Source organism: Lygodium microphyllum, chromosome 28 (assembly GCF_053477565.2).
Source record: "Lygodium microphyllum isolate KBCC chromosome 28, Lygodium_microphyllum_v1.1.10, whole genome shotgun sequence".
In the NCBI taxonomy this organism is placed as follows: Eukaryota; Viridiplantae; Streptophyta; class Polypodiopsida; order Schizaeales; family Lygodiaceae; genus Lygodium; species Lygodium microphyllum.
Genome location: NC_141162.1, coordinates 17,010,472 through 17,298,829, shown reverse-complemented (window position 1 = coordinate 17,298,829; position 288,358 = coordinate 17,010,472). Strand labels below are relative to the sequence as shown.

General features: G+C 40.8%; 2 protein-coding genes across 6 annotated transcripts; one reads left to right on the top strand and one right to left on the bottom strand.

The window, feature by feature from the left end:
* Positions 1–38,253: 38,253 nt before the first annotated feature.
* LOC148011206 (BTB/POZ domain-containing protein At1g04390-like) lies at positions 38,254–64,657 on the bottom strand. 3 transcript variants are annotated; one of them, XM_087670516.1, is made up of 9 exons: positions 64,409–64,657; positions 63,591–63,708; positions 42,086–42,608; positions 41,862–41,995; positions 41,330–41,769; positions 39,969–41,123; positions 39,722–39,868; positions 38,716–39,640; positions 38,254–38,641 (listed from the first exon to the last, which is right to left on the bottom strand). In XM_087670516.1, exons 1-8 carry the CDS (start codon positions 64,528–64,530, stop codon positions 39,199–39,201), a joined length of 3,081 nt encoding a protein of 1,026 aa, XP_087526642.1. In that variant the 5' UTR covers positions 64,531–64,657; the 3' UTR covers positions 38,254–38,641; positions 38,716–39,198. The 3 variants fall into 3 exon arrangements, with proteins under 3 accessions (XP_087526642.1, XP_087526641.1, XP_087526643.1); XM_087670515.1 differs by having other exon boundaries at positions 38,254–38,638; XM_087670517.1 differs by having other exon boundaries at positions 38,254–38,494.
* Positions 64,658–108,204: 43,547 nt separating this feature from the next.
* LOC148011205 (uncharacterized) lies at positions 108,205–225,915 on the top strand. 3 transcript variants are annotated; one of them, XM_087670269.1, is made up of 7 exons: positions 108,205–108,322; positions 108,413–108,580; positions 135,358–135,560; positions 172,915–172,992; positions 193,635–193,694; positions 193,797–193,859; positions 225,498–225,910. In XM_087670269.1, the coding sequence occupies exons 2-7, from the start codon at positions 108,424–108,426 to the stop codon at positions 225,516–225,518; spliced, it is 582 nt and encodes a 193-aa protein (XP_087526395.1). In that variant the 5' UTR covers positions 108,205–108,322; positions 108,413–108,423; the 3' UTR covers positions 225,519–225,910. The 3 variants fall into 3 exon arrangements, with proteins under 3 accessions (XP_087526395.1, XP_087526394.1, XP_087526396.1); XM_087670268.1 differs by lacking the exon at positions 108,205–108,322 and having other exon boundaries at positions 108,359–108,580; XM_087670270.1 differs by lacking the exons at positions 108,205–108,322; positions 172,915–172,992 and having other exon boundaries at positions 108,359–108,580; positions 225,498–225,915.
* Positions 225,916–288,358: the final 62,443 nt, after the last annotated feature.

The window sequence follows — 288,358 nt, the reverse complement described above, 5'->3', positions numbered from 1 at the left end:
CTCGCTCACTTGCCCTTGTCATTTGGCTCCTAGCAAGATCACTACCCTATCGCCCTTCTTGAACTTCATGAATCTCTTTGGTAGGTCTTGTGGTTTCTTCTGATCTTTAGCTTCTAACTCTTGGGTCTTCCTCCTTCTTTCCTCCTTTAATCACCTACGCCTTAGGTGGACTGGAAAGTCTCCCTTGGTGCATTTGGTTGTAGGGGGTTGGGGTACTTTAGGGTCACTGTCAAAGCTTATCTCTGATTCTAAGTCAAACTCTCCATCTTCACTATCTTCGCTAGAAGAGGGAGTCTCTCCAGGTGGTCTTAATTTAGATACGATCTCTGCTTAAAGCAATGATGCGGCACTGGGTTGAGTGAGGCCAGCTTTCTCATAATCAATTGCTCCCGTGTGCTCCAGCTAGGCATGATCATATTCCATTCTCATAATTCCCCATTCAATTCCAAAGGTATTTCCCTCACATGGCTTGGAGTCTGCTCGTATCTTCTTTATTACTCGTCCATAGAGTCATACTTGATCGTATCCATGTCCTCTCCACTTTCATCTGCTGGTGAAGGACTGGCAGTCCTCATATTCATTGTTTGAACCTCCTTGGTCCTGATTGCTCATCATCTCCTAGATCTAGATCCTCATTTCAATCGGTCCTCACCAAAGCCCAATTGTACATTAAGTTTAGGTCGTGCACTTTGGTCCACTTCCACTTTGGTTTGTCCAAGACATCCCTAAGAGGTTTCAAATTAGTGGAGGCTAGATTAGCTTGCTTGTGAAATATTCAACGATCTCATGGAGTTCTCGTTTGTTGTTTAGGATGTGGAACATTATAGGGGTTGGTTGTCCATTAGGAGCTCTAGCTATCATGCATAAGGGTACTGAGGACTCATTCTTGGGCTCACTCCTTGTCTTGGCAGTGTGCTTGTATTCCTCATCGTCTAAGAATGGCAAATCAATAGTGGCAACTGTGTGCATCCAATCTCGCTCATCCTCCGCCCATACGGTTCCCTAACTAGAGTATCGCCTTTCAATAGAGTAGAGATGGCATGTAAGTCAACTAGTGTAGTCTTCCAAGTGTTCATCTCCACCCTCACGGCTTTCATTTGATTACCTCAGAAGATTAGACCATTACCCAAATCTTCTATGAATCGTGCATTCCTCATCCAGGGTCGGCCTAGCAGGATATCATAGTCCACACCTTTCATGATAATGAAGTATACTTAGAATTGCTCTCCTACAATCTTCAATGGCCAATTCTTCAACACTCTGAATGGTTTCACCCTCATTCCATTGGCAAGTGTGATGTTGAACCTAGCATTCTCCACATGCGGGTTACCCCAAGCCTGGAGCACTGCATGGCTAAGCACACTTATGCCTCCCCCCCCCCCCCCCCCCCCCGGTGTCTACAATCCCCTTTCTTATGGCATCTCCCAGTGCCAAGACTGGTAACATAGTATGTGTCTCTATGCCTTCCCAGAAAGCGTTAATGTGTAAGGATTTGAGCAATGAGTGCAACATTAGACTAGGTATCATTGTCATGCAAGTCGATTGCTCCTGACTCTATAGGTCCTTCTACCCACTGCTTTAGCTCTTCCCATAGTGTTAGATTTTGCCAAAGCAAGCTTCCTAAACTCAGAGTTATAGGGGTGTTGACTAGTTTCGTAAGAAGGTTGCTAGCCGCTTGCCTCTCTCCTAACTTTATGTTCCCTAGCCAATGGTCTTGATCAGTTTGTTTCCTTGTTGTTCTTGTGCGTTGTCTAAGAGAAGCTGCTTGAGGTGCAGTATCGTCTCTTGTTCTCGGGCACGTTGGTGAAACTGGTGTGCTTGCACTAGAGAGGTCATCTAGATCATCCTCCAAGATAGGTTCAGCATCTTTTAGGTGTTTTTGGGCTTCTCTTACCCACTCCTTGACCTTGTCTACTACCTCGCGTTGGCGCCTTGGGTTAGGATATTCTCCAACTCATGCACTCCCCTTCTGTGTTGTCTTTGGAGCGGACGTCTCTGCTTCTGCATTCATAACTTTCTTACCCTCAAGCAATGTTGTAGCACTTTCAGTCTCTTGAGTGTGACTTTTGCTTCAGTCTTCTTCCTTCTTCGCCTACGGCTCTTTTTCCCTATTGAGGCAACATCTAAGTTACTAGGTCTTGGCAGTGATATGCCAGCCTATTTTGTTTGTGATCGGGTCATCACATGCAATCGGATGGGCGTAGCCTCCCCATCGAGTGTTTCGACTCCAAGCAGCCCCAATGGTACTGACGGTATGATTGCTGAGCTAGTGTTTGGTTTCCCCTTAGGGCAATCTACAAACGAGTGATTCCACACTTCGTGCACCTAAGGTCTGCCTTCTCTCGATTAGCTAGCTCCCTCTTGGGGCAACACAAAGAGATGTGGCCTGGGTGACTGCATGTCCAACAGGTAATCGAGTCTTGGGATTGGTGACCCAAGCCTCTATCCCTACCTCTTTCTGACACCATCACCAACACTGGTCTATAATCCATAAGGATTGGGTTTTCTTCTTTGTCGTATGAAACATAAGGGTTCACGTAGGCTTACTCTTCGCTTGGCTCCTCCACGTAGTGGACTGGAGTATCGGTGGATGGGTTAGGAAGGGTCCTAGTGGACAAGGTATATCGGTGGGATTGATCTCCATCCTAGGAATGGCTGGTTTAGCATCACTAGGTGCCAAAAGAGCCAATGGGGCTCCCCTCTCGAGAAGAATTTTGGTGGCCAGTTCCCTAGGTATGGTTGGTTGTAGGCCTGTGGGTATGGGACTCTCCTTGGTAGCTTGTAATGCATGGCATCGTCGTCGAACCTACTGCAATTAGCACAAGGTCAGGACCTAGGTTCCTAACACTCGACTGGAAGGTGGTTTTTGCCACAATACACACATTGGACATGAGGCTGTGTAGGTCTCCTCTCTAATTCCTACAATCTAGCTAGCTCCATTTTCATCTCGGTCAGCTCTTGGCTCTGGTCAATGGCCTTTCCTTGTCTTGTGTGGTCTCTAGCCTAGTCATTTTCCAGGCATAGTGGCTCTCTCTGAAGTTCTAGACCTATCCTCATCTCGATTTGTACTCCTAGAGCTCCTCTCCTTTAGCTGATCGTCCACACATATAGCTTCTTCAAAGACTTTGGCTAGCACATCTCTATGCAGACTTGAGTTGCCTGCTAAGGCCTTATAGAGCTCTTTGATGTGGATTCCATTGATAAACATCATGGATCAGAGAGATTGCGCACGTGAGTAACGTAGTCCCTAATGTCCTCCTTGTCCCTCTACTTAGTTTGACTATGAGATTGTCAGAATATCCCGCCTCAGAGAATCTCTTGATGAAGAGACTCTTGAGGTCGTTGAAGTTGGTCATATTCACTGCGTCTAAGCTAGTATACCACATTCTGCCCTTATCACCTAGGCATAAGACAAAATCTTGTGTGCATTGAGCAAGGTCAATGAGGCTATTTGCCTCGCAGACTTGCTCAAACTGCTCTACAAAGCTATACCGATCATCACTAAGATGATACTTATCTAGTTGCTTCAAGACTGCAAGGATTTTTGACTGGCTTGTGGAGCCTTGGTTGATTCCTAATCCTACTAGCAATGAGGTTGCCAAAGCTACTCCACTCTGCTCTGCAACGGTGTTATCTAGGATTCGCTTCATGAGAAGCTTGCTCAATGTAAGATCTGCTTCTAGCTCTCTCTCCATCTCTATGTTTGGTCCTGTTCGGTTCCTATTGTCTAGAGCTAGTATTTGATGGGCCTCTCGCATCTCCATGTCTTGTTGAAAGTTCCTAATTCACTGTTCTTGATTGTATGCTGCCATGCACTGCAACACTTGTCATGCTAGCTTTCTCTCTTCCTCAAGGTCAGCTATGATCTCCTAGGCTAGCCTACCTTGATGGTCTACCTTTGCTTGTAGGTCATATTGCCCTATCGTTTGTTGGATCTCGATCAAGAAGCCCCTCATGTCTAGCTCACCATTTTTGAAGTTCATGCCTCTTCCTGCCACATTGACAGTTTCTTGGTCCGCTAGGTTGCCTATGAGGTTGAGCAAGTCAAGGACAGTTGTGATTCCAATGGCACTCACTTCTTGCCCTTCTCAGTGGTCTTGTGGTTCAAGGTTCCGTTCTATGTTTGGGGTTGTCTCCTACTGGTGGGCTTGTTTTGTTATTATCTTTGAGTGCGTTCCTTTTTATTACAAGCAATCCTCAACTTATATTCACTCACTGTGTGTGTGGTGTCTTTTCTGTGCACGGTGCGAAATCAAGCTTTCATCTTTCTTCAATGCACTTCAAGTGCTCATATCAGAGTGGTGTGCAAATGCAAAGAAACACTTATCATGTTCGCTCTTCTCTCTTTGTCCTGGCCTAGTTTGGCTCTAAACGCAATTATTGCCCATTCATGGATCTGTTAGGATTTTTGTTGTGTCGTCCTACTCGGTTAGGCTATGGTCTAATGCGTTGATTGGCAAGGTCAGTCAGTTGTGGTTTCTTTTTGTCCGATTCTCAGAATCGGATGGACTGATTCTCTTAGGCCAACAACTGATTTTTTATGGGTCGATTTTGCCAATTGGACGGCTCGATTTTCTCGTCCAATTTTTGGTCATCCAAATTGGACGGGCCGATTTTCCCCCAAGGCAATCGGTCGGTTCAATTGTCTAATTCTGGGAATTGGTCGGACCGATTCCGCATGTTGAGTTCACAAACAAGGCATAAATTTTCATGATTCGATCCAAGGCAGCAAGCACCTATGATGTCAAACTTCATAGGAATGTTAAACAACAGCCAAGGGTCAAGTCTAGCTCACCTAGGATGATGGAAATGCCCATACGCAAGGATCATGGAGTCGACTCCTGCAGTGCCTTGTCACAAAACCTGACTCTCTCTCTCTCTCTCTCTCTCTCTCTCTCTCTCTCTCTCTCTCTCTCTCTCTCTCTCTCTCTCTCTCTCTCTCTCTCTCTCTCTCTCTCTCTCTCTCTCTCTCTCTCTCTCTCTCTCTCTCTCTCTCTCTCTCTCTCTCTCTCTCTCTCTCTCTCTCTCTCTCTCTCTCTCTCTAATGTACTCAAAATGAGCCTTCCTTCCCCCTTCCTTGGGTCTTATACCCCTAGGCCAATACCCGAGGGTTGCCCCGTGCTTGCTCTTACTTTTCTGGTGACTTTTTTCCCCCTTTTTTGCCCACTTTTTTCCCCTCTTTTGGGCCTATTTACAACAGCAACCCTACAATGGTATGCTTTGATTTCCAAATCCTAGGCTACTCTAAATGCAACAAAAATCACAACCAAAGTACTAAAATGATTCCTCCTACGTCCCAAATCATTTAAAACACAAAATACTTAATTTATGTGAAGATTAAACTCCCAAATCTCCTACCTACAAAGAGCATCGGTGAACCCTACTTCGATGCTCGATTTGAAGCATGCAAGTGCTCGAGCTTGAATTAGTTGGTCCCAGCAATGGAACCAAAATGTAGAGGCAAGAGCTCAAGCTCCAAGACCCATGGACTACTTATTGTTCAAGTGTTTCAAGCGAGCACAAATGGCCATCTCTCACCTAGCCGACGCTGTTTCGATCTTCTAAGTGTAGTGAGCTTACCTTGATGCTCGATGGAGTAGCCTCCTCCCTCAAGCCCTCCGATGGCTCCATGATTTAATATGCAAGCTCAAGCAGCATCATACATCCTCCATAGCCGCACATGCAAGAAAAGAGAAGAGAATAAGAGAGGAGAATATGGAGAGCTTCTCCACCATGGTCCCTCACCCTCACTCACTCCCTCCCTCACCCTCTCACACTCCCTCTCTCAAGCACAAGCACAAGCAAGCAAGAAGAAGAGAAGACAAGAGGAGAACAAGAGACCACTTTAGTCACACACCAAAGAATGAGCTTCTCCTTCACTTTTTGGGTTTATATACAAGCCCTAAAACTTTTGGGCACCCATCCCCTTTTTACATGATAGGGCATCTTGCCAAGGTCCTCTTTTCCTATTCCCTTCTATTCCACCCTATCCATTCACCTACACCCATCTAGATTTTACAATTTACACAGGAGGGAGCCTGGTGCTCTTTTACAAAAATTTCAAGGGTGCCTTGCATTTAAACATGTGCCTTTCGCCTTTTGCACTTGCCTTGGATTTCCAGGGGATGTCCTTACACTTCTTCACCATTTTTTCCATTGTGTTTGCATTTTTAGATTTTTTTATATTTTATCATGCCTTTTTTCTTTGCCTTACACTAGGGTTAACAAAGGGGCTTATTTATTTGTCATAGAAGGAGTATATCCAAAAAAGTCTTAAGCAATTTCATATGCAGGATGGTAACCCTATTGGTTGTCCTCTACCTTCTCATGTGAAGGTTAGTCAGACCAATTGTTCACAATTTGATGAGTGGAAGGGTGAGATGGCCAAGGTCCCTTATGCCTCTCTGATGTGGCTAGTTTGATGTATACCGATAGCTACTCATCCTAACATAGCATTTGTCATGGGAGTTGTGGCACGCTATATGGCTACGCTTGGTAGATGGCATTGGGATGGCATCAAGGGTATCATGAGATACTTGAAGGGCACAACAACTATGTGCATATGTTATGGTGGCCTAGATACCGCAGTTGTAGGTTAAACTCACTCTGATTATGTAGGACATGCAGATAGTAGAAAGTCCACATCTTCGGCTATGTATTCACCTTTCTTGGAGGTTCTATTTCTTAGATGCCCAAGGTGCAGAAATTCACAGCCCTCTCTACTACTAAGGCCGAGTATTTTGCAACCATTGAGGCTTGCAAGGAGGCTCTTTGGTTAGGCCGCAGACCTTGGTATTATTGATGTGGTCCCTACACTACATTCAAAATCTATGAGTGTCGACATAGATCAACCATGAAAGAATATAAAAGTACGAGTGGTGGCATCCAATCAAGCCATGCAAAGATCAAAAGGCAATGGATTTGGAAGCCCAAGCCCTACAATGATGATAATAATTCACTAGATAAATTGCCAATGCCAGATAATGAGGTCATTAGGCCAAATAAGTCAAATAAAGAGAATGACCTTGGGGGGATCTATATCCCAAAAGGAGATTCTGCAAGTGGTGCTACTAGGTTGTTAAGGGACGATAAACATGTTGAGATATGCAAGCTTGGTCTACCTCTACTACATGTTGACTCTATCCAATAGTAGATTAGTTGGATGACATGTGTGTGTAATAAAGTCGGTCAGACTTAGCTAGTACAGTTAGACTAAGTCTCTTTACACTACTTGACTTAGGTTGTAGTACATTGTACTTTGTGTTACTCAGTTAGAGTAAGTGTGATGAATAATGAAGAGGAAGAACATTGAGAGCTGTCTGCACTCTGTTGCCCCTATCTCTCTCTCTCATCTTTCTAACATGGTATCAGAGCCATGAACCCCCATGACTCCATGAAGCCTGGGAGCTTAGCATCAGCATTGTGGGAGCTAGAGCTTGAAGTTGAGAGTTGGCATGAAAAGATCTAAAGTGGTCTACATGAGAAAAGAGAGATGTCCTGAAATGTCTGAAATGTATTGTAGTAATGGTAGCCATAGCTTTGTTCATTGGTATGTATCTTGTGCTTGAGGTGCCTCTAGCGTATTGAGTCTTTTTAGGAGGCTTCTTTGCCACCTAAATGACCTCTATTGCATGAGCATTCAATGGAAGAATAGCAGCAAACCCAAAAAGTGGGTAGATCAAATTGTGCATGTTCTAGACTGACAGGAGTGGACAGCATCAAGACACAAACACAAAGCCATTGCTTGTCTTGATTAAACTATCATTGTCATGGGCATCATTGAGTTTGAGGTGGTGCAGCCCATTATCTCATCCATTGGTCACTTTAAAATACTTGCCATAGAGCTCGTTTGAATAGACCTAAAGTTAGCACTATCATGCATATCTGCACGTGCTCTAGAATGGGTAAATGCACAACTTTAAGGGTTGATATGATGAAGGTTATGTAGCTTAATAAGGAGCTAATCGAAGCAAGAATTATTGGTAGCACTTATTACAGTAGGAGCAGTCCCCATTTAAACTTGGAAACCATTGTAAACATGCTAGAATTGTGCCTATACACCTACCTGGAATTATGGAAAGTATTCAGCCCTAAAATGCTTGTGTTGGGCACAAACAAGTACATGATATGTTTGACAATGTATATGCCTTGGACTTTGTGCATTTGGCATGATTAAAAGGGGTTGACAATTTGGTTTCGGAATGCTTTACAAATCTTAAATTGTAGGCTGAAATATGTCATTGACTATATGCTTGGATGTTGGTCCATGAATGTAAGATATTTTGTGGATGTAAATGAGCATTAAATGCTCTGATTTAGACTAAAATATTGCTAGTTATAATAGTGGACTGGCTCTAAACATCCTCTAGGAAGAATATTTGACACTACTACTTGCATACAGTGCAAGCATTAATGCTTGTCTGATCATATATTGAAATCCCTGATGTAATGGGACATGTCTATGATGTCTTGAGGATGTTTTGGACTGAGAATAGCTCAGTTTACACATGGAATTGATTGTTGGTTGTTACATAGCTTGGTTGCATACAAGATATACGAGAGATGAAGTCTTCATGAACATGCCATCTTGTCTAGATGTTTTGCCACATGCTTGGGGATGTTTTTGACATGTTAATGAGCTGAAATACACTGATTATTGTAGAGATTTATTGTTAGATTTTTTTGGGCTAAAACTATCATACACAAGTTACTTGGTCTACAGGGAATCACACACTATCTACTTTAGATTACATTGAATATATAGAGTTGCAGAGATGGAAAATGCTGAAGGTACTAATAACATAACTCAAAAATTAGGTGACAAATTAGACAACAACAACTATGCTATTTGGAAGTTCGGGATGGAGAATTTTATCATTGGCAAGGGCTACTAGGACTTTGTTACAAGTGCGGAGGTTGAGTCCAAACTACTCGACAAGAATGCAACTCCTGATCAGCTTAGGACACATCAAGCATGGAATGAGAGAGCTCATAGGGTATTGCATTGGATATCCCTATATATTTTTTATGCTATGGTTATGCAAATAATGAATTGCAACTCACCAAAGGATGCATGGGATATTCTAATGAGATACAATAGTACTACCACTAGTGCCAGAAAAATACAAATGAAGCAAAAGTTTAACATATTGGACAGGAAAGGATGGTCCATTCATGACTATGTGACTGAAATAAACACTATTGCAAATTAGTTAGGATCCATTGGGACTAAGGTAGATGATGAGGATTTCGTGGCTATGACCCTGAATGGTCTAGGGTCGGAATAGATAGGTCAATTTCATTCAGGGATAAAATGCCTGACTTTAATGAACTTGTATCCTTGCTTATCCATGAAAAAGTGAAATTGGGTTTGCCTACGAGCTCAAGTAGCTCTAAAAGAAAAGATGCGGCTTTTTACTCTAATCAAAGAGGCCATGGTTATTGTGGATGAGGTTCTAGCCATGAGCCATGGCAGGAAAACTCAGCAATATGGATCTCGGCATGGACAAGGTCAACAAGGATTTGCTAGTAGAGGTGGTGGATACTCCTGTGTGAGGGGGAGATCTCAGTTTAGGGGCAGAGGATCCTAGCATACTCATTCTAGTCATGAAAATGCAAACAAGGATAAAGATTGCCATTATTGTGACAAGCATGGCCACATTGCAAAAGAGTGTTGGAAGAAGCAAGCTAATCAAGGGTAGATAGCAAGGTCATTATGCATCTTCTAGTCATGTAGAGCTTGATACTGGTGAGAGACTCTTTGCTATGACTCATGTACACAACAAGGACAAGCAATAAGGAAGATTGGTGATATCTAGTATATAGATTATGGTGCCTCAAACTACATGACACCACATTTTGAGTGGTTTGCAGAGCTGAAATCACATGCTTTGGTTATGCTTGATGGCATGAAAAATCACTTGTATGATATAGTGCATGTACCATCGATCACCAAGAATCTATTATCTGTAGGTCAGATGGTTGAGTAGAACTTGCATGTACAATTTAATAGATATGGTTGTTTCATATAGGAGTACGCCAGAGGATGTAGATTTGTTGATAAAGGCCAAAGACATGGCAGGATGTTTACACTAGATGCAAACATACCTAAGTTTAATGCTACTATGTTTGCTCATGATGGGAGCAACTATCCGATACATTGATATATGGCATAAACATATTGGACATATAAATGTCCAAAAGCAAAAAAATATGCAACATAAGGAGCTTGTCAGAGGGCTACCAGGTTTAAGTATGGTGATTTGGGGCATGTATGCTCAACATGTTACTTTGGAAAACAAGCTAGGTTTCCATTTGCCAAGAAAATATGGAATAGTGTTAGGGGCACAAATCCCTAGGACTTGAATTCCATTAGTGACCTTAGTTTCTTACTTTCATATATGGATATAGTGGTTTGAGATTAGCCTATGTAATTGTGTATTTAAATGTCATGGGAAAGAATACCTATAGGCCAAGCATGTTTTGTTATGCAAGCATGGGTATTCCTGATATCAGGGGTATGGATTCCAATATACAGGAATGGATAGCACCATGATTTTACGGTTATCGTTGGTTTTTTTCAATGTTTAGGTCATGTTCTTCAAATGTATGAATCTCTATTTCTATATTATGAGATCATAAAAGGTTTTCAGTTATGAATGCTAAAGTGTGGACAGAGGATCTGTTTGTATTTTACATTCTTTATTCTATGTATTCTCTGCATTCTTGTTGAGCGTGCCTTAAACATTTTGGTGATCCTACTAGTTTCATGGGAAAACTTCTCGTGATTTAGGCTTCAGGCCTAGGATGAAGGAAAGGCATATGGTTTGCTAATGAAGTAAGAAATTGTGGGGGTCAACCTGTGAATGAGGACAATATTGGCAGTTATGCAATTATTGATCACAGACAAACAAACTTTTCTAAGAGGATTTATTACGTCATCTTTGTATAAGACACATTCTACAGTCGCGTTGTTTGAAGGATGACATTTTGAAGTTCTTATTCTTGAAGAATTCAATCTCTTCAAAAGTTTTCAATGATGTGGATTCAAGGCAGATCGTTCAGGTTTCATCTTTCAATTTGCAGTTCTTGCTTCTAATTCAGGTTGAAATTTTCAAATCTCTTGTAATTTTGAGAGTTGCAAGATGAAGCCATCATATCAAGATTTTAGGATGGCATATTCATAAAGAAAGGCAGTCACATGAAGTTCAAAGACAAGCAATATCTTATATGCAATTTTAGGACAGCATACTGCTATGAACAATTATGTCGTGTACTATAGGTCTATATGTCATTCTTGTAAATCAAGGGCTATTTGTGGCTAATCTCAATTCAAGAAATAAAGGGGCTCTAATATTCAAGATATTGTGTTTTCTTGATAAGGCGCAAAGTTCGAATGAACATTTATTAAATCAAGCGGTTGGAATGCTAATGGCATTGAGACCAAATAAGGTGCCTTCTATGGGCAGTCTTTATGTCAAACAAATACCCTTATTTATCCAATCCTATCCTCACCAGGAGCAAATCTCAAGAAATCATGGAGGCCCTAGCAAGACAACAACAATAGGTTGCAGATCTGAATGATAGGAGTGAATCAAAAGGCTTGGGCAGGCTGGATGAGGAGTAGTTTATTGATGTAGGGCAGACTTCTGTGGAAAGGGGTACCTTTGTAGGTACCTCAACAACATATCATTCCCATGCAACTTCAACAAACTCTCCAAATTTGTCAGATGATGAGGAACTATTACCTCTTGAATAGTAGGAGACCCCTCCTAGGCAGGCATTTGAGAGGCTACAGCATATAGTGCTGGGAAGAACAATTTTGTTGAGGAATGCTAGAATTCCAACTCAAAGGGTGCTGAATTTTAATCCTTTACCACCTCAAAAGAAGCTTAAGAAGAAAATCATAATGAATCCGAATCAGCTAGTTAATCCAAAAGTTCAAGCATCTAAATTTTTAGGCAAAAGGAAGGAGGACCCTAACTGCCATGTGGCACAATTTGAGACAAGGTGGACAACCATTGGATTTAACCAGATGTATGGGGATCAGGTTAAAAAACAATAGTTTGTTGCTACCTTCTAGGGAAAGGAAATGGATTGGTTTGCCAGTTATGGTATGGCAGCCTTCAATTCATATGATGCTTTAAAAACAACATTCTTGGGCAGGTTCCATAAGGACAAGACTCCAGGAGATATTCTTAGGAAGATTAAGAAGATCAAACAAAAGACTATGTTGGTGGAGGACTACGCCCAGAAGTTTATGAATCTACTGAACAGGTTGAATGCTGATGATACACCTTCAGTGGAAATGCAGATCACTTATTTTATGAAGGGCCTGAGGGGTGCGATTAGGAACCCCATTGCCAATGTGGAGATGGGTCAAAATGATACTTTGGATACATTGATTAGGGCTGCAATGAGAGTGGAAAGGAGACTTGGTACTTCCAGATCTAAGACCAGTAAGGATGAGGATTCTTTGGATTCAGATTCTAATGAAGACTCAAATTCAAATTTAGATACATATAAATTTGATGAGGATAGCAATGACAGTTTAGATTCAAATGATGATTCTTATAGTGACTCTGATGATGAAGAGTCTAGTAGGAAAAAGCATAAGAAGAAAAAGAAGAAATCAAGATCAGCCAAGACTAAGAAGAAAAAGTAAAGGATAAAGGTAAGAAGAAGTCAAAGGACAGCAAGTTGGATAAGATGATTAAACAAAAGTTGAAAGGATTTGATTTGTTTTTCGATTTGTATTTTGGAGTTTATTTGCTATTCCAAGTATATGCAATCCTTCATTAGGGTCTATTCTTACATTCTAGAAGTTTGTGTGACCCCTCATAACCAAAATCATTAGAATCAAGTGATTTTTGTCATCCCTGGAAACTCGTCCTCCGAAGGAATCGAACATTGTTACCAAAGTCTGATTCCCACAATCGGACTCGGACAGGGTCAGATTCCCAGAATCGGACCGGTCCAATTTTTGGACTCGGACCAACCCATTCTGTTTGATTGGACATACCCTATCCGATTTCAAAAATCAAACACCCCATAATCGAATGTTTGATTCCCAAAATCAAACTCCTAGAATCGAACACACAAAAGTTGGACCATCCAAAATCGAACACTCCAAAATTAGACACCTATCAAATCGGACGCACAAAAATTGGACCAACCCATAATCGAACCACTCGGACTCGGACTCTAATTTTGATAATTGGACTCCTGAGAATCGAACCTCTAAGAATCAAACACAAAACTGTCAAAATTGTACTAGTGAATAGAATGCAAATTTGACACATCTAAGCCCTGAAACTGACCCAGAGATCGTATAAAGCTAAACGCACATCATAGATCTATCATCGAACTAAAATCTAGAGCAAGTAGTTCAACATTTGGCTACAAATGGTCCTTCAAATCACACATGGTATTTAGCGTAATGGCCCTGCAGGCCGGGGGGGAACTACCCTTCTGAACCCCCATAGAGGGGGCTCCTCCGCACCTGCCCCAAGTAAACTGGAGAGAAAACGGGCGCCATGACATGTCCTCCAGATTAGATCCTTGTGTAGTAATGGCTCTATACAAGCATAGATTCTCACTTGCAAAACAACAACCAAAATCCCATACCCAAACAGAGATCCTAGAACCTCAATGGGCCAATCTAGCCAACAAGGGCAAAAAGGCCACACCACAAAAACATGTATATGTTGCATTCGGACTGCATCTAGTCAAAGTGGAATGAAACAACATCAGGCTACAACTGCGAGGATGACTAGACATGACAACCTTGATGATAGATGCACCTTGAATGGCACTACACAGACAACCCAAGACATTAGTAGAGAATCCACATCTAGTTGTGCAGTTGGGGACTCAAGGCCATGTATCAAACGGCTTGAATTTATAAGCCAAGACTTGGAAGATGAAGACATAGTACCGCCTACTTACCTTAGGGTCAAACTCACCACAGAAAGAGAGCATAGTGTCAATGCTCTCATCGATTGAAGGAGCTGATTTTAATATCTTGACCTATGAAGCATGGACCCTACTAGGCCAACCAGAGCTCACACCAACTAATGCAACTCTTAGTCCTTTACGGGGGATGCCCAAAAGAACTTATAGGGAAGTGAAAAATCCTTGTAGCTATTGAAACGGAAAGCTTGCATATCCTATTCCATGTTCCTCAAAATGGTGCTAATTGTGGAAAGAAAACCCTCCTAGGAAGACCCGCCGTCAACAGGGTGACAAAGTGTGAAGCTAATTATGTAGCATAGAGGATACACATGACACTACCGGGTGTTAGGATAATCACAACCTTTAGTAAGGGGGGTGACTTTATCAAACCTCTAGGGAAAGACAAAGAACATCCCAACATACCAAGCAAGCCTAGTAATAAGAGCAAGGACTTGTTGAAATAGCTGATACAAGGACATGTTGAACAAAGAGAACCAATGAGCGAGCCCATGCATGAAACAAGAAGGTTAGGAGACAATGCCAAGGATAGGCTTTGGACTTACAAATATCGTAGAAGACCACAAAATAAGCCCAAGCCTTATAGATGAAGGTATCGATGGAGAGCCAACAAAAACTCCGCAATGGATATCCAAAGTGTTGCTACATGCTCAAGGGTATTACGCAGGTAACCGATGGATTTGGATACTAAAACTCCCTGCTAAACCACCTCTATCCAACTGAAGACCAGCTCGTATCAAAAGCGAAGAGGCACAAGAGAAAATCTAAATGAAAATCCAAGTCTCTAGTCAACAACATTGAAGTGACTAAGCCCCTCACAATTGAAATCAAGAAACCAAACATGACTATTCAAAAGGTAGATCCTCAACCTAGCGTGCTTAACAAGGGAATATCAGACGTAATCGTCGAGTGTGCACAAAGACCACTAGTACCCAAGGATCCTTTGACTTTCCAAGAGGATAAGGAGCACCACATGCACAATACTGCTCATGATAAGGCTGATTGCTCAACAAAGAAAGTAGTAGAATCTTCTAACAGCCATGAGCAAATCCAACCAGTGCCAAGTCCACCTAGGAGTCCCAAATCTCCTACACCTTCTTTCCCTAAATAGACACAAGAAAGCACAACAGCAGTTGTCAAGTACAACTACTCAATCCCAATATCTATCTCCATCTGAGCTTCCAAATGTCCAAGATGCGGAACATGATATCAGCCTTAGCTCTCAACCTAAGGATATATCTGTGCAATCCACTCTAACGAGATCAATTGACGCTCGATTTGCATAAGTAAATGCACAAAGGGCAAAAAAAGGCATGATCACTTCTGATCTGCTTAAGGACTTGACACCGCACTCTACCAACAGTAGCCAGTCCACTAAACTGGCTGCAACTACTTCCAATCAGGAATCACAGCAACCACTGCCTTTGGCCGTGACAATGCCCCTTGTAGAACGTGTCCTTAGCAATTCACCTAGAGAAGCAATGTCGCAACCAACATCCTTGACACCTCCAACACTTTCATAGCACCTAAAGCCTAGGCTTGAGGAGAAATCTCTCAAAGATTTGGCCAAGGAGATGGCACATCTGACCAATGAACCAAAGATAAAGTGCCTAATGAAGCTTGATCACAAGCTGATAGCCATCACATCTATGTATGTCATGGAAATTGGAAGGCCAACACTAAAGTACACAAAGTTCATAGCCGAACCCCTAACTTGGGATGAGCAACAACATGTTTGCTCCCGCTATGTAGTTGTCACTGAAAAAGTCATAAAGGACATCCCAAAATCCATAATTAGAGAATTGCCACAACCAGTGACGAACAAGGAAAAGATCAAAGCAATCAAACGAAAAGAAAAAGGACAAGGTGACGTTGTGCAAAAATGGTATTCCAACCAAATTTTGGCGACCAAAATTGGCCACTGACTAATGACACTCACTGAGCAAAGGAAAGCCCTTTGGACATCAATACATGATCCCATGTATATTTCCCCAACCTCATATACAAGTGTTGGTAGTGGTCCATGAGGTCTAGCTTTCGGCCATTGTCCAAAAACATCCCTTGTACGATAAACTACTTCAAGAAGAATATATGCACGTGGCTAGCAGGCTAGGAGTAGGGAGTATGGTTCTTGATGTTAGCGCATATGTCTTCAACCTCACTCAAGACCTTGCATTCCTAGATCTCTATGCTTCCCATCAATACAACCTTGACTTCTACCATCCAAGCCTACATGATAGGAACCCTAAACCATCTCTTGGTTCTACACTAGAGTCACCCAAATTATGGCATGGTGACAGTAAGAAGAGGAGAAGAAGCCCATCAAGTAGAAGTGGAGTTGAGCCCTACGATGATAGAGAAGGCCTTGGGTTTAGCTAGCAGAGCAAGTCTGAAATACGCCCAAGGAGGGATGTGCATAACATGCCAGGGGTGAGCCATCACCAATCTGGAAACAAGAGGGAGACAAAGTCCACAGGAACAGCAGGACAACATCGAGAGAGTTACTAATAAAAAGGAGAATGACCAACCATCTCAACAGGAAGAGAGTGAGAGGACAATCCGTGAGCAACAAGGCTAAAAAATTGTCAAGTCAAGTGGAAAGAAAATATCGCACTGTAAAAATCCCCATAGGAAGAACTTGATCCACCTCCAAAGAAAATAGAAAGCTGCAAAGGGTGGAGGAGGAATCAAAGAGATTAGAATAAGAGCGCAAGCAAACACTAGAAGAGGAGGAAGAAGGATTAAGGCAAAAGGGAGGAGGAGATTACTATAATGAAGATGGAATCAAAGATTTAGCCTACAAGTTGGCACATCGCTACAACATGGAGTCCATGCCATGACACCTAAGCCTAACACTAGCTTAGGAGTGGAGGAGCAATGTGCTCCCCTAATCTCAACTAGTTGAACCTCACAGGAACTCTCCTTGCTAGGGGTTTGGGGAGCCAAAATAGCAAATGCAGCTACCTCAATAGGAGCCACTAGAGCTGGGTCCACGAAGAAGGGCATAACTCTAAATCGGATCAATGAAAGAAAGAATGAGTGCAGAAACCAAGTCCCCTCCATGTCCACAACAAGTATAGTCAAAAGAGAAAAGGGCTCCATGCCAAGACATGCATTCCTTGGTAAATCTCTTAGGCCTCCTCGAAATGTAACTATTGTAGAGCATCAGGATTATGTCTAGCGTGCCCCCTCCCAATGCATCTCCAAAACAAAAAAGTAAAAAAGAGAAAGAAAAAGAAGAAGAAAGAAGAAAACAAACAAAGACCCACTCAAAGAAAAAGGAAATAAATAATAAGCTGTTCCATGTATACCAAAGTGCCACAAACACTACACCTAGGGGTCCTTAGGTTAGGCATGTCTAGTGGCCTTGGTTAGTACCCCAACCCTTCCTCTCCCCCCACTTCACACTTAGGACACATCAAGGGCAGGACACAGCTAGGGAGTTTGTGCTCACCTACGGTTATATCTAACTCCTTAAGTGACACCCATAGCAACTCTCCTATACACAAACCGGGTCCTCAAGTGTGGGACAACACCACAAGCTTCCCTGATTCGACCCAACTCCCAGTTTCACTAGCATGAAAACCATGCAACACTATACAGTGAGGTAGAAACACCCCTAGGTAGTGCACTTCCTTTTTCTTTTTTCAAGTAGACTCAACAATGGTGATCCACCACCGGCATTGAAGGCCCCCACTACCCAATCAATTGGCATCAATGAACTCAATTATCCTACATCGTTGACAAAAGCACAAATAATGTCTCAAGAAGCCTTCAAGTGCACTTTTCCTCAACATCAATAATCATTTCCACCCCATTGAACCCTCACTTTATCCACACATTTCTATGAGTAACCCGACTAACTATGTACTATCTAAGTATGTACATGCACTCACATAATATCTGCACCACAATGTATAAATAGTTTGGGTCCTCAAGTGCAGGAAAATACTCTTAGCTTACTTAGAGATTTGACGTGTCTCCCAAACTAATCAAACTATGTCTTGTGCATGATAAGAAGACTAGTACTAACCCCTAGGGAGAGACCATGTGAGAGGTTTTCAATTGCAAGTATTGAAGACTCCAACAAAAGTATAGTGAGCTCTTCATCAACACTCAACTCTGAACTCTTGTCCTTTATCATCATGCAAGCCCACCAAAGAATTGTCATGTACAGAATCCCCAAAAACCAACACTTGTGCCAGCCATGGGCAATTCCCAACTCCAACAACCCTATCACCAGCCAACCAAGCCAACAATATGCCCCCAACGACCTTCATCCACACCACCACCAAAACTCCTCCAAGGCAAACCACAGTAGTTCCTTCCACCCACGTCTTCAATGCATGCCAAAGTCTCTACTACCTACGACGGTGAGTGCCATGGAACTCGCACTCACCCAAAAGGGGGGTAATGTTAACCCTCAATCAAACAAGGTGGAAATTTTAGAAATTCTAAAGCAGAAGATGTTCAGATTTATAATCACACCCACTGTGACCTCTTTGTATGAGGCAATTTGGGCATAGGACATGTAGGTAGACTGAATCCCATATGCAAAAAAAGGGAAACTGCTACCCATCCAACAACTATAAAGCATTGTACTTGACTACCGCTTTAATATATTATGAATGCAATATCATGATGCTTTCCCATTTTAGTTAGTGTCTTGGTCATTGTCAGTCTTATACACAAGATTGTGCTTATGAGTCCAAGTCTCAATCTTGGAACCTAATTCACTTGTGTAACAGGTCATCTTGTCTATGTCATCATGAGCTTAATCTTCCTCTTCGATCCACCAAATCTACTGCCATGCTCTAGATCCCACATCTTTTCACATGGTATCAGAGCTCAACTGAGCATGGCATTGCCTCTTTGGAGTCTGCCATAGCGAGCCTGCACCCTGCCTCCTTTTGAGCTCCTAGATCTCTCTATACAAAGCATATCTCCATGAGATTCTTTCTAGGGATATGATCCCTGACTTAGGTTGCTTCACTGTGTCACATAAAACCACGAGATTGATGCTTCATCTACTTGGCATTGCGTGAAATTCTCTGCGCTGTTCAAAATTTCACCTATTGTTGTCGTACTGCTAGCACACTGCATGTAGTCCATGATTCAGCATGCCACCATGGGACTTTGGTAGCCTATCTACCAAGCTTCATTCCTATATAAAAAGTTTTAAAAATGATCAAGTATCTAGCTCACACAGAACAAAAAACTAGGGTTGTCCAGAAACCCTAACTACAGACTCCATAGCCAGTGGAACTCAAGCTTCAACTTTCTTCATTTTCTCACTCCTCTTGGTACACTGAAGTTATTGCCACTTTGATTTGAAGATTCCAACAAGGATTTCTCATCAAGGAGGGAAATTTGTGAAGACTTTAGAAGATTTGGAGACAACATCAACACCAAGTTCTTCATTGCTATAGTCTCAAGCTCATTTTCCACTACATTCTCTTAGCTCAATCTTTGCCACTCAAAGATCTGCTACAACACTCAAGCCTCTAACCATTCAGATTTGAAGGTTTAGCAAGCTCAAATACAAGAGAATATTTGGATTTGGAAGGATAGAAGCACTCAAGTTCAACAAGAGTGCAAGCAACAATCATCATAGTATCTCTTGATACTACATACAAAGTGTGCATTCACACTATTGTCTTGTGTCCTTTGACACACTCAAGATCAACTCATTGCTAGTTACTCTTAGCCTTTTTAAGCTGATCCTCACTAATGAGAGTACCAAGCATGAAGAATTTTAAATGGATGTCTTGTTCGAAGAGTAACATTACTCTTGTTGCTCATTTAAAGCACATAAAAGATGTGCTTGTCTTACCTACATGGAATGATGGAGTTGTGAGCATTCAAGTGCTATCACTATTTGAAGAAATGCCTCCTACCTTGAAGATAGTGCAAGAGATTGAAGTCATTTCCCTTGCCATGGACATGAAGACTAATGCAACTAATACAAGAAAATTCAATAAAGAATAAGACTAGGAGAACCTAGAAGAAGAGGACCAAAAGATCAAAGCAGTGGACACTGAAGCTGCAAGCAAAGTGAAGAATAAGTACAAGATCAACCTAGACTAAATCGATAAGAAGACGTGCAATGAATTGAATATCTATGTCTAAATAAATGTTGAAAATTGTAAGGGCCTATCGCTCCTTGACCCAATTTTTACTAGAATTTTTTAGCCTTGTAATGCCTAGCCCTAATGCTTCTGACATAAGCTCATAAATTCCTCATGTAGCCTTGTACTATAGCCTCTGTACACTTTGTGAGGCCCCTGTTACAACCTCTGGATGACCACCATGTTTTTGGTACCCACACTTATCCTTTTTTTTGCAATAGCCTCTAGTGTTTTGCCATGTTTATGGTGTGCCCACACTTTGCAGGTGTTTCTTTCACTAAAGACTCTACACACTTTGTACTTTCTGGTTCTAATTGAGGAGGGGTGTTGAGATTTACAATCACACCCATTGTGGCCTCTTTATATGAGGCAGTTTTGGGCTTAAGACATACAGGCAGAGTGAATCCCATATGCACAGAAAGGGAAACTGGTACCCATCCAACAACTATAAAGCATTGTACTTGACTACCACTTTAATATATGATGAATGCAATATCATGATGCTTTTCCATTTCAGGTAGTGTCTTGGTCATTGTCAATCTTATACACAAGATTGTGTTTATGAGTCCAAGTCTCAATCTTGGAACCTAATTCACTTGTGTAACAGGTCAAGTCTTGTGTATGTCATCATGATATTAATCTTCCTCTTCGATCCACCATAGCCACTACCATGCTTTAGATCCCACATCTTTTCATAGAAGACAAGGCCAAGGCAAAAGTGAAACGGAAGACGAAAGCACGCCAAGAAAAATATGGAAACACAAGAAGTGCAAAAAAGTCCTAAATCAAGGAGAAATGTGCACAAGAAAAAGCACAAGTCAATACTTTTGTAAAAGAGTGCAAGGCGCATTGTGATTTATTTTAAGAGCTCTGGGCTCTCACCCGTGCAAATTGTAAAGGTAGATAGGCAGCAGAAAGGAAGCTAGGAAGATAGGAGGATAATGGAAAAAAGGGCCTAGGCCATGGCTGCCCATGTAAAAAAGGGGATAAGGGGATGACCACCCAAAATGAATTTAGGGTTTTGTATATAAAGTTAAAAATTGAATGAGAAGCTCATTCTTATGTGTGGCCAAAAGTAGCTCTCATCTTCTTCTTCTTCTCCTTCTTCTTGCTTGTTTTAGCTTGTGCTTGAGAGAGGGAGTGTGAGAGTGTGAGGGAATGAGGGTGAGGGTGAGGGTGAGGGATTGTGGTGGAGAAGCTCTCCGTTCTCTTCTCTTCTCTTCTCTTCTCTTCTCTTCTCTTCTCTTTCTTGCGGCAATGGAGCTTGGAGCATGGAGCTTGAGGATCGAGCTCGTTTGAATCTTGCACTCGGATTGTGGAGCTACTGAAGTGCTCGGGAGAGGAGGCAACTCGATCGGGCATGGAGATAAGCTCACTATACTCGTAGAGATACATAGCATGTCGGCTATGTGAGAGGTATCCATTAGTGCTCGGCTTGAAACGCTTAAACAATAAGCGGTCCGTGGGTCTTGGCAATTATCGCCTCTACAGATGGCACAATAGATGCCAGTGATGCAGCCTAGGTCGAGATCTATTCAACCAGTTACAACAGTGAATCAGATTATTAATGACACTGAGAGCTGAAAAGATAAATGGGTTGCCTCTTACCTACCCAACCTCCAATCCTCACTAAGAGAGCTAAAGAGGGGCACACCTAGCCAAAGGGAGGATAGGCTAGGACATCCCTTTCCTCAAAGAGAATGGAAAGAACCAAAAACACAACTTCACGAGAGAGAAATTGTAGCCCATCTTAATAGAAATGAAGATTATGGAAGGTTAAGAGAGATGATGGCTCCTAAATTCTCGCATGGACATATATATAAAATGAGGAATAAGGATTCCCCACCAATAGAGCATATGGCAAGTCTTACTTAATAAGTTTAAGTATGAATGTAGAGGGAGAATTAGAAAAGAGTACATATGATTTAGACAACATATTAGAATATATATATATATATATATATATATATATATATATATATATATATATATATATATATATGAGAAGAGAGGGAGACAAGAGGAGAAGAGATAGAGGAAGCTTGCCACTATATATTCATGGAATGAGAAGATGAGAAGAGAGGGAGACAAGAGGAGAAGAGGTAGAGGAAGCTTTCCGTTATGCTACATAATAAAAGAGACTCACTCATAGCTTACCTCAAAGAGATGGACTAGCATGAGGGTATTCTAGAGTGCTCTCATGTCCTTGTCATTATGTTTTTTAACATCTCCATGGGCTCCTTATATAGCCTCCATGAGGGATTAGATTAAGGTAATATTTTTTATTAACATAATCTTAGATGATGTATGGCATCTTTGAAAATATGGAGAATAGTGGATGGGACAAGTCTCCCACCTTGGTCATCATGCAAGAAGCCAAGGGTGGTGGTAGACAAGCTAGAGAAAGGGAGCTAGATTACAAGAAGTGGGTGTCCAAAGCACATTATTATAATATATTTACAAGAAGGATAAAATGGAAAGCTGATGTGGTGAAAGAGAGAAGAAAATTGCATGTAGCCAGTAGTCTGCACCTTCATAACTTCAAATCGATAAAATATATAAAAAAAAGTTTGTTTTGCAACTTTGTAGACCAGGTCGAAAACGATCGGGAGAGTTAGAAATTTTCTTGAAATTCGCTTTTCTTTGGAATTTATTAAAATTGTAAAAAATGACTTCCAAAAGCTACTTTGACTTTAATTCCTCATATATATATAAATACATATAAGTATACGACAGAGGGGGTCCATGCTTGTAATCTTTTGTGTAAGATCCAAATGACACCATGATGTGGATATTGATTTGTGTACAAGGGTGAGGTGTCCTCTAATGATAGTGATAGATTCCAAATCTTGGTGGTGTAAGTGGAACCCACGTGTAGTTGGAGGCTAGTCCTTTGAAAAAATCTATGCAATCACTCAACCCCTAGGTGTAATCCATTTCCATCTTCACTAAGATAACCCATCCCTTTTACCCTTTACATTGACATCCCTCCTAAGAACTTGCTCCCCCACTTGCTAGAGTTATCATAACCGAGAAGCAATAATGTAGCATACCTAGTGCTTGAAGAGTAAACCCAAAGTGATATGGTAAGGCTCTTGATAGGGTTTTGGCCAAATTTTGTGGTAGAAATCCGATTTATATCGATCAACACCATACCACAACGACCCTTCAGAGGACCTAGAAGAATGCAGGCAAAACAGCCTTGGGGAAATTTTCAGCCACAACAACAAACCATCCAAACTGGAGCATGCCACTATTGTGGAGGTCAAGGACACTTTGTTGGACCAAACTGTGAGCTTTGGGCTAGGCATAGAACTAAGAGAGGAATGCCAGTAGCAAGGTCCCACAATGACGGAAGACCTATAGGAGCATCTCATCAACAACATCCACGCGCCCCAGCTATAGTATTCCTTATAGAGTTACTTGATCAGGATGAGAAAAGGCAATTCCCTGAAGGTGCAGGAAATGTTGGCTATAGGAATATTCAGCAAGGGCAAGTTCAAGAAGGGGCAAGGGAGGTGTCAGGTAACACTAATGCTGCTAGTATGCATGTTCATTGCGATTATTCTAATTGTATTGAAGTAGAGGAATGTCAAGAGGAACCAATGGTCTTAGCGGTAACTAGAAGCCAAGTGTGAAGCCTGATTGGCAAGAGCAAGAGAAGACAAGGAAAAACACAACCAAGCAAGTTATAAAGTTGCAAAAACTTGCTACAAATTTTGAATCTGATCAAGTTGATGATGTGGGGGATTCAAGTGTGCTAAAACCTGAACTGCAGGAGCAATTTCTTGAATATTAGAAGCATGTTCCTGAACAGTAGAATCGGTTTCCTAATGATCATGAACTATTTTCTGATAGCACAGTTTGCTGAAAAATTATAGCAAGGAGGTTCAGAATAGTTATTTGAAGCTTTAGCAAAGTGTTCCTTGCATTCAACCTTGGAGCAAATTTTGGACTTGATACCAAGATTTAAAGAGAAGTTGCTAATGAAGATTAGGCAAAAGCAACAAGGAAGTCCTTGAAAGTACAACAGTTCAAGATCAAGCAGTTCTTGACTGTCAGGCACAGTTATACCAACTCAACAAAGACGTTGTGGATTACCAAGTGCCTACTATTCAAGTTGAGTATGCAAGAAGCAAACATGATTACGTCCTATTGGATGGAGGTTCATGAGTTAATATACTCCCTGAGCATACATATTTCTCAACCAAGCAAGAAGAGCTATTGCCAGTTCCATTTCACCTTAAGATGGCAAATCAGAGAAGGTTAAAGCCCTTGGGTGTTTTACGAAATCAACAAATTCGAGTGGCTAGTCTAAAGTTCAAGGTGAGTTTTGTTGTGTTGAGAATGTCAGAGATTGAGACTCTTACACAATGCTTTTGGGAAGACCATGGTTCAAATTGGCTAAACTCAAGCAGGATTGGGTAAATGATTATGTGTGTATCTCAAGAGGATGTAACGAAATTAGAATATCCACAGTTAATAAGGTTATGTTGAAGAGTTCCTCTAGACCTGTTGTAGCTCAAACTATTAATCTTGCAGATGAAGTAGAACATGATGAGGAGGAATTATTTCTGCAGGAAAATCCTTCTGTGGTTTTAGTGTTTGAAATAGATGTGGATAGTATCATACAAGAGTATTAAGAGCAGCCCAATGTGGCTGGAAATGCACTTTTGGAGTAGCAAACCATTCAGACTACAGTCCAAAATCAATCACGGAAAAATTCAAAAGGTCTTTCTTGAGATCAGGAGCATCTTGAATTTCAGGACAAATCTGGGGATGAGTAGAATAAATTAATTCAGGACCAAAGTACTACTCATACTAAAAATTTTCAACTAGAAGGACTTGAAAACAGCAAACTGGTATGGAAAGTTTTGGTGTACTTAAAGAGGAAGGGCAGAAAGCTATTATTCAGGTTGAATTAAGATATGAGCATACAATCAGAAGATCTGCAAGAGTAGTTGAAGATGAGGTTCAGGAGGTTAACCTGAATAGTGAAGGAAAGCCTAAACCTATCAAGGTTAGTATTTTTGTTGAAGACAATTTCAAGCAAGATTTGATTAAGTTGTGCAGAGAGTTCCAAGATATTTTTGCTTGGGATTATATGGATATGAAAAGATTTGACCCAACTGTGTGTCAGCATATGGTAAATTTAAAGAAAGATGCTAAGCCGATCGTTCAGAAGAGGTATAGAATGAATCCTAACTATGCTAAATAGGTCAAGGAAGAAATTGACAAGCTTTTGAGAGTTGGGTTTATCAAACCGGTTAATGAGGTTACTTGGTTATCCCCTATTTTTGTAGTGCCAAAGAAGAATGGGAAGATCAAAGTTTGTGTGGATTACAAGAAATTAAATGTAGCTACTATTACTGATCCCTTCCCAATTCCTTTTACTGATTCTCTCCTAGATTATGTGGCAGGCCATGAGATGTACAGTTTTTTAGATGGGTTTTCAGGATATAATCAAATCAAGATGCATCCAAAAGATATGGATAAGACAGTTTTTATCACAAAGTGGGGAGCTTATGTTAGTACAGTTATGAATTTTGGGTTGAAAAATGGACCGCCTGAGTTTTAGGGAGCTGCTCATAAAACATTTGAACCATACTTAACAACTTTTATGAGAGTAATCATTGGTTATTTTTCTGTTTTTGGTAGCAAACGCAAACATTTAAAACACCTTAGATTATGCTTTCAAAGATGCAGAATGTTTGGCATGTCATTAAACCCTTTTAAATCAGTGTTTGCTGCCAAAAGGGGTGTGCTATTAGGTCATATCATGTCTGAAGAGGGTATGAGTATAGATCCTAGAAAGATTGCAATTATTCAAAAGACTAAGGCCCTAAGTAATGTGTAGGAAATTATGCAGTTTGTGGGGCAAGTTAAGTGGCATAGCAGGTATTTGAGGTATCTGTCACATATTTTCTCTCCTCTTACAACTCTCACAAAGAAAGGGATGCAATTTCTGTGGAGGGAAGATCAGGAGAGAGCCTTCAACGTTTTGAAAAAGATGTTAGTTGTGGCTCCAATCTTGCAACCTCTAGCATGGGAATTTCCTTTCTATGTTTTTGTTGATGCATCTGATTTGGCAATGGGAGTTGTTCTTATGTAGGACAAAGTGCATGGCTAGTATAGACCAATTTATTATGCAAGCAAAAGATTGAGTGATGTTGAAAAGAACTATTCTGTTACTAAAAGAAAAGTACTTGGAATGGTCTTCTCGGTGCAAAAATTCAAACATTATTTATTGGGAAATCAAGTTGTTTTCCATGTGGATCATCAAGCACTATTGTTTTTTATTAATAAGCTTCAATTGACATGTAGATTGGCAAGATGGATGTTACTGCTGCAAGAGTTTGATTTTAAGATTACTCACACTCTCAAGAAAGAGCATGCCATTGTTGATTACCTGAGTAGATTGCAAACTGATGTCTGAAGTAGGGATTCATGATCAACTGCCTAATGATGTACTTTTTGAGGTTCATGTGCTTCATATTATGAACAGATGCTACATTTCTTGAAGTTAGGAGTTATGCCTGCACACCTTTCAGCCGATTAGAGAAGAAGGTTAGCATTGAAGAGTAGATCGTTTCAGGTGATTTCGAGCACACTGTATAGAAGGGGAGTTGATAATGTGCTGCAAAGGTGTATTCCTGAATTTGAGCAACCAGCAATTTTACATGAAGCCCATTCCGGACTTTCAAGAGGTCATTTCTCATGAGAGATAATAGGTAGGAAAATATTGCAGGCAGATCTATGGTGACCTATTGTGTTGAGAGATGCTCATCAATATGCTAAAGAGTGTTTGCAATGTCTCAAGGAAGGTCAATCCCTTGACAAGTATAAGATGCAAGATCATCATGTATTACCACTTGAGCCATTCCAGAAATGGGGGATTAATTTTTTTGGGCCCATCGAGCCTGCATCCAAAAGGATAGGTAATAGATATATTTTGGTTTGCACAGACTATGCTACAAAGTGGGTGGAAGCTCAAGCATTAAAGGATAATAAAGCAGCTAGTGTGGCTAGGTTTTTATATTAAAACATTATGACCAGATTTGGTTGTCCTATTGAGCTAATTAGTGATCATGGAAAGCATTTTTTGAATCAAGTTATTAAAGAGCTAACTATCAGGCATATGATTTTGCAGAAAAAATCTACTCTGTATCATCCTCAAGCTAATGGTTAAGCTGAAAGTTCCAATAAGATTTTACTTCGCATCTTGAAGAAAATTGTTGAAGATAACATGGAGGATTGGGATGTCAAACTTGATTCAACTCTATGGGCATTTAGGACTACATATAAGGTTACAACAAGGCTTACACCTTTCGGGCTTGTGTATGGGTTGGAGGTTGTGGTGCCCATGGAATATGTGGTACCAAGCCTGAGAATAGCAGCCACACATAATTTGGATCCTCAGGAATCAGTGTACCACAGATTAGGACAACTCTTGAAGTTAGAGGAGGATAGAGTTCTTGCTGCCTACATTTCAGGGATTACCCAGCAACATAGGCAAGTTTGGGTGAATAGACATATTAGAAAGAAAAATTTTCATGAAGGTGATTGGGTTGTGGTGTATAATTCTCAACTCTGTAAGTTTCCAGGTAAACTACAACTCCGTTTTGCAAGCCCATTTGTGATCTTTAAGGATGTTGGGCAGGGCACGTTTTTTCTTAAAGATTTGCAAGGCAAGGTGTTGCAGTTTGCAGTCAATGGATTTAGACTCAAAAGATTAATGCAATCTTATTATGCAAAGGTTAATTTGATTTTACCATTTTTTTTTCACTCAACTGTGACATGCAATGATAATATGGAGTGGTCTAAGTTGTGTCATATTGATATGACTACTAGCACGACAAGGTTCAAACACATAGAAGACTTGGATTTTAGTTTCAAGATGGAGAAGAAGAGTTCTTTTTTTGTTGCTTCTTATTTTTCTCCATCTTCTCGACCTACATTGGCAGCCATGACACATACTTCGCGTATATCCACCAAAGCACTGTCCAGGAAGAAAAGAGCTCGTGTGGAGGATGATGATGACACCAAGTATGATCCGCATGAGGAGGAGTGCTTAGGACAACTAGAAGTGGCATCAACACCGAGGTCTTCACCTAAGGTACTTGGTTCGAGTGTTGCATCTACACCTTTTGTAGATTCCGCTTTGGCATTGGATATTGAGCATGCACCTACAAAGGCATGGCTGGAAAGAATCGGTTTGTATCAATTTGCATGTCTTCCTTGGCAATCATGGGCCGTCAATATACATGTGTCAATGCAATTGGATATCTTGAGACAATCTCAGGGTAAAATTATAGGATGTCTTGAGCTTACTACAAGAGTGGTAAGCCATGTTTTTGCATTACCAATGAATGTAAACCCGACGTTGTGGAGATGTTCTAATGACCAAATGCATGAAGCATTCATAGATGTCACGTGTCCATGTAAGATTTATGTTATGAAGTGTATTTATGCTAATCACAAAATGCATCTTCGGTGGTTTATGGAGAAGTTCATGTTGTTTATTAAGACGGATTCCATAGCTCAAGAAACTTATGGTTTGATTTACTACGCTGAGAATGTGGGTATGCTGAATTGGGCTGGGGTATTGTATGATAGGTTAATGACAAAGATCAAAGTGCTTAAGACTAAAAAGTTTTTTCATAAATCTTGAATGGGTTGCTTCTTGGGAGCATTATATGAGGATGCTTTTAGGCAATATCCTGGTTTGACTATGGAGGATTTATTGACTTGGACACTTGATTCTATGTCTCAAGATGCAAGGCATGTTGATGAGGTGACAGAGGATACCAATAATCGGAACAATAATGATAATGTTGTTGATCTTTTTGGTGGAGATGAAGAGAGATTAACTATTTACAAAGATTCATTGCAAGCAGGTTATTAGGAGTCTTATGCAAGACAGGTTGCTATGAATTTTGTGAAAGATTATGGGAAGTCAATGTATGATGGGAAGGTGGAGCACTTGGATGCAAAGGTTAAGGTGGATGGGTTGAACTCTATAGGTAATATGGGGAAAAAGAAGCACAAGATTGGTAAGATCTGGCTCAGGGGTAAGTCCAAGGTGGATGAGCAACCACAACAGGTTTCAGTGGATGTTCCAATTGCTACTGTTAAGAAGGCTTTGCACAAAGACTTTGAGTATGTACATGTAGCTGATACTCCTTTGGTTTCGGGTGAGTTGGATACTGATATTTCTCAAGTTGCTAGACTTATGACTGATCTCATGAGTATGATGCACAAGATCATGGTTTATTTGAGACAGCAAGAAAGAGATCATTCGGGTATTGTAGCACAGGTTATGAGTTTGCAAGATCACTTGACTACTAAGAGGATGAGGCCTAAGGATTTGGCTCCGCAATTGAGGCAGAAAGTAGCAGATTATGATGCTATGTTTGCTAAGCATCATGAACAAGTTTTAGCATTGTAGCAGCAGATAGAGCATAAAAAAATTTTGGTGAATGTCTTTGAAAGATGGACTGAAGAATTGAAGTCTTAGTGTTCAAATAGTATGCATAATTTTATGGATATGTATGCACAGTTATAAGTTGATTATAAACTATTGATGAATAGGTTTGATCCTTTGACAAAAGTTGAGCTAAAAATTCTTCAAATTTTGGATGTGGATGTGGATGGGTCTGTAGTACTTAAATCTGAGTATGAAGAACTTCATGATGCTTTGCTTTTGGAAGTAAAATAGTCATGGCAAAGGGTTGCTCAAACTTTGGATGCTTTGGTTTCTCGTCCATTTGCTATGTTTAAGGATGTGTTTAGGGTAGAGCAATTGGTTGATAGTCATGGAAGTGAAGAGTTGTATAAGAAGACATCTATCCTTGAGGGCAAATGTCATGATTTGGAGATAAGATTGCAGGCGGCTATGGAAGCTAAGAGAAGTAGTGAGGATTATATTGCTACTTTGTTGCACGAGAAACATTTTGATGCCAGTGATAGCAGTGATATTGTGTAGTACGTAGTACATGAAGTGCATGATGAGTTCTAGGAGATAGAAGGAGTTGTACTTGTTGGACATGATGGTCAATCTTCTGGAGTGCAAATGTCATCTTGCAGAGATACCATTGTCTATATTCCTATTTATTTCTCGTTGCTCATAGTTTCATGTTGTTCTTTCTTTTTTTGAATAGTTGTACTTTGTCTATCTTTTTGATTGGCTTTAGAACTGCTTATGCAACTACACTAGAGAGCTTTCAGTATCCTAGAGGGGCTCTACTCACTGCTGCTCAGTGTGGCTTGTCAAGGGGTGCAAGGCCTCTAGTAGGGTATAAGTATGTTCTTTATGTCATCCAGTGTCTTACTTTACACTTGTGGGTTTGGGTCATGCCTGTGCCAAGGGCTGTGCCAGGTGTTAGGGGCACAAATCCCTAGGAATCAAATTCCATTAGTGATCTTAGTTTCTTACTTTCATATATGGATATAGTGGTTTGAGATTAGTCTATGTAATTGTGTATTTAAATGTCATGGGAAAGAATACATGTAGGCCAGACACTGATTCTGTTATGCAGGCATGAGTATTCCTAATATCAAGGGTATAGATTCTAATATACAGGAATGGATAGTGCCATGCTTTTATGGTTGCTATTGGTTGTTTTCAATGTTTAAGTGATGTTCTTCAAACGTATGAATCTCTGTTTCTATATTATGATATCATAAAAGGTTCTCAGTTATAAATGTTGAAGTGTGGACAGAGAATCTCTTTGTGTTTTACGTTCTTTATTCTATGTATTCTCTGCATTCTTACTAAGCATGCCTTAAACAAATAGCAACAGGCCTTTACAATTTGTGCACTCAAATGTTTGGGGACCTACACATAATGCATCACTTGGTGGGTCTTGATACTATGTGACATTTGTGGATGACTATAGTAGGTACACATGGATATACATCTTAAAGCATAAAGATGAGGTAGTGGACATCTTTATGGATTTTAAAGCTCATGCTAAAAAAGAGTGTTATGGATGACTATAGTAGGTACACATGGGTATACATCTTAAAGCGTAAAGATTACGTGTTGGAAAACTTTATGGATTTTAAAGCCCATGTTGAAGAAGAGCCTAACTATTATGTATCATGCTTACGATTTGACAAAAATTATGGAGAGTATGTCTCAAAGGAGTTTGATAGATACTTAGCAAAGCATGGGATTAAGAGGCAATTGACTTGTAGCTATACTCCATAGTAGAATGGAGTTGCTGAAAGAAAGAATAGGGTGATTATGGAAGCAACCAGAGCCATGTTAAATGAGAAGGATATGCCTTTTTTGTATTGGGTTGAAGTAGCACTTACGGTTGTCTATGTTATGAATAGAACACCTACAACACGAATAAATGAAAAGACACCTTGTAAGCAGCTATATGGCTACAAGCTTGACATATGACATTTGAAAGTATTTGGTAGTATTGCCTATGTTCATATTACGGATGACAAACGGAAGAAACTTGACCCTAAAGCAATGAAATGTGTTTTCATTGGATACTCATAGGAAAGAAAGGCATATAAGTATATTGTTCTGACTACACGAGAGATATTGCTCAACTATGATGTCATATTTGATGAGTTAGCATCTTGGTATGGTGCTAAGCATGCTACAGTATATGATGACACTTCACAAGGCATGTATGCTGAAAATGGACAGCAAGGCACTTCTTCTATCAATGGACCTATTCAAGATGTATCTGGTAGTGTAAGTCCTTGGAGAGGTAGGCTACATAGCCATGGGTCTCCATCCGCTAACATGGATATGTCAGTGGAAGGAGTGATACAAGAAAAGAGAAGGTTTTTGATATTGTTGCAAGTTCGTTGACTTCAAGATATGACTCTAGTGAGAGTCTTGATAGTGAGTTTGGCATACCTGTAGTGGTTATACTTGGAGTTAAGCAGAGATATGTACCACCTCATGAGAGAGTAGTTCACCTCCATTGCGGAGATCATAGAGAGAAAGGAAGCTTGTGGATAGGCTTACCTACAATGGATACTCAAGGAGACATTATGCATACATGACAGAAGTATTGAAATACAAAGAGCCTACATCTTTTGCAAAAGCAGGTATAAGGATGAGAACTGGTGCAAAGCTATGGATGATGAATATGAGCTTTGCCGAAAAATAGAACATGGGATTTGGTTGAGTTTCCTGAGGGAATAGTTCCTATTGGATGGAAGTGGGTCTATAAAGTAAAATGTAAGTTTGATGGCTCACTAGAAAGGTACAAATCCAGATTAGTAATGGAAGGATATGCCCAACAGTATGGGCTAGGTTATGAGGAAACCTTTAGTTTGGTTGCTAAGATGGCAACTGTATGGATTGTTATAGTATTGGCTGCATCGAAAGGATGAAATCTTTATCAAATGGACATTAAAAATGCCTTCTTAAATGGTGATTTGGAAGAAGAGGTTTATATGGATCAGCTAGAGGGCTATGTGCATCCCGATTATCCGTCATATGTATGCAGTTTGAAGAAAGCATTGTATACCTTAAAGCAAGCCCCATGAGCCTGGAATGCTAGGATTACTTCCTACTTGCAGACACTTGGATTTCAGCTAGGCAAAGCTAATCACAACCTATTTACTATGAAAACAAAGACAAGATATGTGATTTTGGTGCTCTATATAGATGATATGGTAATCACATGTAATGATATACATGGCATTGATATGTGTACACCTTGTGGGATATGGATGATACAAAAACAGTATGCACAAAATATGTTGGAGAAGTATGGCATGCTCGAATGCAAACCTGTGGACACACCACTAGAGCAAAAAGTAAAGTTGGATGTTGATATAGAAAATGTGATAGACAATGTGACTGTATAGATAGATGGTTGGTAGTCCAGTCTATCTCACTATCACTAGACCGGGGACTTGAGTTATGCAGTTGGTTTGATAAGCCAATTTATGCAGCAACCAAGGAAACCTCACCTAGATGCTGTGATGCAGATTTTGAGATATGTGAAGGGTACATTGTCTTATGGGCTGTTCTATGAGCATGGTAAGCCTGTTGAGCTTACAGGTTATTGTGATGCCGATTGGGCTAGCTGCATGTATGATAAAATATTGTTGGAGTAGTAAAAAACAACTTATTGTGGCTCTCTCAAGTACTGAAGTGGAATATAGGGGTGCAACATTGGTTGTGCTTGGCTGGTTAAGTTGATGAGTGACTTGGGGATTCGTGGTGTGGTTAAACTAGTCAAGCTATATTGTGATAACATGAGTAGTGTGCTCCTTGCAAGCAATCCAATTTATCATGCCATGTCAAAGCACATAGAGATACATTGCCATTTCATCACGAAAATGGTGCTTGGAGACAAGATAGACCTCATACATGTGAAGACTAAAGACCCAATGTCATATACCTTTACCAAATCCCTTGGTAGAGATAAGTTCACTCATTTTAGATTGTTGCTTGGGATACATGAAGTGATTTGAGCTTGAGGGAGAGTGTTGAGATATTCAAGCTCAGTCGAGATATGCAAGCTCATTCTATCTACTACCTATCGACTCTATCCAGCAGTAGATTAGCTGGATGACATGTGTATGTAATAAAGTCAGTTAGACTTAGCTGGTATAGTTAGACTAAGTCTCTTTACACTACTTGACTTAGGTTGTAGTACATTGTACTTTGTATTACTCAGTTAGAGTAACTATGATGAATAATAAAGAAGAAGAACATTGAGAGTTGCATGCTCTATGTTGCCCCTATCTCTCTCTCATCTTTCTAACAAAACAAAAAGGAGAGATTATCAAAAAAGATGTCCTCAATTATTCTAGTCTGATTTGTTGTAACACTACCAAAGAATTCGTCCTATGACAACAATAAGGCTTGGTTTGGTTAGTGTCCACAAGGTGGAAGAGGCCGTCTTTGGAAGCATGATTAGTTAGGAGCCTAAGTGGCCTGACTCCTTGATCTAGTTGTGTGTAGCATGCCAATCTTAAGGATCAAGGAAGTAATTATTAGTTGTTGGAGGCTAAGTTAGTATATAAATGCTATATTCTATTACGCTAGGAGGGCCACTCCTTTTGCAGTGAAATGATTTCCTTTGTTAGGCCAAGATGACCATGTGTCTGGTTGATGCGGGTACGTTTAATGGTTCTCTGTTTGAAGCATCGCCTAGAGAGAGCCAATTGGTGCATGGAAGCTTCTTGTGGCTAATCTAGGTGGTATCTTTCCTTTTCGAGTTCTTTCCCCTTGAGCAAAATGTATATGTGTATTTGGGGATGTTTCTTTTTTTGTTGGGATATGTTTGGGGAAATTTAAGTAGTTGTCCGCCTCCTGTGAAGACATTGTCGGGCATACAAATATCTTCCTTTAGAGGTAGCCCTAGTGATCCTGTCCTCCTAGCCTGCTAGGAAGCTAGTTCTAGGAATTTTGGTTAATTGTGAGGTAGCTAGGGAAGCATGATGAGTAAAAGAAGAAATGATAAATGTGTCTACAATGCATACAATACGAAGATATGTAAAAAGAGGTTCCAACCCCTAAAATAAGAGCATAATGAGAAGAATCAAAAGAGCAAAAGTTTATCACCTTACGAAGGCCTAGTAGGTTCTTGGGGACAAGTCAATAGACCCAAGGCCAAGAACAATGGCTTCTTGAGGGTAGCACCTAGCCTAAAGAAAATAAGGATGGTTAAAGCACAAATAAAAGTAAGCAGAAAAAAAAAGTAATGTTGCCTACAAAGAGCTTGTAGGTTCATGGGTACTAAGGACTGAACCTGAGGCTGATGCCTTGTTCTCCTTAGATCACAATACGCTCAACTCCCTCCTTTTTACACATTCAAGTACCAAATAATGAAGAATAGAGAATGTGAAAATTGAAAAAAATATGAATTGAAGTGGACCAGAGTATATGAGTACTCATCTTAGTAGAAGTTCTTGATACAGTTGTCCTACGTCAAGTAGGCGAATTAGACTACCACTTACGATGACCCCTTTGGTAGATTTCTATTTGCCGATCTATGTTGGAGCAACCGGTTCACACCTAGCTCTTGATCTCTTTGTCAAATTATGCTTGGCCTATTCTTTATAGAATTCATGCATTGATCTTTGTCAAGTGGATGGCCCAAAACACATTGGAAGCGTCCATTCGTCAATCAAAGTTTATTATACGGCCCATTTAAAGATATGTAACTTTAGCGTTACAAAGCAACTATCTGATCCAAAGGCCAAAAATGTCCAAGAGCCCATCAGTAGAAAATGATGTCAAGAATGCGGTTGTACTTTCAAATCTTAAATATGAGCTCATTTGTCCCTCCGATTTTAGCAAAAGCACATACCGGCAATATAAACATAAAGAGAGTGAACTAAATATTTTGCGATTAGTGATTAAAAAGAGCTTAAAGCTCAAAATTTCTCACGATTAGGGAGGGCGCATTTTTTTCGATGCCTCTTGAAACCCCATGAAATTGACAATTTGCAAACTGTTTGTGGATGAGAGGAGCATTCTTGGCCGTGAGTTCCTCATTTTCTTCGCCCTTAATCATCGCAAATATCACGAAAAACAATGCATTCTATTAAAAGATCTAATTTTAGTATCTATTTTTCTTCTTTCTCTCTCACTATAGTGGTTGTTCATAAGAGCTAAGAGGGAGAGGGGAAAGGGGTGCCAGAACGTGATATGATGTGAGCAATGGAGCGGAGCATGAAGGCGGTTGTTGGCGCCTACATGGAGCATCAACAAGTTATCTAAGTGATCTCGAAATCATTTAAAAAATAATAATTTTATAAAATATTTTATTATAAGTCTTGTTTTATTTGAAAATGGTAAAAAATAAATAATATACATGCTTATAAAGCATTCTTACTAAGTAAAAATTGAAAAAATAATTTCTAAATGCTTGATTAACGTGCTTTCTATAGTAATAATAATAGAGTTTTAAAACGTGTTCATATATATATAATTAAGTAAAATTGCAAAAATAATATTTTGAGGGATATTGAATGATTCAATGGATCTCAATTTTATGAAATAATAAAAATATTTTTGTATAGATTTCATGCTATGAAAATTGCTTCACCGTGATCTCATATTATGTGTATTGTACGTTAAAGTACGTTTTTCTATGGTTCTTCTCATTTCGCTATATACTTAAGAATGTAACACTTACAAAATGTATCGATTAAAGATGATGAAAAGAAAAAAACTAGATTAAATATGTTGATTGTTTTATCTTTTTCATATACATGTAAGTCAATTTTTTAAGTGCAATGATAATAGTAACACAAGTTTTGTCGATGCTATTTTCTACATTATCACAATACATATAGTGAAAAGCATAAAATGATATGATTATGCACATGAAACATGGAATTTTTTTTTAATTTGTACACTTCCACCTTGCATTAAAAGAGCATTAAAACATGGTATCAAAATAAACCTTCTAGATCCATAGCAATTGTTTTAAAAATGTGTTGACCCATGTGGAGTCAAAGAGGATCCCTAACCGCAGGTTACCGCGTTTATTCTTCGAAAAAAGATTATGTAAGATTATGAAGAGTCTTCTGAAATAATAAATATTAAGAGAAGTGTATTATGATGTTTTATACCTTTTGAATGGCACATCCTACAACCAATCCTTGAGGTGCAAGAGAGTTGTAAGGCCACAGCAATTGACTAGGGGATGCCCTTCATGTATGTGATTCGAGGTGAGATAGTCACATATGGAAAACTCCTTTGCTTGGAGTCCAGAGAGGTAATTAGTTGGACTACAACCCAAAATTGCATTAACAAACACAATAGTTAAAAAAGTTGTAGTACCTAGATGCCCCTAGCCATGAGGCTGTGTGAGACCGTTTAGCGTGTTTAGGAGCCAGGCTAGAGCCATCAAAGCAAGCGTCGGACCCATTTTAGATCTCGACACTTAGATTATTATATATTTAGTACTTGTTGTAGTATTCACAAATGTTGTGCCAATGCATCTTTACATGGATTTAGATTGAAAATCTTCATATTAGTTTCATTGTGATAGACAATATGCATGTGCATGCCTGTGCGCATGCGTACACGCGTACACATGTGCATGCATGTGCAATATAATAATTGTAGAACTAAAATAAGACCACAAAAAACAAGTCCCTAACATGTAAATGCAGATATATGTAATATTAAATGCACCCAAAAAAAAAAATCATGCCTACATTTTTCTATTATATCACACACATGACTATGTTCTAGCACCACTCATCCACAAGATGAGATACATGTAGCATTAAGATGCATGGGCACCAACATTTAGCTAGAAAACACAACCAATTGAAGACCTCTAATGTCTTCAAATGAGCTTTTTAATCCTCACATGCAACTAAGATTTTGAACATATATCAAATATTAAAAATGATCATGATAATCATTTCTAAACCTCAATGTGATTGAACCTGAATGTCGCCGTACTCTTTCAGAAGGTGTTGACCATCCAAGAATCTACAAAGGTTTTCTTTTGTCCACATAGAAAACCTCCAACCCGTAAAGTTCAAACTCATGTATGTATTGAAGATATTGGATGTGCAAGCTCTTCTTTTAGGATATATACATACACTTGGCATGCACCTCCAGCCTGTTTGTGGTAAAATATTTCTTTTCAAACATGTTAGCATGGTGCCCCTTAAATATGTATTGTTTCCAAACTACACACATCTACCTGCACCATGGATTGCCAGCATGCAAATGCATTGTTGCATGTCTAAAGAGCACTGCCTCTAAAACGAGCTCTCTCTTGATCCTTGCAGATTCCTATTGCTTGTCATGTTCACAATAACACAAGACTTTGAAATAGCTGTCCACATGTCTAGATATATCTTTTTATTAGCCATGCCACTTTTCACATGGACCAAATATGGAGCCTTACATAAGCCATAAAAACAGCAATATTCTTGGGTCACCAAGCTTTTAATGTTTAATAGTCTGGGCATTTATTAAGTTTTCAGTGTCTTAGCAATACCTTTATTTTAGATGCCACTTTCACATTATCAACATATCATAGGTATTTTTTATCACTCCTTTAATTTCCAAGTCAAGAGGGCGTTCCCTTCTGAGCATTATTTAATTCAGGAGAGTATTTTCACCAACCTTTTAACATCATGCTCAATAGAGATCACTGAGATATTGTTGCATCTTGCAGCTACAAAGCAATGATCAAGTGTAGGTCCGTATACACGATTAGAAATCCATGGCAACCCCATATAAGAAATAGTGGTAGCAATAAGCATGATCATAATTTACTATCCTTACAGCAAAAGTGACCTGTGTCAACTGCACATACTTTTCCAAAAGTAAAATCTGACCCAAGTCTGTCTCATATAAACCCTTGAGCAAAAATTCTGCTGTAAATATGACAACTCTGCCATTGTAAAGAGCATTCCAAAAGCCTTCGCTGCAATAATACAACAGCATTCCCTTGGTTCTCTCACTCAATCTTCTCAAAATATCTAATCTTGAAACTGGGAAGTGAATGATAACAATCACTCTTAAAAGAACAACGCATTCAATCTGATGTGAACAAGTGTATGTCCTTTGTCTGCTGTCAGAAGAACAGATTCAGAAAATTCCTAATATAGGCAACAACAATGGACTAAGGTAGGCAATAAAAATTACCTCTATTCAGCAACAAGAGTGCAAAACACCGATCAACTGTACAACCCTTCAGAAGTCTGTCCATATACATTCTCATGCTTTCTGCATACAGTAATGGAGCCCAACGGACTACATCCATGCCAATCACACTTAAACAAGGATGTCAGTCAACCTGGAAATAGACTTGAGAGAGCCGTTTATTTAATCCCTTTCGCAAAGACTTGAGGCATTCTCAACATTCATTCCCAATCCTTACGCCATGCAAATCAGTTCATTCCCAATCCTTATGCCATGTCTTTGATCTTGATTGTGTCAAATCAGTTGCAGAAAGATCTGCATGGCATTAAGGAAAGACCAGATTTGACCACGCTGGAACAGAGAGATCTGTAAGGGACTTTCAGTATCTTAAGTCATCAAACCATGAATGCACTCAATCCATGTCAGCATTAAGCCACAGTATATTTGCCTGTGAATTTTCAAAAGCAAGCATGCAAATATCAAACTTTATCGTGAAGCCATGGAAGATTGCACATGAGCAGTCCGAACTGCATCTACCATATAATCATCTAGTAGATCCAGCTCCCCATTGTCCCTCATTCTTATGTAATCAGCAGAGATGCACTGTGCTACTAATTCCACCAGTTCCCACTGCTGATAAAGGGCTGCAAATTTCATGACTTCTGGGCCTAAATGCAAACTATTCTCTAAGCGGCTTTGTATAATGCTTAGGCATTGTTCCTTCAGATCTGGGAGTACCCACTGATCAGCAATCTGTGCTAGCTCCACATAGGATTTCAGATGTTTTATTTGTTCTTCCTTGTCAGAGAAATCCCACATGCAGCCTGCTTCGGGAAGCTGTATCTGTGGCAAGGTAATAGAATACAAGTAATGCAGAAATGCTCTCAGTGCTTCCAGACCAAGAGGAATCTTGACAATTTTGGAAACACTGCCAGTCAACAAATTTGAACATGAGAAAGGAGCCCATTATAAACTTTTTTAGAAGCTATACTGTGAAATGAAATCAGACCTGTCCTGCATGCCAGAACGGAAGAATGCTTCAAAATAAGAACATCGAGTAGAAAGCATTGGACGATGTGCATGTAGATGTTTCTGATCTCCAGCACTTAGGATGCAACCAGCTTGAGATCTATCCTTATCTTCTAACAAGATATCCCTGGATACACGAATTCACATGATTGAGAAATTATCCCATATTTCCAGCATGAACAAAAAACACAACACAAATTTATAAACCAACAGCTGGAAACACTTACGCAAATTTACAGCCCTTATTGCCAAGCGCAGGGGAAAAATCATATGTATCATAAAAGCTTCCCCATGCTGGTATCTTTCCTTGAAGCAATCTTGACAATATATCCATATGACATTGTTTTGCAATTAGCTTTACTTCCAAAACAAGACTTTCCTCCAGGAGCACAAAACCTTTATATAGAAATTCCAATAAGGCCACCACTGGTGCTTTATTAACACGCGATCCAAACCGTACTTCCACCGGACAAGTGTTAGTAGATCCATTTGGGGTCATGGATTGTTCCCCATGTAAGCATGCCCCATCCTTCAAATTGGAAGGTAATAGGTTGGGGCACTTTGTGATGATTATTACTTTGTGTGCATAAATGTGGCTGCCATCAGCAAACACCATTCTTATGTCAGCTGACAAGGAATCATTAAATAGCTTCAGCATGTTATTTCTTGCAGAAGGAAACCCATAAACTCCACAGCAAGCAAGACAGCATGCGGCCAACTGTCGGACACCTGCAGCTGCAGTTGTGGAGGAAGCCAATACAAGGAAACGATGTTCAAGATCCTCATCTGGAGAACTATCCCAATCCATAGGTTCTGATAGTCGCTTCTTCAATGCTAAATTCAAAGCCTTGGCAGTATCAGATCTACGAGCCAGACTTGCAAAGGCCCAAAGAGAAAAAAACAATATAGGGTCATCACCCTCCCATGGATTACTGTCAGTCCAGCAACAGATGGAAACATCAGAAGGTATACAAGTACCCAGATTGATTTGAGGTAAGTGCGTTGTAGAAGGGTGCGCTTTTAAAGCTTTACTCAAAACTTGAAGAACACCTTGTTGAACTAGTTGCTGATGGCAATGTGTCGAGCTAGATAAGGAGCAAAGGGCTATGATATGCATAATTGTAGTCATGTTTTCTGAAGCTGCTGCAGAACTGAAGGGCAAAGATAGCTTGCAAATGAAGGAAGGGAGCCAATCATAACCATGTTCGCAAAGGGCATTTTCAAGACAGCGCTTTGCCACACCTGCAAGGTATGTTGATGTAGAAGAAAGGAGGAAAAGAACAGATTTGCAGATTCTAATGCCCTCCAAACCAGTAAGATTGAGAGAACTTTGAGTTTCCACTTGAAAACCTCGTCTGTCCACAATTTTCAGCAATGTTGCACTAGTAAAAACAAGCATCAAAGTGGTGTCACATAAGATATTACAACAACATTCATACAGCACTATAAATTTATACAACAACTGGAAATTAATACAACTTTATACAACAACCAGAAAGTAATATAACTTCATACAACAACTGATAAGTGTAACCCACAGATCAATAAGCATAAATAACTATTTGAAGACTAGAACAGTGTAATTTACCAAGCAAAATTGACTATTCTTGTTATTGATGTTTCTTGCTGTTTTGAACTTGTAAGGCTTTCTTCTGTAGATGTTTGGGCATGGATTGCAAGCCAACCAAAAATATCCCATAGACAAGGTGCAAGTGTACGATCACTTTTGAGTGTCTTACGATTAACCTCTGTATTGTGTTTGCCAGATAGACCCCCAAAGTCATATAATTCCATTAGCAAGCTGCATAAGACACCAGCAAGCCCAGCCCGACAAAAGAGCATATGGTGATTTCCTGCTACTTTGACTATCCCATGAGCTGCCTGAGAGGCTTCCAAAACTAGCAGGTTCAGATCACGAGATCGCCTTGCATTGCAGATATGTAATCCTTCAGCAATCGCATTAGTTATATTTCTACAAATGGTATCTAAACAAGAGATGCTAACTGATAGAGAGAATGCAGGCAATCTCTGCATGCAGAAAGACAAGCAGTTAAACTTCTCTATAAAAAGACCATCATGAGGTCCAAAGAGATTGACAGACTCTATTCTGGAATACGTACACTTAATGAAGTTATAAAGCGTAAGGCCTCAATTCGAACAGTATAAGCTTTTGATGGGTCTGTATTGCTCATCAAAGAAAACCATAACCCTTCTTTCTCCTGCACCAGGCATAAGGCAGCCCCTCCACACAAGGCTGCACCACATATAGAATCAAACCATAGTCGGTTCACAATTCTGCAAGACGTGAGAACCCCAACAAAAAGAATGCAAATAAGTTCAATACCTAGAGCCGAAGAGAGCCTCAAGGCAGCACAGGAAACATTTTCATTAGCACTGGAAGTTTCCAGGAGGACAGATTTGTGAAGATTGGATTTGCATCCTACATCAAACCTTAAGATTGTCCAGCGGCGGAAACATGCAGTTAATAGATCGGCTATGGCCACATATAGCAGTGTACCATCACCATCAAGCTTGTCATGCTTTTGTAGTTTACTTGCCAGAGTGATTGGGACATCGAATTCCTTAAACAGCTTGAATAATTCATCTTCAGTTATGCCTGTTCTAGGTTTAGATGTCTCAATGATTATTTGCAAACCAGTAGCACAGACAACTACTGTACTACTTTTTGGACATAAAAGCAAGTGGACTAGAGGGAGCACAAGCCTTCGAGCCCCAAAACCAAGGATTAGGTTTACATTGGCAGTAAGCAGAACAAGTGTTATTTCTGCAGCTCTGTGGTAAACCTGTTCAGTTCCTGCCATAAGCAAGCCCTCCAAGGCAGAAATAATATCATCCAGCAAGGTTCTCTGCAGCAAATCCAAGTCCATAAATGTAAGTTCTATCTAAACTTACCAAAATCCAGGCATGCATAAAGATATATAGTAAATAAGGTCACGAAAGTATTGCCTGTATTTCTAAAATACAACCTATTGATACAGAAGCATGCATTTTGATCAATTACAGTGTCATAAACTCGTGTTGCGCAACGTAATGAGTTTTTGGATGAAATGCAGACACATCCAGATTTTGAACCTTTTTGTCAAAAGACAAAAGGAAGACTTTATCCTCTTCCAAGTTCCCATGCTCTCTTAATACTCACACCAAAATGCTTGCTGCAAAGTTGTAAACAGATCGATTCCATATGTCTTCCGATATGCTCAACTTGGGCCAACTACAGCGGCCAAGATTGTCCTCCTCCTTTCCTCCCCCCTTGCAAATTTTGTTGAGAAAACTATTGATAGAGGGCAATGCTCTGGGGTCTTAGTTTTGAAACCTCAAGGAGAACAACGTAGACATATGAGGTATTCTGTTAAGTGCATCTTGCTAGATGGATTGGTAAGGTGTTCTAGCTTAACCAATGGTTTGTGGAAGTAGGAAACGCATTCTGGTGGAAATGTAGTACAAACATCAAAATCTATGTCAAATGCTAATTAGACCATATACACTATCACTAGGATGTGTTTTTCCAAGTTCACAATTAGCACGTAATTAACTCCTAGCTCTTTGGGCAGGCAAGGTATTGCATAAGCTGTGCAGGGCATGGGCAAGTCCATTAGCAGCAAGGGTTTAGTGTTAAAAAGTCAAAGATAAATTAATTGTTTTTAATGTGCAATTCCTAGGCACGCATTTAAATAATTTGGGGCCTGTGAGCTTTAGTGCCAAAAGTTTCACGAAACTTGTTAAACTTGGGGAGGATAGCCAATGTCAAGACCAAGGACAGTACATTTAATCATTTTTGTACAAAATATGCTTTTTCTGGGGAGAAAAATGTGGAAAAGTTAGGAAAACACAATTAAAGTAAATGTGCTAGCCTTGGGCAGATGGAAGCTGTTTTTATTATTTCCCGGGCATGGGTCGAAGCTAGACAGAACATGCAAGGCTGGAAGAGGTTGTGCTATGCTAGTAACAGCTATGGGCTACTTTAGACAGCATAGCCTCACTATCTAGGGTTGCATGCAAGAAGTATGCAGTCCTCTCTCTCTATAGAAGGCAACAGTGTTGCTGTTGACTGCTGTTTTGGACTGTATTTCCAGTTTTGTGCTGAGATTGTCAGTGTAGAGCCAATCTGCGAGAGCAGATACTGAAGAACAAGTTACTGGTTATGGACTGCTAGTGGTTGAAACTCTTAAGGTTTCACAACAGTTACAGATCTTTCTGTATCTAGTTGAAGCAACTCTCAATAATCTTAAAGAACTACTTCAAGGGGCACTAGGCTTTAGGGCACCATTCATTTTTGTGTGGTGCTGTAGGAGCATTCTAGCCCCACTTTTATTTCCTTTCTGTTGCTGAATTTCAGCCTTTAAGATTAACTGCTTGCAGTTTAGAATTTACCACCCTTTGATCATGGTTGTTCCCATAGATTCATGGGTAGTTGCTCTCTTTTTTCTTCCATTGTGCATGCAAGGCCAAGCTGTTTTTCTTCTCTCCCAAGCACAAGGGGTCAAAGCTGGACATCAAAGTGTCCCAACACAATAGAAAAACCACTCGTATCCTTTTAAAATAATTTGATGACTTATTAAATTTGTGTCCTTTGTAATGAATAGATATCTTGAGGAGTGCATTAGAGCTGGCCACTAGAGAATAGTCACATATTATGGTGGATCAAGGAATGGGTTAGAAGAAAGATTGTACAAACTTCTACCTATATGACACGATTGGGTGGGTGCATGTGACCAAAACTCCAGCATATCAAGGCCAGACTCACACATAAAAGGTATTAATCCCTTGGAGTGTGGACTAGATCCACCATAATAGACAATTACAATTAGCAAGATCATGGAAGTTTATGTATGTGCATATGTAGGCTAAAAGTTATATAATGCACATATCTTTGCATAGAAAACTCGTATGAGAATTCTAGGATTGTTTTTGTAATGTACTTAAAAAGAGCTTTGAGATGATATCTAAATTGGGGATCACTTGACACTAAATTTCAGGAGATTCCTAAAATTTAGGAGATCCCTAAAGTTTAGAAGCCTTAGATTGGCCTTAAATGCCAATTCTAAAAAATCAGGATGACATTCTCAAAATAAGTTTGTATTCTACTGAATTTGGTGGCTTCTATTTCTTAACAATGCTCGGCTCAAAAAAAAAAAGCCATATTAACAAAGAGAAGAGTGTCGAGACACTGTGTCAAAAGTGGATATAGCAATGGAAGCATGAAAGAATGCTGAAATAAAATGTTGAACACAAGACAAAAGAGAAAACACAAGAACATTGCAAAGAGGAACTCAGAGATGTGCTCAGGAAATGGAATCCATATACAAACACAAGACAATCGTGTACAACAATGAGTCATTGACTGCATGGGCACTAGCATTAACTCCCTCTCTCCAACAAGGCATGCACTAGATTTGCAAGTGATGAATGACTAAATGTAGAGGAGCCCAAATATATAGGACAAAATAATGCCAATAAAGTGATCAAGCAATCAGTATTTAATGCTGGTCGACCAGCAATAAATGCTAAAATGATCACCATAATGACAAATAAAAAACACCTAAATAACATTGAAATGCCTGTCCCACTAAAACCCATCCCAAACTCACTCATGAGCTAACTACACTGCTAATACCCTCTTGCACATCTTGGGTGATCTCATACAATACAATGATACAATGATAATGGCTCGTCATAGTCCATACAACAAAGACCACCAAAATAGAAGTGGGTGATCAAGACACCACCAAGGTGCCTTGAAGAGAACTTGATGTCAATGTCGATTGTATCAAAACCTAAAAATAGAGAAGAATCATAGCCCCTCTCTATGTCTATCATCAATGCCTTGCAGTAGCCTACATGATCATCCTGTCAAAAACGCCTCTAAACATACATGAATATGGATTCCCCACTTATGGCCAAGACTGCCAAAGTGTCCCTCCATGTGAACTCGAACTAGTAGCCAATCCTACGCTTTGTCAAGTAGCAGCCCATCATGAACCTTGAAGACAATGGATCCAAGTCAGAGTCGAAGGAGGCAAATGACTCGATGGAGGAGTCCATATCCTATTGCTTCTTCTCTTTCTTCTTCCTTAAAGCCCCTAACTCTTTGCAATCCTTGCACAAATGTCCCTTCTTACCACAGTAATAACACAGAGCCTTCAACTTCTTCTTCCTATTACCCCTCTTTGAAGCTGCAAATGCCTCATTGGAGCCATCATACTAAGAGGGAAGCCTCCCATGTAACCGCAAAGATGCTTCTGTTAGCAGATTAGTCAGTTCATGGTTGAGTCTATACATGTGGTACAGCGGGCTGGACACAAAGATATTTTAGGCCTTTATTTGCTAGCATTTATTGTGTTTTGGCATTACTTGCAGCCAATCGGCCAGCATTTAATGTTGGCCGACCAGTCATATTTTTGGCATTTATTTGGCCAGTATATTCTCAGGCTCCCTCCTCCATATTTCATTCATCACCTAACAGTTCTTGCAGAGAGGGAGCATGTGCTAGTGCCTCCACAGCCAGTGACTCACATTGCTTCTGTACTCTCTCATATCTTGGTATATGGATTCCATTTCCCAAGCATACATCTGAGTTCTCATCTGTAGTGTGTTCTTTCTTTCCCTTTCTCTTTTGTCTTGTGTTTCAGCAGTTTATTACAGCTTTATATTTACACTTCCTTTGCTGCACCGCTTTTGACATGGTATCAGATTTCAGGATTTGTGTTCCTGCTATGTTTTCTTGCTGATTTCAAGACTGTTTTCACCCTTGCTGATCAGGCGGTTGCTGCTCCAACCAAGCGACCTATTTTATCTGCGTTTTTTGCTGACATCAGCATCCGTTTCAGCCTGTGTTTTGGTGCCTCTGCATCTTCTCCTAGCTGGGCACTTACATTATCAAGACGTTTTTGCTGTTTTTGACAGTTTTTGACTGATTTCTTGACTTTTTACAACAACTTTTGTCTTATTTTGGTCAGATTTTGGGTTATATTGTATGTGAACTCTTGCTTTTTGCAATTTGTGCTCGTTGATTTGGCTGTGTTCCCTCTCCAAATACCTTCTTTTCTCTATTTCTTTTCTAAATCCTCTACAGATGACTCCTTCATGCACAACCCCTAATGACAAGCTCCATGGACCTAATTATTACACATGGAGTACGGTGATGAAGGCCTGGTTTATCTAGAAGCGGTTATGGTACGTGATTGGCGGAGCTATGGCACATCCTCAACAACCTTCTTCTGTTCCATCTGATTTTGATAAAGACAACCATGAGGAGGCAATGCTTTACATGGGATTCGGATGATGCTCGTGCTTATTCGACATTACTTCGGTGTATTTCCAAAGAAGTCCTACCGGCAGTTACATCCTGCAGGACAGCTTCAGACGTATGGTCGAAGTTGCAGTTGATGTACGAGGCTCCTTCCACTATGAGGGCCGTTACTCTCTATGGCCAGCTCCAACTGAAGTTTAAACCCAAAGATACGATCCAATCATTCCTACTTCGAGTTACCCAACTCCAAGACCAGCTTCGCACTATGCAATCTACCCTATCAAAGGCATATCTTGTTGATATGGCACTCTACAAGCTTCCTCAGGAGTTTGATGGAGTGGCGAATGCTTTATGGGCACAGACATCTACGACTCCTGTCAGTTTTCTTCATATGTCCTCGATGCTACTTGAGCATGAGGCTACTTTGCTACTACAGGGGAGGCTTCCGTCACATTATGGAGGTTCAGGTGATGCTCCTGCCGCTTCAAAGAGGGGTTTGAAGACAAAGAAGTCGAAGGCTCAGTGTTACCACTGTGGCAAGAAAGGTCATTTACGAAAGGACTGTAACGAGTTAGCAGCTTCCAAGAAGAAAAAGGAGCAAAAGACAAAGCGGGATGTGGACTCCTTTGACAAGTCATCATCTGCCTCAGATTCTGACTCAGCTCCTCCGGCCAAGGCGAAGTCCAAGGCACGGAAGGGATCCTCTTCTTCGGATCGTGGGAAGGGCTTAGTGGCCCCTTCCTCAGCTGCTTTCTAGTGGTAGTGGTGATGTCATCCCTCACGACTCTCCAGTGCTAGAGAGGGAGTGTGAGAGGGTGGTGAGATGGGGCAGTCATGCCTCATCTATATTTCTATACAAATGCACAGGATCCAGAGAGAGACATCCTTGACGCATTGACCGAAGTCTGGCAAGTACAAATCCTAGTGCTGGGATTGACATCCAGGTTCATGATGGGTTGGTTACTTGACAGAGAGCGGGTGGCTTTCGTCTGGAGCTCACATGAGGGGAAACTTTGGCGGTCTGGCCAAAGAAGGGGAATCCATGGTCATTTATGCGCTGTGGCATTGGTGACAGGTTGGTCATGTGTGCTATATCAGAGGCATTGTTGACAAACATTGAGAGTTGCTATGATCTTCTCTATTTTTAGGAGCTAGTACAATCAGCATCGATATCAGGTTCTCTCCGAGGCACCTTGGTGGTGGCTTACACACCCACTACTTGGATATCCATGGTTCTACTATGATGGACCTTGTTGTATGTACTATGATGCGACATTATCATTGTATATTGCATTATATCAGATCACCCATGATCTGAGAGAGGGTGTTAGCAGATTAGTCAGTTCATGGTTGAGCCTGTACATGTGGTACAGCGGGTTGGGCACAGAGATATTTTAGGCATTTTATTTGCCAGCATTTATTGTGTTTAGGCATTATTTGCAGCCAGTCGGCCAGCATTAAACTAGTCATATTTTTGGCATTTATTTGGCCTATATATTCTCAGGCTCCCTCCTCCACATTTCATTCATCACCTAACAATTCTTGGAGAGAGGGAGCATGTGCCAATCCCTCTGCAGCCGGTGACTCACATTGCTTCTGTACTATCTCATGTCTTGGTATATGGATTCCATTTCTCGAGCATACATTTGAGTTCTCATTTGTAGTGTGTTTTTTCTTTCCCTTTCTCTTTTGTCTTGTGTTTCAGCACTTTATCACAGCTTATGTTTATTTCAGCACTTTATTACAGCTTCCATTGTTGCACCACTTCCAACAGCCTCATGCTCAAATAGCATGGAGGATATATGGGTAAAGCTCACTGGTGCCAATGATGTCTAGACCCACGAAGCATTGGCTACTCCATAAAATGTCCGAGCTTGTAAAGCACAATTCCCACAAGATGAGCCTCTGGAAGAGCGGAGTGCATGTGACGAAGCTGATCTAGTACCTCTATAACATGAAGCAAGAATGACTAAATAGTATCCTTCAGTTTGAACTTCATCCGTTAGAGCATCCATACAAGATAACTGTACACATAGTCGAGGGAGCCTCGTACAACATTTGAAGCTTCATCCATATCGTTGAAGTAGTCCTGCAAGAGGTGACCACCAGAAGAATCTCTTTAGAGATACAACGAAGAAGAGCAGAATAGGGATAGGCATCATCAAAATCCCATGTGAGCACAATTTCCTCGCGCTTGTTCTCGTTGAAATCAAGTAGAAGAGGAGTGGGGTGCTCAAGATGCTCAATAGCTCTAGAAACAACATATCATGACCACTTCTACACAAACCATGCTTTCATAACAGTACTCCATGTTAGGTAATGAAGGCCATGAAGTTTGTCATCGGTAGAACAACAAGGGGGGGGCCATCTAGGGAGAATAGGAAGAAAAAATAAAGGAAAGAAGAGGAAAAGACAAAGAGTACAGCCAAAGCACAGCATAGACTACACTAAACAGAGTTTGCATGTAGTTTTGAGGGTTAAAGATCACAAAATATGCAAAAAACACGAAGAATCAACCAAGATAAGATGAATAGAGGCTGAAAAACCCTATCGCCTAGCCTTCACGAGCTGATAATACTATAAACGTACATGCTACAAGTCAAAAGGCAAACAAACAGGCATTAAATGTAGTCGCCAATAGTAGTATAACGCAAAAATCAAAAAACGCAAGCAGCAATAGCATTAAATGCAGTCAGCGCAGCCTGTAAGATGAACGCAGCAGCAAAACACAAATTTTTTATTACAAAAAAGTCCCAAAAACTGGTCACCCAACGCAAACTTCTGATGGTAGAAAAGACCCACGATAAGACAGATACAGACTGAAAAACCTCTTGCCCAGCCTTCAAGAGCTGAAAATACTACAAACCCAAATGTTGTAGGTCCAAACACAAACAAAGAGGCATTAAATGCAATCACCAATAGTAGTATAATGCAGAAAATTAAAAAATGCATGCAGCACAGCTTGTAAGATGAAAGCAGGAGCAAAACGCAAATTCTTGATCGCTATAAAGTCCCAAAAAACTGGTCGCTCGATGGCAACAGAAAAGATGATCAATAATCAGCTGAAAAACAGCAACCCAAATGTAGATCCTAAAATTTGATATCATGTCAAAAGTGGATGCAGCAATTGAAGCATGAAAGAATGATGAAATAAACTATTGAACACAAGAACACTGCAAAGGAGAACTTAGAGATGTGCTCGAGAAATGGAATCCATATACCAAGTCACATACAACAGTAAATCACTCGCTACATGGGCACTCGCACCGGGTCCCTCTCTCCAACAGGGTATGCATTGGATCCACAAGTGATGAATGATTGGATGTGGAGGAAGAGCCCAAATATATAGGAAAAAATAATGCCAATAAAGTAATCAGGTCGGCCAGCACTTAATGCTAGTCTGCCAGCAATTAATGCTAAAATGTTCATCATAATGACAAATAAAAAACACCTAAATTGTATGCAGAAATCACTTGGAAAATGCACACAAAATCGCGATTGGAGGAGAAAATGCACTAACAAGCAATAAACTGACTGCTCTAGAATGAGCTACCTCCTCCATCAAAACAAGTGACAAACAGATTAGAGCTCCTGAAGTCCTCTTTTTGACTCTGACTAAGGGTCACAAGCAAGAGATAACAAGGCATGACAAACATGCCTACTAACAAGTGCATCAACTTTTCCCACACAATGCTCAACCAATGGCTACTCCATTGGATTCAACTATGAAGCTAACTAGGGACTCACCTACTCTTCTCTTCCACGAGCATACCTTAATGCTCCGAAGCCATCTCATAGGAATATATGTATGCATATGTTAATGTATATTCATGGTACTTATGCTTATCGCTTGTATTTTTATCATGGACTAACATTTCAAGCCTACAACGATTTTGACTAGGCCGAAGACTTGGATACTCTGTGTCACAAGGACGTGTACTATGAATACTTAGCTTTGTTATTATTAACTTGTGCACATATGAGTTGTACATGTGAAGGGCAAGTCAATTAAAGCACAGTGACAATCCAAAACCTAAGTAAAGCATTGGGAAACAATGGAAAAAGTTGTTATAAGTCGTGATGAACAAGTTCTCGTGGGTGTGTGATGTCATCCTATCATTCTAACATCCATCATCATTGAGCATTCTATCAATTGTGTTTGTCGTGTTGCCGTGCATTTTGTGCTCTCTGTGTTTGCACCACATTTCTTTACACCTTCGATGATAATGCAAGAAAGTGAAAAAGAAAGGTACAAACCCCAAGGTATATGATCTACACTAAAAGTGGATGTTCACTCGATGTGCGCAAGGCAGGAGGACCCCTCCCATAAGAGGGCAAAAGGTGCCCAATGACAAGGTGTGCTCACAGCAAAATGACTCTTAACAATACCTTAGATTCCAAGTGGATCATTGATGGAATCCATTCAGCGGATGCTAATATAGTGGAGCACTAATCGCCTCTCCATAGGAATCAAAATCCCAATTGTCAATCAGGCCTTCCTAGCAATCACCCCATTTATCACTTTCTACCAATGCTTCTCATCAACATGCCCAACTCAATTATGCCACTTGGTTTGAAACTTCCTATGGTCTAGCTCAAACAGATTCCAAGGATTCTCAACCTAAGGTGGCATGGTAGTTTACCATCAAACACAAGTCAGAGGAAGGCTTGGGTATCATCAACCCCAAGCACTAGAGCCAAGCCCTAATAGGAAAGTTGTGGTTCAATACCCTATGCTAAGTGAGCAGACCTAGAGTTTCTTCTTCAAGAGGGATTATAAGAATGTCAATTGCATCTCGAGGGGGGCTTGAGGCCCTCTTGAGATGGATCTTCACTACAATACTAATCATCCTCCCTATCTTGTCAAGAGGAGTTTGAAACACACCCAATCACCTAGACAATGCAAGTCAAGAAAAGGGAGGGCCTGTTTGGAGGGACATTTACAAGGATGCAAATGGGGAGATTCTTCCACGTGCAGTGGGGAGCATAAGAGCAACAACTCAACGGCTCAACATTGACGTGGCAATGCTCCAATTCTCACCACTAAGGCCCATTGCGAGCGGTAGGAGTGTCATCAAAGCCCCCCAAATACCTCCTCCATCCTACAAAAGGATGGCAAGCTACCATGGATAAAGTGTTATAAGAGCTAGCTTTCCTCTAACTTCCTTGGAGAAGGATCCAAGGTTGTAGGGGAAGCCATGAACACTAGACCCGCACCTAGCTTGGTTGGAATTTATAAGTGGCAATTATAAATGTGTAAGGGCCAAGTCTTTGATGAGACGGATTGAGGTCTAGGGGAGTGAAGCTCGCTAGCTTCTTCAATCTCACAAAATTCACTAAGCTTCTTGAATCTTTGCTGCAATGGATCAACGAATATATACTATGCAAAATGATATGGATTGGGCTGTCACCCGTACCCAACAACCAAAGCATTGCTATATGGCAAAAGCAGTGCTATAATGTCTTGGTGCACAACAAACAGGTGAAGCCCATAAAGACAAAAGGGGTAAAACTTGCAACCATGAATCAAGATGAGTGAGATGAGTTAGATAAGCTTGCATGCTCTACCATAGAGCTTTCAGTGTCACATACTTTGCTCTTTAACATAGAGAAATTGAATCTACTTATGGTATGTGGCAAAGACTTGAGGAGTTATATGCTCAAAAAAGTGCAACAAGCAAGGTTTATTGGTTGAAATTTTTTATGGATCTTCGTATGAAGGAAGGTACAGCCATGTCTATACATTTGAATGAGTTTAACTCTATTTTCAGCCAGCTGATTGCTTTGGAGTTTCACATTGATGAGGAGTTCAAGGCAACATTTTTGCTATGCACTTTGCCTAAAAGTTGGGACACTTTTAGAACAGCAATGAGTAACTCCAATGCCATGCTATTATATTTAGATGTGGAGAGTTCTTTACTTATGGAAGAGCTAAATAGGCAAAATATTTCAGCAAACAAGTCTTCAAATGCACTGCCTATAGAGGCAGCTCCTAGCAGAAGGGTAATTTTGAAAACAAAGCATACAGCAAGTCTCATGGAAAAACTATAGAGTGACATAATTGTGGTAAGAAAGGGCACTTCAAGCGAGATTACTTTAAGTGGAAGAAAGAAAAGCAGAAGGGCAAAAGCACTAATGATAGCAAAGAAACATGCAAAGAAGAGCAGTGTGAAGATAGAGAAAGTCAATGTAGTCAGTCATGAGAGTGACAATAGCAATGATGTACTCTTTGCTTTTCTTTTAGTGCACAATCATTGATTGCAAATTCTGATGATGATGCACACTTGGATTCTTGATTCAAGTGCTTTATTCCATGTAACACCATACCATGAGTGGTTTTCTAACTAGGTGTTGTCCATTTGGGGGACAACTATGCATGTGACATTGTAAGAATTGACAATGTGCAGTTGGCATTTCAACATGGTTCAGTGTTCACCTTGCATAATGCGAGGCATGTACCCCAACTCAAAAAGAGCTTAATAAGCACAAGGTAGCTAGATGATGAAGGCTATCACACCACTTTTGGGGATAGCAAATGGAAAATATGTAAGAGATCTAGGATTGTTGGTAAAGGCACTAAGAGTGACACTTTGTATCCATTAAATGTATCTAGTGTGCGTGATCGTGTTGTCGCCATAGCAGAGTAGCCAAGTGTGTCTTTATGGCATAACTGGTTGGGGCACATGAGTCAAACTGAAATGAAAGTGCTTTCTCATTTGGGTTATCTACCGTGTTTGAGATATATTGATTTTGATCATTGCATATTTGGTAAGCATGCTCAAAAGTCTCTTTCATTAAAATCTTCACCCTTAGAGTTGGTACATTCAGATGTATGTGCGATGCCAAGGTTATCTCTAGGGGGAAAGAAATATTTTATTACATTTATTGATGATGCCACCGATAAAGTATGGGTTTATCCAATCTATCATAAAGACAAGGCATTAGATAAGTTTAAAAAATTCCAAACACTTGCTGAAAATATGACCAGCAAGACATTAAAGTGTCTTCGCTCTGACAATGGTAGGGAATATGTGTCAAAAGCCTATCAGGCCTTTAGTGAAAGCAGAGGAATAAAGAGGAAGCTCACTGCCCCTTATAATCCGCCCCAAAACAGTGTTGCAAAGCGTATGACTAGGACTATTCAGGAGAAGGTCTATACTATGTTGACTCATGCTGCACTACCTCATGGATTTTGGGCAAAGGCTGTTATGACAGCTATACACTTGATAAATCAGTCACCGAACAGGTCTTTTTTTTGGTTGGGAAGGGGAGGGGGAAAAATCCTCAAGAAGAGCGGTCGGAAAAGCCATCTTCGTATGCACACTTGAGTATTTGGCTATGAGGCTTTTGTGCATATACGCAAAGAAAAACCCAGTAAATTAGAACTAAAGTCCTATAAATACATTTTCCTAGGATATGGTGACAAGGGTGAAATGGAGTATAGATTATGGGATCCCGAGAAAAATAAAATTGTACATATCAATGATATTATTGTGTGAGTTTGAGGAAGTCAGAAGGGTTGTGTTCCGAGAAGAGATACTTGTAGGATACCAAAGAATGCCCACAATACAGCAGCAAATACTTGTTGTAAATTACCCTATTAATGTAGGGAATGATGCTGAAATTAATCAACAAGAAGTTGCCCATGATATACCACATGTCCAACAAGAAAATGTGCCATTAAAACAGCCAAAACATGCAAGAAAGCATGTTTAAACCATTTGGACAGCAAGCTATTAATCATAGTTACCAGGAACGGGGAACGGGAACGGGAACGGGATCCCCTGGAACGGGGGGAACGCCCAAAGTGAGGGAACGGGAACGGAGGGAACGGTATATATATATATATATATATATATATATATATATATATATATAGAGAGAGAGAGAGAGAGAGAGAGAGAGAAAGAGAGAGAGAGTCAACACTTGTCTTAGAATCTAGAGAGAGAGATCATATCAACCATAATTCATGAAATTAGACTCTAGAGACATAATAATCAAGTTTCAACAATAATAAAGATTCAAAACATTGTAACCAGCAATGGATTGTCGCATTCATAATTCAACATTGTAATCAACAATGTTGCATAAGTCCAACTGGCAACAAGTGTGCATTGCAAAAACACAAAATATGCACTAAACTTTAAAGCCTAAATAGTAAAGATCCAAGTTACAAGAGTTCCAATTTCCAAGTCAATACTCTAAAGTTCCAAAAGGCTAGCTACTAAGTGCTCTGGATCATGGAAGATGGCTCCACTGAGCCTGAATGCTCATCCTGCTGAACAACATCCTGCCCATCACCATCACCATCATCATCATCCTCATCTTTTTTCCAACATAGAAAAGAATCAGCCTTTGCAACTGATGTACGAGCTAGCAAGCGAAGATTTGAGCTCACATAAACTAGGTCATTCGTCTTCATTGTACCAAGACGATTTCTCTTCTTTGAGTGAATGTGATTGAATGAGCTCCATAGTTGCTCTAAACAAGAAGAGCTAATTGTTTGCCTAAGAATACGAATAGCCAAACTCTACAACTCTGGAGCTTCTGCCCCGTAGTCCTCCTACCATAGAGCAGCCCCAATATTTGTCCTGTCCTCTAGTGCATCCTCTGTACCAAACATCCCTAATGTTTGCCGATATACAGAGAGCTGATTTTTAATTTTGCGTTGCATTTCACGGCTAGGATAAAGCCTTGCAAGCAATGTGTTCCAAGCCTTGACCACCTCAAGGTCTCTTTCTTGCATCTTTCCTTGAAACTCAAGATCAAGCACATATGCTGCAGCATGCATAGGAGAGTCATACTCATTCCATCTGCTGATGCATAACTCCTTGATCTGCTCATACCTATCTGCATTTGGTTCCAAACTCTCCAACCTCTCAATCATGCGATCCATACCTTCATAGATCTTCCCAATGCATGAATCCATGCCATCTGCAAGCCTCAACATGTGCATAATAGGATCAATCATTTGGTTGGTGAAATTGACCTCATCCCAAAAATCTCTATCAGAAACATATGCATTACATAACACAGCAGTAGCAGTGGCAGCCCAAGTCCAATTTTCATACTCATCACTAGCAAATAGCTCCCTAATTGCACCTTTGCAATAGTGCAATCGACCAAGCATAAGAAAGTTATATGCAAATCGTGTATCCGAGTATTTAAGAAGTTCTTTGTCACTTCTCTTGCGAAACTCAGCATAGTACTAATGATTACATATAAATGTGATACTCTTGTTGCCTTTCGCAACAAGAGATGCAATCCATGGCAAGTCCCCAATATCCTTTAACAAGTTATTCAAGCAATGCGCCATGCATGGACTAAAGGTGATATGTGGATACATTGCCATTAAAATGTTTCCTGCTGCCCTGTTTGTAAGTTCACCATCTGCCACAAACTACACTACATTTTCTACCCCAACAGCCTGCACTGCCTCGCACCACTCGGAAGTCAATACATCTGCACTCTTTCCAGTCTCTGAAGCAGCATGACTACCAATGAAGTATACATCTCCACGAGAATATGCAACAACACCATGTATGGAACTATGGCGTGTGTCACTCCATCCATCTGCTATCAATGTCACTCCATTTCTTGCCCATTGATTGCGAATATTTGCTGTTGCAATCTCTATGGCTACTTTCTCCTTTTGAAGCAATGTAGTCCTGATAGTTTCTGATAAAGGGGGCTTATATGTGGGTCCATACTCTGCAATCTCTGTCACCATATTTAAAAAATAAGGTGACCTGGCTGATTTGAATGCAATATGGTCATGGTAAAAAAAGCATGCCACTATTGCATCTGTTTTCTCTTTTTTCTTTGGTTCCCATGAAGTATGCAATGGACTCTGTTTAACACCACGACCTGTTGCCATTGATGGTCCACGAGAAGGTTACGTAGCCACTAATCCTGGTGGTCTTTTGCATGAAGCACCATGCCCTATTGACCTTGGAGTCCATGTTGTTGGATCCACTGCTATATTTGGTGTCCTCCCGGCATGTGAATTCCCCATAGAAGTGGCTATGCGGTCAAGTAACTCCTGCCTTTTCTCAATTGATACATTGGTGCAAAAACGCACCTCTTTCCCCTCCTCATGTAGAAGATGGGCTCTCACTTTATCAGCCCCACTAGTGCGAGCATAAGAGCAAAGTTTACATTTCCAAGGGCGAGCCCCTCCACCTCTCAATGGCACCCCTGCATCTACCTCATCCCACCATGACCAAGTAGTGCTTCGACTTCGTCCAGTTGTTGACGAAGTACCTGCTGAGGATTATGAAGATCCCATAGATGTCAATGCTGCCATCTATATAGAAGTGACAAATAATCAGTAAACTTCAATGAAATTACAGAAATTTGCAGCCAACATTTCAACATCCATGTGTCAAAGTTCAATGAAATTGCAGAAATTTCAACCAAAGTTGAAAGTCCAATGAAATTACAGAAATTTCAACCAAAGTTGAAAGTCCAATGAAATTGCACAAATTTCGGCCAAAATTTCAACATGAGCATCGAGAATCAAGATTCCTCGGACCTCACCTAATCGCGGGCGGGAGTTAGGCCAAGCAAGCAATAGATGTGGGCCGCACGCGACGTAGGCGGGAGAGGCAGGTGGGCAGAAGTAGGCACGGCCTTGGCGAGGTAGGTGTGGCAGGCGGAGCAGGTGAGTGAAGCAAGAGTAGGCGGAGCAACGGGCGACAGGCGGGAGAAGCTCGCGGGCGACAGGCGGGAGATGCAGGCGAGTCGCGACAGCCTACAGGTGGACAGGAGCAGGCACGGGAGTAGCGGATGACAGGCGGGAATAGCGGGCGACACATTTTTTTCTAATTTAAAAATTATGTTGCTGGAACAGCCGTTCCAAACAGGGAACCGCCAGGGAACGGGCGGGAACGGCCAGGGAATGGCGGGAACGGGCCAGGGAACGGGAGGAAACGTTTCACCAGCGTTTCCTGGGCTCGTACCTCCCGAAACGCGTTAATCCGTTCCTATGCGCCGGAACGGGCATTCCCTGTCTCTATGCTATTAATGCAGATTTGCAGGCTGAACAACCAACAAACACTAATCATTGGGTCCATAGGTCAACCAAACATACCAAACAGCCAGACACGTTTGTTCTTGGTGCAAATTATGTTGCTGATTATGTAATGTTGACAAATTGTGATGAACCATCATGCTTCAAGGAAGCAATGGACAAAGAGGACAACAAGAAATGGCATAAAGCTATGCTATCAAAGATGGAATCTCTAAAGAAGAATGGTACTTAGGAATTGGTGCATTTGCCAAAGGGGTAAAAATTCCTACCACATGCAAATGGATTTACAAGATGAAGGTCACTTCTGGTTCCTCGCCAAAGTACAAAGCACGACTTGTTGCAAAAGGATACAAGCAAGAACATGGGATTGACTTTGACAATATATTTTCTCCTGTAGTCAAGATGACCACTTTTCTAACCATATTGAGCTTGATTGCATGTGAGGATATGGAACTCATACAAATGGATATAAAGACTGCTTTCATACATGAAGATCTACATGAGGACATATATATGCAATAGCCAGAAGGCTTTATGGCCAAAGGGCAAGAAAAGATGGTATGTAAACTCAAGAAAAGCTTGTATGGGCTAAAACAGGCACCGCATGAATGGTATCATAAGTTTGATACATCCATGCAATCTCAAGGAATCAAGTGGATCACTGCTTATATACCAAGAAGGCAGTATGTGGCAGCCTTATTATGTTGGATTTGCATGTGGATGAGGCAAATCACATTCTTGGCATGCATGTACTCGAGGACAAATCAGAAGGTCTTCTTTATCTGTCACAGCAAGAGTATGTATCCAAGATTTTGTAGTATTTCAATATTAGGGAGGGGGGACATAATCGGCATACCATTGCCTCCATATGTGAAACTCAGTGCATAGGACAGCCCTACATTTGATGATGAACGGACTAAAATTGCCAAGATTCTGTATGCTTCAACTGTAGGTAGCTTGATGTATATTATGGTTGCTACACATCCTAACATAGCATTTATGGTGGGAGTGGTTAGCAGGTATATGGCACATCCAAAGGTATCATAAGATATCTTAAGGACACAAAGGATTTGTGTATCTGCTTTGGAAAGCAAAAGGCATCTGTCATTGACTTTATGAATGCAGACTATGTTGGTCGTGCTGATTGTAGGAAGTTTACTTCAAGGTATGTATTCACCTTCATAGGGGGAACAGTTTCCTCGATTTCCAGGCTACAAAAGTATGTTGCATTGTCTACTACAGAGGTAGAGTATGTGGCTGCCACAGAGGCATGCAATGTATGTGCAAATGTATCTTGGTATGGTTGGTAGTATGCAAATTCCCATGCACAATCAGATTGCAATAGTCCAAAGTATGCAAACATTAATGTTTCCTAATGCATATGGTGCTCCTAGCATGTTAGGTTTACATGAGGGGCTAGTCAATTAATGCACGGTTTCATGCTTGTTAAGATAAAAAAGTTTCCATGTGCTTCTTGGTGAAGCTATGGCATTGTTCCACCTATAAACGAATGCAACTGGATAGAGAAGGGTGGCCTAGCAAATCATCCTCGGTGATGCACTTTATCTTGATGTATTTCAATTAGACCTAATTTACATTGAGCTCTTTCAAGTTCAACAAAGCATAGAAGGTCCAAAGTATTATCTAACGCTCAATGGGGAGGTTGCATCTCCACTCCCCTAGTGATGGACAACTCAATTATGTAGCGGATCTTGAACGTACTTGGTTTACATCCAAGGCATTGTATGTTGACAATATTTTTGCCATTGGGATCACTATTTAGTACTAGTCACTGTGAGTTTGCATACAAATATGTATGGTTTGTACCTAGGCTCTGAGACTATATATTTGCAAGGTTGCTAGCATGTATGGAATACATTGATGGTGCAGTGTACATTTGTAGGTGATGCAAAAGAAATACAATTGCATAAGTTACATGTTGTTTGCAATTGATGTATGCTTTACATGAGTATCACTTGTTGTAGTTAGTGTAGATTAATTAGGTCATTACCACCCTATTTGAGGAGGAAGGCTGGTTTCATGTGTTAGTCACCTTTGCACATTTGATTGACTTTTAATCAAATGCTGAGCAAAGCATTAAAATTTCATGTCCTTGTGACAGCGGCAATTGGTTGGTTCAAAATGCAACATAATGAGGCACGCCACCATTGTTGTAGCAATGCATGGAGTATTATCTATGTGGAGACAAACCTGCAAGCATACTGGCATGGGACGGGGACGGGGACAAAAACTAAGACAAGGACAAAAATTGTCATTTCTATCATCATGAGAGGGGGGCATGAACAAAACTAGGACAATGATGACAGTTGGGCATGGGAAAAAACTGGGACACTAGAAGGAAAAAATGGGTTTGGAATAGAAAGCTGGAAAATATTGTCCCATATCGCTATGCTTGCAAGATCCTCCAACAAAATCGAGCCCATGGGTGCATCACTGCGGAGTTGTTTGCTTACACTCAATCAATCAGGGACATTTTACTTTAGGATACAAAGATGCATGACACGACCTTTACCATTTGAGGTTGGTTCATTTGCTATGATGGGATTGGATGCCTTGCCAAATCAATAGGTACTAGAGCCCTTAGTGTCACGAACAAAGGTCTAGGAGCTTTTTAGAGTCTCACAAAGTGGCACATTGGGAAGGCCCACTACCAACAACTGACCTCTAGCGGAGAAAAGCTTTTTGTATATGCCACCTTGGAGGAGATCTGGTCTTTCATCATCCACTCCCTTTGAGGCTGTTTGGTGTAGCTTGAGAAGAACTCTTATCATCAATAGGAGCCCAACAGTTGTCCCTTCATGTCTAGGGCTACCATGGCTTGTTTTTTAAGCTATGAGATGGTAGCCCCAATGGTGCCCCTGAGTTTGCAAGCCATTTATATATGCACTATCTTTACGGATAAACCCTAAACATACTATGTCACCCGGAATCACCCTTATTTGTAACAATAGAGTGTAATGAGATGGAAGGTGCACATGCTTGTATTATGTAACAGTGAATGGACTGCTGTTGAAATCAGTTGTGGCTTGGTGCATCAATCGTTGTTGACCTAGGATTGGTGACTGTCTTGGACAAATTGTGGTTGTTCAAGCTGCGGGCGTGGCTATCTTGCGAAAAGCCAAGGTTGTCCCGGTAATAGTCAAGGTTGTGTAGGCTGGGACGTGGCTCTTTTGATAGAAGTTGTGGCTGATCTTACCTGTTGTAGGCAGATCATGGCTATCTATGCCTTAGGCAAGGATGTCTTGACCATCAGGACACTCTCACAACCCTGAAGAAGAATGCTTGCATGTGAGCTGTTGTAAATCGTGTGGCATCAGATCTAGGCTGCACACTGCTGGCGGTACCAATACAAAGTGTTGACTTGCACATCTAAGCTCATATTCCGGGGCTGTGATGCAGGCATTGAGCCCATACAGATACATGTTATAGGTTGCTAGAATTAAAGAACTCCAACTTCTGTCTTTTGTAATAGATATTCACACGGAAGTTAAGGAAATACTGCAAGGGTGCAAAGTTTTTGGGTCAACCTGTGTTCTGCTGCCTTTAGGCTTACTAAAAGCCGGTCTCAATGCTACACCCCCACCTTGGCTTCTTTCCTTTATTCCCCCGAGATGGCCCAAAGAGGCCTTGTATTCTTATGATGGGTTTGCATTTAGCTCCAGCTAGACTGTCAACCACTTGTACTTCTTCGACTTCATTCTAAGCAACATAATTTGTCACACTATATGTTGCAAAAAAACTAAGTTCCCACTCATTTGGCAGAACCATTGGATCGTGTCCATGATACTCTCAAAAAAGACCAACATGAAAAGTGGGGTGCATCCTCCAGTGAGTCATCTATTTGAAAAGATTGGACCAGATCCATGGTACTCGAAAAGAAGGCAAACATGAAAATCCAATAAGCTAGCATGTATAGTTGGCTCATTGATGATTTTGAAGCATCCTAATTACATTAGTGTGGATTCACCTTGTCCAGATCTCTTCAGTCTCTTTATGGAGTCTTTATGCACACACTGAAGGAAAGCAGTCCTTGCACACTAAAACACAAATGCACCCAACGGGTGGAATAATTATTAGGATCATGCCCTTGTGAAAAAAAATTGTATATAACACTTCAAACTCATCCAAGTCCTGTTGTGTCATAGCAATGAGGAGCAAAGGGGACTTCGCACCAGGTCCTCCAATCACAAATGTGGGAGTAGGTTGGGGAGGTCATAAACACATGGGCCAACTTGAAGGGTCCACCATTTCGTCTTATCTACAGTTACAAAGACTCTTGATTATGCACCAAGTTGTGTAGTTTTATCATGCATTTCAACTCCGCTATTAATGAAGTCATCCTCCCAATGGGATCAGGAATTGGCTCATATGATGATGACAATGTTGACCCTTAAGGTCAGCTAATGGCACATGCTCATGATGATCAGTAAAGACGAAATTACTTGTTGATGGAGACGACTGAGAGCAAAGTGATCATGATGCCATAGGATGGCTTTCACATGCTAAGCCAATGGAGCCAGCCACCCTACGATTTCCAGCACCACACTTTTGCAAGCATCAAGAGAACACATACAATGCAAAATAACATCCTTGAACAAAACTATAAACACATTTTGGAAGAAGTTTGGGGTGGGGGTAGGGCAGTGCAGTATAAGTCTTGCAACAGTCACAAATCCCCAGAACCTCCACAAACCTGCAGCAGTTTGCTATCTCGAAACTCTGACAGCCACAATCTTGAAGTATGCTCTAATAAGCTGTTCTACTGCAGCCTGATACTTGGTCAAACCTCAAGGCTGCTCTTTCCCTATTTGGGTGTTGCCTATGTGTGCATTGTCCTTACTTGCATACGTTGCACATACTTCAAGCCTCAAGGATCTTTTCTTATTAGACTTGAGGATGGATTTGGGCATGGGAAGAAAACAGACGCAAAGTTGAGAGTGTGTTACAATCCTAAATAAACTCCCAAAAGGCATGTGCACAAGGGGCCAGTGGCCTGTGCTGAAAGGCCATAGGATATTTATGACCCTCAAATGTCGAGTGATCTAGTATAAATAGTGGCTAGAAATTTACTATTAGTGGCCTAACTTCATAATGAGCCCTAAAAATGCCTCAAAACATAGATTGATATCAGCTTCTAAACTTTTTGCTCTATATTACTTTAGTTCTTATTGACTTTATTTGTTATTACTCATTCTCAGAAGTAAAATTTCAACCTGAAAGGTCCATAAGAGTTGCTAATTTAGAAACCTTTGCAACAGATTTTTCAGTCCAAGTCTGGACTGATTCACAAAAGTAAGCAGCTTATATTATACTCACTTTCAATTACATCCTCTAACTACTTACATGAAAATAGACACTGTGAGTTAATCAAGAAGAACGTTCTCAACTTTTAACCTGGCATAAAATTGAACCGCTAAACTCGAGGATGTCATGTGTTTAAAAAATGGGAATGTCAACATTTAAATGGACCAAATTTTATTGCACAGAGAAACACCACAGAAACAACATTATTGGCCCAGTACTCACATCAAGAGCATGTAGGTTTGCTTTGTGTGCACTGATAAATGCTTGGATGGCACGTACAGCCTGACCCTGCAATTCAGCATCTGTGCTGCACCAACTCTTCTTCCTACCATCATAGTGCCTGTGAGGCCAGGGGCAGAATGGCAAAATTCACAAATCCACCCCAGGATTTTGCGTGTGTAAATCTCAAAGCAGTCATCAAAATTCAGCTGGGACGAGCTGCAAAATCTTCAACGAGAACCAGACACATTGAATTAAATCGATTTGAACTGAAATATGCCCTTCATTAGATTGGCTACGTACAACCAAAATGGAAAACTCCAAATTGGTCTTAGGATAAAAGGATTTACAAATTTGAAGCGGTCATAAAGATGGAGCTGGGACTTGCAGCCCCATTGGTGAGCTTCAGCAAGAACCTAATACATTGAATTGAATCAGATTAAATTGGGTTGCACCCTTAGGTCGGGCCTGGGAGAATTTGTACAATCACACGGAAAATTTCAACTTCATGTCAGGATTATGGATGATGGTTTGAAACAGACATCAAGATTTGGGTAGAATGAGCTACAATCTCGTGCACGTAAAAACGTTGAATCGAGTCGTATTGGACTGCACACTAAGATTGGGGCATGGAGATGTGTACGACCAAAACGGGAAAGATTCAAATTCATTTCATAAAGATTTGAGGATGGATAACTTTGAGGCAGTCATCAAGATTTAGCTGCGCCAATCAGGGGACTATAACAAGAGCCAGAAACGGTGAATTCAATCGAATTGAATTGGAAAGCATCCTTAGGGTTACGGCAAATGGAGAAGCGTACGCTGCTGAAGACGAAGACGAAGCCCTCAAACCAAGGCCGAGAGCTCGCCTGAGACGATCCTCGTGAAGGAGAGGGGCACGGGGGGCAACCCCTCCTCCTTTGCCTTTGCCTGTACCCATCATAAACTAGCGCCTGATTATACTCTGGTAATCCTTATTCTCCCTGTACTGTATCGCAGAAAATTCCTCTGATACCTTCTGCCATGACCATTCAGATTCTTCCTTGAGTCAGTGTTCACGGAAGAGCGAGGTTCAATGTAAATTGAATTATGAATAATTTCAAAAAAAAATCCCAAAAAAATAAAAAACACTAAAATTTAAAGAAGAAGGTTAAAACTTTGAACTTTACAAACAATTTTAATTAAAAAGTTATGCCACACGTGTAATTTGATTCAAATATCCCATTGAAATTTTGAGTTAAAGGTTTCTAGATCTACTACCAAAAATATTTTTGGTGAACATTTCACTTGTTGTTTCAAGATTATTGAATTTGCACATGCAATTCGACTGTAGACGCTTCAATAACTGTGTACTTGAGGTGGCAGTGCCACATTGAGACTTGACTAAACTTCTTGAAGCTTGGCAAGTCAAATAAGTTAGGATCTTTAAAAATGAAAGGATTTTGTATTGATTGAATGACAAGGTTTACATTGAGACTTAGGTGACCGAATCCTTGACTATCGACACAATACTTGGTCCCATTACAATTTCCATCTTGGTAACCAACCAAATGGAGCCATAACTGCTTTTTACATTTTCTATTGATTTGAGTGCCAAGCTCAGATAGAGACCTACAATCAATGGCACACAAGCCCTTGACTACCAACCCAACACATGGTCTCATTAAATGTTGTCATACATTTTCCCACAAACCAAAAACCCATGGCACAACATCTAGTAAGGTAGGCTTTTGTGTACTTCTTTGTTTGTGTGACTGACGGTTTGTTGCTTCGTAGCAAGAATTCTTTGTGTATGCCTAAACTACATTTCTTTTATCATCATTTTGGATTTGTTTTGCTTGACATACTTGATCTTCTTGGTCAAGATTGGTGTTTGCTTGGATAGACTTCGATTGTGGCTATTGGACATTAGGATCATGTATGCTTTCTTGTTGATATCTCTGCACATCATTGGGACTATGGGTTCATGAGCACCTCATATTGAACTTCTTGTTGGATACACTAGGGTTTATCTCCCATTTTCTTTTTCATCTACAACCATGCCATGGAATGGGAATATGCACAATACCATCATTGAGCACTTTCATGGCATGAGGCTCTCTTCACCTATATGTAATTGTTAACCCCAAGTCGAGATGGCGGAAAAATGGAGGAAAAAGCAAAAGGAAGATGGAAAAAGAGCAAAGACACGCAGGCGGCCTCTAAAGATGAACCGGGGCAAAAAGCGCAACCTTAAATGAAAAGGCGCCTCAAAAAACTCGAAAAACTCTTGTAAAAGAGCGCCAGACTCCCTCTTGTGCCAATTGTGAAATATTAGATGGGTGTAGGCTAGAGGCACAAAGCTAGAAGAGGGAAATTGAAAAAGGACCTTGCCACAATGGCCGGTCATGTAAAAAAGGGATGGGTGCCCATGGGATTTTAGGGTTTGTATATATAAAGCTCAAAAAGTGAATAAGAGATCATTCTTTGGAGTGTGGCAATAAGAGTCTTTTTCTTCTTCTCTCCTTCTCATCTTCTTGCTTGTGTGTGCTCTTGAGAGAGGGAGGGTGAGAGTGTGAGGGCGTGAGTGTGTGAGAGTGAGGGATCAAGAGGGTGAAGCTCTTCACCATCTCCCCTTCTCTTCTTCTCTTCTCTTCTCTCTTCTTGCGCGCACGGCTATGGAGGATGGAGCTTGGAGGTGGAGGAGGCTTGAGGATGCTTGAGCTAGCATCTAGGATCGTGGAGCTACCGGTGTGTGTGAGAGAGGAGGCAACTCATTTCGGCACTAAGGTAACCTCGCTACACTCGTAGGATCGACGACGCATCGGCTAGGTGAGAGATAGCCATTAGAGCTCGCTTGGAACGCTTGAAGCAATAAGCAGTTTGTGGGTCTTGGCGGTCGAGGGAAAGCTCCCACATTTTGGTTCCGTTTGACAGGACCAACGGATTCAAGCTTGAGCACTTGCGCGCCTCATATCGAGCATCGAAGTAAGGGATTCATCCCCGAAACGAAGCTTGAGATAGGTAGGAAGTTTGGGTGTTTTTTATCTTCAAAACAAGTAAGTATTTTGGGTTATTTTGTTTGTTTGATGATTAGGAAACATGGAGAAATTATTTCAGTGTTTTGCTTTCGATTCTTGTTGCATTTACAGTAGGATAGGATTAGGAAATCGCACCGGAGAAGGAAAGCGTTTATTGTTGCAAAACAGGGCAAAAAATCGTGCAAAAATGGCAAAAAGCTCTCTTGTGATGCCTAAGATCTGCAAGTGAGTGATTGGGGGCATCAACACCATACCCGGGAAGGGGTATAAGAGCCAAGAGGCCAAGGGAGGACTCATTTGTAACCATTTCAGTGTGAAAGAGAGAGAGAGAGAGAGAGAGAGCTATCGTCCGATTCGATTCGATCGCACCAACGACTATCCAGGTATATGAATCCCTTCTCTTACCCACTTAGGTAGGATCTGGAGGTTTGTGCCTGGTAGGATTGAGTGAATCACAAGAAATGATCAAAATTAAACTCGTGTTGTTTACGTGCGCCACGCTCGGCCCGTCCGAACGGTCATTTCTAGGCCGAGTCCCAGAATCGGCCCTCGGTCCCTTACCATTCGGCCCATCCAGCCAAAACCCTAATCGGCCCACTCGGCCCGTCCGAGTCTACCATTTGGACCGTGGACAAATTCAGCCCTCTACCACGTGTCAAACTCAACCCTTGGCCCACTTGCCTCGGCCCAATTGCCTCGGCCCGTCCGAGCGACTTCGTCCGAGTCCGCTCCTCGACCCGTCCGAGTCCACCCTGTCCAAGTCCCAAATTCGGCCCTCGGCCCATGTGCCTTGGCCCGTCCGAGTAACCCACTCAGACCCTACGATTCGGACCAGTTGGGATGAGTGTAGATTTTTACCAAATTTTCAAAAAATTTGACCTGACCCGGCTAGAACTCAGCAGCGCAAACTGTCGAAAGCCCTTAGGACACTCAGAACTCGATTCTGGCACAAGGAATAGGCAAAATCATAGGGCGCCGCCGCTTAGCGGCTAGAAGTGGGCAGTTGCAAGACCCAAAGGCTTAGATGCAAACCGCTGAGTTGTAAAGCTTGATTGGACCAAAAACGAACAAGGCAACATATTAGAGAAACCCTAAACCCTGCCAAGACGGCCAGAAAATTGACCAACAAGCCTATTTGGCCCAAAACAACGCGAGAGTGCGTAAGACACCTAGAAATTGGTTGTTGCACTCACCTTGAATTTCCGCACTTGAAGTATACTGAAGGAAACTGAAAGCCTGATTGAGCACGAGTGCACAGGGAAAGACACATTGAGTGGCCATAAATTGAGGACTGTATTAAATAACTGAAGGAACTCACCCAGATAAACCACTCAAGGAACCCACCAGTAGGAGAGAACCCAATACATAGACAAACCATCAACGCGCAAAAGTAGGACCAAGCGAGGGACGCCGACGAAGTGGATTTGACAAGTTTACTGAACCTGATTGATAGCTTGGTGGAGCATGATAACTCGACAATGGCAAAAGAAAGTTCAGACCACAGATCTAACGAGGAATTCGACTTAGAAGCCTTTCCAGATGCTATTCAGCAGGCTGGTCTCAACAGTTACGACGCTCATGCTTGGTACGAGCACCGCGGTAGGACAGCAGACGCTATCATCACAGATCTAGAAGAGGAGAGAAAGTTGGCCCGCAAAGCATTGCAAAGCATGGTTGAATACAATAGGGATCAGCAGGCTAGGAGCCAAAGGCAAAGCATGGAGTTGCGAGAGATGCAGCGGGTGCTGAACTTGGCTGGCAGAAATCGAACGGACCATGAGAGAGCACTAGAAGGAGACTTAACACTGAGTGAGCTTCTCATGAAGCGGCTACTCGACAACACGGCTGCAGAGCAAAGTGCCACGGCTCTAGCGACATCGCTACTCGCAGGACTAGGAGCAAACCAGGGCTCAAAGAGCCAGTCTAAAATCCCTATTGTTGCCAAGCAACTCGATAAGTACCAACCCCATGACGATCCATACAACTTTGTTGAGTAGTTTGAGCAAGTTTGCGAAGCCAACGGCCTCAACGACCTGACTCAACACTCTCAAGCGTTTGGGCTTTGCTTGGGCGACAAGGGTAGGACGTGGTATACGAGCTTAGATAACGTAGAGTGAGCCAACTTCGATGGCCTCAAGGATCTCTTCATTAAGAGATTTGCCAAGCTCGGATACTCCGATAATCTACCAGTACGCTTGATGAATGTCAAGCAGAAAGAGGAGGACATTCGCGATTACGTGACCCATGTGCGGAGTCTCTTTAAGAGAATCCCTACTGGAGAGCGACCGACTGAAAGAGCAGTATCAACTATATTCATCAGCAGGATTCAGAACGAGGAACTATACAAGGCTTTGGCAGGCAACTCGAGCTTGCAGTGAGACGCGCTAGCCAGGGTCTTTGAGGAAGCCATCCGAGTTGACGATCAGCTGAAGGAGTGGAGCTCTGGAAGCACGAACCTAGAAGAGACCAACTCGCGAAGCTCAGAGAGAGTGTCAGCCTCGAGTGAGCGATCAGCCCCATCATCCCAGGATAAAGGGAAAACCACCGAAACGAACCACGACTTGGCTGAAGTTAAGATGGAACTAGCCAAGTTGCAAGACATGTTGAGACGACCAACGCGCCTACACGTCCAATGCGTGTACTGTGTCGGAAACCACTTGCGAGCCGAGTGTCAAGACCCTAGGTCAAAACCTTGCGCTAACTGCGGTAGGTTCGATCATGACGTCGCGCATTGTAGATTGCCAAGGAGACTTCCATACTCACAACCATACGGCCAACCTTACCTAGCGAACAGGCCGCAGTCATTTTTCGGAAGGGGAGCCCCATTGGCCCTCCCTACACCTAACGACATTAAGCCGGCTGTTCCTAGGATGGAAATAAATCCTACAAGCATTCTTAGACCGCCTGGTCCTTACGTAACCCATCCACCAAGTGACGCTCCTGTCCACTATGTGGAAGAACCAAACGAGGAAGAAGCTTACATATGCCCTTACGTCTCGCATGATGATGAGGGCAATGCTGTCCTCATGGATTATCGCCCCGTACTAGTGATGGCGTTAGGAAGAGGATGAGCTAAAGGCCTAGGAGGGCAGACGCAGGATCCAATCACCTGTTGGACTTGTGGTCACCCAGGTCATGTCTCATCACGCTGCCCTGAAAGGGAGCAACAAAACAGAGACAAGGCTGACCAAAGGTGTGCTGAGTGCGGAATCACCCATCTCTTCGTCGATTGCCCAAGGCGAAAGCCGTCATCTAGCTCAGCCAATGAGCCATCTGTCCCATTGGGACTGTTTGGTGTCGAGAACCACGATGGGGAGGCCACACCTATCCCATTGCGGGTCATGACCCGTGCCCAAAAAAAGCAGGCCGCCATCTCTCTGCCAGGATCTAGCAATCTCGATGCAGCCTCGATAGGGAAGAAGAGCCATAGACGGAGGAGGAAGAGGTCGGAACCTAAAATCGCACTAAAAACGGAGAGTGCTACAACTCTGCCTGCTGGAAAGAAGGTTTCTAACGCAAAGACAAAAACTTCAGCCCAACGGCTGAAAAGGAAAGTGCTAAGGTAGGGGAATACCCGCATCCGAAGCAACAATTAGAGGCCATAGAAAAGGTGAAGGAATGGGTGAAGGAAGCCCAAGAACATCTAAAAGACGTTGAGCCCATCATAGAGGATGGGATCGATGATCTCTCCAGCATAAGTACGCCAACCTCGCCTCCACAACCAAAGTCAAGAGAAGCAACTGCACCACAAGCGGTGCCACTAAGGCCAAGCCTTGGCCCTGCTACAGGACCGCGGTTCAGTCACGGCCACTGGTCATGACGATCCAGGTTAGGGGAGAGATGAACACCCAACGATCTCCTGACCACGTTGGTGACTACCCCTGTAACACTTAGCCTGGGGGATCTGCTTAGGCAGCACCCCACCCTATGGCAAGATCTTAAGCAGTGGGTTGAAGGGTCACAAGAGCAAGTCACGGTAGAACCTCATGACCATGATGCAGAGACACAAATACCGAGTTTGACGCTACACTCTATGCCTAAGTCCTTGCACGTCAATGCCTTTTGGGAAGGTTCTGAGATGCATGCGGTCTTACGGGTTTTAGCCCTAGGCGATACAACGAGGAAGGGAATCGTGGACACGAGGGCTGGGATTAGTGTGCTTAGCCACGCAGTGCTTCAGACTTGGGGAAACCCACCCGTTGAGACTGCTAGGTTTAATGTCATACTAGCAAACGGTATGAGAGTCAAGCCATTCGGGGTGCTTAAGAATTGGCCAGTGAAGATCGCAGGTGTCCAGTTCTCCGTTGATTTTATAGTCATGAAGGGAGTGGACTACAACATCCTATTAGGCCGCCCCTGGATGCGCAACACTAGAGTCATCGAAGATTGGGGTAACAGCTTGATCTTCCTTGGCAATAGGACGGATGCCGTGAGAGTAGAGATGGGCACCTGGAAGACCTCACCAGTCGACTTAGATGCCATCTCTACTATGCTCAAGGGTAATGCTCAGGTCAGGAAGTCCTATGGGCCCTTGACCAAGTGTATCCCATGCCCAGAGGACGAGTGGAATTGAATGCATATCCTTGCTACAATCGACCTGCCGTTCCCTGATCACGAGGCGTATGAGCAAGCCATCAAAACAATCGGCAAGGCTAACGACACACCCTCCGTACCAGTCTGCATGATGACAGGAAGCCTTCGAGGGAAACCAAAGTCCGTCAACTCTCAAGTCCCAAACAACAAAAGGGAACTCCAGGAGATACTGGAATACCTAACGGACAAGCTAGCAGGCAATCCAGCTGCAAATTTCAAACCACTCCAGGATCTCTTAGATGAATCCAAGTGGCAATGGACCAGAGTGCGTGACTTAAACCTCATGTATTACTGGGCCCTAGTTCCTGACCAACGACCAGAGATATACCAAGCCCTAGTAGACAATGAGCGGTCTGATAAAGAGAATTCTAACGACGAATACGAAGACTGCCAATCCTTCAGTGATGAAAGTGAGGGTGAGGTAGATACCGTGGAATACGACACTGAAGGACAAGAAATAGAGCAAATATGAGCAGACCCCAAGCCACAGAAAAAGAGTATCTTCAAGTTGGAGTGAGGAGTCATGTGCGTGGAATGTGATTGCGCCTAGTTGGAGCACGTAGGAGCCATAGACCTTGAGCAAGCAGGCCTAGCCCAGCCAGGAACGACATCAGTACTTAGGACTAAATCACCATCTGAACTGCACCCACCAGGGGAGACCACCTCTTCTAGTGAAGACAAAGGGTTCGACTCTGAATCGGAGGTTAGTTCGGATAGTGATCCAGAAATCCCTAGGCCGTTCACAACTAGACGCACCAAGGGGGACCTACTTGTCCACCTGAGGCGCAGACGATTAAGGCAGGAAAAGGCAAAACAACCCAGGCATACACGAACGGAGGAACAACGAAAATCGTAGGACCTCCCTAAACGATTTATGAAATTCAAAAAAGAGGAGAGGGTGGTAGTTCTGTTAGGTGCCAAACGTCAAGCACAGAGAAGCGAACCAATCGAGGGACCAGCCAAGGTCAAGGAGGTGGACCTAGCCTAGAAGGAAAAACACCCCGACCCGTCTTCATTGCCAATGACTTGACTAATAAAGAAGAAACAAGTCTTGTCGCTCTCTTGCGAGAGTACATAGACGTGTTCGCCTGGTCCTTAGAAGAGCTTAAGGAGGTAGATCCGAGTGTCGTGACTCACAACATACCCATGACGCCAGACGCAACGCCGATCAAGCAGCGACCGTACCCTATGAATCCAAAACATGCTCATGCTGTCAAGGAAGAGATTGATAAGCTAATGAGAGCAGGATTCATTTACGAAATTGAGCACACAGATTGGGTATCACCCATAGTCATCGTGATGAAGAAGAATGGAAAAATCCGAGTGTGAATCAATTACAAGAAGGTAAACATTGCTACCAAGAGGGACGACTATCCGTTGCCGTACACGGAGCACATGCTTGAAAGAGTGGCAGGCAAGGAAGCCTACAGTTTTCCGAACGGCTTCTCAGGGTACAACCAGGTGCAATTGCATCCTGCGGACATGCCTTCGCCACTGAGTGGGGCGTCTTTGCTTACATAGTCATGCCCTTCGGGTTGACTAATGCCCCTGCCACTTTCCAACGCCTCATGTGCACCATCTTTAAGGACATGCTTCGCAAGGAGTTAGAAGTCTTTGTCGATGACCTCTATGTCCACTCGACCTCATGTGCACCATCTTTAAGGACATTCTTCGCAAGGAGTTAGAAGTCTTTGTCGATGACCTCTGTGTCCACTCGCAAGGAGTTAGAAGTCAGGGTCATTGTTGACCTTCCATCCCCAAACAACTACAAGGGAGTTCAATGCTTCCTAGGCCATACGGGATACTATCGACGATTTGTATTGAATTATGCGTTGATCGCCAAACCCTTGTACAAGCTGCTTATTGTCTTCGAATGGACCGAAGCATGCCAACGGGCATACGAAGAGTTGAAGAAGGCTCTAACCACGGCACCAATCCTACGAGCCCCAGACTGGACTATTACCTTCCACATGCATATCGATGCTTCTAAGTTTGCCGTGGGGGCAGTGTTGTGCCAACCAGGCGAACACAATTTAGACTATCCAGTGAGCTTTGCTAGCAGGCAACTCACTGAGACGGAAATGAATTACTCGACAACAGAAAGAGAGGGATTAGCCATGGTATTCGCATTGAAGAAATTCTGACATTATCTTTTGGCCGCGCCCTTTACCTTCTTTGTGGACCATCAAGCCTTGCTCTATCTAGTAAACAAACCTTGTGCTACAAGACGCATAGCTCGATGGCTCCTTCTGCTTTTAGAGTTTGACTTCTCCGTGGTGGTACGGAAGGGAAAACAACATTACATGGCTGATCACATATCACGCATTCCCACCGGAGAAGCCGCTTGGACAAGGTGTTGTTGATGAACTGTCCGACGCCCATCTGTTTAACCTTTCCAGCAAGAAATATCTATTTAAGGCTGATCTAACGCCGTATTGGGCAGATGACATAGTCCAAGTGCTTGAGCACGGACTGCCTGACCGTGACCGATAGAAAAAGCCCAACTTAAGCGATTAATCCTTAAGATCCAGCCCTATTAGCTGATTGCAGGCCAATTCTATAGGCTAGGGCAAGACGAATTGTTGTGCAGATGCGTGTGCGAATATGAGATGCACGATGCTTGCCATTATGCTACATAATAAAAGAGACTCACTCATAGCTTACCTCAAAGAGATGGACTAGCATGAGGGTATTCTAGAGTGCTCTCATGTGCTTGTCATTGCCATTGTGTTCCTTTACATCTCCATGGGCTCCTTGTATAGCTTCCATGAGAGATTAGATTAAGCCAATATTTTTTATTAACGTGATCCTAGATGATGTACGGCATCTTTGAAAATATTGAGAATAGTAGATGGGACAAGTCCCCACCTTGGTCATCATGCAAAAAGCCAAGGGTGGTGGTAGAAAAGCTAGAGAAAGAGAGCTAGATTACAAGAGGTGGGTGCCCAAAGCACATTATTATAATATATTTACAAGAAGGATAAAATGGAAAGTTGATGTGGTGAAAGAGAGAAAAAATTTGCATGTAGCCAATAGTTTGTGCCTTCATAACTTCAAATCGGTGAAGAATCTGAAAAAAGTTTCTTCTGCAACTTTGTAGACTAGGTTGAAGTCGATTGGGCAGTGCAAAAATTTTCTTGAAATTCAATTTTCTTTGGGATTTATTGAAATTATAAAAAATGGATTTCAAAAGCTACTTTGACTTTAGTTCCTCATATATTATAAATACATATAAGCATGTGACAGAGGGGGTCCATGTTTGTAAGCTTTTGTGTAAGATCCAAATGTCACCATGATGTGGATATTGACTTGTGTACAAGGGTGAGGTGTCCTCTAATAATGGTGATAGATTCCAAATCTTGGTGATGCAGGTGAAACCCACGTGTAGTTGGAGGCTAGTCCTTTGAAAAAATATATGCACTCAGTCAACCCCTAGGTGTAATCCATTTCCATCTTCACTAAGATAACCCATCCCTTTGACCCTTTACATTGACATCCCTCCTAAGAACTTGTTCCTCCACTTGCTATAGTTATCATAACCGAGAAGCAATAATGTAGCATATCTAGTGCTTGAAGAGTAAACCCAAAGTGATATGGTAAGGCTCTTAATAGGGGTTTCGGCCAAATTTTGTGATAGAGATCCGGTTTGTAAAAAGCCCAGATCATTAGCCCTCCCCTTAGGCTAGAGGCATTGATGCCTCTAGCTTACTAAATTTGGTCCAATAGAGCAATGAGGACTACACCCTGTCATTGGTGGCTCTTCGTTGAATGACTGCTTCAAAGTGTCCCTATTTCTTTGAAAATAAGGCTTGAGTCGCCATCCATTTACCCTTGTCTTGTGAACCCTCCCATCCATGTCACCTAGCTTATAGCTGCCATTTGGATATCTCCTTATGACCATGAATGGCCCTTCTCACTTGAACACAAGTTTAGCATCCTTTCTGTTATCAAAGCGGTTATCATAGCATAGTACAAGTGATCCTTCCCTTATGTCTTTGCTAGCTAGCTTCTTATTAAATGTCTTCCTCGTCTCTTCAACCTACATGGAATAGTGCTGGACTGCTGCTTCTCTATCTAACTCCAGCCTATCTAGTGTCAAGATTGTGGGAGAGAAGGAAGGAGTCTCACTTGTAGCTTTCTTGCTTGCACAATGGGGGAATACACACAAGGGTGGAGGCTGAAAACAGTTTTCCTCTTCTTAGTTGTGTAAGCCAAAAGAACTCTCATACAAAGAAATAGAAGAACCCTATATATGGGTCTCAAACCAAACTCAACTAACTAAGGTTGCATACTAACTGAGCCACGAACTAGAGTAGATAAGGATAGCTGTCATCTAGCTATTATTCATGGGCGGTGTACCAACCGCATCTGCAACTGACAAGTTGGTGACATAAATGCACAACGGTCACCCTGGCATATCACGAGTGGAGCTCGATATCTCAACACTCCCCCTCGAGCTCAATCTCAATTCCTGCACACCAAGCAGGTCTCTGAACTTGCACAGCTTCTCTGCGCCCAATGCCTTCGTAAATATGTCAGCTACCTGATCCTCTGTGCTGACATAAACTAGATCAATAAGACCTAGTAAAACCCTCTCCCGCACATAGTGATAATGCACCTCAATGTGCTTTGTTCTAGCATGATAGACTGGGTTATTTGCCAAGTGTATACTGCTCATGTTGTCACAATAAATGACAACTGGCCCATCTGTAGGCTGATGCATATCATAAAGTAGCTTATGCAACCAAGCTACCTCACATGCAGCCATTGCTGCACCCCTGTACTCAGCCTCTGTGCTCGGCAAGGCAACTGTAGGTTGTTTCTTGCTACTCCAAGTGACTGCAGCACTCCCAAAAGAGAACACATATCCACTGGTAGATCGTCTATCAGAAATGCTACCAGCCCAATCAGCATCAGTGTATCCATGCAACTGTATTTGAACCCCAGTCTCATAAAATAGTCCATACTGCAATGTGGACTTCACATACCTGAGTATACGTCTAGCCGCATCCAAATGCGGTTTCCTTGGAGCCTGCATAAACTGACTTACCAATCCAACAGCATAGCTCAAATCTGGCCTGGTAATAGTCATATAAATCAAGCTTCCTACTATGCGTCTGTACATAGTAGGGTCTTCCAGAAGCTCACCTGCATCTGCGCTCAGCTTCACATTCTGCTCCAAAGGAACTGAAATAGGCTTACAGCCTGTCATCCCATATTTGGACAGCATGTCCAATCCATACTGCCTCTGCAAGAGTTGTATCCCACTTGGTGATCTAATCACCTCAATGCCCAAGAAATAACGCAGCTCTCCCAAATCCTTCATCTCAAACTTCTGCTTCAATAGCATTTTCACATGAAGGATATCTTCATCACTGTCACCTGTCATAATCAAATCATCAACATAAATGACAAGTAGCATAATACCTTTCTCTGTTTTTCTCATATAAAGTGAGAAATCTGCCTTGGAAATCTGAAAGCCAATAGTGACAAGATACTGTCCTATCTTGTCAGACCATGCTCTAGGTGCTTGCTTCAAGCCATACAAGGCTTTCTTCAACCTGCAAACAAACTCAGGATGAACAGCATGCACATAACCTGGTGGCTGCTCCATATATACCTCTTCTTACAAATCACCATGCAAGAAGGCATTCTTTACATCCATCTGATGCAAAGACCATTCCTTTGATGCAGCCATAGCAATGACTGCTCTTACGATTGCCATCCTTGCAACCGGACTGAATGTTTCTTCATAGTCAATGCCATATGTTTGTGCATACCCCTTGACTACTAATCTTGCCTTGTATCTGTTCACAGAACCATCTGCATTGTGCTTCACCTTATAAACCCACTTACAGCCAATTGCATTCTTACCTTTAGGCAAAGGTACCAACTCCCATGTAGCATTTGCTTCCAAGGCATCCATTTCTTCATCCATGGCTTTCTCCCATTTTTCTTTTCCCATGGCTTGCTCAAAAGAAGTAGGTTCTGGTTCCTGTATCACTTTGACCATATATGCATAGTGAATGGCTATAAATCCATCATATTTCAGCCTATCCACAGGATACCTAACTCTGGTTGACCTGCGCAAAGTAGGTTCACTCCCAGGCGCTCTCAAAACATCCCTGGTCTTCCTTACTCCAGGTGTAACAATAGAAGGAATACCCAACTCATCATCAATGCTCTGTTCTAAGCCACTGGATTCACCATCCACATAAGAGTGACCTGCATTCACATCAAACATGGGCTGATCTACCTTCTCTTTTCCTTTTCGTGACACCTGCATACCACTATTTGCATTGCTTTGAGAAGATTCTCCTGATCTCAATCTGCCTGTCCATGGCGAAGAATGTGAACCACTGCTAGAGGATACTCCAGGTCCACTAATATTTTGTGACTGCTGCTGTGAATTCTATGCAGCATTACCATTTTGTGCATCTACATCATCAATCACATTTACTGGTTTATACCAGCTACTCATCTCATCAAAAACAACATCTCTGCTCACTGTAAACTTACGAGTAGAAGGGTTATAGCATCTATACCCTTTTTGCTGCAGAGAGTAACCAATAAAGATGCACTTCTCAGCTTTTGGATCCAACTTGGATCTCAACTCATCTGGCACATGTACATAGGCAATGCAACAAAAAATTTTCAAATGAGAAATATCTGGTTTCCTACCAGTATACCTCTCCTCTGGAGTCATCCCATGTATTGCTGCAGTGGGAGTCCTGTTCATTATATAGACTGCTGTAGCAACTGCTTCAGCCCAATAAAAATCTGGCAGGTCTTTTTCATTGAGCATGGCACGAGATACCTCTCCAATATGCATGTTTTTCCTTTCTGCAACTCCATTTTGTTGTGGGGTATGACTGCATGAATATTGCTGCTTTATGCCATGCTCCTGCAGGAACCTTGCAAACTCATTTGAGAGGTACTCTCCCCCTCCATCTGACCTTAGGCATTTTATTTGCAAACCTGTTTCTTTTTCAACCATAGCTTTAAGAGTTTTGAAATGCCCAAAAACTTCACTTTTCTTTTTCATAAAATGCACCCAAACTTTTCTGCTATAGTCATCAATAAAAGTGACAAAATAATTACAGCCTCCAAGAGATGCAGCTTTAGTAGTCCACACATCAGAGTGGATTAATTCCAATGGCTTCTTACTCTCTTGAACATGTCTAGGAAATGGTTTTCTTGCCTGTTTTCCAAATTGACAGGCTTCACATATCTTATGCATTTCTGCAACCTTGAATTTGGGAAATCCTGCAACAATATTTTGGGCCTGCATTGATTTAAGTCGCTGTACATTAACATGACTAATGCGTTTATGCCAGATATCAATATCTGCAACTACACCGGTCCCATGTGCAAACATTGCTGCACTCAATTCAGACATGTCTGCATCCAACGTAAACATTCTGCCCTTCTTCTTTCCTTTTGCTATCAAGCGACCTTTATTTTTCATATCCTCAACAAAGCATCCATGAGGATTAAATCTGACCTGCAAGCCCTGTTCAACCATTTGACCAACAGAAACCAGATTCTTGGTGATATTCGGGACATGAAATACATCGGACAGGTATTTCTTTTTCCCATCCTGCATAGACAAAGGAATTTTTCCAATCTGCACAATAGGATGTGCAGTATCATCACCAGTCTCCACAAATCCTGGTTTTTCCATTTTCCTTGCATCCTCCATCCATTTTGCATGACCTGTCATGTGGTTTGATGCACCTGAGTCAACATACCATACATCGTTGCTTTCTTCTGCACTTGTCACAGAATTGTTCATGTGCTGCACCATAAACAAATGCTCATTTCTGTCATCACCCTGTCTACTAGAAGATGCATAATTCCCTTGTTGTAGTTTTCCATTCATTATGTCATTCTGCTTTTTATAGCAGTCTTTAGCCATATGACCCATTTTACCACAGTAGTAGCATTCAACATTACTGTTTGCATTTTGGCCTCTTTGCCATCCACCACGACCTCTTTGGCTCCCCCTGCCTCTAGAGTTACTACGTCCTCCTCCATAGGACTGGTTTTCTTGAGTTTGCTGCATATTCTGATTTCTACCACGGCCTCCAAATCGGCCTCCTCTACCTCTGCCTCTACCTCTTCCAGCATTTGAGTAGAAGACAGCTTCTTTTGAAGTTCCTCCTGAAGAAGATGCACCACCATTTCTCTGCTCCTCAGAAATTAGAAGAGCAATCAACTCCTCAAAATCAGGAAATCTTTCATGAAATGAAATGGATGTCCGAAACTGTGCATAATCCTTTCCTAGACCATTCAAGGTCACAGAAACTAAATCATCATCTTCCACTGGCGACCCAATGGAAGTAAGTGCATCTGCAATCTTCTTCACCTTCATGTGGTAGTCATTGATGCTCATACTTTCTCTTTGCACATTATGCAACTCTTGCTTGAGCTGCATTTTCCTGGCTTGCGTATTTGTGCTATACATTTTTGACAAAGTATCCCATGCCTCCTTTGGCGTACTTGCATCCTGAATATGCACAATCATAGAGTCTGAAATACTGATAGACAGCCAGTACATAACTTTCCTGGCTCTCTCATGCCATGCTTTGAATGCCTGCATTTGCTGTTGATTGGGAACATCAGGAAGAACTGGTTCTTCTTCATTTCCTGCAACAAATTCCCAATATCCTTTTCCCATAAGGAAATTCGTCATTCTAAACTTCCATGCTTGGAAGTTGTTCTTGTCAAGCTTTTCAGTGACAATCTGTGAAAGAGAATCAGACGCCATTACAGAACACTGCAAAAAATTCTGTCACTGCAAAGAACACAGCTTCAGCCTCACAAGGGCAAATCTGCAAAACTGACGAAAGTGGTATTTGACCACACAGTCACTTCCTAGTGACGATTTTGCATCAACAGCCAACAAGGATGATTCTGTAACTCCCAATGTCTCTGCGCACAGGCATACGATGCAGTTTCTACAGTAACTTTTCACCGACCTGTAGAACAGTGGCTGCACAGCATAAAACTGGGCCTTTTCCTGAGTGCGTGTAGAAAAGTTCCGCCTCCAAAACAGGCCCCGAAATGGCCTCAAATCAAAAAAACAGGGTCGCCAAGGGCTAAAGCCCTTACCCGCAGCATATACTGCCCTCTTGCTTCACCGCGAAGGGCGTCTCAACCTGAGACAATGCACTCTTGCAATTTCCGGCTGTGCTACCTGCAGAGATCTGCTCCCAAAATAGAAAATGAAAGCAACACTGCTCCTCTTACCAGAACACCGCGAGCTTGGCTTGCTTTCTTGAGCTCCTTACCACGAACAAGGCTCTGATATCATGTCAAGATTGTGGGAGAGAAGGAAGGAGTCTCACTTGTAGCTTTCTTGCTTGCACAATGGGGGAATATGCACAAGTGTGGAGGCTGAAAACAGTTTTCCTCTTCTTAGTTGTGTAAGCCAAAAGAACTCTCATACAAAGAAATAGAAGAACCCTATATATGGGTCTCAAACCAAACTCAACTAACTAAGGTGGCATACTAACTGAGCCACGAACTAGAGTAGATAAGGATAGCTGTCATCTAGCTATTATTCATGGGCGGTGTACCAACCGCATCTGCAACTGACAAGTTGGTGACATAAATGCACAACGGTCACCTTGGCATATCACGAGTGGAGGTCGATATCTCAACATCTAGATCTAAGATCCTTTCCTCTAACTTCTTATCTTGATTCTTCTCTCGATCGGCTACTAAAACACGTAAGCTAGCCAGCTCTACCTCTATAGGAAGCAAAGCCTCTTGGCCATAAATGAGGTGAAATGGAGTATAGCCAAGTGAGGTTCTGAATGAAGTCCTGTAGGCCCAAAGAGCTACACTCAATTTTTTATCCCAATGCTTGGAGTGCATGTGTACTTGCTTGGTAATTATCTTACAAATCAGCCCATTCACCTTTTCGACCAAACCATTACACTATGGATAGTAGGGAGTAGAATGCCTACGCTTGATTTTTAGCCTTTCCATTAGCTCCCCCACTAGATTGGCCCTAAAACCAAGACCCTAATCAGAGATAATTTCTAAAGGTGTGCCAAACCTGCAACAAATTTTTTCAAACACAAATTTTTCCACTTCTTGGGATGTGATCCTACTAGTTGCTGAAGCCTCTGCCCACCTCATCATGTAGTCCACACCCATTATGATGTATTCCTTGCTAGACAAAGTTCATGGGAGTGGCAATATTGCATCAATCCCCCATTTCTCAAATGGGCCATATGTAGTTATGAGATTTTGTTCCTCATGCACTAGCTTTCTCAGTCCGGCCTTTTGGAAAGCATCACAAGTGCGGCACCAATGTTGCACATCTTGATGTAGACTAGGCCACACAAAACCGGCTTGGAGAATCTTTTGGTTGGTTATTTCTTGGGCAAAATGTCTTCCACAAACCAGCTCATGACAGCTCTTATGTTGGGGGTAAAGGCGCCTCCACCTAGCCGCCCGTGAATTACCACACTGATAATACCCGCCACTGCACACTGCAGGTGGTGGTGGACGGCCATTATAGTCACTTATTCTTTGATCTTTTAGTGACAATTTGAATAAAGGAAGGCCTGACCACACATTGTGGTAGTTCGACTTCCCACTTTGAGTTTCTCTCTCTCTCTTGCTCTTGCTCTCCATTCGCCATAGCTCTAACCGCCAAGCTTCTTCCTCCTGGGTTCTACTTCCGTTTCAACTGGTATCAAACAAAAGGCATTGGAGCTTGCCCGGCATTCTCTTCAGCCCGAATTTGAAGAGCTTCAACTCAAGCTTCAATGGTAGCCATGACATTTTCATTTGCAGGTATGTTTTGATCTCCCGCCTCCTCCCAGATCTTCCCGGCCTTCATTTGGCACCTTGCAGGGGTTGTATTAGAGCCCCTGATCATTGCCAAGTGCTCATAGCACTATTGAAGACTCCCTAGCCCTCAGAAGCAGCCAATGCAAAATATGACGCATTTTTAGGGGGATGGGCTGATCCACTTCTGGCATTTCCAGCTCCTTTCTCAGCTTCCCGGCATTGTTTGCAAGCTTCCCGATCATCTTTGTACTCCTCGGCATTGTTTCTTGGTTCCCGATGATCAATACAAGTGCTTCCACCTTTAGCCATTGCTATATACACAGTCCCAAGAATCCTAGGACTGTCAAAAATAGGGCAGCACTTGACATTTGATGTTTGATGCTTCTTGGTATTGCCCGATGCCTCTTGATGCATGGTGATGCTTGGATGTTATGGGATGCTATGTCTATGCTTTGGGACTGATTTGGAGCAAATTTGGGCACCGATTGTGCTTCATTTGACAGTGAATATGCTGTTCTAATACAGTGGGCTAAAGCTCATTTACTTGGTGTATGCATTGGTTCTTGGATACGGGGTGCTCACCGGTGATTTGAATGATCATACTGATGTATTTGGAGATTTTCAAATACCTTTTTTTAAATTCCAAAATGCTTTTGAGCTTAGGCTCTGTCTTGGTCGTTATTCAATGGCATTTGGATTGAGTTGGCATGTTTGGACCGGTTTATGCCTATTGTCACTGCTTGACATTTAGGCCTCTTGTATTTATGCTTTGGTCAGATATGGCAACCACTTGGTTTACCCATGCATGACAGCCACTTGGAGCTTTGTCTTTGGAAGTATTTGAGCATTTTGGAACTACTGGGCATTACATTTGGTTATCAATTACATGCTATTTGAATGCTTTCAAGCTTATGCTTCACGGGTCTGAGATAGCTTGGGATTTATGCTCCAAATGTACTCTACTGGGATTTGGAATGTCTGATGCTATATACTCGATGTATTTGAGCATTGCTTGCTCTATTTGCATCTGGCTTTACTTCCAATGGGAGCCTCTTGGCATTTTCAGATGATGTACATAGAGTTTTGCTTACACTTGAGCTTGAGCTTGAGCTTGTTGGGACAGTTACATGCATTTGCTCTCTTGAGAAGTCTATAGTGGGCTGATTTGATACGCCTATTGGGACAGACACCTATCTCTGTCACAGGTTTGTCAATTTTGTATACATCTTGGATGGTTATGCATTGAGCTTCTTGCTCTATCAGTTGTGCTCGTTCTTGGTCTCTTCTCTTACCCCAAGACTCATTACATGCATGACTTCTAGACCTATGAGATGTATCTTGCCTGACAGGTTATTGGTTTTATAGTTCTTGGTACCTTCTTACCCCTTGACACTCACCATTGGATGTATCTTGCTACGCAACAGTTGCAGTAACATATGTATTAGTGATTGCTTCACTTTGGAACAATTTTACATAATGCTGTAATTTATTCCAGCAAGCTGAAATTTGCAGATTTCGAGCACTTGTATGAGGGTAATGCTTACTGTTTGATGTTATCTTGGTCATATTTGGTGGACAGGTGCTTCTCTTGGTGACATCCACTTTTTCAGCTAGTTTTAGTCGTGGCTTTAGTGCATTTTCTGCTAATTACAGCAACCTACAATTTTACATTTTTTGCTTTGATTTGGGACAGTATAGCAGGTCATCTGAAAGACACAGCTCTCTTTAACATTGCCAAGTTGGATGGTACCAACTATGGGTATTGGAAGTCCCAGATATGGCAAGTTTTGCTGCAGAAGTTGCAGATTAAATCATTGTGTTTCAAAGGTGCTAAACTCGAGGATATGGATGTTGATGTTTGGATGGAAGCTGATGAGCTATGCAAGTCTACCATTATCTTGTCACTCTCAGAAGAGGTCCATCATAATGTTGTTGAAGATGAGAATCAGAGTGCATGGGACTTATGGGAGAAGATTTAGGAGCTTTATGCGCAGCAGAGTCCTGTGTCCCAGATGTATTGGCTAAAGTAGTTAATGAATCTTTGCATGAAGGAGGGGACATCCTTATCATCTCATTTCGGCCAGTTTCATGCTATCATGAAGAATCTGTTGTCACAGGGTATTGAGTAGTTCAAAGACTACTTGCACCCATTGTTTCTACTTGGCACCTTGCCTGAATAATGGGATGTCTTCCGTACTGCTATATGCACGAACAAGCTTGATGGGCTGAAAATCAAAGATGTTGAGAGTGCTTTATTAACTGAGGAAATCAACAGCAGAAACAATGATGCTTCCCGCTCTTCACATGCATTGACCATTAGAGGTGGCAAGCATGGTAGGCATGATAATGATCATAAGGGAAGGGACTCTCAGAAGTCCAGGTTCAAGTCACATGGTCGCAATAAGTCTCGTGGACGGAAGTCTGATCTTACCTATCATTATTGTGGGAAAGCAGGACATATTAGGCCGTAGTGCCATAAAATGCACAATGATAAGCGCAAGGAAAAGGGAAAAGAAAAAGTGCAGGAAAATTCTTCTGAGCGCAATATTGTACCTGCAAAGTCCAATGTGAAGATAGAAGAGGCTAATGTCATGCAGGCCACTAATTCAAATGAGGATTACATACTTCCAGCTTCTTCATGCGATGCCTTACAGGCTTCTGAGACACATTCTATGTATGCGCAATGCTGGCTTTTGGATTTGGGTACGTCATTTCATGTGACACCCTGTAGAGATTGGTTTCATGCATATTGTACCATCTCTGGTTCTGTGCGTCTTGGTGATGATAGGTCTCTTGACATTATGGGCATTGGAGATGTTAGGATGCAGTTTCCTTCTAGTAGTTCTTTTGTTTTTCATGATGTACGCCATGTACCTGCGTATGTCAGGTGGACAGCTTGATGATGCAGGGTATTTTGTGTCTTTTGGAGACTCTACATGGAAGATTACTTGTGGCAGGCTTGCACTTGCAAGAGGTGCCAAGTCTGGCAGCCTCTATCCCTTGTATCTGGAGCTACCTTGAATCATGTTTTGTCTATGGGTTCTATTCACCATGTATCCCTTTGGCATGCTCGTTTGGGGCATATGTCCCTTAAAGGAATGAAAATGCTTAATGCTTTGCAGTATCTTTCGCCTTTTGACTCTTCGCATTTTGATTCTTGCAATCATTGTTTGTATGACAGGTAGACTAGAAATACACATAAAAAGTCTGGTAAGAAATGCATGGGTGAGCCCTTGGCTCTTGTGCACTCAGATGTATGTGGGCCCATGCCCTGTTAGTCACTCCGGTGGGGCAAAGTACTTTTTTACTTTCATAGATGATTAGTCACGTAAGGTTTGGGCTTATCCCATAAAGAAAAAATCCGATGTCTTAGACACATTTTAGCATTGGCTTGCATTAGTAGAGAACCAGTCTGGGAATAGGTTGAAATGCCTAAGGTCAGATAATGGGGGTGAGTATGTATCACATGCTTTTGAGCAGTTTTGTGATGAGTGGGGTATTAAGCATCAGTTGACCGCCCCTTATACCTCTCCCCAGAATGGTATAGCTGAACGCATGAATAGGACCATTAAAGAAAGGGTTCGTAGCATGCTTAGCCAGACTGGCTTACCGCAACACTTTTGGGCTAAAGCAGTTATTACTGTAGTGCATCTCATTAACAGGTCGCCTAGTAGTAGCATTGACTTTCAGGTTGCAGACGAGGTATGGGCAAGCAAGTCCCCCCTCTTATGATTATGTGTATGTCTTTGGATGTGAGGCATTCTGCCATGTGCCCAAGGACAAACACAATAAGATGGATCCTAAAAGTCTCAAATGCACTTTCATTGGCTATGGAGATGCAAGAGAGATGGGTTACCGTCTATGGGATCCGCAAGCACAGAAAGTGATCCGTAGCCATGATGTCATCTTTCATGAGGACAAAATGCATATGCAGCCTGAGAAAGTGGTTGAGGTACGCAGAGTTATCTTTTAAGAGGAGCCACCTGCTCCCATACAGCCCACTCCACAGCCAGCTAGACAACGTGCAGCATCATCTGATGCTCATGGCCCAAATGTTAGACATGCTAATGTTAGACAGGATGTTGGTCAGGCAGCAGAGCTTGGGTTGAGGCGCTCTACTAGAGATAGACGACCTCCTGACCGTTTTGCGCCCTCTATGGATTATGTACTGGTTACAAATGCAGGAGAGCCTCTCACTTATGATGAGCCTATGCACAGGGGTGATTGTCACTCTTGGGAGGGGGCTACGCAGTCTGAGCTTGACTCATTGCATAAGAATCAAACTTGGGATTTGGTTTCCTTGCCTCAGGGTAAGAAGTCTTTGCCATGCAAGTGGGTGTACAAGTTGAAAAGTACCCCTGGACACCCCAAGCTGGCATACAATGCTCCATTGGTTGCTAAGGGCTTTAAGCAGGAGCATGGTGTTGACTTTAATGAAGTCTTTTCTCCTGTGGTCAAGATGACCACCCTATGCTTAGTCTTCGCTTTGGTTGCACACCTTGACCTGGACTTGTACCAAATGGATGTCAAGACAGCTTTTTTACATGGAGACTTGCATGATGAGATTTACATGGAGCAGCCTAAGGGCTTTGTAGTCCCTGACAGCGAACACCTAGTATGCAAGCTAAAGAAGAGTCTATATGGGTTGAAGCAGGCACCTAGGGAATGGTACCATAAGTTTGATACATTCATGCAGTCATAGGACTAGAGCCGCATTGCTATGGATCCATGCTTGTACACGAAGAAAGCCCGTGACGGTTCTTTACTGATTTTGGTACTCTATGTGGATGACATGCTTTTAGCGGGGACAGCTCATGAGGAGCTAGATGCTCTTAAGGCTTAGCTCAAGAAGAGCTTTGAGATGAAAGATCTGGGACATGCCTCTCATATACTTGGTATGCACATTACGTGCGACAGATCTCAGGGACTATTCTATCTGTCAGAGAGAGAGTACATTCATAAAGTCCTTGAGCGCTTTCTTATGCAAAATGTTAAGCCTATTGGCTGTCCATTACCTTCTCATGTGAAGGTTTCCTAGGCCGATTGTCCGCAGACAGATGACTAGAGGGTCGAGATGGCCAAGATTCCCTATGCATCAGCTATGGGCAGTCTTATGTATGCCATGATAGCCATGAGTCCAGATATTTCTTTTGCAGTCTCCTCACCATGCTCAAGAAAATAAAGCGCATCTTGTAGTTGAAATAAGGGGAGCTTTATTGCAATGATGCCCACCATTACCTCTTTCAATTTTTCAGCTGGCTAGAGCGCCTATGTTGTCATTTGTGCACCTTGGCACAAAATAGATTTGGGCTTTCTGTAGCTTCCTCATGAGAGTTTTAGCTTCTCTCATTTTCATGGCTAAGTTATCATTTTTACAAGCCCTGATTCCTTTCATTTTCTTAACGATTAGCATAGAATCCCCAAAAACATTAAGTTGAGTGACACCATGTGAGAGACACCATCTCAAACCTAAAAGCAAGGCTTGATATTCTACCTCATTGTTAGAATGGACATCCTCCAAGCTGATACCTTCTCCATAAAGTTTGTCACCTTCGAAATTGAACACCACTATTCCTGCTGCCACTTTATCTTTAATACGCTTGTAGGCCCCATCGAAGTAGAGGGCATGGGCATTCTCTACCCGTGGCGGGTCCTTAAGAGAAGGTGTCTTCTCTTTTACCTTTCCCTTCTCTTTTTCCTTCTTTTGATGGCATCTATGGGTCAACAAATCAGCTAGGTAGGCCTGAGTAGAGTCCTCCACCTTGAAGGTGTAGTCAAACTCTTGGAGTTGTATCACCCACTTAGCGATTCTAGCTTAAACATCCATGTGATGTAAGGCATAGGGAAAATGCTCTTCTGCCATGATCAATGTGATTGGGCTAGGGAGAAGATAAGGACGAAACTTTCTTACAGCAAACATTAGAGACAAAACCATCACCTCCACCATCTTGTACCCTTGTTATGATGTTGTCATTACTCTCCTAGAAAAGTAAACCGGCCTCATCAGGCCAGTTTTAGCATCCTTTGTATTAGTGCTGCCCCTAGAGCATCTTCCCCAAAACTCGGGTTGACAAAAAACTCTTGATCCAAGCAAGGCTATAAAATTATGGGAAGGGTGCTGAGAGCCTTCTTCACCTTGGGAAAGCACCTTTCGCTTTCGTCACTCCATAGGAGCTCCTCAGAGTGGGTCAACGGTTGCAGTGGAAACACTAATTGGGAGAGGAGATGAATGAATCGCCCCATATATCACACCTTCTGAATGAAAGAGGTTAGTTGCTTCACAGAAGATGGTGATGGTACCGCCAATAGGGCCTTAATTTTGTTTGGATCCACTTCAATGCCCCTCTCACTTACAACATGCCCTAACAAAGTTACACTACTTTTGCCAATACGACACTTCTCATGGTTTAGTTGCCCTCCCATTGTGCGAGGTGGTTGAAACCTTCATCCACTTTCCCTAGATGTTGTCATGAAGGAAAATACAACATTAATATTTGCACCTTGGATTAATTCCAGCCTTTGTAAATTCAGCCCTAGCCTATGTGTACATGTGTGAACAGCCCTTAAGTTTGGAAAGAGGGTTAGAATAAAAGGGGACTAGAGGCCAAAGGCAAGACATCTTTTGATCATTCAATAATCTTGGCTTTACCATTTTCTTGGAATTAGCTTCTTCTTAGCCTATGAAGCACTCAGCCATGGCCGTCATGTATTCTTGAATCCCCAACCATTAATACATGATGAGGATGTCTTGGTGCAATAGGTTTGTTAATTCTTTGTTGTAGCTTAGTTAATTTTCAATTTCAGTTAGATTTCATTCCATGGTTGATTGCTTTCTTACATTGGTATCAGAGCAGTAGCTTAGATCCTTGCAGAAGTCATTTTCAAGTACTAGATTCAGTTTCCTAGGCTAGAGAGAGCAAACATAGTTAGGAATTTGAGTGGCAGGACTTGACAGGACATGAAGGCTTCAAACCGGAGTTACATGTGAAGGTCTGCTACAAACAGGGATGAAGATGGTGATTCTTGGCATTACCAACGGAAGAAATGGAGGGCTCCATCCAACATAGCAGGACGTGATCAAGATTTGAGCCAAAAATTGGGGTAAGTGGACAAACTAATGGTTACAGGACTTAAAGGAAGGAAAAGTTAGAGTTACTTTTCATGAAACAAGGGTTTCTTCTCTTTTCCTTCAAGCTGTCCACAAGAATCCATGGCCAAGACAAGATCAGATCTTCTCTTTCTCACTCCTATCATGAGAATGGATTACATGACCTTCTTCCCTGCTTCAAGAGCTTCAATTGAAGTAGCTAATATAGCTACTTAGCATCATCGTGGACTTTTTGTACATGAGTATGTACTCACGCTGTTTGCGCCGCCTGCACACACTCCTCTACTGCGTGGAAAATTTTCAAAAATAGGATGTCCTTTAAGCATTGCTATTAATCCTTCTAACCCTGGGCAAGAGGTCTCTCACAAGCTTCTTCAAGATTCTTACTATTTTGGAGTTTTCCCTCTTCTTCAAAACCCTAGCTATGGCAGTTTGGGACAGCATCAAAGATTCCTGAAATTTTTGAAGCAAATCATGGGGCTTTTGTGGGCAAAGCATCTCTAAAGCTTCCTCAACCATTTCCCCTCAAGAATCCATCAACATTGGACCGACATTGAAGGAGATTGAAGCCAATGGAGGTCTAGGTATTCAATGGACAGCATGAAGCTTTTATGCCATTAAATTTTGGCATTCCCTCTCAAATTTCGGGATCTCTTGGACACATTGAAGCCCTCTCTATTACCTATTGCAACCTATTTCAAGTAGAGAAGGTAATCGGTCTTCATCAACCCTCATTTGGAGCAAATTGAATTTCTTGAGCTTCATTACTCAATCTTTATTGCCTAACCCTGACATGAAATTGATTGCCTATTTTGCCTCTTGATCATAAGAAAATCATTACCCAATTGGTAAGTGAGAAAAGCTTTGTAAGCAGTGAGTCACTGCTGAGGTAAATACCTCTCCATTTCTCATTTACATTTCAGCCTTTTCAATTCCAATCTTGCATACCATGAAAGGGCAAATGAAAGGCAATTGTATTTCCTTCCTATTCCATGCATATCATACTGATTTTTAGAGCTAGAATTCACTTGCCATGTACATGCCCACGAGGAAAAGTGGATGCCGGGCGAGTCGATAGGACAAAAGAGAGGTGACCCTCCCCTACCGACGAGGACCTTGAAGGGGAGCGCAACCCGGCCCGAGAGGGAACTTTGCAAACCCCTCGGGTCTCGGATCCCACGCATTTTCAAGTTTAGGTGTAGGTACAAATCTCAAAGGCACTTGAAATCAGCCTACAGCATGAGTTTATGGACAGTGAGTTCTTGAGATATTGGCAAATGTATGGTACTCATGAATGTATGGCAAATATATGAAGACATATGGCTACAGTAAAATGTATGCATCCTATGGTAAAGACACTATGGTTCAACATTAAAGTTTGGGACAGAGTATGTATGCATACCCTCATTAAAGATTGAAGTCTACATTGAGTTAGACAACCATTTTACTGGTTACAGAGGTCATTTTCAGTATGGGTAGATGTATGAGACTCTCCTACAGGGTTATAAAGTTGGTACATGCTTGGTATTGATGGGACAAGCCATTAATTGACTAGAACAGGGTATTCACTGCCTGCAGGAACTTTCAGACAGCAACAGAAAATCCCTTACAGAAATTTCTGTACTCATCCATTTTCTGCACTTGATAGATCTTGGATAGAGGGCTCTTCAAGCTTCGAACAGAGCCAAAGACCTCGTAATTTGGAGCTCTAGAAGTGAAGATAATCAAGTTTTTCTACTGCAGGAAATTCAGGGCAGAAATCAACCCATGGCTAGGAATAAGAAGAGAGACCCTGTTTTGGATACTATCAATGAAGAATTGAAGGAATATCAATAGGAAAGGGGTGAACATGACACTTCTCAAGATGCCATTTACCGAATGCATTATGAGAACGAAGAGGTCGATGCAAGTTCCACCCACTCCCCTACCAATCAACCCATAGAGATGTCTCATATCTCAATGAATTCAAACAGTTTTCAACAATTGTCAAATGACATAAAGGATATGAAATCAGGCTTCGAGGGTATGAGGTTGGGTATTGACAAGCTTGTAGCACTTCTTGGTGAGAAAATGTTGCCTACAGCTGGTCTTAATGTCCCACATCCTCACATGGTTGAAGAACCACCTAAACCACCTACTCCTAAGGTGGTAGGTCAATTTGAAGTTGGAGAGTCATCTAAAGCTAAGGATTTTGTTCAGCCCACTTCACTTCAGCCACAATTCCATCAACAAAAGGGTCACTTTAAGCCACATGGGCAAGATCCTCAAGAGAGAGTGCAAACAAACTCAAAGCATGATGAAGATATCCATGGGTGCAACTCTTTCTACAAGCAATTTTACCCTCAAGCAAATGTTGGTGGTTATGAGCAAGGGCATGTTAATTTAGCCCCAAACTCTTATGGGCAGCCACATGGACATGTGAATTCAGCCCCAAATGCTTTTGGACAGCCACAACATAATTTCTCTACTCAAGTACAGCCCAATAGGCCAAGTCCCATGTCAAATCATGGTTGGAATCAGCAAAATAATGGGCAGCAACCACCTTTCAACTCACCTATGCATGGACAACCTCAAGGGAACTATGGACAACCTCCCAATGTGAGCAACACGTACTTTCAGCCTCAAGGACATTATTTCCAGCCACAAAGTCATGGTATGCATTATGGACAGCAAACTCCTTATGCACAAGGGTATGGAAATAATGAATATCCTAGGCAAGGATCTTTTGGCAATTCTTTTGGGCCACAACACCATAGTGGGTAGCAGCACCATAATGGACAACCTCCTCAATACAAGAGAGAGTACAAGGAGAAAATAATTATCTCAAACTTCAAGGGAGAGAACCCTTCACCCACGGAGTTGGAGGAGTGGTTTGACAAGTTAGAGATGTATTTTTCCCTTTACCCAAGGCCCGAGAATGCCAAAGGGGTGGAAGTATACCTTAGGCATTATTGTCATGACACACAAGCTTCATGGGATCGTTGGATCCACCTTGCTAAATTTTGCTATAATAACACGCACCACATGAGCATTGGGATGTCTCCGTTTGAAGCTCTTTATGGGTATATAGTCCAACTTCCATCAGTTTTATTCCATGAAGACATCAACCCACAACCAAAGGAAGAGTTGGAAAGAATGGAGTTGCTTATGAGGCAATGCAAGGACAGCATAAGGAAAGCACAAGAGGTAATGAAGGTTTATGCAGATGAGAAAAGAAGACATTTAGACTTCAAGGTTGGAGATTGGGTATTTCTCAAAGTGCCCAAGACGCATTATGCTTCTTTAAAGGGTGGGAACAATAAGCTTGCTCATAGGTTTTATGGACCATACTTGATCTTGGACAAAATTGGAGAGCTTGCTCATAAACTTCAGCTACCATCTTCTACTAGAATACATGATGTATTCCATGTTTCACAGCTGAAGAAGTATGTTGGGCCCGATGTACAAGTATTGGAAGAGTTACCACCATTGGATGAGGCAGGACTGATCATATATGAACCTGAAAGCATTATTGGAAAGAGAGAGAAAGTTCTCAGAAATCGTACTCTTATTGAGTATCTCATTAAGTGGAAGAATTTTCCCATTGAAGAGTCTTCTTGGCAACCATCCACTTATGTCAGTAACTTTCCTTGGTTATTACAGGATGATATATGATGCAGTATGCAGGATTGTGCAGAGACAGCTTGCTGTATGAAATCTCTGCAGACAATAAAACTGTCCTGACTTCATCAAAATTTGATTCTGATGTTATGTGGTGATGCTTGGGAGTGTATACTTCGTTTCTACACCTCATACGCCTCATTTGGACCAATATATCAAAAGTTATGGCAGTTTTAGTGAATCAGCCCTGTTTGGACAGCAGCCAATTTTCTCACAGTTTGGCATGCAAAAGGTCTTCTTTTCATGGACAGTGCTTTCTTATCACTTGGAAGATGAATGGGCATGATTACTATCATCCTTGACTTGGATTTAGTCCATTACTTCTTGGTTTTGAGGACAAAACCATCTTCAGGACGGGATGGTTTGTCATGAAGGAAAATACAACATTAATATTTGCACCTTGGATTAATTCCAGCCTTTGTAAATTCAGCCCTAGCCTATGTGTACATGTGTGAATAGCCCTTAAGTTTGGAAAGAGGGTTAGAATAAAAGGGGACTAGAGGCCAAAGGCAAGACATCTTTTGATCATTCAATAATCTTGGCTTTACCATTTTCTTGGAATTAGCTTCTTCTTAGCCTATGAAGCACTCAGCCATGGCCGTCATGTATTCTTGAATCCCCAACCATTAATACATGATGAGGATGTCTTGGTGTAATAAATTTATTAATTCTTTGTTGTAGCTTAGTTAATTTTCAATTTCAGTTAGATTTCATTCCATGGTTGATTGCTTTCTTACAGATGTAGAGCCTTAGAACTATAAATACAAAAATCATCAATAAAGACCCTGATGGACTTCCCAAAATATGGTTGAAAGACATAATTCATGAATCGTTGGAAGGTAGCTGGGGCATTTGTTAATCCAAATGGCATTACTTTGCAAGCAAAACACCCCTAAGGCATGATAAAGGTGGTCTTCTGTTGATCCTCCTCAGGTATTTGGATCTGGAAATAACATGAATACCCATCACAAATAGTGTATCTCTCATGTCCGGCCACCTCGTTGAGTATTTTATCCTGAAAGGGAAGAGAAAAGTGATCTCTCTTTGTTGCAGCATTTAGTGGCTTGTAGTCCACACAAATCTGCCATAATCTGTTCTTCTTGGGTGTCACCACTACAGGTGAAACCCACTCTAAGTCCCCTACTGGATAGATGGAACCTGCCTTCAAAAGTCACTGCACCTCAATGAATAGAGCATTTTGTTAAACTACTCCCAACCGTCGTAGTCATTGCACCACTGGCCAAGAGAGAGAGAGACTCAAAAGTGCAAACTCCAACAACCACAATGTGTGGTCAGGCCTTCCTTTATTCAAATTGTCACTAACAGAATAAAGAATAAGTGATTGTGGCGGGCACCCGCCACACCTGCAGTGTGCAATGACAGTTATTGTCAGTGTAGTAATACACGGGCAGTTAGGCAGAGGCGCCTTTACCTCCAACAACCTCAAACTTAAAGGCGAATTTGCCCCAGTGAGAGAGAAAAAAGAAAAGACAGTACAACATGTACACATGTACAACAGGATGAGGAAAAAGACGTCATCTTATCCAATGCCCATCAATCTCCTAAGGAATGCAAAGCGCTCGATAGTGAGGCTCTTCGTGAGCAAGTCTGTAGGATTCTGCTCAGTCGAAATCTTGACAAGGTAAACAGACTTGTTCTCAACGACTTCACAAATGAAGTGATACCTCAACTCAATATGTTTCGTCTTCACATGGAAGACCGGATTCTTAGGCAATTGAATGGCACTCATAGAATCCGAATGCAGTATAGGCATAGTATATGTCATACCAAGGTCTGCAATCAAACAGTCTAACCGAATAGCCTCCTTGCAAGCCTCAATGCCAGCGATATACTCAGCCTCTATAGTAGAAAAAAGGGCCATATACTTCTGCGCCTTGGACATCCAAGTGGTAGCCCCTCCAACATAAGTGAACACATAGCCAGAAGTGGATTTCCTACTATCTTCATGTCCTGCATAATCAGAGTTAGTGTACCCCACGATTCATGTATCATGGCTGACATAACAAAGACACATATCTATTGTGCCCTTCATGTACCTCATTATACCCTTCACGACATCCCAATGTTTCTTGCCATGTATAGCCATATAACGTGCCACAACCCCAATTGCAAAAGCAATATCTGGACGGGTGCCTATCATGGCATACATAAGACTACCCACGGCAGATGCCTAAGGAATCTTGGCCATCTTGGCATTTTGCTCATCTGTCTGTGCACAATCGGCCTGTCAAACCTTCACATGAGAAGGTAATGGACAGCCAATAGGCTTAACATCCTACGTACGGAAGTGCTCAAGGACTTTATGAATGTACTCCCTCTGTGACAAATAGAGAGCCCTGAGATCTATCACATGTAATGTGCATGCCAAGTATATGAGAGGCATGTCCCAGATCTTTCAACTTGAAGCTCTTCTTGAGCTGAGCCTTAAGAGCATCTAGCTCCTCATGAGTTGTCCCTGTTAAAAGCATGTCATCCACATAGAGTACCAAAATCAATAAAGAACTGTCATGGACCCTTTTCATGTACAAGCACGGATCCATAGCACTGCGGCTGTAGCCCTATGACTGCATGAATGCATCAAAATTATGGTACCATTCCCTACGTGCCTACTTCAACCCATATAGACTCTTCTTTAGCTTGCATACTAGGTGTTCCATGCCAGGGTCTATAAAGCCCTTAGGCTGCTTCATGTAAATCTCATCATGCAAGTCCCTATGTAAAAAAGTCATCTTGGCATCCATCTGGTACAAGTCCAGATCAAGCTATGCAACCAAGACCAAGACTAAGCGTAGGGTGGTCGTCTTGACCATAGGAGAAAACACAAATTTAAAGTCAACACCATGCTCATGCTTAAAGCCCTTAGCAACCAATCAAGCATTATATGCCATCTTGGGGTGTCCAAGGGTACTTTTCAACTTGTACACCCACTTGCATGACAAAGCCTTCTTACCGTGAGGCAAGGAAACCAAATCCCAAGTCTGATTCTTATGCAATGAGTCAAGCTCAAACTGCATAGCCCTCTCCCAAGAGTGACAATCACCCCTATGCATAGCCTCATCATATATGAGAGGCTCTCCTGCATCTGTAACCAGTACATAATCCATAGAGGGAGCAAAATGGTTAGGAGGTCCTCTATCTCTAGTAGAACGCCTCAACCCAAGCTCTGTTGCCTAACCAACATCCTGTCTAACATTAGCATGTCTAACATTTGGGCCATGAGCATCAACCGATGCTGCACGTTGTCTAGCTGGCCATGGAGCGGGGCTGTACGGAAGCAGGTAGCTCCTCCTAAAAGTTAACTCTGCATACCTCAACCACTTTCTCAAGCTGCATATGCATTTTGTCCTCATGAAAGATGACATCATGGCTGCGGATCACTTTCCGCGCCTGCGGATCCCATAGACAATAACCCATCTCTCCTGCATCTCCATAGCTAATGAAAATGCATTTGACACTTTTAGGATCCAGCTTTTTGTGTTTGTCCTTGGGCACATGGCAAAATGCCTCACATCCAAAGACATACACATGATCATAAAAGGGGGGCTTTCCTGCCCATACCTCATTTGCAACCTGAAAGTCAATGCCACTACTACGCGACCTGTTAATGAGATGCACTACAATAGTAACTGCCTCAGCCCAAAAGTGTTGCGGTAAGCAAGTCTGGCTAAGCATACTACGGACCCTTTCCTGAATGGTCCTATTCATGCATTCAGCCATACCATTCTGGGGAGGGGTGTAAGGGGCGGTCAACTGACGCTTAATACCTCGCTCATCACAAAATTGCTCAAAAGCACATGATACATACTCACCCTCATTATCTGACCTTAGGCATTTCAACCTATTCCCAAATTGGTTCTCTACTAATGCAAGCCAACGCTAAAATGTGTCTAAGACATCGGATTTTTTCTTTATGGGATAAGCCCAAACCTTACATGACTAATAATCTATGAAAGTAATAAAGTACTTTGCCCCACCAAGTGACTAACAGGGCATGGGCCCACATACATCTGAGTGCACAAGAGCCAAGGGCTCATCCATGCGTTTCTTACCAAACTTTTTATGCATATTTCTAGTCTACATGCCATACAAACAATGATCACAAGAATCAAAATGTGAAGAGTCAGAAGGTAGCAGATACTGCAAAGCACGGAGCATTTTCATTCCTTTAAGAGACATATGCCCCAAACGAGCATCCCAAAGGGATACATGGTGAATAGAACCCATAGACAAAACATTATCCAATGTAGCTCCAGATATAAGTAAGGGATAGAGGCTACCAGACTTGGCACCTCTTGCAAGCACAAGCCTACCACGAGTAATCTTCCATGCAGAGTCTCCAAAAGACACAAAATACATCGCATCATCAAGCTGTCCCGCTAACATAAGGCTGCGAGTCAATGCAGACACATGGCATACATCATGCAAAACAAAAGAACTGCTAGAATGGTTGGCTTTGATATTGAAAGATAGAGCCTGAGTGGAAGCACACAAGCAATAGCTAGAGCTATGGCAGATGGAGAGAGAGAGAGAGAGAGAGAGAGAGAGAGAGAGAGAGAGAGAGAGAGAGAGAGAGAGAGAGAGAGAGAGAGAGAGAGAGAGAGAGAGAGAGAGTATATGTGGGAACTCCAATAGTCACAATGTATGACTAGCTTTCCTTATTCAATAATCATTGAAAGAATAAAGAATAAAGTGATAGTGATGGGTACCCACCGCTTGTAGTGTACATATATGCAGTCACAATGTGTGAAGTAAATACAGGGTAGCATAAGCACCAATGTCTTTACCCCCAACAATTTACAATTTTTCTGTAGTGAGTTAAACTCAGATTGCATGGCCCTCTTCTAAGAGTAACTATCACCTCTGTGTGCATAGCCTCCTCATTGTAGGGAGCTCAGTAGAATTTTTCATCAATGACATAATTCATAGAGGACTCAAAATGATCAAGAGGATGTGAGATTCTGGTAGAGTGTCTTAAAGCCTCATGGCTACAGATAACCTTTTGAGCCTATAGATTCCAAAAGTGATATCCTATCTCGCCTACATCACCATATCCAAGAAAGATGCATTTGCTTGACTTCAAATCTAGCCTTTTGTATTTGTCTTTGGGAATATGGTAGAAAGCCTCACATCCAAAGACCCTTAAGTGTCCACATGAGGGAGGTTTAGTTGACCATATCTCCTCTACAACTCTACCACCAAGAGGAGTGGATAGGAATCTATTAATTAAATAATGTATAGTCATAATTGGCTCTCAAAGAAACTACTCAAAATTGAAATTTCAACATGGCTAGTCATAAATTTGTAGTGAATGAATGTGCAATTATAGGCAAACGACTCCCACTACCAAGAATATTTGAGTAGAAACGAGGATGTACAATCCAACTAGCAATGCAAAATAGAGCATAAATCATAATGATGTCAAAGACCTAAGAAGATGAAGATGCAATACCAAATAAAAAACTAGCATGTATATAAGCCAATTGTGCATATGAGATCTCTAGAAGCAATAGAGATCCACCAATCTGCAACTAACTCACTACATATGAATAGTGAGGCTCACGTATATAACCAAGCATGGATCCAAAGCTGACAAATCCCTCTAATAGAAGAAAGTACTACATGTAAAAATCAAAGCTAAATCAACCCACAATCATCAGTATCTACATAAAAAATGTAGGAGGCCATAACTAGTTGACATATATACATAGGCAAGTGAGTGTCTCCCATTAACTCAAGAATCCAAGGTCTAAAAAGAGAAGATCAAAGTGCCCCCACAGAAGTAAATTGAAATGTCCACAAGCAAAGCAAAGCAAAGCAATACATCTAGAACCATGTATCCACAATAATCCTTTAAGCCCACAACCAAGAAAACTTAAAAGCAAGGGGCAACTACAAATATGCAACCATCAAAGCTCAAAACCAAAGCTGAGAGCTCAATATAAGCATATCAAGGCATAATAACCAATATCAAGCATCAATACATCAATATGACATCCCCTAAGCATCTGTAAGCATGCAATACATAAGCCTTCATAATGAATGCTTGCTGCCCACAACGTATTACAACAAAGGACCCTTCAAGCACTAAACTGAACAAGCTCTAATCACTCCAAAAGCCTTTCTCAAGCATCGGTACATTATCCATCATTACAAACTTGCCCTATGGGCATCAATAGAGCATAAACCAAGAAAATACTTGATATCCAAATAATGAATAGCAAACTTCTCCTAAACTTAGAGCAATGGCTAATCCAAAATCACATAAATGGAGCTCAAGATGGCACAAAGAAGCTAAGAAGTACCCCTAAAGGTTGGGCAATAAGTAGCAAGAGCTCTAAGAACTAATGGTTGAGGAGGGAGGATCAAGGAACAACCCTAAATTTGTACTACAAATTGTGAGGCTATTTTTGGGGCCTTGGCTAACTACTACAAACCTCAGGGAACACTTGGGGATGCTCAAACATTATTGGGAAGGTCACAATCAAGGTTGAAAGGGGTGGAGTTGATCCAGGGAGAGATGGGACTAATGTATATCTTATTGAGTGGTTGCCATGGAAGCTAAGTTGAATCTCTCTTCTCAAGCCCAAGTGAATGTTGGCGAAGCTTCTCGAATGCCCACTCTAATACTAGTTGAAAGGTGGAGCAAGAGGTGAGATTAGAAGTAGAAGCAAGAAGATGCAAGAGCTATGAAGGTTCAAGCAAGAGAAACCAAGACGATGGGAACTCCAATCGTCGCAATGTGTGACTTGCTTTCCCTTATTCTATTATCATAGAAAGAATAAAAGGATAAAGTGACAATGACAAGCACCTACCACCCACAGTGTATAGGTATGCAAGCAATAAGTAGAAGTAAATGTAGGCAGCTAGGCACATGTGGCCTTTAACCCCCAACAAGTATTTTAGACATTGTTGCAAAGATTTGGCTTGAGGACTACAAGCCTATTGCTACTCCCATGGAGACAAGTTTGAAGTTGAGCCTTTATTATGTCAGAGGCTAGTCTGATGTCTTTCTCTATCAACTCAATATTGGATGCTTGTTTGATGACATGCACTATGAGACTTGAGATTTACTTTATAGTCTGACAGATGAGCTAATTTTATGCATAGCCCAAACACCAAATATTGATACTGAATTGGATATTTTCCTATTAAAGTAATAAAATAGCTTGGATTGCTTTACCACAAGTGGGATCATTCCTATCAAATTTACATACTTTTTTATATTTTTACTAGGTTGGTTGTTATGATACTCATGTATCCAAAGTGGTCTTTGCTTCATGCTTAACAACCCATGCATATCATGGTTTTTGAGCAAGAAGCAACTCTGCGGCTACTTCTAGTTGTCAAGCTAAGTTTAAGGCAGCTTTCACAACTATGGCTAAATGTGTTTGGCTCAAATGCCTTTTGGTTGATTTGGTTGTTGGATGTGAGTCTATCTCCACCAACTTCATTGACAGTTTGAGTGCATTACTAGCTACAAGTAACCTAGTGTTCCATGCTTGCACCAACAACATCAAGGTACACTATCATCATGTTGGGGAAAGACTCTTTGTAAGTAGAAGAGATTAGCTTAGCCTTTGTGCCAACATAGGATGACCTTGCAAATATTTCATAAAGGTTTTGCCTTATGATGAGAAGTTTAGAGCTTTTCACAAACCTTTGAGGTTACAATCCATTGTGGAGTTATCATATTCCATTAGGCTTAGGACTTCCCTATACATAAGTGCCAACTTTTATTCACCACATCACTCCCAAGGGAGATTTGTTGCCTGGCTTTGGTAGTGATATGTGAACTCACTTAGGACTGTCAAGGCACTTTTTTCCCTCTTTTTGAGGGTTTTTCCCTTGGCCTTGTAGATATACCAATTCTTTCTAAAGTAAATTTAGTCTTGTAAATCTTCTATGTTAATACCTCTCAATACACTATGCATCTTAGATTCTTCTTCTCCAAGTTGTGTGTGCATTCCTATAATCCTAAATCCAATAATAATTATAGTTTATTTCCTAGCTTGTAGTTGTTAAAGACCCTTTGTCACAAAAAAAATTGTAGATTGTAAACCACTTAAATTTAATGCATGTATATTCAAAAGGATTTATCTTTGGTTAAGATTGTTCACGGTTTATGCATGTGGATATTTAATATGAAATCAATAAAGCTCATTAAAAGCAAGTCATTGGTTTTGATCTTGCTCCCATGTGTGCTAAGCTAGATAGGAGAAGCAGACCAATGGGTTTGACCATTAATATCCCTCATGTTATACAATAAGGCTTTTGTCACTAGGTAAGAGTGGGCGTGCATAATATTGTTTGGTATATGGATATGAGCTAAGCATGCAAAAAAGCCTGACATGCATAATATACTTATTTCTTGAGGGTTATCGGAGCTAAGAGATGGTTATGAACTAGGTTGCATTGATATAAATACAAGATTGTATGATATGGAAATACATGACTAATATAGAAATGGTCCTACAAACTTGAGATATAATATGGGGCCGCACTAGCAAATACATGGATTACCATATACAATTAAGTAGTTGATTAATGCAAAATTTCTATCAAATTATGAAATTATTTAGTAAAAAGTATTATTCCTCTCTAAATTTTGTCCATACATTAAGGGGAGCAAGTGAAACCACCTCCAATTATTATAAGGATTACAAAGGCACCAAAATAAGGTCTAAATTTTGGTTTAAATAATTTTTTACATTATGTGTTTAAACTAAAACTAATTAAAAAGGAATAATAGTACTTTTAAAATTAGTGATTTTTTTAATAATTTGTTAAATTAAGTATTTAAATTTAGTTTTTTGAAGTAAAATTATATTTTTAATGTTTGATTATTAGAGGTGAAATGCTTAAGTTAATTTTTTTTTGGATTATTTTAATATTTAGTAGTTAGAAAAATAGTGGAATTTAATTTAATTTTGATTATAAAATCTTTAAACACATATTTAATTTTTTCAAAAGTAACTCTATGTTTTAAATGTGAAAAAGATAGTGTAGAAAGGACTAACCCTATGTTTTAAATGTGATAGAGATAATGTTTAGAAAGGGCTTTAGTAGCAACTCTATTCTGACGAGTTTATTCTTCAAATAGACATGTTTAAGATGAGGAAAAACATGGGCAAAGTATAAATTTACATAATTAACTTGTACATGTATGAGACTCAAAGTACATAATTACATAATAAATTTGTACATGATTAATTCATACACATTTGGAACATAATGTCCGCAAATAAAATGAAATGAACTCATATAATAGCAAGGCAAAGTACATAGTTAAGTTATATGAGATTGGAATGCAATTAACCTATATACGATTGGACATAAAGCACATGTTGGGAACTACATAATATTTTTTAGATAATACTTTTTAAATGTAGAAATAAAAATAATTGAGGCAACTTTGAAGCAAATAAATTATGTGTATATTTACAATGCAGTAATCTAAGATATTGCAAAAATGTTTTGCTACAAAAAATATATCATGCTACCAAAATGAGGTTTTACTTAATCGTATGTCAAGGTTCTCAGCCTTAGTATGTAAAGATATGTAGTACCATCCTACACATTCTCACTAGATAGGCCTTAGGGTAAGCTTGCTAAGGAATTGGTCAAGATTCCACTCATCGTTGAGTTGCTTTTTAAATAATCCATCTTGAGTAGCCTTGAGCTCTTCTAACAAATGAGCAATATGTTGTTATGCCTTGTCCTCCTTCTGTGAGAAGCACAACAACTTTTCCTATGAGGTCTTCAAGGAGTTCTTTCAATGATTTCATTTTGTTTTGGAAGGCCTCATGGTGCTCTTGTGTCATTATATGCAAGTACTTGATTATATCTCTGTGCTACTTCAACCCTTGAACTAGATGTTCCCAAGCTGGTGCTTGCATTGATGGGCTCTTTGCCCGATTTAGCTTTCTCTTTAGTATATCATATATATAAATGTATTATGCTAGATATAAGGGCAATTGCTTATCATCTAGCATTGGTTTCTTGACTTGTTGACTTCAACAATGCATTTAAGAATAACTTTTGCCAATATAACATATTGGCAATCCAAGGACTTCAACAATGTTGTGTCTTTACAATTGTCAAATTTATGAAATAGTCATTTTGTTAAGAAAAAGTTAGAACGTAGCTTTCTAACCTCCTTCAAACTACATGGAGGTAGATCCTCGCATACGCTATTATTACAAGCTTCTAAGACGTGAAATGGACCAGCTTGTCCTAGTGTTCTGAAACTATTGTTCATAATTACATGTACTTCCTATGGATCAATGTGGTTGACTTGGCCATGAGTCTATCAAAACATAACGAATAATGTTAGAAAAGATAACACATTAATGTTAATGGTTATGGATCATGATTCACAATTATAATAATCCATACAAGTTATTATTAAATATTTGCAACATGAGATTTTATATCAAATTTTAAAAACTTAAGGAAGTACACCTTGAATAAAAAGAACTCAAGGAACTTAAGGAATGAAAAATTGAATAACACGAATAAAGTCAACTTGAGATGCCAAGCCATTGCCCCATTTGAATCAATTAAAATGTACTCATACATCATTGTTTAGGCACATATTACTATATTCATTAATCTAACATGTTCACACATCACTGTTTAGGCATATATTGCTATATTCATTAATCTAACATGTTCATACATCATTGGTTGGGCATAGACCACTATATTCATTAATCTGAAGCATGTTAATATATGGTTTTATGTGGTTATCATTGTCTTTGAGCAAGCTAATGAAGTGTATGGGAGGAACAATATTTGTATCCCTCTTGGAGTTAGCTACATCGTGTGAGTATTGGAGGCCCCTCAAACTATGCAAGGCAAATCCTAAAGAAAGAATGATATTAGGACGATGAAAGCTAATATGCATGCTTTCTAATACAGCATGCGCATGTACTAGAACCTCTCCATTCCAGTGTTAGAAGTCTTTTGTTGCATATGTCACCTCTAGAAATCCTAAATCCAATAATGACTATAGTTTATTTTTCAACTTGTAGTTGTGAAAGACCCTTTGTGATAGAAAATTGTGCTTTGTAAATTGCTTAAATGTAATACATGTGTATTCAAAAGGATTTATCTTTGGCTAAGATTGTTCGTGGTTTATGCATGTAGAAATATGATACAAAGGCACTAAAGATCATTAAAAGAAATTACTTGTTTATGATCTTATTTCTATGTGTCCTAAGCTAGATGGGAGACACAGACCAGAGGGTTTGACCATTAGTGTCCCTCATGTTACACAATAAGATTTTTGTCATTGAGTAAGGGTGGGTGTGCATAACATTGTTTGGTCTACGGATATGAGCTAAGCATGCAAAAATGCCCAACGTACGTAGTAGACTTATTTCTCAAGGGTTAGAGGAGGTGGGAGATGGTTATGAACTAGGTTGCATTAATATAAATACAAGACTTGTATAATATGGAAAATATGAGACCATTATAGAAAGGGTTGTAAAAACTTGAGGTATAATATGGAGACACATTAGCAAATACTTGGATTACCATCTATGATTAAGTAGGTGATTAGTGGAAAGTTTCTTCAAAAGATAAAATCTTTAGTAAACAAGAATATTCTTTTGTAAATTTTGTCCACACATTAAGGGGTGCATGCATAACCTAGCTTTGATTATAAAGGGATTGAAAGGCATCTATCTAAGGTCTAAATTTTGGTTTAAATAACTTTGACATATATATTTAAAATAAATATGGCTTTACAAATATTTTTAAATTATTAAAATTATTTATTAAGTTGAGTACTTAAAGTTGATTTTTTGAAGTAAAAGTAGATTTTTAAGTGTTTGATTATTAGAAGTGAGATATTTAAGTTAATATTTTTATTCGAGTACTTTGATTTTTAGTAGTTAAATAAAATCATGAAATTTATTTTAAATTTAATTAAAAATATTTAAACTTATATTTAAGTTTTTCAAAATAACTCTCAATTTTAAATGTGAAAAAGATAGGGTAGAAAAAGGGCTGACTCCATGTTTTAAATGTGAAAGAGATAGTGTTAAAAAAGGAATGTACTAACAACTCTAGTCTGATATTTGGACATCAAATAGTATATTCCATAATGCATGTTTGACACTTCGAGGATGCTATTTTGCTTCCCGAATGGTATGGTTACGCTTTTGGGTTGATTTGAGCACACATTTGGATCAATTTTCTCAAAGATTTCATTGTTGTAATAATAGGGGTGAATGTCATTTATCTGGAAAAAGCATATGCCTCTTGTCACTTGATGCTTCCAGGGCTTAGTATTGATGCTTGAATGTTCGTTTGACACTTAGGGGTGCTTGACACATGTCTTAGAATGATTTCGGGCTTTGATTGAGTTCGCACTCATTGAATTTTGACCATCATATCCTTGTTGTTCATAGTGCACAACAAGTAGTTGTCTAATAAAGATTTTGCTCATTATGCTTTGAAGTTACTCAAATACTACATATTAGATGTACTGACACTTTGGTTGCTATGTATATCTATAGATATGTTTATAAGATGCTCCTATGCTAAGATTGGAGCTTGGATGCTTTGACATCGGTTGTCATTCATATCCTTGGATGCTACTTGGACACTACAATCAAAGTCTTGCAAACTACTTGGGTTCAATGCCTTTCGGATTGTGCATTGGCACTTGAATATACAATTGAGCATTTGGTTTATGTAGTTGAGCAATGAGATAGTGGGACTCATTGTTGTGACATGTATATGCTCTCTTGGTATTTATTGGACGCGGTTACCCTATCATGGGCTGACTTGATTTCTTGGCTTAGACATGGTACTTATGTATGTTAGGGTATTGCTAGTGGCATTTATGTGCTTCTAGGTCATGTATTGAGCTTTGCTCAATGGGTTGTGCATCTGGTAGCTCTCGTTATTACCCTTGAGACCTACCCTTGCATGACATCTATGCCTATTGCATACATGGTTTTTGACACATTGCACTTGTGACAATTTTCGATCCCGATTATTCCTAGCTTCTTCCTTCTTGGTTGCTCAAAATTGGTTGTTGGCAAATTGTTGTAGTTTATTACATCAGTATGTCATTTCAGTTTTATGCATTCTATTTGAGGGCAATCACTTGGACTTGACAGCCTTTTGCTTACAATTGTGGACAGCTCATTACTTTGGCAGTATCTCTTATTTTTTGCTTAGCAGTGGCTTTGGGACTAATTGGTAGCTAAGGGTTCCAAGCATGAATATGGTGTTGACTTCAATGAAGTCTTTTCTCCTATGGTCAAAACCAGAACCCTATGCTTGGTACTAGCATTGGTTGCTTAGCTAGATTTGGACCTTTATCAGATGGATCTAGAGATGACTTTTTTACATGGGGACTTGTATGATGAGATCTATAAGTAACAGTCTAAGGACTTTGAAGAAAAAGGCTAGGAACACCTAGCGTGCGAGTTGAGAAGGAGCCTTTATGTTCTTAAGTAGGCACTTAGGGAATGATACCACAAATATAATGCTTTTATGTATTCATAGGGATATAGCTATAGTGCTATGGATTTGTGTTTATATAGGAAGAAGGTTGGTGATGGCAACCTTATGATTTGGTATACTCTATGTGGACAATAATCTTATTGCTAGGAGAGCTCATGATGAGCAAATACCTTAAAAATGTAGCTCAAGAAGAGCTTTGAGATGAAGCACATGGGACATGCCTCACACATTCTTGGGATGTGCATCACATGCAATTGCTTTAAGGGACTTCTTTATTTCTCATAGAACGAGTACACATCGTGATTGTTGGAGTTCCCATATCTTTTGTGTGTGTCTTTCTCTCTTGCTCTTTCTCCTTTCACCATATTTCTTACTTCCACTCGCGTGCTTCCACTTCGGGCTCACTCCCTTCAATGCACAAAAATCTCATAAGTATCATTGGTATGAAAGTGGCCTACAAATACATTTTTTTGCATGTTGGCCATAACCTTGATCACTCAACTCATGAAAGCTTTCTACTCTTGTTTGGTGAGTGATTGTTTCTTTCACTCTTCACTAATGTGTATCATAGAGACCTCACATATAGACACAAATTTAAGTTATATTTAAAATAAAACACATATATTTATAGTCAATATTATCTACTTATTTATTATTTTTATATGATAATCATATTTTTACAAAGATTGAATGGTTAAATTCATTATCGTAAGTTAATCGTTTGTGATCATGTAAGCTAATCATTTGTGATTAATATGTGTGGGTGTCCACATCATCATTGATATGTGATGAGTATTAAATTTCAAACCCTAGATATATCACATGTTCACAAAATTTATTTCTAATCCTTAGATATTTCTAACCTAAGCACATGGGTGTATGGGACATATATGCAATCCCACAATTACTACGACATAAGCACATTCATGTGTGACACAAGCATGGTACGCCACAATTATTATGACAAGCATGTTGGTATCTATGTACGCATGCTACATCACACTTACACAAATGTCAATGTCTATTAAGGGTTTAATAAGATAAATTTATCTCATTCTAAACATGGTGTAGGATATAAGAAAATTGCACTAATATGCTTTAACCTAGCATGTATTTTTTTCTAATCCCGAACATGTTAGTGTAGGATGCAAGCAAACAAGCACCAAGGTGTTGCTATCCTAACACGTCTTCATTCCTAATCCTTAACATGATGGTGCAGGATGTAAGCAAACTATCACCAAGGTTAATATCTAATGCATATCCCTTTCCAATGTTCAAAATGGTGGTGCAGGATGCAAGCAAACTAGTACCGAGGTGTTACCAACATCGTCTTTAAAAAGTTTAAATTAGTATCTTTAATGTATTCATGTAGGCACTTTGATACTACTATAGGTTATAAAGATGGACAATGGTTAATTGTGATTAGGTTGACTTTTTTGTATAAACAAATTCTAAACTATGAGCTTTTATTTATATAGGGGGAGTACATCTTTCATATAGAAGAGCTCTTCTTACAACAGATTCGTGAAATATGATAAATAAGGTATTCCATGCTTAATACAATTGTATTCCACATATAAAACATATTTTTAAATAATATAGATGTATAAAATGCAATTACCCCCTAGACATTAAGATAGGAGTAAGTAGCACATGCCCCAACCTTATGGTTCCATCCTATGCATAGGATACTATCGTCTTTTACACCATCGTACATCGAGACAAACATCTTGGTAATGCCATTGAATGTTTGTGGTCCTATTAGAACCATCTTACATCGAGACAAACATCTTGGTAATGCCATTGAATGTTTGTGGTCCTATTAGAACCATCTTACATTCAGTTTTAGTCTCGACAACTGTAGAGTGTCTTGGGTCCTTAGGCGCCCTAGTTGTGCCATTGAATGTCTTTAGACCTCACAACCATCTTACATTGAGACAACATCTTGATAGTGCTATTGTGAATGTTTTTAGTCGTGTGAGAAGTATGTCACATTGGGGAGGATACAAATGTCTAGCAACGCACATTACTGTAATATTTTGGTAATTTTCCTTACTAATAAATACCGCACAAAAAAGTACAAGTGTTTCGTTAATCTTGTTTGTTAGTGGTAATGAGCGGCCGTATTGCAGGAGTTGAAGTGATGGAGCCTCACAAACAGCAGAAGCAGCTTCATCATCCACAAAAGCAGCGCCATCACCAGCAACCAGACAATGCCGCGTGGCTCCTTAACCTGTCTGTAACAGCTCTCGCTGCCGCGGGCCTCGTCCTCTTTGGGCACTGGTTCAGCTCCAAGCAAGGTTTGTATTTCAGTATATGCATCAGTCATAAGTGCTTCACCATTCGTGGGTGACTATGCCCGGTTTTATTTAAGGCCTGAATATGGTTCCAACAGAGTCGTCCTTTTGTCGGTTGGTAGCTTGCCTGCAATGGGAGCTCCTGAAAATTTTCCCCCCAAATAAAAGGAAATACCGTCGTTTTTGGACTTGAGGATTGCAGGGATGGTAGCTTCTTTTATCTCACGTCCCATTCCATGTGACTATACAGTCACAACTGATGACAATTCCTCCCCGTTCCCTGTGCCATCCCTTTTTGGGTCACTTGTGACTCTGCTCAGAGGTAACACCCCCTGCGGTGAAGTACGAAGTACAAAAAATCCCTGTAAGGGGCTGCTAAGTAATAAATACAATGGTGTAGTGAACAACCAATCTGGTGGCCTTTAATCCTAGACTATGTAGGGTACCCTTGCGGATGAGTATCCTAAGCTAGGGCACAGGAACAAATGCCAACTTGGCTTTTGCACGTGGGGCATAGAAACGATGCCAGCATGGCTCAAGCATGCTGATAATGTGGCTCTTTCCTGCACTCTTGGTTCATATTTGGAGGGGAGGCTTTGGTATAACCAGATTTTTAATCAATGAACACTTCATACAAACTTATATCTTGGCTTTTATTTTTCATTTCAAGCTCTCTTGAAAGAGAATGCATTACAATGGTGGTTTGCTATTTTGATGCAAGGTAGAGCACTGTCAATGTGGATACAATTTAAGCAAATGTTTATATCGAATTGGTTGACAAGTACCTTTGAGGTGGACATCATGACAACTTGGAATAAGCTGGATGCTAAGTAATGTACATGAGATCCGTAGCTTTTTGGATTTATGCTTTTACTACAGGAAGTATATACGCGGGTTTGTTGAAATTGCATCTCCATTGCATGCCTTGCAGAAGAAGGGTGTGCCATTTAGATGGACAACAGTGAAAATTTCAGCATTTGAAAAGTTGAAGGTAAGATGACTTTAGATCTCGTTTTTGTGTTACCTGATGATCTAAGGAATTCATTTATAGTCAATGTGATGCATGTGGTAACAACATTGGTACTGTTCTTATGCAAGACGGCTGAGTTGTGGCTTATGAGAGCCGAATTCTCCACGGTGCAGAAAAGAATTTGCAGGTCTATGAGAAAGAGCTCTTGATTGTAATTGATGCATTGTTTACGTGGAAACATTATTTGTTGGGGGATTGATTTTACAGTGCAGACAGACCATTTACAGTGCAGACAGACCATCAAAGGTTAAGATACTTTCTAACGCAAACAAAGTTATTAGAGAAGTATATGAGATGGGCAAATTTTCTCTCTATGTTTCATTTTCAAATTGTATATATTGATGGTAAAAAGAATGCTGTGGCTGATACACTGTCACATAAGCCATAAATTTCAGTTGTCAGTATGGTTTATTACACTGAGTTGGATGCTATGAAAGAGTAATATGTTGTTGATGTTTATGATCATCTTTGCAATGGCCAAAGGCATGGACACTGTGCTAAGAGATGGATTTTTGATGATGCATGGATGACTATGTGTCACAAAGTAGTTATGGCCTAGAGTTATCACTGAAAGTTATGCTCGTCCGTATGCAAGACAGAGATATTGATGCCATGGTCAAGGTAGTGGAGCAATTTTTTTTATTGGTGAGCTTTTTTGAGGCATGATGTAGAATTTTTTGTTCAGACATACATTGTATGCCAGAAGGTCAAGCATGATAGGCAAAAGATGTTGGGTTTGTTGCAGCCCTTGTCTATTCCAGATAGGCCTTGACAGAGCATTGCAATGGACTTTATTTTTGAGCTTTCTAAGATACCTGCAAGGAATGACAGGATATTGACTATTATTTATAGGTTTAGTAAATAGGTCAATTTCATCCCGGTGAGGAAGAAAATAAAGGCTGATTATATGACACAATTGTTTTGGTAGCACATCTTTAAGTATCATGGTATGCTAGAGTCGATCATTAGTGATCGAGACCCTCGGATGATCAATTTATTTTGGAAGGGCTTGTTTGAGAATATGGGTACCACGTTGAAATTCTCATCATTCTTCCATCCGTAGATAGATGACTAGTCTGAGGTAGCAAATTCCACAGTGTTAGATCTTTTGAGACGCTATGTTTCAGATTACGAGACACAATGGGAGCAGTATTTGCTCTTGGTTGAGTTTGTTTACAACACAGTGCATAGTTCTACGGCCAAAGCTTCATTTGAAGTGATTGAGGGTAGCAAGAAGATACCACCTATTTTGCAAACTAAGGATAAGATTTTTGAGGTTGATCGTTATGTGGAAAACTTGGATGTAGCCTATGCAAAGATATAATATGCACTTCAGAGATCGCAAGAAAAGCAAAAGAGGGAAGAGGGGATTATGTATTGTTGCGTTTTGGAAGGCAAGACTGAAAAAGATGAAAGGAAGAGAAAGATTGTATTCGAAGTTAAGTATGAGATACTATGGGTTCTTCTAGGTATTGGAGAAGATCAACGATGTGGCATATCGGCTAAATTTATCTCCACATTGGTGGATAGACGATGCCTTTCATGTCGGTCTGTTGAGGTCTTTTCATAGTGATGTGCTGGAGGATATGTCTGCTGAAATTCAGCTTGAGATTGAGCAGCTGGATGAGACTTTGGTACTTGAGCAGATTTTGACACATAAGGAAAGAAAGGTCAAGGTAAAGTTTCCAGGAGATACTTGGTAAAATCTCAGAATTATTCACCAATGGATGCCAAATGGATGAAAGAGAAGGACTTGGCAGTCCGTCCTTAGTTGCTGCAGCTATACATAGATGCCTTTTAGTTAGAGCCAACTTTAGTTCGGGCTCCATCAAGTTCAGCAGAGTAAGGGTTTAGAGTATTACCTGATACTCAAGGGGAAGGTAGGACTTCCACTCCTTCAGTTATGAAAAGCTCTCGCATTCAGATCAGCAAAAGTAATTAGTTTATGATCAGATTATACTTAGTTTTCAATGGTTTATATCCGGTTTCACGGACAACAGCATATGTTATGATGCTATTGATATTTTAGCCATGGTTTATGCTTGGTTATGCTGTGCTATGGTTTGCTTTTGCTAGATGAGTTGAGCTCATGAGAAATAGACATGTCACATGATAATTTAATAAATTTTTTGAGATTCTTTGTAAGTCTTATGTTATGTTGATTGGTTAGTAATTTTCAATATGTGTTGGGTATATGGAATGGTTGAGTAACAATGCACAATGTTGTGTTAACTATGATGCCTTGTGGAAATTCCAATTCACTATTTTGCTTTTGATGCATTTGGCAGAGTAATCGAGGACGATTGCAAGGATTTTAAGGGGGAGGACTATCATGAGGACATGTATTTTTGAAGCCTCACTTAATATGTGGATTAATTTTTAACCACATGGTTAAGTAAATGTTGCATATGTGAGGTGTAACTGGGGTTAGAGTAAATTTACGAGCCAAGGACCTGAAGAAATCATGAGATGCACTTGGCTGAATTACAACTCCACTCATTAGAGCATTGGAGTCTCCCCCTTCGAAGCATTGTATGGTTATTGGGTGCCCCTTTCCACCGTGATTTTCAATGAAAAGCTCAACCCCTTTGGAAAAGAAGAGTTCGATCGCATGCAAGCTTTACTTCAACAATGCAATGCAAATCTCAAAAGGGCTCAAGAGCACATGAAGCTCCATGCTGATGCAAAAAGAAGACCCCTTGACTTTCAAGAGGGTGAATTGGTACTCCTCAAGGTCCCCAAGTCCCGTTATGCTACACTAAAGGACGGTTCTTGCAATAAGTTGGCACACCGTTACTATGGGCCCTACATAATCATTAAGAAGGTCGGGGAATTGGCTTACCGTCTCCAACTCCCTCCCACTACTAAGATCCATAATGTCTTCCATGTGAGCCAATTGAAACCTTTCATTGGCATTCCCAAAGATCATGTAGAGGAGCTACCCCCCCCGTAGATGAGGAGGGTCTTATCCAGTATATTCCTAAAGCGGTCATTGGGCAGCGTGAAAAGCAACTCCGCACCCGTTCCATCCATGAATACCTCATCAAATGGCAAGGCCTACCAATAGAGGAAGCTTCTTGGCGCCCAGCATCTATCTTGGATGAGTTTCCACACCTCAAGGAGGTCGTATTGGCTGGAACTTAACTATGACATTTGTTTTGGGCTGCAGTCTGTGTCTGGACAGCCAATTGTTTTGCATCAGTTTTGGTCCTGACCCATTTTCAGCCCCATTTCCCATACATGGGCTGAAAGTACACCTCGAGGGCTCCGCGCCAACACCTCACTTGCCCCGATTGGAGTTTCCTAGAGGAAGTTATGGTTGTTTTTCTCCAGCCATACTATCTTGGACAGCACACTAGTAACTCTTGGATAGCCCTCTATTTCGCAACAGTACCTATTTGCAGCCCCCCCTCTCCCACATGGGCTGAAAGTACATTTTGTGGGCTCTGTAATGACACCTCACTTGTCCCATTCGGAGTTTTTGACACAAAGTTATGGCTGATTTCCTACAGCACACCCTTACGGGATAGGACATCCTTTGTTTTTGAGGACAAAAACTTTATGAGACGGGATGGTTTGTAATGAGTGGGGATCACGGGAACATGGCATGGGAACATACCAGTCACACTGACAGTATATAAGGTGTAGGAGGGTATTTTGAGGTATCACAGAATTATCAAAAATCTCTCTTTTCACCTTCACAAGCTTTCATGGCTGCTGCTTCTTCTTCTTCTTTCCTCTCTTTCTCTCTCTTCTCCCTGTCTTTCTCTCTTCTCTTCTTCTTCTCCTGTAGTCCTCTCTCTTCTCTCCCTTAGGTCAGTTAGGTCTCTTTCATTACACAAGCGTAAGTTGTAACATTTGCATTTTCAGTTTATGTGAATTTTATACTTGTTGCAATTAGTGTTAAATCAGATTATTTACCAGCCTATTCAAGATGGATAGCTGTTTCAACAACCAGGGAGCCTTTTTGGTGAATTGCTAGTTTGCTGATGATCTTGTTGGCTCAAAACCCTCGTGGCAGCAAGCCTCAATAACATCTAAAGTCTCTCTCTCGTCTTTCATAGTCTCCACGATGCATTCAATGGTTAGAATGACCCTCAATGAGCCCTACAACCTTCTCTTAGCCTTGGATGGGAAAGTTTGCTACTTGGTAACCTTTTAATTTTCAATTTCTAGGATTAATTAATTAATTTTCGAAAGTTTTTTTGAAAATTAATTAATTATTCATTTTTCTTGCCCAAGAATTGACTAGTGCCCATTCACCTTTAATGTGCTAACCCTTATGGAGCATTTAATTGCTCCAAACATTAATTGGTGTAGGACTAGCATTAGTTAATTAATTAATGCCTAGTTCCTGATGTCATCATTGGACATTTTAATGGCTCAATTAATGGTCTAGACCCAAATTGACACCAAGTATCCACAAGTACCTGCCCAACATAACTTTATAGAACTTTTGTTAATGTCACCCCATTGCTAAATTAGGTTATGTAGACCATCATTGTGACTTAACTGACTTGCACTTTACATCTGCACCTCACATATGCACAAGTTGACAATGCAAAGCTAATCATTATTAATACATGTCTGTGTGACATGTCAAGTGTACTTATGCTTATGCTTTACACTTTAATGGCTCCAAGTTGTGTGCAATAATAACAAGAAGACTATCCTAACAAATTGCCAAATTGAAAATACCCAAAGCACTATAAAGACAAGTGTGAATAATGTTACAAACTTGTGTGAGTAGTATTAATTCTTTATGGATGGTAAGAGAAGAGAGAATGTAGTTGGCAATTGCACTAAATACATGCTTTGTCAAAGTAGATTAATTGGAAGTTAATTTAGCAATTGACACATCAAGAGTTGACATATCGACCCTCAAGGTAGTTATGTGGCAAGGTGCAACATTGATTAACAATTGTTGGTGGAGACATGTGGTTGGAGAGAGAGCATGCCGATTCTTGTATGGCACATGGTGTGAGTAGGACTATTGACTGCCGCCAGGTCACCTAAATGCACAGTATGCCACCTTTATTTTTTCACCAGGAAAGCAGTTTGCCAGGTTTTGGGTGGATCTCCATTAATTTACCTCTAACGTGGATGATAGGTGCTTCACTCACAAAATCTCCAATGGTGATGCCTTGGACAAAAAGTTCAGCCCACCTCATGTGACCTGGTGCCTACAAATGTTTTGCTTGCAATAGATGTTCTGTCGGTTCAACTTCTCTAGCTCAGCATTGGCCTCGCCATGTTGTGTAGGTTGTTCACTTAGTTTTTGTTGACCACATTTGCTTGCATCATAGCTTGCTCTACTTTTTATTTTGCTAGCTCAGTCTCATGGATAAGAAACTTGGTAGATGTTACAATTGTAGTGGCAACACCTAGACCGAGAGAAAAGGCTAGGGCTTTGCATGTGACTGCCACTACTGCCTCTAGCAAATGTGGATGGTACAAATATTAGTTTACCACTAGTTTGATGCTGAGTAGAGGGTCAAATTGGATTCCTTTCGGCAATTGTTAAAGGCTAGGACCTGGCATGCGACTTTCATTGTCGACTCTAGTAAACATGGATGATATAGATACTAGTCATAGAATATAGAGTGGAGGGTTGAATTTGATTCTTCTTGGCAATTGTTAAAAGGGATGCATTTTTGGAATTAAAGCTTGATGATGCTTGACTTTGCGCATGTGCTGCTGCAATGCCAAGATTGGACAAAGAATCTCTGAGTGTGCGCAATGGAAGAGTAACATGAACACAAAGAGAGAGAAAGAGAGGAAGTAGAAGATGAAGGAAGAATACTGCACTGAATGAATAAGAATGCTGATACAATGGAGATGGATTGATTAGTCTTTGCACACAGCCCAAAGCGTTAGTGAGGACTCTAGATCAAGTTGATGACGATGGCAACACCAAGCATGGAGAGTTGGAATGTGCACTTGCAAAGGGAAGACTGAAGATTGAAGAGTGTGTGTCTGCTAAGTGGGGGGTGCAGCTATAATTAGCAAAAGCACTAAAAAATTTGGTCAACTTGATCTTGAAGAGGCCATGAATGCTACCCGATCAGCATTAAATGTTGATCGTTAAAGAAAAATGCAAAAAAAGATAGGGGAGATCCCAAAAAAATCCTGGATGACAATGACAATGTTTGGTGGAAACTAACCTAAGAATGCACTTAGGAAGTTGACAAATAAAAAAATGCACCTAAATTGCCAGAGCTCTTATGTTTTGGTCAGACTCTGATAGGAGCTCACAACCAAGAGATGACAGACCGACATGACTAACATAGGTAGACTAACATCCCCTCTCAAATCCTGGGAGTGTTGGAAGATCCAACAACCTCATGCCATGAAGTATAAAAGCCTGGGGCAAAGGCTTCGTGAAGGGATCTGTTGCGTTGTTCTTCATGGGATAGTAGACCATCACTAACTCAGAATCCACGAGTCGCTCTCGAACATAGTGATATTGAACCTCGATGTGCTTTGTGTGAGTATGAAACATAGGGTTCATTGCCAGAGCTAGTGCATTCTCATTGTCCAAATGCAGTTCCATAGGTCCAGGCTGGGAAAAGCCAATCTCCACCAACATGTGGCAAAGCCAAACCGCCTCCATATCTATAGAACATAATGCATGATACTATGCCTTTGTAGAAGAAAGAGCCACAATAGATTGCTTCTTGTTGCTCCCTAAGATAACTCCGGATCTAGGGGAGAAGGCGTAACATGTAGTGGACCATTGCAAATCCACATCACTTGCCCAATTAAAATCACTCAAACCAGAAAGAGTAACCTCCTTTCCATCCATGATCCCATAGGATCGAGTCCCTTGTAAATAACAAAGAATATGCTAGTCCACTCTCCAATGCTCGTGAGTGGGAGTCTTCATGAAAGAAGACAACAATGTCACAAGAAAAGAAACATTTGCTGGAGTGTGAATAAGCTAGATGGGAAAACCTATAAGACACCTATAGCAGATAGCATTTGGAAGGGGAGCACTGACTGCCAAAATCTTGAACTTTGGGTCCATGGGGTAAGAAATAGATGATCAGCCCATATCACACTTTGTGAGAAGCTTTGAAACATGTCTGTGTTGTGTAATAAAAATGCCATGTGCCATTTGATAGATCTCCAAGCCAAGGAAGAAATGTAGGATCCGAAGATTCATCATGTCAAACTCTTGTCTCAAAATCTCCCAAGTCTGATCAACCTCTTGAGTAGAGCTCCTTGTAATGATAAGATCATCCACATACAAGATGAGCAAAACACACGTGTCACACTCAACCTTCAAGTATAGGTTGAGTCACGAGCTGATCGATGGAAGCCACTCTATAGAAGGAAGCGATCAATCCTGTGGTACCAAGCACAAGGAGCTTGCTTTAGACCATAGAGGGCCTTCCGCAATCTGCACACATGGTCCTGCTTCCCTTGCACAAGAAAGCCTAGAGGTTGTGAAACATAAATCTCCTTCTCAAGGACACCATTCGAGAAGGTGGACTTGATATCCATCTAATAAACAAGCTAGTGGAGTTGGATTGCAAGAGCCAAGATGGCCCAAAGACATTCGAGCCATAGGTTCAAAAGTCTCAAAATAGTCCAAACGTGCCCTTTGAGCAAAGCCCTTGGCGACATGCCTAGCTTTGTGCTTGTTTAAGGAACCATTTGTAAGGTACTCGGTCTTATAGACCCACTTTACACCTATCACCTTTTGCTTTGAGAGTCGTGGACCTAATTTCCAAGTCTGATTATGCTCGATAGAATTGAGCTCCTCCTACATGGCCTAATGTCAAATATCTTGTGCAAGAGCCACCTCGATTGTAATAGGCTCATTGTCATGAAGAATTAGGGACAAAGGAGCATAGTTCACACAAAGTGAACTATTTCCTTGGGCCTGTAAGGAAGCTAATTTGCATGTACCTATACGAGAAGAAGGAAAGTGAGAAACACTTGAATCTTGTGTGAGGTGTTGGTACCAATGAGGAATTCGAGTAGGCTCATCCTGCTACAAGGGAGACTGAATAGCCTGTGGTACTTGTAATGCACGTGTCAAGGGTAGGGACTCTCCCTCACCAAGGGAAGGCAAATCCTCCACATTTGAAGAAGGTTTCCCTTCTGATGGCTAAGCACCCTAGAAGACGCTAGAGGGGAGATTGAAGGGGTCGAAGTATGCGAAGAAGTAGTAGTTGCATCCGTCAAAGGTGGTAGAAAAGCCGGAGTAGAAGGTGGAGAAGAAGGAGGGTGAGGAGCCGAAGACGAAGAAGGGGTGCTAAGAGGTAACTTGGAAGGAAGGAGAGGAACTGAGGGTCAGCCAATGACGAAGAATCACCTACAATAGAACCATCAATAGGATCCTTGAAGGCCGAAGCCTCATTGAAGATTACATCCTTGCTCACCTCAAGCTTTTGTGTTGTCGAGTTGTAGAGGCGATAACCCTTCATGGTAATGGTATAGCCCACGAAGATGAGCTTTCTCGATTTCGAGTCAAGCTTCGTTTTCCTTTTCTTCTTGTCCACATGGACAAATGCATCACATCCAAAGTGTGAAATTGAGACATGGAGGGCTTTTGACCAAAGAAAGCCTTGTAGAGAGTCGTGTTTTGTAACGCAGAAGTCAGGGAGCGGCTGCGGATGTGAACCGCAATAGCCACTGCCTCATCCCAAAGGGTATGGGGAAGATCATGATGCTTCAAACGGACCATCTCTACCATGGCTCCAACATTGATCGGGCCATCTCTACCATGGCCCCATTCGCATGCTCCACCACACCATTCTCTAAAGGTGTGTTTGGATGGATATACTCCACCCGAATGCTATGATCCTTGCAAAACTGAGAAAAGTGGTTAGAATAAACTTTTCACCATGATCTGCTCGTATGCCACGAACTTTGCAAGTCATCTGTGTCTCCACAAACACCTTCCACTCCCAGAAACAAGAGTATCTCTTGCTCTTGTACTCCAAAAAATAAGGCCACATATAACGATTGAAGTTATCTATAATCAGCATCAAATACTTGGCCTTCCCAAGGGAGGATGTACCCATAGGTGCACAAAGGTCGGTGTAAATAAACTCAAATGGTGAAGAAGCCCCCCTAGTGGCAACACCTGGATGTGGCTGCCTATGCTCCTTGCCCCTTAAACAACTAGGGCACAAAGTGTGAATAGGAGGGAAATGAGGAGGTTCCTCCAGCATCTTCTTCCAAGAAGCCCGTTGTATAGTGTTAAAATTTAGATATATGACCATATTAAGCGTGCCAAAGTAACCCAAGCTCGTGGAAAGACCTTGTGGCTAAGGCTATGTATCATGAGGACATGTATTTTTGAAACCTCACTTAACATGTGGATTAATTTTTAATCACATGATTAAGTAAATGTTGCATATGTGAGGTGCAACTAGGGTTAAAGTAAATTTACGAGCCCAGGATCCGAAGAAATCACGGGATGTCAAAGGCAAAAGTTGCTATAAGTTATGCTGCACAGGTACTTGGTGGTATCTGGTGCCAATCGTTGGCCTAGGTTATCCATTTGGCCATAAATGTCAGTTGGTGACAGTAGAGAAGTGGCGTTTAATGGTCTAACGCCAATCTGATGGTCAAAAATGGCGTAGAGATACTCAGGAATGGAAGTTGCCTAGCCAATTTTATTATTGGCCAGTCCATGATTTTTCAGGGCACCGAAATAATTATTAGATTAATTTTTTGTATTTAAAGGCTGAAAATTAATATTTAATTATGGAAAATATTGAAAAACCATTTGGGAAGGTTGCCACTTGTCAAAAATACCCATGCAAGATTGAAAAACGTCTTCAGAGGCTGGAGAGAGGTATTTTAAAAATTCAGCGTGCAAGAGAGAGGGAGGGGAGGCTGTTGGTTTGATTTGCAGCCATTGGAGGACCTTCTGAGACTGCCAAGGGCTGGAGAAGACCAATCAATACCCATGCAAGATTGAAAAACGTCTTCAGAGGCTGGAGAGAGGTATTTTAAAAATTCAGCCTGCAAGAGAGAGGGAGGGGAGGCTGTTGGTTTGATTTGCAGCCATCGGAGGACCTTCTGAGACTGCCAAGGGCTGGAGAAGACCAATCAATAGCAGGAGACAACATCTACAAGCTGTGGAGACAAGGCAACATCACTTTCCCTCTCATCTCCCAACCATTTCACAACTTTGCTCCAAAGATCTCAGCATTTGGAGCCTTGGAGGCTGAGAAATTTCAGATTTGTTTGCTGTAAATACTAATCTGTAGTAGAAATTAGGGTTTAGTAGGAGCCTCTGGAAGTGTGCCAGAAATTGGAAGCTCTAAGACTTGGATTGAACAAGGCTGAAGCTGTTTTTAGCCTATTTAAGTGAAGGGACCAGCAAATAATTGAATTTGGGGAATTTTTCATCCCATCAAAGCGGGTGAAGGCCAATTGATTGCCCGAATCAAGGGGCAAATCAAATTAAAGACTTGCGGGTGATTCATCACAACAAGGGGAGTTGGAATACTGAAAGGGATTGGGAGAATCCCATTGTAAATCAACTTCTTCTTCAATAAAGCTAAAGCAGGGTTATCAAGTATGAAAGTTACGATACGGTATGGTACGATAAAATATGGTACTAATTGGTACCTTATGATTTTATAAGATACAGTAGAATATTAGTACGGAAAAAAAAAACAAAAACTTGGTTATTTTGGATTATAGATTACAGAACACATGTTTGTAGCTAAAATAGCAATGTCACTTGAGTTAATAGGATGAATACATGAGGATAATAAGGAAAAACCTCATGTACAATATGCGCAATGCACTACTAGAAGACAGATGGGAGTGTATATGTAATACATCAAAGAACAAAGCAAAGTTTAGGGTGGACGGACAATCAGACTCTTCATTCTTTTGTTTGTGTGTGAGACGAGAGAGAGAGAGAGAGAGAGAGAGAGAGAGAGAGAGAGAGAGAGGAGGGGAGGGGGGATGCTCTTGGAATTGCATACTCATCTTGGAAGCTGGGGGAGAGAGAAATGAAATGATATATTAACGTCTACAAAAGGCCAAAATGACCTTGTAAAGAAAAATATCCTAACACAGAAATATAAACAGAAACCGTAAGACAAAGCATAGACTGATAAAAAGAACATAGTTAGGGTTATGGTTAGAGTAACTCAGAAACAATGAACACAGTGAATAAATGAAATGATATGACTACTAATAATACGATGCTCATGCAGCAAACACACTATGCAGTGAATGAATACTGAACCTCGAACTCCTGTATCTCTAGGATCAGGGCAGGGGTAATGAGTTGGAGTGTGTCGTACTCCGAACGGATCCCGAATGGCAGCAAGGCAGCCTCCAGATGTCGAACACTAGTAAACGCAGTAGTGAGAAGCTGGATTTGATGCAGACAGCAGTGAGGAGAGAGAAAGACAAAAAACGGAGCTTATAGGAGAGAGAAAGACTAAAAACGTAGGCAGGACAGCTTGCAGGAGAGAGAAAGACTAAAAATGGAGCCTGCAGGAGAGATTGAAAACGCAGGCATGACAGCTTGCAGGAGAGAGAAAGACTGCAACGACTGCAGACAAGAGAGAGAAAACTGTTAGGGCGGCAGCTGAAGCCTGCAAACGCAGCAGTTTGCTGGCGTGGCAGGCTGTACGACAGTAGTGTAGATGAACAGCAGTCAGTTGCTAGGCAGAAACAGCAGCAATCAGCGTGTGGGAGGGCTGGAAATAGGCGCCAAACTATAGGGAACAGTGATGGACAACAAGGGTTGAGATGTCCTTCGTGACTGGGATGTGGGCAGCAAGCTGGTAACACCTGAAACCTGCACAAACGAGATTGTAAAAGAGTGGAGGGCTGGCTGCCAATTTATAGAAAATTAGGGTTCTAGATCCTCTTACACTTAACTTTCTCGATCCGCTTCCCGTTTTAGGGTTTTGGCTAAAATAAGCCTAAAATAAGCATGTTTTGGGGCTGTTTAAGTGGCTAAGTGCATTTCTTAGCACAACAGACCTATGAGACCATGAGTGTGTGATGGTACAATTGTCTGGGCAAAATATGTATGTAGCACAAAGTAAAATAAGAAAGGAAACTAACTATAGCTATGTGTAAAACATAGAGCTCTATCTAGTAACAATGAGCTCCAAATGGTACAATCTCATGTGGGTATGAAGGACCTAGCTTTAGCCCGAGTAATAATCCCTTGTATCCACCTATGAAGGTGTTGTCAGTGTCCGTGCCAAGGCCTAGGACGTCTGGATCGGCTAAGCTGAACGGCTCGATCAATTAGTATTCCTTGTCTATGTGTGGACTATGGTGGTGAGAGAGGCTCTCGTGTGGATTGTGGCTGTAATTGTATTGAAGTCTTCTTAGTCTCCTTTGCAAAGAAGTCTGTGAGTTGCCTCTGTGAAGGGCCTCGATGTCCTGGGACAGTTGTACTCCTGAGGCGCATGTCACGAAGCCGTGGTATCTCAAGAAAAAAGAGACCAAGGCATCGTTGATCGGTAAAATCCATGACTCTGGATAGTGGTCCAAATCCGTCTCTAAAGAGATAGTGGAAACAACCACGGACCTCATAATACGTTAGGCAGCGGCAAATATAATGCTCCTTTGTCTCTGGCTCGAATTGGCATATTTGGCATATGCGCTCCTTTGGTGGGATGGATCTATATCTGCTAGTCGCAATCTCTAGTTGATGTGAGGAGGTGCACAACTTGCCAATAGTACATCTGATCCCATGGGAAAGGTGGGTGTCCATGTATCTCGGGCAAACAATAAATTCATAATCTGTAGTATGAAGGAAATGCACACGGTAGAAAGCCATCTTTGTCCCTAGCTTCTGCCCTGGTATTAGCCATGTCCACCTGATATCCAACTAGGTAAGATTCATCCTGATGATCTTGCGGACCACTAACCTGCTCAGATCAAGAGATGGTGCATCAAGGGAGTACTGGAAAGGAGGTAACTTGTCCATGCTAAAGCCATGTAGCTCAAACCAGGCCGACATCTGTGCATACCATCATGAAGTATCACCCTCTTTGGCAAGCTGCCTGGAGGACTCAAGGGCCAACCGTGCATATCTGTGTCTGGGTAAGTCCCATAGGCTATGTATGTATGCGACCGATCGCGTGAGGGCCTCTACCACAATCAGTGTATCTGCTAGCTCGGCCATAATGATCTCATGTGGCACTGAGGCCTTACATCTGATCATCCTCGATATCATGGACACTAGGGGTTTCTCCATCGACCTCCATCCGTCATAAGTGCGCCATGAACCGCTACGGTGGTCGTGTGAGAGAGACTTGGAATTATGATAATAAACATAAGGCTTAGGAGTTGGAAGATATTGTATGATCTAGTCTTCAGAGGCCAAAAATAGGTTGTTTTTTGGTACGAAATGGTATGGATACGTACCGTATGGTATGATACAAATTGTACGGAACGAACTAGTCCATACATAGTATGAATGCAACTATGAGTTAAAAAAATACTGAAAGGGGCGCCAATTTTGGGGCCAATCAGGTGTGCATTGTCCAAGATCAGTATAGATAAATTTGTATTTTCAGATTTGCACTAATTGTTTGCTGTTGTAATTAAGTTGTAATCGGGGATTTACCACCCATCCACGGAAGGAAGGTTGGTTACATGGTTCCATTGCCGGAATACCACTCAATCCCTTGATTTGGTGGGCCCGAGGCACCTGATTGCAAGTCAAAGCTTTGTGCTAGTGCTGATTTTTACTCTCACCTGAGAAATTACAGCAATATGTCTTCATACAGTGAGATGGATTCAAGCAATGAAGATGCCTCTCAGTATGAATGTTCACATGGGAATGAAGGAAATGCAATGCTTGACCTTGGACAAGGCTTAGATTATGGACAACAAGCTGAAAATGTTGCTGTTGGGCAAGATTCATGGCTTTCAGGGCATAAGGAGGTTGATGGCTAGCAAAGTGAAGAGGAATTTGATGACCAGTTCAAGAATCGGTGAGGATAGAAGCAAATCTCTTTATTGAATTAGCAAAGGATCTTCAATTTACCCGATTTTTGAATGCTCCAAAGGACAACAAAGGCAAGAAGAAGAAAACGTCTTCTACACCTTTGGGAAAACAAGATGCACTGAAGATAATGCCAAACCCTTCATTTGAAGCTCCCAAAGATGCTAATGAAATAAAATAGTTGGTATCTATGAGGCAAGGAATGCAAATGCAAGGCCATCACGGAAATGCCAATCCAATGGATTTTGGGCAGCCAGGCGTGCATGCTATGATGGGGCAGCCAGGATATTTGGGTGGAAGTATGATTTTTCATGCTATGGTTGGACAAGGACCGCATATGGGAATGCATGGCACAAATCCCAATGGTATGCAACAACCAATGCATGGAGTGCAAGGCCCAATGTATTCGTGTATGGCTGGAAGTATGCAAAACCTTATGCATGGCGGTATTGGCTTGATGCCTTGGGCACAAAGTAGCATGTTTGATACTGCATTTGCATCCCTGAATGCTTATGGGGCTCAAGGAATTAATGTTGGTCATGCAAATGCTCCATTTGGCGTTGGTTTTGATGTAAATTCAGCAAATGCACCCTTTTTGCAGTAGCTAGTGTATGACAACTTGACACCTAAAGGGGCAACAAAAGACTATGATGAGGATGGAAAAGGAGTGAAGTTTGAGTCCTTCAGCGGTGTACAAGATGGACTGAAAGCTTTGACTTTCATTCAGCAATTTGATGCAGCCTATTTAGGGGGGGACTTCATGGAATCCTCAAAGATTCGAAAGACAGTCACTTTCTTAACAGGGAATGCATTACAGTGGTGGTCCACTCTTTTGATGCAAGGTAGAGCACCGTCAATGTGGGTACAATTCAAGAAAATGTTTGCATTGAATTGGCTGACAAGTACCTTTGAGGTGGACATCATGACAACTTGGAATAAGCTGGATGCTAAGGAATGTAAGAATTTGGAGCAATATAATAAGAAGTTTTGGGATGCATTGCTGCCTATTACTTTTTATTGCCCCGTACTCCTTCATGAGCAAGTGTAAAGATATGTTTGTGGGCTGCCCAAAGGAATCAGGGATTTTTGCATTAAATCTATTGTGTCTAGCATGTCTCAGTTTATAGAGACTGCTGCTACAGTCGATGCTTTGCTATGTGGGAAGGATTCGGGCTTCCTAGAGAGTGGGGAGAAGCCGAATAAAAAGGTGTTAAGAGTGAGAAAAGGGGCAGATCTGAAAATCAGCCTAAAAAGAGGCCGAAACAACAAAAGAAAGGGCTTGAAAACATTGGCACAACATAGGGAATTGATGGCTGCAAATAAATGTTTTATTTGTGAACAGGAGGGTCACATTGCAAGGGACTATCCCAATAGGCAGCAAGCTGGAAAATTAGAAATTCAGGGAGATTCTAAAAGAAAGGAGCCCAAAACATCAGTGGGATTGGTGCACGATGTTGTTAGTGATCAGCCCAATGATGATGCTACTGAGTTGTGCAGAGCATGGGGCAAAATTAGGGATCGGCATGCATTGATTCTCTTTGATAATGGTGCACGAGCCAACTTCATCTCTTTTGACATGGCCGCCCGTCTAAGCATCAGAGAGGATGAGATGGGACCCCATGGGGGAAGTTGGAATGGCATGTAAAGGCCATGCAGAGCTTGTCACACCGCTCATTGAAAAGCTTTGGTTGCACATACAAGGATATGTGGACAGCGAAGAGTTCTTCATTGTTCCACTTGAGGGTTGTGATGTATTGCTTGGTATGCCATGGTGTCACCGTATGCATGCAATGATTGATTCTTGTGCAAAAAAGATCACTATTCAGTATAAGGGCAAGGTACTCACACTTGATGTAAAGTTGAAAGGTGAATGTGTTCCTATTGTATTTGTAGCTTGTTAGTAGATTAGTCAGCTCATGGTTGAGTCTGGACTTGTGGTTTAGTAGACTGGCATCAAGATTATTTAGGCATTTTACTTGCCATTGTTTATTGTGGATTGACATTATTTGCAACCAGTTGGCCAGCATTTAATGCTAGCCGACCTGTCATATTTTAGGCCTTTATTTTGGCCTATTTATTGCCAATCTCTCTCCTGCACATTCATTCATCACTTGAGAGTTTCTGGGGAGAGGGCACAGGTGCCAGTGCCTTCACAGCTGGTGACTCACATTGTATCTGTATTGTCTCATGTCTTGGTATATGGATTCCATTTCTCGAGCATACATCTAGTTCTCATCTGTATTGTGTTATTTTCAACTTTTTGTGGAGATGAAACCAAAAAATCTCTTTCTTTTCTTTTGTCTTGTGTTCAATAGTTTATTTCAGCACATGTTTACGCTTCCATTGCTGCACCACTTCTGACATAGTATTAGATTTGAGGATTTGTGTTTCTGTTGTGTTTTCTTGTGATTTTAGGACTGTTTTCACTCTTATTGATCAAACAGCTGTTGCTCCAACTAGGCAACTTGTTTTGCCTACGTTTTTTGCTGACGTCAGCATCCGTACATCCTGCACATGTGTTTTAGCCTGTGCTTTGGTACCTCTGTATCTCCTCCTGGCTGGGCACTTACATTATCAGGCTGTTTTTGCTGTTTTTGACAGTTTCTTTGACTTCTTGTAGCAACTTTTGTCTTATTTTGATCAGATTTTGGGTTATACTATATGTGAACTCTTGCTTTTTGCAGTCTGTGCTCGTGGTTTGGCTGTGCTCTCTATCTTCCAATCCCTTCTTTTCTCTATTTCTTTTCTAACTCTTCTCCAGATGGCTCCTCCATGCACATCCACTGATGACAAGCACCATGGACCTGATTATTACACTTGAAGTGCGGTGATGAAGGCTTGGTTTATCCAGAAGCGGTTATGGTACGTGGTTAGTGGAGCTATGGCACGTCCTCAACAAACTTCTCCTATTTCATCTGATTTTGATGAAGACAACCGTGAGGAGATAGTCCTTACATGGGATTGATGATGGCTGTGCTTATTCGGCATTACTTCGGTGTATTTCCAAAGAAGTCCTACCGGCGGTCATCTCTTGCATGACAGCTTCCGACATATGGTTGAAGTTGCAGTTAATGTACAAGGCTCCTTTCACCATGGGGGCTGTTACTCTCTATGGCTAGCTCCAACAACTGAAGTTTGAACCCAAAGATACGATTCAATCATTCCTACTTCGAGTTACCCAACTCCAGGATCAGCTTCACACTATGCAGTCTGCTCTATCAGAGGCACATATTGTTGGTACGGTACTCTACAAGCTTCCTTGGGAGTTTGATGGAGTGGCGAATGCTTTACGGGCGCAAACAACTATGACTCCTGTTAGTTTTCTTCATATGTCCTCTATGTTGCTTGAACATGAGGCGACTTTGCGACCATAGGGATGGGCTTCTGTGACATTATGGAGGTTCAGGTGAGGCTCTTGCAGCTTTAGAGAGGGATTTGAAGATGAAGAAGTCGAAGGTCTAGTATTACCATTGTGGCAAGAAGGGTCATTTAAGGAAGGACTACAAAGAGATAGTGGCTTCCAGGAAGAAAAAGGAGCAGAAGACGGAGCGGGATGCGGACTCCTTTGACAAGTCATCGTCTGCCTCAGATTCTGATTCTGAACCTCCAGCCAAGGCGAAGTCCAAGGCGTAGAAGGGATCCTCTTCTTCAGATCGTGGAAAGGGCTTAGAGGCCCTTCCTCAGTTGCTTTCTAGTGGTGGTGATGTGGTTATCCCTCACAACTCTCCAGTGCCAGAGAGGGAGTGTGAGAGGGTGGTGAGATGGGGTAGCCGCGCCTCATCTATATTTCTATACAAATGCATAGGAGCCAGAGAGGGACATCCCTGACACATCGACCGAAGTCTGGTAGGTACAAATCGTGGAGCTAGGATTGACATCTAGGTTCATGATGGACTGGTTACTTGACAGAGAGTGGGTGGCTTTCATCTGGAGCTCACATGAGGGGACAGTTTGGCGGTCTGGCAAAAAATGGGGAATCCATGGTCATTTATGCGTTGCGGCATTGGTGACAGGATGGTCACATGTGCTACTTCAGCGGCATTGTTGACAGACATTGAGAGGTGCTATGATCTTCTCTATCTTCAGGAGCAGGTACGATCGATATCGACATTGGTGATGGGATGGTCACATGTGCTACTTCAGTGGCATTGGTGACAGGATGGTCACGTGTGCTACTTCAGCGGCATTGTTGATAGACATTGAGAGCTGCTATGATCTTCTCTATCTTCAGGAGCAGATACGATCGATATGGACATTAGGTTCTCTCCGAGGCACCTTGGTGGTGGCTTGTGCACCCCCTACTTGGGTATCCATGGTTGTACTATGATAGACATTGTTGTGTGTACTTTGATGCGACCTTATCATTGTATATTGTATTGTATTATATCACCCATGATCTGAGAGAGGGTGTTAGCAGATTAGTCAGCTCATGGTTGAGTCTGGACTTGTGGTTCAATAGGTTGGCATGAGAGATTATTTAGGCATTTTATTTGCCATTGTTTATTGTGGATTGGCATTATTTGCAGCTAGTCGACTGTCGGCCAGCATTTAATGCTGGTCGACCTCTCATATTTTAGGCATTTATTTTGGCCTATTTATTGTTAGTCTCCCTTCTCCACATTCATTCATCACTTGACAATTTCTGGGGAGAGGGAGCAGGTGCCTGTGCCTCCACAGCCGGTGACTCAAATTGTATCTGTACTGTCTCATGTCTTGGTATATGGATTCCATTTCCGGAGCATACATCTGAGTTCTCATCTGTATTGCGTTATCTCTTTCTTTTCTTTTGTCTTGTGTCCAATAGTTTATTTCAGCACATGTTTATGTTTCCATTGCTGCACCACTTCTGACACAGCTGCCATTTCTAAAGTAATGAAAAATCATCTTTCAACGTACTTGGTTTTTACTAAGGATAAAGATGATAGTGAGAATGTTGGGAATATGTCTAAGTTAGAGAAGGATCGCATGTCATTTCTGAAAATGTATGCTGCAGATAGACCATCAAACTTTGAGGTACTTTCTGACGCAGACAAGGTTATCAGAGAAGCATATGAGATGGGCAAACTTTCTCTCTATGTTTCATTTTCAGATTGTATATATTGATGGTAAAAAGAATGTTGTGGTTGATGCACTGTCACGTAAGCCACAAATTTCAGCTGTCAGCATGGTTTATCACATTGAGTTGGATGCCATGAAAGAGCAATATGTTGCTGATTCGGACTTTGCTAATGTTTATGATCAGCTTTGTAATGGCCAAAGGCATGGACACTATGCTAAGAGATGGATTTTTGATGATGCATGGACGACTATGTGTCACAAAGTAGTTAAGGCCTAGAGTTATCATTGAAAGTCATGCTCCTCCATATGCAGGACAGAGGTATTGATACCATGGTCAAGGTAGTGGAGCATTTCTTTTATTGATGAGCTTCTTTGAGGCATGATATAGAATAGTTTGTTAAGACATGCATCGTATGTCAGAAGGTAAAGCATGATAGGTAAAAGATGCCGGGTTTGTTGCAGCCCTTGCCTATTCCAGATAGGCCTTGGAAGAGCATTGCAAATGAATTTACTTTTGAGCTTCCTAAGACACCTACAAGGAATGATGGGATATGGACTATCATTTGCAGGTTTAGCAAACAAGCCCATTTCATCCCGGTGAGGAAGAAAATAAGGACTGATCATATGGCATGATTATTTTTGCAGCATATCTTTAAGTATCATGGTATGCTAGAGTTGATCATTAGTGATTAAGACCCCCAGATGACTAGTTTATTTTGGAAGGGCTTGTTTGAGAATATGGGTACCATGTTGAAATTCTCATCATCCTTCCATGCGTAGACAGATGGTCAATCTGAGGAAGCAAATTCCATAGTGTTATATCTTTTGAGGTGCTATGTTTCAGACCACAAGACACAGTGGGAGCAGTATTTGCCCTTGGTTGAGTTTGCTTACAACAACACAGTGGATAGTTCTACGGGCAAAGGTCCATTTGAGGTGGTTGAGGGTGGCAAAAAGGTACCGCCTATTTTGCAAACTAAGGATAAGATCTTTGAGGTTGATCGATATGTGGAAAACTTGGATGTAGCGTATGCAAAGATAAAATATGCACTTCAGAGATCGCAAGAAAAGCAAAAGAGGGCAATTGATGGCTACAGACTTGCTTTGTAGTTTGCAGAGGGTGATTATATATTGCTGCATTTTGAAAAGGCAAGGCTGAAAAAGATGAAAGGAAGAGAAAGATTGTATCCAAAGTTGAGTATGAGATACTATGGGTCCTTCTAGGTATTGGAGAAGTTCAATGATGTGGCATATCAGCTGAAATTACCTTCACATTGGCAGATACACAATGCCTTTCAGGTTAGTCTGTTGGGGGCCTTTTCATGGTGATGTGCTAGAGGATATACCTGCTGAAATTCAGCTTGAGGTTGAGAAGCTAGATGAGATTTTGATACCTGAGCAGATTTTGACACATAAGGAAAGAAAGGTCAAAGGTAAAGTTTCTAGGAGATACTTGGTTAAATTTTAGAATTATTCACCAATGGATGCCAAATGGATGGAAGAGGATGACTTGGTAGACCATCCTCAGTTGTTGCAGCTTTACGTAGATGCCTTTTAGTTGGAGCCAACTTTAGTTCGGGCTCCGTCAAGTTCAGTAGAGCAAGGGTTCGAAGTATTGCTTGATGTTGAAGGGGGAGGTAGCACTTCCCCTTCTCCAGTTATGGACAGCTCTCGTATGTAGTGGATCTCGGATGTATTCAGCATGTATCCAAGGTAGTGCGTCGACAATATGTTTGCCATGAGATCACTAATTAGTGTACTAGTCAGTGTGAGAGAGATGCAAATGAGTATGAGTTTCACCCGGGCACTAGAATTATACTTTTGCATTAGCTTATGATCAATTTAGCATGAATTTTGCCTCAATTTTGAGATAAAATTTTTGATAAGTTTTAGCTCATTTTTTGATCATCTTGAGAACCGTTTATGGTCACTTTTGGATCAGTTGTATATTAGTTTTTGCAGTGATTGCTGTCAGTTTTTGCAATGAGTTTGTGATTAGTTTGGGGTCACATTTGCAGCAGTTTGTGATCAGTTCTCAGATCAGTAGGTGATTAGTTTATGATTAGATTATGCTCAGTTTTCAATGATTTACATCTAGTTCCATTGACAACAACATATGTTATGATGCCATTGATATTTTAGCCATGGTTTATGCTTGGTTATGCTATGCTATGGGTTGGTTTTGCCAGACGAGTTGAGCTCATGAAAAATGGATATGTCACATGATAATCTGACAATGTTTTTGAGATTCTTTGTGAATCTTATGCTATGGTATGTTGGTTGGTAATTTTCAGCATATGTTGGGTATAGGAATGGTTGAACAGTAGTACGCAATGTTGTGTTGACTACGATACCCTATGGAAATTTCAGTATAGTACTTTGCTTTTGATGCATTTGGTAGTGCAATTGAGGACGATTGTAAGGATTTCAAAGTGGAGGGTTGTTATGAGGGCATATATTTTTGAAATCTCACTTAACTTGTGGATTAATTTTTAATCACATGATTAAGTAAATATTGCAGATGTGAGGTGCAACTGGGGTTAAAGTAAATTTACAAGCCTGGGATCTGAAGAAATCACGCGATGTCAAAGAAAAAAGTTGCTATAAGTTATGTTGCATAGGTACTTGGTAGTATCTGGTGCCAGTTGTTGGCCTAGGTCATCCATTTGGTCATAAGTGTCAGTTAGTGACACTAGAGAAATGGTGTTTAATGGTATCTAACGCCAATCTGATGGTTAAAAAATGGCGCAGAGACACTTGGGAATGGAAGTTGCCTAGCCAATTTAATTATTGGCTAGTCAGATTATTTTTCCAGGCACCGAAATAATTATTAGATTAATTTCAGTATTTAAAGGCTGAAAATTAATATTTAAATCTGGAAAATATTGGAAAAACCATTTTGGAAGGCTACCACTTGTCAAAAATGCCCATGCAAGATTGAAAAACGTCTTTAGAGGTTGGAGAGAGACATTTTTTAAAATTCAGCCTATAAAAGAGAGAGAGGGGAGGCTGCTGGTCATATTTGCAGCCATTGGAAGACCTTCTGAGGTTGCCAAGGGGTGGAGAAGGCTAATCAACAGTAGGAGATAGCATCTACAGGCTGTTGAGACAAGGCAACAACACTTTCCCTCTCACCTTCCAACCATTTCACAGCTTTGCTTCGAAGATCTCAACATTTGGACCCTTGGAGGCTGAGAAATTTCAGATTTCTCTGGTGTAAACCCTAATCTGTAGCAGAAATTAGGGTTTAGCAGCAGCCTCGGGAAGCATGCCAGAAATTGGAAGCTCCAAGACTTGGATTCAACAGGACTAAAGCTGTTTTTAGCCTAATTAAGTGGATGGACTAGCAAATAAGTTAATTTGGGGCATTTTCCATCTCCATCAAAGCGGGTGAAGGCCAATTGATTGCCTGAATCAGGGGGCAAATCGGATTACAGACTTATTGGCGATTCATCATAGCAAGGGGAGTTGGGATACCGAAAGGGATTGGGAGAATCCCATTGTAAATCAACTTCTTCTTCAATAAAGCTAAAGAAATACCAAAAGGGGCGCCAATTTTGGGGCTAATCGGGTGTGCATGGTCTAAGATTAGTAGGTAAATTTGTATTTTCAGATTTGCACTAATTGTTTGCTACTGTAATTAAGTTGTAATCAAGTATTTACCACCCATCCATGGAAGGAAGGCTGGTTACACTATGAGTATGTAAAGCTCACCCTTCTAGGATCTTGTTCTAAGAAAGGCACCTGTAGAAGCATTCTCTAGTGTCACTGCATCCTGTGTAAATACCTGGGGGTACCAAGCTGTGTAAGATCATGAACATACAATATGTTAAGACCTAAATGCGGTATGTAGAGAACTTTGGCCGGAGAAGATTGTCCGTCGCGCAATAAAGGAATAGTTCTCACTCCTCGAACGGGAATGGTAGAGTTGTGACTAATGGTGACTTTGTCTGCTTCGGCAGTTAGTCCTGAAGCCAATCTTGTCTGTAGGTTGCTGGGACAGCCTTTGTATCCTTCGAATCCTTCTCCTTTGGCTTCAAATGGGGGTACTCTTGTCAACAGTTCTCTTTGGGATCAATGCCTTTCCCATAGGTGCTTCTTCTCCTTCTTCTCATCCTTCTTGTCCTCTTGCTTCTTGTCCTTGGCTTGTGTCTTTTTTTTCTTTCCTCCAGTTGCACTTGCAATAAATGCCTTGGTGGAGCTAGAACCACTAGCCCCAACCTCTTTGAGTTGCTTGTCATGCTCCAAGACAAGTGGTGAAAGCTCCTCCCATAAGAGTGTCTTACAGGTCCTTGATGTGATAAGACTGGTGCAAAAGACATTGAAGCGAGGAGATGGCAGCCGAGTCAAAAGGATCATAGCCATGTCTTCAGAGGATATCATTCGACCAAGAGAGGCAAGCTCACCTCTCATGTCCATCTTTGTGATGTGCTCCTTCATAGAGGAGGGAAGGTCTGCTTGAGGGTGAAAAGTTGTTGTTTGTTCACAAAGGGATCCGAAAAGCACAAAACGGTGATTAGAATGCTGTCACTTGCTTCACCAAGGTTGTGTTTGATTGGAGAATATGATTGTCGCTAGGCTAGGAAACTGTTGCCACTACCCAAAAGGTTGCGTTTGAGAAAAATGCTGATGGAGATGTGTCGCGTGCTGCTTGTAAGCAGTCACCTACACCTAGTTGATGTCCCTTGTTCTCTTGATGATGTCATAGTCCACTAGAAGTAGTCGCTTGATCACCAAATGATGTTGCCAACACACTCGAAGCTTGCGTTTTCAGCAAATGCAAATGTAGACAATGATACCATACTTTGATACCATGTGAGAGTGTGCAATAGAAGAGAAACACAAACATAGAGAGAGAAAAAGAGAGGAAGAAGAAGATGAAGGAAGAAAACTGCACTGATTTAAGAAGAATGCTAATACAATGGAGATGGATTGATCAGTCCCTGCATGCAACCCAAAGCGTCAGTGAGGGCACCGGATCAGGCTGATGACAATGGCAGCACCAAGCATGGAGAGTTGGAGTGTCGGAGTGTGCACCTACAAAGGGAAGAGTGAAGACTGAAGAGAGTGTTTGTCAAGTGGGAATTGTAGCTATAAGTAGCAAGAGCACCAAAAATTTGGCCGACCTGATCTTGAGGAGGCCATAAATGCTGGCTGACCAGCATTAAATGCTGGTCACTGAAGAAAAATGCCAGAAAACATAGGGGAGGCACCGGAGAAATCCCAAATGACAATGATAATGTCTGGCAAGTGTAGGCAGATTGTGGAAAGCAGAAACTAGCCTAGGAATGCGCACAACTAGGAGATGATAGATTGACATGACTAACATAGGTAGGCTAACAGAATCATAGTCAACAGATTTATGACATGTTGCAAAAGATTGAACGCTTCACCAGTCAGCACAAGGAGGCTACAAATAATAAATAAAGCTCAATGAGCTAGTAGTCAGATAGATTGGTGCAAATATATGTCAATGTGTCCAGCTAAGCATGGATTCTCTTACCTCACTTTTTACATGAAAAGACAATGGAAGAAGGGATAAAAAATCTAGCTGTGATACCAACTGTTGGTGCAATGGGGGAAGAGAGAGAAAAAGAAGGGAATCCACAAGATTAGGCATGAGATTGTGCCTTTGCAGGCACACATACCATAAATTGTTCTATTAGATAATGGTCCTTTTAAAGGAGAACCTTCCCTTTAGGCATGAGATTATAGGCATATACATTGTTCTATTAGATAGTGGTCCCTTTAAAGGAGAATCTTCCCTTTACATGAATGAAAAATGTGCGGCCATCACACCTTGCTATGTATCACGAATACAAATGCCAAGTGTACTCAAGTGCTAGAACTGAACCTTTGATAGAACACCATCAACCTAAGAACATGCACATTTCTGTTGCATATTCAGGACACGGCGTCTCCATGATTTCCTTGACCTTGTCAGGATCCATACACATCACCACTATAAACAAGATGTGCCCCAAATAAGAGATCAGAGCCATATACAATTCACACTTCTTCCAGATCAGTCATTGCTGCCAGCTGTGTGGGATCATCCAGCAGTCTGCCCTCACCAGAAACCTTGTATTTGCTGCTGATTCAGGCTGCCCGGCACCTGGCGACTCTCCTCCAGTTGTGATCCACTGTCATAAGCCCTGTGTTTGCTGCTCGGAGGTCATTGACACCCTGTTGCCATCTGTGTTTTGCAGCTAGGCAGGCTATGCTGCTACCACCCTGTCATCTTCTACTGCTCCAGTCAACTGAAATTATCTCAGGTCAGTCAGATCTGGGTTTAAAGTAGCCTGGGCTGTTACTCAATTGCCATTATCAGTTGGATATCATCGGAGATTGCTTGGTGCTTTTCGGGATCCATTCAGAGTACAACACACTCTTGGAGCTGCCATTGGTGTCTCCAATGCCTCTTCTAGCTCACCTCATCCCCAGTCTCACCTGATATATGGAGGCTTGAGGTCCATTTTATCATACCAACATACAATTTGATTATCTGTTTATTCATTCATTCATCACTTTGAGTTTGCTTCTTCTTGAGCTCTATGGCTTTCATTGCATTTGTCATACACTTTTGAGTTCTCTATCTCTGTTGAAGCATTTTTGTACACCTTCATAGTCATCGAGTCTCATGGGGCACTTCCTCCATGCACTGTAGTTTTCTTTTAATGACAGTATGCATGGTCACTTATGCTTATATATCATACACGATTTTATGTGTAGGCAGGTGTATAGGTGGTAGAGGACTTCCCAAGGACAATGAAGCAAATAATGCCACCTTAAACCAGGTTGGTCGACCCAAGAGTTTGGCTGAGCTCCGTGCGCAGCGGCTTAAAGCTTTAGAGGCAAGATCACATTGTAGAGACAATGAACCTTCAACGACAAGACCTACTCCTTTTGGCATGATTTTGTTATTAACTGAAAAGGTATCCTCATTTTCTTGCACCTCTTTGGAGTAACGTTTGACAAAATGGTTTATTACATTACACTACCAGAACCTAGATCCATTTGTCGACATAAGTTTTGAATTTTCGAGATGCTGTATTCTAATTTGGATGCCTTTCATATGGAATCACACCAACCACAAGCTAAACTTGCTTATCTTTAAGCTAACAATGTTATGATCTCTTAAGCTAGTGCATTAGTCTACTTGTCTTAGCAATATACATAAGCTTAAATTGCTTTATGATCTTTTCATATGTTATAACAAGAAGGCTTGTATATGTTTCTACATGTAGTTCATATTGTGCTATATTGATTCCAAGGTAAGCTTTTGCATGTCTAGTATCAAAGTACCAAGAACTATTGATGATCATAAGAACTTTCTATTTATGCATGTTGTAATTTATATACCTCAAAACACGTGTACAACCATCCCAATGAGATGCCTTTTATGCATTGAAGTATTAGTGAAGGGATGGAGACAAGATAGTAGAGGTCATGATGGGTATGGATTAGCTAGAGAAGTTGTCCATGAAGTGAGCGATACGCAATGGCGATGCAATGTCCTGCAATGAAAATGTTAGATAGAGAGCAAAACGTGAGCAAGAGTAGAGAGTGAGAGTCAGAAAGAGAGATGCATGGGTGTGAAGATGTTCTTGGGTACAATCTTTTTTTTGTGTGTGTACCTCTTTAGGTTTTAGATAGATATATATGAAAGTACAAATGTGCTAAGGGTGTGTTCACACCCATGCACATATAAAAGACATGATAACCCTTTATTCCCAACAATCTCCCACCTAAAGGCAATGCGCCTTAAGAGGAGAAAAAAATCAGCTAAGTCTAGGTATGTACAAAGCTGAAATACATATACCGATCTAACTCCCATCATCTATCGGCAATGAGCAAACCGCTCTATTAGAAGACCCTTCGTGAGAAGATCTGCAGGATTATCATCTGTATGCACTTTGACAAGCTCAATGCTCTTGCTATCAAGTACATCTCTAATGAAGTGATACTTCATCTGTATGTGCTTCGTCTTTGCGTGAAAAACGGGATTCCGTACTAGCATGATAGCACTCTGACTATCACAATGGAGAATAGGTAACTCTGTAATGGCAAGCTCTCCCACGAGATGTGAAAGCCATAAAGCCTCCTTACATGCCTCAGTGGCAGCCATTGAAACCAGCCTTCCTCCTCGGATAGGGTGGTAAATCCCTTTTAGTATTTTTTTAGATTTATTGAAGAAAAAGTTGATTTACAATGGGATTCTCTCAATCCCTTTCGATATTTCAACTCCCCTTGCTGTCCAAAGTGACCAGCAAGTCTTCAATCTATTTTGCCCCTTGATTTGGGCACTTAATTGGCCTTCACCCACTTCATAGACGATGGAAATGTCCCAAATTCAATGACTGGCTAGTCCTCCACTCGAATTCAGCTGAAATTCACCTTCAATCTTGTTAAATTCAAGTCTTGGAGCTTCCAATTTTTGGCACGCTTCCCAAGGCTATTGCTAAACCCTAATTTCTGCTGTGAATTAGAGTTTATAGCAAAGAAATTTGCAATTTCTCAGCCTCCAAGGGTCTGAATGCTGAGATCTTCGGAGCAAGGCTTAAATGGCTAGGAGATAAGAGAAAAAGCTGTAGAGAGATAAAAAATTCAGAGTTTTGTCAAGAATGATTGAAAATCAGCCAAGTGCAGCTGTTGCTCTGCCACAACAGCATGTAGATGGAAAGAACTGAAGAAAATCAGTAATTTACTGTTGCTGCCCTGCCTCAGTAGCTTGTAGATGCTGTCTCTTGCTGTTGATTGGTCTTCTTTTGCCCCTGGCTGCCTCAGAAGGTCCTCCAATGGTTGCAAATCAGACGAACAACATCTCCTCCCTCTCTCTTGTAGGCTAAATACACTAAAAATGCCTCTCTCCAACCTCTAAAAGACGTTTTTTCAGTCTTGCATGGGCATTTTTGACAAGGAGCAGCCTTCCCAAATGGTTTTTTCAGCATTTTTCATAATTAAAAATTAATTTTCAGCCTTAAAATACTGAAAATTAATCTAATATTTTTTTCTGTGTCCTAAAAAATAATCTTACTGGCCAATAATTTAATTGCTTAGGCAACTTCCATTCCCGAGTGTCTCTGCGTCATCTTTGACCATCAGATTGATGTTAGGTACCATTAAACGCCATTTCTCTAGTGTCACCAACTGACACTTATGGCCAAATGGATGACCTAGGCCAACAATTGGTACCGGATACCACCAAGTACCTGTGCGGCATAACTTATAGCAACTTTTACCTTTGACATCCTGTGATTTCTTCGGGTCCCGGGCTCGTGAATTTACTTTAACCCTAGTTGCATCTCACATGTGCATCATTTTCTTAATCATGTGATTAAAAATTAATCTACATGTTAAGTGAGGTTTCAAAAATACATGTCCTCATGACAGCCACATACTTTGCCTTTGTACTACGGACCTCCTCAGTCTTTTCGGGCTATTTATGCATGCGATCTTTTTGGAAGATAACATCATTGCCATGTACTATTTTCCTTTTCTCGGGATCCCATAATCTATACTCCATTTCACCCTTGTCACCATTTCCTAGGAAAATGCATTTACAGGACTTTGGCTCAAGTTTGCTTCGTTCTTCTTTACGAATGTGCACAAAATCCTAGCAGCCAAACACTTTAAGGTGAACATATGAAGGTGGCTTGGCCGACCACTCTTCTTGAGGGATTCCCCTTCCCAAAGACATGTTCAATGATAGATTAATTAAGTGAACAACTGTCATAATAGCCTCTGCCCAATAGCCAAGGGATAATGCAGCATGAGACAGTATAGTACGGATTTTATCCTGTATGGTCCAATTCATACGCTCTGCAACTCCATTTTGGGGTGGATTATAAGGGGCATTGAGCTCCCTCTTTATTCCTTTGTTGTCACAGAATGCCTGAGAGGCCTTGGATACATATTTTCCACCATTGTCAGAGTGAAGACACTTAAGTGTCTTATCAGTTTAATTTTCAAGCAATGGTTAGAATTTTTGAAACTTGTCAAGCACTTCGTCCTTGCTACGAATAGGGTAAATCCATACCTTTCGTGTAGCATCATCGATAAATGTGACAAAGTATTTCTATCCCCCTAAAGATAACTCGGGCATCTGACATACATGGGAATGTACTAACTCTAGAGGGGAAGATTTCAACGAAAGAGACTACTTATGAGACGTATGTGCATGTTTACCATAAACACAATGATCACAATGCTCAAAATCAGCATAACGAAGACAACGCAAGTAATCTAAACGAGAAAGCACTTTCATTCTAGTTTGACTCACGTGTCCCAACCGGCAATGCCACAAAGAAACACTTGGCTGCTCGGTCATGGCAACATGGTCATGCACACTAGATACATGGAGAGGATACAAGGTATCACTCTTACAACCTGTGGCAATCACTCTAGATCCCTTATAGATCTTCCATTTCCCATCACCAAAGGTGGTATGCGATCCATTGTTATCTAGTTGCCTTGTGCTAATCAAGCTTTTCTTGAGCTGAGGTAAATGCCGTACATGTTGAAGTGTGAAGACAGAACCATGTTGAAACTGCAACTGCACACTGCCAATACCTGCAATGTCACATGCATAGTTGTCCCCAAGATGGACAACACCATGTCGACCCCCTGTATAATCAGAAAACCACTCAGGATGAGGGGTGACATGAAAGGAAGCACTTGAATCTAGAATCCAAGTGTGCATGTCATTATCCGTATCTGCAAGTAAAGCATGCGTACTAAAGTGTGAAGAGACAAAGAGTACGTTATTCCCACTATCACTGTCATGAGTGACTACATTCACCTCTTCAATTTTGACACTGCTCTTCCTAGGCTGACTCTCTTTCTTCTCTTTCTTGCTATCATCTGTCTTCTTGCCCTTTTCTTTCTCTTTCTTCCATTTGTAGTAGTCACATTTAAAGTGACCCTTCTTGCCACAATGATGGCATTCAACATCCTTGCCACGTGATTTATTGCGTCCCTTGCTATCAGATTTGCCTTTCTGCTGCGATTTGCCCCCAGGAAGACTTACTGGATGCATTGTTTTACCGATTCATTTCTTCCATGAGTAGAGCACTCTCTACATCAGTATACAAAAGCATCGCATTAGAATTGCTCATAGCAATTTTGAATGTATCCCCACTCTCTGGCAGAGTGCAAAGCAAGAATGTAGCCTTGAATTCTTCATCAAACTTGAACTTCAAGGCAACCAGCTAGCTGAAAATGGAGTTAAACCCACTCAAGTGAGTAGACATTGCTGTACCCTCTTTCATACGCAAATCCATAACCTTTTTAGCCAGTGAACTTTTCTTGTGACACTCTTCCGGGCATACAGTTCTTGCAGTCGAGTCTAAATAGCGTAGGCAGAATCCAAACCTTCAATGTTAAACAGCAAGGCATAAAAAATCGATAGCTCGATGGTTGAGCGTGCAAGCTTATTTAACTCATCCCAGTCCTCCTGTTCCATATTTGTGGACTTCGCCCTTCCTGTTGGCGATCTGCCCCCCAGGAAGACTTATTGGATGCATTGTTTTGCCGATTCATTTCTTCCGTGAGTAGAGCACTCTCTACATCAATGTACAAAAGCATCGCATTAGAATTGCTCATAGCAGTCTTGAATGTATCCCCACTCTCTGGCAGAGTGCAAAGCAAGAATGTAGCCCTAAATTCTTCATCAATCTTGAACTTCAAGGCAACCAACTAGCTGAAAATGGAGTTAAACTCACTCAAGTGAGTAGACATTGCTGTACCCTCTTTCATATGCAAATCGATAAGCTTTTTCAGCCAGTGAACTTTGCTTGCGACACTCTTCTGGGCATACAGTTCTTGCAGTCGAGTCTAAATAGCATAGGCAGAATCCAAACCTTCAATGTTAAACAGCAAGGCATAAAAAATCGATAGCTCGATGGTTGAGCGTGCAAGCTCATTTAACTCATCCCAATCCTCCTGTTCCATATTTGCGGGCTTCGCCCCTTTGGTCTTAATCGGCATTGCTTTCTTCTTCTGCAAGAGGATATTATAACACTGTTTTTGCCAGACTGCAAAGTTATGTGCTCCTTCAAGCCTCTTAATGTGCATGAGATGACTGTTGTCATTGTTGCTAGCCATGATTTTCAGCCCAAATGTGACAAAAAATTTCAGCAAATGCAGGCCCAAACTGTCACATGAGTGACCAAGGTATAAACAAGTACCAACTAGCAATAAATAACCACGTCAAAGCAGAAATTTCTGATCTGCAAATAAATTTTCAGAAGCACTAAACCTCTTGCTACAGCACTCCACAACTGATTACAGCTGTTCCAAGGACAAATACATCACATTACATGAGAAGTCCCAAATTTTAGCTGCAATTTCTGTTGTACATGCACCCACAGGCACAAAATGTGACACGCACGGTCAAAAGCCCCAAAATTTTTGTGCTCAAAGCATCAACCATGCATCTGCATTGTCTTTGACATGCATAGAATAGGCCAATTTTGCCAAAATAGATCAATTTCAGCAAGTCCCCCAAAAATTTTCAAGTGCTAGATGTCCAAATTGCGTGGAATTAAACCCGCACGTACATAAAATGGCCAAATGGTGCACAAATTTTACCCAAACAGCAAAAGCCCCAAATTGCACGGGGTCCAATGTGCATCAATGTTGAGAAATTGGGTAAATTTCAGCCCAATTCTTGCATGTACATGAAAAGCCCCAAATGTTGGAGGCAAAATATCACAAATTCTTGCAATTTTTGAGACAAATGTCACTGTTGTGTCTTGCTCGCATCAAATCTGGACAAATCCCCAAATTTTTGACACAAATCTGCCCAAAATTTTGAACTATGCTTACATGCACGAACGCGCGTCAATGAGCAAAGGGCTTGCCTGTAGGGAACCTTTGAAAAAAGTAAAAAATTTTGCAAAAGAAAAGTGATGAATCTTTTCTGTTTATAGTCGCCAGCCCATCACCTGCTTGCGTGACCTACTCGTGACCTGAAAAACGATGTTTTGTCTTGCGCGTGAAGTGTGTGACCTGCACGTGATTGCGTCTGACCAGGAAATGATGATTTTGACCTGCATGCAACCTGGAAGTGTTGCCTGTTTGTCCCGTGAAAGAACAAAGATGAGTTGACTCGTACGGACTCCAAGAAGCGCGAACACCTTAGCCGCAGCTCTGATACCAGTCTGAAGTGAGCGATGCGCAGTGGCGATGCATTGTCTTGTGATGAAAATGTCAGGTAGAGAGCAAAACGTGAGCAAGAGTAGAGAGTGAGAGTCAGAGAGAGAGATGCATAATGTTCTTGGGTACAATTTTTTTTTTTGTGTGTACCTCTTTAGGTTTTAGATAGATATATATGAAAGTACAAATGTGCTAAGGGTGTGTTCACACCCGTGCACATATAAAAGGCACGATGACCCCTAATTCCCAACAATCCAACTATTAGATGATTGTCATGCTCATCAAAAGGTGGAACATTCAAACTTCTATTAGTTTGATAGTTTGGTCTAATGGGGTAGCTACCAACTCAAACATTCAAGGAAAAATTGATCCACTAATTGAAGGGTATATTTCTATTGTGACAGAAAATACCAAAGGAATGCTGTACTACTTTCATTCCTAAGAAATAGGATAGCTAACCGAGATCAGCCATCTCAAATGTGTAGTTAATCTATGCCTTAATGAAAGAGATAGTGGAGGAATTGGAACCCTGATGAGTAGATCATCAACATAGAAAAGGCTAAAGCACATAGCATACCCCTCCCAAAGAGTGATGGATGTAAATACTCACCTCTTGAGGAGAGGGATAGAATGGATGTTCCTTTAGGAATTTATCCAATCAATGGTGCTAGGGGCAAGGAGCTTGCTTGAGCTTGTAAAGAACTTTTTGCACATAGAATACTTTGACTAGAATGGAGAAGCTTGGTGGTTAAGCCACGTAGACCTCATCATCCAAGTAATCATTTGAAAAAGCATTCTTCACATCCGTCTTACAAGTTGGCCAACCATGATGAGCACTAGACTCAATAAGACTGAGTGACATGTGAGGCAAATAGTGAAAGAAAAAATCTCTTCATAAATGATACCTTGTTTTTTTTTGAAATCTTGCACTTGTATTTGCTCAAGGTTCCATCCCCTTTGATATTAGTTCAAATAATCTGCTTAGTCCCTACGATTTTCTTGTGATGAGGATATTGCACAAGGCTCAAATTTCATTATGGTCAATGCTTTCAAGTTCCTTTCCTATGGTAGAATGCTAATTGAGATGCTTGATAGCTTCTAACTATGTGTTCAACTCAAAGCTACATGATCTTTTGTAAAGACAAACATCTAGGATGATGAAGGATTGAGTGTAGCAAAACTTCTAGGGCTATCCTTTGGGGAGTCTACTGGAAGATCTTTTGTAACACGTGATGAGAATGCAGAAGTGCTTCACAATTGGATTAGGGGTAGGAAGTAAAGCGGGCCCATTAGGCATAGGAGAGTATCAAAAGTGGGTGTAGCAATGGAAGTGTATAAGATTGCTCTAATTGACTAGACCACACAAGAGAGGAGATAGAAAAGAGAGAACACAACAAAGAACATTGCAAGGAGAGAACTCAAAGATATGCTTGAGAAGTGGAAGATAGTTGCCTACAACAGTGAGTCATTGGCTGTGTGGACATTGGCATTGGCTCCCTCTCTCGAACATGACTTGCTATGGAAGATTGGAAGTGAAAAAGATGACTGACGAGGAGGGAGCCCACAAATTAATAGCCACAACATAATGCCCAAAAAGCATAAGGTTGGCCAACATCATAATGGCCTAGAAATAAAGTCAACCAGCCAAAAATGCGAGAAACCATAAGAAAAGGGCATTGAAAAAATATCTAAAAATATTGTGCCCAATCCACAAACATATATGCATAGACTCACCCATGAGCTTAGTAATCTACTAAGACCCTCTCTTAGATCATGGGTGATCTGACACAATACAATGATACGAGGATAATGGCCTATCATAGTCTATACAACAAGGATCATCAGAATAGGACTATGGATACCCAAGCAGTGGGTGATCAAGCCACCACAAGGTGCCTCAGAGAGAATTTTCAAACCTGCTAGACTTGAGTTGATGCGGAAGGGAAGTCCCTCTTTGGATCCTTTGCACTAGTATACTTCTATAGATAAGGCTCACTTGCCCCACCTCACCACCCTCTCACTCCCTCTATAGCTTTGGAGAGTTATGAGGGATGATTGCATCACTTGCACTAGAAAGTAGTAGGAGGGGAAGCTAGCCCCTTCCCCTTCTCTGAAGAAGATGATCCCTTCCGCCCCTAGTCTGAAGGATTCGAGTTGGAGTTAGAGGAGGATGAACCCAGCTTTTTGAAGCCCAAAGAGCAGTAGACCACATTTAGCAACTACTTAATTCAGCTTAATAGTAAGTTTAGTAAGAAAAATCCACACACAAGTGGAGCTAGAGTGCTCTTGCACTACAGGTGATACTTGTTGGCCCCAAAGCTTGGCACCCCTTTTGGTATTTCTTGAGGTTACCGACGAATGCTCAAAATTTGTTACAAATGGCTGTATTTCAGCGATTTCTTGTGACACAATTGATCCATGGGTGAACAGTGACCTTGTCACCTTCAATGTCGGCTTGCAGCCAACTCTTTAGTATTCAAAAATGCGAATGAACAGTTCACCCTGCCAAACCCTAAAAATTACAGCTAGCATTTGAACCCAATTTCACGGACCATTTGCCTAGACAATTGTCTTGTATAGTTCCCATGCAATCCCACGCTGTTCCTCTCACAAACACAGGGATGTCTCGCGATCAAACTATAAGAATCTCTCTTTTTTCATGATAAAGCTGCCTAGAAATTGCACTAGGCTTGACATCTCTGAGGAGAAGAGAGGATCTCAACCCTGTTAGCAGATATGTCAGTTCATTGATGAGTTTGTGCATGTGATTCAATGGGCTAGGGCACCAATATATTATCTTGATTATTTAGGGATTTTTCTTGTCATTTTATGATGGTCATTTTAGCATTTATTGCTGGCTGACCAGCATTAAAGGCTGCATGACATGACATGATTTATGGCATTATTTTTGCCTATTTATTTAGGCTTCTCCTCCACATTCATTGATCATTCATCACCTGATTGGTTTTGGTGGAGAGAGAGGAGTAGGCGCGAGCGCCCTCCTAGCCATAGTAGGTGCGAGTGCCTTCACAACCAATGACTCACATTGGTCTTGTACTATCTCATATCTTGATATATGGATTCCATTTCCCGAGTTTCTCTTTACTTCTGAGTTTCTTGTGCAGTGTTCTCTTTTCTTTTTCAGTGTTTATCTTTCTCTTTCCTTTGTCTCTTGTGTTTAGTAGTCTATTACGGTAGTTTTCCACGCTTCCATCACTGCATCCACTTCTGACATGGTATTAGATTGCAAGATCATTGTTCCTACTGATGTTTTACACTGTTTCAGGTCTGAGTTTTGGCTTTTCTGTTGCTGATTGGATCCGTTTCTGATTGCTGCGGTTGATTTACAGCTTGGGAGACCATCTTATGATCATTTTCAGCTTGTTTCCTCAGCGTTTTGTAGATTTCCATGTTTGTTTTCAGCTTTTTGGGCCTGTTTCAAGGCCGGGGACGTGTTACTATTGACCCTTTCAAATATGTGTTTTGGTATCTGCTGCCTGTGTTTTACTGATCAACACGTGTGTATTGGCTGTTTGCTCCTGTGCAGGGCTAGGTGATAGTATTTTTAGGCTGGTTTTTGTTATTTTGGTCCGTCTTCTCACTTTGTGGTACATAGCTTTGTCAGAAGTGGTGCAACAATGGAAACATAAACATGTGCTGAAATAAACTGCTCAGCACAAGACAAAAGAAAAGAAAGAAATAACACAATACAGATGAGAACTCAGATGTATGCTCGGGAAATGGAATCCATATACCAAGACATGAGACTGTAGAGATGCAATATGAGTCACCGGCTGTGGAGGCACTGACACTTGCTTCCTCTCTCCAAGAATTGTCAAGTGATGAATGAATATGTGGAGGAGGGAGCTAGACAATATACAGGACAAATAAATGCCCAAAATATGACTGGTCCGCCAACATTAAATGCTGGCCGACTAGCTGCAAATAATGCCAATCCATAATAAATAATGACAAATAAAATGCCTAAATAATCCAAAATCAATCACGAGCTGACTAATCTGCTAATACCCTCTCTCAGATCATGGGGGATCTGATACAATACAATATACAATGATAATGTCGCATCACAGTACACACAACAATGTCCACCAGAGTAGAACCATGGATATCCAAGTAGTGGGTGCACAAGCCACCACCAAGGTGTCTCGGAGAGAACCTGATGTTGTTACAGCTCCTGAAGATAGAGAAGATCATAGCAGCTCTCAATGTTTGTCAACAATGCCCCTGATGTAGCATACGTGACCAACTTGTCACTAATGCCGCAGTGCAAAAATGACCATAGATTCCCCGTCTTTGGCTAGACGGCCAAAGTGTCCCCTCATGTGAGCTCTAGACGAAAGCCACCCGCTCTCTGTCAAGTAACCAGCCCATCATGAACCTGGATGTCAATCCCAACTCCAAGATTTGTACCTGCCAGACTTTGGTTGATGCGTCAGGGATGTTCCTCTCCGGATCTTGTACATTTGTATAGAAATATAGATGAGGCGCGGCTGCCCCATCTCACCACTCTCTCACACTCCCTCTCTGGCATTGGAGAGTCATAAGGGATGACCGCATCACCACCACTAGAAAGCAGTTGAGGAAGGGGCCACTAAGCCCTTCCCTCGATCCGAAGAAGAGGATCCCTTCCATGCCGTGGACTTTGTCTCGTCGGAGGAGTCCGCATCCCGCTTCGTCGGAGGAGTCCGCATCCCGCTTGGTCTTCTGCTCCTGTTTCTTCCTGGAAGCCGCTAACTCTTTGCAGTCCTTCTGTAAATGACCTTCCTTGCCATAGTGGTAACACTGGGCCTTCAACTTCGTTGTCTTCAAACCCATCTCTGAAGCTACAAAAGCCTCACAAGAATCTCCATGTAGCGTATCATCAGTGGATGTGCATGAAACAGCCATCTGTAGAGGATTTAGAAGAGAAGTAGAGAAGAGAAGGTATTTGGAGAGGGAACACAATCAAACCACGAGCACAGATTGCAAAAAGCAAGAGTTCATATACAATATAACCCAAAATCTGATCAAAAGAAGCAAAAATTTGTTGCACAAAGTCAAAGAATCAGTTCAAATCTGCTAGAAACAGCAAAAACGGCCTGTTCTGCCAGACACCCAGCCCAAAATAGTGCTGAAAACAACAAAACACAGGCTGCACATTGCATAAACAGGTGTAGGGAACTGTCACCAGCAGCGTGATGATGAAAACACAGGCAGCAGGAGGTGTTGGACAGTAGGTGATGACAAATGTGCAGAAAACGCAGGTCAAACAGGTCGCCTGTATGGAGCTGCAGCCGCCTGATCAGCAAGGGTGAAAACAGTCCTGAAATCAGCAAGAAAAACACAGTAGGAGCACAAATTTTGAAATCTGATACCATATCAGAAGTGGTGCAACAATGGAAGCATAAACATGTGCTGAAATAAACTGCTGAACACAAGACAAAAGAAAAGAAAGAAATAACACAATACATATGAGAACTCAGATGTATACTTAGGAAATGGAATCCATATACCAAGACATGAGATTGTACAGATACAATGTGAGTCACCGACTGTGGAGGCACTCGCACCTGCTTCTTCTCTCCAAGAACTGTCAAGTAATGAATGAATATGTGGAGGAGGGAGCCAAACAATATATAGGACAAATAAATGCCCAAAATATGACTGGTCGGCCAGCATTAAATGCTGTCTGCAAATAATGCCAATCCACAATAAATAATGACAAATAAAATGCCTAAATAATCCAGACTCAACCATGAGCTGACTAATCTGCTAACAAGCTCAGCTTTAGAGAGGGTTCATGTGCATCCGGTAGTTGTATTCTCATCACTACACTCTGGTTATTGTTGATCTTTTCTCTATGTGTTTTCTTTACTGCTTGGAACTTGTACAATCCTTGTGAATTTGTATTTTTGGCATACTTTTCTCTTTGAAAATCCCTTGTCTTTCTTCATCTTCTGAGTATCTTCCTTCTCATGGCTCCTCCGACATCTCCTCTTGATGGTTAGCATGCAAATATTCTTTACTCATCTACAAGTGTTATGTTGGAGACTTGCTGTGTTCAGCTTCAGGTTTTTGTGAGGAAGCTATCTCTTGGTACTTCAGATGTTCTAGTTTTAGAGAAAGTGCCATTAGGTAGAAGAAGAAGTCTCAATGCTATTATTGTAGTAAGAAGGACCATCTCTGGAAGAATAGCAAGACATTAGTAGCTTTACAACCAGAGTAGCAGCCGACGGTGATGACGGATGATGACCCTCTGGACGAGTCTTTCTCTTCTCCAGGTCCAGGTTTAGGCTCCATCTATGTGCCCCTAGCGATGGTTGCAGGGGCCTTCCTTCCAAGTTGCTAGTACAGGTCATGGGGTCATCCCTTAGAGCTCTCAAGTGCCACAGAGGGAGTGTGAGAGGGTGGTGAGATGTGGTAGGTGAACTTTTCTTCCAGGTTGCTAGTACAGGTGATGGGGTCATTTCTCACAACTCTCGAGTACCAGAGAAGGAGTGTGAGAGAGTGGTGAGATGTGGTAGGTGAACCTCATCTATACAGGTATACAGGTGCACTGGTTCCAGAGAGGGATTTCCTTGATACAGGTATACAGGTGCAGCTTTAAATTTGGAGTTGGGATTGACATCTAGGTTTATGATGAGCTGGTTATTTGATAGAGAGTGGGATTGGCTCCTAGTCTGCGCTCACATGAGGGACACTTTGGCGGTTTGGGGGAATCCATTGTCACATATGTTTAGAGTCATTTTTGACAGGCTGGTCTTGTATGCTACTGTGAGACATTGTTGATAGATATTGAGGGCTGCTATGATTTTTCTCTATTTTTAGGAGTTGAAACGATCGACATCAAGATCAGGTTCTCTCCGAGGCACCTTGGTGGTGGCTTGCGCACCCACTACTTGGGTATCCATGGCTCTACTTTGGTGGTCCTTGTTGAATGTACTATGATGGGACATTATTATTGTATATTGTATTGTATTAGATCACCCATGACTTGAGAGAGGATGTTGGCAGATATGGCAGTTCATGGCCGAGTTTGTGCATGTGATTCAGTGGGCTAGGGCACTAGGATATTATCGTGATTATTTAGGCATTGTTCCTGGCATTTTATGATGATCATTTTAGTATTTATTGCTAGCTGACCAATAGTAAATGCTGGTCGACCCGACATGATTTATGGTATTATTTTTGCCTATTTATTCAGGCTTCTCCTCCACATTCATTGATCATTCATCACCTGAGTAGTTCTAGTGGAGGGAGAGGAGTAGGTGCCAATGCCTTCACAGCTAGTGATTCACATTAGTTCTGTACTATCTCATATCTTGGCATATGGATTCCATTTCTCGAGTATCTCTTTGCTTCTAAGTTCCTTGTGCAAAGTTCCTTTCTTTTGTAGTGTTTCTCTCTCTCTCTCTCTTTCCTTTGTCTCGTGTTCAACTGTCTATTACAACAGTTTTTCATGCTTCCATCACTGCATCCACTTCTAACAAGCTCATAGTGCTGTAACGATCCATTTTTGTGATATTTATTTATAAAACAACAGCATACCTTGCTGTATATGGAGTGACAGGGCTGCCCAATGGAATCCTCATGTTAGGAGGAGAAGATATGTTGTCCCACTCCATCCATGCTGTTAGTTTATCTTCCATGGCTGAAACTTGCAATTTCTATAGCAAAGGAAGAGAAGAATGGCTATCTCCTAGCTTGGGTTGGTCAAAGTGAGAGAGAAGGAGCCCCACAAGTAGCCAAGATAAGCTTTCCAAATGAGTTAACCTGTTGCTCCTAAATCCAATCTCGTTTTTGATTAAGGGCTAATGAATGACTTAGTTATTAATTATAAGGAAGGTTCTTATTGGACAAAACTTAGCTCAGGGTCAACTTAATAACTTAAGTGCCTCAAGTGAGCTACTTACCGGGCAAAACTTTTTAATGTAACTCAATTCTAAGCTGCAAACTTTCAATTCAATGAAAGTTTCACATTGCACTTTGTTACTTTTGCGTTGCTCTTGTGCCAGATAACTTGTATACTTATCCATTGCATGCCTAATGTCAAATCCTTGAGGCTTGAGTGCATGTGCAATGGTCACCATGCTAAGAGCTAGGGATACTAGAGTTAAAGTTCATATTAATTATAAATCTTGGTGAAGTTTAATTAAATCAATATTTTGCATTCTTGTCCCCTCTTGAAACATCACAAGCGGCCCTGATTATATGCAATTAGGATCCAACGTAGAATAGAAAGTAACTAATACATGTTTTCTAGCAACCAGGCTCACTGTGGTTACTACATGTTTTCCAACAACCAGGCATATTGCTGTTATTGGATATTTTCAAGCAACCAAGCATACTACTGTCACTGCATGTATTATCAATGTACAATTGTTCATATATGTTTCCAAGTAACCAAGCACGTTGTTGTTACTTCATGTTCTACCAATGTACAACTTTTCATACATGTTTTGAAGTAATTGGGCACATTGTTGTTACTCCATGTTTTGGTAATGCACATTTTTATCCAAGATAGTAGGTATTGCACTGGTATACTACCAATCACAATTGTACAAATGCACATCTATCAAAATGGTATTCATTGCACGAGTAAATAATCAACATAACTGTAGAAACACAATTATCTAGTAGATTGATTGTAAAAGTTCCTGAATGGAATTTGAAAGATTGTCAAATAATCTCTAGATATGTGAGCATATCTATACCAAGGAAGTAGAAGTACCACCCTTCTCTTGAGCATCATGCAATGCTCCAAATTTGCACTTTGCTGAGCCTAATTGAGCTCGCACCGAAGTCAACTCCAAAGGAAAAGAATTGAGGGAAAAGCTGTAACAAATGAGGAGATTCTACCAAATCATCCTTATCTATTCATTTTGCATCAAGCGGTGCATGGTTTTGAAACTTTACGAAATAGTGACAGGAGACTTTATCCTCGATTTTCCTTTCCTTATGTGTCAATATGTGCTCAAGAACTATGGTTTCATCAAGTTCCTCAACCTCTAGTTGCATCTCACTACTGGTATCCTTAGGTGTATCATTGTGGAAAGCCCTAAGAAGACTCATACTTATCACTCTCAAAGATCTTATCCTTTGTAAGCAAAATTGGTTAGACTTTGTTTCCCCCTTCCACAATCTCAAATGGTGCCTTGCGAGTAGAAATTGCTGTGGCTACGCTGTTTCATGGTCGATTAGGAATAGGCAAGGGCTGCAACAAATTCGATGCCTTTTGTTGGTCAAACTTGATCTTTCGACATACAATGCATGTGCGTGCAAAGTGATCCACATCACATCTCAAAGATGGCCAATAAAATAAAGTCTCAAATGCTGTCACTGTAGCATGAATACCACGATGCCTTGCATATGGAGGTGCATGAATTTCAACCATAACCTTAGCATTTAATTGATTTGTAACACATAATTGACCATGCAGCATTAGAAATCCCCCTCTAAGAGTAAAGTCCTCATCCTTTGTTACTCCATGCATTGCCTTATATCACCTAGTGCATCATCCAATTTGGGACTCTAATTAATCAAGATCCCACTACCCTAAACCCATTTGTACCATCATCCTCTCCACCCTCTCTTCCTCTTTCTCTCCTACATTGCCACTATTATCCATCTACTTACGTGTGTCTATCTCCCCCACCATTTTCTATTGGGATGCATTAGTTGTAACTCCAAATATTAGTGTCTTCAATTATTTGCTTCATATTGCACCACACTTCTCCTCTCTTTCTCATTTACATCATCACTTCTCTACTCGTGTGTAAAAAGTGTCCTAATCCACTAGGAGATTGCATGGGCAACCCGTTCCTCTTGCATTAGAACTACACCAATATTGTTCCCACGTGTCACATTGAACAATGAAAGCTTTTCGGATATGTAGCAAGATCCACACTAGATCTGAAATAAGCTTTTCTTTCAACTTGTTGAATGCTTCAATTTTCTTATTATGGCCCTCTTGCATTACAACTACACCAATACTATTCCCACATGCATCACATTGAACAATGAAAGCTTTTTGAATATTTAGCAAGATCAACACTAGATTTGAAGTAAGCTTTTCTTTCAACTTGTTGAATGCTGCAATTTCCTTATCATCCCATGTGAATGGAACTCCCTTCTTTTGCAATGCATGAAGGGCTAAAGCAATTTCAAAAGAGTGGCGTATGAATCTTCTATAGTATGAACACAGCCCCAAAAAACTATGTGCATAGTGCAATGCTCTCAAATGAGGCCAGCTGCATATAGCTTCCACTTTTGTAAGATCCATTCTAACACCATCTTTTGAGACAAAATACCCTAAGAAGTGAATCTTTGACATGAAGAATTCACTCCTTTTTGCATTAATAACTAGCTTGTCTATTTGGAGTCCTTTAAACAATGTAGTCAAATGCATTTGATGTTCTGTCTCATTCTTTGAGTAGACTATAATGTCATCAAAGAATGTGCCAATGAAAGGCTTGTAGGGTTGAAAAGTTTGATTCATCATTTGATTTAATGTTGTAGGTGCATTTGTAAGCCGAAATGGCTTGTCCAAGTACTCATATCACTCAAAAGTGGTCCTAAAAGCTGTCATGTGTACATCTTCTAGCCATATGCATGTCTAATGATATCCACTTTCAAGGTCTATCGTGTTGAAGATTGCACTTCCTTCTAACCGATCAAGGATATCATCAATCCTTGGTGTAGGGAATCTATTTTTGATGGTGTTCTTGTTCAAGGCACAATAATTACTACACTTTCGCCATGAACCATTCTTTTTCTGCACAAGGAGTATAGGTGAGCAAATGGGTAGTGATTTGGGTTGAGTCAACCCTTTTTCCAATAGCTCATTAACGTGACTCATTATTTCTTGTTGTTGGGCAACACTCACTCTATAGGGTGGATTATTCGAAGGTGGACTACTAGGCACTAGGTTAATAGAATGATCGTCATGCCTTTCAGGTGATAATTCTCTAGGTAAGGAGTCAAAAAAACAATCTTGGAATTCATTAAAGAATTCTATCCATTTGCTATTTGGCATTGAAACATTAGACCTAACATGGTCTTTACTAACATCTTTTGTAAAAAGGAAATATACTTTTTATGAAGAAATTGTTGAAGTAGGTACCAGAGGAATTGACTCTTCCTTTTAACTTTACATCAATAACATGTTGCCTATCTTTGTGAGTGAGAGCGATTTTCATGTTATATACATTAGCCATAGCATGTACTATGACACCATGGAATACCCAATAATACATTGCAACCCTCCAAGGGCATAATGTGAAAATACTCATTGTCCACATATGCCTGCAAATGAATACAGAGTTTTTCAATGATACGGATAACTGGCTTTGCATGTCCAAGACAAGCCAAACTAGTCTCACCCATGGGCCCATGATCCATCTCATCATCTTTGATGCCCAACTTAGTTGCCAATTTTGGGGAAATGAAGTCAGCACAAGCATTTGCATCAAAGAAAACTAAAGCATGTTGATCCCTCACTTTGCCCCCTGCATGACATAGCTCTGAAGCATCTTTGTTTCGTTGCTCACCAACAAGATCAGATACCAATCCACTTGAAGTTTTATGCTTCTTTTTGATCCTTATTGTCATCTCCATGGTTTCTAGACTTACATTCTAGGCATTCATGTGCTATTTGCTCCTCCTATTCACAAATATAGCATTCCTTTGCATTATACAATGCCTTCTTTTCAGCAAATTTCTTAGCGTTGGCAAATGACCTTTTGCCTTGTCTACCTTTTTGAAAGAATGACTTAGCTTGATTTTGCTGCCCTTATTTTCAACATTGTCCTTTAAAGCATCTTTGCTACCACTAACTCTTGTGACATTGCCTTTCATCAATGCATAAGCTGTATTTGCATTTTGAGTCAAGTGTGCCATGTTGTTCACTTTTGTCTTAGTGCAATAGTTGCGGATCTCTTTGGATAGACCACAACAATAGGTAGCTATTTGTTTAGCCATTGTGACCTCACAAAAAAGAGCTAACTAACAGCAAAGCTGCCCAAAGTTTGTTTGTGTACTCTTCCAAATCAGGACAATGAATTGCATTCAATTTGTGTCAAGCTATTATCACATCCACTTCAAAAATGTTTGGGAGCCAATGGGAAGAGAAAACCTATTTAAAATGCATTTCAATTCATCAAAAGGGCTGTCTATCACTGAAGTGCATTCCCTTTTAAGAATGTGGTTGCCTTGCGCATTTTTGAATGCTAGGAAAAATTGCCTTGAGAGTGGGGTGCATCAAATTGTTGAATGAAGGTCAAAGCCTTTAATCTATCTTGGATACTATCAAAGGTTTCAAATTTAACTATTGCCCTACTTTCTTTGTAGTCTTTAACTTTACTGAAAGGTGTCAAGTTATCATACACCAGTGCTTGCAAAAATGGTGGCCTAGATGATGCCATTGCTGCATTTGCATTTAACATATGCACATTAGGACCTCACAATTGACCAAACATCCTAGTTTGCATTCTTGGCTGCATATGATGTTACTATACATACCTATGTGCATTTCGGGCTGCAATGTCCCATGATAATTCCCTTGAACACCTAATGTAGGTGGCTGCAAATCAGCTGCATTTTGCATGCCAACATTAGTAGGTGCAGTGGCATCCATAGCCTTAAACATTCATCCACCCCCAAATAACTTGGATGCGTAGATGGTTGAAGAATTGTTTGCTATCCATGGGGAAGAAGCTGCACATTATTCTCTTTCTGGATTGGAGTTTCTTGCACATTTAGCATTATAGGTGCCGGTGTATGTAATATTTTTTGGCTGAAAAGATTGTCCATGAGCCTCATTTGGCTGTTTAGAATGGGAAGCAACCTTTTCTCCTTTAATATTGGGAACTGACTGCATAAATTCAGTGAATTGATGTTGCTGAATTAATGGTTGCAAGTTCATAACAATTCTCACCAATTGTGCCGTGAACATTGCATTTGCTTCGTGAGCACCTTGGACTTGTGGAGTCACATTTGATTTGTTAGATTAATTTATTCGCATGTGTGAATACAAATTATTGTGTGTAAAAGTGCGTGTTTAGGTGTGACCACCTCTTACACACACGTAGCATTCAATAAGGGTCAATGGTGTAGGTGGATATCTTAGCCTATATATTCAAGCCCTATCACTTGTATTTTCATAAAAAACTATCACATCAATCTACTTAGCTTGTTGTGTACTTGCAAGAGTTCTCTCTCTCTCTCTCTCTCTCTCTCATGGAGCTTCACCCTCCGTAGCTTTGTTCGTTTGTCTTCATGAGCTCCATACTCAATAGTGGTATGAGAGCAGGAGCTACTAGTTCACACCACCTCTATTGCTTTAGCATGCCGAGTTCAGCTTGAGCTGCCACCTGTGACAATGCACTTAGTGGCCATTGGTTTTTCTATGCTATCTGTCGAGCACAACAACCAAATTTGCAATACTTCTGCCCTGTTTTTTGTTGTGTCTGTTGCCCAGGACTGGTCACATAGTGGTGCAGAAGAAGAAGAAGAAGAAAAGAAGAAAATGAAGTTGCTTTGTGACGCCATAGTTGTTGCCCCTTGTACATTTGCCGTGAACCATGGCTTACCCCAGTCTTGCACGACAAGGTGTGCCCGGCAATTGTGCTGTAGCTGCATCTAGTTGGCACCTCCACGTCTTGCTGCGCCCAAGCGTTGCCCCACCGTCAGTAACATTGGCGCTTCTAGAGGTGTCGTTCACAACCTGACCTACACCGTCCTGGTTCGTCAACGTCTCGTTGGCGCCATATCGGCAGCTCTTGCGTTGGCACATTTGGTCCATCAACGCACAGCCCGACATTTGAAGACAAGTTCAAAAATTAAGAGCTTCAACTTTAATTAATTAAATTGAAACATTGTCTTGTTAGGGGCAGCTTACATGAAATCTGGGATTTTTGATTTTTGTCGAAATTTTTCGTCATTTTCCCAATAAAAATTCGAGCTTTTCAAAATTGAGGTTGTTTTCTTCAAATTTCTTTATCAAAGTTTCATCCTTTTGAATTTAAGCTCTCCCCATGGCATCTACCATCGGGATGCCAAGATATGGTATTACGATTGAAAAATCCAAAGGTGTCGGCTTTTCCATTTGGAAGACAAAGATCTAGCTCATACTCATGTGAGAAGCCACATGGAAAGTTATCTTCATTGATGAGCTAGAGTATGTTCTGGGCAACGCACAACTTCACCAAGAGTGGCTTGAGAAGAATGAAAGTGCACTCGCCATCATTGGGCTTGGCCTCCCTAAGAACATTCTTTATCACCTTGATTTTACAAAAACGGCAAAAGAGGCATGGGATGGCCTTCAAACCACATTTAGGAGAGATATTAATAATTCTAAATTATTTATAAAGTTGCAATTGTTTAGTATCTCCTACAATGCTTCGGAGACTCCTAAACAACATCTCAATTTTTTAAGTCTTCTTTACCAACAATCGACCACTCTCAAAAGTGGTCTGGATGATAATGATAAAAAGGCTATACTTCTTAATAACTTGATGAAAGAAGCACAATTACATGAAACTATGACAACTCTCAAGGTGGCTTAAGAGATGAAATATGAAGAAATGGTCGCCATCCTTTTGGATGATAAAAGGCACAACAAAGATGCTGACATCACACCGACAGCCTTCTACGCCAAGAAACAATTACAGAAGTGCCGATATTGCAAACGTGTCGGTCACATTTTTTATCAATGCTACAAGAAGAAAGATAAGTAGCAAGACAAGCAACATGCCCAATATGTTGTTGCTAATAGCTTATTTGATATAGTGACTTTGGTGAGCCACTGCCATCTCTGATAAGGCCCTTAATATATATGTTCAATCATTTTCTCTTGACAATATTGAATCTGTTCAGTATACTTTTTAAATCAAATAATAAGTAAATAAATAATGTGTTTTGGAATTAGACATTGATCATGTTCGTGCATGTGTTAAGACCTTTCCAAACACTTATTGTGTGGGGTACTTTGCCCAGATTTTTATCCAAAATGATTTGTACTTTCCTTTTATGATTCTATTAGGAGCTATATTTCATGGGGGGATTGTAAACACCTCTTGCATGACCATTTAGTTGATCCGGAAAGCTATACCCATGTATTTGACCTTTGGGTGTGCCCAGTGTCTCTAAGCCATGCTGGCTTTTTGATCAGCCTTTGAGCCATGCGCATGCACCTCTGAACCTTTGGGTCCCTGAGCTTTTCGGTAGACCATGTTATGATTTTCCTTAGGGTGCATCTCTTTGACTTGTTGAGAAACCCTTCATTCTTAGTTTTGCATTCTGCATTTTGCGTTTAGGCTTTCACAGTGGATAGCGCCAAAAAGGAGTTGGGCACCCACAGTGGGGTGCCACCCTAGATAGCTAACGCCCTTCCTTCAGGCGCCACCCTAGACAGCCTCTTGCCTATTTATAGGCTGTCTGTGTCACTCATTCTTCACTGCTCATTCATTCAATCTGTCACCTCTTCTCTCCAGTCTCTTCACTACCCTTACACCCCTTCAGGAGGGCGATCCTAGAGAGTCTCTTGCCTATTTATAGGCTGCCTCTGTCACACATTCTTCATGATTGATTCATTCAGTCCGTCACCTCTTCTCTCCACTATCCTCACACCCCTTCAGGAGGACATTGCGGTTCGTGGTTTGTGGTTGTCTTCATGATCTTCCTTGTGCTATGGCTCCCTTGTTCCCTTGTATCACATTCACTCCATGATTCAGATCTTCATCGTTCCATTCATCGGAGTTTCGTCTCTCTTCTCTTCTCAATGTTTGCTGAGTTCACTCTGTGTTCCTCCCCGCAAATCCTACTGTCTCACTGGTATGTCATCTTTTGACATTACTTATGTATCTCCTTTTCAGAATCATTGTATGGGATTAGACACTGCCTCTTCGAGATAAGACCTTCACTTTTTCCTTTCTTGTATGTTTTGTGTCATGGGTTTAGCCACCCATGACCAGAAGGGGGGATTTGGTAGATTAAATTTATCCTCGTGTGTGAACACATTATTGTGTGTAAAAGTCTGTTTTTAAGTGTGAATATCTTTTACACCACTTAGCATTTAATAAGGGTCAAAGGTATAGATGGATACCTTAGCTTATGTATTCAAGCCTTATCATTTGTACTTTCATAAAAAACTATCACATCTATCTACTCAGCTGGTTGTGTACTTGCAAGAGTTCTCTCTCTCTCTCTCTCTCTCTCTCTCCATCATGGAGCTTCATCCTCCATAGCTTGTTGGTTTGTCTTCATGAGCTCCATACCCAACATGATTGAGCTGCATGCTCGCTAGTCACATTTGTTGCTCGCTATCCTGAAGCATTTTCGGCTTTCAGTGGCTTAAAACCATGTGTTGAGTGCCTTTTAGGAGGGGATTCATGTTCCTCACTCCTATTACCACTATTCTGTGACATTGTTTACTATTTGCCCCTTGCTATATACTGTTTTCAATGAGTAAAACCTTGTTTCTGACTCCTATTCTGTGTTGAGTGCCTTTTAGGAGGGGATTCATGTTCCTCACTCCTATTACCACTATTCTGTGACATTGTTTATGTTGGGTATCTCACACGCCTTACTTACGCCTACGCTCATATGGGAGTGTGCGGGTGATCACTAGGACACTGGGGCACTTTTTACTCTCGGTAGGAGAGGTTTTTTCCCCCAGATTATGTGTACTATTTTGTATGTGCTTGTGGTGCACACTTACGGGCACTTACTGCGTTCGGGTGTGAACAGCCCCTTATAACCCTAAGGTATAAGGGTTATCATTTGTACTTTCAGCTAACACTCTATTCAGTACTATTGCATTGGGTATCGTGCTCAACTCTGTCTCTCACTCTCACACTGTCTACTGCACTTCAGCTGCACCTCGATCCTCTCCCATCTGACATTTGGCCAGATGGCCAGATGTATGCTGAAGGCAAAGAGTTTGCCTCATAGTTTTTGGATGGAAGCCGTCATGTGCGCTTGCCACATTTTGAACAGATGCCCTACCAAGGCCTTGAAAACCGTCACACCTTTTGAGGCTTGGCACAGCCGCAAACCTTCTGTTGGCCACTTCCGTACTTTTGGGTGTCTTGCATATGCCCATATTCCACAGGTACTTCGAAAGAAGTTGGACAACAAGGCTGTAAAATGCATCTTTATGGGATATAGCAGCGAAAGCAAAGGCTACAGACTCTATGATCCCGTGACCAAGAAGGTTTTTGTCAGCAGGGATGTTGTATTTGATGAAAAATCAGAATTATCCTTGGCTGGTTTTGATACATATCAGGCTGCCCGTGATGTCTTTGAAGGGCTGCTGCCCATCACATTTGGTGATTCAGCTGGTACTTCAGCAAATGAACCTAATGTTCAGCCAGCTGCTCCTATGGAACATGCAGTAAATCAGCACATTGCTGAAACTGAAATTCAGCAGGAACTTGTACACAGTCAGGAAGCAAGACAGGTGCCTAGATGGTACACGCAGACTATGAGAGATAGTCATTTGGAAACACCCTTGGCTGGTCGTACTCGAAGGCAAACTCGACTGCATGATTCAGCACATTCCATGGAGTTTGTTATGGCAGCATGTACTCATGATAATGAGGAGCCTGAATGTTTTGAGGATGCACGACATAGTGTGCATTGGATGGCAGCCATGCAAGCTGAATTGGATTCTATTCATAAGAATCATACTTGGGATTTGGTGTCTTTGCCAGTTGGCAAGCGTGCCATTGGTACGAAATGGGTCTACAAATTGAAAAGGAATGCAGATGGATCCATAGATAAGTACAAGGCACGGCTGGTAGCTAAAGGCTACGCACAGAAAAAGGGCATTGACTATGAGGAGACCTTTGCTCCTACCTCCCGTATGACGACCATTCGGTCTATGATTGCCTTGGCTGCACATTGTGGTTGGAAAGTGCATCAGCTGGATATAAAGACTGCATTCTTACATGGGGAACTTCAGGAAGAAGTGTATGTACAGCAGCCCATTGGTTTTGCAGTTGAAGGCTCAGAAAATTTAGTATGCAAGCTGAAAAAAGCTCTATATGGTTTGAAACAAGCTCCACGAGCTTGGTACGCAAAGATAGATGCTTTCTTGCTTAGTCAGGGGTTTGTAAACAGCCCATCTGAGTCTACCCTTTATGTACATAAAGAGGGGGGATCCATGCTGATTTTGTGTCTATATGTAGATGACCTTTTGCTCACTGGAACACATGCTGATCAGATTTCAGCATTCAAAAATAATTTACAGCAAACTTTTGACATGTCTGACTTGGGTATTTTGCACTATTACTTGGGCATCCAGTTTGTACATGATGCTAGAGGCATTGGATTATGTCAGTCAAGGTACATTGGGCAACTTCTTGAGAAGTTTGGCTTACAGGATTGCAAGCCAGTTTGTACACCCATGGAACCTGGGCTCAAACTGTCATTACATGATGACAGTGATTTGTTTGATATCCATACTTATGCTCCAACAGTGGGATGTCTCATCTATCTATGCCACACTCGGCCAGACATACAGTTTGCCGTTTCAGTTTTGAGCAGGTACATGCATCAGCCTCGTATGTCGCATTGGCAAGCTGTGAAGCGTGTGTTTCGTTACTTGCAGGGTACTAGAGCTCTTGGATTGCTTTATGCCAAGGGGGGACCACTGCAGTTACATGCTTACAGTGACTCTGATTGGGCTGGTGATTTTGATACTCGTCACTCCACTAGTGGCAATTGTTTCTTTCTTGGCTCGTCATGCATTTCTTGGCTTAGCAAGAAACAATCCACTGTTGCCACGTCGTCATGTGAAGCTGAGTACAAGGCAGCCTTCACTACTGCAGTTGAGTGCGTATGGCTTAGACGCTTACTTGCTGATTTGGATGTATCTGTTACGGAGCCTACTCCTTTATATACTGACAGTCAGAGTGCCATTGCAGTGGCACGGAACCCTGTGTTTCATGCTCGCACGAAACACATAGAGATTCACTACCACTTTGTCAGAGAGAGGCTACATGCAGGTGATATCAGCCTTGTCTACTGTCCTACCACCAGCAATGTGGCAGACATCTTCACCAAAGCTCTTCCACGAGACAAATTTGAAGCATTTCGCGATGCTTTGAATTTGACGCCCTTTGGTGGCGGATGATCCTTGTACACTTGATCACTCTTCACTCCAGGGGGGTTTGTTGGATATCTCACACGCCTTACTTACGCCTACGCTCATATGGGAGTGTGCGGGTGATCACTAGGACACTGGGGCACTTTTTACTCTCGGTAGGAGAGGTTTTTTCCCCCAGATTATGTGTACTATTTTGTATGTGCTTGTGGTGCACACTTACGGGCACTTACTGCGTTCGGGTGTGAACAGCCCCTTATAACCCTAAGGTATAAGTGTTATCATTTGTACTTTCAGCTAACACTCTATTCAGTACTATTGCATTGGGTATCGTGCTCAACTCTGTCTCTCACTCTCACACTGTCTACTGCACTTCAGCTGCACCTCGATCCTCTCCCATCTGACAGTTTACTATTTGCCCCTTGCTATATACTGTTTTCAATGAGTAAAACCTTGTTGTAATTTAATTATAGCAAGCGAAAAAGCATGTTTACTCCTCTAGATGATCATAAGCTCACCTTCTTTAGAAAGATTGTGATGTCCCGTGGACAATAGGAGCTAGAGTGCTCGTGCACTATACATGACACCTGTTGACCCCAAAGCTTGGTGCCCCTTTTAGTATTTTTTTAGATTATTGATGAATGCTCAAAATTGGTTATAAATGGTTGTTTCTCAACAATTTCTTGTGACACAATTGATCCATGGGTGAACAATGACCTTGTTACCTTTATTGTTGGTCTCCAACCAGCTATATAGTGTTAAAAAATGCGAATGAACACTTTAACTTACCAAATCCTAAAAATTACAGCCAAGGTTTGAACCTAGTTTCGTGGACCATTTGCCTAGACAATTGTCTCGCATAGTTCTCATACAATCCCACACTGTTTCTCTCACAACTAGAGGGATGTCTCACAATCAAACTATGAAAATGTCTCTTTTTGCAACAAAGCTGCCTAGAAAGTGCACTAGGCTTGCAATCTTTGAGGAGAAGAGAGGATCTCAGCCCATAAGGCTGTCCATTTTTGTGATATTTAGTTCAAAAACAACAGCATACCTTGCTATATATGGAGTGATAAGGCTGCCCAATGGAATCCTGATGCTAGGAGGAGAAGATTGGTTTCTTTCTACGCTCCATCTATGCTATCACCTCATCTTCCATGGCTAAAACTTGTAACTTCTATAGCAAAGGAAGAGAAGAATGGTTGTCTCCTAACTTGAGTTACTCAAAGTGAGAGAGAAGGAGCTCCAAATAGCCAAGATAAGCTTTTCAAATGAGTAACCAAGTGCTCCTTAAGTAAGTTTTGTTTTTGATTAAGGGCTAATGATTGACTTAGTCATTAATCATAAGTGAGGTGTTCATTGGATAAGCTCAGGGTTTGCTTAATAACTTAAGCACCCTAAGTGAGTTGCTTAATGGGTGAAACTTTTAATGTAATTGAATTCTAAGGTGTAAACTATGAAAGTTTCACATTGTACCATGTTACTTTTGCCTTGCTGTTGTACCACATAGCATGCACACTTGTCCACAACATACGCAATGCCAAATTCTTTAGTGCATGTGCAATGGTCACCATGCCAAGAGCTAGGGGTGCCAAAATTAAAGTTCACTTTAATTAAAAATCTTTATGAAGTTTAATTAAATCATTAAGTTCATCTCGCATTCTAGTGATAGAGGATGAGGATGACTTGGCGGAAGAATCCATATCTTGCTTTTTCTTCATCTCCTTCTTCTTTCACAAAGCTGCTAATGCCTTACAGTTCTTGCATAAATGTCCGTTCTTACCATAGTGATAGCATTGGGCCTTTGATTTCTTCTTCTTGTCATCCTCTATGAAGTTGCAAATGGCTTATCACGGTATCACAAGAACGTGAAATTTTGATGCTTTGGTTAGCATTTGATTAAGTTGTTAATCAAATGTGCAAATGTGAGGTTCACGTGTGATGTGGAGGTTAGTTATTTCACAATGATGGGCCAAGGGCCTTGAGAAGTCAGGGGGTGTGAAAGGCGAAAGTTGTACTAGGTGGTTAGAAGATTTTATTAGCTATTAGCGTTAGTGGTGACATTAAGTACTAGGCATTAAAATTAGAGGCTAATAAATGTTGAGGATTGCTTGGATGACAAATTGGCCTAGCTAGTTTAATTGTTGGCTGGTGAAATTATTTTTATGAGTAACAATTAATAATTAAATTAATTTTCAGAATTAATAGTCTGAAAATTAATTTAATCAGGCTGAAAATTGTTGAAAAATGCATTTAGAAAGTTGCAACTTGGTAAAACTTGCCCATCCAAGTAAGGAAAAGGCCATTAGAGGCTGGTGGAGTCTCATTTCAACATGGTGGAGCCTAGAGGTTAGAAAAGGAAGAGAAAGAGCCGTTGTTCCAATTTTGCAGCGATTACTGATTAGCAAAGCCATTGGAGGCTATCAAAGAGTTGCCCGCAATTGATCACGAGGCCATTGGAGGCAAGTGACAAGCCCTATAGGTTTTCTACATGCTGTTGATAGCAATTTTGGGGCCCACAAGGGCAGGTGACTACATGTGGGGCTCTTGTTGATGGTCGCTTGCAGTAAATTAGCCATTTATAGTAGGGCAGCATTAAATTTCAGCCAATTTAGGTGATGAAACTTTGAAATTCTTTAAGCTTCCTCTTCATTCTCTTGGCCAATTCACATCTTCCCTTAAGAGATCTTAGTCAAGTTCAGTCTCAAATGGATGCAATTGAAGAGTTTTTGTTGTTCAACTCTAATTTACAATAGAAATTAGGGTTTACCAACCACCTTGGAAAGAGTACTTGTAAATCGGAGTCTAGTACTTGAAAATTTGTAGCTGAAATTTGGGGATTTTAGAGAATTTTAAAAGGTCAGCTAGGCACTGGGGCAAAATTTGTCTTCCAAGGAGCAAATAGAAGGCTAATCCCCAAAGCAAACAAAGGAGAAAATTGGTTGGAAGGCTTGTTCGTTGCTATGGATAGCAAGATGTATTGAATTGAAGGAGATCAGGTTGGATCTTAGTATATTTCAACCTCTAACAATATAAGTTAAAGAGATACTGCAAGGTTGCTGGATTTGGGGCCAATTGGGTATCTAATGTCCAAAATTAAGTGGTAGCATTTGTACATCAATGGCTAGTTGGGTTTCGTAAGACATGGTAGTCTATTAGTCAATTATCCCTTGGTGAAGGCAAGGATAATTCTACCCCTTGGGAGACTTAGTTAAATATGTTGCTCCAATATATGAACTTGACAATGTGTTTTATATCTATATGGATGTCCTAGCAAGATTTCTCATCTGATATTGTCTCGGTTTGGGAGAACATAAAAGAGCAGTGGGATACTTTTAGTCTCAATGGTCACCATTAACTTGCACTTGCCTAATACAGAGTACTACGAGCCTCCATATGGATTTAATTTTGTGTTGGATGGTATTAACAAGGGTTGTCCAATTTGTTGCCAGAACTCCTAAGGCAAGTTATTCGAGTTTGATCCTTCATCAATGAGAGCATTTATGAGGATCGCTCTTGAGGCAGTCAGTTTGAGGCGTAGATATGTTAGTGGTATAATTTTTTCCTCCTAATCCAAGTTAGTCATTGAGGTAGCTCGAATGTGGAGAGTTTACTGCATGGCTGTGTTGTGTTTAGGTTCTAGTGTTTTGTTTTGAATTTTTGCACAGTTCGTGGGTGTTGTAGATTTCTCATGTTGAGGATGTACTTGGGGGGGGGGGGGGGGATGTTTCTTGATGCGGCTTCCATCAAAGTGGCCAATTCCCTCCATGTCTAGAATTTAGAGCTCTACGTTTCCTATTCGGCTGATGGCCTGAACGTGATAGGGCCCTAATCCCTTGAATTTCAACTTTTGTTTGTGTCCCTTAAGCAAATAAAGGAGAATTGGAGTCTCCTTGGTCAAATGATCTTTGTTGCACATGTTTGTCAAATCAAGATTTTATGTGAGCTTTTTTCACAATTAATGCATGAGTGGCTAAGAGTTGTGTTTGTCAATTGTTCTACCTCACAGAGGTGCTTGGCCTAAGCTGTGTTTCCTTTCCACTGTTCTTGCACCACAATATGTAGGCTAGGAATGAGAAATGCTATAGGCATGATAGCATTTGTGCCATAGGTTAACGTGAAAGGGGTCTATTCTGTGGTTGTTTTATCGGTGTTATGCTATGCCCAAAGTGCTACTTTTAATTTATTAGCCCAATGTACTTGTGATCTTGACACAGTTTTGGTTAGTACGTTGATCAAGAGAGGAGGTGTTGAACTGCCTCATTTATGAAATGGGTTCCTCGATCAGTCATAATTTCTATTGAGCATCCAAACCATGATATCACTTGTTTCCACAGGAATTTGGCCGTCATTCCTTCATTGTTCTTTCTGGTGGCTTGTGCCTCAGCCCATTTTGTCATATAGTCAGTTGTTGAATTCCAAGACCTAGGCTTTTTGAGCACACTTCTCGAGGTGGGTGTCAAGCCCCCCATCAACAGCAATTGCGAGCTTCCCAACCTCAAGAATATGTAATTGCCTTCACCAAAATGGTCTCCAATGGTTGGGAAACAGCCCCAAAGGCAGGTAGGAACAGCCAACACCTCTCCCCAGCATCTCTCGATTCCAGAAACCAGATTTCCTTCTCTCCTTTAGCCCCAATTCAGCATTCCCAAACTTTAATAGGAAGTTTTGCCAAGTGGCAGCCTTCCTTATCCATTTTTTTGCAATTTCCAACCTCATTAATTTAATTGCGAGGAGAATTGGGACTTGAGGATCCAGAATGAGATGAGCTGATGTAGGAGTGGAGGACACAGGAACCAGCTTGGAGAGTATGCTGTACCTGAGACAGATCCCAAATGAAGGAGCAGTCCACCTATCTGATGCTTGAAGAGTGACACTCTGCTTTGCAGCAGTTTAGGACAGCAAAATACAGCAGTAGGCTGGCTGGATGATAACATTGCAGCCTCTGGAAGGCAGTCGCACTTGCAGCAGTCCTGTTCAATAGAAAACACAGTATATAGACTCTAGGGCCTCTAGGGACAGCGACCAGCAACAAACAGCAGCATGAGGCCTCTGTGAAGGAGCAGAAAAGCAGTGTTTTGGAGCAGCACCAGTGGTGGACAGCAATGCCTATTTCTGTCAAGAGATATGATGTCGATATGGGCAGCAGGATGGTGATGACGATGGCTGAGAAATAAGACACAGCAGTGGAGGGAGTAATGGTGGCGATGGATGTCTGGAGAGTTGGGCAATGATGATTTGGTAAAAGGGGATTAAGGACCGAGGATGCCCACAGCTGCCTTTTATAGGCATTTTTGAGCCTCTTGTCCTACCAATTGAAAAATTTTGACAGGAAATTTTTTTGCCTGTTTTTTAGGGGTTGCATGATTCCATAATTCATGATAATTTGAGATTCATTTTGGACTTAATTTTCCTCGCTCAATAGCAAGGAGCCACCTGGAGCGGTTGTAAATCACCGATTATACTAATTGAGTAGTCAGTCGTGGTAGTTTTGGAAAACTGGTTAACAAGGGCAACAAGTTCTTATTCCACATACTTGCCAACATATTTCTTGTATTGTTGGGAATAAAGGCCTGGTGCCTTTAAATGTGCTCGGGTGTGAACACACCCTTAGCACTTCTACTTACACATATATATCTATCTAAAAACCTAAAGGTACACACTCGTCATTGTACCTACAAACGTGCTCACTCTTTGCTATTGCTCTCTCTCACTCTCTGTCTCTTTGCGACTAAGGAACACCCACTGTCTCGATCTTCATGCCCCTCCCGGTCTCTACAAATTGGTATCAGAGCCATCAGGTTTTGCGCGCTTCCCGAGAACTGGCGAGACTAGCAAACAATTGGAGTTCTTGGTGACCTGTGTGTCGGGCTGAGGCAGAAGATCATGCGTGCAGAGGGTGAGTTGAGGAATAGACGTTAGGTTGGAGACTAGGCCGTCGGCAGACAATAGACAGTCAATGGCGTGAGTAAGTTAGCGTGCGATGGGCAGCAGTTGACAGGCAACAGCAGGTGTTGACCTGGCAGGCAGTGGGTAGCAGCAGTTGACAGGCAACAGCAGGTGTTGACCTGGCAGGCAGTGGGTAGCAGCAGTTGTGACGTGCAGCAACGGGCAGCCGCGACCAAGCGCCAGAAGGTGTACGAGACAAGGAGACGACTAACGGTGACCGGCACTGACAACGAGACAGGGTGCCGAGCTGCATACGCGCTGACGAGTTCAGCACAAGCGGGCTGCACGATGCAGTTGCTGACGGTCTCCACACGCGATGCGATAATAGGTACCAAGCAGCAACCTGCACGTGGATCCGTTGACCCGTTGTTCAACCTTTTTTTCTTTCAAAAATTCTTTTTTCCTTAAAGTTCCCCTACCGAGGGTTCACGCGTGGAGGCACAACACAAATTTCCATGAAATTCAAGCTGAGAAATTTGGGGCTTTTCCCAAATTTGGGGATCTTAACGCAGAAATGGACAATCTGACTCAGAAGTTGCAAAGTCAATGCACATTTGCCCAGGAATTTTAGGGCTTTTTCACATTTTAGTGAAATTCTTTCAATTTCATTGAAATTAGTGTATGCAGGACTTGGAAAATTTGGGGATTTGTCCAAATTTGGTGCAAGCAAGATGCAATAGTGATATCTGTCTCAGAAATTGCAGGAATTTTGTGACAGTTTGTCCCCGACATTTGGGGCTTTTCATGTACATGCTCAAATTGGGCTGAAATTTACCCAATTTCTCGACATTGATGCACATTGGACCCTGTGCAATTTGGGGCTTTTGCACTTTGGGCAAAATCTGTGCAGCATTTGGTCAATTTATGTACATGTAGGTTGAATTCCATGCAAAGACGGCATCAACACTTCGTAAAATTTGGGGGTTTTGCTGAAATTGCTCTATTTTGGCAAAATTGGCCTGTTCTATGCATAACAGAGAAAATGCAGATGTGTGGTTGATGCTTTGAGCACAAAATTTTGGGGCTTTTGACCATTCGTGTCAAATTTTATGCCTGTGGGTACTTGTACAACAGAAATTGCAGCTAAATTTTGGGATTTCTCATGTAATGTGATGCCTATGCCCTTGGAATTGCTGTAATCAGTTGGATAATGCTGTAGCACATGGTTTGGTGCTTTTGAAAATTTAATTACAGATCTGAAATCTGTGCTTCTACGTGGTTATTTATTGCTCGTTGGTACTTATTTGTACCTTGGACACTTGGGTGACAGTTTTGGACCTGCATTTGCTGTTTTTTGGTCACATTTGGGCTGAAAATCATGGCTGGCAGCAATGACAGCAGTAATTTGATGCACATAAAGAAGCTTGAAGGTGCACATAACTTTGCAGTTTGGCAAAAGCATTGCTACAATATCCTATTGCAAAAGAAGTAGGCAAAGCCGATCAAAACCAAAGGGGCAAAGCCCGCGGACATGGAATAGGACGATTGGGATGAGTTAAATGAGCTTGCAAGCTCAACCATAGAGCTATCGATTTCTGATGTCTTGCTGTTCAACATTGAAGGTTTGAATTCTGCATATGCTATATGGACTAGATTGGAAGAATTGTATGCACAGAAGAGTGCTGCAAGCAAAGTATATTGGCTGAAAAAGCTTATGGATTTGCGTATGAAAGAGGGTACATCAATGTCTACTCACTTGAGTGAGTTTAACCCAATTTTCAGCCAACTGGTTGCCTTGAAGTTCATGATTGATGAGGAAGTTAGGGCTACTTTCTTGCTTTGCACTCTACCAGAGAGTTGGGATACATTCAGGATTGCTATGAGCAATTCTAATGTGATTTTTTTATATGCTGATGTAGAGAGTAGTCTACTCATGGAAGAAATGAATCGGCAGAACAATGCATCCAGTAAGTCTTCCAGTGCTTTGTATACTAGGGGCAGATTACAGCAAAAGGGCAAATATGAGAGCAGGGGACGCAGTAAATCACGTGGCAAAGATGTTGAATGTTATCATTGTGGCAAGAAGGGTCACTTTAAACGTGATTGCTACAAATGGAAGAAAGAGAAAGGAAAAGGCAAGAAGATAGATGATAGCAAGGAAGAGAAAAAGGACACTCAGCCTAAGAAGAGTAGTGTAAAAATGGAAGAGGTGAATGTAGTCACTCATGACAGTGATAGTGGGAGTGACGTATTCTTTGTCTCTTCACACTTTGGTGCACATGCTTTACTTGCAGATATAGATGATACATGCATATCCGAATTCTCAATTTAGGTGCTTCCTTTCATGTCACCCGTCATCATGAGTGGTTCTCTGCCTATACAGGGGCCGACATAGTGTTGTCCATCTTGGGGACAACTATGCACGTGAGATTGCAGGTATTGGCAGTGTGCAGTTACAGTTTTAGCATGGCTCTGTCTTTACACTTCAACATGTACGGCATATACCTCAGCTCAAGAAGAGCTTGATTAGCGCAGGGCAGCTAGATAATGATGGTTTTCATACCACCTTTGGTGATGGAAAATGGAAGATCTGTAAGGGATCAAGAGTGATTGCCAGAGGTTGCAAGAGTGATAGTTTGTATCCACTTCATGTATCTAGTGTATATGACCATGTTGTTGTCGTGACCGAGTAGCCAAGCGTTTCTTTGTGGCATTGCCGGTTGGGACACATGAGTCAAACTGGAATGAAATTGCTTTCTCGTTTGGGTTACTTGCCTTGTCTTCATTATGCTGATTTTGAGCATTGTGATCATTGTATTTATGGCAAACATGCACAGACGTCTCATAAAAAGTCTCTTTCTTTGAAATCTTCTCCTCTAGAGTTAGTATATTCGGATGTATGTCAAATGCCAGGATGATCTTTAGGGAAATTTTTTTTTTGTCACCTTTGGCGATGATGCTACATGAAAGGTATCGGTTTAGCCTATTTGTAGCAAGGATGAAGTGCTCGACAAGTTTAAAAATTTCTTGGCATTGGTTGAAAAACAAACAGATAAGACACTTACATGTCTTCGCTCTGATAATGGTGGGGAATATGTGTCCAAGGTCTTTCAGGCATTTTGTGACAACAAAGGGATAAAGAGGGAGTTCACTGTCCCTCATAATCTGCCCCAAAATGGAGTTGCAGAGCGTATAAATTGGACCATACAGGATAAGGTCCGTACGATGCTGTCTCAAGCTGCATTACTCCATGGTTTTTGGGTAGAGGCTGTTATGACAGTCGTTTACTTAATTAATCGATCACCAAACAGGTCTTAGGGGGGGAGAAGGGGAGTTCCCCAAGAAGCGTGGTCGGGCAAGCCACCTTCATATGCTCACCTGAAAGTGTTTGGCTGTGAGGCTTTTGTGCACATTCGTAAAGAAAAACACAGTAAACTTGAGCCAAAGTCTTGTAAATGCATTTTCCTAGGATATGGTGACGAGAGTGAAATGGGATATAAATTGTGGGATCCCAAGAAAAGGAAAGTAGTACGTAGCAATGACGTTATCTTCCGGGAAGATCGCATGCATAAATAGCCCAAAAAGACTGAGGAGGTCCGTCGGGTTGTATTCCAGGAAGAAATACATTTTGGACAGCAAAATATGCCCGTTGTACAATAGCAAATACCTACTATAAAAGAACTTGTAAATGCAGAAAATAATGCTGAAAATGATTAGCTAGCTATTTGCCTATGATAATGAGCCACTATATGTGCAGGAACGGCTAGGACAGCAAGTTGTTAATGCTGATTTGCAGGCTCAAATGCTAGGACAACATATTGAAAATGAAAATTTGCAGGAACAGCCAACAAACAATGATCATTGGGTTAGGAGATCATCTAGGGCTACTAGGCAACCTGACAGATTTGTTCTTGGTGCAAACAATGTGGCTGATTATGTCATGTTGTTAGACTGTGGTGAACCGTCTTGCTTCAAGGAAGCAGTGGACAGACAGGACAACAAGAAATGGTATAAAGCCATGTTATCAGAAATGGAATCTCTTGAGAAAAATGGCACTTGGGACTTGGTGTAGTTGCCTAAAGGCAGGAAACACTTCCATGCAAATGGGTTTACAAGATGAAGGTCACTTTTGGTTCCTCACCAAAGTACAAAGCAAGATTGATTGCAAAGGGGTACAAGCAGGAGCATGGAATTGACTTTGATGAGATTTTCTCTCCTGTAGTCAAGATGACTACATTGAGAACCATTTTGGGCTTGGCTGCAGTTGAAGATATGAAACTCATACAGATGGATGTAAAGACTGCATTTTTACATGGTGATCTGCATGAAGACATATATATGCAGCAGGCTGAAGGATTTGTGGAAAAAGGGAAAGAGAAGATGGTATATAAACTCAAAAGGAGTTTGCATGGGTTGAAACAAACACCAAGAGAATGGTATCATAAGTTTGATACATTCATGCACTCTCAAGGTTTCCATAGAAGTCAAGTGGATCATTGTTTGTACACCAAGAAGGCAGCAGATGGCTGCCTGATTATCTTGGTTTTGTATGTAGATGGCATGCTGTTTGTTGGCAGGGATACTCATACCTTGGATTCACTGAAGCAAAGTCTTCATGGTAGCTTTGACATGAAGGATCTTGATGATGCAAATCACATTCTTGGTATGCGAATACTCAGAGATAGATCAAAAGGCTTACTCTATCTATCTCAGTAAAAGTATATCTTCAAGATTTTGCAGCGTTTCAATATGGAGGGGGGTCAACGATTAGGGTTCCATTGCCTCCATATGTGAAACTCAGTGCAGAGGACAACCCTACATCTGATGATGAGAAGGCTGAAATGGCAAAGATACCATATGCTTCAGCTGTTGGCAATTTGATGTATACTATGGTTGCTACATGTCCTGGCATTGTCTTTGTAGTGGGAGTGGTTAGTAGATACATGGCAACCCTTGGCAAGAAGCATTGAGATGCAGTGAAAGGTATTATGAGATATCTCAAAGGCACAAAGGATTTGTGCATTTGCTTTGGGAAGTAGAGGGCATCTATTGTTGGCTTTACGGATGTAAACTATATTGGTCATGTGGACTGCAGAAAGTCCGCTTCTGGGTATGTGTTTACTTTCACAGGAGGAGCAGTCTCTTGGATCTCTAGGCTACAAAAGTGTGTTGCATTGTCTACTACAGAGGCACATTATGTGGTTGCCACTGAGACATGCAAGGAGGCTTTATGGCTTTCACGTCTGGTGGGAGAGCTTGGCATCACAGAGTTACCTGTTCTCCATTGTGATAGTTAGAGTGCTATCATGCTAGTATGAAATCGTCTTTCATGCAAAGACAAAGCGCATACAGGTGAAGTACCACTTTATTAGAGATGTACTTGACAGCAAGAGCATTGAGCTTGTCAAAGTGCATACAAATGATAACCTTGCAGACTTTCTCACGAAGGGTCTTCCAGTAGGGCGGTTTGCTCATTGCCGATAGATGATGGGAGTTGGATAGATATATGTATTTCAGCTTTGTACATACCTAGACTTAGTTGATTCTTTTCTCCTCTTAAGGCACATTGTCTTTAGGTGAGAGGTTGTTGGGAATAAAGGCCTCGTGCCTTTAAATGTGCTCGGGTGTGAACACACCCTTAGCACTTGTACTTACACATATATATCTATCTAAAAACCTAAAGGTACACACTTGTCATTGTACCTACAAACGTGCTCACTCTCTGCTATTGCTCCTCTCACACTCTCTGTCTCTCCGCGACTAAGGAACACCCACTGTCTTGATCTTCGTGCCCCTCCCGGTCTCTACATGTATTTTGTGAGCCTCTATGTTAGTAATATCTTGAAAGGAATTATGTAATGGGATGAACATTCATGACTGTTTGGTCTGCAGTCTAGTGTAACAATTGTGGCTTCGAAGATTCCACGTGTTCCTTTCATCAGCCTCCCTGTAGAGTTTATCTCTATGATTTTTTAGGTACTTTAAAATTCAATATGGTAATTTTAGCTTTACTTTGATACTGAGTTCAGCATTTTGTCTGCTGAGAAGCTTTTGAGGAGTCTGGCATTTCTTTTGCTTTTGGCGATCTGAATGTTTTTGTTTTCATTTAAAATGCTTTCATTAGTGGCTGCTTGCAGATTGACAAACTAGAGGAGGAGGTATCATGCTTTCTTGCTTCAATGTCACAAGGTACTACAAGTGTGGAGAAAAAGAAGGTACAACTTTCAATTGTTTGCTTGTTTGTGTTTGCATAGAGGATAAAGTAGAAATGTAGAAGTAGCTAGAGTTACAACCAAAAAGGACACATTAAGCTAGGGATGCAGGTCCTATATCCAGCATCAATTCAAGACACAAATTTGTATAGTATACTCAGCATTATATGGCAACACTAACTTGAAGAAGGATCAATGCCAAGTGATTGTCATCAACCAAGAAAAAGTCTTGAAGGAGAACACATGCAGCATTTGAGAATGACCTGTTGTTGCTACTGGCGCTGAAGCATACAAGCAAATATTTTTGTAGATTAACAAGTGCATGTCAACATAGACCATATGTTATAAGCTGATCAGCAGTTGAGGGTGTGGATCTATGTTGGCATATGTATGTGTGAATTCACAGTACACTGGTGTATCCTCTGATTACAGTGTTATTCTAATTTGAGGACTCAACAGTCAATTCAGTGAGGTAAACATGAGTTATCGAGCCTAAATGGAAAAATTAGTGATGCTATGTGTACTATCATAATTTTATTACAAAAATATATAACCAACCTAACTTTGGGTTGGATTAGATTATCATGCCTATCTTTCGACCTCCCTTCCCCCTTCAGCTTTGGAGGCCCTTACTATGTGTAAGTGAATACCTGCCATGGAGGAGGAGGTTGCTTCCATTGGTAGGAATCACATGTTGGTCAAAAGCATACTCTCAGATTTAACTATTGGAAGCTAGGATGTATTGGTTGGTGGTGAAAAGATGATAGAATGTTCTTTTGTTTGAATTTTTTTTTCTTTTTAGTTTCTTTGGATGAGACATTATGTTACATAAATAAGGTAAATTACTTGAAATAGGCACGAGGGATGACCGTCCGGGGGCCTTGGGCACCCGAACAGGGTTTAGGGGAGCCTAGAATTAAAGAGAGTCCAAGAATAGTAGGACTCACCAAGAATTGACGGCTGGCAATCGGATCATGATGGGAGTTGCCAGCAATTAACTAGGCGAGGCTGGGAGGTGAAACGTATCTCATGCCTCTGTCTTGAATCGAGAATGTGGTATTCCTTTTGGGCCTCATCATATCAGTTATCGGACTGAATCGCCCATCACGACTCCAACATTGGTATCAGAGCAGGCGTTGGATCCTCCTTCTTCAGAGCCGTTGGGTCATCCTTTCTTCAGAGCCGTCGGGTCATTCTGTCTTCAGAGCCGCCGGGTTCCGCTTCTGTTTACGCGTGAAGTGTTTTTTTCCCCGGCGCCCACATGACACGTCATATGAAATTTGACGTGAAGTTCTTTCCCGACACGTCACTCATCATCCGGCGTGAAGACGCTGCCCCACACGCTTAACACCCGTATTCTGGACATCATTTATTTTGTGAGGCGCAACCAAATAAAAAATGGCACTACCGTCTGGCGTCTCTGTGACCAGCCCCGACTGCACGTTACTTTCTACCGTTTGACGTCTTTGTCACCAGCTCCGACTGCACTTGTATAACAAATACAGGTTGGGCAGAGAACAATTCAGGGAAGACATATTGATGGTTCACGTGACCATTAAGAAGGGGACTAAATACTAGCTGTTTCTGCCAATAAGCCTCATTTCTAGCGTGGCCGGCTCAATTCGGGAAAAATAAATTATCCCTCACTCTTTGGGGTTATTATTAAAACCAGCAACAATTGCCTTGTCACTATAACCAGGGAAGTACTTTACTTTGTACACAAATTTCTTGTATTTGCTTTCCAATTCCAATGTATTAATGGAAGAAAAAGGGAAAGAGGGAGTAATTGAGGGTTCTAGTTGTGGGGACCACCCTATGGTAGATCCCCATGAAATAGAGATACAAGACGAACAGTGGGAAGAATTTTTTGCCACACAAGAATAATTTGATGATCTAACTGCTCGTATGCAGGCACAGGGGGTTCAAATGGAATTTTTAACTCAAACACTCATCGAAATAAAATCTCAATTAACTTTATTACTAGAAAGAGATAAAAATAAGATAGAAACCTCGGATATCCCATCTTCATCGAAAGATTTGGATGTGACTATGCGAGATCCTAAGGAACCCCACCACAAGTTGAGGGATAATCCAGTTTTAAAAGATATGAAACCCCCTCAGTTTCACGGGGAGGAAAAAGATAGAAATAAAGACACTATCTTTAATTTTCTCCAAAATTGGGAAGATTTGCACAAACTTAAAAATAATCCACTACATCTCCAAGCACTGGAGGCCAGTTTAACTTTGGGGCCAAAGGCGTATAAATGGTGGCGAACTTTAAAGGAGGCAAATAAAATACCTGAAACTTGGGCTTAATTTGAATCGGTCTTTTTGAAAGAATTCATTCCTGAAAATGAAATGGAAAGAATTTGGGAAGATTGGGATTATGTCAGACAAAAGGGAAGACCCCTGCCGACATATCTGGAGGAATATCGTGAGATGATCCTCAAATTGGAAGGAATAGATGAATTTCAAAAGACAAGAGGATTCATTAGGGGACTAGATAAAGCTTGTAAAAAGGAAGTAAAAAGGAGTTCACCTAAGATGCTTGAAGAGGCAATTAAATTTGCATTAATCAATGAAGATAGTACATGTCTAGGTACACTCACTAGTCTCACTGATATGGAGCCCAAGACTAAGGAATTAGAAACCTCAAAATTTGTAAGCAAATTTAAAAGGAAAATGCCATTTTTAAAGGGCAAGAAACAACCTTTTGAAAAGAAACAATATGTAAGGCCAAAGTTAAGTCTAGATGACTTTGATAAGGCCAAAAAAGAAAAGCTGTGTTTCAATTGTCTATCCTCTAACCATGCTGCCTGGAATTGCCCTCAAAGGAAAAAGGGGGAAGATAAAGGAAAGGATAAGGATAAGGGCAAGGGAAAAGAAAAACAAATCCATGTAGTGCAGACTCTAGAATTAAAGGGGCACAAAAGGTATAAATCTTTAGAGGTTTTGCACAAGGATGTACAACATAGGTGTTGTATGCCAACTTCTATGTGGCAGCCTACCTTTAGGCCACATGATTTAGTTAGAGTCCATGGATTGATAGTTGGAAAGAGAGTTAGAGTCATGATTGATGACTCCGCTACCCACAATTTCATAAATTATGCACTTGTCAAAAAATTGAAACTTCCCCAACAAAAGAGTGGGCATCAATATGTTGTTCGTATGATGCAAGGTCAAGATAATAAAATATGGGATACAATGGTATCCAACTTGGAAATTGAGATCCAAGGATATAAAGATAAACTTGATTTTCAAATTATGAATATGGAAAGAGCCGATATTGCTTTAGGGAGAGAGTGGCTATGGGGATTGGAACCATCCTTAAAACGTAGTTATTATCATAATACACTGGAATTTGAAAGGGATGGTAAGACTTTTGTGATTCAAGGTGAACATAAAGTATCTGATAATCCTTTGTTGTGTTCCACTGAGGTTCAGAAGCTGATAAAGAAGGAAGCTTGTGAGGTATATATGTTATGGTCTCTTCCTGTACAAAATACTTTTACTTTTTGTAATATAAAGCAACAATTTTCTTATGTTTATGAGTTGAATGTAAATAATGAATTAAGTGGTTTGTTAGATGAATTTAAAGATGTGTTTGCTTTTGATTTACCAAGTGGCCTTCCACCAGATAGGTGTGATATAAATCACCTAATTGATACAAATAAGGATACATATCCTATTTCTAAGCCACCTTATAAGTTAAGTGAAACACAGCACCAAGAAGTTGAAAGACAAATTAAGAATTACCTTGATAAAGGGTTTATATAACCCAGTAATTCACCTTGGACTTCGCCAATTTTATTAGTAAAGAAAAAAGATGGTTCTATGCGACTTTGTGTTGATTATAGAGCACTTAATAAAATAACGGTGAAGAATAAATTTCCTATGCCCAGAATGGAAGATCTTTTTGATCAGTTACAAGGGGCAAAATTCTTCATAAATATAGATTTAAGATTAGGCTATCACTAAGTAAGAATTAAGGCACAAGATGTTCCTAAGACAGCATTTCGTACTAGATACAGGCATTATGATTTTTTGGTGATGCCTTTTAGCCTCACTAATGCACCATCTACCTTTATGAAGCTGATGAATAGTGTGTTACGGCCCTATCTAGGACATTTTGTAGTAGTCTTATTGGATGATATCTTGATCTTTAGTAAATCAAGAGAAGAACATTTGGAACACTTACAATTGGTATTCCAACTGTTAAAAACATATTCCCTTTATGCGAAGAAAACTAAATGTGAATTCCTTCACAAGAGGTCAAATATTTGGGGCATATTATCTCGAAAGAGGGAATCAAGATGGATCTGGAAAAAGTAAGGGCAATTATTGAATGGCCATCTCCAAGGAACCTGGAAGAGCTGCAGATCTTCCTAGGTTTATCTGGATTTTATCGTAGATTCATTCGAGATTATGTCAAAATAGCTGTTCCAATGACAGATCAACTTAAAGGGAAAGGAAATAGCTTAAATTGGGGAACAGACCAAAATGAAAGTTTTCAAAAACTTAAGGTAGCTATTGCTACAGCTCCAGTACTATTAATTGTGGATCCCAATAAACCATTTGTGGTTGAAGTCGATGCCAGTGATAAGGCGATAGAGGCGCGGTCATATTACAAGAAGGTCGACTAGTTGCTTTTGAAAGCAAGAAATTAGACCGTGCAAAACAAAATTATTCTGTTTATGAGAGGGAGCTGTATGCAATAGTGCATGCAATGAAGAAATGGAGGCACTATCTGTACGGTGCCAAACTTTTGATCTTGTCGGATCATGAAAGCATTAGTTGGTTTAATGACCAACTGGATCTACAAGGGCGTAAAGCCAGATGGGCCGAACTCCTCCAAGAGTTCGACTATGAGATAAGGTATAGAAAAGGAAAGTATAATATAGTGGCTGATGCACTCAGCAGAATGCCCATCATAAATGAATTGAGTTTTACTCAGTTCACTTTCGATTTTCTTGAATCTTTAAAAGCGAAATGCCAGGTTGATCCGGCATATTCCAACATATGGGAAGCAATAGAAAATGGGGATCCAAATGGAAGAGCCTCCACTAAGGAAGGAATATCTGAGGGTGTTCAACAAGGAAATGGAGCATCAGGGGTTGCTCAAATGGGATTCAAGGGGAAGAATTTTACCATTGATAATGGTTATTTACTCTACAAGGGTCGGGTGTGTCTCGAAAGATAAAGAAATAAGGCGTCAGATACTCTTTGAGTGTCATGATACCCTTAGCGCGGGACATCCAGGAGTTAATAAGACTTAGTCTTATTAAAAGGCAGTTCTATTGGCCTGGAATGAATAAGGACGTCCTTGACTATGTGGTCAAATGTAATAAATGCCAGGTTAATAAAGCTGAAAGATTGAAAATGGGAGGACTTCTCCATCCATTAGAGATTCCTTCGGGAAAATGGGAGAGTATCTCCATGGATTTTATTGTTCCATTACCCAGAACACGGAGGGGGTACGACTTTGTGTGGGTGATTGTGGATAGGTTAACCAAAATGGCTAGGTTCATTTCAACTTCAATTGATGTTAAAACACTAGAATTGGCTAGATTGTTTGTAGAGAACATATATCGATTGTATGGCCTTCCGGCAAATATAGTTTCTGATCGGGATAGAAAATTTGATAGTCAATTTTGGCGTGCGGTATTTAGGAAGTTGGATACTAAACTTAGCATGAGTACGGTGGACCACCCGCAAACAGATGGGCAAACTGAAAGGGTTAACCAAATCCTTGAAGATATGCTCAGGGCATATGTAAGTAAAAGGCAACTAATTGGGAAGAGTATCTATCGATAGCAGAGTTTGCATATAATAGTGCCAAGCACTCTTCCACTGGATATAGTCCATTTATGTTAATGTATGGGTTTCAGCCCAGAGCTCCTCATGCAGTAGGACTGCATAAGGAAAAGGTTCAGGCAGCCAAGGATTTTTTGGAGGATATGAACAGTATGTTAACTTCAGGTGCAGTGCTGCATAGATCAATGCCAACCATATCCTCCAACCACCTAATACTATTATGCAGAGGGTGTTGAGAAAGGAGGCATGTGTAAATAATAAGAAATTTCGTGAGTATTAGCAATATTATCTCTGAACGGGGACATTGTTTAGTCTAAATGCACATGTAAACATTCCTTTAATTGGAATATCAATTGCAGGAGTGGGAGACCCTTGCAAATGAAGAATATAGTATGTATAAGGGGGATTAATGTGTGCCTAGACAATACAAAATCTAAGTCGACCTAGAAATGATGATTATAGTCAAAGTAAAATGAAGTTGCACATATACTTCACTAAAAAGGTTGAGATGTTTAAATGCAAAGTTGACATTAATGTAGATGATGGATCTTGAAGCTTAAAAGATTATTCCACATAGTCGTCTTTAAAGCATAAAAGGGATAGCTATGCATAGAAAGTTTTTGAGGGCTTGCTGTCTACATCAGTCAATACATATTGATTATTAGAGCCCAGGCTGATGAAGGAGTTATATATATGAATTTGATAGGGTCTGAAATGATGTGATGCAAAAGTGGTGAGGGGCAGGCAATGAGCCCTGAAATGTGGCCCACCTGCTGCTGGCCAGCCAGCATATAATGTAGGTTGGACTGTCAAAGTGCTGCTACCAGGCCTGTAACTGGCTGCCCAGGTTTTCCCACCCATGTTGAAGGTGTCTGCCCCTGTCATGTGGCTGTAGTGTCCTCTCGGATCATGGAGAAACAGGCTGCCCAGGTTTGCTGCCTGTCTTGGTCATTCACACAGGCTGAGAGAATGGCAAAGTCAGAAAGGACCTTCACCTCCAATGCCTAGGAGAGCTCAACTGATGGACAAAGACTGTGTTAGAGTTCCTAGTGTTATTGTCTGACTCAGAGTGAGGCTTACAAGCAGGAGATGACCATACAAATAGAATAGAATCTTGTAGATGCAGATCAAAGGGCCAAGAACCCCAAAACTTAAGCTACAACCTTGAAAGGACAAATTGGGCCCATCTTCGACATAGTATTTATGTTCTTCCACTAGGGTAAATAATGTAACCAGTAAGAAGATTCCACTAGGGTACCACTCAGGTGACCTGGTTGAGTTGCTAGTGAGAGCTGATTGGATGGAGTTCTTCAAAATGCAAATAGGGTACCACTTAGGTGACCTGGTTGAGTTGCTAGTGAGAGCCGACTGGATGGAGTCCTTCAAAATGCAAATGGGGCAATTTGTAAGATTATTGCATGTTTTCTTGTAACGTGCCCGACTGTCCAAGCATGTTTTTGTAGTCCATCGAGAAACAATTCTAAGCGTCGCCGCCCGGCACTCCCATTGAATGTTTCAGGGTTTGCCGCCTAGGGTTTCTCGAGTCTGTCTCACAACAGAACGTCCATGGCCGAACCCACTAGGATCGACTTGAAATCTGGGTTTCTAGGGCCAAGGTCTCCTAACAGCATTCTAGCGTTGGGTTTTGGACATCTTACTTTACGTAGAGATACCCAATCTGAAGGAGATCCATACCGCACTTGGTTCAAAGAGAATGGAAAACGAGAGGGATGCGCCGCTCAACCTCTCTGCCCGTAGGGCATAGTCCCATTCCGGTCCCCTAAAACGGCATGAATCAGGTTCTAACTTAACAATAGTCGGTAAAACCTTGTGAGAAGCCTCCCAGTTCTTTGGGATCACCATGCTGTAGGACGGACCTATCGGGGATTTCGTTCACCCGCTTCCCTTGATAGATTTAGTTTTTTAATTAGGTCCTATCACATTTATGTGCGACATTTAAAATTAGCTTCATTAGTTAAGCCTTTTAGGGAACATGGTTTGTTCGCATAATTTACGGTACATACATGAAAACAAAGTAAGCAGTCCTTTTGACAAACAAGTTTCTTAACTTATCTTCAAGTTAATCTTTGTCTCCTATCCATATAGGAGAATTATGTATCCCTTCTGTCCAACAGAAGTACCTAGTTCAAATCACATGGCACCAAAATTTCCATCCTTTATCTAGATTAGGATCTTCAAACGCCTCGAGACGTTGGGCTCACGGCAGCCTACAGCTCCGTTCCGGACACGGCAAGGGGTGTCCAGAGCTCCATTGACCCTAAGCAACCTAGGAGTGAGACACTCTTTCTGTGGTTGGCCTTTTTACTACTTGACCTTCGGCTCGTGAATTGAGCAGTGCCCTCTTGGGCTAATCGGGGTACGATCTTGGAGATGATCCATCCGTGCAAAATATCCTTCCTTAATTAAACCATTTAGGAATCAAGCACAATCAAAGTAATCAACCTAATATCATTTCTTAGTGAAACATTCCTTTATTTCCCATGGCTACTTGTCACTTCTGACCCTTGCCATGCTTTTGCCATTAAACACAAGCATTTGGAATATTTATCAAAATCACAATGCAACAATTAGTTGATTGAAAGAAAAACATTTAGGGTGTTGTTCAGTCAACCAACAAAACTAATTGTATATTTTCTAAACAATACAAGAATAGACGCAATAATAGTTCCATCACATATTCGCTCTCCCCCTTGGGGTCAAAGAGCAATTCTATGCAAAATTTACTTAATACTTGTATGCACAATTCTTAATGTTATTCTTTTTATGATTATGCTATTCATAACCCCTGATCGATTACTTTATCAACGAATAAGCTATATGCAACTAAGTGCAATTAACTTCCCTTGATACATGCATTTTGCAAATTCTATCTTTCAAATATGTGAGAAGAGGTCTATCCCTTCCCATGACCTATTCTCGTCCATCATTGTATGGAGCCTAATGTATCTCATGCGAGAATGAAAACAAGCATCTATCAATTTGAAAATACATTACTTATGACCGGTACCACAATTGGATTAATAGTGATGCCTTTGCCCGAAGCTTCGTTGCTGGTTATAGGATTGCTATTCGCATGCAACATTCTTCGCTTGGAGGCCATCATCCGCAAGTAGACTCAAGAGATTAAGAAGCAAAATAGATTCGAGATGGGAGGGGGTAAGAGAAGATGGCTAAGTCGAGGATCAAGATAGAGAGAATTGTGCAGCCTCTCGGGGTAACTTTTTTTTCTCTCTCTCACAATCTCTTGGAGGATTATCCTTCTCTCTACCTCTCTCTCGTAGCCTCTTGGGGTCTCCTTATGCTCCCTTGTGCCTCCCCATGCCTCATATTTATAATGAATTAGAGAGAAGGGAATAAGACTGAGAACAAGAGTGGAGGGGCTCTTGGAAGACTCAATGATCTGATGCTTAGATCATAAATCTGATGGTTGCATTGGCTCCAAAAGGGGGGTAAAATGCCAAGATACTTGATTAGAAAACTCTCAGTTCACTTATTTTTTTCTCTGTTCGAAGTGCTGTCTACTGCCTGTAGATTGCGATCGCGGCGCGGCGATTTTGCCAGTCACTTTTCTTTATTTTTTTCTTTTTATAAAATCTCCAAAACTAACTAAAACATCACTTGTCTTTTCTTTTAAATGACTTTTAGTTCTATCTTTTTAGGATAATATCTAAAATATACTAGTTTGTTTTTTTTGCCCAAAAATCTAATATTTTTGGACCATCCAAACTATATACATTAATACTAGTGATTTATATGGCTCATAAGTCTCGTTCACGTTGTAACTTCCGTGAAGGGTGGCTATGGTCCTTGTCAATCCGAGAAAAATGTCGGATTACGACTCTCGGTTTATTTTAAAATATATTTTTAATTAAATAAAAATTATTAATTATTAATGTTAGTTAGTTTTTACCTTAGTTAGTCTTTAGTTAGTAATCTTACTAACTTATTAATTGACTAACTAACTTTTGAACTAAGCGACTAACTTTTATTGCGTGGAAATATTATATTTCCACACAATCAACTTACTTGGCTTTAGCCCTTGTCAACACATTAGTTAGTCTGATTCCACAAATTTATCAACCTTACCCTGTGTTCACATTTGTGTACAATTGTGCCCCCTGAACCTGTATGTGTGTGTAATATAATATACATGGATGGTCACAGCTGTAATAATGTTTCCTGTATTTGTCACATTAAGTGATGTAGCAATAGAGATGTAGTCTAGAGTGGATACTTACTCTCAAGAGAATTGAAAATGTGCGTGGGATATGTAGCTTTGTAGTTTATAGGCTAGAGAACTTCATGATGTTTGCATATAGTTAAACATAGGCTAAGTCTTCATGGGTTGTATATCATGAGATGGCTGGTGCAAAGTAGCATACAATAAGATATATGTCCCTAGGCCTTTCCATTCTTTCTTGTGCACCATTGAACCTTTTGAAAATCTCCATGTATTCTTGAGATTTACTATAGGATGCCTTTGATAAACACCATTCTTGTGCACCATTGAACCTTTTAAAAACCTCCCATGTATTTTCTTGAACCACCTCTTCTGTTGGTATCAGTTCCATACGAGCATTTTTTGCCCTTATTTTGTGATATTGGGCTAAATTTCTAATTAAATGGACAATTAATTGATGTAGGATATCTTTATAAATACAAAGATATAACAAATTGGCCACATCATGACATGTCTTGTGCCATGCAAACCTTCTTAACAAACTCTAACGATGGTGCCAAAGCTCCAAGATAGTCTCTTTGTGGACCTTATCCTATGGTATTTGGGCTGCACTTCTCATTAAATAAACAATGTTGTCCTCTAATTTGCCAAGGGGGTGATGTCTTTACTTTTGTGGTAGTCGAAGGTTGAGGGAGGTCAATGATCCTGATTTAAATACACGAGTGGAAGGTAGCTGAAGGGAGGGGGTTAACAAAAGTATGATCCTAGAACATAAACAAAAGCAATGATTGGGAGCAGTGAAACCAGCCTTCCTTTTGTGGATGCGTGGTAATTCCATGATTACAGCTTAGTTACCGCAGCAACATTTGTTTCGAAACTGAAATTGGCCTTCACTTGCTTTGATGGAGATGGAAAATGCCCCAAATTCATTGATTTTTTGGTCCCTCCATTTGAATTTGAGTGAAAACAACTTCAGCTATGTTGAATCGAAGTCTTGGAGCTTCCAATTTTTGGCACACTTCTTGAGGCCACTACTAAACCCTAATTTCTATTGTTATAGGTTAGGGTTTAGAACAAAGAAATCTGAAATTTCTCAGCCTTTGGTGATCTCAATGCTTTAATGTTTAGAGCAAGGCTGCAGAAAGGTTGGGAGACATAAGAGAATGCTGAGGAGAGAGAAAATTCAGACTTTCTTCGCGAAGAACTGAAAAAAAAAAAGTCATTTATTGTTGTTGCCTTGTCTCAAAAGCTTGTAGATGCTGTCACTTGCTGTTGTTTCGTCTTCTCTTGCCCCTAGTTGCCTTGGAAGGTTCTCCAATGGTTGCATATCAGACCAATAGCATCTTCTCCCTCTCTCTTGTAGGCTGAATTTACTAAAAATGCCTCTCTTCAACCTCTAAAGACGTTTTTCAGTCTTCAATGGGCATTTTTGACTTGGCAGCCCTCCCAAATGGTTTTTTCAGCATGTTTACAATTAAATATTAACTTTTAGTCTTTAGATACTAAAAATTAATCTAATAATTATTTGGGGCTAAGAAAATTAATCTGACTGGCCAATAATTAAATTGGCTAGGGAACTTCCATTTCCAAGTGTCTTTGCACCATCTTTGACCGTCAGATTAATGTTAGGTACCATTAAACGCTACTTCTTTAGTATCACCCAATTGACACTCGTGGCCAAATGAATGACCTAGGCCAACAATAGGCACTAGATTGTAAAGAAAAATACCCTAACATAGAAACATAAATAGAAACCGTATGACAAAGCAGAGACTGATAAAAAGAACACAGTTAGGGTTAGGGTTAGAGTAACTTAGAGACAATGAACACAGTGAATAAGTGAAATGATATGACTACTAATAATACGATGCTCATGCAACAAATACACTATGCAATGAATGAATACGGAACCTCAAACTCCTGTATCTCTAGGATTAGGGTAGGGGTAATGAGTTGGAGAGTGTGTCGTACTGTGAACGGATCCTGAATTGTAGCAAGGTAGTCTACGGATGTCAAACACCAGCAAACGCAGTAGTGAGATGCTGGATCTGATGCAGACAGTGGTGAGGAGAGAGAAAGAATACAAACGAAGCTTGCAGGAGAGAGAAAGACTGAAAACGCAGGTAGGACAGCCTGTACGAGAGAGAAAGACTAAAAACGGAGCCTGTAGAAGAGAGAAAGACTGAAAACGTAAGCAGGACAGCCTGCAGGAGAGAGAAATACTAAAAATGGAGCCTGCAGGAGAGAAAGATTGAAAACGTAGGCATGACAGCCTGTAGGAAAGAGAAAGACAGCAGCGACTGCAGACAGGAGAGAGAAAGCTGTCAAGGCGGCAGTTGGAGCCTGCAAACGAAGTAGTTTGCTGGCGTGGCAGGCTGTACGATAGCAGTGCAGATGAACAACAGTTAGTCGCCAAGCAGAAACAGCAGCAATCAGCTTGTGGAGGGTTGGAAATAGGTGCCAGACTGTAGGGAACAATGATGGATAGCAAGGGCTGAGATGTCCTCTGTGACCGGGGTGTGGGCAGCAAGCTGGTAACACTTGAAACCTGCAAAAACGAGATTGTGAAAGAGTGGAGGGCTGGCTGCGAATTTATAGAAAATTAGGGTTCTAGATCCTCTCCTACTTAACTTTCTCGATCCGCTCCCCACTTTAGGGTTTTGGCTAAAATAAGCATGTTTTGGGAGCTGTTTAAGTGGCTAAGTGCATTTCTTAGCACAACACCCCCTCCTCTCAGGCCCAAAATATAACGAGAAAAGTAGGCCAGCCTAAATTGTGATTTACCCCAAGGCGTTCCACCCCAAAGAAGCCAGGGCATCGGACAAAAGGTGCACGTCGGCTGCCCAGTGGCCTACCAAGACTACAGAGGCGATGGATATCTTACCAAGGGAGCCCAAGTGATCACCCCAGAGAGGTCAAGGCATTGGACCGAGGGTGCTCGTCGGCTGCCCAAGGGCCTACCAAGGCCTACAAAGGTGGATGGAATCAACAATAGACTTGTTTGTTTGTTTGTTTGTTTTTTTTTTTTTTTGAAAAGTGTTTTGAAAATACATAAGTAATATAGGGGCAAGGGCCGATTAAGTGACAGATAGGAAAAGATAAAGGGAGTTTTAAACCCAAGTTATTCACAAAACTAGCAAGCCAATCCCTCGCACTGATGAGGATAAGTGCCTAAGGATGATAAAAGTAAGTGTATGTACCAATCATGTGCTGAATATGTGAGAGGCAAAAAAAATGGTAGGCTTAGCAAGACAAGCAAAGCAAGCAAGCAAGCAAGGGTAGGGAAATTGCCTTTAGGAGAATTGCCATGTGTTATGCTACGAATATGGTGGATCCTAGAGTCAACTACTCCAAAAGACCAACCGAAAAGGGATAAATGCACACAGATGCATGTTGACATGAACAGAATGCCAATGCATAGGGTAATGCAAAGGGAGATGCAAGATGTCATGCTCATGCAATATGCTATGCAACGGTGCCACTGGGACAGTGCCCTCGCAGGGGAAGTTTTCACTTGTGCAAGTGCTCTTTTACAATCAGGTCATCCTGATAGTGTGGATGAAGTTACAAATGCCCATAATACAATACCAAAGAATAAGTGAATGTAATGTCTAAAAAACCATAAGCATCATCACTGTGACGATCAAGAGTAGGAGCCGCCCCCTCTCAAACTGGAAGGGAAAGCAAGAGGGAAGCACCCTCTCCTCGTCAAGTTGAAGAAGTAGGGGAGGGTGTACCCAAGCCGATCCTGGGAAGTAGGTACTGAAGAACCGGCCAGTTGACCGCTTTGGTCAAGATATGTGCAAAATTATCGGATGAAGGCACAAACTCTAGGTGAATAGTGCCTAGCTCAACCTGCTCTTTGAAAAAGTAGAAGTGGACTTCCATATGCCGTGTCCGTGGTGTGATGATCGGATTGTCCGCAAGGGCAATGGCACTCTGGTTGTCGCAGTAGACAACTCTGGGAGAGTCATATGGAAAATGAAGCGCCACCAGTAAACTCCTCAGATAGATGGTCTCGGTGGTGCCATCGAAGAGAGCCCGGTACTCAGTCTCGGCCGTGGAAGCCGCCACCGTCTCTTGCTTACGGTTGGACCAAGAAATGGAAGCCGTGCCTAAGGTAAAGATGTAGCCTCTAGGGAAACGCCGGGTGTCAGGATCTCCTGCCCAATCAGAATCAGTGTACCCCTGCAAACATAAACCAGAACCATATGTCAAGCCATAAGAAAATGTACACCGCAAATATTGCAACACACGAAGACATGCAATCCAATGTGACATCCTAGGTGTTGTGAAATACTGACCAAGTATGCTAACTGAGTAAGCTAAATCTGGCCTAGTGTGAATTAGCCAAAGAAGTTTTCCTACAACAGAAGGATAGGTGTGTGCATCGAAGGCCTGTCCTAGGATATCCTTCGACAAGTGGACAGTAGGATCAATAGGCGTGGCCATTGGCCGTGTCTGATCCGAAGTGTATTGTTCCACAAGTTGAAGTGCGTACTTCTGTTGTGACACAGAAATACATCCTCTAGAATGAACTACCTCTATCCCCAAAAATAAGACAACAAACCAAGGTCTATCATTTCAAATGTAGCTTTAAGCTTAGCCTTAATTTCCGCTATGGCAGCAAAACTTGAACCTGTGATGAGTAAGTCATCAACATATAGCAGGATATAGCTAACCCCCTCCGGAGTGGATCGAACATATAAGTTCGGGTCATAAGGGGTAGAATGGTATCCATGAGTCTGTAAAAACTCATCCATTCTATGGAACCAAGACCGCGGCACTTGCTTCAGTCCATAAAGAGCTTTCTGCAAGCGGAATACCGTATCCCTAGGGTTCCCTGAGGAAAAGCCCGGTGGCTGCTCCACATAGACTTCCTCCTCCAAGTATCCGTTCAAGAAGGCACTCTTGACATCCATCTGATGTATCGGCCAGCCGTGGTGAGCGGCAAGCGCGAGTAGCAACCGAAAGGAAGTCAACCATACAATAGAGGCAAAGGTCTCTTCATAATCAATGTCGTGCTTCTGTTGAAACCCTTGTACTATTAGGCGAGCCTGGTACTTGTCTAAAGTCCCATCAGCTTTTAGCTTTGTTCGAAAAATCCACTTTGTCCCGATGACTTTCTTGTGGCTCAGACGATCCACCAATGTCCAAGTCTCATTTCGGTTAATACTCTCTAGCTCCCTTTCCATGGCCTCTCGCCATTGAAGGTGTTGAAGAGTCTCCTGTCAGGTTTTTGGCTCAGAATACGCTATGTAATCAGCTGTAAACAACGATGCAAATGATGCCTGAGGAGCAAGCCGGGCAGATCTTCTAGGTCCCTTCGGAGTGGAATCCGGTGGTAGGATCCCCGAATCCCGTATGGTCTGCTAGTACCAGCGAGGTAACAGGTCTCGCGAAGGGGGCCTGGGAGGTGAAGAAACAACGTGAATGTCAGGAGCGGAAAGTAGACCGGGCTCAGTAGGCACGATCTCTGATGATGTGGAAAAAGGAAGTGGATCGGAATCTGGTGTAGAAGATTGCACAATATCCCTCTCGTCAAAGACGACATCCCGCCTAACGATCACCTTGTTTATTCAAGGATCGAACAAACGATAGGCTTTCGCTTCAGAGGAACATCCCTAAAAAATAAGGAGATCAGCTCGGGGAGTAAGCTTTGCTATCTTGTCATCAGGCGTATGTGTGTACGCACGACACCCGAAGACTTTGAAATGGGAAACAACAGGCCGAGAGCCAAAACATGCCTCATACGGGGTCTTCTGAGGAAGAACCGCAGTCGGGCACCGGTTGAGGATGTACACCGAAGTGTTAACAGCCTCGACCCAAAGCCGCTCAGGAAGCTTTGCTGTGAACAACATAGAGCGTGTGATTTCCATGACTGTGCGGTTCCTACGCTCTACGACTCCATTCTGAGAGGGGGAGTTGGTAGAGGTGAGCTGGCGAGAAATGCCATGCTTCTGTAGAAACTCGGAAAACTTGTGGGAGATAAACTGACCACCGCTATCACTTCTCATGCACCCAATACGACGACCAGTCTGGTTATGAACCAGCAATACCCAAGCAGAAAAATATGTGAAAGCATCTGACTTATGCTTGAGGAAGTACATCCACATGTATTGAGAATGATCATCCACTATCAAAAAGAAGTACAACGTGCCATTCAAAGCAGCAGTGGATGTCGGCCCACAAAGATCAATGTGAATCAATCTAAGAGGCTCCTCAGCTCTATGTGTAGTTTGCTAAGGAAATATGGTACGGTGCTGCTTTCTGAGCTGACAAGCTTTACAGACATCTCGAGCTAGCTTCAGGTGTGGAAGGCCCTCAACCAGCTCACTCCGTGAACTCATAAAGTGAGTTATAACCAAGATGCCCTAAGCGAAAATGCCAAAGACGCTCATTGTGCGTAGACTCCCGAGATGTGGCTAAGGTCTGGAAGCTATGGAACACGGAGCCTTCGGCAGTCGGCTCGGTTAGAAAGTGTGTCATATGGTATAGGCCATTAGGCTGTGCCTCACCGCGAGCAATCACTAAACTAGTCAGAGAGTCAAGGACCTCGACTGTGGTCGTTGTAAAGAAAACTGCTCGCCCCAACCGGCAAAGCTGTTGAGCAGATAACAAGTTCACCCCAACTTGAGGGACATGATATACATTGTCCAGCAAAGCCAGATCCGGACCCTTGTCAGTGGCAAAATTGATGCAACCTTGAGCTTGAATCTTGACCGAGGAGTTGTTTTCTACACGGATCCGCGTGGCTGCAGGGGCTCGGGTACGGAAAATGTCCTCTATAGGAGTCATGTGATGTGTAGCTCCATTGCTCATAATCCAAACTGGAGCTGAAGTGCTCGGCTGTGACGAGTGGGCCTCTGCAGTAAACTCGTCGGGAGGCAACTCACAGATGTGGACGAGACTCACATCTGATGTCTCTATGGAGACGATATGGGCCTCTGCAGATTAGTTAGACAAGTCCTCTGGAGTTGAGAACGTTGTCGTCTGAGATGACTGCGCGGTGGCAGTGTGAGTCTAACCTTTAAACTGCCCCTTGCCATCACCGTGCCTCCCTTGCTGGGGATTGTCCGACTGAGGGGCGGGGGTCTGAGACTTAGGTTTTGGTGCTGTGCCTCGTGCCTTTGATCGACTTTTGTCGTCAAAATGGCTAGTCTTTTGACAATGTTGGCAATACCTATTCTTTTTAGGTACATTCTGCCACCTAGGTTTGAGTTGTGACTGGGAGTTTCCTTAAGAATCCCCAGATTGATTTAGCTTTTGAGTTTGATTTTGATTTTGAGTGGAGGTTTGGTTTGGTTTGCCCTTCCCTTGTTGCCCTTTCTCAGAATGAGCATGAAGAGCCCCCTCTGAAGAGGAATTCGTATGAAACTGATCGAACAACTGTGTGTAACGCAATAGCTGACACTCAAATTCATAGAATGTAGGCACGGTAGGCTTTGAAACTGTTCCTTCCACAAAATTGAAGTATTTCTTGGGGAGTTTATTTAGGAACAATGTGATTTGATCATCAGAGGACTTGGGAGTCCCTGTAGTGGAGAATTCAGCGAGGAGACGTCGATACTCAGCCAACTTGACTTTCAAGTCATCCCGGTCAGTGATTTTGGAAAGCTGAAGCTCATGGTCAAGATTAATACGACAGGTCCTATCTCAAGCCACATAGCAGTCAGTCAAGTGTCCCCATCGCTCTGACGCTAAGTCAAAATGTTGAAGCTGAGAATGACATTTTGGCAATAAGCCTTGCATTAACTCGACAATAGCGGAGGCATTCCTAGCCTTCCATGAGCGGCGATCTCGTATGGAACAAATGCGGGATCGAGTTGGGGTTCCAATCCCTGCACTAGATCCCATAGGTTCTGTGAATCAATGACATGTCTCATCAAATTCGACCAAGTAGTAAAGTTTGACCCGTTAAAATGAGTCTTGTCATTAAATTCATTCTTGACAGAAGATGAGCTAGAACCATGAGGTGTTGGGTGGGTGGAGTAAGATGATGGTGGGAAAGATGGTGGAGGTGAGAGTGTCTGATAAGAGTAAGGAGAGGGAAGAGATGGGTAGGCAGAAGTAGGTTGTGAGTGTCCAATGAGTGCCGATTGATGTGGAGGCACTTGAATATGAATGTTTCCATAAGGTGCCGGTGTAGATGGAGGCATTGGGATACAATAGCCTTGTCCAAAGTAAGGCTGAGACATAGCATTATGACCAGAAGGTCCACTAGGCAATGCCATGGAGGCAAACTGTGGAGGCGACTGATCCATACTTGGGAGAGACTGAGTGGGATACCTAGGCTACAATGATCCTAAAAGTGTGTATGAGGTAGGTGGAACACCACCCGGTTGAGGGAAGGATGAGGTTCTAAAGGATGTGCCTATGTTTCCATAACCCCCCGGTGTGATGTGCGGTGCGAAATGAGATGTCTGAAATGGAAATGTAAATGGTGTAAATGGAAGTGGTGAAGCAGCGGAAGAATGTGGTGGGATGGGTGGGTTTTGAAAGTGAGGTGTATAAGGTGCAGATTCTTTTTGTTCATTTTTATCATTTAAAGACTGAAAATGAAACTACGAAGATGATGATACACCATGTATTGAAGTGAAAGAAACACCAAATTCATTTTGATTATGTGAAGTAGACGGAAAAGAAGGAAGGACAGAAGAAGAGTTACCTGACTTTTTCTTATAATCCCCGCGACGTGTATTAACATACAAGAATTGGTTCTCTAGAGGACCTTTTCCGTAGTCAACAGACTGGACTCTTTCTTCCACATGATCCCTACCAGTATATTGTAAAATAAAAGAGGTAAAAGAAGAAGGCACAAAAGACGAATCAAAAGTACCTTGCACCGGAGAGGACGGAAGAGTCTGAAAAAATGGAAATACTCCGGATCTTGCTCTCCAAGAGGGAGGCCCATCCCTGATGGAGGTCTCGACGGTCCTGCAACATCATCAGACTTACGTGCAACATCTGAAGAGTGAAATCCATGCATACCTTCATTTAGAAGCTTTTCTTGAAGGGCAATCCTTCGGGAGAGCTTCTCAACCTTCTTTTGTCGATAGGCTATGATCAGTTTATATTCTTCAGAGGTCAGCTTGCCTATCTTTTCTTCCATGTACTCAGATGTTTCTCCCACCATATCGGAACTTTGTGGAGCAAGCTGATCGGCCCACTCTCGCTCAGTTCTCAGCATAGGCTGATTTGGAGACTGAATCGGTGTTGATGTGTTCGAGTCATTTGAACCTACTGTTGTTCTTGCTTCTTGTGAAGAGCTTTCAGATTAAAGGCCTAGGTTTCTCAGAGAGTACCAGGCTCTGATACCATGTAAAGAAAAATACCCTAACACAAAAACATAAACAGAAACTGTACGACAAAGCACAGACTGATAAAAATAACACAGTTAGGGTTAGTGTTAGAGTAACTCAGAGACAATGAACACAGTGAATAAATGAAATGATATGACTACTAATAATATGATGCTCATGCAGCAAACACACTATGCAGTGAATGAATACTAAACCTCGAACTCTTGTATCTCTAGGATCAGGGCAGGGGTAATGAGCTGGAGAGTGTGTCGTACTCCGAACGGATCCCGAATCGCAGCAAGGCAGCCTCCGGATATCGAACACCATCAAACGCAGCAGTGAGAAGCTGGATCTGATGCAGACAGCAGTGAGGAGAGAGAAAGACTAAAAACGCAAGCAAGATAGCCCGTAGGAGAGAGAAATACTAAAAACGGAGCTTGCAGGAGAGAGAAAAACTGAAAACGCAGGCAGGACAGCCTGTAAGAGAGAGAAAGACTGCAGCGACTGCAGACAGGAGAGAGCAAACTGTCAGGGCGGCAGCTGGAGCTTGCAAACGCAGAAGTTAGCTGTCAGACAGAAACAGCAGCAATCAGTGTGTGGAGGGCTGGAAATAGGCGCCAGACTGTAGGGAACAGTGATGGACAGCAAGGGCGGAGATGTCCTCTGTGACCAGGGTGTGGGCAGCAATCTGGTAACACCTGAAACTTGCAAAAACGAGATTGTGAAAGAGTGGAGGTCTGGCTGCCAATTTAGAGAAAATTAGGGTTCTAGATTCTCTCCCACTTAACTTTCTCGATCCGCTCCCCGTTTTAGGGTTTTGGCTAAAATAAGCCTAAAATAAGCATGTTTTGGGGGTTGTTTAAGTGGCTAAGTGCATCTCTTAGCACAACATAGATACCACCAAGTACCTATGCGGCATAACTAATAGCAACTTTTGCCTTTGACATATTGTGATTTCCTTGGGTCTTGGGCTCGTAAATTTACTCTAACCGTAGTTACACCTCACATGTGCAACATTTACTTAACCATGTAATAAAAAATTAATCCACATGTTAAGTGAGGTTTCAAAAATACATGTGCTCATGACAAGCAGTGTGTTTGTAATTACTTTGTATTTCACATAGTCCTTGGACATATCCTAGTATGTCGTTCTTTCTTTAATGTCAACTATAGTGGAAGGATCCTTGTCAAGTGTGCCTGCTATCTCTTCATGTTCAAACATTCATGCATGTAAGTTTACTTAGACCAGTTCAAACCTTCATGCATGTAAGTTTACTTAGACCAATTCAAACATTCATGCATGTAATAATGAAGTGGAAATGCCTCAGGAACACGATTGCTTGCTTGATCGACTGGTTGAAATACAGCTTGAGGTTGATGCTGTAAAGGTAAGTCTTCAACTCCACTGTTTGGTCTTTACTCTTTGTTTCTGTCTTGATAAGACCCTTAACTTCTATCTTCTCAAATTGCATGGCGCTGCTTCTATTCAGGTAGATGAAATTGTTCGCCCCCATAGGAAGATTCAAACAAATCGTATCCAAGATATGATTGTGGTAAGTTTTAACATTTGCAGGAATGTATCTGTTTGTAGATTCCGATCTGCACTGTATCTATCTGTGGTGACATCTGATACAAGTAGGTGGTCATCTTGTATGTTTGTCCACTGTGTCATATATATTCTCACTACCTTAGCAATGGTAGTTGTAAGCTCCCAGGGCGACCTCCCATATTGATAGGGACCCTCTCATAGAAGTGGCAATCATGCATGAACACACATCTTCTAGCAGCAATGATGTTGATTTTCTTTTTTAGTTGTGTTCATGCATGATTGCCATCTTGTACTTTACAATGTGCATCTATCCATGGTAACCTCCCATGCTAGTATTTTGTGGTTTAGTATGTTTGTGCTTTGTCATCAAGTATATTCTCAGTACCTGAGATGCTACTCAGAAGCTGGCAATGATGCGCGAACACACATCTTGTAGCAGCAATCATGTTGATTTTCTTTTTTAGTTGTGTTCATGCATGATTGCCATCTTGTATATTACAATCTGCATCTATACGTGGTAACCTCCCATGCTAGTATTTAGTGGTTTGGTACGTTTGTGCTTTGTCGTCAAGTATATTCTCAGTACCTGAGATGCTACTCATAAGCTCCCATGGCAACCTCCCATATTGATATGGAGCCTTTAATACAAGCTGGCTGTCAGACATGATGTATGTGGTAAAAATGATCATGCTGATTTTGTTTACTAGGTGTGTGTGTGTGTGTGTATGCATGATTGCTGATTCATCTTCATTCTTCTTCTATGCTTTTGAGTTCTTTGTCACCATGTTCACTACACATACTTTGTGTCCCTGCCCACAAACCCTATTGTTTCTCCACATGGTATCAGAGTAGAGGAGATCATTTGTGATACCCCCCCCCCCCCCCCCCCCTTTCTGTGTGGATCTTAGATACCCGTCCCTCCTATCCCTCTTCCACTCAGTATTGGGAGGACATCTTTGGGATCTATCAGCTCTGTTCCATTGCAATCTTAGATACCTTCTTTGGCATTATTGGTCGTCCTTTGTCATTAGACACATTGGAGGTTGTGATTCATGAGTTTCTGGATTCTCTATCTTCTTCAAAGGGGGATGTAAAGGGGGCTTTAGAGGGAAATCTTCCTCCTCCAATTTCAAAGAAGGTTACTACTCGTTGTGCTGTCCTTCACTCACCTTGGCGAAAAGCCCTTACATGTGTGATTGACCTTTAGATAGAGAGGCTCTCCTCAAGCTGCCATTTCACTATTGATTATCTAGTACCTATAGGTTCTACCTGGATTGAAGCCTTGGATGTTTCAGCCATGACTTAGTGGCTACGCTTTTGCATCTTGTCCAACATGGAGACGAGGATAGTATCCTCTCTTTGGAGGCTACTTTGAGTTCTCTTTAGCGCGTCTTTTTAAGCTTGAGGGGCTGTTGAGCAAGGAAAGTCATTTAGTGCATTAATGAATAGCTGTACTACATTAATCCCTAAACTCGGTCTCCATTTTTAGTCCCAAAAAACACTCTATTTGCATAATTGGCATTTATTATGCATGGTAGGACAAAAGCCCAAATGTTCCCAATAAATAGGGTTAGTCATTGTCACCACACACCTCTCTCATTCATTCTTCATTATAAGATTCACTTGCTAGCACTCTCCATTGCTGTCCACACCTTGATATGCAGGACATCTAAGTTCCTGGAGGCTTCTCACGTGTTGCCAAACTTGGCGCCCATCATCCACATGTTGGTAACTCTGTTTTAGCCTATGGCAACCTCCAACCTCCTCCTTGTTGTGTTTCAGGGTCTGATTTGGCCATCTAATAGTGGTCCTCAGCTTGCTTTTGATTGGAGCTCAATAGCAAGGGTCACATGAAACCAGCCTTCCTTCTCAGATAGGGGGGTATATAACCTAATTAAGCACTAATTACAGCAAGAATAAAGTTCACATAAACTGAACCCCAAAAATTGGCGCCCCTTGAGGTATTTCTTTAACTTGTATTAGAACCGGATGAGTATACTGAGATTGCTCCAATCTCTTTCGCTTGCCAATGGCTCTTGCTGCCTTAAATGACGTCCAAATCTTCTTATCAATTTGTCCCTTAGTTCATCCAAGGATTGGCCTTTGATTGACCCTCAGTTGGTCAAATCTAACCCCAAATGCAATTGGGATAGCTAGCTTTTTGAAATCTCTGGCAAATGCTTGAATTCTAGTCGCTGATTTCAAGTCCTAAGACGAAACCCTAATTTTTGCTGCAATTAGGGTCTACAACAGCAAAAACATAGATGCTCTTCACCAAAGCTTGAAAATGACTGAGGGGATTTCTTGTAGAGCAAAGAGAAAGCTGAAGAGAGAAAATTTTGATTTATGTCTACGAGAAAGTGCTCAAATTTGTTGCTGCCCTGCCAGAAATGGCTAATTGACCACAACCCACCATTAATTGGAGTCACACATGGTGTTGCCTACCCATGTGGGCCCCAATTTCCAAAATTGATGTTGGTAGCCTGTAGACAGCATACAAGGGCTGTCACTTGCCTCCAATGGCATTGTGATCAGCTGGAAGCAGTTCTTTGACAATCCCCAATGGTTGGGTTGATCACCGATGGCTGGAAAATTGCAGCTGTAGCTCTCTTTCTTCCTCTCCCAACCTCCACGATGCTTGAATGAGGCCAAACCAGCCCCCAAAAGTCTCCCTCACTTGGATGGGCAAGTTTTGCCAAGTGGCGGCCTTCAAATTAGATTTTTCAGCGATATGTCCCTGTATAAAAAATTTAATATGCCCGTTCAAAATTAAATTGGCCAAACTATTTTTACTCCCAAGTGGTCCTATACATTAGCATTAAGTAATTGGTTAATGCCTAGTTCTTAATGTCACCACTGAGACTTATTGGCCAAATAAATACCCTTGGCCAAAACTTACACCAAGCACCACCTAGTATCTGCCAGTATAACTTATCATAACTTTTATGTTTGGCACCCATTGACATTTGAGGGTTTGCTATAGCACACAGAGATGACTATTTGATCTGCTGGTTACACGAGCCATGATGTATGGTGCACCAGTTTGGATCCCTGGCTTCTTTATTTATGGATTATGACAGTTTTTTGCAATTAATTGCAGTAAAAAAACAGGGTATTTCAGCCCACTGACAATCCAAAACAGCCCACAACCAAGTGGCCTAACCTGTAGGCAAAATAGTCAATACAGATTCAATGTATTTACTTCAGTTGAAACTCTTCCAACCTCACTGCCAGGATACATACATGCATTCTGAAAACTGTAATTCTGTGAATGACCAGCAGTGATTTCAAGCCCAAAACTGAGTGATATAAATGTCATACATGTCCCAAACCTTCATAGACATCTGCTAGTACATGTAGCAGTCCAAGCATAACCAACGGGGCACAAGTCAGTGCATAGATAGCAGGTATAAGTGTCAAACCTTCTGCTTACAGATTGCAATCAGCAACTTCTCAGTAAACCAAAGTCTATCCAGCTCCAAAACAGCCTCAAATCATGTCAGACATTCACTTTGAAGTGTTAGGTTCAATACATGAGCATTCGGGTAACTATAGGCATCCTGTCTTCATGAATCCAAGTCATAGATTGCATTTACTGCTTGCAACCACTAAGACAATGTCACTGCAGTAATTACCAGCCTTAGACTCCAACTCCCATGATCACTTAATGCTCAACTCAATCCATAAAACCTCCAGGAGACATATCCCATGTCATACATATGACAAATGCCAGCCAAGTGTTATGTAATGCTTCAATGGAAGCTAATGCTTGCTGCCCACTGTTTTGAGACAGGTTTCCAGCCTGTTTACACTTCCAGATCTGAGTATTTTCTTCAAGGATTTCAGCTCAAAGGCATGAGAACGGATACATATGTCTTCCAGAGTGCTCCTAGGCTCCAATGAGGTCCATAAAGCATGTCAGAGAGCTTCAAGGCTTTTCCAAAGTGTTGCATATGCTATGTATACTCTGTATACAGCAGTTCAACCTTCTGTCCCAGGTCTGTGTACTCTGATTTTAGCTCATAACAGAGCTCCAACACAAGCAATGGCTTCTTGTAACCTTGAACTACCTTCCAATGTATGCTCACAAGCATTTGATGACTTCTTATATAGTACTCATGTCGATTTGGCTTTAGCAGGAGTCATGCCTTCATGAGGCGCAAACACGCAGGTCTGTCATGAGTGTACAACAGGACCATTCGATGATAATGATCATGATAGGGCCCACACTAATACTCAATCAAGCCTTGGAAGACTCCTCAACAAGCCACAACTCCTCCTTCAAGCAATAGGAATCCAATGCTCAACAATGCATACCTCTGTGTGACCATTGATGGAAATGACAGTCAGTCCTCTTCTTTTTACAGCCCTTCAAGTGAGTCTTCAAGTCTTCTTCTTCAGTGCATTCCACTAGTGAGCCCATTCATGGCTCTGATACCATGTTCATTTTTATGGATGGAGAAAAGAGAGCAACCCAGAGTGAAGCAACATACTTCCTCTCTCCATTCTTCTCATTATTCATTCAAAACACACTTTAGTGCATATACAACCTAAGGTCATAAAGACCATTCACACCAGAAGTAGAACCGACTTATTTAATGTACCTAACTGATCTAGCCAGACTAGCTGTGTCCAGCTCATGTCGGTCAAACACACATGAAAGAGCTTGATATTCGAACAGAGCAATGGCTTATAGGTTTTGGAATTGACACGAATCACATGCCCCACTTCCAGTATGGCCTTGACTCCCCCTCCATACACCTCTCTCACTTAGAGAGAAACTTTTGTCCTCGTGACAGGATCTCTACCAACTACACGTACATCACACACATGGATCTCACCTCGAAAACCCCTCCCTACGAAGATGTTCTACTACAGAGACCATTTTTTGAGGACCATAGCAAGCAACTTTATTGTGAGACTTGGATATTTGGATGTATACATGTCATAGCAGATGCGTGTTACCATTTGTAAGCTTAGGGTCTCATCTCATTAGCTTGAGATTGAGATAGGGAGAGTAGCTCATATCTCTTACACAGAGCAGATTGTAAATTGTGTCAGGTGGAGATAGAGAGTGAGAAGCACTAAGGGTTGACTTTTCTTTGAGATTTGTCATGGAGTCACTAGATCAATGCTGATTAGGCTGCTTCCTGATCGAGATCCAAAGACTCCATACGTCACTTTTAGAAGATGGCATGACACATAGGGAAGGTAGGAAGTTACAGCTCATTGACTTCTTCCAAATGATGACTGCACACACATGATTGACACAAAGGGGGGTGATAGTGCAAAGAGTTGAGGAGATTAGAGCATCACGCCGACCATGGAGATTGGGGTAATAGACGCAACAGCTAGACCAAAGAGAGATGAGGGAGATTTTCCGACACCACAACCAATACCTAGAAGAAAGTGGAGATTAGACTAGATACTACCTTACACCATCTCCCCAATTATGTATGACATATTCTACTCCCCAACCCCCTATGGATGGGGCTAGCAGATCTATAGATTTTCCCACTCTCTCTATTGTACTCACATCACTGTATATTGTATACCCTTGTAGTTTCTATTGGCATCATATATTACCATCATTGTAGATCACATCTTGCCATCATAGATGACATCTTGGTGTAATAGATACTCAAACAAGGAGAGCCCTTGGTTCGTATGCAAGCTAGGACAACCCTATGATGAGATGCTCTAAACACAAAAACACAATACCAATCGTGTGACAAAGCACAAAATGATAACATAGAACATAGTTAGGGTTAGGGTTACTCATAGACAATGAACATAGTAAATAATAATGAAGTGAATGATTGCTTAATATACAATACTCATGCAACAAACACACTATGCAAAGAGTGAATAATGTACCACAAAATCCTGTATCTCGAGGATTAGGGTAGGGGTGATGAGTTGGAGAGTGTGTCGTACTCTGAAGAGATCTCGAAATATAGCAAAGCGGCCTCTGGATATTGAACACCAGCAAATGCAGTAGTGTGAGTGCTGGATTTTATGTAGACAGCAGAGAGGAGAGAGAATATGCAGTAAACGCAAAGCGAGGAGAGAGAAAACAGCAAAACACAGCTTGTTATGGTTGGGCAACAGCTGAGGAGAGTGAAAACTGCCGAATGCAGCCAGCATTGGCGACAGCCTGTAATATGAGGCGGCAGCTAAGGAGAGAGAAAGTTGTACAGGCGGCAGCTCCAACAGCAAAACGCAGGCTGGTTGATGATGTGGCAGGTTGGTGACAGTAGGGAAGCTTAGCAGCAACAATTAGCAGGTTGAAATCAACTTTGAAGAGTAGGTGGAGGTTGAAAATAAGCGCCAAGCTGTTGTAGACAGCAATGGCCAACTTGGACTACGATGTCCTCCGCATCTGAGGTGTGGGCAGCAAGCTGAAAGACCTGAAATTTGCAAAAACGAGATTGGGAAGATTCAAGGGCAAAGTGCTTTTTAATAGAAGTTTGGGAGCCCCCACTTAACTTTCTTGAACCACACCCCATTTTAGGGTTTTAAGTAAAATAAGTCTAAAATAGACATAAAGTAAGTTGTTTTGGGGCTAGTGAAGAGACTAATGACATTTCTTAGCTCAAAATCCCCTATTAGGCCCAAAACTGGGCTAGAAAAGGGGGCGAGCCTAAAGTTTTGTTTACCTTAAGACATCCCACTGCGAAGTAGCTAGGGCATCGGACCAAGGGTACTCGTTGGCTACCGAGTGGCCTGCCAAGACTACAGAGGCGATGATTATCTCAGCAAGGGAGCCCAAGTGATCACCCTAGAGAGGCCAGGGCATTGGACCCAAGGTGCTTGTCAGCTGCCGAGGGGCCTACCAAGTCTTGCAAAGGCGGATAGAATCAACAATGGAGGTTTTGGTTTTTTGTTTTTTTGTTGTTTGAATACATAGGTAATGGAGGGGCGGCAACCAATTAAGTATTAGATAGGAAACAAATCCAAGTCCTTCAAAAAACAAACCAACCTAGTCCACACTTTACTAGGATAAGTGCCTAAGGATAATGGAAGTGTGTATGCGCCAATCATATGGAGAATATATGGAGAGGCAAAAAAAATGATGGTGAGCTTAGCAAGCCAAGTAAAGCAAGCAAGCAAGCATGGGGAAACTGCCATGGAGAATTGCCATGTGTAATGCCATGAATATGGTGGATCCAGAGTCGACTATTCATGAAAGACCGAAAATGGATAAATATGCACAGATGCATGTTCACATGAATAGAATGCCAATGCATGGGGTAATGCAAGGGGGTATGCAAGATTTTATACTCATGGAGAATGTGATTCAACCATGCCACTAGACAATGCCCTTGCAGGGGAATTGTTCACTTGTCTTAGTGCCCTTTTACAGTCATGTTATCCTCACAGTGCGGATAAAGTTACAAATGTCCTTGAGTACAATACAAAGAATAAATGTTTGAAATGCCTAAAACTAAACTGTAAACATAATCATTGATCAAGAGAAGAAACTACCCCCTCTCAAACTGGAGGGAGAAGTAAGAGGAAAGCACCCTCTCCTTGTCAATCTGAAGAAGTAGAGGAGGGTGGACCCAAGCCAATCAGAGGTAGGATGTATTGCAGGATCGGCCGATTGACCACTTTGGTCAAAATGTCTGCAAAATTGTCGCTTGAAGGCACAAACTCTAGGTGAATAGTACCTAGCTCAACTTGCTCTTCGGTAAAGTGGAAGTGGACTCCCACATGCCATGTCTGAGGGGTGATGATTAGGTTGCCCGCAAGGGTAATGGCACTTTGGTTGTCTCAATAGACTAGTGTAGGATAATCACAAGGGAATTGAAGCGCAACTAGCAAGCTCCTCAGATAGATGGCCTCAGTGGTACCATCAAAGAGAGCCATGTACTCAGTCTCTGTCGTGGAAGCCACCACCATCTTTTGCTTATGGTTTGACCAACAAGAAATGGGAGCTGTGTAAAAGAGGCAACCGCCATGGGAACGCGGAGTATCAGGATCTTCCGCCTAGTTAGAATCGGTGTAATTCTGTAAGCATAAACCGTGTTTGTAGGTCAATTCATAATGAAAAGTACATTGCAAATATCTCAACATACAAAAATGAGCAATCCAATGTGACATCCTAGGTGCTGAAAAATACTGACAAAGTATACTAACCGAGTATGCTAAATTTGGCCTAGTATGAATCAACCAAAGAAGCTTGCCTACAATAGATCGATAGGTGTGTACATGGAAGGGCTACCTAGGGTATGCTTCGACAAATGGATAGTGGGATCACGAGGGGTGGTCACAGGCCGTGTTTGATTGGTGCAATATTGTTCCACTAGCTGAAGGGCACACTTTTGTTGTGAGATAAAAATACTTCCCTTAGAATGGATTTGTAATCAGCCTTTCTCCTCGGATAGGGTGGTAAATCCTTGATTACAACTTAATTACAGCAGCAAACAATTAATGCAAATCTGAAAATACAAATTTACCTATTGATTTTGGACAATGCACACTTGATTGACCCCAAAATTGGCGCCTTTCGGTAGTTCTTTAGCTTTATTGAAGAAGAAGTTGATTTACAATGGGATTTTTCCGATCCCCTTCACAATCCAGACTCCCCTTGCTGTCTAAAGTGACCACCAAGTCTTCAATCTGTTTTGCCCCTTGATTCGGGCACTTAATTTGCCTTCACCCACTTCATAGACGTTGGAAATGCCCCAAATTCAATGGTTGGCTAGTCCTCCACTTGAATTTAGTTGAAATTCACATTCAGCCCTGAAAAATCCAAACTTAGAGCTTCCAATTTCTGGCACGCTTCTTGAGGCTACTGCTAAACCCTAATTTTTGCTATAAATTAGGATTCACATCAAAGAAATTTGTAATTTCTCAGTCTCCAAGGGTCCAAATGCTGAGATCTTCAAAGCAAGGCTATGAAATGGCTGGGAGATGAGAGAGAAAGCTGTAGAGAGAGTAGATTCAGAGTTTTGTTATGAAGAATGACTGAAAATCAGTCAAATGCAGCTACTGCCCTGCCACAATAGCTTGTAGATGCAAAGAACTGAAGAAAATCAGTCATTTACTGTTGCTGCCCTGTCTCAACAGCTTATAGATGTTGTTGCCTGCTATTGATTGGTCTTCTCATGTCCTTGGTTGCCTCAAAAGGTCCTCCAATGTCTACAAATCAGACCAGCAACATCTCCTCCCTCTCTCTTGTAAGCTAAATACACTAAAAATGCCTCTCTCCAATCTCTAAAAGATGTTTTTCAGTCTTGCATGGACATTTTTGAGAAGTGGTAGCCTTCCCAAATGGTTTTTCCAACATTATCCATAATTAAATATTAATTCTTAGTCTTTAAATACTGAAAATTAATCTAATAATTATTTCGGTTCCTTGAAAAATAATCAGATTGGCCAATAATTAAATTGGCTAGGCATCTTTCACTCTCGAGTGTCTCTGCGCCATCTTTGACCATCAAATTGGCGTTAGGTACCATTAAACGCTACTTCTCTAGTGTCACCAACTGATACTTATGGCCAAATGAATGACCTAGGCCAACAATTGGCACTAGATACCACCAAGTATCCATGCGCATAACTTATAGTAACTAATGCCTTTGACATCTCGTGATTTCCTTGGGTCCCGGGCTCGTAGATTTACTTTAACCCCAGTTGCATCTAACATGTGCAACATTTACTTAACCATGTGATTAAAAATTAATCCACATGTTAAGTGAGGTTTCAAAAATACATATCCTCATGATAGAACTACATCCCCCAAGAAATAAGATAACAGACTAAGGTTAGTCATCTCAAAGGTAGTAAAAAGCTTGGCCTTAATCTTCGATATGGCAGTAGAATCCGAGCTAGTGATAAGAAGTCATTGACGTACAACAGGATATAGTTGATCCCCGTGCATGTAGTGTGCACTATTGGGTGTAAAGGCCTTTCACTACACTTTCCATGTATATACCTGCTTGTACATGTGACCGCACGCTTGCAAGTGTGTGTGTACTCTACCCTAAGTATAAATAAATTCTGTTATTCTTTGTGTGTACCAAACTCATATACACTCAATTCAAGTCTCCACTCTCTTTGCACTCTACTGCTGAACACACTGCATTCTCATTGCGCACACCAATTGGGCACTTTTTCTCCCCTTCAAACTGGTATCAGAGCTTCAACAAAGGTGTGCACGCTTTCGGAAGCCAAGGCAAGTCAATTTTCAGCTTGCGTGTGCGAAGAAAACAGTACACTCAATTCAAGTCTCCACTCTTTCTGCACTCTACTGTTGAACACACTGCATTCTCGTTGCGCACACCACTTGGGCACTTTTTCTCCCCTTCAAACTGGTATCAGAGCTTCAACAAAGGTGTGCACGCTTCTGGAAGCCAAGGCAAGTCAACTTCAGCTTGCGTGTGCGAAGAAAACAATAGGTTGTTTTGAGTAGGCAGCTGCATGCGCATCAAGGCCACACATTTTAGCAAGTCATCACCTCCCACAAGCAGGCGACAGCTTGTAGGTGTGATCGTGGCAGCAGGCGGCAACTTTTTCAAGCACGTGTAGTTCATGTGAGGCTATCAGCAGGCGCAGGTCACGGGAGGCTCTTGACAGGTCAACGTCAACATTTTTGTCACATTTTCAGGGTAGATCATCGTTTTTAGATTATTTTTATTGCAAGCAATTCCCCTGCTTCTTCTCCAGCCAGCCCCCTTGCTTACTAGCGGGGGTTTGGGTGTGTAAGCAGAGTTCTCAGATTTGTGCCCGAAATTTGGGGCCCCCTTGCTTAGTGATGGGGGTTTGCACAGTTCTCAGATTTGTGCCCGAAATTTGGGACTTTCCCAGATTTGATGCTATTCATGCATAACAGAGACATTTGACCCAAAAATAGCAGACATTTTGCGCATTTGCTCCGGAAATTTTGGGGTTTTCCATGTAGAAGTGAAATTTTGCTCATTCAAGCCAATTTTACTGACATTTGTGCACATTTGAACCCCGAAATTTGGGGGTTTTGCAGAATTTTGAAATTTCTGCAACATTTGCCCGTATTTGACACTCCGGATGATGTATTAATGCAATTGGGGCAGATTTATTGCAAAAATTTTGGGGCATTTTGAATCAATGATGTATTTTGAGCCGATTTGTGCTTTGATAGTGAAATTACAGTGGATTCACTGTTGAGTGGGAGAAATTTAGACTTGGGATGTATCAAATGTTTTTTATAAAAAAGGCAGCTACTCTTGGTACATGTATTGCTGGATGCTCATTGTGCAGTGAAACAGTGGTACATATGGCACTTGAGTTATTGCATTTGGGCGTTATGGTGATGTATTATTGAAGTGGGAGCTGTCTTTTATGCATATGTACCAGATTTGGTTCATCTATATGCTGTAATCAGCCTTTGGGACCGAAATTGCAGCAAAATATCTGCTTCTTGGGCACTTTTGGAAGTGCAAGTTTGTGTACCTACTGTTATATTCAGCAACCTTGCTATTGGCTGAAAGTATTCACCATTTTGTTGCAGTTTTAGTTTTTGCTGAAAATGGCTGGCAGTGCATCTACATTTGACACAAAGAATCTTTTTGAGATTTGCAAATTTGACAGCAATGGCTTTGATCTTTGGAAAGATCGTATGTAGGGTATACTTTTTCTGAATGATTGTAATGATGCTTTGGTAGAACATAAGTGTGTTACTTTGTCAGATGAGGATTAGGCTAAAATGAATAAGAAAGCCATTACTTACGCCAAAATGGCAGTCACAAATGATATCTTGGTTGATATCAAGGGACTCACCACTGCGTATGAAGTTTGGGAGAAACTCAAGGCTACGTATGAGAATATGGATCATGTCAATGAGGTCCATCTCATGTGAAAGTTGGTCAAACTTGAAGCTTGATGAGTCTAAGCTCGTCTTAGAGCACTTAAATGCATTTACTGGTATTTTGAGTTAGTTACAGGATGCAGGCTTGCCGACTTTTGATCCTAATCTGAAGGCTATCTTCTTGGTCACGACTTTGCTAGATTTTTGGGAAGCATTGGTTGTGTCATTGAGCAACAAACCCAACTTGACATTTGATGGTGTGCATAGTTCTATTCTCAATGAGGAGATTAGACGCAAGGCAAGTGGAGAAAATAGTGGATTAGCCTGTAATGTAAGAGGACAAATTTAAAAGAGGTCAAATTCCACAAATAAGTACAAAAATTGCAGCAAATGCAAGGAAAAACGGCGAGGTGTCACTTGCTATCAGTGTGGGTACAAAGGACATAAAAAGCCCGATTGTAGGTACTATAAAAAGGAGCAAGTATGCAAGGAGTAGACTAACGCACAAGGCAAAAAGAATAAGAAGGATGACAGCTCTATCCCTAAAGAAACAGAGAAGGCAATTGTCGTATCTAATGTTGTCATTGAGGAGATAGAAGAAAATAAAGATGCTGATTTGTTGGTTGCATCTTCAGATCCACATGCTATGATACTGGAAGACATGTATATCACTAAAGGGATGTGATAGATGCCTTGTTGTTTGCTCATGATGGTTTGTCACAATCATGGATTGTTGAAAGCGGTGCTTCAATTCATGTAACTCCATCTTTGGAGTGTGTTTTTTCTCATGTAGCAGGTAACCTTGGGAAAGTTTACCTAGGGAATAACAATGCATGTGATATTGAAGGAGTGGGCACCATACACCTAGCTCTAAAAAGTGGCCTGGAATTGATTCTTTATGATGTTAGGTATGTAGTTGGCATTAAGAAGAGCTCGCTTTCTGTTGGGCAGTTAGATAGCAAGGATTACTTCACTACCTTTGGTTGTGGAATGTGGAAGATACAGAAAGGATCCATGCTTGTCACTAGAGGCGGTAAAAAGGGAACCCTATATTATCTTTGCTGCAAGGCACTTCCTAGAAAGTTGTTGTAGTTGCAGAAGTGTAGTCACACATAGAGCTATGGCACATGCATCTTAGACACATGAGCCAAAAGAGCATGTAGGCACTTTCTTCATTTGGAAGAGTTGACATGAAAAACTCAAAGCTTGACTTTTGTGATGATTGTGTTTTGGGAAAACATGTAAAGAGTTCATACCCTCATGCAGTCTCTAGGAAGGTATGTATTTTGGATTTAGTCTATTGTGATGTATATACTATGCCAATTAAAACTCATAGTGGTTTTTGTTATTTTGTGTCTTTTATTGATGATCACTCTAGAAAGCTATATTTGCTTAATTAGAAAAGCGAGGCATTGGATGCCTTTAAAAGGTTTTATGCATTTGTTAATACTCAAAAGGTTTTAAAACTAAAATGCATAAGAACAGACAATGGGGGAGTATATGTATCTAAGGAATTGAATAAGTTTTGTGATGTAAATGGGATTAAACGGAAGCTTACAACTCCTTATAATCTGTCATCTAATGGTGTGGCTGAGCGAATGAATCACACTTTATGTGAGAAGATTCGGTGCATGCTGTCCACAGCAGGTTTGTTTGACAAACTTGCTTCATATGACTACTTGAGGATCTTTGGCTGCGAATGCTATGTACATGTACGTGTTGATAGCAGAACCAAACTTGACATGAAATCCCTCAAAGGTACCTTCATTGCGGTTATGGAGATGAAGGTCAAATGGGTTATAGAGTTTGGGTTTCAAGCATGAAAAAGGTACTATACAGCGGAGATGTGGTATTTAATAAATCAAAGCTGTTGAAAAATGCCACATCTAGTGATTGACAAAAAGAAAGTGAAATTTCAGTATGATCAGCCACTAAAAATTTAGCTCCATTTGATGCTGCTTTTGATAAACAGTGTGCCATTATTGAGCCAGATGGAAATGGGCAGCAAAGGGATGCTGAAAATTAGCCTAGGCAACAAAATCAGTATGCTGAAAATGAATTACAGCAGCCTGAAAATGTATTATAACAACCTGAAAATGCAGTTCAGCAGCCAAATAATGAGGTTGTTGACATTCCTTTAGATGTAGATCCATTACCTGATAACATAGATCATTGGGTGAGAAGGTCTACATGTGTCAGGAGACCTATCCAGAGGTTTGATCCCTTGTTGGACTGCATTCTACTCACAGATGAGGGTGAGCCTCTCACATATAGAGAGGCATTATCATGTGAGTTAAAGAAAAAGTGGGAGCTAGCTATGCAGGAAGGAATGAAGTCATTGTACTAGAATGATACTTGGGATTTGGTTCCATTGCTCAAAGACAGGAAAGTTGTTCCTAACAGATGGGTCTATAAAATTGTGTGTGTGGATGGCAAACCCAAATACAAAGCTAGGCTTGTGGCTAAGGGTTTTAGACAAAAAGAGGGGATTGACTTTCGGGAAGTTTTTTCATCTGTTGTCAAAATGACCACTCTTCGGGTATTGTTTGCTATTGTAGCATCTATGGAACTTGAAGTTGATTAGATGGATGTTAGAACTGCATTCTTGCATGGTGATCTAGAAGAAGAGCTGTACATGAAACAACCAGAGGGCTTTATTATTGTCACAACTCTATAGAAACAGAATTTGTATCCTTTTTCATTAATTTATCTATATAATGATTTATTAAATTTGTTTCCTTTGCACTAATTAGATATAAAGAGAAGTGCATTGGAGTTGGCCATTGATGAGTGGTCACAGGTTATGGTGGACCCACACGGTGGGTTAGAGAAAAGATAGTTCACACTTCCACCTATATGGCCCGATTGGGCGCCTGTGACCAGAACTCACGTATATCAGGGTTAGACTTGCACATAGAAAGGATTGATGCCTTGAAGTGTGGGCTAGATCCGCCAGAACAGACAGTTACAATCAACAAGATAGCATGATCATGAAATGCTTGTACAATGTGCATGTGTGGATTGAAAGCTTGAAATGCACATTTCTTTGCATAGGAAAGTCACATGAAGATTCTGATACCGTTTTTGCGATGTACACGGAAAAAACTTTCATATGACACCTATATTGGGGGGTCCCTAAATTTTAGGTCTCTAAATTTTAGGAGGTCCCTAAATTTTAGGAGCCTCGAACTAGCCTAAAAATGCTAGTCCTAAAAAATAGAGATGCCATTCTAAAAATAGTAAATTCTGTACTCTGACTATGCTTAGTAAATTTGGTTGTTTCTATTCTTGACAGTATTCAGCCCAAAAAGAAAGGCCATAGAGAAGAGACAAGTGTTAAGACACTTGTCACACAAGTTTCCAAGTGTCCCACCACTTGTCACATCTCATGACATGTGGCTGGACACTTGTCTTGTGCTACTCCAATTTCCCCTTTTGTACTAGCTCTTCCCTCTCCTATAAATAAGAGCTCGTTTTTCTTCATTCAACATCATTTTTCTTTGCTGTAAACTCATGTATAGCACCCACAGATAGCCAGAAACTGGCCCCATCCATCCCCATCATCATCCCCCACTTCTCCATTATCAAATTCCTCCATATTCCCTCTTCTATTACTGCTGTTTTACAGAACAGCAAGCCTGTAAATTCATTACAGTACCTCCTTCTCGAGCTCTTTCTTCCATTTTAGCAACAAGAAGCAAGCCCTATCCATGTACTGCTGATCAACGATGAAGAAAGGTTGATTTCCCCTCTTTCTTCTCTCATACTGTAAAGAAATCAGTTCTTATCATTGCATAATAGATAATGCATGTGTGTTTGTACATCTTTGCATGATCTTGTGAGAGTGAGAATTACTTCTCCTCACTCTCAGGTTGATTGTAACTGAGCTCTTCCCTAAGGGACTTGGGTTGAGCAAAAATACATTCCTTCGGGGGGGGGGAGGGGGGTTGCCCATCTTCAACCCTCAATCTTGTCTCCATTACTTTTACATTTTCATGGCTGTAATTTTGTGAGTAATTTTCATTTTCAGCTTTAAGTGTTCATTCTCTTTTATATTAAATCTCGAAAACAAGCGAATATCATAATTATTAAGCATACTACGTTGTTCGGGGCGTTTACAATTATGCTAGGAAAGGAGCATTTGGTGTGCAAGCTTAAGAGAAGCTTGTATGGTTTAAATAGGCTCCTAAACAGTGGTATAAGAAATTTGATGCCTTCATGCTCTCAAGCTTTATGTGGATGATATGCTTATTGCTGGAAAGCATAAGAGCCAGGTTAATGTAGTAAAAAGACAGTTGAATTCAGCCTTTTCCATGAAGGACTTGGATGCAGCTGAAGACATTTTGGGCATGCGTGTGACGAGAGATAGAGAGCAACAACTCTTATGTCTCTCACAAGAAAAGTACATCAACAAAGTACTTGATTGTTTTTCCATGGCAGATGCTAAGTCACTTGGTGCTCCATTAGCACCATATCTTAAGCTTAGCAAAGCAGATTGCCCAAAAGATGATAAGGCAACTAGCTCTATGAAGGGTGCTCCTTATGCTTCAACTTGTGGGTCCCTCACGTATGCTATGGTTGCCACTAGACCTGACATTGCTCATGTAATGGGAGTTGTGAGCAGGTTTATGTCGAATCTTGGAAAAGCACATTGGGAGGGAGTGAAATGCATCTTTCGGTACCTTAAGGATACATAAAGAAAATATATTTGCTACAAAAAGGATACGTTAGATCTATAGGAATATTGTGATGCAGACATGGCAAGTGACGTGGATATTCGCAAGTCTACTAGCGGGTACATATTTACCTGGACTAGTGGGGCAGTTTCTTGGTGCTCTAGATTGCAAAAGATAGTAGCCCTTTCTACCATTGAGGTTGAATATATTTCAGCCACTGAAGCTTCAAAAGAAGCTGTTTAGCTTGGTTGTTTGGTCAAGGATTTTGGACTGCCCACCAAAACACCTGTACTTGGATGTGATAGCCAGAGTGCTATATGCTTGGCTAAGAATGCCATGTTTCATGGACGTACCAAACATATTGATATGCAGTATAACTTTATTAGATAGGTTCTAGATGATGGTCTAGTCACACTAACTAAGATCGAAACATAAGATAACCTTGCAGATGTTCTCACTAAGAGTCTTGCAAAGGCTCAACACGAGCATTGCATTCGACTAGTGGGAGTTGATTAAAGGTTCGCTCAGGACCTTTAAGTGGGAGATTGTTGGGTGTAAAGGCCTTTTGCTACACTTCCCGTGTATATATTTACTTGTACATGTGACTGCACCCTTGTAGGTGTATGTGTACTGTACCCCAAGTATAAATACATTCTTTTATTCTTTGTGTGTACTTTCTATTGTTGAACACACTCCATTCTCGCACTCCATTCTCGTTGTGCATAGCACCTCGGCATTTTTGCTCCCCTTCACACACATAGAGATTTGGATTATAGGGATTTGAATTGTATCCATGAGTTTGTAAGAACTCGTCCATCCTCTAGAACCAAGACCTCGGAGCTTGCTTTAGCCCATAAAGAGCTTTCCACAAACAAAACACTTAATCCAAACGGTTTCAGATGGAAACCTGGGTTCCTCCTCCAAATAACCATTCAAAAAGGCGCTCTTGACATCCATTTGGTATAGCGGCCAATCGTGGTGAGCGGCAAGCGCAACTAGCAGACAAAAAGTTGTCATTCAAGCAATGGGTGCGAAGGTTTCCTCATAATCAATACCTTGCTTCTGACGAAAACCTTATACTACACGGCGAGTCTTCTACTTGTTTAGAGTCCCATTAGCCTTTGGCTTGGTCCAAAAACTCCACTTCGTCTCAATAACCTTCTTGTGACTAGGATGATCCACCAAGGTCCAAGTCTCATTCCGGTCAATACTATCCAGTTTCTTCTCCATGGCTTCATGCCATCAAGGGTCCTAGAGAGCCTCTTGCTTGGGATGTGCAATGTAATCAGCCATAAAGGTTGAAGCATATGAAGCTTGAGAGGCAAGCCGAGTAGATCTTCAAGGGCCCTTCAGAGAGCAATCCGGTAGAAGGATCTCAAATCCCGCATAGTCTGCTGGTACTAGCAAGGTGAGGCGTCTGGCCAAGGGGGTCTAGGAGTGGAAGAATCCGTAGGAAGGTCAGGAACGGGCAATAGACCTAGCTCTGAAGGCAGAATGTTTGATGATGTGGGCTGAGGTAAGGAGTCAGAGTCCGGTGCATGAGATTGCAATATGTCCCTCTCATCAAAGACGTCATTCCTCCTAACGGTCACCTTGTTAGTTTGAGGATCAAGTAAATGATAGGCTTTCACTTCAGAAGAATAACCTACAAAGATCTATAGAACAGCTCGAGGAGTAACGTTTTCTATCTTGTTGTCAGGTGTGCATGTATGTACAACTCCCGAAGACTCTAGAGTGAGAAACAATAGGCCTCTCGCTAAAGAAAGCTTGGTAGGGAGTCCATTGAGGGACTGCCGCGGTTGGACATCGGTTGAGGATGTATATTGTAGTGCTAACAACCTTAACACATAGACGATCGGGAAGCTTTGTTGCGACTAATATAGAGTGTGCCATGTTCAAAACTGTCTAGTTTCTACGCCCTACGACTTAATTCTGGGAAGGGAAGTTGGTGGAGGTGAGTTGGCGAGAAATGCCATGCTTTTGTAGAAACTCAAAAACTTATGGGAGATACTTGGCACGGCTATCACTCCTCATGGTATGTATACAATGTCAAGTCTGGTTATAAACTAGCAGTACCCAAGCATTGAAATATGTGAAAGCATCAGACTTGTGCTTGAGAAAGTAAACCCACATGTATCGAGAGAAATCATCCACTATCAAAAAGAAGTAAAGCACACCATTTAAGGCAGCAGTGGCTGTCGGGACACAATGATCAACGTGAATCCATCTCAACGGAGCTTCAGCTCTATGAGTGGAGTGCTATTGGAATGGGATACGATGCTACTTACCAAGCTGATATGCTTTACAGACCTCTCGAGATAGCTTCAAGCGGAGAATGCCATCAACCATCTGGTGACGTGACAACTCATAAAGAGTCTTATCCAAGATGTTCTAAGCAGTAATGCTAGAGACGCTCAGTACTACTTGAAGGCTCCCATGCAGTGGCTAAGGCCTAGAAGCGATAGAAATCCGAGTTTTTAGTTGTCAGTACGGTAAGAAAGTGCATCATTTGATAAAGTCCATTAGGATGTGCCTTGTTGCGAGCAACGACTAAACCAATCTTGTCATCAATGACTTGGAGTGCAGTTGATGTAAAGAAGACAACTCACCCCAATCGACAAAGCTATTGAACAGACAATAGGTTCACCCCAAGTTGGGGGACATGATAAACGTCATCCATCATAGTGCGATCTTGGCTCTCATTAGTGACAAAACTCAATGTGACCACAAGCCTGAATCTTGACTGAGGAGTTGTTCTCTACTTTGACTCTCCTAGTTGTAGGATGCTTGGTGAGAAAAATGTCATCTATAGGGGTCATGTGATGAGTATCTCCACTGTCCACAATCCAAGTAGGAGCAAAAGTGCTCGGCTGTGACAAGTGGGCCTTTGCGATCGTCTTCTCAAAAGACAACTTACAGATATGGACGAGACTCGCATCTGATGCCTCTAAAGAGACGATGTGGGCCTCTGCAAACCAATCAGACAAGTCCTTTGGCGTTGAGAACATTATCGACCATGATGTTTGATCGGTGGTAGTGTGAGATTGAGCTTTCCATTGCCCTTGAGATTGGTTGCCACCACCGTGTTTCCCTTTCTGAGGGTTACCTTGCTGGGGTGCAGGGGTCTGAGACTTGGATTTTGGCTATGTGCCTCTTGCCCTTGATCGACACTCGTTGTCAAAATGGCCAGCCTTCTAACAATGTTAACAATGCTTATTCTTCTTAGGTACATTTGGCCACTGTAGTTTAAGAGAGGATTGGTTATTCCCTTGGGTCTCACTAGATGAGATGTGAGTGGAAATCTGAGGTTTTTTACCCTTCCCTTGTTACCCCTTTTGAGAAGTGGCAACAAGAGCCTCCGCTACAAGAGATGCCCCATAAAGTTGATCGAACATCCTAGCATAATGCAAGGATTAACACTCAAATTCATAGAATGTGGGCATAGTAGGCTGCGAGATGACATGTTGCACAAAGTTAAAGTATTTCCTTGGCAACTTGTTAACAACGCAACGTGGTCATCGGGGAACTTAGGAGCCCCCATGGTAGAGAACTTAGCAAGGAGTCAGTGATACTCATACATCTTGACCTTAAGGTCATCCTTATCATTAATGGTGAAAATCTGAAGCTCATGGTTAAGATTAATGCGACGGGTCCTATCTCGAGCCACATAGCGGTCAGTCAAGTGTGCCTAACGCTTTGAGACTAAGTTGAAATGTTGAAGGTGAGAATGAAATTCAAGTAGTAAGCCCTGCATCAACTCAACTATAGCGGAGGCATTATGAGCCTTCCATGAGTAGACAACCTCATATGGAACAAGTGCAGAATTGGGTTGGGTTTTCAAATCCTGCGTAAGATCCCATAGGTTCTAGGAGTCTAAGACATGCCTCATCAAATTAGACCAAGTGGTGTAGTTAGATCCGTTAAAATGAGTCTTGTCATTGAATGAGTTTTTGGCAGATGAGGAGCTAGAATCATGAGGTGTTGGTGGAGGTGGATAAGTGTGATGTGGTGGTGGATAAGATGGTGGAGGATAAGGGGGGGATAAGAAGTAGGGTAAGCAAAATTAGGTTGTTGAAGTCCAATTAGTGCCGATTGTTATGGAGGCACTAGAACAAAAGTGTTTTCGTGAGGTGTCAAAGGTGTAGGTGGAGGCATTGGGACATGATAGCCCTGTCTAAGAGTCGGTTGGAGCACAATAGAATGACCAAGTGGTCCATTAGGTAAAGCCATAGAGGCAAACTGTGGTATCAAATGATTCACACTCGAAGAATGCCTTGGAGGGGGAAAACTCGAAAGTGTGTGCGTGGAAGGATGATCTCCCATCACAATTACACCACCCTAATAGGAGAAAGGAGTCCTAAAAGTTGTGCATGATGGTGGATCCCCTGGTGTGGTGTTTGGTGGAAACATAGGTGCACTTAATGGAGACTAAAAGGAACGTGCAATAGAAGATGAGGGAGGGATGGGTGGGAGCCCAAATGGATTTGTGATGGGTGCAGATGTGTGAAATATCATGGGTTTTTTTGGTCCATTAAATGCGACAAAATGAGATGTACCTACTACAGTATGACCATGAGAAACAAAAGTATTTGAAGGAAAAGGAAGAGAGAAGATACTTGCAAGTTATTGCTTCTTTTTTTACCTTGTTTGGAGTTTTCAAAGAAATATCTATCTTCCTCATTACTTCCAAACCAAAAGATGTTATGTATTACCCCTTCTTAAAGACCATCGTATCCCGAAACGTTGTTTTGGAGCTGCCAAAATGGACCAGTCGTTTCGGACCAGAATGGAAACGGCAGATTGTCGCTTCACGATCTTGCGGCCCGTTACGATGCTAGTTATCTAGCGCATTGAAACCAACCTTCCTCCTCGGATAGGGTGGTAAATCCCTGATTACAACTTAATTACAGCAGCAAACAATAAATGCAAATCTGAAAATACAAATTTACCTATTGATCTTGGACAATGCACACCCGATTGGCCCCAAAATTGGTGCCCCTTTCGGTATTTCTTTAGCTTTATTGAAGAAAAAGTTGACTTACAATGGGATTTTCCCAATCCCTTTCGGTATTTTAACTCCCCTTGCTGTCCAAAGTGACCAGCAAGTCTTCAATCTATTTTGCCCCTTGATTCGGGTACTCAATTGGCCTTCACCCACTTCATAGACGATGGAAATGCCCCAAAATCAATGGCTTGCTAGTCCTCCACTTGAATTCAGCTGAAATTCATATTCTGCCTTGTTGAATCCAAGTCTTGGAGCTTCCAATTTTTGGCACACTTCCCAAGGCTACTGTTAAACCCTAATTTCTGCTGTGAATTAGGGATTATAACAGAGAAATTTGCAATTTCTCAGTCTCCAAGAATCCGAATGCTGAGATCTTCGAAGCAAGGCTGTGAAATGGCTGGGAGATGATAGGGAAAGCTGTAGAGAGAGAAAATTCAGAGTTTTGTTGCGAAGAATGATTGAAAATCAGTCAAGTGCAGTTGCTGCCTTGCCATAACAGCATGTAGATGCAAAGAATTGAAGAAAATCAATCATTTACTGCTGTTGCCCTGCCTCAGCAGCCTATAGGTGCTTTCGCTTTCTGTTGATTGGTCTTCTTTTGCCCCTGGCTGCCTCAGAAGATCCTCCAATGGCTGCAAATCAGACCAGCAGCCTCTCCTCTCTCTCTCTTGCAAGCTGAATTTATGGAAATGCCTCTCTCCAACCTCTAAAATACGTTTTTTAGTCTTGCATGGGCATTTTTCACAAGTGGCAGTCTTCCCAAATGGTTTTTACTGAAAATTAATCTAATAATTATTTCAGTACTGTGAAAAATAATTTGATTGTCCAATAATTAAAGTGGCTAGGCAACTTCCATTCCCGAGTGTCTCTGCGCCATCTTTGACCATCAGATTGGCGTTAGGTACCATTAAATACCACTTCTCTAGTGCCACCAATTGACACTTATGGCCAAATGGATGACCTAGGCCAACAACTAGCACCAGATACCACCAAGTACTTGTGCGGTATAACTTATAACAACTTTTGCCTTTGACATCTTGTGATTTCTTCGAGTTCCGGGCTCGTGAATTTACTTTAACCCAGTTGCACCTCACATGTGCATCATTTACTTAATCATGTGATTAAAAATTAATCCGCATGTTACGTGAGGTTTCAAAAATACATGTCTTCATGGCACGTGCCGGATCGCGATTTGAGTCGTTCTAGGCTTCTTGACTCACGTGGCACACTCCAGCTCTCGCCGCCTGCTCCTTGGATCTCTAGTTCTCGCCTCCTCTTTCTCCTCCTACTCCTCTTCCTCCTCTTCCTCCTCTTTTTCTTCTTTTTCTTCTTTTTCTTCTTCTTCGTCGTCATCTTCGTCCTTCTCGTTCTCTTTGTCTTCGTCTTCGTCTTTGTCTTGCTCTCCCTCTCCTCCTCCTCCTCCTCCTCCTTCTTTTTCTTCTTCTTCTTCTTTAATCCATTATCTAAAGGCTAATCATCATATCATGGTGCCGAACCCATATTGGAGGCACATTACTCCAATCAAGGGATACGGGCTTCGGCGGATCAAATAAGTTGTGGTGCAACTATTGTGGATTGGAGAAATCGGGGAGCATAACACACGTGAAAGACCACTTGGCATGCGTTCCCAACAAAGACATCAGGCCTTGTGCAAATGTGCCGGCAGAAGTAACAGTAAGTCTCTATCTTTGGCGCTGAAAGCGTATGGGTATTGAGCTAAAAGAGAATAAATTCTCTCATGCAATACCACATCGGGCTAATGAAGCACAAGTGGAGCAAAGAGAGGCTAGTGGGCCTAGTGGTGCTATCCAAATTGGAGGTGCTAGTGGCCCGTCAAAAAGAAGTGCATCCATATCCGTATCGGATCCAAGTGCAAAAAGAATTCTGTTGCCATCTTCTAGTGGTGGTGGGCAAAAGGGCTCCTTACATGGTGTAAGTGTCCATGCAAGATTTCAGCAATGTGGAGGCAACTAGGAAACTCACACGCTTATTTATTGTGTGCTATTCCTTTCAATGTGGCTACTACACATCAATGGAAGAAGATAGTCAAGGCAGTAAGCCGTATAGGGTGTGAGTGGGAAGGCCCATGTGTAGATGCATTATGCACATGGGAGCTTCGAAATGAGAAAGCATCCATTGAGCCTCAATTGGAGCCCTTGAAGGAGACATGGATGAAATATGGATGCACAATATTATGCGATGGATGATTAGATATGCATCGAAGGAATGTTTACAATGTTTTGGTGTTTTCATATAAAGGCACCATGCTCATTAAGGCCATGAGCAGCTATTATCCCTTAGACCAATATTAATAATTAATTAATACCTAGTCTCTAATGCCACCATTGACATTAGTGGCCAATAAATTGGTATAGACCAACTGTGCAAGTCACATTAGCACATTTGATTAAGTTTTAATCAAATGCTAAGCAAAACAATAAAATTTCATGTCCTCGTGACACCTTGTCGTATCCACTACTCGCAAGACATGTCATCTATGGATACCCCTCTCGCTAGGAGCCGCCCTATTCGAGATAAAAGCGTTCCACACCCTCTTGCTAGTAGCATTCCATACCATCCTATGCTTTGATACCAATGAAACATACTCTAGGCTCCCACTTACACATGAGACATGACACAACTAGTAGCATCCCATGTCACCCTATTTGAGACAAAAGTGTACCTATTAGGCACGGACCAGCTTGGCCCTATGAGCGCACAATGGCTTTGTGTTGTTGGTCCAGGTGTGAAGTAATCGCGCAATTAATTGATAGAGAATGAAAGATAATATGAGAATTAATCGATGCATTATATTTGAATCAGAAAATGAGAGGTGATGTATTAATGGATAAGAGAGAGTATGATGCTTAAGGTAATCCCAATGAATAATGCCACACTTATGTGCTAGGAATACACTAAGTGTCTTTTTATAATAAAACCTAACCTTGAATGGCTCAACCATTAGATGAAACCCTAACCTATGGGTCACTTAGGATCTAGGACACTAGGGATAACAATTGCGATTAATGATAGTTCAAATGCCTAGGGAGCCCAGATCTTGGATCAAAAGGATCAACACGTAGTCCATGAGATGTCTACAAAGTCCTCTCTATGGAATGGGTAGATTGATCTATGAACAACAACAAAATCTTAGAAAAAATAAGAATGAGATATAAGGTTATAATTGCATAAGTTCATCCAAGTGGTATAGCAACCTAGGATAGTGTAGAGTATATGATAGATTATGGAACAAATGGAATCACGTTCAAGGCTTGTGGAAAAGCCTGGAACTTTAGTTGAGGAAGAGCCTTTGTGAAAAGATTTGCCAAGTGGTCTCTAGTGGGTATGCAAGACAGCTCTATATCTCCAGCTGCAACTGCTCTCAAACATAATGGTAATGAACTTCAATATGCTTTGTGCAAGCATGGAACACTAGGTTCCATGCAATATAAAGCACTTTGGCTATTAGTGTAGATAAGTCTTGGAGCCGTCTTGCTACCGCCAAATATACTTAAGTGTAGTCGTGAACGATACTTTGTGCTCAACATCACAATTGGAAGTATCCGTGAATGTTGCTCTATACTCAGCCTTACTATTGGTCTTGTTGAACCAAGAAACAAAAGATGTACCCAAGAAGAAGTAGTTGCCACTATGAGAGAGAGGAGAATTTGAAATTCCAGCCCAATCGTTGAATATCCATGCAAAGAGTGAGCAAAGAATTAGCCTTGTTAAAAAGGCCTAGATCCTAGATGCCTTTAAGATATCAAAAGATATGCTTCATTGCTGGCCAATGTAGTACTAAAGGGCTGTTCATGAACCTGCTAAATTGGGAGATAGCAAACTAAAGATCAGGCCTCGTGTGACATAGATAAATCAAGCATTCAACAACCTATTGATATAAAGTAGGGTTAAGGAGTTGCTACCGTCATTAGAAGTGAATTTGAAACTAAGCTCCAAGGGAGTAGTACGGGCTTGTAGTCCTTGAATCTAAAGCAATGAAGAAGCTATCCAATATACTTGGATTGTGTCACGATGGTGCCCCCCTTAATGGTGGCAAATTGGATACCCAAGTAATAGTGAAGTAGACAAAGATTTGTCATGGCAAGAGTTTATTGTAAATCAGGCTTAAATGTTGCAATTTGACTAGCATCGTCCGAGTGATAAGCATATCATCAACATGAAGTACAAGAATGTTAAAATCATACCCTTGATGTTGTATGCAGAGAGTAGCCTTTCTAGGGCTATTTTGGAAGCCAAGATGCAACATATGAGAATGTGTATAGGCATATCAAGCCCGTTAAGCCTACTTTAAATCATACAAAGCCAACTTGAGATGACAAACTTTGTGCTTGAACTTTGACCTCAAATCCTAGAGGTTGTGAAATAGATACCTATTTAGTGAGGTACCCATGGAGAAATGTTGTCTTGATGTCCAATTGATGCACTTCCCAATGAAAGTGGACAGCAAGGGTAATAATACACTTGATGGTAGTGATGTGAGATGTAGGAGCAAAGGTCTCCTCCAACTTGATTTTGTGTTGTTGTGCATAGCCCTTAGCAACTAGGCGGGCTTTGTGGATTCCTTAAAAAATGAACTTTAAAAACCTGTTTGGTACCTATTACATGTTTACTGAGAGGCAAGTCATGTAGCTCCTGAGTTTCATTCAAATGGATGGAATCAATTTTTTCCTTCATTGCTTCCACCCGATGATCAATTGAAAAAGCTTCTTTGTTGCATGCCATAGCCACTAATGAATATGCAAGAATATTACCTTGTTCTTTGCGAGCGGAGGCTTCTGTGTGGGCAGCCGAAGGAAGAAGTTACTGGCTATCCTGAAGTTGGAGGTGCCATTCACAATATTCCATAAATTCTTTACTATAGAATATGTCGCATCATATATGTCCACATAGGATAGTTTGTGTTGTCGAGCTTGTCTTTGGCACCAAGTTCACCCAATAAAAATCATTGTTATTGCTAGTCATAAGTGCAAATCAGCAATAAAATAATAATTTCCAAAGAAAGAGAATTAATCCTTGAGTAATGATGACTATTGATATAACAGTTGTTGGTGGCTTTAGTGGAGTTAAATAATGTGAAATGAATAAAGAGAGAGAAAAATATGCTGAAAATAATAATTTTGTGAAATAAATATTATGGAACAAGGTGGTAATAAGCAATATGCTGAAATGAAGTGTTAATGGCTGAAAATGCTTTGATAATGCGAACAATAGTAGAATCTTAGAATATTTGCCCAATAAATGCACCCAAAGAATGGATTTTTTCTTCAATGTCAAGGAAAAAGTAGGGCCAGCAAGCTGAATATTTTGGTTTTTCTTCATATTCAAGCATATCTATCTTTAAGTGGGAGGTTGTTGGGGGTTAAAGGCTGCCTATGCCTAGCCATCTACATATTGAGGCTGAAGAAAGTGATTTGACGCAAAAGCCCCAAATTTGAAGTGCCTCAAAGGGAAATTAGGGAAAAGCCCCAATTTTTTTTTCGAAAATTGAAGAGAAATTAAAGAAATAGGATGATATATTTACCTAATTGAAGCTGAACATAGTGCCTGAAGCTGAATTAAACCTTGATTTTGATTAATTTACCGAATTCCAAAAAAAGCTTCAAACTTTCCAAAGAAATTCGAGTGAAATTAAGCTAGAATGGTAAAAGCCCTAATTTTACTGAGAAATTGAAGAAAATTTCAAAGAATCATTGCAACATTTATACTTGGATGGTGGCAAATGTCCCCAAAAAATGCCAAATCTTGCACAACGTTGGCGTTGTTTGCGAGCAGGTTTGGATAGGTTTGCACAGGATGAGGCAAGATTGTTGTTCTGAAGAGAACAATGAAGAAACCCAAGAACTGTGGGAACTGTGCAAGTTGTAGATGATTACAGAGGCTGTACTAACAGCGGTTATGGCAAGGGGCATAACTTAAGGCAACGAGGGAAAAGTGTCCCATGAAGTGGGCAAGCAAATATGGTGGCACGGGGTGCAGTTGCCAAGAAGACTTCAATCAGTGTTGCAGCAATGGCTTGTAGGGCAGCCATTACTGTTAGTGGCTCAATGGCAATGGCTGGTGGCAAATGGTCACAAGCGATAGTGATGGCAATGGAGGTAAGTAGCCCTAATACCACTATTGGTCTAGGTGTGAAGTAATTGCACTATTAATTGAGAGGGAATGAAAGATAATGCAGGAATTAAATTGATGCACAATAACTCAATCACAAAATGAGAGTGGTGTATTAATGAATTAGAGAGAGTACAATGCTCAAGACAATCACAATGAATAATGCAATATTAAGTGTCTTTTTATAATAAAACCTACCTAAATAGCTTATCCATCATATGAAACCCTAACCCTATTGTCACTTAGGGTCTAGGACACTAGGGGAAACAAGTACATTTAATGACAATTCAAATGTGTAGGGAGCTTGCAGTATGGACCAAAGGGTATCAACACATAGCCCATGAGATGGCCTACATGTGCATGTTATCTTGTCCTGCACTTTGATACCAATGAAACATCCCCCTAGGATCTAACCTACACATGAGACATATACCCATCACATACTACATAGAACATAAAGGGGATGGACATCTAACTCACCTCCAAATCATAGAGCCAAATATGCTCACCTTAGAGGCTGGGGCTAGTGGCATACTAGATCATAACCATGTCCCAAGAGCTAGTGTCTCATATCGCCATCCCACATTGTCCTAATGTATAGACACATTGGCCAACAAGCCTAAAGTCAATGAGTGGTAATCGCAATGATGTGCACAATGAGCCTTGAGTCTTGTAAATAGGATCCAATTGCCCTAACCCTAAAGCGCCCCTATTGCATTCACACTAAGTCAAGCTATGACTACTATGACCAATGCTACTAGCAACAATCTAGATGTCCAAGGATGTAGAAGATGCTTTAAGGGTGGTGGTGACTGAGATCATGTGTCATTGCATGTCTCTCACTCAAGCCCAATGTTTAGAGTAGTTCTTTTATTTGCACTAGCTCTAATAGCATGCAAGGATACGTTAAAAGAAGTACCAATGAAGAAGAAGGAAATGAATAAATGCTGAAAACTCAATACAAAGTGCGATATAACAAATCAGGGTTGTCTCCGTACGTAGTACGGACTGATCCATACGGTACAATTCGTACGGTACGCTACGGTACGTATCCATACGATTTAGTACAAAAAAATGGGCACTTTTTGGCCACTCTACTTTAAGTCTACAACTTTCTTTTTTTCTTTCTTTTTTTTTTCTTCTTTCTTTCTTATTTCTCTCCCAAGCCTCTCTCTCTCTCTCTCTAGCCTCTTTCTCTCTCTAGTTGCACTAGTACCACGTACAAAAGGTTTGATACTATGCTATACTTAAGGTACCGTACCTTATGTATTAGTACCATAAGGTACCAACTTAATGGATGCATCTTTCCCATTCGAACTGCACTTTGGGACGAGCTAAATGCTTCTTATATTAATATGATTCTCCCATGAGATTAGGTTATTGGAGATTCAAACAATTTCTCTCAACCTTCTCTCTCTCAAGCCCACACTTCTCTTATTTGTATGATCATGCATGCATGATGTATCCACTCCCATCTATGTAGTTATAAGTTGTAGGTAGCAGTAGCGCATGTTGCGCATTCGGCATTAGGTTTTGGGCCTTCACATGTTACCCTCAAGTACTTATCTTATATACTCTAATAGCATTGCTATTTAGACTTGAAATATCTATTCTATTATCTTTTGTCCAAAATAATCAAGTTATTTTTTTGTCGTACTAATATCGTACCGTACCTTATAAAATCTTAAGGTACCATTTAGTACCGTATTTTATCATACCGTACCATATCGTACCTTTCGTACCTGACAACTATGTAACAAATGCTCAAGGAGTAAAGGGTTGTCCAACAACCACTCTCTCTCGTGGGAGCAGGCTGAGGACGAGTGTCATCTTCTAGAATGGATTTGAACTGCAGCAGACCACCAATGCTCAACGTCAATGATGAGGACAAGCTGCCAGGTAATTGCGTAAGCAAGAGGAGAGCCAAAACACAGAACTTCTAATGTGCAGAGGGACGGTGAGGCTGAGGAGCGCTGAAACACAGGACTTTTAATGTGGAGAGTGACGGTGAGGCTGAGAGATGGTGATCAGCAGCAAAACATGGCAGGACTTTTAATGTGGAGGGACAGGGAGGCTGAGAGATGATGATCAGCAGCAAAACACGGCAGACTTGTCAATGAAAAGCAGCCCAGCAGCAAAATGCAGCTATCAGAGTCAACCGCTGGCAGAGGAGAAGCCTGAAGTGGTCAAAATGCAGCAGTCAGAGTGTGGCTCAGGAGCAGTAGCAAGCTGGGAATGAAAATGCAGCAGCATGAAGTGATGATGACAGCTGCAGTGCTGATAATAATGAGCATCAGGGGAGAAGAAGATGAAAATGCAGCTATCTCATGTGATAGCAATGGCTGGAAAAGAGTGGCGATGTCAGAGAGAGGGCTGGAAATGGCTGCAAGATGCCAAGAGCAGGCTGCAGGCAGCAGCACAACTTATGAGGACAGCAGGGTGTCAGTTGGAGATGATAATAATAGTGATGCCAATGATGATGTAGGCAGCAGAATGGTAGGATAGCTGGCACTGATGTGGGAGAATGAGGGATGAAAGTGACAATGAGTAATGGTTCCCTTTTATTGAACTTTTGGAGCCAGTTGTCCTACCAAAGCTCTAGATTCACATAGTTCATGAAATTGTTCTTTTTGGGACTGTTTCGAGAGCGAGAAAAGTGCAACCAAAATATGATTAATCGGTGGCAATCTCTAAGTGGCTCAACACAATGTGTGTCTTTGCATAAGGTCTTGTATGAATTGAAGCAGGCACCTTGGGCATGGCGTGTGAAGATGTATGCTCACTTGATTGCTCTTGGTTTTTGCAATTCACTTGTAGAGAGCATGCTGTACTTTTGCAAGGATGGCAAGGATCTGTGGATCTTTATTCTTTATGTGGACAACATGCTATTGGCTGCTGGGCTGAATGAATCACGTAATGCAGCTGCAGTGATGTTTTCATGGCCAAGAACTTTTCCATACTCTCCAGCACCCATCCATGTTGCCAAATCTTCTACCTACACACTCCAACACATCATGGTGCTGGAAAAGCCCTTATATCTGGCACACTTCATCACCTCCACTAGACAAGCCCATGCTATTGCTTTCATTACCATATTGGATGAGGTTGAAACTCGCAGCACATAATCTCCCTAGCCAAGAATGCTATTTGAGAGCTCCATCATCAATCCTTGGTGCAACATGTATTGCTCGAGCTGTAAGCTCTTGTAGCAGAGAGGCATCCCTCAGTACTTCAGTAACTCCTGAGTATAGATCAATTATTGTAACCTCAGTCCTGTAGTATGCTTGCAAGCTGCTTCACTGTTAGGCAGAGATTTTACCAGCCAAGGGTTCCAGTGAAAGGCTGGGAGGTGGTCAGAAATCATGTGGTGCTCGTGGGAACTGCCCCACCTCTTGTTCATAGCATCTATTCATCCCCAGCATAGAACCCGTCAAATCTTTCTAAGGCTCTTCTGCCATGCTCTCAGTAGCCCAAAGAGAAGCTGAACAAGCCATCCCTGAAGTCATCTCGTCCACCTCAGATGAACAAGTGGAAATCTCATGTCAAACACAAGACTGCATGGAGGAGATAATTGAGGAACCCCACACTAGTCAGTCAGGCCTCCCCAGAGGGTCCAGGTCCACTTGTCAGGTTAATGAGATTGTGTAAGCCTTGAAATGTAATTTCCTTTTTTTGTTAGATTCAACATCCCTCTAGTTTTGGAAGTACTCATCAGAAGGGGTTTGGATGTAGAAAGGGTGAATCACCCAAACTCAGTTCATGAATGGTAGCTACCTTTTATGGGTGTCTGATTTTCAGGTGAAATCTGTTGCTTCTTGTATAAATTATTAATGAAAGTATCCCTAGTTAAGTAAATGTGTAATCCTGTTGGCAATTGGTTGTCAAATGTCTTTAAGTCATGTCTGATTTTCAAGTGGAAACTTTGGTTATTGCATGATAGTGTTGTAATCCTGTTGGCATTTTCACTGGTTGCAATTAAGGTTGTCAAAGGTTTTGAGAAACATAGGGAGGTCTGCTAATGGTGGTTCTTTCCTCTTGTAGAAATTGGACAAAGTAAGGTGAGGATAGCCTCCAGAAGGACAACAGGTGATGTGATTAGGAGATATCAATAAGCCTCTTCTGTATAGTACCAATCCTTTCAATGAATGCATATTCAAATCGTAAAGGAAAGAGGGGAATTCTCCACAATTTTACACTATGCTCTTCTTGGAGAGAAACTGCAATCCTACTGAGGTGATTGAAAGCAAACACATTTTGGGTACAAGTCACGATGCAGCATCTGTGCAGATGTTAACTAATCTCATTCCCATTGCTTGTAATTACCAACAATGATAAGGCTTTTAATATAAATCCCTGAGCTCGAAATGGGTTGCTCATGCAGAATTCTTGCTCCAACAAGTTAGGGGCCAAAACTTTTTATTCTTGCTGCTAGTTCTTTTATTCTTAACAAGGAGCCACTAGGTAATTCTTTTTATTAGAAGAAAGATGCAGATATTTCAAGCTAGTTTACATTTAAAGCCACTAGTATTTTCCATTCATTCCACCTGGTAGTTCTTTTTTGCCCCATAGAAGAGGAAGATGTGACATTTTAAGATAGTTTACATTAAAAGCCACTAGTATTTCCTATTCATTGGTTCAACCAATATTATGGAGCACGTTGATATGGTAAGCTAACTAATTAGCATAACTAGTTCAATGATTATAGTGGAACATGTAGATAGATCAAGCTAGTTAACAGTGAAGCTAGTAAACATAGATTCTTGGAATTCCGATGAGAAATGCAAAAACCTTTTTGAGATTTCATTAGAGATTCTGAGGCTCAAGAGGAAGCATTTCAACTTTTGCATCTGTACTCATTGGCTAGAGTGCGTATGCGTACATCTTTGGTTTCCCTCTTGTATATGAACCTCTTGATCACCTTTGTTTCATTGGCATTCATTGGTATAAATTTTTTTCAAGTTCTTTTTTTAAGAAGATAACGATATATGGCATTTGTTTGATCAATCATAGCCCTTCCTGATTAATGACTTATGAAAGTCAGGTAAAAGATCTCATTAGCAAAGTGGTTAATCACTTTGCAAGACTTTGATTATGAGATCAAGAGCAAGCCACCGAAGCTACAGGGCATTGTGGAATGTCTTGTGGATTTCAGAGAGCCAAAAGAGGTCTTGGTTGAAGGAAGTGACATGGAAACATTGTTTAAGATTGACACGGTATCTATTCCCTCCTGGTATGCTGCTATAACGCACTATTTATCTACGAGAGAGATTGGAGCTACTTTATCCAAATCCGAGAAGAGGAAAATTAAACAGTAGTCATTGAAATTTTCTTTGATCACAAGAACACTATATCGGCAGGGTGTTGATGATATCTATCGTCAATGTGTGATTCCTGATGAGGTTCCATTTATCTTGGAGAAGTGCCATGACTCCGCTTGTGGAGGGCACTTTACTGGGTGGTTGACGGCACAGAAGGCTTTAAGAGCTAGATATTGGTGGCCATCCATATTCCAAGATTCATTTGAGTATGTCAAGAGATACGATATATGCCAAAGACATGACAGTAGAGAATAGGAAGCGACTACTTACGTCTATTATGGCTATTTTTCCATTTGAAAAGTAGGGCATCGACTTTGTGGGTTCCATTTTCCGGTCGCCTACTACTCAGAAGAGATACATTATAGTAGCCATGGATTGCTTTACAAAGTGGTCAGAAGTAAGGGCGACGAGGCAGGACAATGCAAAAGAGAGTGCGAGTTTTCTACTAAAGCAGATCATTTGCCGTTTTGGTCCACCAAAGAAAATAGTATCGGACTGTGGAACTCACTTTTTGAATAAGGTGATTAAAAGTCTAACTGAAACTTGAAAAATTAAGCATAACAAGACTATCCCCTATAATTTGCCAAGCAAATGGACAAAGTGAAAGTATCAATAAGCATCTTGTGGGTATCCTATCCAAGATAGTCTCTGAAAAGAAACGGGACTGGGATACAAAATTATATGTGGCGGTTTGGGCACATAACACAACGTTTAAATGAGCCACTGGCCACACCCCATTTAAATTAGTTTATAGGGAGGAGTATGTGTTGCCCTTATAAATTGAGTTGTCGACCATAAGATTCGCAATCAATCATTCTTTGGGTGATGAAGATACCCTATTCAAGAAGTTTACGACTATAGCCCACTTGGATGAGCTTAAATTGCAGAGTTTGTTGCACCAGGAAGTAGCTAAGCGTCGGATGAAGTGGTTGCATGATCTAAAATCAAAGAAATATACATTGTTTTCTCTTTTTTGGGTATAAATTGAACATATTATCTTGGTGTACAATGTGAACATTGTACACACAAGAAGAGATCGTGAAAAAAGCAAATACATATGGGAGGGAACCTTATGAAGAGAGACAAATAAAGTGTATTGAGGTGATCTTTGAAAGAAAGAAGAGTCAAAAGGTAGGTATCCAATAACATGCGTTTTCAAATTCAATGAAGATGCGTCAGCCACCATTCTAATGCCTCATCCACATTAGAAAGCATGAGAGGATGAGAAGATATACAAATTCAATAGATTATGTAGGTAGAGATAGAAGTTTTGACAATGAGGCTATATACTGCTTCTATCCTATTGTATTGCTAAATGTATGTGTTAACATTTGATTGCACAAAGCTACAAGTATAATGGACCAGGGATGCTTTTGTTGTGCAAACTAGAGTGACTAGATTATCCATTTGCAAAATAGCATAAGCTTAAATCAACACCCAAATATATGACAATAGACAGTTAATATTTGATTGCACACAAGTGCAAGCATTATGGACTAAGGATGCTTTTGTTGCACAAACGGCACAAACTCCAGTGACAACATTGTCTATTTGCAGCATAACGTAAGCTCAAATCAACACCCAAATATATGACAACAAACAAGTCAACCTTTTTGCTTTTAATGAGGATTTTCCAAGAAATCAAACGTTGTATAAAGAGTTCTTAAGAATATTTTTATTTTGTTGATAGGTCTAAAGTAGTATCACCTATTTAGAATACATGAGCATTCAAAACCTCCTAGTTTATTCATTGAAATATGTTATAAGCTTTGGTTTATCTTGTTATGTTCTTTGAGACACTGATGAATACTCAATAGAAAGAATTGGAGTCAAGTAAAACAAGTACTTAGCAAATGCAAACTTTTAATTTGAAGGAAATGTCAATGATAGGTCAAACAAAGTTTTTGCTACAAAAAGGTATGTTGAACTTTCACAAACAATTTCCTATTAAAATGATTAAATTGTAGTGCATATGGTCTACAATGGTGGTTCATAAACAAAATTATTGAAATGTTTCCCTTTGTAATGGCCATAGTGTTACATAGGAAAGGAGGTGACCATAGCCAATCACTTGTTTTGCAATTGTATAGCACATTTTGAAGTTGCTAATGAAGATGATCATCTTGTTGTCTTTAACTTTTGAGAAACAAAAGCTCTTTGGACTCCAAATATATTATTGAGAGTACCTTGGTATCCTCATGTTTGAGTGTTTATATAGGTTGCAATGCAAGAGAGAGAAGGTATTGATAAAATGGAAGATTGCAAAGGAGGGGTGAGATGGGGTGAATGCTGAGTTTTGCAAAAAGGAGGGAGTTTGAATATCAAATTTTAAACACCCTTGCAAGTTTAACTTTCTTTTTGTTTTCTATTTACTTGATTGTGATGCCTTAGAATCTAGATCATTTTTAGTTTTTTTACCTTTTCATGAGCCAAAATCTTCACTAGTGAAAAAAACTTATGCATTTCTTGAGAAAAGATCGATTAATTGCACTTGGTTGGGAGGAGAGAAGTTAATTTTCCTCCATCTCATGGGGCCTCGTTTTGTTGTCTCCTCAACTCCATGATGACTATTTGTTTAGGTTTGATAATAAAACACATGCAAGCCAATAGTACTCATCTCTACCTTCGATAGCTCTTCTTTCTTTGATGCTAGAATTACTCTAATTCAATATGAGATCAAGGCTTGGTTCCTATTCCTCCACCATATGGGGTAAAATCCATGATGTTCAAGTCTTATATGACCCAAAGACAAACTAGCTCTGCATAATTAGGCAACTTGCATCTCCAAACAAAGCTATCGAGGGATTATTATCTCAAATCTCTATATTTGAGGGGCTTGAAACGAGAGAGAATCAAGAAGGAAGAGCCATTGGTAAAGTGACTAAGTGTTAATGGTCACCATATTTTATTATGTGTGATGCTTTTGATCAGGTGTGTGAACACATGGAAATACCTATGTAAGAGGTACTTTTTCAATCCCCCCCCCCACCCCCCCCCCCCCCCCCCCCATGTACATATTTCTCAATGTGAGATAGACCTCTCTCATACTATGGCTTCTTAGAATCAATTGTCTCTCATTGTAAACCATGACAAGTGTCCATCTTTTCTGTAAGGTATTGGGAGGGGGAGGAGGGGCATTCCACATTGCAGCCCCCCACCTCCCCACAAAACAAAGTTGGTCCTCGCGATTGATCAGAACCCTGTAATGAGTGACACCCTACATGGGATGTTGACCTAGCTGCATGTGATGCACTTGCACTCGTTCACTCAGCACCACGTAGAAAGATAACATGATATGTGAGAGCAAGATATACGCTTGTATTATTCCACGAAAGAAACTGTACAACATAGGCACATCCCAGGACTGCACCCTCGTGGCGCCACACATCTGAGGGTTCACCATTAGGTATAGGGAATAACACGTAGAGTGGAAACCAAGCAAGGCTCAAAGTCACTACTACTCCCTATATAGGTGTTTTTGGTAGCAACGCCATGGTATAGCTCCAAAGTCTTTACACTCACCCTCACTTACTGGATCACTGGCCTTTGCAATCTAAGGGTAGAGGTTCTTTGACTCATCCAAGGTCTTAACACAACTGCTTCTAACAAGCTGGCCAGTGTGCCGATCTAGGACTTGACACATTAACGGGGTCTTAATGCAGCCTTTACTATCATACTGGTCAATATTTGCCACACTAGGACTTGGGGGTCTTAACATAGCTTTTCCTATCAAGTTGGTCAGTATTTGCCTATCTAGATTGTTTGGGTGATGTGGTTTATTTTGGCTACCATGCGAATCAACCCTCGACTCAATTATATTTGAGGAGTAGAGGCATTACTAGGCCTATGATAAGTTCTATGGACGATTGAAGGGGCATTGGAAGAATTGCTGGGATTCTCCTTGAGCCAGGTGGTGAAGGTGTCATTGCCATGTTCACATGCCTTTGCTTTCAAAATCTAAGTGGCTTCTTTGAGAGGACATCCTTTCCACTTTGTGAGATACTCGACGTACCCTTTGTGTTCTCGGTGCTGAAGGAATACTTCTACTTCGAAGGGGTAATTGGAGTGAAGCAGTGGCACCTATTGCCCCCATTGATTATTAGGATAGAACCTACACAAAAGATGTGCATAAAATGCATTATGGACACATGCTTTCTGGCAGATCGAGCTTGTATGTGACTTTGTTTAGCACTTGAGTGATGTGTTAAGGTCCATAGTAGTGGTGATTGATATTATTACCACTAGTAGGTCATTCAATAGTTGTCCAATTGGAAGTCCATTTGACAGGTATGTGGATGTGCTCTCAAGGTTCACCAACTACTCTTGAATTTAAAAATATTCTTGTTGTTCTAGCTCTTATTATTTTCTCATCTTCAACATTGGCTTTCAATTTTTTATTTTACTCCTAAGGTCAAGAACGCCTCTATAGATGTATTGTTTGATGATGACTTTTTCAAATCTATAAACCTTCCTTTTCCTAGTGAACCACTTAGTACTAACTTTTTTGAAAAATGTTAATGAAACTACTAAGTCTTTCAATTGTACTATTTTGGACCCAACTAGTAGTTCTATTATCACTACTACAATGGTGACACTAGATTGCCTTGTTACGATATTAGAGTCTTTACACCTTTATGGTGAGAATTTTTATGACCAAATGCTCACATCCATTTTTTTTATAGTGTTAATGTGGCTAATATCCAAGGAGTACCAGTGTGAAAAGACATGGTTCCTTGGACACCCTGTGATAGAAAGTTACTAGTCGGTTTTCTCAATTGAAAAAGAAATTGACACATATTTTGGAACGACTTACCTCAATGGAGCAAGGGATGAGAGTGCAATGTATCTTGCTACTAAGAAGCCACAAATACCAACTTTGGATATATGAATGCTTATTTTTCCACCTGATTTTAAACAGATTTGTGACATTCTTTGACTGCTCTAGGTTTAACAGCAAACACATTGGAGGATCGAGTGCAACTCAGATTAAATATGGATTATAGGCTATGTTGTATTTGCCCTCATGGATAAAATTTTCAAAGAAGAATCACAAGTCCATGAAGTCTCCCAAATCTCAAAATGATTTAATTGTACCTTTGGAGGAGGGAAGGTTGGACAAAGAGGATTTCTCTGTATCACAAAGCTCCTATATTGAGCAGCATTGGAAGAGGGGAAGAAATCCAAGTAGAAGACAGAAGATTAAGAAGGCTAGGAATTCCTAGATTTCAAAAGATAGAAAACGCTTGGTTGGGGCCAAGACTCAATGATTGGTATATTGTGTTGGAAACCTTTTCATTTGATAGGGGATTATGTGATTTGTGTAAGACTCGTACTCATGGGAGAAAGAATTTTTTACCTAAAGGGAGGTGATAAACAAAATATGAGCAAAGAAATGACAATGGTATACAAAGCTAGTAGTTTTTTTTTTGCTCAATTGCTAGACATCCCACTTTGCTAGCATAGCCAGAGGTTTTACCATAATATATGTCCTAGTATATGAAGAGGCCAATGTGTACCTTTCATGCCCAACAAGGACATAACAAAGTAGTGTGTCCATTTTCACATGACATAATGTAGAGAAAGCACTTGTGATGGGTGGAAGATATTCTAGAACTTGGCTATATTTTTACTAATTGATGTCAACAATGTCTAGTGCACATCTAATAGAAATTTTCTTTTGTAGGCATGTACCAAGACTATTGTTGTAGAGAGAGGGATCAACCAAGCTTGATTTTTGAATGAATATGGGATTGGTTGTCTTGCTACATAGATGAAGAGACACAATTCTCCAAAATCTATGTGTGGATGTGCACTACAAGGAATGCAACATTGGAGAGTAATGGCAGCTTGGAGATGGTCTTAGAGGACATAAATGGTGCCCACTTCAGAATGGATTCATATGGCATATTGACATCAACAAATGCATGTATTAATACATCCAAAGGGAGCTCACTTAGATTCGAAAGGATATGTGTTGGTAGTGACTACCTTGATTTGGCCAACTATTCATCTCTCTCTCTCTCTCCTGTTGGCAAGATCACTATATCCTAAAGAAACATGTACCTCAAATTTTGCAAAGCCTTTAAAATGAAGTTATAATCTATTAAAATTTAGTTATCATCTCTATCTCAATCATTTAGCTTGAATTGAAAGGCAAGGTTTTCCTTGTGGTCTCCCAAACTTAAACCTATCTTATGTATCTATGCATGTAAGCTTGAAGTATACGTACAAGTTGCAAAAAATGTATGAATATATTTGTCAATCCATTGGTAAAGTTTATAATGAGTATTCATTATCATCATTTCGTTTTTATGTTTTTCTTTCTACAACTTGTGAAAATAGCATGTGATAATGATGACTTTGCCCATTAAAAAAGTGAGCATATTGATGAAGAGGGGTTTAAATTGTGTATAAATAACCTAAGTCTCAATATCATCATTTTCCCGTCATAGTGGATAGAAGAGGCACATGCAACCATAGTTGGAGTTGCAAGAAGTAGATGCCAATGAGGTGATAGGAAATATAATTTGTAGCCAAACTTGCATAAGTGGTGTAAAGGAGAGACAATTTGTGGCCTAATCTACCCACTCATGCATGCACTTACACTCATGTAGAGGGATGTATGGAGAGGGCCTAAAAAATATGTTGTATTTTCCCAGGTGGGTTACACCTTGAGGTGCACTTGTGGCTCAATTGTACTTGAATAATTGCTTCTTTAGATTATAATCATGTTTGATATCATTTATTTATGCTCAACTAGAGTTTTGAGTTCTTCTTCTTTGTTTGTGTGATCATTATTTCCATTTGACTATTCTTTCACTATAGGAATGAAGTGTCAAACATGAGGTTTTTAACATTAAGGGTGAATTTATTTTATTCTTTTGCTAATTAGGTAAATGACAACATATATATGTATATGTATACATGACACTTATATATATAGATACATATACATATATATGCCTTTATTTCTAGAAATAAATACAATAATTATGACCTATGTAAGCACACTAATATCGAATGTATGTGTTTAGGAAGAGTGCCCCATTGTGTGTATATATAAGAGAGACATGCATTATGAATGGATCAATATCTATATATTACTTATGAGCACATGTGTACGCATTCGTCTATGCATGCATATATGTAAAAAAACACCTATATACACACACACACACATGCATATGATCATATATAATCTTGATATTTCTCATAATGAGAATTATGTTTTTTTGCAAATACACTAAATTTAGATTATTTTTATTTTGAATGTGTTGATAAATTTCCGGGACCTAAAACGGGCCCAACACTGGCTCTCTAGCACTACTTAGACCTCTAAGACACACAAGACATCCCACACGGCCTCACGACCAAGAGCGTCTAAGGCTCACACTATACTAAACTATAATATCGATTTTGTATTTGTAGTAGGACATAGTCCAACGTTTACCTTCCCTTCTCCTCAGAGGGAGATCCCATAATATATAGGTATAATACCTTGTATCACAAACATAGGAAGCACCTCTCAGTTGATTGCCGCGGCTCCACTACAGCTCTCCTACATCAAGGGAATTGGCCCCAAGATGTGCTGTCTAGCATATGAAACATAACACACAAACTCTACTCTTTTATTGTTTTGTACGATCCACGATTATATAGATCCTCGCTTAAGAGTCCTAAGGAAACTGTACAACTAACCTACAGCTTAGGACATCGTCACACACTTAGCGTTGGTCAATGTTTAGCATACAAGTGTTATGCATCCAAGAGATTATATCATGTCATGCGCCATGCATAGTGCATATGTTCCTAGTGCACAAACAATATTTATCAAATCAGTATTTTGTGATATGCAAAACTAGCTCTTTCATGATCTTCACTAAACGTATGCTTCGATATATGGAGACTAGCACTGAGTTCTCGTGCTATTAGCCCCTTAAAACTTAAATTATTATCATTCTATATGACATGCATAATCAAACTATCCGACTTTACTTCATTTTTTCGCACTTAAACACTTCCACAACCCTTCTTTTTTCCCTACCATTTATGTGTTGCATTGTTGCATAGGTGTAGGGTTTTAATTTTGTCAATTTTGATTTATAAAGCAATAAAAACACACTAAACATAGAAACAAGGGTGAGCTAAGGCTATACCTCATGCCTCAACCTTGCAAAATATGCACGAACATTATCCATATTTTTTCCTATTTTTTGGAGCACAAAAATCTTTTTTTTTTAATTTTTCTCTATTTTTTCTATTTATTTATCAAGACAACTGAGAGTCACTCATTTTTTTAATATGACAACTGAGAATCGCTCATTTTTCACATTTCATCTCTCATACATTTTTTAATCAAACTTAAAATGATTAAAAACTCCATTTTCTTTGTATTTTGGGTTTTAGTAAATTATTTTCAGTATTATGGCATTATGTATTCTAATTTTTTTCCCACACAAGCATTAAACAAACAACAAACAACATGTCTACCAATTTTGATCCAATATGAACACCATTTGACCAATAAAATATAAACAAATAACCATTTGTATTCATAAAAGAGAGTTACTGGTTTTTTTCCTTATTGCGGGTTTTTTAAAGTCTAATTCGGGACAACAAAATAGTCCAGCATTGATGCTCAACCCTTCTCCAATCATCCATCTTCAGCCCCACTCAATTTGGAAGCAATCCGATACCACGTCGGAGGAGCATTCATCAATCGGGCTTCTTCCACATGAATTGCCTCTTAGGGGAGAGAGAGGAGTGGATAGAGAGACTAAAAATCAGAATTTTATTCCCTTCCTCATATTACACATGGTTACCATCAAAATCTTGCCCTCTCTGCATAGATTGGGGATCTCCGTCTCTCTCTCTCTACATAATTGAGCATCCAAGAGCCACAAAAACCCCCAAAAAATGGGGCGTCAATCAAAAAATCCCCCTCCCTGCATCTCAATATGTTTTTTTCATTTAGAGTTTCATTTCATTTCATTTATAAAATGTCCACTTCAAAAAAACCGCTTTCACACTCTCGCAGAAGGGTTTTCGGCTTGTTTTGGGGTGCACACGGACTCTGATTCGCGATCCGACTAGACGACTGGCTCCGTGATGTCATAATCTATAAAGTTGGGCCCCGTCATATACTTTTTGGCTCTCGAATCCAGTGGCTGCTTTATAACATAAAAAATTACGGGGATTAAATGGGGGGTCAAACAACCTCCGATCGACGAACCGAGACTTGCGTTGGATTCCTTGCATCGAAATGCATCTAGGAAAAGTCTAGCTCGGCTATCTGCCACCATTTGATTTTTCGTAAAAATTGGCTTTTTAACGCCTCTCAAGCACTTTTTGGCTCCAAAAATGGGCTCCAACGCTTCAAGAATGTGTCCAAATCGGGTCCTAAAATCCAGCTCTCATAAATACCCTTGGACTCATTTACATTCGATAGTGTTTTACACTTATTAAAGTTTAGATCTCGAAAGGCTTTGTGAAGTTGGGTACTTTAAGGACAGGGGTTTGACTCATACATTTCTTCATCAGCTCAAAAGTGGCATGTTGCTCGTTTCCCCATGTGAACTTATTATCCCCTTTGGTGAGGTGGGAGAGAGGTGTGGTGACGAGGCTATAATCCTTGATGAATCTTCTACAAAACACTGTGAAACCAAGGAATTCTTGCACTTTCCTCACGATTTTTAACATATGCCAATTCTTTACGGCTTCTACTTTCTTGGGGTCTACTTTGATGCCGACTAGGCTTGGCATATAGTTTGTGTTGTCTCAACCTCTCAAAAACTAGGTGTAAGTTTCTCTTGTATTCCTCTAGAGTTTTACTATACATTAGGAGATCATCGATGTAGATAATGATGAAGACATCTATTTCGGGATAGAAGGCTCTATCCATTAGGCCACAAAAGGTGCCCGATCCATTACTCAATCCAAAGCCTAAGACTAGCCATTCAAAGCTTCCATATCGGTATGAAATGCTATTTCAAGAATATCTTCTTCTGCTATATGCGAATTTGATGGTGCCCTAACCTAAAGTCTATACGACTGAAGTATTTGGCTTCATGTAGCCTATCTAAGAGGTCTTCAACTAGGGGTATGGGATACTTATTCTTTATAGTGATCTTATTAAGGGCCCTATAGTCTACATATAGTTGGAGTCCCCTATCCTTCTTCTTGACAAAGAGCACTAGGGCATCAAAGGGAGATTTGCTGGGTCAATTGAAACCTTTCTCTTCTAATTCATGTAATTGTTTCTTCAATTCCATGAGTTCAATGTGATTCATACGATAAGGGGCTCTAGCTAGTGGGACTTTCCCCTAAGATGAGCTCGATCTTGTAGTCCATGTCTCTTTTGGGTGGTAGACCCTTGGGTAGTTCTATTGGTATCACATCCTTAAACTCCTCAAGTATTTTTTCCACTTCTGTATTACCAACTTGGAGTTTAGGCTTCTTGATGACCTCTTGCTCGATGAGATGAATCATGCATAAATACACAATATCTCCTTGCTTTATTGATTTCTCCACTTGTTTGGTACTGTATGTCATGATGTGAGGCCTAACATGGGTAACCTGGCAAGGCGATGCTTGGGTTGGTGCTCTTGGTTGGTTAGTACCTAGTTTCGTCGTTTGGCATGAGACTATAGGCTTGTTCTCCTTCATTTGCACTTTGATTGATATTCTACCTGGTAGCTGCATTCTCTCATAAGGTACTCCAATACCTTCTCCTTGCATGTCCAGCATCATCTCATTAACTCCCTTCCCAAACATTGCAATGACATACTTGTTATAGAATTCCAAAACTAAGATGACTTCAAAATTATCCATGGGAATAACTAAGAAGTTGAGTTTGGCTTTCCATTTTCCTACTTCTACTTGCACTGTTGCAAAGACCTGTTTAACCTCCTTGGCTTCTTGTGCAAAAGTTACATTAGGCCCAAAAACGTTTCAAAACGGCACTCGTAAGAAAATGATTAAGTTGCTAATTAGAGGAGGTTTAGAAGAGAAAAACCCTCCAAATTTGTCTGCCTGAACATGATTAATGAGAGAACGTATGATTCATTTAAGAGGTCAGGTATTAAATATCTTCAATCTTTAATGGACGTTAAGTGTTACCTTTTCAGTCTTATTCTCTTGGAAATTGCAAAATCTTGTATTTTTGAATTTTCGCACCAAAAGACACTACTCTTTTGTTCCTCGTCGTTCATTTTTTACCCCTCTCTTTCCTGTGGTTCTATTTCTTTCTTCACACCTCTCTTGCTTCCGCTTGCTTATGCTTTCACTTGGGCTTCTCCCTTCAACTGGTATCAAAGCCACATTGTCCATGAGCTTAAGCTCAATCTGGCATTGCTTCTCTCATTCAAGGTACCTACAATAGGGTTTCACCATTAGCGGCCATAGCTCCACCTCTTGAGGTTCATATTGAGCTCTCATTGCTCTAAGACTTTTCAGGACCTATTGGGGCCATCTTAGGGCAATTTTGAGCCTATATTGAGCTTATTTTAGGGAGTATTTAATTCAATATTTAGGGCTGGAAATACAAATACGTTTTTTTAGTTGTTGCCACTTTCAAATATTTGTGCTTGCTCAACCACTCCTCGGCATTGGACAAAGACTTTGTCATTGTTTACCACTCCTCCAGGCATTGACCATTAACATTGAGCATTGGTTTTGAGTCATTGACCTTCAATTGTTAACTGTGTAAATAGGGCAACATGTTGTTATAAAATAGGGACAATCATATCTTCAAGGCTTAGAGCTCATATAAGCTTCTCAAGATGCTCGTATACCTATGTTTTGTTGTCGAATACTTGGGGAATCATATGTCATTAGTTTGAGATGATGTTGGACTAATTTGAGCACTCTTTTAGCTCAATTTTCTCATAGATATCACTACTGTCATAATAGGGCTAAATGCTATTTATCTGGGAAATGTCATGCTCTTGGCTTATGTGATTCTCTCGAGATGCTCATTTGATGATGGACACTTGTTTGGCCAATGCATTGGAAAGGTTTTGGACTGATTTGAGTCCATATTTGGCACAGTTTTACTGTCATTTTTACTACTATAATAAGCAGGGTTGAAGGTTATTTTATCAATGAAAGCATATGCCTATTGCTTGTTGATGCTTCTCGCTACTTGGGATGATACATTCATGTCAATGGTTGATGCCACATGCTTGGCCATGCTCTCGGAATGATTTTGGCCTTTGATTGAGCTCATATTTGCTCAGTCTTAACTATCATTTTACTGTTGTACTACATATAGTGGTGGACAACAAGCTTTTAACAGGGATAGTATATACCTAATTCTCTTTCATGCTATTCGGGCATTCTATTGAATGTATTGGTGCATGACATTGAAGCTCTATGCTTGGTTATGCTATTGAATGCATTTGAGCTTTGATTTGAGCTTATGACATTTGACATTTTTTGTCAATTACTTCATTGGATGCTTCAAAGGTCTATGAAGCTTTTATCGGATCTTATGCTCCCAACTATGTACTTAATGTATCTTAGATGCTTGGATGCCACTCACATGAGGATTTGAGCTTTATTTGCTCGTCTAGCATCTAACTTTTGCTCTTGTGGGAACCACTTACTTGACAGTTGGATGTTACGTTGAGCTTTGGATTTTATTTACAGTGAGCTTAACTATGCTGTACTTCATTTTCAGCATGTTGTAAGTGTAGACTATTATATTATTTATGAGACAAGTCTCCTTCATTTTCAGCATGTTGTAAGTGTAGACTATTGTATTATTTATGAGACAAGTCTCCTCCATTTGATGCTATTTTGGTCATAGTGTGTGGATAGCTCATTATTTGGTCAATATCAATTAGCTCAAATAATGAAGGCAATTAGCCCAGTCAATAAAGTGCCTCATTTATGTAGTTCAAATCTGGCATTGCCCCAAATCTATTGATTCAAAATAAAATGATCAATTACCTCTTATTTTCATCTCGTTTTGACAATGGTTTTGGGGCTCTTTGCAATGATTACAGTAGCTTGTTTGGTTTGTATTGTGCCTCTTTTTTTCTTGTAGTATGGTTGGTCATTCAAATGACAGTGCCATCTTCAACATTGAAACATTGGATGGTAGCAATTATGGCTATTGAAAGAACCAAATTTGACAAGTCTTGGTGTAGAAATTTCAAATTAGGTTGATCAAACGTAAAGCATTAAGCAGCCTGAAGGTCATGATCAAGATGTATGAGATGACTTAGATGAGCTCTATAGGTCCACGATTCTCCTGTCCCTCAACAAGCAGGTTTATTATAATGTTATCACAAATGGACAGTTTGCATGGGATCTTAGGGAGCAAATCCATAATCTTTATGATAAGCAGAGCCCTGCTTCTCAGATGTATTGGCTAAAGCAGTTTATGGACCTTTGCATGAAGGAAGGTACCAATGTTTCTTAGCATTTGAGCAAGTTTCATGCTATCATTGACCAGCTATCATCGCAAGGTATTGACTTTGAGGACAATCTTCCACCTTTGTTCTTGTTGCTCATACTACCTAAGTCTTGGGAACACATTTTGTACTGCTATGTGTGTAAATGTACCCGATAATGGGCTAAAATTGTCTAATGTAGAGGGTGCACTCTTGACAGAGGAGATCAATAAGAAGAATGTGGATGCTTCTCGTACTTCTCATGCTTTGACTATTCGGGGTTGCTATGATGGTAAGAGCGGGAATGACTACCATGGTAGAGACTTGCAGAAGTCTTATTCTAAGTCCCATGGATAGTCTCACACTAAGTCACGTGGACGTAAGTCTGATTTGACATGCCATTATTGTGAGAAAGCATGACATATCAAGCCTTAGTGCTATAAAATGCGCAATGACAAGCACAAGGAAAAGTGCAAAGGGAAAGCACAATACAAGTCTGATTATCGTAGCATTATTCTTGCTAAGTCTAGTATTAAGATTGAAGAGATTAATGTAGTGCAACAACCTAACTCTAATAGTGATTACATACTTGCAACTTCTTATTTGGATGAGTCAGTCTGATGCCTTGCCTAGTTTTACTTAGTGTGGGTTGATGAATTCAGGGGCTTCCTTTCATGTGACCCCTCATAGAGAGCGGTTTCACTCCTATCACAATATGACTGGATTTGTCCATTTGGGGAATGACTTAGCATTGTAGATAGTTGGTATTGGTGATATTCGACTGTAGTTTCATTCAAGTAGTATGTTTACTTTGCATAATGTTCTTGACACTCTCATGAAGAGTCTTATCTCTACTATTGGCAAACTATATGATAATGGTTACTTTGTTTCCTTTGGGGATTCTTCTTAGAAGATCACCCATGGAAACCTTGTTCTGACACGAGTGCCAAGCCTGGCACTTTATATCCCTTGGTTGTATTTGGATCTGTGAATCATGTTTTGTCAGTGGATGGAGTTCCACATGTATCTCTTTGGCATCATCGTCTTGGGGTATATGTCCTTAAAGGGAACGAAAATACTTACTCATTTGTAGTATCTTCTGCCCCTTGATGATAAGTGTTTTGAGTCATGTGATAATTGTTTGTATGGCTAGCAGACACATAGTACACATAAGAAGTTTGGCACTCTGTGCATGGGGAGCCTTTGGCTCTTGTTCATTCTAATGTCTGTGGATGTATGCCTTGTTAGTCGTTAAGAGGTGCAAAGTACTTTATCACATATTCATTGATGATTACTCACATAAGGTCTAAGCATATCCCATAAAGATGAAATATGATGTTTTGGCTACCTTTCAATTTTGGCTTGCATTGGTTGAAAACCAGTCTGGGTAGAGGCTGAAATGCCTATGATCAAATAATGGAGGTTAGTATGTCTCTAAAGCCTTTAAGAAATTTTGTGATGGAAGGGGTATTAAGCATCAGTTGACCGTCCCATACACCCCACCCCAAAATAGTATGGTTGAGCGCATGATCATGACAATACAAAAAAGGGTCCATATTATGCTTAGCTAGGTAGGCTTACCATAGCAATTTTGGACTGAGGTAGTGACTACTGCCATACACTTGATCAACTGATCTCCTTGTAGTTCTATCAACTTTTAGGTTGCAGAGGAGGTGTGGTCTGGAAAACCTCTCTCGTATGATCATTTGCACATCTTTGATTTTGTGAGGCTTTCTGCAATGTACCCAAGGACAAGCACACAAAGTTGGATCGTAAGTCTGTGAAATGCATCTTTCTTGGTTATGGGGATGCAGGTGAGATGGGCAATATGCCTATGGGATCCACAGGCTCGAAAAGTCATCCATAGCCATGATGTAGTTTTCCATGAGGAAAAGGTGCATAAGCAGCCTGAGAAGATAGTCGAGATATGTCAGGTTATCTTTTAGGAGAAGCCTCTTGCTCTTGTACAGCCAGCTAGATAGCTTGTAGTAGCAACAGATGCTCTACTAGCCTATGACCATGATGTTAGACAGAATGTCTAGGTTCCTCAGCTTGCCTTGAGATGCTCTGCTAGAGCCACATGTCCTCTTGAGTGGTTTGAACCCTTCATTGATTATGTGATAGTGACAGATGCACGTGAGCCTCTCACTTATGATGAGGTTATGTGATGTGGTGATAGTCACTCTTGGCCATGCAGTTAGAGTTTGACTCTTTACAAGAAAATCATACATGAGAGTTTGTTCTTTTGGTTGGTGGAAAGTGTGCATTGCCATGTGGGTGTACAACTCCTAGACACCCCAAGCCTGCCTACTATAAGGCCAGATTGGTTGCTAAGGGTTTTAAACAATATCATGGTGTTGCCTTGGAGGAAGTCTTTTCTATTATAGTTAAGATGACTAACCTACAACTGGTACCAGCATTGGCTTCTCAATTAGATTTAGATCTTTATCAAACGGATGTTAAGACAACTTTCTTACATGGATACTTGCATGAGGAGATTTATATGCAGTAGTTTAAGGGCTTTGAGGAAAAAGGCAAGGAACACCTAGTGTGTAGATTGAGAAAGAGCCTTTATGGCCTTAAGCAAGCACCTAGGGAATGGTACCACAAGTTTGATGCTTTTATGCATTCACAAGGATATACACATAGTGATATGAATTTGTGTTTACACAAAAGAAGGCTCGTGATGGCAACCTTTTGATTTTGGCACTCTATGTCGATGACATGTTGATTGTTGGGAGAGCTCCTGATGAGCTGGATACTCTAATAAGTCAACTCAAGAAGAGCTTTGAGATGAAAGACATGGGATAGGCCTCACATGTTCTTGGGATGCGCATTACACGTGACCGCTCTCAAGGGCTTCTTTACTTGTCACAAAAGGAGTATACCTAGAAGGTCCTTGAGCGGTTTCCTATGTAGGACGTTAAGTCTATTGGTTGTTCTTTGCCTTCTCATGTGAAGGTGAGCCATGCCAATTTTCTATTGTAGTCTGGTCTGCAGTCTCATGAGAAGAAGGCCAAGATGGCCAAGATCCCTTATGTATCTACAGTGGGTAGTTTGATGCATGCCATGATAGCTACTTGTCCTGACATAGCTTTTGCAATAGGAGTTGTGGCACACTATATGGCTATACCTGGCAGGTGGCATTGGGATGCATCAAGGTTATCATGAGGTACCTGAAGGGCATAGCAGATATGTGCATATGTTATGGTGGCCAAGATACAGGAGCCATGGGGTATGTTGACTCTGATTATGCAAGTAGAAAATCCACCTCTAGCTATGTGTTTACCTTTGCTGGGGGGGTAGTGTTTCTTGGATGTCTAGGGTGCCAAAATGCATGGTCCTTTCTACTACAGAGGCTGAGTATATTATAGCCTACTGAGACTTGCAACAAGGAGGCTCTCTGGTTAGTAGGCCGTATGGTGGTAGACCTTGGTATGACATGGTTCCTACATTGTATTCGGATTCTACGAGTGATATCCGATTAGTCAAGAATCTAGTCTTCCGTGCAAACACGAAGCACATTGAGGTGCGGTACCATTTTATTAGAGAGCCCATTGAAGACAAGTATGTTGATCTTGTCAAGATCTCAAATGACCAAAATCCTAAAGATATGCTTATGAAAAGTTTCTCAGTAGAGCTTTTTGCCTTCCCTAGGAAGTTGATGGGGTGTTGGATAAGATGACCCTTATTCCTCATCCTATTGCACTCTATGTACACATTGTAATTTGTCACTTTTTTTTCTTATTTATTCTTCACTCAAGGCACATTCATCTTTAAGTGGGAGATTGTTGGGAGTAAAGGTGCCTATGCCTAGTCGCCCGTGTATTACTACACTGACAGTACCCACACACCTACAGTACCCACACTGACAGTGACTGTTGAAGTTTCCACATTTTAAGTCTCTCTCTCTCTTGCTCTCTTGCTTCATCCACCATAGCTCACACCTCTCTTACTTCCGCTTGCTCGTGTTTCCACTTTGGCTTCTCCCTTCAAGTTATACCTAGAGGTGGACTTTATATTGTTTGTATGTCGTCATGCATAGTTGGATTTTATGTAACCCATAAATACAATATTCTAACCACCATAGCAAATACACATATCTACAGTGCCTTTCAGGCATCTTGTGATACCCTTCACAGTATCCCAATGTCCCTGGCTAGATGTAGCCATATATTGTGCCACAACTTCCAATGCAAATGCTATGTTAGGGTGAGTGGCTATCATGGCATACATCAAATTTTCCACTACGGATGCATAATAGATCTTGGTTATCTTGGCATTTTTCTCATCTAATTGGGGACATTTGGCTTGATTAACCTTTATATGGGAAGATAAAGGATATCCAATAGGCCTAACATCTTGCATATGAAATTGTGACATGTAAAGAAGCCGCTTAGAGTGATCATGTGTGATGCACATACCAAGAATATGTGAGGAATGCCCCATGTCCTTCATCTCAAAGCTCACCTTGAAATGAGTCTTCAAAACATCCAACTCATCATGAGCTCTCCCAACAATCAACATATCATCCACATAAAGTGCCAAGATAATAAGGCTGCCATTACAAGTCTTTTTCATGTAGAGACATGGATCCATATCACTGCAAGAGTAAAATTGTGACTCCATAAATGCATTAAACTTATGATACCATTCCCTAGGTGCCTACATAAGACCATAAACTTGGCTCTTTCTCAACTTGCACACTAGGTGTTCTCTACCCTTTTCCTAAAAGCCCTTAGGCTACTACATATAAATCTCATCATGCAAGTTTCCATGTAAGTCATCTTAGCGTGCATCTGATAGAGATCGAGATCTAATTAAGCAATCAAGGCCAACACCATGCTGTTGCTTGAAACCATTATCATATAAATAGTACATTATTTCAATGTTGTGGTACTTGAGGATAATGCTTGACAATTGTGGGAGAAGATATGTAATCTTTATGATAAGCAAAGCCCTACCTCATAGATGTATTGGTTGAAACAACTCATGAATTTTCACATGAAGGAAGAGACTAGTGTTTTTATGCATTTGAATGATTTTCACTCGATTTTCAGCTAGTTGACTCCACAGGGCATTGAGTTTAAGGATAATCTTTCACCTTTATTCTTGCTTTTGATACTTTTTGAGTCATGGGACACTTTTCGCACTGCCATGTGTGCTAATATGTGTAAGGATGGTTTGAAAATCCAAGTTGTTGAGGGTGCCTTACTCACAGTGGAAATAAACAAAAAGAACATGGATACAACATGTACTTTTCATGCATTGACTATTAGGGGCAGACATGATGATAAGAGCGGTAACAACCACTATGGTAGAGACTTACAAAGGTCTTAGTCTCACGAGTAGCTAGTCAACTTCATAGGTCATTGAGTTTAAGGATAATCTTTCTTCCTTGTTCTTGCTCATGATATTTTATGAGTCATGGGACACTTTTCATACTGTCATGTGTGCTATGTGTAAGGATAGTTTGCAACTCTAAGACGTTGAGGGTACCTTACTCATAGAGGAGATAAACAAACAGAATGTGGATGCTACCTGTACTTCTCATGCATTAACTATTAAGGGTAGACGTGATAACAAGAGCGGTGACAACCACCATGATAGAGACTCATAGAGGTCTATGTCTTGTGGGTAGTCTTATAGAGGGTCGTGTGGTCATGAGGCCTCTCTTACATGTCATTATTGTGGAAAGTAGGGTTATATTAGGCCATAGTGCCATAAGATACGCTATGATAAGTGCAAGAAGAAAGGAAAGGGTAAAGTGGAGGATAAGTCTGATGATCATAGCATTGTTCCTAATAAGTCCAATGTGAAAATTGAGGAGATAAGGCCTCTCTTATATGTCATTATTGTGGAAAGTAGGGTTATATTAGGCCATAGTGCCATAAGATACGCTTTGATAAGTGCAAGAAGAAAGGCAAGGGTAAAGTGTAGGATAAGTCTGATGATCATAGCATTGTTCCTAATAAGTCCAGTGTGAAAATTGAGGAGATTAATGCCTTAGAGCTTGAGTCTAATGATGATTACATCTTGAAAACTTCTTTTCTTGATACTAGTCAGTTTATTGATGCCTCATCCACTTTTTCTTAGTGTTGACTACTTGAATCAGAGGCTTTATTTCATATTACCCTGTATAAGGATTGATTTCATTCCTATTGAAGCACGACAAGTTCTATGAGACTAGGATATGACTTGGCATTGGATATTATTGGCATTGGTGATGTTAGGTTGTAGTTTGCTTCAAGGAGAACTTTTGTTTTGCGTGATGTATGCCATGTTCTAACTTTGACCAAAAGCCTACTCTTTGCTAGACAATTGGATGATGTAGGGTATCATGTGGATTTTAGCAATTCCACATGAAAGATTACCGGTGAGAATCTTGTTTATGCTCGAGGTACCAAGACTAGAAACCTCTATTCCTTGCTTGTATTTGAAATTATTGACCATGTTTTGGATATGACTGACATACCACATGTATCTTTATGGCACTCACCCTTGATACATGTCCTTAAAAGGAATGATAATGCTTTCTCATTTGCAATATCTTTTACCTCTTGACTATAAATGTTTTGATTCATGTGATCCTTGTCTTTATGGTAGGTAGACATGTAGTTCTCATAAGAAGTTTGGTATTATGCATATGGGTAAGCCTCGAGATCTTGTTCATTTTTTATGCATGTGGTCCCATGTCTTATTAATCACTAGGTGGCATAAAGTAATTTGTGAATTTCATTAATGATTATCCACATAAGGTATGGGCATATTCCACAAAGAAGAAATCAAATGCGTTGATTGGCTTGCTCTTGTTGAGAACCAGCCTAGGTATAGGCTAAAATGCTTGAGATTAGATGATGGGGACGTATATGTCTCTACAACATTTGAGTATTTTTGTGATGAATGGGATATTAAGCATTAGTTGATTGCCCCTTACACCCCACCCTAGAATGTGTTGTAGAGTGCATGAATAGAATGATTCAAGAGAGAGTTCATAGTATACTTAGCCAGGTAGGTTTACTATAATATTTTTGGATTGAGGTAGTTACTACTATTATATATTTGATATATAAATTCCCTTGCACTACTATTGGTTGTCAGGTTGGAAGGGGGGGATGTTTTGAAAAACCTCCATCATATAGTCATTTGTGTGTCTTTGGATGTGAGGCTTTTTGCCATGTTTCCAAGGACAAATGGAATAAGCTAGATCTTAAACCAGTGAAATGCATCGTTCTTGGTTATAAAAATATATGTGAGATGAGATATTGCCTATGAGATCCATAGGCTAGGAAGATCATCCATAGCCATGATGTTGTTTTCCATAAGGAGAATATGCATGAGTCAAATTGAGCAGGCAGTTGAGGTATGCAAAGTGATATTTCAAGAGGAGCCTCCTATTATCGTTAAACTAGCTAGATAGTCTATAGTTTATGTTCCATTGGACCATGATCATGAGTTGGATAAGATGTATAGGCCCCACAACATGGGTCTACTAGAGATAGATGTAGCCTCATCGGTTTATGCCCTCCATGGACTATGTTATGGTGAGAGATGCTAGTGAGCTTCTTACTTATAATGAGGCAATGTGTAAAGATGATAGTCGCTCTTAGGAGAGGGCCATACTATCAGAGTATGTCTCATTAGAGAAAAATCATATGTGGGATTTGGTTCCTCTTTGTAGTGGAAAGTGTGCCTCGCTACGCAAGTAGGTGTATATGTTGAAGAGTACCCCTAGTACCCCAAGACGGCCTATAAGGCTAGATTGGTTGTAAAGGGTTTTAAGCAAGATCATGGTGTTGATTTTGATGAGGTCTTCTCTCTTGTGGTCAAGATGACTACCCCATGCTTAGTTCTAGCTTTGGTTGTGTAGTTAGATATGTAGACGATGATTAGATAGATGTAAAGATGACTTTCTTGCATGGAGACCTGCATGATGACATTTATATCTAGCAACCTAAGGGCTTTGAGGAAAAAGGCAAGGAATACCTAGTGTGCAAGTTGAGAAAGAGCCTTTATGACCGTAAACAAGCACCTAGGGAATGGTACCACAAGTTTGATGTTTTCATGCATTCACAAGGATATACACATTGTGATATACCACAAGTTTGATGTTTTCATGCATTCACAAGGATATGCACATAACTGCCTTATCTACTATTGTGGCAAAGTCATAAATGGGACCTGGTTTTCTTACTAGATGGTAAACATGCATTGCCATGAAGGTGGGTATATAAGTTGAAGAGCACCCTTAAATATAAGGTACATTTGGTTACTAAGGGTTTTAAATAGAAAAAGGGAGTTGACATTGATAAGATATTCTCCCTTATGTCAATATGACTACCCTTCACTTGGTATTGGCCTTGGTTGTGTAGATGGATTTGGACTTATATTAGATGGATGTTAAGACAAATTTCTTACGTGGAAACATACATGAGGACATCTATATGTAGTAACCAAAAGGCTTTGAGGAAAAGGATAGGGAACCCCTAGAATGCAAATCGCAAAGACTCTTTGTGGACTTAAGCAGGAACCTAGGGAGTAGTTTCATAAATTACTTTATGCATTCACAAGGTTATTCCCACAATGATATGGATTCCTATCTTTATAGAAGAAGGCTCGTGATGGTAGCCTTATCATTTTGGTGATATATGTTGATGACATACTGATTGTTGGGAGTGCTCCTCATCCATCAATGCTTTGTAGACTAAGCTTGAGACGAGCTTTGAGATAAAGGACATGGGATATGCTTCTCATATGCTTGGTATGTACATTATGTTCAATCACTCTAAGGGACTCCTTTACTTGTCACAAAAGTAATACATTCATAAAGTCCTTGAGTAGTTCCATATGTTGGGCCTATTGGCTGCCCATTACCTTCTCATATAAAGGTTAGTTAGGCAGATTGTCCCCAATCATATGATGAGAAGTCCAAGATGTCCACGATCCCATATGCATATGTGGTGGGCAACTTGATATATGCTATGACAGCCACTAGATCTAACATAGCTTTTACATTAGGAGTTGGGACTCATTATATGGCAACACTTGGCAAGCAACATTGAGATGCCATGAAGGGTATCACAAGATACCTTAAGGGCACTACAAGTATGTGCATTTGTTATAGTGGCCAAGATTGTTAGAGTCATGGGCTACATAGACTTTGATTATGCTGGACATGTAGAAGTAGGAAGTCCATCTTTGGCTATCTTCACTTTTGCTGGTGGTGCTATTTCTTGGATGTCCAGGGTGCAAAAATGCATGGCCTTGTCTACTATTGAGATTGAGTACATAATAACCACTAAGGCGTGTAAGAAAGTCCTATGGTTAGGTTGTCTAGTTGTAGACGTTGGTATCACTATGACTCCTATACTACATTTGAACTCTATCAGCACCATTCAATTGGCATGTAATCCAATCTTTCATGTGAAGACCAAGCATATTGAGGTTTGTTATCACCTTATGAGAGAGATAATTGAGGAATGCCCTCTTAGGAAGATGATGGGCATAGGATGAGATGATATCTATTCCTTATCCTATTGTACTTCTACATACACATTGTACTTTGTCACTTTTTTCTTATTTTCTTCACACTTAATCACATTTACCTTTAAGTGGGATGTTGTGGGGGGACTAATGACTACATGCGCTTAGCTTCCTATATTTACTTATACTTACTATTTGTACACTTGTACACTATAGGTGGCAGTCGCCCCCCTCACTATCACTTTATTCTTTATTCTTTCTATGACAATAGAATAAGGAAAGGCAGGTCAAACTTTGTGATTATTGGACTTCCCACACATGGTCTTGCTCTCTCTTACTTGAACCTCTATAGCTCTTACATCTTCTTGCTTCTGCTTGTGCTCTCACCTCTTGCTCCACCTTTCAATGGTTTGTTTGGAAAAAAGTAATGTGTTCATCACATTGCTAAAACCAAATGCCCAAATAATGATGCAATAGGCCCAAATCTAACATGTCAAAGGTTAAGTAAAATATGCCTTAAAATTAGCAATATGTGTCTCATAAAGGACTAGAAAGCAACATATCATTAATATAAACCACAATGATTAGAATCACATCATTGTTGTGCCTAACATACAAGTTGTTATCAATTGGGCTACTCTAAAAATCATATGTAATCATGTATGCATCTATTTTCTCATCCAAGTCTAAGCTGCTTGCTTAGACCATATAATGCCTTATTTAATCTCCACCTTTTATTTCCTATCCTTTCTGAATAAAGTTGCAAGGCTAAAATTCATATACTTCCTCGTGCAAATCACCATTCAAAAATGCATTTTTAATGTCCAACTTATAAGCATTCTAATCATTATGAGTAGCTCATGCACAAATGCTACAAATTGTCATCATAAACCAATTGGGATCAAAGGTCTTGTCAAAGTCAATGCCCTTCTACTAAGCATAACTCTTTGCTACAAGTTTGGTTTTATAGCAATCAACAATACCATCTAGCTTGAGTTTCAACAAACTCACTTGTACCAATGGCCTTTTTACCAAGAAGCAAGTCACACTAGAACCAAGTGCTATTCTTAATAATAACCTCATACTTAAATTCCATAGTAGCCATCCACATTTCAAAATTTGTGCCCTTCAAAGAAATAGACTCATCCTCCTTACATATATTAGAAAGAGCCAATGCATAACAATCTAATGCAAATGATACACAATACAACTAAACAAAGGTGTATCGGCAAACACATAAATTCAAAAGGCCCTTAAGGGCCAAGATCAATGCAAAAGGCCCATTTTGGGCCCAAGGAAGAGTAAAAGGCATTTGTTTGGCCATTTTTGGCCCTTGTTGTTGTCCATTGGCTATAAACTTCCCTATTTCATATTCATTGCAACAACTCACTCATTCAAATTGTGGATTTCTCAAATTAGTCCATATACCAACACAAATTTTGAACCATAAGGACAAAGCTCTTGAGGTTGGAACCCTAACTTAATCATACATGGCACTTGGGACATCTCAAGGGGAGGCATCAACAATCTAAAAGCTTAGTAACCTAGAAGCCTAGTGTGTGGCATCATTGTCATTAAGGAATTTGAGTCATGTGATGCATTTATCCATTAAGAACAATACCCTTGGAGTAGCTAAAGTTTCTTCAGTGATCTTGGACTAATGGAAAGCATATAAGATTCTTAGAATTCTTGCACTACGTGGAACAATAATCCCTAGCCATAAGGAAAATGAAAATGCTCCTTACAATAGTACCCTTGAACTTAATTGAAACCATCTTAGTCCACGCTTAGTGCAAGGACTACACACTAAGAATTTGTATTGATTCAAGTTGAATTTAAGCTGCGAGACATGCACCATAGTGAATTGACTACATTATAAATGGATAAAGTTGGATTACATGTGTAGGCATTGAGTGAATCTTTTTTTTTTTGGGGCATGAAACTTTAAAATTTGAAACATGATGAGTATCATCTACTGGTCCATCTGAAAAAACCACATTTTAGCTACCATACCAAGAAGCCAACTCATAAAATGCAACATCTCTACTAAACAATTTCTCACATGTAGAAGGATTATAGCATTTATATGTTTTCATGTCCTATGCATAGCCAACAAAGATAGAATTGATTGCCTTCATATATTGATTCTTCATTTTCTCATCTTGCACATGCACATAGGCAATAAATCCAAATACTTTTAAATGGATGATATCAGGGATGTGCCCATATAGTTTCTTATATAGCGTAATGCCATGAAAACTAGTTGTAAGAGTCCTATTCAAAACATATAATGTAGTCACAACTGCTTCAACCCAATAGTAGTTTGGAAAATTCTTCTCATTCAGCATAGCTCTTGTAGCTTCCATAAGATTGGCATGCACATAGGAGCTTGCACTACAACTAGCTCCAAAGAAGCCAAACTTGCCCTAACTTCTAGAAGCATATGTTACCAACCCCACATAGGAGCCTTGATCTTAGAACTATTCTCATTGTTTTGGAGTCATTAGAACATCGAGAAGTATCAACTTGCAGTAAATAGACACCCTCAACACCATAAGGCAATTTAGTGTGAGCTAGATGATGCTTGAATTTAAGCCTTAGTAGAAGGAAAACCTTGCTTAAATGCATTATGAAACACATGGTGTCGTAGCACATAGGGTTGAAGGTCACCACAAGGGTTTGGCAAGAAAACTGGACAAGATAGATAGAGATGTGTCTTCAAGAGATAAGTAGATTACGGTGAATGTTTAAAGGTTCAAGAGGTACCTCATGGTCAATCATAGGGGTTTGAGAGAGAAGAATGTATAGGGGTTCAAGAGCTTAGACTCCAGACATGGTACAGATAAGAGAAGGGTTGAAGGTTTCAAGCCAAGTTCTTGAAGATGTCAATAGGGCTTCCAACTACATGTTCTTGGCAAAGATCACAAGAGTATTATCTCATAAGTTCTAACTCAAATCAAGCTTGTTTTCTTGATTGTAAGAGCAATCACAAATTATAAAATCAAGTACAATATGCTATCATGCATCATAAACTACTATGCATCCCATCATTCATACATGATGCCATAGCATAAATCAACTTTGCATGATTACATTCAATGTAGACTGCTAGGGAAAAAAGCTTATAAGTCAATTACAAGGCTTGTAGGGCAAAGAGACTTACTTCAAGAGAGCTTCAAATTGAGTTCCTGATAAGGATAAGTTACCACAGCCAAGAAATAAGAGAAAAAGCTCCTCTTAATTCAACTCAAATCATCCATGAATTATCTACAAACATTGCCCTTCCATAGGGGCACATAATACTTGCATATTTTGACAAGATGTCTTATGTAGAGTAAGAAATGAATTAAAAGAATAATGCTATAGCTAATTCTCTGAATATGGTTGAAGATATCAACCCCAAATCAACCCAAATATCTTCCAGAATTCTCCTCTGATGATAGCATAAACTTCCCCTAACACGGTGTTGGAGTGTTTGGTGTTGAAAGTCCACCACGAGGGTAAGAGATAGTAGAGTGAAGGGAGATTCAAGGAGAGGAGTAGACAGAAGAGAAGGGGTTCGAAAAAATAGAAGACGTAGAAGAATACTCACAAAAAGAAATAGAAAATCTAGAAGAATACTAACAAAGATTAAGCCTGTCAGTTTATTCCTGCATTATGAGAATATAAAACTCTAATAGACAAAAACATGTATAAAATAATACCTTCCTCTATGCTACTCAGATCGCCAATCTTATGCTTCCATTGGCTCCAAAAGGGAAGTAAAATACTAGGACACATGGCTAGAATTTTGCCAGATCACTCCATCTTCCACTTTGGAGTGCTGTTCACAGCTTGAAAACAATGATTACACGTCGCACGATTTCGTCAATCTCTCTTTTTACATAAAATCCTCTCAAACTGGCTGAAAGCTACATGCTTTCTTTTACATGTCATCCTAATCTAGAAGATGTCTATAGTTTTATGGATTTTTACAAGAGATAATATCTAAAATATCAAAAATTGGCTAAAATATAATACTTTTGAACCATGGACACCAAGGCTAATGTCTAAAATGGCATTGTATCTCTAAATCAATAAGAAAGCCACACTCTAGTTTTTTTTACACGGTGTGCGCGTAGCGGCATGACAATGACCAAGTTACTACAACATAAAATTGGAAAGCCACAAATTGGAGACACTCTCTTTACTTTTCTCACAGTGCAAACTTGTGACTCAAATAGAAATTAGCGTAATGATCCACTTATAGCAAGCACAACCCTAGTTGGAGCCAATCACATCATCCAATTGACAATCAATTAAACCTAGGATCCCTTTGTTACACCTTTTGAAGTTGGTAAGGTGGGCTATGAGAGAAACTTGTCTACCTGATCCTTGATAGCGAAAATATATTTTGAGAGGCTTGGCACTTGCTTACAAAGAAAACTCAAGCAACAAGCTATCAACCATGTGTAACTGCTCAGAATTTTTTTGTGAGATCATCATGAGTTGAGGAACTAATTAATAGAAGCCGCAAGACCTTGCATGACTAGATTTCTACTAACAGTGACCTCCCTAGTTTGTAGGCTTGTCCACATGAAGGAGAGACCAATACATTGACCAACATGATCAATCAAAAGTGGTTAGATGATTGAAAGGAGAGTTAACATATTGCGAAGCATGTTGCAATAATTGTAGCTTAAAACTTTTTCACACACATCACATTTGGTCTAAAAAACTAAATAGCATGGTTGAGCACCATCACCATGAAAGTACTTGCATTGCATTGATTGAGCAAAAATGGAAAGCTTGATTGCTCACAATGCACTTGCACCCACTTGCATTATATATTGTTTGCTCCTAAAAGAAACACAAAACACGTAAGCGAATTAATTTAAAAGAGGAGCCACAAAGGAAACAATTAAAAGAATGCAAGAATGAGACTCAAGCAAGAAATGAGAAAGTAAGGGAGTTGAGAGATAAAGAGGCCAAATACTGATGATTAGCAACACTCTAAGACATAGCTTAGATGGAATAGCACACATTGAAGGACAAATCATATCCTCCAAACCATATAAAAACCACACAGTTTAATGAGCCTTACTAGCTTATGAGGGAAAATTAAGCAACAACCTTGTAGCACCCAAGGTGTGACACATCAAATATGTGCCAATTTTCTAATGTGAGAAGTGTCTACCTTAGGAGCCACCATCTCTCTGCCTGAGTTGATCAACCTTATTGAGACCCTAGTCAAATTAGAAGAGTTAGAGACCATGTCAAATTTGAGCTCAAATGTTAATGACCTATTTTTTGACCCTCGTAAATTTCCAATGGAAACACAGTAGCTATTAATGTAACACAATTAAAAAATGAGAATAGTGCATATAAACAAGTTAGCACATGAGATCATCTTGCTTGAGAGTTATTCAAGTGCATCTAGTCTTTCAATGTGAACATTTGTCAGCTTGATATGCATATCATGATTCTAACTTGCATTATCCTTCTCAAACATGAATTATTTAGGCACAAGCTATATCAATGGCATAACATGGTGTCTTATAGGTGTGGTAGAGGGTCATGAGATACCCTAGCATTAGGCCTTAGTACAAGGACTGGGCTTTTAACCTTCATCAACGTCATATTGAGAACATCGTGAGAGCAGAGGGATTAGGCTTATTCTAATTCATTGAGGGGTAAGAAGAAAGGTGTGTTTTATGTATATATATTTACATGATTGTGCATTAGTCTTCTGGAATCTTGTGTGTGGTAAATATATATATGTGAGAGTGTGCATATGTGTGTCTTGATGCCTAGTATATATATAGGTATATATATGTCACATGTACTTAAGTGCATGATTGTGTATCTCTTTATATATGAGCGTGTAAGTGTTGGGGTGCTTTTGTTTGTTCTTTTTCTTTTCACATACTATAGTGTATTATGAATGCACATGTAGTTAGCTTTACGTGCATATGTGCTTTTATTGGGTGTGCATTTGTGTGTTGGTGCATGTATGTGGGCTTGTGCAAATGTAAACGTAGGTGTGCACATATGTTTTGGTTTGAGTGACGGATCTTCCACAAGGAGCTTGACATGCACTAAACATCTAAAGAGCTATTTTGGACTGTTAAAAAAACAAAAACAAAAACAAACAAACCAACCAACTTTAAAACCACCAAAACAAATGGGAAAATTCATTCCAAGCATTTAAAGTAAAGCCCTATATTGAGAGTATTTTGAAGGAAGACTCGTGGGTAGGAATCACATACTACATTTTGTTTATAAAGAAAACAAGTGGTGGTGGATCAATGAGTGTTTTTGTTGGCATTGTGGGAGAGAGTTTGACCCTAGGATCTTTCGCAATAATGGGTGCTTTTGGATACTTGACCATTAAGATGATTATATACTCTCAATTGAAACCTATGGAAGAGAATGTGGTACCCTAGGGATTCAAAAGAAGATCTCGATATGCCAAATTCATCGAGAAAACATGTATAAATATACAATGGGCTTGTTTCTTTTCATTACGTTTTATTTTGGAAAATTTGCGATTGAGAGGATTAGTTTCCCATTACCAAAATCTTTTTGCAATTTTTAGGATTGAGTTGTACTTGGATGTATATAATGTTTTATGAGAAATGTGGAAGTGAAAAAATACACTTGTCATCCAATACAAATAAAAGAAGAAAATGAAGGATGGATTGCATTTTAAAAACTATTGATAAGTCTCAACTATCCTGAAACCTTTGGGTTCTATTTTGAGTAAGGTACTTTTTTTCAAAAAAGAAAAATTTGAAGGCTAAAATAAGGACTAAAGACAACAAAAATCAATTGAACATTCCTTTCTATCTCTGGACTGTGCATGCTTTTGTAGGTTTTTCCTAGAGTGCATGCCAATTATCTTTCTATTATGTTCCTTGCCTACACCATGGGATATCTTTAGCAAAACCATCAATAATTTAGCTCTATATGGTAAGATGGAGTTCAATGATGTTGTGGGTAGTTTATTGGTTGAAGAAATATGCATGAAATCCATGGACCAAGGCAAAAATGGTAAGGCATTGATAATTCAAGAAACAATATGTAAAAATAGTATAAAGGCAAGAGTCAGGACCATGGATGGTTACACAACAAATCTAGGTCCAAGAAAGATATTGAAAGCTTCCCTTGTGGTGAAACAAGTCATATCAAGAAGGATTATTATAAATGAAAGAGTGAGTAGTGTTAGATCTGATCAATGCCCTACCCTCATTAGGTGCTACCAATGATCCATGGTGCTCAAAGTTGTAAGGCCCCCATTATGAGGAGAAGCCAAATGTGAGCCCGGACATTGGTTGAGTCCTGACTTGTATATCAGATGAGGTCTATGTGACCGGATGGCAAAAAGGTGACCGTTGTGGGTCTAATCTTTGGGTTAGACGGAGTGGTTAAGCTGGTAGCAACTCGAGGCGCATTGCATTGAGTTGCGGGATAAGGGAGTTAAAAGGGACCCCTATTGTGAGGTCCGGGGGCCGCGGAAGCGGCCCCTGGATGGGGGGTCCCAGGGGGGCCAGTAGCCCCCCTGGCGAGGGTCCAGGGGCAGTGCCCCCAGCCCGATGGTAAAGGGAATATTCCCTAGGTAGGTTGGCAGTCAGCAGGCTGACCTAACGACCTTCGGGGGCTATAAAAGCTAAACCCCTTCGCAGCCATCTCTCACTCATCTTTCACCCAGTCAGAGTTGTTGTTCTAGCTAGCCTTAAGCTCTTCATCTATCTTCTGTCTAGATCGCCATCTAAGCTTCACACAGTGGAAGCACACGGGTGGACAGAGCCATCTTTGTATTAGTTATTTGGAGTTAAAGAATTTACTGATTCTCCTCTTTTCTGTTGTGTACTCTCTATCTCTTTCTCAGATTTTGTTCGCTGCCCCGTGTAATATTTTACATGGTATCAGAGCCCAGGGGGCTCTAGAGATCGGAGAATGTGCAAGAGGCAAAGGCTTCAACAGCAAAGAGAAACTATGTCGACTTCCGAAAGTAGTTCTCCCGCATCAAGAAGCGGTGCAGGAGGTGGTGTTGATGTACTGGCTATTCAAACACTGAGGATTCGTCCACCAACCTTCAGCGAAGGCAAGTTAGATGGTACAAACTACACCTTGTGGAAGTTCAAAATTACAACTGTCATTGATTCTTATGAGCTTCTGGAGACTGTGCTGGGGACTGATGCAGAACCACGGCCTACCCCCGACCCATCAAATCCTAGTGTGATGATTCTTCTGAATGCAGATCTTCTACGAGCTTGGAAACAAAGGAATGCGGATGCATTGTGTGCCTTAGTTACAAGCTGTTCTGACAATGTTTTGACTTTGATTCAGCATACAACCAAAGCGTCAGAGGCTTGGAATGTACTAAGGAGTCAGTATGAAACACGAAACCAAACAAGGATTCAAAACTTGGAGAATCAACTAGCAGCCGAGAAGTTTGCTGAAGGAGAGACGGTTGAAGCATTCATCACTCGGATTAAGAATCTGCACGACTAGATGGCTAGTGCTGGGATACAAAAGACTAGCGAAGAGCTAGCTCGGAGGTGTCTTTGGATTTGTCCACAAAAGTTTGATGGACTAGTAACTGCCCTTAATACTCAGGTGAGACCTCAAGCTTTGACTTTTGAGGAGTTTTGTGTATTATTAATGGAGGAGGAGTTGAGGCTGAAAGCACGAGAAGGAAGCAACAATGGAGATGTTGCATTCTCTGCCAATGCAAAAGGCAAATGTATTTCCTCCACCAAAAATGATGGTGACAAAAAGAAGAAGGGCGGCAAGAAGAAGTTTCAAGGAGAGTGCTTCTACTGCAAGAAGAAAGGACATGCAATTGCAGATTGTCGTGTCAAGAAGGCAGATGAAAAGAATGATATCCTTAAAAGTAAAGGGAAAGAGACAGCCAATACGACTGAAGCAGAGCTGGAATTATTCATGGCGACCATTGAGGAAGTGTGCTCCTCAGCGCAAGAAGAATCTACCACTGACTCATGGGTGTTGGATAGTGGGACCTCCCATCACATGACCAACAAGAAAGGTCTATACAGTTCTATGCAGCCTCTACAAGAATCCATCACTGTGACTGTTGGAAATGATGCTAAATGCCCTACTGTGGGCACATGTACTATTTCTTTTGTTGCTGCAAATGGTGAAGTCAAAAAGCTTTCAAATGTGTTGTATGTTCCCGAAATCAGGAGAAATCTATTATCAGTTGTTGCCATAACTGATCTTGGTCATGAAGTGAGGTTCAAGAAGACATGTGTAGAAATTATTGATAGTGCTGGCATAACTGTTGGCAAAGGAGAAAGAAGGAACAACCTGTATGAGCTAAGTGCTCTTACAGCCACCGCTGGAGTGGGCACAAGTAAGCTTTGGCATGAAAGGTTTGGACACATCGGATTTGTAGTATTGAAGGAGATGCAAAATCAAGGTATGGTTTCTCACCTACCTACAATAACTGAATTGAAGGAACCATGTGAAGCTTGTATGATGGGCAAGCAACAGAGAAAGGCATTTTCACTAGAAAGCAAGAATAGAGCACAAGCTCCTCTAGAGTTGGTGCATGCTGACTTGTGTGGTAAGATGCCTACACAGACCTTGGGGGGATCTTCTTATTTTATGTTGATTGTCGACGACTATAGTAGGAAGATATGGGTGTACTTCCTTCGTGATAAGGCTCAAGCTTTTGGTAAGTTTAAAGAATGGCTAACACTTGTTGAGAATAAAACATGGAAAAGTGTGAAGAAATTTAGAACAGATGGTGGTGGTGAGTTCAACTCAAAGGAGATTGAAGGCTTTTGCAAGAGTAAAGAGATCAAGCATCAATTGACGACGCCTCACACACCTTAGCAAAATGGTGTTGTGGAACGCAGGAATCGCACCATTGTGGAGATGGCAAGATGCATGCTAAACGGCAAGGGATTGCCTAACCATTTTTGGGCTGAAGCTGTTAATACTGCAGTCTACATTCTAAATCGGAGCTATACAAAGGCTCTCAAGGGAAAAACATCTCATGAGGCTTACACTGGTAAGAAACCATCTGTCTCACATTTCAGAATTTTTGGATGTGAATGTTATGCACATGTTCCAGATGAGAAGAGAAACAAGTTACAACCAAAAAGTAGAAAATGTATCTTCTTGGGTTATAGTGATGAGCAGAAGGCTTACTAATTATATGACCAAGAGGCAAAGAAGATCATCGCGAGCCGTGATGTGGTGTTCAAGAAGGAGCCGCATACAATGGAGGAGGAGAAGGCAAGTTCTTCCACTTTATCATCAAGCAAAGAAGTAATCCACTATGAACCTGTCCCGAGAGCTATCCCTATCCTTAAGGAGGAGGAAGCATCATCTTCAGATGATGAGGAAAAAGTTCACCAACCTGACATCACCTCATCGGAAAAGCCATTGCCGCGCTGGGTGAAGCAGCTCTATGACCACAATAATCCTATGCCTACATCTGTTGAGGAGAAGGCAAACGGACCAAGGAGGTCTTAGAGAATAGAGGAGCAAAGGAGGGCTTTTGCTCACATAGTCAATATGGCCTTGATGGTTGAGATTATGAGAGAAGTAAAGGAGCCAACTGACTTAGAAGAAGCACTGGCAGATCCATCATGGAAGGCTGCTATGCAGGCAGAGTATGACAGCATAATGAAGAATGACACTTGGGAGCTAGTGGATCGACCAGCAAAGCGGAAGGTTATTGGCACCAAGTGGATCTGGAAGGTAAAGTACAAGGCTGATGGTACCTTAGAAAAATACAAAGCTAGACTGGTTGCCCAAGGATTTTCACAAGTTGAAGGGTTTGATTTTCAAGAGTCATTTGCCCCAACTGTCAAAATGACCACTATTCGCACGGTACTTGCAGTGGCTGCCCACAAGAAGTGGCCAGTGTACCAAATGGATGTTAAGTCAGCGTTCTTAAATGGTGACCTCAAGGAGAAGGTGTATGTGGCTCAGTCACCAGGGTTTGAGGCCCCCCATTCTGAGAACAAAGTGTGTAAGCTGAAGAAGGCATTGTATGGGCTGAAACAAGCCCCTAAAGCATGGTACCAGCGGATAGATAGGTTCTTTTTAAACCTAAACTTCAAAAGATATGCCTCAAATGCTAACTTGTATGTTTACAGGGATGGTAAAAAGTCTGTAGTGATTGTCCTATATGTGGACGACCTTCTTATTATAGGTGACTATGAAGATATGATCAACCAAACTCGAAAGGCTTTGAGTTCTGAGTTTGAAATGATAGACTTAGGCTTGCTGCACTATTGTTTGGGGATTGAAGTCTGGCAAGAGCCATGAAAGATCTTCATCTCTCAGAAGAAGTATGCATGGGAGATCTTGAAGGCATTTGGCATGACCGAGTGCAAGGAGATAGCTACACCTATGGAGGTGAATGCAAAGTTATCCGTCGAGGATACATCAGCACTAGCACACATTGGGAGGTATAGGAGGTTGCAGTCTGATCTACTTATGTAACACTTTTGCTGTTGGTGTTTTGAGCAGGTTCTCAAACAAACCTCATGAGAGTCATTGGAAGGCTGGGATGCAGGTGCTTAGATACTTGAAGGAAACTCTTGACTATGGTATCACATACAGTTTTGGAACTTCTCTTGTGGGGAACTGTGACGCAGATTGGGCAGGAGACATTGATTCCAGGAAGTCAATTTCTGGTTATTGTTTCTCTTTGGATTCAGGAATTTTCTCTTGGATTAGTAAGAAGCAGCCAACAGAGTGGCATTGTCTTCTACCAAAGCAGAGTACAAGGCAGCTTGTTTTGCTGCATATGAAGCAGTATGGTTGAGAAGGATTCTATGGCATATGGGAGTGCAGGATGAAGAACCAACTGTACTGAGATGTGACAATCAGAGTTGCATCGCCATTGCCAAAAATCCAGTGTTTCATGCACGTACCAAACATATAGAGATCCAGTATCACTATGTGCGTGATTTGATGGAGGATGGGATAGTGGAACTGGTCTACTGTCCAACAGAGGAGAATGGAGCAGATATCTTCACAAAAGCACTTACGAAGGATCTACTTCAAGTTCATCTTCAAAGACTCGACATTGGGCCGAGGAGATAGTTCACCTATGGGTGGACATTGAGGGGGGGTGTTAGATATAATCAATGCCCTACCCTCATTAGGTGCTACCAATGATCCATGGTGCTCAAAGTTGTAAGGCCCCCATTATGAGGAGAAGCCAAATGTGAGCCTGGACATTGGTTGAGTCCTGACTTGTATATCAAATGAGGTCTATGTGATCGGATGGAAAAAAGGTTACCGTTGTGGGTCTAATCTTTGGGTTAGACGGAGTGGTTAAGCTAGTAGCAACTCGAGGCGCATTGCATTGAGTTGCGGGGTAAGGGAGTTAAAAGGGGTCCCTATTGTGGGGTCTGGGGGCCGCGGAAGTAGCCCCTAGTTGGGGGGTCCCAGGGGGGCCAGTAGCCCCCCTGGCAGGGTTCCAGGGGCAGCGCCCCCGGCACGATGGTAAAGGAAATATTCCCTGGAATATTCCCTGGCCGACTAGTAGAGGCTCATATGGTAGGTCGGCGGTCAGCAGGCCGACCTAACGACCTTCGCGGGCTATAAAAGCTAAACCCCTTCGCAGCCATCTCTCACTCATCTTTCATCCAGTCAGATTTGTTGTTCCAGCTAGCCTTAAGCTCTTCACATGTCTTCTGTCTAGATCGCCATCTAAGCTTCACACAGTGGAAGCGCACGGGTGGACAGAGCCATCTTTGTATCAGTTGTTTGGAGTTAAAGAATTTACTGATTCTCCTCTTTTTTGTTGTGTACTCTCTATCTCTTTCTCAGATTCTGTTCGTTGCACTGTGTAATATTTTACATGAGTAGAAGGACAAGAAGAAAGATGAAAAGGATTCTATCAAGAAATAGGGTAAATGCAAAGTGAAGATTGAGAAAATGAATGTAGTAAAACTGCACATGAAGATGATATTGAAGTTTGCAAATGTGTCAGTTACATTAAATTAGTACTTAGAACACAATAGGATATTTTGGCACTTCTTTATATGTAACTCCTCATAGGGAGTGCTTCGATTCATATGATACTAGTAGGTGTAGATATGTTCATCCTAGAAATGACTATGTGTGTGACATATGTTAACCCTCAAACGAACAAAGGTGGAAAGTCTAGAAAGGCTAAACCAGAAGACAAAGGCCAAGGCAAAGTGAAACGGAAGACAAAGACACAAAAGGAAAAAAGTCCTAAATAAGGGAGAAAGGCGCGCAAGGAAAAGCGCAAGTCAATACTTTTATAAAAGAGCACAAGCGCATCATGGTTTAATTCAAGGAGCGCCGGTCTCTCACCCGTGCAATTTGTAAATGTAGACAGGTGGTGGAAAGGAAGCTAGGAAGATAGAAGGACAATGGGAAAAAGGGCCTAGGCCACAGCCGGCCACGTAAAAAAGGGGATAAGGGGATGACCGCCCAAAAGGGATTTAGGGTTTTGTATATAAAGTTGAAAAGTGAATGGGAAGCTCATTCTTGTTTGTGGTCAAAAGTGGCTCTCCTCTTCTTCTTCTTCTTCTTCTTCTTCTTCTTGCTTGCTTGAAGCTTGTGCTTGAGAGAGGGAGTGTGAGAGTGTGAGGGAGTGAGTGTGTGAGGGTGAGGGACCCGAGGAGGAGAAGCTCTCCATCTTCTCCTCTCTTCTTCTCTTCTCTTGTCTTGCTCGCGAAAATGGAGCTTGGAGCGTGGAGCTTGAGGATGGATCTTACACTTGGATCGTGGAGCTATCGGAGTGTGCGGGAGAGGAGGTAACTCGATTGGCATGGAGATAAGCTCACTACACCCGTAGATATGGATGGCGCATCGGCTATGTGAGAGGTAGCCATTAGTGCTTGGCTTGGAACGCTTGAAACAATAAGCGGTCCGAGGGTCTTGGCGGTTGAGCGAAAGCTCCCACATTTTGGTTCCGTTGTCGGGACCAACGGATTCAAGCCTTGAGTGCTTGCACGCTTCGAATCGAGCATTGGAGTAGGGTTTTCCTCGAATCGATGCTTGAGGTAGATAGGTAGAAGCGAGGGTGTTTGAAGAGGTATTCGATCTCCTTAGCAAGTAGGTTTTTGATTTGTTGTTGAATATTAGAGTAGGACCATTTATCTCCATCTCTGGTTTTGATTTTTGTTGATTAGAGTAAGGTTAGGATAGGAAAAAAGAAGGAAAACAGCAGGGTTCTCTGTTGTTGTATAACAAGCTGAGACAGGGAAATAGGGGGCATAGATTTAGATTTATGGCTGGAAGAGCATGAGGGACTAACCTCTGAGGTCACAGCAGGCTGGGATGGGGCAATAAGAGGCCTAGGGAACTAGGACAGGCCACATTTGACATCCTGCCCTCTGAGAGGAGAGTAAGCTTAAGAGATAGGGAGAGAGAGAAGAGAGAGAGACCTGCGGGGAGATCGTCAGCGTGCTAGTTGATTCTAGTGCCACACCATTTTCAGGTACGCTAGGCGCTTCCCTCTGTGGATTTGCATCTAATTAGGCAACCGAGCAAGCCCTCGTGGAACATAGAAGTGTCACAGAATGCTTAACCAAGTTGGATGCTAAGCTCAAAGTGTTCGCACGTGTCTATGTCCTGGCAGACATGGGCACATTTCCTAAAGAGTAGCTTGAAGAGTACTTGCCATTTCCCTTATCTTAGGAAGAGCAAGAACATCTTGACGAGCACTATAACAGGCTCCTGTATGAACGCATGCAACTCATCTCTGACGAGGAAGCTGACAAACTGCGCTTAACTATCACATTCAATTATGTGCTCTGCCAACCAAATCTCTTAGAGATAGAGCAACTAAAGTGACTATCAGAGGGCCGAAGTCAATTCGAATAGCATTGGTGTGAAAACCACATTGCAATGGCCAAAATAGGAGCCAAGATCATGACAGTCTCAGAGGAGCGATTGGCCAAATGGCGGTCTCAAAGAGACCCAACCTATGTGGCACCAACTTCCCTTCGAGTGCTGACTGCCATTCGGGGTACGGGCTTAGCTGAACCTAGTCAAGACAACTCTCTGTTTGATAAGGTTCTCATTGAGGAGGAGTTACATGTGGCCAGTAGACTCGGACAAGGTTTCATGCTACTCAATGTTGTGAAATATCTATCAGTATTGAGTAAGCTACCATGAGTACTAGATGTGTGTGCCACGCTCCAGTACAATCTGGAGTTCTACAATTGGCTTTTATCCTCGTGAAGTAACATGGATTCATAGATATGTATATAAAATAAACAATGACTTTTGTGACCCTGTATAGACACTATTAACACACACAAGCAATAATAGTCAAGCGCAGGGAGAAGAGTTAGGTTCAACAGGCTAAGCTCTTTAGGTTCTCCTCTCACCACACATTTAGAAGTTGTGTGACCATTTCCACCTCCAGGTGGAGGGCACGCAACCCTCATCACCACCATAGGAAGCTCTGACCAATATCTCTAAGGGTGGGGACAGGGTACCATCCCTGCCTATGCACCTTTTCCTTTATGGTCCATCCTTTCGAGGATGAGCCCTGCCCCGCTCCCTGACAACTGGTCCATGCAACTTAGCATAAGCCAAGATCTGCTAATGGCTAGAGGCCAAACAAACATCATCACAGGGATTATCCCTCTCCTACAATCACTGCATGCCTCACCTCTCCCCTTCTCGTCATATGCGCTTGATAACCCACACTATAATCCCTTCCATACGAATGGTTTTATCCTATATCAAGGCCTAATCCTTGGTTTGCATTTTATAGGCCCCCTACGAGGAAGACATGGAGCACCAAGGGCAGCTGGCTTGCAAAGACGCTCTCCGCTGTCGAAGTGAACATGCAGTACAAGCTCCTTTGCCACTGCGCTACGTGCCTACCCTCAAAAGGTATGCAAAGAAATGAGGTCCCAAGCGACACTGCCTCGGATGTAGGCCGAAGAATCCCCATGCCAGGGGAGTAGAAGCTCAAAGAAGCACACAAGGTGTGGCAATGCTGGTTGTGCAAACCCCCAACAGACGCTTGGGCACCAGGTGCTCAAAGGCAGAAAGGGCAGCTCGAGATAAGGAAGAATTCGATGCATTATTCAAAAGCATTTTGGAAATGGTTGCGGCCAGAGACTACACCATTCAAGTCCCGGCTGACATCTTCCCTACCCAACCTCACAGGAGCCCCTCACCAGCAGAGCCTCAGTCGCCTGACCACCCGGACTCACCCCGCCTCGTGCAAATCGAGTAGCCCCTATGTTATACAAGCAACTTAACAAGCCATCCTACCATAACTTTTTATCTTTTGATGATTAAAGGGGTAGGCTCCCCACTTGTACACACTTCCCTTACCTATCGCTAATATATGCCATGTTTTTACCAAGCACTAGAATAGGCATCGCAATCAGCATCATAGGATTTTGAAAAAGTTATTTCTTGACATGATTGCATTTGTTTGTTGTACTTGACGCATACGACTTTCATATACTCTCATGTAGTGAGAAGTGGATGCAGGATGACACATGTCTTCATGCGAACGTGTTCAATGTCCTAGCCACTGCAAGACCACCAACCTCACAAAGAATCGTGACAAAGCCACGCTGTCGACCGCAAAAAATCACCCTTGCGAGTGCCCACATCGCACGAACCAAAGCATAGTCATGGGCTACGCTCTCTTCCTGGGTCAAGCTCTATAGTGAGCTCACGACGGTTGCTACCTCAATTGTACCAACATCGCGTGCTGCAAAGAGGTTTTCAGTATCTCAAGTGTATCTCCCCATCTCAACAACTTCTTCTCTAACAACGAGGCTAGGGCACAATCATCACTATAATATCCATTTCCTGAGCCTTCAAAGCTTGACATTTCCCAACCCATTGAAAGGCTGATAGCCTCAACATATTGCAATGGTTGTACTCAGGAAAAGTCAAAAAAAAAGAAAGAAAGAAAGAAAGAAAGAAAGAAAAAAGCATAAGAAAAAGAAAAAAAATGGGGAAGAAAAGAAAAGAACGAAACGATAAGAAGCACCCACGATCATAGCACGGCACCTAGGGGTCCTCAAATCAGGTGCATCCAGTGACCTTGGTCGGCTGGCTCCGTCCCTAGTCCCCTAGCCCCCTAGCATCACCCACAATAGTTCAGGGCACATCAAGGGCAGGACATACCTAGGGAGCTTGTCTCACCTATGATTAGACCTGTCACCCTGACCCGTTCACACAATTCCCTCTTGCACTCTGCCTTAATACCATTGCAATCAATTGTGGTAAGCACCGCACGAATGGCCATGAGAAGTACACTGTCCTCATCATGCAGGTCCAATAGCTACCAGCTACGATCATGCAGTGTCCCTATGTTCAATGATGTTACGTTGTGCAATCACGTTGCAAAGGATGTCGCCGACACATTCATGTGTACTTCTTCTCAACATGGACAACTTTGCTTCATCCACATTGTTATGAGAAACCAGCCCGCGGTCTTCTCACTAAGTAATATCTAAGTATGCACGAGCACTCACATAATATCTGCACCAAAATATATGCACAGTTTGGATCCTCAAGTGCAGGACAATACTCTCAGCTTACTTAGAGTTCAACCTTTCTCCCAAACTAATTAAACTATGTCTTGTGCACGATAGTGAAGACTAGCACTACCTCTGGGGAGAGACCACCTATGAGAGGTTTTCAATTGCAGGTATTGAAGACTCCAACGAAGGTGTCATTCACTCTTCATCGACACTCAACTCTGAATTCCTATCCTTTATCATCCTGCAAGCCTGGCAAGAATCGTCATGTGTAGAATCCCCAACAAACTGCCACTTGTACTCCATCAATACAATCCCCACAAAGAATAGCCCTACCACCAGCCACCTAAACCACCAACATGCCTCCAACGACCTTCCTCCCCACCACTACCAACACTTCTCCATGACAACCAGCGACGTCCTTGCCACCCACGTCTTCAGTGCATGCTAAAGCCTGCTACCTACGGCGGTGAGTGCCATGGGATTGGCATTTATCTAGGAGGGGGTAATGTTAACCCTTAAACGAACAAAGGTGGAAAAACTAGAAAAGCTAAAGCAAAAGACAAAGGCCAAGGCAAAGTGAAATGGAAGACAAAGACACACAAAGAGAAAAGTCCTAAATAAGGGAGAAAGACGCGCAAGGAAAAGCGCAAGTCAATACTTTCATAAAAGAGTGCAATCACATCATGGTTTAATTCAAGGAGCACAGGGGCTCTCACCCGTGCAATTTGTAAATGTAGACGGGCAGTGGAAAATCTAGAAAAGCTAAAGTAGAAGACAAAGGCCAAGGCAAAGTGAAACGGAAGACAAAGACGCACAAGGAGAAAAGTCCTAAATAAGGGAGAAAGACGCGCAAGGAAAAGTGCAAGTCAATACTTTCATAAAAGAGCGTAAGCACATCATGGTTTAATTCAAGGAGCGCTGGGCTCTCACCCGTGAAATTTGTAAATGTAGATGGGCGGTGGAAAGGAAGCTAGGAAGATAGAAGGAAGGACAATGGGAAAAAGGGCCTAGGCCACGGCCGGCCATGTAAAAAAGGGGATAAGGGGATGACCACCCAAAAGGAATTTAGGGTTTTGTGTATAAAGTTGAAAAGTGAATGGGAAGCTCATTCTTGTGTGTGGCCAAAAGTGGCTCTCCTCTTCTTCTTCTTCTTCTTATTCTTGCTTGCTTGAAGCTTGTGCTTGAGAGAGGGAGTGTGAGAGTGTGAGGGAGTGAGTGTGTGAGGGTGAGGGACCCGGGGAGGAGAAGCTCTCCATCTTCTCCTCTCTTCTTCTCTTCTCTTGTCTTGCTCGCGGCAATGGAGCTTGGAGCGTGGAGCTTGAGAATGGAGCTTGCTTGAAGCTTGCCCTTGGATCGTGAAGCTATCAGAGTGCGTGGGAGAGGAGGTAACTCGATCGGCATGGAGGTAAGCTCACTACACCCGTAGATATGGATGGTGCGTCGACTATGTGAGAGGTAGCCATTAGTGCTCAGCTTGGAACGCTTGAAACAATAAGCAGTACGAGGGTCTTGGCGGTTGAGCGAAAGCTCCCACAACATAGTTGGTATAGGAGATGTGTAGTTTTCATTCCATAATGGCTCTACCTTCACTCTGAAGAATATGTGCCATGTGGTGAAGCTCACACACAGCTTGATTTATTTGGTTAGCTCCAGCACTTGGGGTATTCCACTCACTTGTTATATTTAGAGAAGCCAAATGTAGAACATTGTATCCTCTTCATGTATCCACAGTAAAAGATCATGTAATTGTAGTAATTGAGTAGCCAAGCGTATCTTTGTGGCATGTCTAGAGTTAATGCCCAGAGTTAGGTCACATATCCAAGTAAGGAATGGAAATGATTTCTCGTTTGGATTACTTGCCAATTTTTATTTTTGTTAATGTTTCTATATTTGAGCATTGCATATATGGTAAACATGCTTCTTCAATCCATAAAAATCACTTAAATAGGAAAAACAGTATGTCAATTGACTTAGTACACAGTGATATATGTGAGGATATGCCTATAGAAGGTCTTTAGGGGGTGTCCTATTTTATCATGTTGGTGGGTGAAAATGAGTGACTAGGGACATGATGTTGCATGGGGTCAAGTGGGATAACACATACAAATATCATTTTTTTGTCTTTCTAACACCTACCCATAGCGAGAGTAGGATTGATAGGTGGAAATCCCAAGTGGTACCATGCATGTTTGACATGTGGTTATGATATTTCAATTTTGAGACACGCACCTCATGCAAGAATAGATATCCTCATATAGGAAATGTGTTCTTGCTTTCAATTTTGAGTCCTCAAGTGGAATTTTACATGGTATGGGAGGGCATGTTTGCCATCTACTAGTAACTGAGGGGAAGCAGGTGTGCAGCTTCGTAAAATAGGGGAAAAAGTAAAAATGTGAGGAGTTTTTTTTTTTTGAAAGAAAAGAGAGGGAGAGGGGTTCTACACAAGACAATTAGCATATCACAAAGAGAGAGAGAGAGAGAGAGAGAGAGAGAGAGAGAGAGAGAGAGAGAGAGAGAGTGTGTGTGTGTGTGTGTGTGTGTGTGTGTGTGTGTGTGTGTGTGTGCAGTTGAAGTTATTAGAGCCATGGAACATGATGGCAATATATTAAAGATGGGGCTATTGAAGCCAATTGGCTGATGCGAGTTCTCAGTTTTCAGATGAAGTTATGTTCTGATGTATGGATATGAGTGAGAGACAGCAAAGGGTTGTTCTTCATTGTGTTGAGAGTGATGTATGTTAGTTGTTTGCGTGAGGCGTCCTGTCAGGAGAGAAGAATGGAAGTAAAGGATCTCTACATCTGAAACTGGGTATGTGGTAGAGAATATGTATTATGGGCAAGTGTTGAATGCATGGACTCGAGTTACTGGAAATTCGAAAGGATTTGTAGCCAAAAAAATGATGAATTAGAGCTCATAACATTTGAAGCTCCGCAACTCTTCATTAATGCAAGATATGTTGAGATGTATCTGTTGTTATGCTGAAATGATAATCTGAAATCAAAGAAAATGTCCTCCCATTTGCAAGTTTTTGGTTCTTAGAGCAGAGAAGTTATGTGTTTACTATATAGAGCAACAATATATTTTTGTAGCACTCTATGAGGCAATTTCTATGCTACATGAGGCAACATGTGAATTCAACAGCATCTACACTAGCAACTTGGTTTCCCATGAAAGCCATCATGATTATCCATTGCTATATCAATGTAAACTCTGATTTGTTGCAGTAATGAAATGTCTACAACAATGAAAAGTTTGCAGCAGTTGAATTGGCATGAAAATTTGTCGTATAAAGCTTTGGTTACCTGCATTTTTGGTTTGTATTTATGTGTGCTTTGAGAAAAGAAGAATAGAAACACTCTACAACTGATTTTACAGAGGCAACCACACTTTGTGGGGCAGTTTTCACATGGGTTTGCCATCCCTAAAAATTAAGAATTGTGTGAATCAAAAATCTTGTGTTGTTAGAGTCTCGGCCATGGTTGTTTTCGCATCAGATTCTCTCTAAAAATGGTAAATTTTGAGCTTGAAGGTTAAAGTTGCTTAAGTGTTGAGTTGAAGTCTTAGTGAGGAGTGAGTGATTAGGAATATTTGATCATGTGTTCAGTGGTGCTATCTTGTGGGTTTTGTTGAGGGGGGATCCTTGATCTTTATCCTGTGGTGTTGTCTTGGGGGTTGTTAGAGGTCGATTACCCAATTCACCAACCAACGTTTATTAGTGATGTGACTAAAAAAGTGTGGCCCTTCCTATGGCTAGAAAGTAAATGCATTGTCTTGCTTCCAGAAATTTTTGACACTTGTATGAAATCAACCTGGAAAGAGACTAAAGTGTCTTAGGAATTATAATGGTGGAGGGTATATCTCTAGAAACTTTAATGAAGTATGTGGCATCAAGGGAGAGCTCACTACACCCAGTAATCTAGCATAAAGTGGTGTGGCAGAATTCATGAATAGGACAATTAATGAAAGGGTGTTAAATATGCTTTCAAATGATGGATTTACTCAAGATTTTGGGGCTGAAGCTATGTTGATGACTATACATTTGGTAAATAGGTCATCAAATACTATACTAGATGGTGGTATTCTTGAGGAGGCTTGGATTAACCAAAAACCTTCATATGATCATTCAAGAGTGTTTGGCTATAAAGCTTTTATGCATGTGAAAAAAGAGAAGCATAGAAGCTAGAGCCTTAGTCAAGAAAATGTATCTTTATAGGCTATGGACTAGAGTGGCAAAGTGGGTTATCACCTTTGGGATCTAGAAGCTAGTATGATAATATGTAGTAATGATGTAATCTTTAATGAGAAAAATATAAATAAATAGATCCTCAAGGAAGTGAAAACAAAAAGATTTACTTTCCAAGATACATTGCCGCATATTGTATTGCCAAAAATGGAAAATGATAGTACACCAAATGTGTGGAGAGAGGGCTCATGTGGTGCTTCTGCTAGTGAGCAAGAAGTAATAGATTTGTTGAGTAGCACATTGAGAGTCCTATGATGTCTCATAAGAAAAGAGTGGAGGCTGAAATTCCCACTCAAAGTCAGCCCATTGTGTTATGGAGTTCTACTCATGTCTCCTGTCTCCTTGAGAGATTTCAACTTCAGGTTGACTATGTGATGCTAAGAAATTGTGGGAGCCATCTTGCTATAAAGAAGTCATGACTTGTGATGACAAGCTTAAGTGGGAGCTATCTATGTAGTCAAAAATGGATTCTATAATGAAGAATCAAACTTGGGGAGTTATTTCCTTTGCCAAAGGGCAAGAATTCTTTATCGTGTAAGTGGATTTATAAATTGAAGGTGACAATTGATAATACTAAGCCAAAGTATAAGGCATGTTTGGTAGCCAAAGGCTCAAAGCAGGAGAAAGGTGTGGACTTTGATGAGATCTTTTCACCTATAGTGAAAATAACTACTCTTTACACTATACTTGCCTTATTGGCTAAAGGAAGATATGGACACGATGTAGTTGGATGTCAAGATGGCATTCTTAAATGGTGACCTTCATGATGAGATCTACATGCAATGGCCAAAGGGCTTTGTGGAAAATAGAAAAGAAAAGCTTGTTTGCACACTATAGAAGATGTGGGCCTTATGTAATTGGATGTCAAGATTACATTCTTGAATGGTGACCTTCATGATAACATATTGTGGAAAATAGCAAATAAAAGCTTACCTGCAAGTTAATGAAAAGTCTTTATGGCTTGAAGTATGCCCCACAAGAATTATTTGGATGGAGAACCAAGTCAATGCTTTTTGTTTGATTCACACAAACCAAGTTGGCTCTTGATTTAGATGAACCAAGTCAGCTCATGTCATAATTTGACTACTCGATGAATTAAGGAGACTCGACGAAATAAAGTAGGAACCAATGCTTTTACAAGCTAGACCTCTAGGCTTAAAGACCACTTATTGTTCAAGTGTTTTGAGCAATGCAGCTATGGCTATCCTTCAGCTAACCATTGTAGCTCTCCAATCAAGTATAGTGAAGTCACTGATTTACCTCCTTGTTGTAGTCTATCCATGAAAGGCTCATAAATTGGCTTCTCGATCCTCCTAATGCACCATAAGCAAGCTTCACCTCCTTTGCCTCAATCCCACACAAGCAGCTACCTTTATGCAGTCTCATGCTTACACGAGAAGTGAAACATACCATTGCTTATACACTAGAAAGGCTATGGATAACAACTTGATTATGTTAATTCTTTGTGTGGATGATATATTGATAGTTGGGAAAAACATGTATAAGATTGATGTCTTGAAGAAAAGGTTAATGGATACCTTTGAAATGAAGGATTTGGGACATGTATATCACATTTTTTATATGCACATAATCATGGATAGATAAAGAGATTTCTCACCTAGAAGGACTCATTAGATTTGGAACAATCATCAACACTTATGTTCATATATGGAAGCAATGGATAATTAATTCCCTTCCCTCCCTCCATATTGAAACATTGGAACACTTTGGGAACATAGAGGGTTGAAATGGCCAAGCTTCCATATTTACCATGTGTAGGCAGTCATGTTTTGTATGCTATGATTTCCACTTGCATAATGGACATTGCTTTTGTAGTAGTGAGTAGGTATATGTCAAATCCTAGCAAGAGGCATTGAGTAGTGAAAGGCAACTTGAGGTACTTGAGTAATATAAGGAATATGTGCATAGGAGTAGTAGTGGTGTGCTTGGGTACATAGATGTAGACTATGCAGGGAATGTTGACAATAGAAAGTCAACTATAGAATATGCCTTTACCTTGTATGGTGGTGCAATCTCATGGATGTCTCATTTGTAAAAAGGTGTGGCATGATCCACCATTGAGGCAAAGTATGTAGCAATGAGAGAGGCATGCAAACACGCTATATTGCTTACTCGTCTAGTAGAAGACTTGGGCCTTGGAAAAGACATACCATGGTTATACATTGATAGCTAGAGTGTTATTATGTTGGCAAAGAATCATGTGTTTCATGTGAAGACCAAGCACATAGAAGTGAAGTATCGCTTCATTTGTCAAGTGCTTTAGGACAAGTGCATTGGGCTTGTCAAAGTTTATATTGCTGATAACCTTGTAGACTTTCTCCCACTAAGAGTTTGTTCTTGAAAAAGTTTGCACATTGGAGAGAGTTGATTGGCATTAGGTGAGGGTGTCTCATGTGTATTTACCTCATGCGTGCTTCTAATTTTTTGCCTCCCTTAAGTGGGAAGTTTTTAGGATAAAGGCCAATGTGATTGATTGCCCATCTTACTCACTAACCCTAACTATACATGTACACACTCATTCATTATTACTTAAGTGATAAGGCAATAAGGTGCTACTCACAAATAGAGCTATTCTGGCACTAAGAAAGAAGCATTCTCTCTCTCTCTCTCTCTCTCTCTCTCTCTCTCTCTCTCTCTATATATATATATATATATATATATATATATATGCATTCTCCACACTCTGTGCAGCTCCATCAAAAAACATTTATGTAGGCATCCATATTCCACTATCTATTGATGAGCATTACACCAGACATTACCAAATAAATTCTCTCTCTTAGGAAATATGCTTGATATCAAATTTGTTAATCAACGATTATACTACTATATCATAGATATAGATAGAGAAAGATTGTCAAAATTGAATCATTGCAAACATACAAGTTATAAAATATTGTTTTTGATAAAAGAAAACACATTTGTGCTCTCTCTCCACACACACACACACACACACAAATTATTAACACATCAAACTATAAATAACTAATTACACAATGTTTGTTTATTGGTAAGATTATCACTAGATAATTTCAATATCTTGTGTACTTGTATCTTGTATGTTGGTAAGGTTATTATTCCAAAACCTTGTTTATTACATCACATCAAGGATGTGTGGTATGTTTATCTCCAATTCTAATAAGTAATCTCCTCACAAGGTTATCCCATGTCTCTTTCCCTTACTTATCATAGCACCATGTTTCCAATGGGTTAATGATCCATTAAGAACATGCTACTACGTCATAACCTAAAAAATGTCTAATGAATGAATCATTGTCCAAGGGTTCTTGACAAAATAAGTAGTGATGATCCTTGATAGGTGTGTTCTATAAGTCTTTGGGGGTCTTAGGATATCGTACAAGTTGGTATTGATCCTTAGCTCATTGGATCTTTGTTTCAAGGGGATTGGTAAACACAAAGGAGCTCCTCTTCCATAAATGGCATACCTATTCACATGAGGTTTATTTGTTGGTTATGACAAGCATCTTCTTGACAAATTGCAATGTCATGTTTATAATTGCTCTAGTTAGTACAAATCCTTGCTAGCCTAGGCTCAAGGTTTTGTTATTTGGGGGGACTAGTTCTTATGAAAAGTTAAGTCATTTTTATGTCTTCTATTACTCTAACTTGTGCTAGTGGAAGTTATGACTTAGTTGTCATGACTCTCTTTATGCAAGTTATCCATTTCTACGACTTGATAGAAGATTTCATTTAGTTGTTGCATCTAAAATGGAACTAGCTATGGGTTCATAGAGTCTCTCATCTTGAATATCATTGATGAAGGATCTCAAGGTAGGCTTCTTTAGAGGTTTTTTCTTTGTGGGGGTATTCATTGAAGACCCCTAAATCCTAGACATATAGTCATCAATCAAATCTTCTTCTTCTTGCTTTACATTTATAGATAGGACTATTAGGTTGTCATTATAGCTATCCTTAAAGAACCTTTTGAAGAAGATATTATTGAGTGTTAAAGTTTACTTTCTCCATTGTATCGAAGATTGGGAGTGAGCCTAGAGTGGAAGCACATGAGTAAAAGCAAGATCTATGGTGGAAGGAGCAAGATCAATAGAGAGAGAGAGAGAGAGAGAGAGAGAGAGAGAGAGAGAGAGAGAGAGAGAGAGAGAGAGATGTGGGAACTCCAATAGTCATAATGTATGATTGGCCTTCCCTTTATTCAAATGTCACTAAAAGAATAAAGAAGTGATAGTGATGAGTGCCTGGTACCTGCAGTTTGCAGATATGTAGATACTATCAATGTAGTAATACATGGGTGGCTAGGCATAGTTGCCTTTACCCCCAACAACCTCTCACTTAAAGGAAAATGTACCCCTAGTGAGGAGAGAATAAGAAAAAAGTGACAAAGTACAAATGTATATAAGTTCAATAGGACAAGGAAAGATATTATCTCATCTAACACTCATCAACTTCCTAAGGATGGCAAAGTGCTATGTTGAGAGACTTTTTGTGAGTAGATATGCTACATTTTGGTCAGTTGAGAATTTAGCAAAGTCAATAGACATTTCCTCAATGGCTTGAAAGGCATAGCAGGTATGTACATATGTTATGGTGGCCAAGCTATAGGAGTCGTGGGGTCCAGTGATTGTGATTATGTAGGACACACAGACAGTAGGAAGTCCATCTTTGGCTATAGCTTCACCTTTGCTAGAGGTGTTGTTTCTTATATGTCCAAGATGCGGAAGTGCACAACCCTCTCTATTACCTAAGGCCAATTATGTTGTAGAGGCTTGCAAGGATGCTCTCTAGTTAGGCCATCTAGGTGCTGCTTCTTATATGTCCAAGGTGTGGAACTACACATCCCTCTCTACTACCTGAGGCCAAGTATGTTGTAATCAGTAAGGCTTGCAAGGATGCTCTCTAGTTAGGCCATCTAGTGGCAAACCTTGGTATTACTAATGTGGTCCCTACACTGCATTCAAATTCTATGAGTGCTATCCAAAGAGCCAAGAATCTGGTCTTCCATGCAAAGATGAAACACATTGAGGTGCACTACCACTTCATCAAATAGGGATACCCTTTGATGGCATCCCAATGCCATCTGCATGATGTAGCCATATAACATGCAAGAACTCCCACTGTAAATGCTATGTCAGGATGAGTGGCTATCATGGCATACATCAAATTTCCCTACGACCTTTTTCTCATTAGGCTACGAACAACTGGCATGACTAGCCTTCACATGAGGAGGTAGAGGACAACCAATAGGCTTACCATCTTGCCTATAAAACCACTCAAGGATTTTCTAGATATACTCCTTTTATGTGGGATAGATGAAGAAGCTCCTTAGAGTGATCATGCGTGATGTGTATCCCAAGAATATGTGAGGCATGTCCCATGTCTTTCATCTCAAAGCTCTTCTTGAGCTAAGTTTTCAAAGCATATCGTCCACATAGAGTACCAGAAATGAGCCTAGACATATCATTACAAGCCTTTCTTTGTGTATAAACACTATGACTATATCTCTATGAATGTATACAACATCAAACTTGTGCTACCATTCCCTAAGTTCCTGCCAAGGCCATAAAGGCTCTTTCTCAAATTGCACACTAAGTGTTCCTCTCCTTCTTCTTCAAAGCACTTAGACTGCTGCATATAGATCTCATCATGCAACTCCCCATGTAAAAAAGTCATCTTTACATCCATTTCATAAAGATCCAGATTTAGCTAAGCAGCTAATGCTAGGACCAAGTGTAGGGTTGTCATTTTGACCATAGAAGAAAAGAGCTCATTAAAGTTAACACCATATTCCTACTTGAAACCCTTAGCTACCAATTTGGCCCTATAAGCAGGCTTAGGGCATTTAGGGATACTTTTTAGCTTATATACCCACTTTCATGGCAATGCCTTCTTGCCACTAGGAAAATGAGTCAAATCCCATGTATGGTTAGTTTGTAAGGAGTGAAACTCCGATTGCATAGCCCTTCTGTCCCATGAGTGACTATCATCTCTCTGCATAGCCTCATCATAAGAGAGAGGCTTACCTAGATTTGTCACCGTAATATAATCCATGGAGGGCATAAAGTGCGTAGTTGATGTCCAACTCTAGTAGAGCTTCTCAAAATATGTTAATCTTGTATAATATGTGGGGCCTGGGTCGCTGAGCATCATTTATAGGCTGTCTACCTAGCTATAGGGGAGCAAAAGGTTCCTCTTGAAAGATCACTCTGCATACCACAACCAATAGCTTAGGCTTCTTATGCATCTTTTTCTCATGGAAAAAAACATGCAGATAACCTTGTGAGCTTGTGGATCCTAAAGGCGATAACTGATCTCACCTACAACCCCATAACCAAGAAAGATGCATTTCATGAACTTAGGATCTAGTTTATTGCGCTAGACTTTGGGAAGATGGTAGAATGCCTCACAACCAAAGACGCACAAATGAGCATATGATGGAGGTTTTCCTGTCTACACCTCCTCTGTAACCTTGCAATCAATAGCATTGCAAGGAAATTGATTAATCAAGTGTACATCAGTACTAACTACCTTAGCCCAAAAGTGTTGTGGTAGGTATACCTAGCTAAGCATACTATAGACTCTCTTTAGAATTGTCATGTTCATGTGTTCAAGACCATTCTGGGAAGGGGTGTAAGGGGTGGTCAATTGATACTTAATACCCTGCTCATTGCAAAACTATTCAAAATCTTTCTAGACATACTCACCCCCGTTATCAGATCTTAGGCATTTCAACCTATGCCGAGATTGGTTCTCAATAAGAGCAAGCCAGCACTGAAAGGAGGACAAGACATCTAATTTCTGCTTAATAGGGTAAGCCTATACCTTATGTGAGTAATCATCAATGAACATGACAAAGTATTTTGCACCACCTAGACGACTGATAGGGCATGGGACCATATACATTCAAAGAAATAAGAGCTAAAGGCTCACCCATTTGCTATATGTGCCAGACTTCTTATGCATACTATGTGTCCACTTGCCATATAAACAATGATCACAAGACTCAAATCACTTATAGTCTAGGGATGAAAGATATTGCAAAACGGTAAGCATTTTCATTCCTTTCAAAGGCATATGCCCAATGCAATAATGCCACTTGTAGCCATAGCCAAAACATGGTCACTTGATCCAGATACAAGCAAAGGATAGAGGGTAGTACACTTAGCACCACGTGCATTAACAATATTCCCACGAGAAGTCTTCCATGAGGAATCACCAAACAAAGACAACATAACCCCCATCATTCAAGGTGCCAGCATAGATAATGATATTTGTGAGAGCTAGTACATGATGTATATCATTGATGTATATAATGAAAAGTGAACAAGTTGCTTGAATAAAACACAAATGGACATCACCAATACTAACAATCTCCAATGCTAGGCCATTACCCAAACAAACAGATCTAATCGTATTGTGATAGGAGTGAAACCATTCTCTATGAGGGGTCACATGAAAGAAAGTCCCTAAATTTATCAACCAATAGTGAGTAAGCCTAACAAAGCATCAATCTACTATGAAGCATCCAAAGAAGAAGCTGCCAAGATAAGATCATTAGATACGTTAGGCTACACCACATTAACAATAGTGAGTATATCTAACAAAGCATCAATCTACTATGAAGCATCCAAAGAAGAAGCTGCCAAGATAAGATCATTAGATACGTTAGGCTGCACCACATTAATCTCCTCAATTTTATACTAGACTTGCTAGGCACAATACTCCGATCATTATTCTTGTCCTACACTTCATCATTCCCCTTTCCCTTGTACTTTTCTTCACATATTTATGGCATTGTGGCCGAATATGACCCGCTTTTCCACAATAATGATAAGTAAGACTCAACTTACAGCTATGGGACTTATTGTGAGATTGTCTGTATGTCCTAGATTGAGACCTATTAGAGTCTCTACCATATCCATTTCCATCCTATCAGCCTCTTATAGTCAATGCATGGGACATACGAGAAGCATTCAGATTCTTTTTGTTCACCTATTTTGTCAAGATGATACTTTCAACATCTAGGAATTTCAAGCCATCCTTAGCACAGAGAGTCATACAAAAAGTATTTCATGACTCGATAGAGTACCAAGCAGAAATAAAGGATGCAAAGTATCCTTGAACTCAATCTCTTGCGAAGCTAAATGGTTGATGATGGAGTGAAACTCATTCAAGTGTGCAAACATAGAAGTCCCTTCCTTCATGTAAAGGTCCATCAACTATTTCAATCAATACATTTAAGTTGTAGAACTCTGCTTGTCATAAAGATTCTTAATCTGTATCCAAAGCTCATATGGAGTCTAATTTCCAGTTACAACATTGTAATGAACATGCTTAGAGAGTGATAAAATGATTGTGGACTTGCATAGCTCATCCAGTTCATCCCAATCCTCAGCCGTAATATTTTTGGGTTTGGCACCCCCATTTTTGACTGCTCTAACCTACAATTCCTGTACTAAAACCTACCATATTTGGATCTTCCAATAGCTATAATTAGTCCCACCCAATTTCTCAATATTGAAGATAGCACTCTCATGAGAACCAATAGCTATAATGAGACCAAGCAAGTACATAGAAGGGTAATATATGCTGTTATAATACCTTGCAAATTAGCCCTAAAACCACTATTAAATCAAGTGAAAAATAGGAGATATTGCCAAAATAATGAGTTGTCCACAAACAGTAATCAAAAGACTATCAAGTCTAAGTGACTACCCTCAAATAGAATGCATTGAACAGAAATGACAGGTTGTTGTAATAAACTTCAGTAATATGCCAACAACCAACTGTGAGCAACCAAGAAGGAAGAAGCTAGGAACAATCGGTATTGAAGACTATCACAACAACAATGTGTTTGAAACTATGCATGCAATAGGCATAGACATTATGCATAGAGTAGGCTTCAAAGGTAAATGAAGAGAGCTCTCAGATGTATAACCCACTGAGAAAAGCTCAATACATAGCCCAAAAGCACATAAATACCATTGATGACAACACCTTGATAAACATAAGTACTAGGTCCAAGCCAAGAGATCAAATCAGCCCACGATAAGATAACTATATCCAATAAATATCAAGAGAGCATGTACATGTCACAATGAGTCTCACTATCTCACTTTAATAAGCTCAAGCTCAACTATATAAATCAAATGCTCTGTAGTACATCTAAGTGTCAATGTGGCTCAGTACAAACCTAAAGCCGAGTAGCTACCACTAAAGCAAAAAGTCAAATGCCAAATGAGCAAGCAAATCTCAAAGCATCATGTGAATGGGATTCAAGTATCCAAGATCCTTAAAGCATACATTTGAAAGCATTCAACCCAAGTAGTCTACAAGACACTGATTATAGTGTCCAAGTAGTATCCAAGGATAGGAATGCTAGCTAATGTCAAAGCATCCAAGCTCCAAACTTAGCTTAGGAGCATGTCATAAATATTTCCATAGGCATACATGACAACCAAAGTGTCAGTACATCCAATATATGGTACTTGAGTAGCTTCAAAGCATAATGATCATAATCTTTATCAAACAATTGCTTGTTGTCCACTATGAACAACAAGGATATGATAATCAAAATTGAGTGAACGTGAGCTCAATTGAAGCCCCAAAGCATTCTAAGACATGTATTAAGTAACCCCCCACGTGTCAAGCGAATGTTTGAGCATGAATACCAAGCTTGGAAAGCATCAAGTGTGACAAGAGGCATATGCTTTTCATAGATAAATAACATTTAGCCTTGTTATTATAGCAATGAACTCTATGAGAAAACTAAGCCAAAGATGTGCTCAAATTGGCCCAAAATCATAACCATACCATCCGAGCACCAAAATAGCATCCTTGAAGGATCAAACACGCATTATGGATTTACTTTGTTGTTCAAAGTGTAATAGTTATGTTCTATGTGAAATAGAGAATAGAAAATTGCATAGAATCAACTCTATGAGTACCCAAATATGTAGATCTCATTGTGCTCTTCATCTCTAGCTATAGAATGCCTAAATTTGATAATGTATACAAAAGTTATGGCCAAAATATGACATTACTGTCAAGTTGCCATAAGTGTCCATGACTTCTAAAGCATGCATATCCACTCAAAAATGGATAAAACCACTACTCCTCAACTCAATAAGAACTCAACAAGGCTCAGCTAGCCATGGGAAGCTCCTCAACAAGCACTGAGAAAGTTGGAAGAAGGAAATACTCAATGCATACCTCTATTAGAAAGAAACAATGGTTGCCATGAAACCTTGAGTTGAATCTTTGAATTCGGGTTGAAGCAATAGATGAAGAATCTTCTTGAATGGTTGTCTTTTATACCACTTGAAGAGAGTAAGCACGGAGTGGAATCACACAAGTAGAAGCAAGAGTTATGGTGGAAGGAGAGAGAGAGAGAGAGAGAGAGAGAGAGAGAGAGAGAGAGAGAGGATGTGAGAACTCCAATAGTCACAATGTGTGACTAGCCTTCTCTTTATTCAAATGTCACTAAAAGAATAAAGAATGAAGTGACAGTGATGGGTGCCCACCACCTGTAGTGTGCAAGTGTATGGGTACTATCAGTGCAGTAATACATGGGCACCTAGGCACATGTGCTTTTTCCCCCAACAGGTAGCTTCTTTGTAGACGAGCCTAGTCAAGCCACTCAAAAAGTTTGAAGCTAGCCTAGTTCAATACCTACACTAGCATGGTTGCTTAAAACTCCTTTTTGGACTAAGTTCAAGATGTTTTGTCTGAGGAAGTGCCAACTATCCCAACATTGGATATTGGCCTATAGACCCCATCTAGATCTTTTTGTTTTTTTGCTTTTTGATGATGACTATGACTATAGGGTCAAAACTTTGTTGTCTTATGGCTTGAAATTGCCCCCTAAGTTCCATTTTTTAAATTCATCAACTTAATGTTTAATCGTTTATTGAGGAGGAGTCTAATGGAGGCTTTATCTTGAACTAGAAGTACATTACAAGAGAGAGAACTAAACAATCGTTCCACAGTTAGGGGTAGTTATATCTACAAGATACTCTAATTGGCAAGTAAGCCTTTTAGGAACATTCTCAAGGGAGAGGATTATGCAGTTTTGATTTGTCACTACTGGGCTAGGAGGTTTGGAAGATTCAAGTGAGTTGTTCCTAGATCCACGTTGTATTTACATATAACACACTAAATTTATTTCTTAAGATGTTCTTGGATCTCTTTTGGGGAGCTTTTGAGTTGCTTTTCAATCATCTCAAATGTGTTGTGTACTTCTCTTTGACCATATATGCTCTCATATACAATTATGTCACCCATCCTTCATTGCTTAACTTGTAGGTTATGTCCTTTTAAGTTAGAAGTAAAAAACTTTGAAGCTCCTCAATTCTAGTCTAAAAATGATGTTTGGAAGCACAATTTCCATTCTTTGGGCAAGATGACCCGATTTTGGGATGTAGAATATATTTTAGAAGGTTTCTTGCTACTATTGAACTTTTGAATATGTTGTTTCAAACAAGGAAGGTGACCTCAAGGTGAATCCTACTAGGTGCATCCTACTAATCAAGTAGGTCTCCAAGCTTAAAACTAGATCATGTCATATAACCTTGTCATGAAACTTAGATCTTTTTCACATTTTCACCTTATCATGGATTTCTAGATCACACATGATTTGCACTTGGTCAACTTGGTTGTTTATGCATTCTTAGGTGCCCAACATATTGCACCCATTACTGTGAAGTAGCTAGAATTCATTTTCACCTAGATTCAACTAATTAAGTACTTAACTAATCATCTAGCTAATATTAAGTAATATTACTAATCATTTAGTTAATAATAACTCATAATTACCTAGTATTAAGTAATACATATTAATTAATTAACTATTAATGTAATTAATATTAGCTAATACAATTGACCATTTAACTAATATCATGTAACATTAACTAATGTTGATTAACTCATTAACTAATATTCTTATCAATTGATGATTGATTAATTGATACTATTTATCTAATCAAATAAATAATTAATTAAATAATTTCCACTAATTGAATAGTAAATGTAAAATATTTACATAATTTACTAATTAAATAATATTAACTAATGAGAGAGAGAGAGAAAAAAAATCTCTACCAGGAAGATGGCATAGGCATTGTCCTCTTAGGGGGGAAAAAATTAGATCATCTTTCGCACCCCCCCCTCTCTCTCTCTCTCTCTCTCTCTCTCTCTCTCTCTCTCTCTCTCTCTCTCTCTCTCTCTCTCTCTCTCTCTCTCTCTCTCTCTCTCTCTCTCTCTCTCTCTCTCTCTCTCTCTCTCTCTCTCTCTCTCTCTCTCTCTCTCTCTCTCTCTCTCTCTCTCTCTCTCTCTCTCCACATACATCGTAAACCTTGACTATATCCATGGAATAGATTTTCTATATACATCTAGTGGGTTTTGAATCATAAACCTTTGAGGCATCAAGCCATCACCAAAGTGTGCAATCCAAGAGTGATAAATGAGGGAATGCTAAGGAAGTCAAGGAGATAATGATAGAGTGATGATCAATTTTGAGATGGCCTTTATTAATAGGGTGCCATCTAATAGTTTATTTAATTATCAAAAGTTTCCATGGAAGTTTCTTTCCCATGTGGGTGTTAGCTATGTGCATACTTGTCAAGTGTAACCTAAGGTTGTGATACTTTCTCCACAACAAATCTCAGTACTTGCCAAATGCCTACCACTATGTTATGCCTACCTGCTCATACCATACCCCCACGCATATGTGAGATGTTAAGGTGCAATGGTAGCCAAAGTAAGAGCCAGATAAGCACTTTTGCCAAAGAGCTATCATGCTTAATGACATTTGCACATGGCCTCTATGGCACTTGCCACTCTTCAAATGGTGTTTGGAAAAAGTCTCGTAATAATATATAGCCATTTGACAAAAAAACACATTACAAAAGAGTTTTACTAAAATCGGGTCAAATGATATAGAAAATGAATTATTAAAAGAAGTGGTACAAGAAGCCAATTCTCTTGCATGTGTAATGTAAGTGAAAACTTTAGTGTCATCTAGCATAATGAGTAACAAATCATTCATATATAAGTGGATGACTAGTAGAAAGCCTCTATGTTTCGTCACATAGAGTGTACTTATGGAACTATAACAAAAGCCACAAGCCATCAAAATGTACTTGCAATGGAACTATATAAAAAACCACAAGGCATCAATATGTGCATTTATTGTGTCATAGCCTAGCATGCTTGTTGAAGACCATAAGAGCCTTCAATCCCCATACCATTGGCTCATGTCCCTAACTTTCCTATAGAAAAGACCCAAACTAGCTTGGATGGCCATATTTCCTATAGAAAGGACCCAATTTAGCATGCCCTTGAGGTACTTGAAGACATGTGTAGCTATATGGCAACGCCCTTGAGGCATTGCACACTCGGCATTGGGCAAACATTTGACATTTTTTTGTCACATTTTACCTTTCAAAATAATACTTCCACATTTTGCCATTTAGATTTTTTGAAGTGCCTTCCAAACACATTTGCGATCTTGAGCATAAATTTTCTATAATTATGGAAGGCACCATGTCTCAAATTGGCACATTCCAACAATATGTCTTTGCAATACGCATTTTACGGTTATGGATTATACTTTTTAGAAAGACATAGACCTTGGAGATGTGTAACACTCAATGTAAGATTGCAAGTTTCTATAAAGTTGCGAGATTGCAAATTTGTAAAATCACTCTTACACTATAGATCCAAAAAATGTTCTTTTCGGGAAATGTTTCATAATGCACAGAGAGAGAGAGAGAGAGAGAGAGAGAGAGAGAGAGAGAGAGAATTACTAGGGGAAAAATGTTTCAAAGTAGGGGCACTTTCATAACTGTTTTCTCCAAAATGGGGATTGCTACTAACAACCCCCTTTTCGATTAAAAGAATTCAAAGCCAAACCCCATGTGGGCAACCCCATTGTGGGTGAAAACAATTACTAAAAGACATAAAGCTAAAGTATAACACTAAGGATGATCTATTAGGTCATCCTCCTCCATCCATTTTCGTCCATGCATAGGTTAGAACATTGTAAAATTTCACCACCTAACACATGGAAACTTCACCCCTAACTTCACTTACGCCAAAACCTTCACTAGGTTCTAGACCCTTTTCCTTTTTGGATCACTTAGACCCTTGAGACTTTTAGACTGCTACAAAATTGGTATATTTTTGCAATTCTATCTTGACTAGAATTAAACATTGCATTAAGTTGACTACCCCAATCCTTTGTGCACTAAACATACAAGAAGCACCAGATGCATTGCCAAACATCCTTGTTTGTATACATGGACCATTCAAATGTAATTATGCATGGGATTTTACATTCCAGTAGCCATTCCACTATACATTTGACCATGCATTTTTAGATTCATACCAAATGCACTTGTGCCATGCATACCAAGAGGAGTAGTATCATGACTTGCCATAATGTTAAACATAAATCCCTCACCAAAGTATAAAATATGTCCCATGGTTGGATGCATATTTTGCTATCCCAAAGGCGTAGTATTTGCATTTTAAAGTTTTTCTCATGCACTTGTAGTCCTTGCTCCAATGCAAACATTTGAATTTCCTCATTTGGTGCATGTAGAGGAAGTGCCACATCTAAGCTTTAGTGAATACATAGTGTCCCGAAGCATTAGAAGGTGTCACACATGTTTTAGCCTTTTTGCCCCGGTCTTTTATGTCCATTCTTAAAGTACCCTTACTCTAATCAACTATTCCTTGAGCTAAGCATTTGAATCCTCGTATTCTTTCCGATTTCCAACATTTATGATGCATTAAAGTCCAGACTTCATGAATAAACCAATGACATGCTACCCATGATGAACACCCATATAAAGATTATAGACATTGCATTATTTCCATTAGCTTTAGATGAGGCATCACTGTATTACTATTTAAGAAGACATGATTGTTGAAATTTGTGAAAGTTGAATACAATTTCAACAAATCACTTGTAATCATGACTTGCAATTAGTTGCCTCAATCCCAAGTACTCCAGGGAGTTAATACATTCTAGCATTAGAACCATGAAACCCACTAGAATGATAGTGAAACCATAAAATGGATTAAATTTCAATAATTTATAACAACAAATAGATTCATAAAAGAAATGAGGAAATGAAAAGGAAAATTTTACCATTTTTTATCACATTGTTCGAAAGAAATCAAATAAGCAAGCACCCAATTGGCTCTAAAACATTGGGGTCGTTCCAGTATTTCTTTTCACATTATTTTTAATTATCCTTGTACAATTGAGACTTGGTGCAAATCCTAGGGAAGGCCTTACCCCACATTCAAGAGGTGTGCTCTCCAAGAATATCCTTTTCCTCTATTGAGTCAATCAATTCTTTAACATTTGGATTACTTTCCTTATCATTTATTAATCCTCAATCATAAATTCCAATTTGTCCCTAGATTCCATGATCAAGAAGGCCTAAATTGAACGGATTCATGTTGCATGCAAATTAGCCCATTTGTAGGCCCACAATCTCACCCATTTTGTTCTCAATTGACCATATTTCCATCAACAATCTTCCTGAAATTCAGAGGCATGCATCCATGCATCTCAATGCTACCACAAAAACCCTAATCCTTATTGAAAATATACTATGAATAGCAAACCAATAATCCACAACACATTGGGTTCAAAATTCAGGCTCAATTCTCTAGTTTCCTTCAACAAATGGCACATGCATCAAGTATACCTGAGAGAGAAGAAGCATAAGAGAGAAATTTCTACAATTCAACCCTCAAATAGTGGCCAACATCCATTTCTTGCCCAAAATCATGCCAAAAGTAGGTTTTTTGTTGCACCTCTCAAACATGAACTTTGATGGTGATTCTGATGGCATCAACAACTTCAAAAGGGGTTAAAATCATTATGCAATTGGCGAGCCCTTCCCCTACTATTCCCCCTCATTAAGATATAGAAGAAAATTATGTTCCTTGTCATGTTGCATATGTACGATCTCCAATTGACATGAGAGATACCTAGAATCATCCTCAAGATAGGTGGCCCTACTACCATGGTGCCGCAACCACTCTCTCTAAACCCAAAGTTGAGATCTCTATCCTCATATCTACCCCAAACAACTTTACATAGCCTCGCATGGCACCCAAACTTAGCCAATTGCCAAGTACCACATCTCCCCATGCAAACCAAGCCTTTAGACTTAAGTTTTCCTACCAAGAATAATTAAATTGGGTATATACATGTCTAGGCCCAATATTTGGCCATGACCAGCCTCAATTTCAAATTCCTAAATCCACTGAACTTGAAAGTATTGTTTAACTTTTCACAAACCTTAGTGGATGACATTAAAATTTAATGTCCCTAGCCAAGATTTAACATAAAGCACCCATCGACACCTCGCCACAACAACTTTTGCAAATGTGCCCTTTTTCCCAAGCTAGGATTATCTTGTTGCAGTGGCATGCCTTCAACTTAATCTTGCATGTGCACAACTTAAGTATCCCAACTTAAGTGTCCAAAGAGCATTAAGTTCAAAATTCACATCCTCATGAGAGTGGACCAGTCAACATGGCGGGTTCTCTACACATTTTAAGGTTGACTTCTCAACAAGCTACAATAGAAGGAGAGATGAATATGATATTTGAGTTGGCACAATGCTATTCTTATATGGATGAGAAGGATTATATAACTAAAATAATAGTAGTATCAATCACAACACTTTCTACCTACTAGCAAACAAACATTTGAACATTTTGGTGATTTCTAAATGATCTTGGCTATATTTGCTCTTTTTCTCAATGGCTTTTAGTGTGTGGTTCGTTTTCCATCATGTTAGAGCAATACTTCTAGATGATTGCTATCACAAGAGCAAAGTTTGCACATGGTATGAGAAATTGAGTAAATGTTTAAGTTGCAATTGTTGCTTGAACTTCAACATATGATCGATACTTGCACCATATATGTGCAAGATTTTGAAAATGTAGGAGTGTGTCATCC

Excerpts from the sequence above, each read along its gene's own strand:
- LOC148011206 (XM_087670516.1), bottom strand. The coding sequence starts at position 64,530 with ATGATGGGTACAGGCAAAGGCAAAGGAGGAGGGGTTGCCCCCCGTGCC. Across the intron at positions 42,609-63,590 it reads CAAACCTACATGCTCTTGAT|AGAACCTTGCTGGATGATAT; the intron begins GTGAGTACTGGG and ends GATTTGCTGCAG. Across the intron at positions 39,869-39,968 it reads AATAAGGGCTGTAAATTTGC|GGATATCTTGTTAGAAGATA; the intron begins GTAAGTGTTTCC and ends TCGTGTATCCAG.
- LOC148011205 (XM_087670268.1), top strand. The coding sequence starts at position 108,394 with ATGAGCGGCCGTATTGCAGGAGTTGAAGTGATGGAGCCTCACAAACAG. Across the intron at positions 108,581-135,357 it reads CTGGTTCAGCTCCAAGCAAG|GCAGGTGTATAGGTGGTAGA; the intron begins GTTTGTATTTCA and ends TTTTATGTGTAG. Across the intron at positions 193,695-193,796 it reads TTGAGGTTGATGCTGTAAAG|GTAGATGAAATTGTTCGCCC; the intron begins GTAAGTCTTCAA and ends GCTTCTATTCAG.